Here is a 288,358-nt window from a genome sequence, read left to right as displayed (position 1 = left end):
TCATTACCCCGTATCCCATTTCTTCGAATGCCATCAACCCGAATGTCACTGCCCCTAATGACCCATAGCCCCGAGTGTACAAATACTTCGAATGACATTATTACGTGATAATGGAATTTGGGGTAATGCCATTCGAGTTTCGGGTCGTTCAGGGATATGCAATTGATGGCATTCGGGTAACTGGCATTTGAGGTAATGGCTTGGGTAATGGAGTAGAATCCTAACGATGTATGCCGATGGCAGCCTGGTTAGCAAAAAATGCCACCCAAGGTTGATTCCCGATTCGACATTTCCTCGAAAACCATTTCCTCGAATGACGTTTTCCCGAATGAACTACTTCTTCAATAACTATTTTCCCGAATGTACCATTTTCCCGAAAAAATCGTAAAGTACCCTAAAAAAATGAAAGCTATTCATGATTTTTCTGCCAAAAAGTGTTCAACGTGCCAACTGGTGTAAGTTTAGATGAAAATTTGTTAAAATTGTTATAAAATCTATGAATAATAAGTAATTGGTGTTCAATAAGATGGGGCAGGTGTATAAACTCGAAACAACTTAAAAGTTGTTTTTGTGGTAGACTTACATGAAAAAGAGAGCATATAATAGACAGTTGCAATGGAAGCTGTACGTTTAGAATATACATGTATGGATCATGAACATTTGGCTGACTAGACGTTTGGCCGAATTTCGCCTTCTTAGAAAAATAGGGTATTCTTTTGAGTTAAATTTAATAGTGCCAATAACACAGCGTAACAAATATAACTTTTTTGCGTGTCTCAAGGATCAAATTAGGTGTCTCTTGTAGATTTGGGGTTGCTGTGTCTGATGCTGTTCTCAGAAATGTTCCAGCACGTCACAATTTTTAGCTACAGGTCGCCAAAGTTGTATAAAACACTGTTTTTATTGATGTTTACATGAAATTTAAAGTTAGATTTATCAAACTTTTTCGTGATTTAATCCACCAAGCATGCAAAATTCGATTTGAACTATCATTTCACATATAATTTGGTTGGAATTGCACGATTAAATTTAGACTAAATCGATTTTTCCCACATGCTTGCAGTCTGCATACAAAATACTTCGTTTCTCTTATATGGCTTTTTGAAACCACAAAAAAATATCTTTTGAGCATCGAAAGTAGTATGAACTTTGTTGATAATGATTGTTAAACACATGAAGTTTAAATTCTGTGGCAAATTAAGCGAATAAATTGCCATACAAGCCGGAAATTTGCATGCAAGTTGGCTTAAATAGTTAAATTTTGCATTTTCAACAGTCGATATCTCAAAAATTAGATGTGCTATGAAATTTTTGAAAACGGCAATGGATTCAGCAACCCTTAGTTTAGTAAATAGCGGTATTTTTGTGTTTGATACAAAAACGTGTTCCGCAGTGTAATTATTGGCACTAAGCTTAATATATCAATTAGAATTTTCCCTTCTTTCATAATAGGCTGTTCTTTCAATTTTTTTCGCATTATTTCTCGAAGATACATTATTCGGTTAAACACTTTTTAGCACTTTTCAGCATTTTTTTGCTAGGAAAAGCAGTATTATATAGTGCATATATCAATGAAAAGTTGATTGATTTGCAACGAAATCGCAAAAAAAAACTATTGCCGAGTTCTTAACAAAGTCTTGATAAAAGTGTTCATAGTGACAGCAAGTGCAGTAAAATTGGTCAATGTTTTTTTTCTACTGTAACTTTCTTGATCGTAATGTGATTATCTTTCAATAATTTAGTAATGCAGCCATTCCATGAAAAACCGATCTAGTGGGTCTCCGAATTCCGTGCAAATTTGCTATGTTGTTCCTTATCTGAAATAAGGATACACGTATTTTTGGATTTTTTGATTAGGGTGACCATTTCCAAAATAGGATGACCAGAAAAATCGCGATTTTGCAAAATTTTTATTTTTCAAATATTATAACTTTTGAACCTTTTGACCGATTTTCAATCTTTTTGGACAAAATGAAGGCTAAAGATTTTGACTTTTCGGGAAAAATATAAAATTTCACAAAAATTGTGTTTTTTACATGAAAAAACTCAATAGTTTCCGTTTTTTCGTGTTTTGAAGGCCTCGAGACCAAAGGGGCTATTGCTGCTCTCATTTTTTCTTAAAAGTTCAGAAAATTTTACGTATACTGTCAAATTTTCAGCAATGTATGTTTCTTAGTTTTTGAGATATATTTTTTTGAAAATAAAAAAAACAGTCATTTTTCATCGGCACACACTGTAGATCTCAGCGCATTAGATTTGTAATGTTTAAAAAAAAATCATAACTTTTGAATAGCTCAACCGATTTCCAATCTTTTTTTATGGAATGAAAGCTTAAGGTCTCAACTTTTCAGTAAAAATAGAAAAAAATAGAAAACTTAAAAAAAAAAATTCACATTAAAATATATGAAAATTTTATATTTTTCACGTTTAAACATATTTTTATCAGATTTTTCAATTTTGTCTGAATAGTTGAAATTTTAAGCTTTCATTCCATACAAAAAGATTGGAAATCGGATAAGCTGTTCAAAAGTTATGATTTTTTTTTCTAATGCGCTGAGAACTACAGTGTGTGCCGATGAAAAATGACTGTTTTTTTTTTTTATTTTCAAAAAAATATATCTCAAAAACTAAAAAATATACATCACTGAAAATTTGACAGTATATGTAAAATTTTCTGAATTTCAAGTAAAAATGAGAACAGCGATAGCCCCTTTGGTCCCAAGGCCTTCAAAACACGAAAAAACGGAAACTATTGAGTTTTTTCATGTAAAAAACACAATTTTTGTGAAATTTTATTTTTTTCCTGAAAAGTCAAAATCTTTAGCCTTCATTTCGTCCAAAAAGATTGAAAATCGGTCAAACGGTTCAAAAGTTATAATTTTTTTAAAAATAAAAATTTTGCAAAATCGCGATATTTCTGGTCACCCTATTTCGGAAATGGTCACCCTAACCAAAAAATTCAAAAATACGTGTACAGGTATGTTCCGTTTTTATCACGTTCCGATTTTGTCACGCTCCGATTTTGTCACGTTCCGATTTTGTCAACAAATTATTCCGTTTTTATCAACACAAAAAAATTTATTATTTTAAATTCTCAAAACGTTTCGAATATAAACTATATACTTATTTTGAAGCAATTGAAATGCTTTTTAATAGCCACAGAGTTGAATTTTCGTCATTTTGTTAATATTGAGCATCTACGATACATGGTAGATGTCAAGTCATATACGATTTAATAAGGTTTGACTTCTTCTTATGCAATTATTCAATTTGAGTTTTCAAACGTAGCATGTTCTGTTTAATAAGATTAGCCCATCTTTCAACAATCGAGAGTTGCTCTGGTCACGTCCTAGCAACAACGTACTTAAAAGAGTTGCATAGACCTCTCCTTTTTCTTATATAATATGACTTAAAAGAATTTTCTATATAAATTTGATAGACATATATACTCCCCATATGGTATGAATTTTTGTATGAAAATAAAAAATAATCTGTATGGCACTTAAGATACCTCAAATCCCTCGCCTCCCCCCATTACCGCTTACATGATTAATGGACGATCCCATACATGTTCAGCTCTTTTTGATAAGGGATGCACTTGTGAATGAACTCAATGTTGTGTACAACGGCAAGAGGTATAATCAAGTTTATTTTATTCTTAATAAGACTGTCGACCTTGTCATAGTTTGGACATTAACTTCTATCTCTCAAACTCGATAGCATTGCACAAATTATAGCAAACAGCAATTGATTAGATCCTGTTCTAAGGGGTAGGGGAAGAGGTCCAGCAAAACTAAGCAATTTGTAGAATACTTGTTTATGATTAATTATGATTCGTGGTTTATGGCTAATGAGCCGAGTGGAAGTTTGACAACTACCGAAAAACTAAACATTCAATATGCTTTGCATTTGTCCATTTAATCCAATTGCAAATATATGAAATGTTTAGTTTTTCAGTAGTTGTCAATCTGTAGAAGATTTTGTTGCCAGAACGGGCTGATAGACTTACATGATTATTTCACTCTTGCATTGGTCAAATGTTCTGACGTGTTTGAGTGAAGGAAACGATTTGGAAAATTATCTGTAATAACTGTGTTGGTTTTCCAGTGACAGTTGGTGACAGGTTCCGTTAACTTTTGGGAGCTCGCAATCTAAGCCAGCTGTCTCCTCTCTCTCAGTTATTTAATATTATTTGTACTCAACAAAAAACTACAACTTAAGTTAGTTTATAAGGCTATCTATGAGGACTTTTCTCGATAGGACTGACAGCTGAAAGTGTGGATGTAACCGTAACGGAAGGATAAACAAAACATGCCAGTGTTATCGGAGCTTTACATTTTCCTTTGTGAGCGAACGGTCACTCCAATCACGAAATGTCAAAAGCTCACGGTAAATAAAAAATCAGCTGATTGCAGCTGTCTCATGGATTGCCTTATGGCCAGTCTATTTGTGATCTTACGTACAGTTCTAAACGCAATGATAGCGGAACGGCAACGGAAAGCGGAACCGGTTCACCACCATGAATCACACCATCTCAACTGAGCTGTCAACGAACGAAAGTGAACCAAGTCTGGGTCGACAAGCATGCTACAGTTCATGCTGGCGAACTGGTTCCGCTTTCCGTTACCGTCCCGCTATCATTGCGTTTGGGCCTTAAAGCTAAAAGGCGATGGTGGTGCTGTTCTAGATTGGCGATTAGTACATCCTTGTCGAAGTTGGTAGTAATAACTTTAAAAAAAGATCACCACAATCATTTTAATGTTAAATTTGGCAATTCAAAGCTCAGGAAACCGTACACAGAAAGAAAAATCCATGTAAATTTTAGCGTAAAATAATGCATATAAAAGGGATGCCAGATTTGTCGCAAATTTACATGACACATCGTGTAAAATTACACCAACATCATGTAAATTTATGCCAATTGTCGTGAAATCGGTTAGAGTCCATGCTAGATTACACGATGTCTAGCGGAAACTTACATGATGTTATTGCAATTTTACACGATGTGACGTGTAAATTTACGACATTTCTGGCATTCCCTTCATGTGCATAATTTTACGCTGAAATTTAGATGGATTTTTCTTTCTGTGTAAGTATTATTTCAATTGCAAAACTTTCGCAACATAATTCCACATTTAATCACTATTGAGTGAAGTTGATCACTATTGAGAGATTCTGTTCTATAAATTCAAGTAGGATGCATGTATTATCATCCAAATATTTTTTAAACCTATACTGAATGGATGTGTATTGAATTATACACATTTTGACAAAATCTTATCGTAATAACAGAAACATTTTTCAGAATTGGAGTTCTTGATTCCGGGGTGATGTTGATCAGTTACTGCGATAGGTTTCATAAATTAAAGAGATATGTTATTCACTAAATTTGAGTTCACAAAATCCGAATCAAAACTCGAAAAATCAAAATTTTTTGATAAGTCGGTCAAATTTAGAATTAAATGTTATTAATTGCAGAATACATCACATTAAACGCCTAAAGATATGCAATTTTCTTCGAAATTAGTAACTCGCTCACTAAAAGAACATGATTTTTCTCTGAAAATTGATTTTAATCCTCAATGCTAATTAAAAACTGGGTTCACTGAACATATCTGGAATGTATGAAACAGTTTATTTAAATGGTGTCTTTATGCAGTTCATAAAACATTTCCTAAAAAATCTGTTTTCCATGGTATAATTATCTTGGATGTCAAACCGAATTTAGGAACATCAAGCGCAGCTATAAGTTGTGATATTTGAAATCAGATCATAGCTCTCTTGACAGTTTATGCATGAGGGTACGGGAATGATCAACTTCTCCCCACTGATCAACTACACCCCGAATTACGGTACCTTGGCAAAAAAGCTCTCAGTTGATAGTTGCGGCAGTGTATATAAAAACACTAAGATGAGAAGAAGGCTCTTTCTCAGTTGGGATGTAATGCCATAAAGAAGAATAAAAAGAAGAAGGAGAAGAAGAAGGAGGATGAACAGTAGAAAAAGAAGTTGTTTCTTGATTAATCTTTCTTTAAAAAAAATATTAGCTTGCCTCACTTCTTTGTAGTTATTTTTAGTGTACTTTGTGATGCATAGGACATTTATGTGATTATCGTTTCAATATTCTATATTACTTTTATTGAAATTCTAACTAAGAAAACTAATACTATCAATGATTTATATCAAAATCATATTGATTGATAGGGATCTGCAATCAACTTTCATTACGAGCCTATAATAATAAACAATCTAAATGGTCGTCACAGCTCTTAAACGTCAATACTGTGCATTAATATGATGAAAATGTGTATTATCCTGACAAAACTACAATTTTCATTTCAAATTTGTAAAATATTTTGTCTAAGAAAATTATTCCGTTTTTGTCACGGTTCCGTTTTTGTCAACTGAAAATCGCCGATCGTGTTGATAAAAACGGAACATACCTGTATCCTTATTTCGGATAAGGAACAAAATAGCAAATTTTCACGGAATTCGGAGACCCACTAGATCGGTTTTTTATGGAATGGCTGAATGATAACAAAAGGTAAATGGTAATAAAAATGCATTATTATGAAAGTAGTGTAGTGTAATTTTGAAAAAACACTATTGTAGCTGTGATAGTGTAGTGATATAATGGAAAGCATACATGTATGATGTGTATTAGAAAGTCAGTGAGTGATAATCGGTGATATAAGTGATAATATCAAAATCAAAAGTGTCGACGGCGAAAGTGTGGTAATTATGTGACAGTGACTAATATTTGCTAGTTGGCCGACGGGCCACTCGTTGCACTTGCATTACTTTTGTTCGAGTTTGACGTTTGCTCACTACCGCCACCTAGTTCGCGGTTGGCCAAATGAAGTATTTTTAGCATTGGGCGTAAATGTTTTCACGTGACTATGTTTTAAATTGATTATTGTTCCATCTGCAGGGCTGTTACAACAGGCGCGAATTTCGCGATTCTCGCGGATTTCGCGATTTTCGCGGATTTGTAGCGGATTTGGCCAGCCAAGCGCGAAAATCGCGGGTGAATAAAATTATGTCGCGAAAATCGCGGATTTCCCAAATCATGCAACAAAAATTGCAGTTATATTGATGTGTGCGTTTGAAATGCAAATATCAAATGCGGGAACACCAAATGCGGTAAGATTTTTTAATAGAAATATTAGTAGTAGAACGCTAGTAGCGCTGATGTCACAAAACTGATTTTAATTATTATTACCATTAATTATGGTTTTTCATTGTTTGTTCAATGCCTTGTTGTTGTTTATGTTTTTATAATTGATTTGACACTTTGATACCCGGTACTCAGGCTGTCAATTCGTGGCAAACTAGATGTTGGTAACACGAACAGCAGCGACATTAGCATTCTTAGGTTAATGCTTCTACTGATTTTTTACAAGAAATGCGATGTCAAAGATAGATTTTTCTTGCTAGGGCGGCGGTGATTTATTTAATCGTTGCTAGGTGTCCTTTGATTGTTTTGTGTTACCGCATTTGGAGGACGTTTAGTCTAGATTTGCATCCCAAATGCAAACAGCAATATACATACAGTCGTGATTTCATAATTAGAAAATTTCTATTTAAAACAAAAAAATCATGTCTCTTTTGGAGAGCACTAAAGTTCAGTTAGTATAGTCACTGATATCGAAAATTTTGTTCAGGGAGATATAAAAAACAGTAACATTTTATTTGTAAACCATTCTCATTTTATTTGAAGTCATATTTCTCGAGGGTCGCTAAGCAATCAAGAGATCGTTCTTCCCTAAATTCTTAATGACACTAATCTAATTTTTTTATTTGTGTTTACGGCGATCGGTAAATTTTTGGTTAAATAGGTTAAACTGGAAATAGAAAATTTTCATTTCTTTCTCGTTAAAAATCTTAGAAAATGGCGCTCATTTGGCTTAATTTTTCAAATATCTGAAATCAGAAATGAATGAATATAATATGTCAAGACATTAAACCATGTAGGAATTTGTGCGGATAATATGCGGACACTCTGGCTGAGTTTTGGCGCTGCAGTCATAACTGGTTACCCTATGAAATCTCATCTATAGAAAAGTTTAAAACAATATATAGCTCCGCAGTCAAATTAGGAGTTTTGTCAGTGAAGAGCATTGTAAATCTAAATGATAAAAATTACTTGAAGTTAATAGAAAGCAACACTGGAAATTGTATGTATAATTAATGCAATTGTGAATGTAAATATAACTAAATAAAACCTTTTACAGTTTAAGCTGATCACCATAAAACCGTTTTACGATCTGCTTTGAAAACCAGTACAACGATTGAATCACCACCACAACACACCAGTTAAAAAGTTAGCATCTGTTGAAATCGCCAAATTTATAAATTTGTAACTCTGGAAGAAATTGTTGAACACCTATGAGTGAAGAAAAATGTGAACACACTTAGAAAAAATCATTGAAATTTATGTCATACATGCCCGACATATTGAAGCAAGTAGTAAAATTAGGTAAACTTAAGTCACAAATGACGCAACTTTCCGTCATAATGGACTAAAGATTATTCGAATCACAAAAATGTTTAGTCACGTTGGATGTAATTTTACAAGAAGGACGTATTTTTAATTTCTAATGCCATCAAACTTACGTTACGTACGTAATATTAGCTTCTTCTTAGTGTGCAGTACTATGACAAATTTGGTGATAATAAATTTGAAGATAGTTAGAGTTCTCTTTAAAAATTTCATGCGTTTTGCTCAAAGGAGAACAAAGTTTTAGCATGTTAAAGTTGAATATTCTATATGAAAATCGGCTTTCACTACTGTTATTCTGAACACAACTGTATGTACCAGTGTTGCATTTGAACGCGTTCAGTTTTCGTTCCAGTTCAATTTTTTTTTTTTTGAAAAAGAGATCAAGTAGGCTTGAACATTGATCAGTTCAAAAATTTGAACTCAGAAGAGCTGAAAAGTGAACGCGAAAGGAAAATTGTTTCATGGCGGATTAAAAACAAATTTAAAAGCAGAAAGAGGGACCTTTTAAGGTTCCATACATTGTGCGTATTTTGGACTCAACATAGTTTAAAGAAGTGTTTTTTTTTTGGTTTTGTGCTTCAAAGTGCATTTTAAGGCGAACGGGCATGTACTGCCAATGACTAATTAATATTACTGAAAAAAAATGTATTGCTGTTTGCATTTGAGATGCAAATGTTGAGTAAACGTCCTCCAAATGCGGTAACACAAAGTAATCAAAGGACACTTAGCAACGGTTACATATATCACCGCCGCCCTAGCAAGCAGTGTTACCACATTATTTTCGAATTCCATCTGTGTTTTAGGTTGCAAAAATCTTTTTTATCTTAAATCTACCTCCAAAAATCTTGGTAAAAATCTGTGTTGCGCAAAAATTCGAACTACACTTTTTATATTAAATTTAGGGGAGGGATTATTAGAGTATGTTTAAAACTACAAATTGAACTTTATCACTTCACTTTTGCAAAAAAAATTAAATACTTAAATCACTTGCAAGGCGAGCAAATACCGTGAGGGCCCCTAACTCTGCGCAGCTCCTAACTCTGAGCACTTTTACCAAAATCCACCAAAATCTGGTAAATCATTTAAACTTTTGTTTAAAATTTGTTATCCATATATTGATACAATAGTAATAAAAAAGTACGCGAAGAATTTTCTTGACAAATTTACGTTTATTACTTTAATAAAAAATGAAAAAGCTTTAAAAATATTGAAAAACGTCCAAATTGATTGCCCGGTAGCAAAAATGCTAAGGGAGTTCCTCATCACTTAAGTCATTTGAATCAAGTTAAAAAGAATATATATCAGATTTTTAGTATGTAGGCACTAGTTTATTCATCGAGCAATCATCACTGGTAAAGTGCAACTTATTTTCTCTTCATTTTCTTATTCTTCTTAAGTGCGCATAGTAAGGATCCATTTTTCAACTATGTCCCTTACTATGCGCAGCAGCTATAAAACGTTATTTTCAACATACAATCACCCCCAAGGGGTCGATATTGAAGGGAACCATCGACTTGTCGACACCATCGAGATATGGAATGGAAATGCTTTGGTAAATTGTTTAAGGGGACCATCATAGTAAGGGAAGATTAAAAATGACGTCCAACATATTTTAAGGATTTCTACATTCCGTCCCCTCAATCCCCTGTCACGATTTTAACAGTACCTAATGGATGCATTGTCACATTTTCGTAGACTCCTCCTTCCCTGAACGATGGACGTAATTTTTGAATGCTCCCTAACCATGCAATAGAATAATTTTGATTTTTTGTATAGTTTCATGAGTCAATATCGAGTAATGGAACATCGAGGTTTAATCGTATATGCTATATAGAAACGCCAATAAAGTACTGTTATTGATCTGAAATATGAATCGTTCATTAATAACGTCACGCTTATACAGGGCGGCGATACTTCTCAATTGAGTGATGAACAATACATTAAGAATGGGTATACCCTTTCGCTAAAACTATTCTTCGTATTTAGTAGGAATGTTCGGGTTTCACATATAACAAACCAGAACCAGGTTCTTATTAATTTTCTTCAAAACTGGACCCGAACCGAACCAAAGAAAATTTGGTTTTTATATTTTCTAGTGAAAATACATAAACAGCCAAAGCTAACTTTCCTTTACACGCCAAAGGAGAATGCAAAAAAGACGTAGTTTGTACCCTTTTTGTAAATTGCTTTGGAATTAAGAAAACTAAGTTAATTACATGTTTTGGAAATCATATGATGATTTCGATTATTTTGAGAGTTGCACTTAATGGCAGTAACAGTAACAGTAATTATCATGGATTGAATTAAAGATAAAATTCACTTCACTTAATAAACTTCTATGTTAGAGACATTCCACGCTCCACTGGGGACGTAAAGCCGTATAAAGCAAAAAAAATAAGATTATTTCAGAGTTTGAATGCTAGTAATGCTTTTAGCAAAATACTTCAACTGTTATAAATAATGTATCGAGTGCGCAGAGTTAGGAACCTGAATGCGCAGAATAAGGAGCATTGCAAAAATGAGTGCGCAGAGTTAGGAACACGGACACCCTTGAGAAAAATTAAAACTTTGCAATAAAAATCATTACTTAGTGAAGCTTTTATATTTTTTCCTTATACATGAAATCAATAAGTATTTGCTCCCAAAATTTCAGAGGATTGTGTTTGGTTTTCAATTAATTACAGCTGTTTGAAATTTGAAAAGCCTTAAGTGCGCAGAGTATGAGGCGTTCACGGTACCTTTAAACTCTAATATGTGTTGCTTATCTTGACAGATAGGCCTATTTCGTCTGCGACTTACAGACTTCTTCAGTGTCGAGTGCTCGACTTAATAAGCATGCAGCGTTCGAGCACTCGACACTGAAGAAGTCTGTAAGTCGCAGACGAAATAGGCCTATCTGTCAAGATAAGCAACACATATTAGAGTTTAAAGGTATTTCCTCGCCTTACAAGTGATTTTAGTATTTTATTTATTTTTTTTTTTTTTGCAAAAGTGAAGTGTTAAAGTTCAATTTGTAGTTTTAAAAATTCGAAATTTAACTTTTTATTTCAAAAAAACCTTTACAAACTAATTATGGCTGTTCTTGGCATGTCATCAATTTTTGATTTGAAGTTATCCTACTAAAACTAAGAAGAAAATGCATAATTGTTCCTAAAAATTTAAAATTCTAAAGAATTTAAGAAAAAAATAATCAGAGTAATGGCATTTTTACTCAATATCTTCCACATCCATATCGAATTTTGTTAAGCATAGTTGCAAACTAGGCCTCCTCTCTGCTTGTAGTGACGCTACCATTTATCGAATTGCACGATTTTCCACAAAAAATATATATGGAAATGTTGATGACAAATACATTTCGAGTGATATTGTTGAATACGATTTTTCCGATGTAAAACTCGAATTATTAGATTTTTCTACAACTTGTTTTGCTCAATGGTAGATACTTTAAGATAAGGCAAAAATATTCACTTAAAGTACCATTAAAAACTAGTTTTTGATCATGCACGTTTTCGCATTTTTTTTATAATGAATAGTGAAAATGTCAATGAAACAGATTTTTTTTCGGCGCGGACTAGTGTTTCTAGGCGCAGATCGAATTTCTCCATTCGCGATTTTCGCGGATACGATTTTAAGATTTTTGTAACAGCCCTGCATCTGTAACGTCTGTTTATCTGTGTTAAAACTGTTTCGTTCTTCACTTCAACCACTTTAGTAGCACTTTAGGTCTTATCATAGTGTTATAGTAGATTGAAATACTAGACTGCAAAACTACGGCAAGAGCTGATTGCTGCTAGGGTACACATTGACCATTTCATTGCTTAGGAACGTCTGTGTGACGAACGTAATAGAGGATTACAAAAGCAAATGTTGGGAAGGAGCTAAGGACAGATTAAAATTCCTAGTACTACCCCTATCGCTACTGACCAAAAAAAAAGAACTGCCTACGAGTAGAAGAAGGCGAGATTATTAGACTAGTAATATAAGTAAGAAGAATCAATGTTTCAATGAAGTGATAATTATATTTGAAAACAATCAAATTTTATGTTATCAATTATAGCTACGAAAAAAAACATATCTGCTTATGGTTTAGAATACTCAATATTGAGATATTGATAGAATAATAGTCTCGTAAGTATGTGCTCAACTCTCAGTTACCTTCCAAACAAATTAATCGACTCATTTTTATCCTGAAGTTCTTATCACGATGTCCCTATTTTGTAACGCATTGAAATCCCGAAAACTGTTTTCAACCAGTCAAGCTTTATTTCATAATTCTGTAATTTCCCATCATTTTAAGCAATTAAGTTATGTTTTATTATATTAATTATGTTCCGACAATAGAAATTTGTCGGAACATAATTAATATAATAAAACATAACTTAATTGCTTAAAATGATGGGAAATTACAGAATTATGCAATAATGCTTGACTGGTTGAAAACAGTTTTCAGGATTTCAATGCGTTACAAAATAGGGACATCGTGATAAGAACTTCAGGATAAAAATAAGTCGATTAATTTGTTTGGAAGGTAACTGAGAGTTGAGCACATACTTACGAGACTATTATTCTATCAATATCTCAATATTGGGGCCCAGATAGCCGTAGCGGTAAACGCGCAGCTATTCAGCAAGACCATGCTGAGGGTCGTGGGTTCGAATCCCGCTGGTCGAGGATCTTTTCGTAAAGGAAATTTTCTCGATTCCCAGGGCATAGAGTATCTTCGTACCTGCCACACGATATACACATGCAAAAATGGTCAATCGGCAAAGAAAGCTCTCAGTTAATAACTGTGGAAGTGCTCATAAGAACACTAAGCTGAGAAGCAGGCTCTGTCCCAGTGGGGACGTAACGCCAGAAAGAAGAAGAAGAAGAAGACAATAGAAATGCATCCAGCTTTTTACGCTACACTCTTAAAAATAATGAAAATCACTCCGGACGTAATTCACTTTCTTCTTTCTGGCGTCACGTCCCAACTGGGACAAAGCCTGCTTCTCAGCTTAGTGTTCTTATGAGCACTTCCACAGTTATTAACTGAGAGCTTACTATTGCCAATGACCATTTTTGCATGTGTATATCGTGTGGCAGGTACGAAGATACTCTATGCCCTGGGAATCGAGAAAATTTCCAACCCGAAAAGATCCTCGACCAGCGGGATTCGAACCCACGACCCTCAGCATGGTCATGCTGAATAGCTACGTAATTCACATTATTACTGAATGACACATGATGTAAGTGATGAAATGACGTAAAAATGAATTCTGAAAGATGTATTGAAAGAAAAATGTAATATTACATGATGAAGGACATAAGAACGATGCCGCTATGACTGACATTTCCCGAATCAGACACCATCGTATTTAAACTGTGACACAAATTCACGTCATTTGGCTCGCTTCTTTTATGTGCATCCAAAAGACGTAAAATCGCATGATTTTTTCGGAGTGTGTAGCTATAAAACTGCTGGGGGTGATTCGATTTAGACATTTCTAGCATACCGATTTTATGGTTTAGTCTTAGTAGGCAGTGATTTCATATGGACCAATGCACGTGTTCACTTTCTGACGTTTGAGCGGTGCCGTGTTATTTACGTTACCATGACAACGAGTGAATTTGGCACCGCTCAAACGTCAAATTAGTGAACTCGTGCATTGGTCCATTGTTGATGAACTGTCAATAATTTTCACTGTGTTCATTATCGGCTACCATTTCTTTTTTATGAATTTTGAAATAATAGCTCCCATATAATTATCATTAATATGATTCTGCTAATTTGCTTTCACCATTATAGGGAGAATCACAAAAATTCGTTCGGGAAGAATTGCTACACCGAATCAATGCAAGTTTAAACGAAACTGGCTCGAATATTCTGTGTTTCCGATCAATGCTGGAAAAACTAGGCCGCCCAAAAATTGTATGCCTTATACATTTTCTTCATTCTTCATTTTAGGGGCCCAGATAGCCGTAGCGGTAAACGCGCAGCTATTCAGCAAGACCAAGCTGAGGGTCGTGGGTTCGAATCCCACCGGTCGACTATCTTTTCGGGTTGGAAATTTTCTCGACTTCCCAGGGCATAAAGTACCATCGTACCTGCCACACGATATACACATGCAAAAATGGCCATTGGCATAGTAAGCTCTCAGTTAAAAACTATGGAAGTGCTCATTAGAACACTAAGCTGAGAAGTAGGCTCTGTCTTAGTGGGGACGTAACGCCAGAAAGAAGAAGAAGGTACATTTTCTTCAAGAGAAGAGGTGTTACGAGATGTTCGGCGTTAATAAACATCAAGCATTTTGGTTTACCCATTCCCGTCTGTGGCTTGCCGGATGGAGGGCTTGTTCAAAAATAACGTCCAACATTTGTGGAACGAAAATTTATGTATTGGGGGTAGATTATATATTTTTGTTTGTTCTAATGATACGACCAATTAAGTAAATATTGAAATATCGTCTATCGTTTTTAGGATTTCAAGAATTCCCCAGCATTCCCATCTGTGATACATGTACTGTAATACTGTACTGAAAATGACACATCATGTATGGCAAAATTGTTTCCACATCTATTTCAACTCCACAAAATTGATAGCAATGTAATAATCATAAAATAATATGTTTATAGATACACATTTATGACAATTTTTCTCCCACCGTTATATCTCGGCTGTCATTTTTCGATTCATATCATTCATAAGAGAACCATCCATTTGAAGCAATCAGCGAACTTGCTGAATTCAGTCTGTTATTCGGATAATCAAACAAAATCTAAGAAAAGTCTTTCGGGGAAATAGTACATTCGCGGAAACAGTTCATTAGGGGAAATGGTTTTCGGGGATTTATGATCGCAGAAACTCTGGAGAAGTCGTACGAAGTGCTTATAGAGTCTTTTTGATAGGTTATAGTCTTTCCGTGCATTCCATACGAGTGAATTGGTTCGTACAGAATAACCTATAACAGAAGTTATACCAATTAAAATGTGGACAGGGATAGATTTGATGTACAATTTTTCCCTTACAACGATCTAGCGGGACACCGTGCCAACATTACCATTGCTCTGTACGACGCTCATCAAGTAGGCGGTGGAATTTTGGGATCCACATCGTGGCCTACTGACCCTTTGCTCAGTAAAAATACCATACATTGAGACCACCCGAGCCTCGTGGAGAACAAAATACCCGAGTGTAAAATGTATAATTAAGCCGAAGTTGCAGTCATACGTTTTGTTCAAATGTTGCCAATTTACCTCAGCTCGGCAGTTTGCTGGTGCGGTTTGGAGAGCGTAGGTTACAAATGACGAATTGCGGTGGAGGACGTTTAGGGCGCAAGGGGTTTTGGTTGAGAAAGCCATTGTTGTCTCAGCGGTAGAATGGTGGTTAAATGGGCGGAAAAGCGATTGCTTGCCATGTATCGCGTGTGCCACCACACAGAATAGAAGACAACCTTTACAGTTCGGTGCCGACGCCTGCCCTCAGTTGGTACATATAATTCGACCGCCAATCTCTATCCATGCGATCAAGCGGAAGGTGTCGAAATGGATTTGAAGAAATGATCGCAATAATTGTGGTACATGAGGTAACACAATAGATCTAAACGGAAAATCTGAAGAATGGAAATTTCAACTATACCCCAGTGATCGAGACAAATTAAAAATTAGGGGCTCAGATAGCCATAGCGGTAAACGCGCTGCTATTCAGCAAGACCAAGCCGAGGGTCGTGGGTTCGAATTCCATCGGTCGAGGATCTTTTCGTAAAGGAATTTTCTTGATTTCCCAGGGCATTGAGTATCTTCGTATCTGCCACACGATATACGAATCCAAAAATGGTTGATTGACAAAGGAAGCTCTCAGTTAAGAGATGTGGTTGTGCTCATAAGAACACTGAAGGCTGACTTACGCCGTTTTGTAGTTCCGATAATTAAACACAGTAAAAGAGGCACAATGATATCAATAGTTCCGCTCTTAAATTTGCAAAATATCAAAGAAACAGCCCTTGAACTTAACGTTGTATGTTTCGATGTGATTTAAAAAAAAGGATAAAATAAACATTTTCTCGTTCGACTCAGACTTGAATCTTCGGAGTGCAAGTCTTGTATTCTCCCTCGACACAAACTCGCATCTGTTGAAAGGACTAATAATAATGTCAATAAGTTTCTACAACGACCTGTCAAATATTGTTTCCAAAGAAAAGAAAAGAAATGATGTTTATTGTCTTCAAAGGAATATAACATTAATCTACAGTACACTATAACCTACGAATTCCTCAGCCGCAGTTCAACATGCATTCCCTCGTCCGTCCCGACGTTGTTCATACCTTTGCGCAGCTTAAGCGGAATTCGCGTATTCGTACTCCGGTGAAACGAAAATTTACGTAGCATGTGGTACATGACTGCCTTCAGTTCCATCAGAGCAAACCGTGACCCGATGCAGTTCCTCGGTCCAATACCAAACGGAAGGTACGTTCCCATTTTAATATTACCCTTGTTCTGATCGTTGAACCGTTCCGGGTCAAACCGATCGGGATTGGGATAGTACTGCGGATCGTGATGAAGACCATGAATCGGAAACCATACGCAGGTTCCTTTATCGATGGTGAACCGCAAACCTTGACCATCGTCTAGAGTGTAGTCTCGTACGCAAATCCGGTCGCCAATTGGAGACAGCGGCCACTTCCGCATGGTTTCCGATACGACCATGTCCATGTACTTCATACTCTGGAGCGCGTCGTATGTCAGAAGCTTATCACCCAGCTGTTTGTAGGTCTGCTCAACTTCTTCGTAGAGCTTCTGCTGAATTTCCGGATTCAGGATCAGTTCGTAGATCATAAACATGGAAGTCGTTGATACGGATTCGAATCCTGCGATGAAGAAAATCAGGCACTGCGCGATCATGTCAATTTCCGATATGGCCTTCGTTACCTGTGCTTTTCCAACGTCCGACTCCTGAACGGTGGCGAAGCCTTCCTGTACTTCCTCTCGTTCTTCTTCATACTTTAGCGTCCCCTTTCGAGCTTCTAGCAACAGATCTATCATATCATTTCGAACAATACCCTGACTTTCCCGTGTCCGTATGGTTTCCTTTATCAACTTGGTAAAATACACCGCCTGCTCCCGTGGTATCACGTCCATTCCGGATTTCTTCGCAAGGTTCGGAAACATCCTCATGAACAGCATCTTCGCTATCACCACTGGATTACCCATTTGAAGCATCCTCCTCCCATGATACATAAATTCATGATCGACGTCCTTGAAGCAATCCACATCGATTCCGAAAGCGCACGACGCGATCACATTGATTCCATACCGACTGAGCATATCTTTGATTTCAACCTCCATACGACCCGTGCTGCTCATCAGCGATTCGTAGTGCTTCAGCATCCGCTCGCTACAGTCCACCATCAGAGTAAACATAAGTCGCATCTTTCGTCCAGTGAAGGCTGGACTCAGCGTTGCTCGCATATTACGCCATCGCTGACCGTTCAGAGCAAATATAACTCGCTTGAAAAGGGCGTACGGATGTTCTTCCGATTCGGCAGATTCGCCGAAGAACGGCCGGTGGTCCATGAAGTGGTCGAAGTCCTTGACGGCGATCTGCTTGATCAACTCTGGATCGCGGATCACGAAGAACGGCGTCAACGTGTCGAACATCCCGAGGACTCTGTCAATTGATCAGACGTAATTAATGACGAATAAGATCGAAATACAAGGATACTCACTTGACGCCGGGAAACTTGTTGTAGACATATGAGACGAAATCGGCGAACGTAACCTGCTTCAACAGTAGTGGGCCGGTTGACCCCAACAGTGGCCGAGCTTTTAGTGACGGGATCGGCTTATCGTGAAAGTAGTCGTTGTTCTTCGTTATTAGACGGTACAGATAAACGAACACGGTTATCACCGTGGCTAAAAGTAGCAAATTTACTTCCATCTCGGTTGTCCGGTTGTGAGTGACTAAATTGGATACCGGTTCTGGATGGTCAAATACGCGAGATGATAATGTAGCGGAAATTGGGGCAAGTGTGCCACCCCTGATTTTTGTAAAAACTACAAAGTATATTTTTTATTTGAGCTTAACAATATGTTCCCTTATAGTCCATAATGCAATGGTCAAAATATGACGCAAATTGCTCTATTATTCACGTATTTACATCGACTTTTGTGAAAACCATAAAATTTCAGTGATTTTTTGTAAGATTTCGTTGTTTCTAAATAGCATGGTGAGAGGTAAATTAATAACGAATTTTTCAAACGTACTGTACATTGTGAAGCTATACAAATGTGTAAGTAATTGTGGCATTTGAACGAAAAAAAATATTTAGTTTTACATACAAAATCCATTGTGGTTGAAATCTATACTTTTTGGGGCAAGTGTGTCACCTATTTGGTAAACAAAAATGGTTGGGGTGAAATTCATAAAAATGTAAACATCATCAACATAATCATGATAATGAACCAAAATGAGTCACCAGTAGTGGTTTTTGAAGTGTAGAAAAGAAATATCGAACATTTTTGCTCCCACAATGATTTTTTTCTCGAAATATTCGATAATAACATGGTTTTAGGCGATTTAAGAACTATTTTACTTATTTTCATCAATATTTTACCTTCATTTAGTGCTGATCTAGTGTAATATTATACAGATCCTCCATAATGAAAGAGTAATTCATATATCGCATTGAATGGAGACAAAAAAAACCTATTTAGTTATTCGAATTGACTAGTAGAGAGTTCCACATGTGATGAACCTTGTTATAAAGCATCCCCTCAATATTTTTAAAATTGTCAATTAGGCTCTGCTTTGTTAGCAATATTAACTGGAAATAATGAAAATTTTATTACAAGTAGAATTACATGAATGTTCATTCGATGGCCGTCTTGCCCCATAAGGGTGGCACACTTGCCCCATAGTGATGAAAATCAGGGTATTTTGGATGATATTTGAGGAGCTCCAAAATTAATACTTTTTGAAATTATTTTCTTTTTAAATGGCACAGTGCTTATGAAAAGATGTGAAACAAACATCGTGAGGCTGAATTGGCGGGTTTTTCAAGCTTTAGACAAAGTTAGAGAACAATTTGCTTAAGGTGGCACACTTGCCCCAAATCCCGCTATGTTTGGGGGATAAGGAGGGTGTGTGTGCGCGCAAAGAAGAATGGCCAATTGGATCAAAATTTTTGACACGAGCGTCATGGTCGATGATTGCATGATGGTGAACTATTTTTAACTTTCGGTACAAACCACACCCGTGCTGCGAAGTTTGTTTGCTTTATAAGGAGTAATGTTGGCTTAATAATTTGGCAGCTCGCTACAGCTTTGGACAACACATCTGAAATTGTTTTTATGATTGTTGTACCATCTTGTTGGAGAATTAGTGTATCAAAGATTCCTCTGTTTGGTGCAGTAGTATACTTATTTTTGAGAATTTAATAATTCATTATAGGAACTATATTTTGATGATATCTGTCAAGTTTCTGCGTAAATATTACCAAATGTTATGAAATGTTGTCGGGGAATTTTAGACAATTTATTTCATTTTACAAAATCAAGACTAAGTAAACATTGATACAGTCAACGCACTCTCACCTACTCAATATTTCATATTTTGTTATCGAGTTAGAGAAAATAAATTGGTTTTCATGGCTATCTCGATGGTCTCTTGGATCGCAGTTGCACTGGTTTTGTGTTCTGTAAACGTGGAACGTTTAACTAGGGTTTCAATGCTAGTAATGGACCCCTTAGTAGCTGAAATTCATTCTAGACGCTTTTCCGCAATGATATCTCAGACGCATATACGTTTTGTGGAGTCTAACAACAAATTCAATGTCTTTACTTCATAGTACGTCCATGAAACATACAAAATCATTCGATTTTTCCAGCGAAATATGCATTTGAAAAACTGTTGTCCGAATGCCTATTATGAACCCTCCCGGGGTCCATAATAGGATTGTTTACAAATTTGACGTTGCGTATTATGGACCCTCCATTTGATTCCCATGTAATCCGGCTCGCTGCCGACGAGCCTATTATGGACCCACCTGGAAATGCGTATTATGGACCCTCTTGAGTGGTTTCATTTACAAAACGGTTCAAATATATGTATTTATGCGTCTAAAACCAAATATTTTGCCTGAAACTGCTGACTAACAATGTAATCGAAGTTCTTCCGGTGGATTTTCATAGGAATAAAGTTGCTTTGAGTGTTAATTTTATGTTTTTCTGTAGGGGGTTCATATTACGCAAAGGGTCCATAACCGGCATCGACTCCCTATGAAGGATATCCATCCGTCTTTTTCATTTGCAGTGTGCAAAGTAAAATTCCCAACACGTCACAATTTGTTTTCTGAGTAACAGGTCCATCAACCTTTGGAAAAAAAAAAATTAAAATGGAATAAAGTGTTAAAATTTGATTGGAAGAGACCCTAGTGATGAGTACTTTTACTTTAGTCAATTATTGACATGGGATATTTTTGAAATGAATTACTTTTTATTAACCCTCTAATACCCAACCACATCTTTAGACGGGGTATGGACCTATGCACGAGTTCATAATTTGACGTTTTCGCGGTGCCGTGTTATTTATGTGTCCATAGCAACCAGTGAATTCGGCACCGCTCAAACGTCAAATTAATGAACTCGTGCATTGGTCCATACTTTGGAATTTTGTGTATTTTTTCGCAGCTCGGAAATCAAAATGATTTTAGTTTTGGCTTAAACCTTGTCTCATGACTCGCATATAGGAAAAGTTTTTATGGCTTTTAAAACTTATTTGTATTTTTTTTTAAATTGTTTGAAAAATTGAATTCTTATATAACCTACAAATGCCTGGGTTTCATTTAACGTGTTTTATACAAAATCGTACCTTTTATATTTTTCTACAATAAACCTATCACAGAAGAAGAGCGTGTTGGTATTAAAATCATTTCAATCATTTTAATTACACGAAAAATAAAAAAAGTAAATCCAGAAAAAAAAAATAAAAATTTAATATTTTTAAAAGTATGTACTGTAAAAACTTGAATTTTTATTATTGCCAAAAATCAGTAACTAGAAGAGGCTTTGATAAAAAAAAATGTAAAAATATAGGTATGTTCAAAAACGATATTCAAATCAAAAATAAAAATTTGGGTATCAGAGGGTTAAAGGGATTTTCATCGCTAAGACATGTGATATAACAGGCTCTCGCCGTTCACTCAAGGATGCATATAATAAATTCCGCCAAGATCTGAATCCGTGTAGGCATCCCTAGAACAGTTTTTCTAAGTATACCTCACACAATGAGGCAGATCACTGTTTTTCGACGGCCAAAACCTCTAGTACTCTAGATATGCACCCTAGAGGTTTGGTGTCTTCGACAAAATGTTTTGGAATAACTTGTACTATATTTTGACACATTCAGATTTGATCTAGATAAGTGAAAACTGATCTAGATCAGTTTTGTCTTTTGATAGGAGCGTCGTAGCAAAAAAACTTTCTTCTGCAAAGTTGTTCATTGAGGCATTTTTGACATTTCTTCGGAAGACACTTACACTCTATCACTGACGTGAATTACGATATATGTCAATTTAGTAAAAACAGTCAAAAAATCGATTTAAAAAATATTTTGTCATCAAGTATCAGAAGCTTAACTATAACAAAGTAAATTTACATCATTTACTAGGAGAATTTCCAGATTTAATTATGTTTTTGATAAAAAACAGTCTAAAAATAGTGTTTTACAAAATCCAGGATAACTCATGAAGCGGCAGATGGCGGCAGATAATTTTTTGTATACGACTAATCAAGAACATAAGTTTCATTGTCCCGAAGAAAGAAAAGTGGGGCCACGTGGGGCTTTTTTGTTGTGGTGGTTTGAAAACTTGATGAAAATATTTTAAAAAATACTTATATTTGAGAAACTTTTCATGAATTTATATTTTTCAAATGTATTTCTAAAACATATTGCATGTTGACGAAGTGATTTGAAAAAGTCATCACCAAACTGGTATCGTATAATATGGCTTTTATTAAACACAATACTATTACTCTAATAAAAATCAAAGGATAGATAGATAAGTAGATACACATATGGGGCAAATTATCTTGAATTCCGATTAAAAGTTTATTGGAATACCAGTTTAGAGATGTCTTCTTCAAAACACTTCGTCAACATATTGCATTGTTTCAGAAATACATTTGAAAAATATAAATTCATGAAAAGTTTCACAAATATAAGCATTTTTTTAAATGTTTTCATCAAATTTTCAAACCACAACAACAAAAAAGCCCCACGTGGCCCCACTTTTCTTTCTTCGCGACAATAAAACATATGTTCTTGGCTAGTCGTATACAAAAAATTAGCTGCCGCCTTCTGCCGCTTCATGAGTTATCCTGGATTTTGTAAAACACTATTTTTAGACTGTTTTTACCAAAAATATAATTAAATCTGAATATGTTGCTATTGAATGATGTAAATTTACTTTGTTATAGTTAAGCTTCTAATACTTGATGACAAAAAATGTTTTATTTTTTTTTTTTTATGAAAAAATGGTCAAAATCGATTTTTTGACTGTTTTTACTAAATTGTCATATATCGTAATCCACGTCAGTGATAGAGTGAAAATGTCTTCCAAAGAAATGTCAAAAATGCCTCAATGAACAACTTTGTAGAAGAAAGTGTTTTGCTAGGACGCTTCTATCAAAAGATAAAACCGATCTAGATCAGTTTTCACTTATCTAGATCAAATCTGAATGTGTCAAAATATAGTAGAAGTTATTCCAAAACACTTTGTCGAAGCCACCAAACCTCTAGGGTGCATAACTAGAGTACTAGAGGTTTTGGCCGTCGAAAACAGCGATCTGCCCCAGTGTGCCTCATAGGAATCCGCTAGAAATTTCCCGATTTTATTTGAGAGTTCTCCAGGATTTGTTTTCAGTTTGTCCTGGAGTTATATATTATATCAAATAAAAACTTACTTCAAGATTCTTAAAGAGAAGAAAATTTCTGGTTAAAGTTATAGGAAAAATCACTGATAAAATTCCAGAGAAATGCTTAAAATTTGAGTAATTCTTGCAAGAATCGTTACAGTGTTGCCCAACCGGTGGTCCGTGGACCCCTAGGGGGCCGTGACGAGTTCTCATGGGGTCAGCGAAGCTATAAAGAATAAGGAGCATTATTTTTCTGGATGGATGTGATAAATTTGACGAATCTCTTAACTAGCTTTAGAATTTTGTAGATCTTTGGTTTTTTTGTCATTTTGCTAATAAGAGATTGTAGCCAGCTGTATTTAATGCGCACGTCCTAATTTTATTCAATGTGAGCTTACAATAAAACCGATATCGTTCTTTGAAATATCCATAAGTAATTCCTAGCATATTTGTGTTTTAATCTTTGGCGGATTCCCACCTTCCTGGAGAGATCTTCGAATCATTGCTCGGGACCTTGGCGATCATAGACAGGATTGGAACCAAAATTACATTCCTTCTTGTTTGCACTCCAAACTAGGATTTTTGACTCGTTCGATATACGTCATGTCATAGTATTTTTTAGTAGATTTCTGCGAAGAGGATATGCTTGGTTTATACCAGACAATATATAATATTTTTTGACGAGTTTTTATGGTAAAATCGTTGGATGTGGTTTTTTGTTGGAATGTTCCCAAGTTTTTCGTTCGCACTGCATAATGTTTTGTTGGATTTTTCAAGAACTTCAATGGAAGTTTTTCATCGGACTCTAAGAACTATACTTCCTAAAATCCTGGCTTATTTCTTAATGGGATCCTCCAAGTGATTTCAGCAGAATTCTTGCATGATTTCGCGAGATTTTTTGCTGTACCTGCCTAGTTTTTCTTTCAAATCAACCTGAGATCGTTCGCTGACTTCTATAAGCATTGATTACAAAACATCCATGTTTGGATGTTTTTTGATCGTCAAAGGAGGTCGCAGCTTTAAAAAGGTTGAGAAGCATTTCGTTATAAGATGCTTTTTATGTGATACATGACTAGAAAAACATATAGGAAAAAAATCCTAAACCGATTTCAATTACCTGAAGAATTCAGCAAATTTCCAAGAAGAAGCCTACAAGGTGCTCCCCTGACCGTTATTATCAGAAAAAAAAATCTTCATAAAATCTGTGGTAACCAGTCGTTTTCAATAGCTAAGCTGCATATCTGCGCAAAATTAAAAAAAATCGTAGGTCCCGTTTTTAATTTACGCCCTTTTGATTGTTTGAGTCCACAAATCCAAATCTGACATATTTAAACGGGTTTTCATTGGCCGTGATTATCAAAAGAAATATACCATCAAAATTTGGTTCATAGTTGATTTGTTTTGTTATTTGTACACAGAAAAAAAATCCGTTCTCGTATCCGTGAACAGCAGACGTGAACTCGTCAACAAGCACAAATACACCGTGAACTAGATCATGTTTATGTGAACGTTGGTGGTGGTTCATGGTGTATTTTTGATATTTCACGTTTTCCAAAACTCTTTTTTGAACGTGTAACCTCTGGGCGAAGTTTTGAATGAGAAGATGGACGAAATTCGGAGTTACGCCCTATGCAGCTTCTTCTTCTTGGCATTGACGTCCTCACTGGGGCAGAGCCGGCTTCTCAGCTTAGTGTTCTTATGAGCACTTCCACAGTTATTAACTGAGAGCTTCCATTGCCATAGTTGCCATTTTCCCTTACTAGTTCAAGAGGGGAATCATGAAAAAAATCCTGAAAAAGTGTCCTGAAGGGCTCCCAAAGGTGTAAAAGCTTAAAGGAACCACATAAACTTCCAACTAACTTATCTGCTAAAATTACTGAAACAATTTATGATACAATTCCTTGTATTTTGAAAAATAGTTTTGTCAAGAATTCAAAAATGAATCCCTAGAGGTGTCTTGAGATAATTATTTTGCGTTTGTTTTAGAGATTGTATAGAAATTCTAACATAAAATCAATGGTTATTTTTGGTAAAAAAAATGAGAGGTAGAAAATATCTTGACATATTGCTGAGAACTCGATGGAGTAATTCAAGTTATTCCCAGGAACAATTTCTGGAAGGGTTATTGAAAAAAATTCTTGATGAATCAAATAAAAACAAGTCGATTACTGCTACGTTTCTCAACTAGATTTGTGTTAGTAAATTTCACCAATGACTGGAGTTAATTGTTGATTGTTGCTGGAGAGCACTTTTTTATTAACTAAATAATATTCTCGAGAAAGCCTTTTCCGACGAATGTCACATTTTTCATAATGATTACTTGGACTGGGGAAAATTCAAGTAAATCATTTATTCCATTTTTGATCTCTTCAGGTGACTTATAGTCGCTTGAAAGACCTTTCAAGACGATTTTGAACAAACGTTCAGTTTTGTCGTCATAAGTAAAAACATTGTGCTTCTTCTCTTCAAGATGTTAGGGAAGAAGTTCGCGATCTTCAAGAGTTTCCGGCAAACACGAGATTCTGTTTTCTGCGATTTGGAAGGAAACCTTGATTCCCCTAATGCAGTTCAAGATCTCCTGCCTGAATCCTCCAAATTCTGAACAGCTGATCACGATAGGCGACACTCTTTGTTTCCTCACCTGAAGTGAAGAGCTTGCTTCGATTTGGTGTTCGGAAAATTTGTCCAAATCATCGAACTGATTGTTCATTTCGATGCAATTATTAACATTAATTATTTCACCCTGGTAACGCTGGACCAAATGAAAGGTTTACTTGCAAACTCAAGACAGTTCAATCCTTAGTCTTTCTTTTGTAATGGTAGCTGGCACTTTTAGAGTAGCATCTGTTAGATCAATTCGGTTTGGATAAGATCTTCGATCAGCAAAGTCTTGCTGAATAGTTGTGCTTTTCCGCTATTGATATTTGAGCCACTGTAGTGGAGTAATCGTACATGGTGAAGCTACTGCTGTTTCTTAGGACAACTTAGACGTCTTAAAACATACAGATAATGGAAAATTAATCTTTATTATCATCAAAGGCATGTTACGTAATTTAAAGCATACTGCCGTTTACGGACCTCGGAGCCGCAACTCAACATGCAATCCCTGCTCCGTTCCGAAGTTATTCATACCTTTGCGGAACTTCGGCGGTATTTGTGTATTCGCGGTCCGATGGAACGAAAATCTACGCAGCATGTGGTACATGAGAGCCTTCATTTCCATCAGTGCAAACCGTGACCCGATGCAGTTCCTCGGTCCAATGCCGAACGGAATGTACGTTCCCATCTTGATGTGGCCCTTGTTCTGATCCTTGAACCGCTCAGGGTCAAACCTGTCGGGATTGGGATAGTACTGAGGATCGTGATGAAGACCGTGAATTGGAAACCATACGCAGGTGCCTTTGTCGATGGTGAACCGGAGGCCTTGTCCATCATCCAGAACGTAGTCCTTTACGCACATCCGGTCGCCAACTGGAGTTAGCGGCCACTTCCGCAATGTTTCCGATATGACCATGTCCATGTACTTCATACTCTGAAGCGCGTCGTACGTCAAACGCTTATCACCCAGCTCCTTGTAGGTCTGCTCAACCTCTTCGTAGAGCTTCTGCTGAATATCCGGATTCAGGATCAATTCGTAGATCATGAACATGGTGTTCGCCGAAACGGATTCAAATCCTGCGATGAAGAAGATCAGACACTGCGCGATCATGTCAACTTCCGATATGGCCTTCGTTACCTGTGCTTTTCCAACATCCGACTCTTGAACTGTGGCGAAGCCTTCCTGTTCTTCCTCTCGTTCTTCTTCATACTTTAACTTACCCTTTCGTGCTTCCAACAACAAATCTATCATATCATTCCGAACGATACCCTGACTTTCTCGTGTCCGAATAGTTTCTTTGATCAGCTTACTGAAGTACACCGCCTGCTCTCGAGGTATCACGTCCATTCCCCAGTTATTCGCAAGTTTCGGAAACATCCTCGTGAACAGCATCTTTGCAATCACCAGTGGATTGCCCATTTGAAGCATCCTCGTCCCGTGGTACATGAATTCGTGATCGACGTCCTTGAAGCAATCCACATCGATTCCGAAAGCGCACGACGCGATCACATTGATTCCGTACCGACTCAGCATATCTTTGATTTCCACCTCCATTTGACCTGTGCTGCTCATCAGCGATTCGTAGTGCTTCAGCATCCGCTCGCTACAATCCACCATCAGAGTAAACATAAGTCGCATCTTTCGTCCAGTGAAGGCCGGACTCAGCGTTGCTCGCATATTCCGCCATTGCTGACCGTTCAGTGCGAATATAACTCGCTTGAAAAGGGCGTACGGGTGTTCTTCCGATTCGACGGACTCGCCGAAGAACGGCCGGTGGTCCATGAAGTGGTCAAAGTCCTTAACGGCGATCTGCTTGATCAACTCCGGATCACGGATCACGAAGAACGGCGTCAACGTGTCGAACATTCCGAGGACTCTGTAAATTGATCAGATGTAATTTGGTGAAGTACAACGGTTATCTTCCAAGGATACTCACTTGACGCCGGGAAACTTGTTGTAGACATACGCGACGAAATCGGAGAACGTTACCTGCTTCAACAGCAGAGGGCCGGTTGACCCCAACAGTGGCCGAGCTTTTAGTGACGGGATCGGCTTATCGTGAAAGTAGTCGTTATTTTTCGTTATCAGTCGGTACAGATAAACGAACACGGTTAACACCGTGGCCAAAAGTAGCAAATTTACTTCCATCTCGGTTGTCCGGTTGTGAGTGACTAAATTGGATACCTGTTATGGATGGTCAAATACGCGAGATGCTAATGTATGCTTGGGGGGGTATGTGTGCGCGCAAAGAATAATGGCCAATTGGATCAAAATTTTTGACACGAGTCGATGATTGCACACCCGTTTTTCGAAGTTTGTTTGCTTGACGAGGAGCAGTGTTAACTTAATAATATGCAAATGTAGCTAGCTTTTGGACAATTTATTTGATATTGTTGTTTGAACTGCTTGAATCAGCTTTAAGGCGTTTGGGTTTGGTTCTTGTGCACCAATAACACAGCGTAAAAATGACATTTTTGCGTGTCTCAAGAATCAAATTATGTGTCTCGAGTAGATTTGGGGTTGCTGAATCTGATGCCATTTTCAGAAATGTTCCAGCACGTCACAGTTTTTAGCTACAGGTCGCCAAAGTTGTATAAAACACTGGTTTTATCGATGATTACATAAAATTTAAATAATTTATCAAACTTTGTTGTGATCTTATCCGCCAAACATGCCATTTTGCACTTAAACTTTCATTTCCAACATAATTTGGTTGAAACCGCACGATTAAATTTAGATTAAACCAATATTGTCAACATGCTTGATGTCTCCATACAAAATTCTTCGGTTCTCTTATATGAAAAAAAAAACAAAACATTTAATACATCAAAAAATAACTTTTCCGCGTCGAAAGTATTATAAACTTTGTTGTTAAGTATTGTTATACACATAAAGTTTGAATTCTGTGGCAATTTAAGCAAATGAATTGCCTTACAAGCTGGCAAACTTGCATGCAAGTTGGCTAAAATAGTCATGTTTAGCATTTTCAACAGCCAATATCTCAAAAACTAGACGTGCTATGATATTATTGAAAACGGCAATGGATTCAGCAACCTTGAATTGAGTGAACAGCGGTATTTTGGTGATTGAGACAAAAACGTTTTCCGCAGTGGAATTTATTTAAAAATGCTAAATTATTTTAACGTCAAAACTATCTTCGGGGATTTTAACTAATAATTACTAGAACAAATTTGAATTTATCACTTCATATAAAAAAGCTTTTGTTAAAATTCATTGAAAAGTGTTCTTGTACATTTTAATTTTTTTTTTTCAAACTTGATAACAAAGTTGAAGCAACTTTTTTTATTTCACAAAAACAAAACAATTCACAAAAGCACGAAAATAAATAGTTTTATTTAAAAATTTCTATTCAAACCCATAAGCAAACGTAGAGCTTTGTTCTCTGATTATAATCACTATCCCCAGAGATAAAATTCGGATTATTTTGTTTACCTCTCAAATTCCAGCAGTATTTGTAATAATAAACAGTATCAGAAAAGTTTTGAGTATTGTACTTTTTAATAGCGCCCTAAGCTTATCTCGCGTTCACTAAATAAATTATTATTTGTCAATGAAAAATAATCCAAATGTAGTTCGAAATGGTTTGCGAACAGGCTTTCAGATTTTGATTATTCTGGAGGATTTGTGAAGTGTTGCGACGTGTTTTTGTGCACAAAAAGTAGTAGTTGTTCAACGGGTCGTTATTGTCAGAAAAAAATCTCCATCAAATCTGTGCTCACCAGTCGTTTTCTATGACTAAACTATAGGATGTCCCAGAAAGTATGGGCACGATTTCACCATACTGCCATTTCAAGACCAGTGATGATAAAAAATCTGATTTTAACACATTCGATTACTGTACTTATGTAAAATTTGTATTGTAAATAAAAATCCGATTCCATCCATGGTCGATTTGAGAATGGTCAAAAAACAAATCCTTATACAGCCATTCCATGAAAAACCGATCTAGTGGGTCTCCGAATTCTGTGAAAATTTGATATTTTGTTCCTTATCCGAAATAAGGATACACGTATTTTTGGATTTTTTGATTAGGGTGACCATTTCAGAAATAGAGTGAAAAATCGCGATTTTGCAAAATTTTCATTTTAAAAAAAAAATATAACTTTTGAACCGTTTGACCGATTTTCAATCTTTTTGGACGAAATGAAGGCTAAAGATTTTGACTTTTCAGGAAAAATATAAAATTTCACGAACATTATGTTTTTTACATGAAAAACTCAATGGTTTCCGTTTTTTCGTGTTTTGAAGGCCTCGGGACCAAAAAGGCTATCGCTGTCCTAATTTTTCAAATTTTCAGCGATGTATGTTTTTTAGTTTTTGATATATATTTTTTTGAAAATAAAAAATCAGTCATTTTTTATCGGCACACACTGTAGGTCTCAGCGCATTAGATTTGTAATGTTAAAAAAAATTATAACTTTTGAACAGCTTAACCGATTTCCAATCTTTTTGTATGGAATGAAAGCTTAAAATTTCAAATATTCAGACAAAATTGAAAAATCTGATAAAAATATGTTTAAACGTGAAAAAATATAAAAATTTCTAGTTTTTTTAGAAATTTTCATATATTTTTATGTGAAATTTTTTTTTTTCAAAGTTTTCTATCTTTTTCTATTTTTTCTGAAAAGTTGAGACCTTAAGCTTTCATTCCATAAAAAAGATTGGAAATCGGTTGAGCTGTTCAAAAGTTATAATTTTTTTTAAACATTACAAATCTAATGCGCTGAGATCTACAGTGTGTGCCGATGAAAAATGACTGATTTTTTATTTTCAAAAAAATATATCTCAAAAACTAAAAAACATACATCGCTGAAAATTTCATAGTTTACGTAAAATTTTCTGAACTTTTAAGAAAAAATGAGAGCAGCCCCTTTGGTCCCGAGGCCTTCAAAACACGAAAAAACGGAAACTATTGAGTTTTTTCATGTAAAAAACACATTTTTTGTGAAATTTTATATTTTTCCCGAAATGTCAAAATCTTTAGCCTTCATTTCGTCCAAAAAGATTGAAAATCGGTCAAACGGTTCAAAAGTTATATATTTTTTTAAATAAAAATTTTGCAAAATCGCGATTTTTCTGGTCACCCTATTTCGGAAATGGTCACCCTAATCAAAAAATCCCAAAATATTTGTATCCTTATTTCCGATAAGGAACAAAATTTCACGGAATTCGGAGACCCACTAGATCAATTTTTCATGGAATGGCTGTATATTTACGTAAAAACATGCATAAAGAAAAAATTGAGGTTGCCTATCCAAGAGAATAGAGATTGACCTTTCGTGAATCTGAAATGTTTTGTTTTTATTACTATTTCAAATACCTGAAGAATTATAACTTCGTGATGTTGTCTTATGTGGAGAAAAAAATGCGAGATTTTTCGAATTTCACCATTTTTTCAAGTGTTCTCTGACAAAGCCAAATAAAATTAAAAACAAAAATTTTATGCAAAACATCCTCGATACAATGTACTTGAAGTTACCACGGCAAAATATTTTAGTATAAAATTTTTTTTATTAGTTATTTTTCTACAAAAACAAAATGTAGGGTCTGTGCTGAGCAGATAAGAATTGATTTTCGAAATAACCTATAGAAAAATACAAAAATATAAAAATATTTGATTGTTTGGAAAAGTATTATGATTTTCATGATCAAAAAGTCGTGCCCATACTTTCTGGGACACCCTATACATGTCCGGGCATTTTTTTTTTTTAAATTCGTAGGGTCCATTTAGAAGTTACGCCCTTTTGATTGTATGAGTTCACAAATCCAAAGGAAATCTGAAATGTGCAATGGGTTTTCATTGGCCGAGATTAGCACAACAAATAAACCATTAAAATTTGAATCAAAGTTGGTTGCAACTTCTAAGCGGAGTTTTGAATGAGAACATAAAAAAAATGGAATTTCGTCCCTTTGGAGGTGTAACCATGTTCAAATGGTTTCAATGGAACATTTCACTTACATGTTGCAAAAGTTTTTCACAATTAACTGATTTTTAATAGGCTCAAGTGCTATAAGGCATTACGGAGCCAATTTAATCATGTAACCAATTTAGTTTTTGTTGCGCAATATTCTGGATACTTTCAAAGAATGCTTTCTGGCCTGAGTTTTCGGTTATGGGCAGCAGTGTATGGAATTAAATGAAATCAACGAATTGCAAAATCATGGGAAACTAACTGTAATAATTGTTACAAGAAACCTCTTGTAAAATTGAGCAATCCTCTATGGCATTTCTGAATGAATCTGTGGATGGTATCTTTTAAATACCTACGTCCAACCCTTATATGCTCGAGGACAAATTCTCATTGTCACAAATTGTCAGACAATGTGAGCATCCTCGAAGTAATTCTTTAGAAGTTTCGGGAACATCCATAGAGAATTATCAGAAAATTATTGAAGAGTCTTTGAATGAATCAATGAATTAGTCTAATACTTAGTGTGTTATATACGTGGGAACGTGGGATAATTCTTGGTATAATCTATCAAAGCATTGCTGAATCTCTTGAAGATATTCAGAGCAATTCCTTAGAAATTCCACAGCACACTCTCTATGTACAAGTTCTTGGCTGATTCTGTAGAAATTTCTGGAAATAGTTCTTAGTAGATTCCTGAAAAATGATTTGATCAAATTCCTTCCGATATTTTGTGGCATCATTCATAAAAATATTTAGAACAGATTATGACGACTTTTTGATAGTTTTTTTTTTGAGAATTGTTGAATAATCTCAAATATTTCGCTTTACGGAGTTTCTACTGAATAGAACATTTTCAAAACATCTTCAGTTTATCCTGAAAACTTTTGCGGTTAGTCGGATTATTTCGGTGCTTTTCATTCATGATAGAAATAGATGAGGAAATTAGAATATCCTCACTTATTGAAAAAAAAAAACAGTTCGCTGTATATTTGCAAATTTGTTTAATAAAATTGATTAAAAAGGATATATATATATATTTTTTTTAATATGAAGGATAACGAATGTTGATCCAATGAATGGTCCTAAAGACAGGACTGGGTAGTAGGTTTCTTTACAGAGACTTAGCTTCTATTTAAATGTTAGTTTTTATTTTCAATTGAAGGTCTCTAAAGTATATGTTTTATCCAAAATGTACCTAAAAAAATTGTACAGGCTCCAAAGAAACTTTCAGAGACTATAATGTGTTCAACAAGCTCTTCAAGAATTTCGTCTCAGATTCCCAGAGAAAATGCTCACGAATTATCATAGTGATTTAATTTATAAAACTTTCAGGGTCACCTACAGGAATCTCTCCAGAGTTTTTTCTTTAGATTGTAAGTGTTCGTAGTTCGGTGTAGAGTATTTTTGAGGTTTTGTTTGTAAGTGATTCGTAAATTTGTTAAAATACAGTGCCAGAAAGTGTCCGTATATGTTGTGCAGTTTTCTCCGTCAGTTAGTCCCATATTAGGCCATAGTTGTTGGAGAGCAGTAGGCCATGAAAAAGAACGAAGAAAAAAATTTTCATTACTTGTCAAACCGCGTGTTAGATTAGTGCAATAAAGCAAAAACCTCCAAATTAGAAACCGTTTAAATTGTTATTTCATTCTCCATTGCGGAGATTTCCCGAAGAAAAAGGAAGAAGTGTTCCGTCAGATTGTTTCCGACCATTTGCAGGTGAGCGAAACGTGCCAGCCTCTGTGCAGAAGCAAGAAGAGCTCCCGTGAAGACGTTCCCGTCGCATTTGGTCCTTCTCCGTTTCCTAGGTGAGCCCGTCCCTGTCGGTGAATCCGAGCGAGCGAATCCCCTTACGTTGGGCAGTTCTGGTGAAGCACGCCGTTGACCGGGTCCGTCACCATACCCGGAGGCCCGGGGAATGGACGAGGTCCAGAGTTCGTCATCGCCACCCAACATGATAACAGGAGCAGGAGAGACGCCGACGATCAGTGTAGACACAGCCATGGAGAAGGTCGTGGTGATGGATGGTGGAAGAAGAAGGGCCCCGAAGAAGTTAGAAGAAAATAACAGGTTTGAGTAGAGTAAGAAAGTGGGACAATAGAAGAAGCAATAGTCTGAAAAGTCCGAAATAAATGTAGTTTGTGTCGAAACCTATGTGACCCTGAGGTCATGTTTCAGGGAGTCTCAGGAAGGCTCCCCTCTGAGCTAACCAGCAGTTACAAGATTTCTACACCAATTCTACCAGATTTTCTTCCAGTGATTTTTAAAAGGATGCTTGGAAGAATTTCTCCATAATTTGCTCCATGAAATCCTTGAGAACTCCAAAGTTACTACCTCCAGTAATTTACTCATGTATTACTTTGATTTTTTTCCAAAACTATCCTAGAACTTCCTTCATATATTTTTTTCCTAATCCTTCTATCAAATTCTCCAGTTGTTATTCTGAGAGATTTTCCAAAGATTTCTACAGAAGAGGGTTCCCGAGCAGAAGCGAAGTTCTGACCATCAAATCGAGATATTGATTTGATTGACATAAGAGATAAAAGATCTAAAGATAATATCTAAATTTTATTCCTGGAACTTCTAAGCCATATCAAAATTTGATGTTTGCAGATCAAATTAATAGCTCGCTGATATTGGTTAGATCTTACAAAAGCTAAATATGATATGCTAATGATATTCTAGGAGTAAATTTTAGATATCATTTTCAGATCTTTTATCTCTTATATCTATCAAGTTAATATCACTTTTAGATGTCCATATCAAAATTAGCTATTGCTGAGCTTTTTTCACCTGCTCGGGTTGAGGGTTTTTGTTTCCAAGAAACCCTGCAAGAATTCCTCTATCTGTTTTTCTGGATTCCTTCAAAAATTCATCTACGTTTCTTCCAGAAACCCATAATTCTCTGAGGGGTTCTTTGAACAAATCTATTGTTTTCTTGGAATTTTTCCAGCATTTCATCCAAGTAGTACACCTGCAGTTTTACCAAATATTTCATAAGAAGTTTCTCGAAAAATTCCCTTGCAATCTTCAAAAGTTTATTTAAGTTTCCACACCAGTTCATACCACATCAATTTTACAAATAATTCCCTCGATAATTCCTACATTTTCTAAGAGATTATGTTCAATATTTTTCCTAAAATTTCTTTAGAAAATCCTGTGGAATACTATCCCAAGATTCGACTGATTTTTTTTTCGATCATCTTAGCAAACTATCTAGGAAATCTTTTAAAACTTCTTCATGAGTCCAGGAGCTATTTCAGAGATCCTTGTTCATTAAGGGTGACTTTGATGCTTACCCAAATATTATCAGAGGTTACTCTAGGATTTTCTTTAGAAATACCTCACGGATTCAAACTTACAAAAATTTTCCTTAGTATTCCTATAAGAATTCATGACAAAAAAGACTTACTTACAAGACTTACTTGAGAAAAACTCATAAAATTACTGCAGGAATTTCTGTAGAAATCTTAGGAGCAAGTTTTGCAACAATTGCTAAAGGTATCTCAAGAGAAATCCCTACTTGCAATCTCTTATAAATCCTGAAAGACAACTTTAAAGGTAATGCATAAAAATTTCTGGAGAAGTTTCTGATTGAAGTTTAGATAAGACGTTTTGACTAGGAATCTTGGAGATTGTCCCAGCAAAATTGATGGATGAATCACTTTATAACATTTTGGAGGAGTTGCGACTTTCTTGGAAAATTTTCAAATAATTTTTGGACGTATGATTTCTGAAACCCTTAAACCACAATTGAATTGAATTCTAGAGGTATGCTAAACAAAATTCTTGGATAAATTTACTAGGAAAATTCCTCGGGAAATATTCAGTAACTGAAACTGAAACTAACTGAAAACATTTGAACATTCTAAACGGTATTAGCATGCCTTCTTAATATATTCAAAATTAGTGTTTTTAATGGTTACGCTTCAAAAAGGACGTAACTTAAAACTTCGACGATCTTTACATTCAAAACTCCGCACAGAGGTTCTAAGTTACAAACAAAACCAAATAACCAATTTTTTATGGTATTTTTCTTCTGATAATCACGGCCATTAAAAACCGGTTAAATATTTCAGATTTCCTTTGAACTTATCTACTTAAACAATCAAAAGGGAGTAACTTCAAAAAGGACCCTACAATTTTTTTTCCCGGACATGCAGTTTAGCTATCGAAAACGTCTTGTGAGCACAGATTTTTTCTGATAATAACGATCAGGGGAACATCGTGGAAACTGTCAGTTTGTACAAAGACAAATTTGTATAAAAATCGAGAGAGATTCGCGTTTTGAGCTATACTGACAAAATGTACACAATTCAAGAAAGTATAGCGATGAAATTGTAACTTGATTGTTTATTTACTGCTCTCAAACTTTTCTGCTACCGATAATTTAACTATTCAATAAACTCAAATTTGCAGAAGCCTGATATTTTGTTTATCAAAGTGATGGACGAATCTGAAAACGATACAATACAAGTTAATAGTTGATATTGAAAATGATGTCGGTGACCGGCTCATAACATTATGAGATGTCAGTATCTGGAGTACGTCATAAGAATTTCATTGGTTATTTTCTCATTGTTATTGATTTGCTAGATCGGCCTTTATTTTACTATCCTTTAGTGAGACAACTTCCCTGAATCATCCCTTTTTTCTGGGTAATGGAAAAAAGCATGTACGTTAGGGGTTCAAAATGTTGGTGCCCCAAAAAAAAAACATGCTCAACAGATCGAGGGAAGGAAATAGGAATTCATCCGCTAGGTGGCGCTAGTGACAAATTTTATTCAATCATCTATATCTCAAGATCCTTATCAGAAGGATCATGTCTTCGGCAAAGACGTTCAGCAGATCGAGGGCTGAAGGTGAAAAATCTAATTGAGTGTTTATCCGCTAGGTGACGCTAGGAACAAATATTTTCAATCGTCTATATCTCACGATCCTTATTCGCAATAGAAGTAATAAACTATAGAAGAAGAATGTCGCTGGCGTCGCAGAAGGAACATCTTTTGCTGGCAGAGATAGGCGGGGCTATAAATGTCAACGCGAAAATGTATGCAGTTTGACACTTATGTACCCAACATGTTTCTGAGCGAGAACAAAGGGAACACCAGCGACATTATTCGTCTATGGTTTATAATTTCTATTTTATTCGCTAGAAAGTTTGTGTCTTCCGCAAAGATGTTCAGCAGATCGAGGGCCATCTGGCGATGATAATGAGCCATTTTACGAAGCTGGTCAAATGACAAAAGACCTGGGATTTTTCAATCATCGTCGTCAGTTTTCGCGATGATGATGGTTGATGACTGTGCGCATTTCTAGCGTAGCTTTTCGTACAGGCGAAAACTTAAATGAAGACAAATTATTAAAATATTTCTTATTACAAAAGTGCCTTTTTATGTGCAACATGGGTAACAAAGAGGTAGCTGATACAATAACTATGTGTAATGTTGCAGTAACGACCATTTTTGGATCTTTGTTTTGTCATTTTTTCCATGTCCCCGTTTGATAAGATGAGGCGTTGTTAAAAATCACGCTGGATTTAATCCCAGGTCTCCTGTCAATTGACGCCGTCGCAACGATCAGCTGTTCCGAAACGTCTTGTAAAATGGCTTATTGGAACTCGGATGTTAGTAAAACATGTCTTCAATCATTTGTATGTCAAGATCCTAATCACCAAAAAGGTATGTGTTTTCAACAAATCTGTTCAACAGATCAATGGCAAAATATGCAGTTAGGTGTTTTCTGCTAGGTGGCGTTTGTACTGATATATCTTCTATTGTTTGTATATCAAGATCCTTATCTGCTAGAAGCTTGGTTTCTTCGACAAAACTGTTAAGCAGAGCTATTGAACTATCTGACGATGATAAATCTGATTAATAATTCGGCCGTTCGGTGGCACCAATAATAAATTTTCTTCAATCATTTTTATATCAATATCCTTACCAGTAAGAAGGATGGTGTATTGGGCGAAGATCAAAATCAGGTGAGAAATCTAATTGAGAATTTATCCGCTAGGAACAAGTATTTTTCAATCGTCCATATCTCAAGATCATTATTAGCTAGAAGGTTGGTGTCTTCGACAAATCTGTTCAGCAAATCAATGGCAAAACATCTAGTTGAGATTTTATCCGCTAGGTGGCGCTAGTAGCAATATTTCTCCTATCGTCTGTACATCAAGGTCCTTATCAGCTAGAAACTTGGTGTCTTCGACAAAGCTGTTAAGCAAAGCTATTAAGCTATGGCGATGATAATCGGCGAGTTCGGCGACTGTGGCACTAGTAATGGATTTTCTTTGGATGGAATTCTTCCACAAATTACGTAACGCTCTAGGGGGATGGGGGAGTAGGCTCAAGCGTTACGACTCATACAAAAATTTGAAATTTTTCATTCAAAAAGCGTTACGAAGGGGGAGAAGGGGTCAAAAATTTCCAATTTTTGCGTTACGTAATAAATGTACGCTGCCTAAGCTAGATGGTTCGTGTCTTCGATAATTCAGTATTCAGCAGATCAATGGCTATCTGGCGAAGAAAGATCTTATTTGGAATTGAACCGCTATATGACACTAGCAATAAATTTTCTTCAACATCCATTATCTCAATATTCTGAGAATATCCACGGCTACAAAGAAAAGTCATGCTAAAGGTGTCGGGGTTCGATTTCGGTGCGTCCAGGATATTTTCGTAATATTTTTGACACCAACATCCATCTAGTTATCCTTGCTCTACCGATCTACACACTCTGTATCAAACATGACGTCTGACCAGGGTTACATCGCTCGTCGTATCAGCGAGCTGGAAGCCGCCCTCGAAGATATGGACCTAACCATGCAGGAAGCGGACCAAGCCGTCGAAAGCCTGGAGTCGAAGATCGCTTCCCGGCGCAGCCGAAATCCACTCGAACCAATTCCGTTCGAGCTATTCTCCGAATTCTGCCTGGATTGGATCGAAAAGTGCAAGATGGCCACCGAAACGGTTCGGTTCCAGTTGCGCAAGACGAACGTGGAACTGCAGGTGAAGCGCCAGCTGGTGGACGAGAAGCAGAAACTAGCCGGCAGCGATAGCCTTGCGGTGGACCACGAAAGTCTGACCATCCAGAAGAAGGACAACGAACGGCATCTGGAGAATGTGACCGAAACCAGTTATGAGTTGCGTCTGATGGGAGGCGAGGTCAAGAGGGATACAACGCGGGAGAAGATCAAGCTGGGTGAAACGATGCAACAGTACGGGCAAATCGGAGCGGACTGTGTTAAGTTGGAGCGGAATTTGGGGGAGCTGGAGGAGAAGATCGATCGGACGGAGAAGGAGATCGAGGAGTTGGAGGGGATAAATCAGGCGCTGCGGAAGAAGGCGCAACAGTACAAAGTGCCGAGTGTGCTGGACATTGCGAGGAAGATTGACGAACTGGAACGGATTGAGAAGGAACTGTTGAATGTGGTGAAAGAGAAAGTGGTGAAGTACAGTAGATAGAAGATGTGCTGAGTGGAGCGAATCAGTTATCTTCATGATGTATTATATATCGGAAATAAAATAAATGGAATCGAAGAAAAACTAGATCTTCTTGCGGAAGTTCCTATTAGAGTTTTCTGAAGGATTTTTTTAAAGAATTCTTGCAAAGAAACGTACGATTCGTTTTGACAAACACAGAATCTTTCGGCCTGGGACCTTCCTTAGCCGAGTGGCTACTAAATAAGTCATGATGAAGGTGTCTGGGTTCGATTCCCGGTCGGTCCAGGAGAGTGATTCCAAGCAACAGCACCAAAATTTGGTAAATTTTTTAATTCATTTTTTTCTATTGAGCTGAAACTTTGCACAGTTTTCCAGTTCCATCTAAATCGTCATTTTCCGATATCAAATCTTCAAGTTGAGTCACGACTAACTTTTCAAAAGGGTGTATGTGAAAATGGTTCAAAAATATTCAAAAAGCTGCACAGCAAAAACGGTTCGTTCGATTGTTAGACAACTAAAGAAACAAAGTTAGACAACTAAATAAAGATTCCAAAAAAAATACACACAGTAAAAAAAATTTTTTTTTTGCATTAAAAAACATAATTTTTGACACAAAAACTCAAATATCTCAAAACCCTATCGGAATACCAACGTAATTTTTTGAGTGAAACGGTCCATTATATTAGCTATCTACCAAATTTGGTGATGGTAAACCAATAAACAAAAAAGTTATGACATTTCAAACATGTCACAATTTTCACATTTAGTAGAAAAAAACAAATTTTTTTTCGGTGTAAATTATTACGGGAACCGCAGTTTGTTGCTGATTTTATTGTTAAGGGCCTTGCGTGAATTAAACAAGTCGTTTTCATGTATTCATTAGTATTATGTATATTATATGTATAAATATTATGTATATGTATAAATATTATATGTATATGTATATATGTATAAATTAAAATGAATTAACAGATTACACGAAAATAATTTTTTTTTACCAGGATATTTTTTTTTAGAGTATGATCGATGAGTTTCTAAATGTTATATATAAACTTTAAAAGTTTTGGATTTGGGTATGCGTTATGAGATCATGAAAACATTTTATTAATACTTATTTATTTATTTATTGTTATTCAATTTTTTTACAATATCGAACACTTTTGCATCATTATCAGTACAGTTCGAGTATAGTTTTGCTTTAATTTTATTTTCTGACAATGGAATGAAACAGTGAAATTTTTGGGTTCCTTGGATCGTTTTCGCGTTATTATATTGCTCGCTGAGCTCTGATGCCGTTAATTCGTACTCTTCAGTAGTAGTAAAACAAAATGATAATTTTGTTAAATCTTCTTCATTTCTGCGATTCGCCCAATCAAATAGTTCTTTTGCAGTTTTAATTGGATGCTCACGTTCTTTGGCTAAACTTGCTCTTGTGGCCATGCGCTTTATGGTTCCTCCAATAGCATCACAAGGACCTTTGCCATGTGACGTAGCAAAGAAATGCCATTCTGCATCAATTCCGTACTTTGATTTAAATTGACATAGGCTCGAAAAATTCTTACGGTTTTTGTACTGCGATGCTGCTCCATCAGACATGAAATATATCTTTCTGATTTCTTTATCCTTATCAATGCGTAAAAAGTTAATCATTTTGGCAATGAACAAATTTACAGATACTGAGTCGTGTCTTAAATCTTCGGAAATTACAATAAAACTAAAATGTTCAATTTGCGTACTTCCATTGAAATAAATAACGAATGGATGAATTGTAGCTTGTTGTACGTTCCAGTGATGGGACTGCACTTCATCTTGCAATACAAAGCTATAGTTTTCAGAAAAATCACAAATGACTAAAAATTCACCATCTTGTAATGTATTTTTCGTATTTTTTAAAAAGCGGGATTGCTCTGTTTTAATAAAGTCGTGAGGAATCAAACTTTCTAATTTCAAGCAAAAAAATGACACAAACGAATCTACAGGTTTTACAATAGTTTCTAGGTCACACCTATCCGTGGTCACCCATTGCTCAAATGATAACTGATCAATATAGTTTTCTTCAAACTCAGCGAATAAAGTATTTTCCAATGATGAAGAATCTGGACAATTCGAATAAGATCGTAGATAGCAATTTGATGTTGTATTTTCACACAAAAGACTACCAGTTAACATTTTAATATCCTTTGATAAATTGATTCTTTTCAAACTATGTAAGATTAGGTTAACATTTTCGTGTGTTGGGCACACACAAACATTATGTGTTCCTGAATTGGATAGAAGCTTGCATTGCCTTGGACGAAGGCTTGCAAATGAGGAAAAACCTACCTTAAGGTGATTATCAAATGAAGCCACACCTCAAATTTTCAAGAGCACAAGACTTGAGAACCAAACAGCGCTTCGCGTTGGAAGTTTATCCCGTTGGTTACCACCAGCAAGCAAGCAATTTGAATGACTTTCAACGCGAACTGTTGACAGCTTCTCCAGTCTTGTGCTCTTGAAAATTCAAAGTTTGGCTTCGTTTTATAATCACCTTAATATTTTCGTTAATTTCCTTGAAGCGTGTATACGCTTCTTTCAAAGTAGTCATCATTAATCGTTTTTGGATTGCTTGACGCTTTCCATCTTTTTTTACAGATACATAATCTTTTTGGCCAGGCATAGCTCTACTTACTTCATCGTCTTCAAAATATTGAATTATTTTTTATTTTGTCTCATCTGTTAATGAAGTACTCGACCTAGCATTTTTGGTTGCAAGACAGTTATTTTTGAATTGTTTTGCCTCTTTTGCTGTATTTCTATTGGTTTTGAACTCATCAATGGCGTCTTGAATAGACCACGAGCTTGGCAGCATCGACAAAATCAATAATTTTTCTTTCCTTGTCGTGGCTAGATTCGAGAACCTTTCCTTCATATTCATAATTACCTCATCGTAGTCTGTATTTTCCACATCCTCAGGTCCTAATTTGAAGAGGTTTCTTCGTACAGCTTCGTTGATTTCACGGTATTTTTTCTCGGGATAATTGACGTAACCCATCTTCGTCCATTTAATCGGAGTCACTTTTATTCCAGCTATCCCTTCGTTGAAGCGTTCGATGTTGACCTTCTGGATGCACTCATCTTCTGATTGATTTGTTGAAACAGATGTCGCTGATGGTACCGTGGCAAGACTATCTGCACTTGGCACTTCTGGTAACTCCTCAGTTGTTGTCGGTGCATATAGTAATTCCTCAGTTGTTGTTGTTTTCGAACTTCCTGCAACCTGATCCACCGATGATGTACAGATTGCCCGTTTGTCAACGTTTAAACGGCAGGACGTACAAATGCGTAAATTTGTATTCAATGTAGACATTGGAGCATAACCAGCCGCTTTCAGTTTATCTATGGTGCTTTCGGTGAGATTTCGTAGCTCTTTCGAACACTTTTTTTCTGCAAACGGCCTGCAACAGTTGAGAAAGCGACTACTCATGTTGCTCGTTAGATTTTAATAAACAAAATCACTTTTAAGTTTTTACTGACTAGTTTGGTGTCGTTTGCTTGACTGAAGAAAAATTTTACAATTAAATCTTTTATAACCATAGTGGTAGTATATTTTTAGCTTTTTCGTGAGTATGTTCATGGTATGTACCTATCATGTTTTTGATGTTGTTGAAGTTACTCGCTTTCTCCCAAATATGATTAACAAAGTCTATTCTCTACCAAGGCGGGTCTATACCCAGGTGTAATCAGATTTTAACTTTGTGGAGAAAACCAGCGCCGAGAAAACCGACCTGCTTTACGTATACTAGATCACCTGGGTATAGACCCGCCTTGTTCTCTACGAGGTAAACTTTTTGCAGGTAAACTGTATAGAAAACTTTTTTTGTAGCTTTTGTCTTCAATATTAGATTTCTTATAGGTTTCTTTTATCAAAAGGTTTCAACACTATTGAGAGAATTTTTCTTCAGTTACGTACAATAAAAAATATGACACTATCAAGACTTTAGATCACAACACTGGATCGCGTCTAACTTTCTAATAGATGCTATAATAGTTATGAAAAATTAAATAAAATATCATGAAAACAACTTGTTCACCTCACCCTTAACAAAAAATTCAGCAACAAACTTCGGTCCTTAAAAAAAAAATTAACAACGAAAAAAAAAAAAAATTCACTAAGTGTCAAATTTGTGAAATATTTGAAATGTCATAACTTTTTTGTTTATTGGCTTACCATCACCAAATTTTTATGGTAGATAGCTAATATAATGGACCGTTTTCCCTCAAAAAATTACGTTGGTATTCTGATAGGGTTTTGAGATATTTGAGTTTTTGTGACAAAAATGATGTGTTTTAACTCTACCGTTTGATCTTCGTTTGGAGAAGCCCAGCAAGCGGGTACAGTTTTCGCATAGCAGAAGTGTTTTTTTTTTTGGCTTTCGGTTCGTCGGAATGGAAGTTTTTTTTTTCGATTTTCGGGCAGTGCAGTTTGAGAAGCCCAACAAGTGGATTTGATTTTCGTATCGCTTTATCGGAGGAGTGGAAGTTTGTTTTTTTTCTCGGTTTTTGAACAGTTTCGCATAAATGATACTTTATAGCTAACGGTGAAATAGTTCGACGACATCGTTGCGACGACCAGCTTCAAAATACAACAAGGATAAAAAAAACCGGTGAGATCTTTCCATGATGACTTGTGTTATTTGATTATATTTCCAATGTTATATGCATTTTGGGTTGGGTGGGACCATCAGGGCACCCAATTGAAGCGAGATGGATAGGAAGAGTGAAACTGTCAACTTCCTATCGCTAACATTTCGTGGAAAAAGGGCGGGCTCTACTTCCCATCTATTGGGTCTTTCTGACAAGCAAGGGCTTGATTGTACCAGTGTTGTGAAAAACTCAATTTCTCACAACTCACGCTTGAGATTTTTCATGCGTGAGTTGTAAATCATGCAACTCAGCATTCAAAAAATCATGGATGAGTTAGCTCACCTTTTTAACTCATTGTCTCGTATTTCCACAGTTTACTTACACACGGCAATAATTTCTTGTAATTCTGGTAAAATTATGTTAATCCTTTCTAACGTAAACAACAACATTCGGATTTCACGAGTTTTTGCCGGGTTTTGCGACTGAATCATTTTTTACGGTTTGAGTTGATTGAGTTGATTTTGCATCAAAATCTCAAGCGTGAGATTTGCGAAGCAGATCTCTAATGAGTTTGCTCTCACGGGAGAGCGTATTGATTGAGATTTTGAGTGTGAGTCTATCAACACTGGATTGTACGACTGTTCGTGTGAACTTACTTTTGGAAGGAGATTATTTTTCCTTGCGGGTTTCGCGTAAGTGTCTCTGCTTACGGGTCCGCCATTCGTTTTTGGCCCTTCAGACAGGAGTATGATTGAATACGAATAGTCATACAATCTTGAACAAATTGTTTTGTTAGAATAGGCCATTGCTACCGGTGGATACCTTGCTACAATAGATGGCAGCCTATATCATCATCATCATCATCAAAAATGATGTGTTTTAATGCAAAAAAAAAAATTTTTTACTGTGTGTATTTTTTTTTTTTGAATCTTTATTTAGTTGTCTAATTTTGTTTCTTTAGTTGTCTAACAATCGAACGAACCGTTTTTGCTGTGCAGTTTTTTGAGTATTTTTGAACCATTTTCACATAAACCCTTTTGAAAAGTTAGTCGTGACTCAACTTGAAGATTTGATATCGGAAAATGACGATTTAGATGGAACTGAAAAACTGTGCAAAGTTTCAGATATTTTTGAAATGGTCGATCAGAATCGACTTGCATGCCTCCGTGGAATCCCTCAGGATCATTTCGTAATGGAAATTTCCTTGACTTCCCTGGGCATAGAGTATCATCGTACCTGCCACACGATATACGAATGCAAGAATGGCTACTTTGCAAAGAATACTCTCAGTTAATAGCTGTGTAAGTGCTCATAAGAACACTAAGCTGTGAAGCCGGCTCTGTCTCAGTGGGAACGTTATGCCAAGATGAATATGAAGAAAATGCCCAGATTACGACTGAATTCTGGTTGCCAAAATGCTTCTGAATTCAAAGATGAGAGTATTTCACCACTTTTTATAAATTTCGCTGCCATATACTCAACCCGCATATCTTCCCAAACAAACATCAGCATGTGTCCAAATGCCCATGTACGGCTCGCTTATCATCGCTGATAAACATCATCCATTTATGGAAGATACAGTCATCGCAAAGACGCTCAACGCTCGTGCCAATTAATCAACCTTAAGTGACCGTAGCCGACCGAACTCTATCCAGTTGATAGCGAGATCTCGATCGCGATGGAGGTTAATCTGTTCTATTTCGGAGTCCTAGTGGCCATTCTCGGCACCCTGTACTACTTGTTGACGAAGAAGCATGGCCATTTCCTCGACAAACCGATTCCTTCGATGGCAGCGAAGCCGATCCTGGGAAGCGTCAGTGATCTGATGCTGCAGCGAGTGCCGTTCTCCACGTTCATTCAGACGCTCTACGACAAGTACCGAGGAGTCAAGTGAGTATTGTGCTTGGATACGATTGGAAACAATTCGGCTGATTCTTACTTTGGACATTTCAGAGTTTTCGGATTGTTCGATATGATGACACCTACGTACGTCATTCGCGATCCGGAGTTGATCAAGCAGGTGGCCGTTAAGGACTTTGATCACTTTGCCGATCATGTGCAGGTATTTGGGAACTCGAGCTATGATCATCCGAATCTGCTTACTGGAAAGACGTTGTTTTCGTTGACGGGTTTGCGTTGGAAGACGATGCGAGCAACGCTGAGTCCGGCTTTCACCGGGAGCAAGATGCGATACATGTTTGAACTGATCGTGGAATGTACGGAACGAGCGGTGAGGTATTACGAAAAGAATGCGCTGAAAAGTGGACCAAAGGTGTACGAGATGAAGGATGTGTTCTCGAGGTTTGCGAACGATGTGATCGCTACGTGCGCTTTTGGACTACAGATTGAATCTTCTCGGGATCGCGACAACGAGTTCTTCGTTAACGGAAGCAAGATGCTGGATTTCAGCAGACCGTCGGTTATGCTGCGAATCATGGGGCATCAACTGGTTCCATGGTTGATGGCCTTCTTCGGATGGGACGTGATCGACGAGCAGCAGAATACTTACTTCAAGACGTTGATATTGGACGCGATTAGGGAGCGGGAACACCGAGGGATTGTCAGACCGGACATGATAAATTTGTTGATTCAGGCTAAGAAAGGTACTTTGAAGCATCAGCAAGAGAATGAGCAGGTGCCGGAGGGATTCGCAACAGTCCAAGAATCGGAAGTTGGTACATCATCGGTCACCACGGTGATGACGGACGTGGAAATGGTCGCACAGTGCTTGATCTTCTTCCTAGCAGGGTTCGACACGGTTTCTACATCACTACTGTACGCTTCCTATGAGCTCGCGATCAATCCAGAAGTTCAACAGAAGCTGTACGACGAGATCCAGAATACTCGAACGGCTCTAAACGGTAAACCACTGACGTACGATGCGATGCAGAAGATGAAATACATGGATATGGTGATGTCCGAGGTGCTTCGAATGTGGCCGCCAGCTCCGTCCACTGATCGGCTTTGTACGAAGAATTACGTGATGGACGAAGGAAACGGCGTAAAGTACACGATCGAGAAGGGCACGTCAGTATGGTTCCCGATCCACGCCCTGCACCACGATCCCAACTACTACCCGCAGCCGGAGAAGTTCGATCCGGAGCGATTCAGTGACGAACGGAAGGGTAGCATTAATGCGGGAGCTTATCTACCGTTCGGTATTGGCCCGAGAAACTGCATCGGATCAAGGTTTGCCCTGGCCGAGGTGAAGACCATTCTGTATTATATGTTGGGAAGTTTCTCGTTCGAGCGCTGCAGTAAGACGGAAGTTCCTCCGGTTCTGGCGAAAGGGTTCGACGTCATCCCTGCAAATGGGATGCACATAGAGTTCAAACCTAGACCTAAGAAGTAGTATAGTTTATGAATGACCTTCTCTTTATGTAAGAATTTAAATAAGGTGACATTGTTGATAAGAAATTCTAAAAAAGAAACAAATAAAAATATCACAATATTTCCACGTGGAATATCTAGTTCTATATTCTTGATTTCGTTATGCTTATTTGATAGCTAGAGCATCTGATGTCTCAATTCTCAAATAGTTTGGGAGAACTGTATTTCTGGAAAAGGAACAAGGGAACATTCGAGATTATATTTCTCTTCTCTATTTCTGTTCAGTTAGAAGCTGATATCTTTTATAAAAATGTTCGACAGGACAAGGTCTACCCGATTAAAATCTAATCTATTCAGTATTTTGTTACTAGTCTACGGCAGAACCTTAAGGGGGCAGGAGCCGTCATCAATTTGAGATTTTTCTAAAAAAGTTCTTTCATTTCAAAATCATGAATGTTCACTGTATTCTATTATCCAACCGAAACACAGTGATCACTTTTTGTCAAACAAATTTCAGTTGAACAGAAAAACTGCTGTTGAAGTTTTGATTATGACGATCAGTGGCGCCGGAAGTGGGACAGGTAGGACATGTACTACGTACAAAAAACCTGGGTAGGACGGTCAATGGATTGTCCTACCCACGATTTAACAAAAACGAGATCGACAGCAAGCTTGAAAATTAAATTAAACTATTTATCATCTGTTCGATAAACATATAAACTTTATGAACGTCGTACCTGGGGGCCAGATAGCCGTAGCGGTAAACGCGCAGCTATTCAGCAAGACCAAGCTGAGGGTCGTGGGTTCGAATCCCAACGGTCGAGGATCTTTTCGGGTTGGAAATTTTCTCGACTTCCCAGGGCATAGAGTATCTTCGTACCTGCCACACGATATATACACATGCAAAAATGGTCATTGGCATAGTAAGCTCTCAGTTCATAACTGTGGAAGTGCTCACAAGAACACTAAGCTGAGAAGCAGGCTCTGTCCCAGTGCACAGTGGTCCAGGAATCAGTTTTACGCGGAAAGATGCACTTTGAGCTTTAGAATGAAACATTAGACAAAAACGGTCTTCTACAAAGTTGTTTGTATTAGTTAAGCCCTTTGTTTGGTTTTATTGAAAATTAGGGTGGACCACATTTTCATAGAAATTGTGTAACTAACTTTCCTATTTGTAGAAATTATATTATACATGCTTCAGCAAAGTTGTAGGCCATTCAATTTCAAGTAACTTTGCCAAAAAAAGTTTTTTTGTATCTCTTAAATTGACCGATTTAGAGCTTTTTTCCTACGGTGACATAGGGTGGTCCGAACAAAACTGGTTTTCTGGCTCTAGAGTTTTCAATTCAAATTTCTCATCAAAGTAGTCTATGAAACACTTTTAGAACTTTGAAAAATGCGTAATTTGGTGAGTGAAGAAACTCGCTATCTCCTTCCGTTTAGGAGTTATTGTTGTTTTTCTCTCAAAAACATGCCTACTTTGATTGTGAATATCTCTGATTGGGGCAAACATAAAAAATATCTTTTGACGGCATTCAAAAGACAAAATAAAATTGTATATTATATCAAAAAATTACAGATGTGTTATTTTTGAAACTCTAATAAAATGCCTTGAAAAACAAAGGATTTTAAGCAGAAAAACTTTAATAACTTTTGAACTAAAATAGATATCATCAATATTTTTGCATGAAAATTTGCGTTTTGTTAAGTTCTTAAAGTTGTTCATAGACCGCTTTGACGAGAAATCCGAAATAAGAATGATAGGGTTCTAAAACTATTTTGAAGATTTTCATAGTATGTATTTCTTTATTATTTTGCATTTTGGGCATGAAAATGAAATTTTAGACAAAAATGATCTTCTACAAAATTGTTTATAAAAATATAAGCTTACATACTGTGTCATTTAAAACTAGGGTGGTCCACAATATCACACATATCATATAATCAACTTTTTTGTTTGCAAAAATACTGGTATATGCTCTTAGGCAAAGCGGTAGAACTTGAAATTTTGATCAACTTTGCCAAAAAAAGTTTTTCTGTAGCTCAAAATTTGACCAATCTAGAGCATTTTTTCCTAATCATCGCAGGGTGGTCCAACAAAAATAAGTTTTTCAACTCTAGTTTTTTTAATATTATTTTCTCGTCAAAGTCGTCTATGAACGACTTTTAGAACTTAACAAAACGCAAATTTTCATGCAAAAAGATTGTTGATATCTATTTTAGTTCAAAAGTTATGAAAGTTTTTGTGATAAAAAATATTTGATTTTCAAGACGTTTTATTAGAGATACAAAAATAACACATCTGTAATTTTTTGATATAATATACAATTTTATTTTGTCTTTTAAATGCCGTCAAAAGATATTTTTTATGTTTGCCCTAATCAGAGATATTCACAATCAAAGTAGGCATGTTTTTGAGAGAAAACAACAATAACTCCTAAACGGAAGGAGATAGCGAGTTTCTTCACTCACCAAATTACGCATTTTTCAAAGCTCTAAAAGTGTTTCATAGACTACTTTGATGAGAAATTTGAATTGAAAACTCTAGAGCCAGAAAACCAGTTTTGTTCGGACCACACCGTAGGAAAAAAGCTCTAAATCGGTCAATTTAAGAGATACAAAAAAACTTTTTTTGGCAAAGTTACTTGAAATTGAATGGTCTACAACTTTGCTGAAGCATGTATAATATAATTTCTACAAATAGAAAAGTTAGTTACACAATTTCTATGAAAATGTGGTCCACCCCTGGGAGGGAGAAACCAACACTAAATTTCTGTACGTCATAGTGAGCCGAGATTCCGCTGTCACGAACAGTCACTGTGAGCCCAGATCTCAAACATTGGACTAACATGGAAAAAGCGCGTAACTGATTAAAACACATTTTCGCGTTTCATCAAAAGTGACAAAAATTGAATGAAAATCAATTCATACACAAAATGTAAGTAATGTCACATGAGCACCTTCCAACTGATTGAATATAAAGCATTGAAAAACGCATCGTTTTACTTTTTCCAATGAAAATTATTATTTATTGCATAGAAAACTGTGGCCCTTTTTCCATGTTTGTCAGGAAAGATCGAAAGTACACAACAAAAGAGAACTAGCGGTTTTTCCCAAGCCTGCCTTGATTGTTGTTGGCAAGCTGGAGTTATCTTGCAGTTCAAACAAACGTTGTTCTCTATTTCGTGTGTAGTATCGGTGCCTCCCTCCCAGGTCCACCCTAATTTTCAATAAAACCAAACAAAGGGCTCAACTAATACAAACAACTTTGTAGAAGACCGTTTTTGTCTAATGTTTCATTCTAAAGCTCAAAATGTATCTTTCCGCGTAAAACTGATTCCTGGACCATAGTGCAGTGGGGACGTAACGCAGAAAAGAAGAAGAAGAACGTCGTACCTATTCTTATGGATAATGGAAGACACGATAACGTTTCATTGTTTCTCATTCCTTGTAAAGTGAAGAACGATCTAGAATGTCAATAGTGAAAAGCTTGGAAAAATAACTGAGCGGTTCCACAGAAAATGACGACTTTTTTCCCAAATTTCATTTTTATATTTTTTGATTTGGATGAAATTTTGCACATGTTTTCTTTATGCTCAAAAATGCCTTTTTGCACAATCGGTTCGCCATTTTGACTCTAGCCTTACTTTTGAGAAGGGCCTAAGAGAAAATTCATTAATAATTTTCAAAAAATTATAACTTAGAAACTGTTTGTCCGATCAGTTTGGTGTATTCCGCAAAGTTTTAGGTCATTGTTGGGACTATCTGGAAAAAAAATATACACTGTAAAAAAAAATGTTGTAATTTTTTATATTTCGAAAATAAAGCTTAAAAATCAATTTTCTCAAAAATCGTATTTTTGATTTTTTTTTTTAAATGTTAAAGTAGACAAAAAATGAAGTATTTTGCACAGTGGATCAAGATGGAGAAATCATGGACAAAAAAGTTATGATTTTTAAAATAAAGGTGAATTTTTGAAAATGGTCATAATAAACTTTTTAAATGTTTTTCAACTCGATTTTATGAAAGTACGCATCATCTTTCATCCATCGATTCTAGGTCAAAACATCGAGTTATTGCATGATTTCCTATATTGTTTATATTTTAAATTATTGTACCGGGTACCCCCGTTCGTTTGACCACATATAATCTGAACACTTTTTAATCTGTACCCCGCTAATTTGCACATCGTTCAGATTAAAAATGGTTCAAATGTCATTCAGCTCATGGAACGGAGTGAAGTGAGATGGAACGCTGTGGAACGGAACGCAGAATCAAAACAAAACAGTGAAAGAGGTAAACAGAAACACGTTTCTAGGGTGACTAGATGTTCAAATTAAAAATGAACCCCGAATTGCATGAGGTACCGTTCAGATTAGCGGGGGTGCAACATTATTACATAACAATCATTTAATTGAATCATATAACATAGGTGATATTGGGAGGGTGCATCAGGGCATCATTGAAGTTACAGCTGGACAATGGAGTGGAGTGCCAGCCGGAGTCAAGGGTAGTTAGATGGGTTCTTCTATCCCAACAGTTGTAATAGATTTGACGCGCCCTTCTTATAACAAACCATGCCGTGGATAACTTGACAGGTATTGCAAATTTCATTATACTTTCCGTTTGATCATATTATTGGAAGGAGATTCTTTATGTCCCGCGGGTTTCGCGTAAGTGTCTCTGCTTACGGGTCCGCCACACCCCATTATGGCCCTTCATACAATGGTGTGTTGAATTCAGATTGATAATGAAAATTGACTGCACTGTTAAGAGGAACCGCATGCAGAGCAAGACTCAAGCTAGGATGGTGGCTACTTACCTACATACTTCATAAGCCTAGAAATTTGTTCATTGTCTGAAAGAGCAGATAATTTTTGACTAAAATGTTTGAAAAATATTGATTTGGTAATTTTTCATGGTATGAGGTGAAATAAAAAATGTGCCCTGTAAAATAATTTATTTATTTTTTTAACGAAACACAACTTCAACATCCAACATTGTGATATTTTGATATGTAATTATCAAGAAAATATGGAACAAAATGTTAAAAGTTTAAAAATAACAAAATAACGAATATAAAGCAATCAAAACGTGAAATGCATTTATATCGATTTACAGCTAGTTTGACATGTGAAATGCAACAGTAGATTGTTTTTTTAAGCCGATATGAAAATTTCATTGACACAACTTCCTTAGAAAAAAAGTCTTTCGAAGAAATGGATGGTTTACAAAACAGAAGGAGGACTTTGTTTCCTATTTCATTCAAAAGTTAGAAAAATTGATACCACATGATTTATTTTTTTTTAATTTTAATTTAATTAAAAACATTTTTGAAAATTAAAAAAAAATAATTTGCAGGAAAGAGAATTTGTAGCTATTTGTGATTTTTCAGAAAATTACACTTTTGTACTTCAGGATGAAGTGCGCTGAAATGCGCAGCAAGCAACTATTCATGCATTTGCGATTTATTTAAAAAAAAATGGCATGCTCAATCATTTAAGCTTTGTAGTAATTTCCGAAGATTTGCGGCATGATTCTATATCCGTCAACTTATTTCTCTCAAAAATGATTAATTTTATACGCCAAGAAAAGCATTTAAATTTGAACAAAATTTATTTCATGTCCGATGGAGCTGCATCACAATATAAAAATAGAAAGAACTTTTCTAGTCTTTGCCAATTTAAGAAAAACTATGATATAGATGTTGAATGGCATTTTTCGCAACATCGCATGGCAAAGGGCCCTGCGATGCATTAGGGGGAACAATAAAACGCATGGCTACAAGGGCTAGTCTAGCTAAAGAACGTGAACATCCCATCAAAATGCCAAGGAATTATTTGATTGGACTCAAAAGCGAAAGGAGGAGCAACGAACACAAATTTTCTTTTCTTATGCAACTACAACAGAGTATGAACATATCAAGGAGCAGCTTAATGAACAATATTCGAAAGCAATAACTATTCAGGGAACACAAAAATACCTTTCATTTATTCCAGTTTCCGCAGATAAAATAGAAGTTAGGCAATTTTCAAACTGTAATGATAGTAAATTGTAAACATTATGAAAAAGTAAGAAATTTGTATCAAAATAGGACGCTCCATCATTGTATAAGAACATGAAATAAAATGCTTTCAGAAAAAAATATTCTTTATTTTATCAACTCGAAAAACATCCAAAAACAACCAAAAGTTGTAAATTTTCAATTAGCAAAATTTTCTCATATACCTTTTTTGTTGCAAATTTTGCGTTCTTTCATAAAATCGGGTCGAAAAGCAATCAAAAAGTTTATTTAGACCATATTGAAAAAACAACCTTTTTTAAAAAATCATAACTTCTTTGTCCACGATTTATCCATCTTGACCCACTGTGTGAAAGACTCCATTTTTCGTCTACTTTAAAATATAAAAAAAAAGATTTCTGAGCAAATGGATTTTTAAGCTTTATTTTCGAAATAAAAAAATTAAAACATTTTTTTGTACAGTGTATATTTTTTCCAGATAGTTCCAACAATAACCTAAAACTTTGCGCAAGGCACCAAACCGATCAGACAAATAGTTTCTGAGTTTTAATTTTTTGAAAATTATTAAGGCTTTTTTTCTTAGGCCCTTCTCAAAAGTAACGCTAGGGTAAAAATGACGAACCGATGATGCAAATAGGCATTTTTGGGTATAAAGAAAGCATATGCCAAATTTCAGCCAAATCAAAAAATACAAAAGTAAACCGATATTCGAATTCAAATGGAACCGCTCAACTGTAAGAATTGTAACAAGAAACTTGTTTGATCGTTAGAAAAACTAATGTTGCATTCCTCTTTGACATTTGTGAATGAACCAATGGATAGTTTTTTAAAAATATCAACGACCAACCTTGTATATGTTCTAGGACAAATTTCCGTTAGCATTCCTGATATTAACTCATGAGAAGGTTTTGGAACATCCATAGAGAATTATCAGAAGACTCTTGAATAATCTTTGGAAGAGGTTATGAATTAATCTAAGACTGGTGGTGTTATACAAAACACAGAGCGATTTCTCAACATGCGACCCCTCTTGATATAATCTTTCAAAACATTTCTGAACCTCTTGACGATTTTCAGAATAATTCTTATAAAACACCCAAAGTGTAAAGGAATTTTTGGCTGAATCAGAATTGCCGTAGAAATTTCTGGAAGTAGTTCTTAGCTATTTCTTGAAATATGATTTCATCAAATTCCCACTTATATTTTCTATCTCTAAAAGTAGTGAGCCGGATCCTATTCTTGGCACTTTTGATTCACTTCGGCAGTGGGTTTTTTTAAAAGCTACTGAACTCATATTCGGCCATAATATGCGTCGTATTGAAGTGCTTCTTAATGCAAAGTTTCAGTCAATTTGACCTAGAAAAACCCCCCATGCCAAAGTGAATCATGGAAGTGCCCAAGTAGCTCTGCACCTTATCTACTTTAACCCTTTGGCCGGCGCGGTCATATATGACCGCAGTACAAAAAAGGCTGTAAAAAAAGAACCAATGAACAAATGTATATACTGTCTTGGGCAAAGTTGTCCCAAATATACTCTTTTATCAGAGAAAAATATGAAGTATATGCCTTTATGACCTAATTGACAACCTAGAACATCCTGAACATCCTGAAGTTTGGAAAATTGAACTATAAGTACATACGAAGCGTGAAATGCTGTTTGTGAACATAAATGATGTTCAGGCTAGATAATACAGAATTACTCTTTTAACGAAAACACTATTTCACTTGCTTTGCTATATCCTGGGATGTTCTAGGACGTCCAAACTGTCCTGAAGCACACTCTTTGAAATCTACAACCGTAACAGTAATTGTTTGGGTTAAACACAATAACATTACAAATTCAAATAGAATCTAGCAACATCTGAGAATCTCAAGAGCTATTTCAAAGAACGTTTGGGATATTCCAGCCCCTCCAAATTACCCTGGAGTTCAGAACTTCAGGTCTACACTTGTTCCAGTAGTTATTCTCGCTAAACTGAGTGAAGTTATATAATCTACAATGTTTACTGAACCTTGTCACGGATCAAAAGGCTACTTCAAGAAACGTTTGAGGTATTCCAGGCCCTCCAAATTACCCTGGAAATCTGAATTTCATGTCTACATTTATTCCAGTAGTATTTCTTGCTAAACTGAGTGAAGTTATATAATCTACCATGTTCACTGAACTTTCGCACGTATGAATAGAATGTTTTAAAGAACGTTTGGAGTATTCCGGCCCTCCAAATTACCCTGGAGTTCAGAACTTCAGGGCTACACTTATTCCAGTATTTTTTCTTGCTAAACTGAGTAAAGATATATAACTTACCAAGTTTACTGAACCTTGTCACGGATCAATAGGCTAATTCAAGGAACGTTTGGGGTATTCTTGGGGTATAGCCCTCCAAATTACGCTAGTGTTCGTAACTTCAGGTTTACATTTGTTTCAGTAATTTATCTCACTAAACTGAGTGAAGTTATATAATCTAACATGCTCACTAAACCATCTCATGGATCAATAAGCTCTTTCAAGGAACGTTTGGGATATTCCAGGCCCTCCAAATTACCCTGGAGTTCAGAACTTCAGGTCTGCACTTGTTCAAGTAATTTATCTCGCTAAATCTTGAGTGAAGTTATAAAATCTAACATGTTCACTGAATTTTCTCATGGATCAATTAGCTGGTTCAAGGAACGTTTGGGGTATTCCGTGCCACCCAGATTACTCCGGAGTTCAGAAATTCAGATCTACAATTGTTATAGTAATTTTTCTTACTAAACGATGAAGTTATTTAATGTTCACTGAGCTTTCTCACGAATCAAAAGATATTTCAAGGAACGTTTGGAGTATTCCAGGCCCTCCAAATTACCCTGGAGTTCAGAACTACAGGTCTTCCCTTGTTCCAGTAATTTTTCTTTCTAAACTGAGTGAAGTTATATAATCTACTATGTTGACTGAACCTTCTCATGGATCAATATGCTGTTTCAAGGAACGATTGAGGTATTGCAGATCCTTCAAAATTTCCCCAGGACTTCAGAACTTCAGGTCTACTATTTTTCCAATAATATTTTCTTCTAAACTGAGTGAAGTTATATAATCTACCATGTTTACTGAACCTTCTTACAGACCAATTGGCTATTTCAAGGAACGTTGGTGATATTCCAGGCCCTCCAATTTACCCTGGAGTTCAGAACTTCAGGTCAAGGGTAGACCAGTAACTTTTCTCGCTAAAATGATCAAAGTTTTCCCTTTGGGGCCGGCACGGTCATTTATGACCGCAGTCGGAAAATGGCTGTATAAAAAGAACCAATGAATAAAATTTACTGTCTTCGGAAAAGTCCTTGCAAATATACTTCCCTGTCAGGGAAAAATTTTAGGTGTATGCCTTAATGTCCTACTTGGCAACCTAGAACATCCTGAGCATGCAGAAGTCTGACAAATAGAATAATTAGTATAAAAGTAGCTTAAAATGCCTTTTGTAAATACAATTGATGTTCGTACTTGGTAATACATACCTATTATGTCAAGAAAAACGCTGCTTCACATGCCTTTTCATGCCCTGGGATATTCTACGACGTTCAGACTATCCCGAAGCTCAATTCTCGAAATTTACAGCAGTAGTTGCTTGCGCTAGAAATAATCAGCGATGGCAGATTTCTTTGGAAATCATTCCGTAGACGAAAAGTGATAAGCTGGGGGAGAGATCCCCGGCATTGCAATTCCGTAGATTTCCGTTGGAAAAATCCGTAAATTACTGTAGAATAATGAGAATTTCCGTAGCTTTCTGTAGAAAATATACATTTCCCGTAGAATTATCTTACGGATCCGTAGAAAGTGCTCAATTCCGTAGATCTACGGAAATTTCCGTAGATCTGGCAACGCTGCAAATAATAATATTCTCAACTCAAACGGGATCTATTGACCTCTGAGAATCTCAAAAGCTTTTCCAAACTATCCTGGAGCTCAGAACTTCAAATCTGCCCTTGTGGCAGTGTTTTTTTTTTCGCTAAATAGAGTTCAGTTATATAATCTGCCAGGTTATATAGGGCCCCCATAGCCGAAGCTGTAAAGAAGCGGGTATTCATCATGACCATGCTGAGGGTTCCGGGTTCGATTCCCGGTCGGTCCAGGATCTTTTCGTAATGAAAATATTCTTGACTGCCTTGGGCATAGAGTAAAGGGTGTCCACGATGAAATTGCCACACACAAAATTGATTCGCAAAATTCGAGTTTTCATCCGATTGCCATCAAAACTTCAGGGATTGAGAAATAACTATTAAACTTCATTTTACCATTTTACTCGTATTTTATTTACAGTCCATACGTAAATGCCCCCACCTTGGCCTCAACCCCGGCCATGAGATTCTGCACAACCTGTGAATCAACCGTTTTTTGCATGTAAACCCATACTTTCATGGACAACGAAACATATGTGAAGGCCGACTTCAAACAGATCCCCGGCAACCTGTTTTTCACGGCCAAGGTTAAGTTCAGCGTTCCGGAGCATGTCCGCACTCAGACGAGGCCCAAATTTGCGAAGAAATTCCTGGTTTGGCAAGCATGGATTTTTAGCTGACGTTTGCCTAACACGCACACTACTACACGAATTGCCTGTAAGTTTTGTTCGCATCATTCAGCAACGTGTACACTATCAAAAGTCAAAGCGGTCGAACACTAGCGCCACTGGTGGAACAATCGCGTCGGTCAAATGAAATTCAAATTCATCGTTAAACGCATGTACCATGAGATTCTCAAGAGTGTTACGTCTGTTTGTCTGTGACAGTACAGTAGTGACGCCTCTACACGGATAGTCGTGTTGCACGATTGCAAAAGAGAAGTAGAGCTCGAGATTTGTATGACGATTACCGGATCTTTTCGTAAAGGAAAGAGTCCTGACTTCCTTGGGCACAGAGTATGGGCGCATGCCTGCCACACGATACATCCATGCAAAAAGGTCATTAGCTGAGAAAGATCTCAGGTAATAAATGTGGAAGTGCTAAACTAACACTAAGCTGAGAAGCCAGCTTCCACCCAGTGGGAACGATATGCCAAGAAAAAAGAAGAAGATTCGTCGACAAACACATATATTCAAAACGTGTTTCTACTCGTTTACGCATTTGGACTCTACTGATGTTTTCAATTGAACTTAAACAAACGGTGAAAAGCAGGGGGGTTGAAAATAGTATATTTTTACGTGACATAATTTATGGATGCTTCCCAATAGATGTCGCTAATTATGACTGGAAACTTTGTCGAATACACCATGTTTCGGATGTGCTTCGTTTCGTGGTTATTAATTTATTACCACTAAATCCTGACTCTCATCGCGTTGTAGATCTCATGTACTGAACATCCCGACAAGTTAGATAATCTAGAACATTGGAAATGATCTGATAATATTTGCTGAACACTCAGAAGGTTCAGAATATACGGTAGATTACATGAACAAGGTTGTTATTACAAGCATAGACTTCAAGTTATGAACTCAAGAGCAGTGTGGAAGACCTAGCATCTCCCAAAAAAATATTTGTCATCATTTCTTGTTATGTTTAGCATTTTGAGCACCAAAACTATTGAAAGCCGTTCAAAAAACTGTCTAATAGTTTTTGGAAAAAATCAGGCCCCAAAGGGTTAAGGTGACACGGGAGACCGTTTTATTTTCCCTATCTTTTGTCTCACTCTAACAATTATCATCAAAACTTTGTGAAAGCAAATCTCGAGTTTTAGTGAACCGATGAAGCTGAAAATTTATTGGGTTGTGCACTACATACAGTCAGTGACATAAGTTAGTAACCAAATGCTGTTTTTCCATACAAAATGCCCAAGTTTGGGGTGCTGTATCTTAGCTTCTGGTAGGCCGAATTGGCTGAAATTTGGATGACGAACTACAAATAACTTGAAATTTTGCCTGCAAGTAAATTATTACATTGCAGCCATTTTACATAGAGTTTCAGAGGGTTGTTCAAAGACAAAAGTAAGCAACCGAAGGAATCTGTAATTTGATTCAGAAACGGTAAGTCGTGGAAAATTGATCTGTTCCACAAATTTCAATTTCAGAAGTCACACAAATTTGCAGAACATACCAACTTTCCACGACTTACCGTTTTCGAATTAAATTGAAAAGTCTTTCGATTACTAACTTTTGTCTTTGAACAACCTTCTGAGACTCTTTGTAAAATGACTGTAATGTAATAATTTCCGTACAGGCCAAATTTCAAGTTATTTGTAGTTCGTCATTCAAATTTCTGCCAATTCGGACTACCAGAAGCTGAGATACAGCACCCCAAACTGAGGCATTTTGTATGGAAAAACAGCATTTGGTTACTAACTTATGTCACTGACTGTATATAGAATCACAGTGGTACATTTTCGCATCGATATATGGAGTGGTTTTTAAGATTTGGTTCTTCAAATGGATAGGGTGATTATGATAACGTTCCGTGCGGCCTTAATATCCTAACTGTAAGGTACTCAGTCGCAGCTCTGTAAAGACAGAAAGCTTTCTTAGTTTTGTAGTAACGACTTTGCGTTTGAGACCATTTAACGTTCAACGCTCCGTCATTGTAATCATCGTCATTATCGAAACTTCAAAAGCAGTTTTTCTGTTCAAAACAGAAAATAATTCGATGAAAATGTGTTCACTGTGTTTCAGTTGGAGAATACAATATAGTGAACACATTTTCCTGTGAATTTTCTTGATTTTGAACGAAAAACTGCTTTTGAAAATTCCGATATCAGTGACGGATCCTGCCCCCTTAACATAGTAGCTTTCAATTTTCAGTTTCCGGACCCGTATTAAGAGCCTTCAATGGCACTAACGATTTAGAAAATTCATGTACCCAACATAGGCTACTTGATGAGATTCACGTTTTCGAACTACTGTACTGGGAAAGCCACGTGATTTTCGCGTTATTTAAGCCTACTACTATTACCATTCCCAGCACTGCCCAAGTTTGATAGATCGCATTCTAGATTACCTTATGAGCCATAAAACTTTTGGGCAACTGGAAGGGACATAGAGGGCTTTAATTTGTCTTTGCCGTAGGGTTATATTTTTCTTAGCTTTACTGTGCACAACATATTTGCCAACGTTTGTTTTACCCATGGTTTCGAACGTGGATGACGATGATAGATGATAGTTTAACGTTAGGATTCTGTGCAGCCCGCTGAAGATATCGAGTGCTGCAGAGGAAAATAATCATCATGCATATCGCTATATAAAGATACTATATAAATGTATGCTTATCTTCCAGTTCTAAACCGACAAACAAACTCAGTTTCTCCATTTCCGCCATATATGGATTCCCATTATCATGACACCGTCCACTTCAAGCGGGTTGTGCCGCCCTCTCCACTTCCCTAAACAGGCCCCGTTCACCAATTGTTGCAAATCATTTATCATAATTTTGATTGTCTCTCGTTGCTCTATCAGCGCCGGACCAGTTTCGTTTCGAATTTTGACCAGAATGGAAGTCAATCTTGTGTACCTGGCAGTGGTGCTGGCGGCTATCGCCTATCTGTATCGGTGGATAACGCGCAATAATGACTACTTCCACGACAAACCGATCCCGTCGATGGCCGTTACGGCCGTTTTTGGGCGCTTCGGGATCCCTGGTGCTGCGGAAGGTCAGCTTCCCCGATTTTATCCAAACGATTTATAACAAATTCCCTGGAGTGAAGTAAGTACTTGGTGCTTGTGTGTAGATCTTCGATCAACTCATAACTTGTTATCTACGTGCAGAGTCTTCGGAATGTTCGAAACCATCACGCCGTTCTTCGTGATCCGCGATCCGGAACTGATCAAGCAGATCGCCATCAAGGACTTCGATCACTTTGTGGATCATCGTCCGACGTTCGGGTTGTTCGATGAAGAAAGTGCTGAACATCCGAATGCCCTGTTCAGGAAGACGCTGTTCTCGATGACCGGTCAGCGGTGGAAGGAGATGCGCGCTACGCTGAGTCCGGCCTTCACCGGAAGCAAGATGCGGTTGATGTTCTCGTTGATGGGTGAATGCTTCGATGAAATGATTGATCACTATGTGAAGAAGGCGAAGAGCTCCGGTCGGGTAGAGGTCGAAGTCAAGGACATGATGAGCCGAGTCAGCATCAACGTCATCGCGTCGTGCGCCTTCGGGATCAAGGTGGATTGTTTCAAGGATCAGGATCACGAATTTTTGCGGCACGGTAAGAAAATGATGGACTTTGCACGACCGATTGTGATCGCGAGGATGATGGCCATGCGTGTTTTCCCGAAGTTGTCTTCGAGGTTTGGGATCGATCTGCTTGATCCGGAGCAAGCCCGGTATTTCACTCAAGTGTTTCAGGAGACGATCAAGGCTAGGGAGAGTCATGGAACCGTTCGCAACGATATGATTGATTTGCTGCTACAGGCTCGCAAAGGCACTCTGAAATTCCAGGAAGAGAAAAATGATCAGGAGGGATTCGCCACCGTTCAGGAGTCAGACATGGGGAAGGTTGAAGTGATGAAGCACATCACGGAGTCGGAAATGATCGCGCAGTGTTTGGTGTTCTTCCTCGGTGGGTTTGACACCGTATCAACCTGTGCCATGTTCATGGCGTACGAGCTGGTTCGTAGTCCGGAGGTTCAACAGAAGCTGTACGAAGAAGTGTTGGAGACGAGCAAGGAGCTCGCTGGGAAACCACTGAGCTACGATGCCTTGCAGAAGATGAAGTACATGGATATGGTGGTATCCGAAACTCTGAGAATATGGCCTTTGGCACCGGCTACGGATCGTCTGTGCACTAAAGACTATACGATCGACGACGGTCAGGGTTTGAAATTCACGATCGACAAGGGAACGTGCGTTTGGTTCCCGGCCGCTGGACTACATCACGATCCTCAGTATTTCCCGAATCCGGAGCGTTTCGATCCGGAACGGTTCAACGACGAAAACAAGCGTAACATCAACCTGGGAGCGTATCTTCCGTTCGGTATCGGTCCAAGAAACTGCATAGGTTCGCGGTTTGCGCTGATGGAGGTCAAGGCCGTCATGTATTACACGCTGCTGAAGTTTACGATCGTTCGCAGTGCCAAGACCCAGATTCCGATGCAGCTACGGAAAGGGTTTACCAATCTGGGACCGGAGAAGGGAATGCACGTGGAGTTGAAGCTGAGATGAATAGATGAATAGGGTTTTGTCCAAATTTTATAATATGTATTGAAATAAACGCATTTTAAAGTATTATACGTGTAACAAACCCTTATATGGTATCGAACCTTTCTCAATTTCAATAGCCGACAATTTCTACTGACAAGAGAGAGAGAGAGACAAAGTAGGGCACACACCACGATACTTTTCGCTGTATCAGGAAAATTTCTAGTCTAAAAAGTCTCACAGTACTCAGACATCTTCAGCATGGCTTTATTTTTTCATAGAAGGCGTTACCACAAGGCGAACTCAGACATCCAGAATATACGTTTATCAAAATCATCCTTTGTTTTATGAGATGCTTATATGTGCAAAGAATCACGTATTCTCTTAATAAGTTCGGAAATTTTAATTAGAGGGAACAAGAAGAACAGTTCCACAATCGGTAAAACATCTCTACATGGATTAAGAGCAGATGGAAGTCCAAAAAGCGAATGAATTGTAAAAGAAATCAACAATTCGTAGACACAGACGATCGATAACCGCAAAACCGGTTTCGCATCAGAAAAATATTTATTAGGCACCTTATCTAATCTACTCTCTAAGAAACTTATCTATCGCCGCAGTTCACCGCAGCTTCAGCTCCACGTGCATTCCATTCTCCGGACCCAGATTGGTAAATCCCTTCCGTAGCTGCATCGGTATCTGGGTCTTTGCGCCTCGGACGAACGAAAACTTGAGCAGAATGAAATACATGACGGCCTTGACCTCCATCAGCGCAAACCGCGATCCGATGCAGTTCCTTGGGCCGATACCAAACGGCAGATACGCTCCCAGGTTGATGTTCCGCTTGTTTTCGTCATTGAACCGCTCCGGATCGAACTTCTCCGGATTGGGGAAATACTGTGGATCGTGGTGCAGTCCAGCTGCCGGGAACCAAACGCACGTTCCCTTGTCGATCGTGAATCTCACGCCCTGGCCGTCATCAATGGTGTAGTCTTGGGTGCAGAGACGATCCGTAGCCGGAGCCAAGGGCCACATTCTCAGTGTTTCCGACACTACCATATCCATGTACTTCATCTTCTGAAGTGCATCGTAGCTCAGCGGCTTTCCTTCCAACTCCTTTTCTGTCTGCTTAATCTCTTCGTACAGCTTGTGTTGAACTTCCGGATTGCGGACCAACTCGTAGGCAGTGAACATGGCACAGGTAGACACAGTGTCGAATCCACCAAGGAAGAATATCAAGCACTGTGCGATCATCTCTGCTTCGGTCATACTCTTCGACACGTCTGCTTTGCCTACATCTGACTCCTGTACGGTGGCGAACCCTTCCTGGTCATCCTTCTCTTCCTGATACTTCAGCGTACCCTTGCGAGCCTGCAGCAACAGGTCGATCATATCATGCCGAATGTAACCATGGCTTTCCCGAGCCCTAATAGTCTCTTGGAAAACATGTGTGAAGTAGTTCGCTTGCTCACGATCGAGCAAGTCGATTCCGAACTTCGCAGCGAACTTCGGGAAGACACGCATGGCCAACATCCTCGCAATCACAATCGGCCGGCCGAAGCCCATCATCTTCCTGCCGTGATACAAGAACTCATGTTCCTGCTCTTTGAAGCAGTCCACCTTGATTCCAAAAGCACACGACGCAATCACATTGATACTGATTCGACTCAGCAAATCCTTCATTTCGACTTCCACCCTTCCCGAACCCTTCGCCTTGTCCAGGTAGTGCTTCATCATTTCGTCGCAGCATTCGCTCATCAGCGAGAACATTTGTCGCATCTTACTGCCGGTGAAGGCCGGACTCAGCGTAGCGCGCATCTCCTTCCACCGTTGACCGGTCATCGAGAACAGCGTCTTGCGAAACAGCGCCTTCGGATGCTCCGCCGTTTCATCGTCCAGTCCGAACGTCGGACGGTGGTCCACGAAGTGATCGAAATCCTTGATGCCGATCTGCTTGATCAACTCCGGATCGCGGATCACGAAGAACGGCGTGATCGTGTCAAACATGCCGAAGACTCTGCGTAGATAATGGAACGGTGAGTTAATCGAGAAGACCGTCAAACACAGCGATACTTACTTCACTCCGGGGTATTTGTTGTAAATTGATTGGACAAAGTCGTTGAAGGTGACCTTTCGCAGCAGGAGAGGTCCCGAAGCACCCAGGAACGGCGTAACGGCCATCGACGGGATCGGTTTATCGTGGAAGTAGTCATTGTTGCGCGTTATCCAGCGGTACAGAAAGGCGACGATCGCCACCAGTACTCCCACATGTAGGAGTTCCACTTCCATTCCGATTGAGGTTTGATACGAAACTGGACGGGTGCGGCGATAGCAGCGAGTTTAAATATAATCAGTGATAAATTGATATGGCCCAGTGACTGAATTTGGCATGGGATACGCAGATACGAATACGAGGGGTGGCCAGCGGATGGGAGAGTGATACCTTTATTGAAACTGCTTCCATCATGATGTCTTGATAATGAAAATTCATAGTCATTGCCGAGAAGGAGCGTGAGTTTGTTTGCTTGGAGACTGTGTTGATATGCATATAGGGAGAACACCTTGCGTTATCTGAGTGGGAGAAATTATCTGCGTTCTTCTTCTAGCTGGGAGTGGCATTCTTTGTGGGAATAGATAACATTTATTGTTTGTTGATTTTCGTTAGGTTTTCTACATTTTTGAACAGTTGAATTGAAAGGGGATATGTTTTCTGTGTTTTCGACCGGCTTAGTTACATGTAGTTGTGCCTTGGAATAGGTTCCTTAAAACTCCTCTAACTATTCAAAGATTAATAGGGCGATATTCAAAACTGAAAAGGCAATAGATGGCTCTTTTTCTGTGGTAGTAAAAACGAAACCCTGAAGCAAAGAAAGCACCACGAAGATGAACTAAACACAAAAAGTTATGTATTCACTTTACACTTGATTTCTAATCACTACTTTTTTGATCCAGTTTGTTGTTGAAAGTCATTGGCGTAGCTAGGATTTTTTTCTGGAGGGGGCCTAGGGGGGCCTAGCAAATACTTGTTTTACAGAAGTAATGTCGGTCGCAATAATCACGGTTTTCAAAAATTTATCATCAGAAATTTTATTTTTATCAGATTTGTATTGGTTTAATTTATTTATTATTTTATCTTATTTTGTGGCACATGAGTGATATTTGTGAATTCAATTTTGCTGCGGAAAAGATTCATTCGTTTTGAAATCCAGTCAAAAATCCTTCAAGAATTCTAGAAAAAAAAACTTACACGAAATGTCCTTTGTAATACTTCCACAATTTTTTAGGTATTCAACCATGTGCTTTGAAGAGATTCCTTCGAGAATTCCTGCGGGAATTTGTTCATGAATTATTTTCGTACTCTTCAGTGCTTTCTTCAAGAATGACTTTACCAGTAGTCACTGAGTTTGTCTTGCGATTCCCATGGAAAATCTGTCAAAGACTTTCTAATCCCACTTAAAAATTTCACGAAGAATCTTTTTCATATTGCTTTAAAAATCTAATGAAGAATTCCACCAGCGAATGCTTTAGAAATTATTTTAATCATTTCTCTTGTAAGATCCTCTCGTACTTATGAGATATAAATTGTCAGTTTTAAATATCCTCCAGTTGTTCATTTACAACGTGTTAATGATTTACAGGAATAACTGATTCTCCAAAAAATTGAACACAAAATTCAAGGAAGCTCACCACCTTCAGTTTTTTTTTCAACTATGCTTTTGAAGTTCTTCCTAAAGCTTCTCTACAGGGTTGTTTGAAAAAATCGCAGCACAGATTAATCAGACTTCCTAAAAAAGATGATTCTTTCCGGTATCCTAGGACTCTAAGGATTCCTCGTAATATTCCACAAGAATTTCATTAGCAATTGAAAATAAATCAATTGGGAAAATGTTATTCATAATTTCTCAAAGAAGTTCTCCGCATATCTATGTGCATTTTTTACCGATAATTATTTTTTTAGATTTCTCTGAAATAAAGGAGCAACATCCCGCATTCCTTCAAAACTCTTACGCATTATGTTTTTTTTTTTCAAAAATTGCCTAACTAAGAAATTCTTAAGGTATTCTAACATTCTAATAAAGTTCCTATCAGAACACGTTGGACTGTTTTGTGAAAAACTCTTCCGCAGCTTGAAGTTAAAGATTTCCCGAGTAATTTGTTCAGAAATTTCTTAGAGAATTATTTTCAATAGATTTCATTCTTTAAGCCACACTAACGGTTTTTTTATGAGTTTTTTGAGGAAATTTTCATCAGATCAGATCGGAGAGTTTGGAATTCATTCTTGAACATCTCAAGAAAAAATATTCAGAAGTTTCATCATTTTTTCTTTTAGGTTCTAGAAATTACTCCAATTTTTTTCCTAAAGGTGATCTCAAAATTCTTCCATAATGACATTTAAAAACTTATCCACTCTCCATTTTTTGGTTCAAAAACTACTCCAGGAATAAATCAATATTTTGAGGGATAGTATTAAAAAATCTTCTACAAATCACTCCATATCCAAATTTTAGAGAAACACTTACTAAAAAGGTTTGAAAGAACTTTGTTGGTATTTTTTTTTGAATAATTGCAGCTTATACACCACCCGTCATAAATGCGGACTCACTCAAATAAGTATTGCAACACACAGCTGAATATTGAATCACCCTGAAAAGTTTAGCATCACCTCAAAACAGGTAATTTCACATTGGTATATCTCGAGATCCTTACGACTTACAAAGAAGCGATCTTCAGCAAAGTTATTCAGGGGATCAAGGACATCCGGAAAGCGAACAGTTTAGTTCGCGATTTTGCCGCTATGAGGCGCTAGTGAGCATTTCAAACTAGTTCTAGCTTCTAGCTAGCTTGAGATAGAATGTTCGGGTCTTCGGCAAAGTTGCTCAGGGGTTCAAGGACATCCGGAAAGCGAACAGTTTAGTTCGCGATTTTGCCGCTATGAGGCGCTAGTGAGCATTTCAAACTAGTTCTAGCTTCTAGCTAGCTTGAGATAGAATGTTCGGGTCTTCGGCAAAGTTGCTCAGGGGTTCAAGGACATCCGGAAAGCGAACAGTTTAGTTCGCGATTTTGCCGCTAGGTGGAGCTAGTGAGCAGGCAAAATTGAGCATTTCAAACTAGTTCTAGCTTGTGATCCATAAGAGATATAAAGTTCAGGTCTTCGGCAAAGTTGCTCAGAAAGTCAAGGACATCCGGAAAGCGAACAGTTTAGTTCGCGATTTTGCCGCTATGTGGCGCTAGTGAGCATTTCAAACTAGTCCTAGCTTGTGATCCATAAGAGATAGAATGTTCGGGTCTTCGGCAAAGTTGCTCAGGGGTTCAAGGACACCTGAAAAGCAAACAGTTTAGTTCGCGATTTTGCCGCTAGGTGGCGCAAGTGAGCATGTAAAATTGAGCATTTCAAACTAGGCACTTTCAGACCTGCAGCACTTGAATATAAAGCGAATCAAACCTGAATCACTTGGATATGAAGCGAATCAAACATAAATGACTGGAGATAAATCCTAAATCTCTTGAAAATGAAATCAATCAGACCTGAATCACTTTAATTTAATATGATTCCATCCCTAATCACTTCAACTTCCAAATGTCAAAGGATTTCTGAACAGCATTCTGGAAACTCTATCTTATCAAATTCATAATGTTAAGGTACAGTCATCCCTCCAGAGTAAACTGTTTCCTGGATGCCCTTGACCTTCCGAACAACTTTGCCGAAGTTTCAAACTTCCTATCTCATCTGGCTCGAAAAATAGAATTTGTTTCATATATTTAATTAAATATGCGTACTAGTGCAACCTAGTGGCAAAATTAGGTACCAAAAAAATTGATATTTGGATATCCATTACTTTATTTCTGTTCTTTACTTACCGAAGACTCGAACTTTCTATCTCTTGTGGATCGCAAGCTAGAACTAGATCAAAATGCTCAGTTTTACATGCTCACTAGCGCCACCTAGCGGCAAAATCTCGAACCAAACTGTTTGTCTTCTGAATGTACTTGGCCTTCTTAACAACTTCGCCGAAGTCTCGAACTTTCTATCTCTTATGGATCACAAGCTAGAACTAGTTTAAAATGCTCAATTTTACATGCTCACTAGCGCCACCTAGCGGCAAAATCGCGAACTAAACTGTTCCCTTACCGGATGTCCTTGAACCCCTGAGCAACTTTGCCGAAGACCCGAACTTTCTATCTCTTATGGATCACAAGCTAGAACTAGTTTGAAATGCTCACTAGCGCCACCTAACGGCAAAATCGCGAACTAAACTGATCGCTTTCCGGATGTCCTTGACTTTCTGAGCAACTTTGCCGAAGACCCGAACCTTCTATCTCCTATGGATCACAAGCTAGAACTAGTTCAAAATGCTCAGTTTTACATGCTCACTAGCACCACCTAGCGGCAAAATCGCGAACTAAACTGTTCCCTTTCCGAATGTCCTTGAACCCCTGAGCAACTTTGCCGAAGACCCGAACTTTATATCTCTTATGGATCTAAAGCTAGAACTATTTTGAAATGCTCAATTTTGCCAGCTCACTAGCTTCACCTAGCGGCAAAATCGCGAACTAAACTATTCGCTCTCCGGATGTCCTTGATCCCCTGAACAACTTTGCTGAAGATCGCTTCTATGCAAGTCGTAAGGATCTCGTGATATAGCAATGTGAATTAACCTGTTTTGAGGTGATGCTAAACTTTTCGGGGGTGATTCATTATTCAGCTGAGTGTTGCAATACTTATTTGAGTGAGTCCGTATTTATGACGGGTAGTGTATATAATTCAGAAAAAAATACCAAAATTCCTGTCGTAAAATGCAAGAATTGAACCGTAGAATTTCTGAAACTAGTCAGCAATGTACCTCACAGAAAAGCTTAAGTGGTCCTTGTCGGATTCACTACAAAAATTCTTATTATTTTGAATTCGTCTTTTATAATAAAAAATGATTTGTGTTGAAACGGATGGAATTTTTACTGAAAGTATTTGTAACTAAAATCTTAGATAGGATTGAACTCCGAAGTTTCATGATACGATGGTAAACATATTGATGCAGAAAGTACCCATTTTTCCTACCTTTAGAAATTTTCACAAACTGTTTTGAAGGGCCTATTGTTAATTATTCTGTAGAAGTTTAACGCGAAAATATTGACGGCATTTTTTAAGACCATTACCGAAGATGTGGTAAAATTCGTAATGTAAGATTTTAACGAATTTAAATCTGATAGACTTTCAGAAATCAGCAACCATACGTATGAGAGATCTGTATTTTTTCAAAACTCTCATAATTTACCTTTTTTAGATTCTTTAAAATGTTGCTTTTTGGAGTATGGAAAGATTTTTGTACGAAGTTCCTCAAAGCATCATGCAAAGGAAGGAGAAACAACAAAATGTTAAAGTAGGTAGAACAATAGATGGGCAATGATACAATGGAGGATAATTTATAATCTTTGCTTTAGAGGTAAATTGCTGGATAGTTTAAACCTCTCTGATGAATTTACAAATTAAACATATTTCTCAAGAAGTTATATCAGAATCTTGTTCAGAAATTGTCATCGAAAGCTATTCTTCCTTTACTTCTGGGTTTTCTAGAATTCTACCGGAAAACCTTAACATTAATTGATAGCATCATTTCTAGAGAAGTGTTTTAAGAAAAATCAATACAAATTTCTTTATGAATATCAATAAATCTTTTCTCTCTTCCCAGTTACCCTGCTACATGTTTCTCTACAGATTCCTTAACCGCTAGGCTGATTTCGGAAGCAAAAGTTTTCCTGGGGTTTTTCAAGAAATTTTCTCCGAAGATTTGAAGGCAAAAGACATTTCGAAAACAATTTTCATTCCAATTTTTGAATAATCCGGGACTTGAAGCAAAATTACTATTAGGAAGAAGAATATAAAAGAATTTTTGACGCAATTTGTGATGTATTTTGAAAACAATTTCGTGGAAGAATTTGTAATAAAATTTTTGGGATGACTATTTAAAAAAAAAATCGTAGCAGAATTTCTAGAAGAACTTTCAGCGAAATATCTTAGTTTAAGATTTGACAGAATCTATGATTGTTTGGAGGTATTGTGAGGGAAACTAAACTTTTGAAAGATTAAGTAACATTGTTAAGGCAAATCCAGGAATATATTCTGGAATAAATTTGCTAATAAAAAGTGGGCATAGAAAAAATGGATGTCCACCAGGGAGAATTCGCTTTGAAAGCATGAACAAGTCCCACAATATTATTAGACTAATTTCCAAGAGATTTGCAAAAGGTCTGAAGCCACCCTTTAATATTCCTTGAGGAATTTGATTATACTAAAATTCTATAAAGAACATCGAAGAGTTTTTTTGAAAAATTTGGTACAAATAATAAGATTTCATGAAAAAATATTGTTTGATCAATAAATTTATTGAAGGAAATTGTCGATTTCATTTACATTTTTCCACAATAGATTAAATTTCTGCCATTGATCCAAAGAAAGCTGGGCTATGCCGAATTTCCTTGAAAGTTAAGCCTAATTTATTGATAAAAATGCCCGTTTTTCTTTCTCAATTATTTTTTGCGGAGTTGAAGTCACAGGGTATCCTAAAAAAAACATGAGTAATTAGAATGCAGTAAATATGTTGCTTTAAGCTGAAACAGCATTATTTGCATTATTCAGAAAAAAAAACGAATTTGGGAATCGAATTTCCAGGATATTGATGCTTTTTTATATCACGGTATTTTTTGCAACGGAAATGTCTTAAAATTACGCTTATCGCATAAAACAGGATGCTAGTTCTAACAGCAACCAATTGATCGACAGCCGGGCGGTTAGGCTTTCGATTGTCGCGTGATTCACCGAAGTCAGAACCACGACGCTGATGCTGTGTGTGACAAGCGAGGTTTTCTCACGATAGATACAACAACATAAAATATCGTAACTACTGAAGATATTTTTGATAATAAAAAGAGTCATGTTAAATTTGCTTCGATACATAAAAAATATTCTCAAAGTCTAGAAAGAAGCCAACAGTCTGAGAAGATTCCTTTCAGCAAACTTGTTCAACAGATCAAGGACATTCGGAAAGCAAATTGGTCAGTTCGCATTTTTGCCGCTAGGTGGTGCTAGTGAGCATGTAAAATTGAGCAATTTAAGCCTGATCTATCTTGTGATCCACATGAGATAGAAAGTTCGAGTCTTCGGCAAAGGTGTTCAGAATGTTAAGGACATCCAGAAGACAGATATTTTCATTAAAAATTTTGTCGCGAGGTGGTGCTAGTAAGCATATTAAAATCAGTATCTATCTCATCATCCAAATAAAGTAGAAAGTTCGAGTCTTCGACAAAATTGTTGTCGAAGGGCAAACCATTTGATTCCTAATTTTGCCGATAGGTGGCACTAGTAAGCATATAAAATCAAATGTATGCAACTAATTCTATCTTGAGAACCAGATGAGAGAGAAAGCATGTGAAATTGAGCGTCTTGAGGTTGAATTTAAAGGGATGACTGCGTTATAAAACATGTGGTCCAAGGTAGCCATGAAAACCAACTTTTACTCTCGTTCTCCAACTCGATATCGAGATATGAAACATCCAGTTATGGAGGGTTGACTGTACCTAAATCTAATGATTTTGATAAGACAGAATGTCCTGAATGTCGTTCAGGAAGCTTTTGGCATTTTGAAGTGGAAGTGATTAGGGACAGAATCATAATATATTCAAGTGATTCAGGTCTGATCCATTGTATATTCAAGTGTTTCAGAAGTAGCACTAATTTTGTGTTCTGTGAGTCGAATCCTACCTAACTCGATGGTCCCTTCAATATCAAGTTATGGAGAGTTGACTGCACTATATTTGAGGGGCTCAAGTGCAAAGGAGTGTAAGTGACATTTTGGTCTATTTAGAGTTGAAGAAATTCTTCTGTTTCCTAGCGTGTTCACGATATTTTCAGGTGAATTTTCTGGTCAACAGAATAAATTGCAAAATTATTAGAAGGCTGGCTTATTTTATTTTTACTCTCATACAATTTATTAAATGAAAAATTTCTCAACAAACTTCAAAGTAGATGTTCTTAAAACTATGTTTTTTTTCACTGGCACCACTTTGCTTCTAACCCCCTCATTTTCATGCCAGTCGTTATGACAAGAATAAGATAACCTTTTGTCTTCACAGAGCTGGTAGCGAATGTATGTCTTAGAAATAGGAAATTAGAGACCTGTCGGTTGAAAAATAGACCTAAAAGGAACCTGAAAGAGGCCTAAAAATACCAAACAGGACTCAAGAAAACACGAAACCTAATAGGAGCAAAGAGATAAGAGTTAATTCTTCATAGCATCAGAGCAGACAGTTCAAGATCTAAGACCTTTTTTAAAATACAGTCAACTCTCCCTTACTCAATATACTGTAACACGATTTTTCCCCTAATTCGATGGAATGAGCAGTCCCTTCAATCTAGCATACTTTGATTTCTCTGTAACTCTAACTCGATGCTATTTGTTTTAATTACCTATGCAAGTTTACCTCTCCACCTCGATATTTTCATAAAAAGTATTAAATATCCTCCAAATGTTAATTCTTTTCATTAATTTGAATGTTATGATTATGCTAATAGTAAGAGATGAGATCGCAGTAGGCGACGCGCGCGAACGGCTGTGTTGAAATTTGTTCTTGTCACTTTTTTCAAATTATTAGATACGGCTGGTGCAGTTTTTGGATAAAAAGTGTCTATAACAGAAATAAGTCGGTTTATTCTGCACGCGTTCTGTTGGGCAGTGCTTCGTTAAAGAAGGAGAAGAAGCATCGAAAATATACCTCAGAATTTCCAGAATTTCAGGAGCACGAGTCTGGAGAGAATTCCCTTGATTTGTGCTCTTGAGGGCTTCGTTTCATCTTCACCAAAAAATCGTTTTTGTTTTTGCGTCGTCGCCGAAGTTTTGTTTCGTGTTTTAGTTTACACGCGTTCTAAGTACAATCAAGTTCAGGTTTTTGCGTCGCCGGACTGATATTTTGCTTTTGTGAAATGAACACGCTGATTAAAGAAGCTTGTAGCTGCTCAATCAAGGATGGATAATAAATTTGGCGAGCTCGTTTCATGCTGTCATGCTAAATGTACAATATTATGACACATATTTTTATCGTGAAAACGGTGGGAATGTACTTAAATGAATTGATTTAACAAAATATGAACAGTTCGTCACCGTCAGTGTCGACATAGACTCCTACACACTAAAAAAAATTAGCAGCTGAAGGTTCGGGGAAAAATCACCGATCAATCTGTAAAATCGTTGAACAAAATCATAAAGCAAAATAAGAAAAATGGTTCAACCAGGAATCGAACTCCCGACCTACCGATCAGCAAGCAGGCTTGCTACCACTAAGCCAGCTTTCACTGCTTGTTAATGGTGTAACAAAAAACAAAAGGAAGCTTATGCTTGCCAGAGCAACTGTCTCACATTTTCACAGAAGTTCGGTGAAAATAATGCTTTTAACGAACTGTTCGTTAGTATTTCACAGGGTTACAGTAAAATGGTTTGTTTCGTGATTTTTTTATAGTAAAACTGTAGATTTCGCCGATTTTCTCCGGTAAAATGGCTGATTTCACGGATTTTGTCGGTAAAATAGTAGATTTCACAGGAAAATCTGTATTTTGATTGTTTACAGTTCAAATTCGGTGATTTATTTCACAGGATACTGCGATTTATTTTAAATGTGTACACATTTACACCCCACATCTTTCCTTTTACCTGATTTTTTTCAATGTATAAAAAAACCTGTGAATGGTTCGATGAATAAAGTGTCGACTTACCATATATCCAGATTGTCTTTAAAGTACTGAAGGTTAGGTAATTTTTTGAACTGAGGTTGCATGAATCTAATCACTTACCAAGGTGAATCCTGATCATGCAGCCATGATCATTCCCTACTAACAAACTCCTTCCCATGACAACCATAGAGATGCAGAGGTGATCTCGGTCTCTAGTAACAATGGATACCATACTAACATTTCTTCTCTTCCCCGATGATCGTAAGGACGTAGCCGGCGCCGTTATTGACTTTTTAATGTTTGGAGTTCTCGAAAAAGTACGTTGAAGATGGAAAGCTATTCCCAAGCCACATCTCTTGGTTCGATTATTTTGGTCAGTCACGGAGTAGCAACTACGAATTGTACGGTTATCAATGCTCATGCTTATACTCATGCTTATGCTTTGATTATGCTAATAGTAAAAATATGCAAACTTTTTTCAGATTTTTTCAGAATTTGATTTGTTTGCTAACTGTTTAAAAAGTTTCAAGCAGGTAAATGTGTTCAAATTTTACTATTTTTCGCTTTAAAATACCTATTTTGAATGTATTTTGTGAAAATAAATGAAAGTACAAAAATTGAAAAAATATGTGTTCTGCATCTCGATACCTCCTCAACTCGATGGCCCCTTTAAATATCGAGTTAGGGAGACTGTTCGTATCGCTGTATGTGTTTTTTTAATGATTTTCTCTAGGAATTTATCTGAATTTAGTCAGATGAAATGTTCAGATAAAACTCCGGGAAACTCTAAATGAGTTTGACGAATTTTCCTAGGAAATTTCTCCAAGAACTTTGTTTTGGATGCCTCAAGAATACATGCTGGATTTACTCAAGGAGAACCACAGAAATGGAATTTCTCTAAAGATTGTTTCAGGAATCATCAGAATTCCTTCAAAAATTCTTTGAGATTTTTTTTTTAAAAGACAGTCTTAACTCCTTTAAGATTTCTCCAGTGATGAATCCATCGATTTCCCTGGGACATCCCATAAAGATTCCGCCGGTCAATACATCTTCTAAATTCAATCAATAACTTCTCGAGAAATGCCACCAACATTTCTAGGGATTTCCTATAAAACTGTCTTTAAGAATTTATATACGATTTCAACTAGAGATTTCTCTAAAATACCTTCATCAATTGCTCCAGACATTTCCTCAATGGTTTCTGCAGAAATGACTTCTGTAATATATTGAGATTTTCTCAACTAAGTCTCGAAAGTTTTTTTTTTTTTCTAGGAATGTCTCCAGGGAAATGCCAAGGAGTTTTTCTGAAAAATAAATCCATTGGGCCCTTCTAAAGAAAATCCTGAAGTAATCTCATATAAAACTAGTGGAAGTTATAAAGTCACTCCTAATGAACAATGATCTCAGAATGCTAAGATAATCTAAAAAAATCAATTGAAACTTGGGATAGTATTTCACAGGAGGGGGTTTCTGAAGAAATTTCTCGAAATACATTGGACAAAATCTCTACAGATTTTTTTTTAGTAATCAACGGAGAAGTTTTTGAGAAAGTTATTGTGGTATTAGCCGGTGTGAAACTTAAATGAACTTTTAAATATTGCATGAGATTTTTTTGAGACACCTTATATTATTGTTTTTAATTATGAATCGTGGTTTACGGCTAACCAGCCGAGTGGAAGTTTAACAACTACCAAAAGCTAAACATTACATATAGTTTGCAATTGGATTAAATGGACAAATTGATATGAAATTTTGCGAAAAAGTTACACGTCTTCTCAGTGAAAATCGAACTCACGACTCTCTGATCTCTAGTTAGGGCGTAGGGGTAGCATTTATATATTATTATTATTTTTTTTTTTTGACTGGACAAGAAGTATGTGCATGACTTGCTGGAGGAAATTCCAAAAAAAATATAGTTTTTTTCGTAGAACCTTTTTGGATTTCTGGGAGAAATCGTGGATCAATTCTTGAAGGAATCCACATGAAGATACGAGGTTGCAGGATACGAGGATGCAGGTTTTCTTGAAAAACCCCTCAGCTATTTTTTTCTCAAGAGAAATTCTGTGGTAAACTTAGGAAAATCTCTTACAGTAACAACTGGAGAATTGAGTTGAAGAATTAGTAAAAACATATGTGGTGGAAATTATAGGACAGTTTTGGAAAAGCAAATCAAGGTAAAACTTGAGGAAATTACTAGAGAAAGTAGCTATGGAGTTCTCAAGAATTTCCTGGACCAAATTCTGGATAAATTCTTCTAAGTATCTTTTGAAAAATCTCTGGAAGGATTTCTGGTAGAAAAGGAATAGAAATCTCTAGAAGAATTAAAAATAAAACCACTATGATAATTCCTGAAGCTTTTGCCCGGGGAATCTGAGACGAATTTCTTGGTCCCGTTACAGTCTCTGCAGGTTTTTCTGGAGCCTGTGCAATTTGTTATCAGAACTCAATTTAAAAAAAATTGAAGATCAGTTTGGTAAAAATAAAGACTTAAAAATAGGGACTTTTTAAACCTGCATTAAACTAGGCACCAAGTACCTTAAAAGAAACTAATAGCAAAGGTTTTCACTAAAAGCTGAAGATGCTTGAAAAATGTTTAATTACATAGAAACTTCATCAAATATTTCACTGGATTTTCTTCAACAATCCAGCAAAAAAAAAAACTCACAAAATCGTCATAATCTGCTCTAATTATTTTTATGCATGATGCCACAAATATCAGTAGGAATTTGATCAAATCATTTTTCAGGAACTATTTGTCGAATCGTGGGTAGGACAATTCTTTGGCTGTCCTACCCAGTGTTTTTGTGCGTAGTACATGTCCTACCTGTCCTACCCACTTTTCGCCCCTCTCCCGAGTAGCACATATGTTATAATTCAGGCAGAATAACTCTTATATAACCAGATTTGGTTATATTAGAGTTATTCTGCTTCAATTATAACATGTGTGCTACTAGGGTCAGTATATCAGATGGGATTCATATTTTAGTGGTTCTGGTACGATTTACTTCATGTGCGAGTGATTTAGGGTCTGACTAATTCAAGTCAGAACCTCTTCATATCCAAGTGATTCAAGGTTGATTGACTTTATATTCAAGTGATTCAGGTTCGACTCTCCCCATATTCAAACGAAAAAGTCGTGACTCAGGACTGATTCACTTCATATTCAAAGTGATTTGGGGGTTTGTTCGCTCCATGCCAGAAAGTGATTCAGGTCAGATTCACTTTATTTTCAAGTGATTCAGAATAGGGTAACGACTGTTTATTTCGTTCTTAAACGCTAGCATTTGGCGCCAGAGGCATAAAGTACAGTCAACAACCTTTCGAACATTCAGTTTCTCTCACTGGCCGCCGAGCGGCGACGCTGATGTTTGTATTCCACTCACTGATCGCGCCACGCTGGATTCTCAAATTTTTCAGCGCTCCTACACGAGCGCTTGGAAGAATGGTAGTCGACAACTGTCAAAACGTATGGAAAATAATGAAAAACGTAAATTACTTGCAATAAGGAAACTCAATCAAAAAAGTAGTGATTGGAAATCAAGCGAAATGTGATACATTTTTTTTGTGTTTAGTTCATCTTCCGTGGTGCTTTCTTAACTTCAGGAATTCGTTTTTACTACCACAAAAAAGAGCCATCTATTGCCAGTTCAGTTTTGAATATCGCCCTATTGATTCCTTTCTTGTTCAAGTGATTCAATTCATTCCATATCTGTTTCACTCGTATTTATCTGTTTCAGGTTTGATTCGTTTAATGTTCAAACGATTTCTAGTGATCCATGCATATTCAAGTGATTCGAGACTGATTCGCTTCATATTCAAGTACTGACGGTCTGAATTACTTCATATTCACCTATTTTAAGTACGAATTACTTGATATTCAAGTGGTTCAGGTTTGATTCAACTAGAATTTAGGTCATGTTTTTCTGTTTCACTCACGGTGTGTTTCGTAGAACAAGTTTATTACAAAAAAATAGGTAAGTCTGAAACTTCTCCACAATAAAGTCTAGGTTTCTCGCGTTAATTTGCTGCTAAAACCAAAATAATCGGTCGGGGGGTCCAGAGTAATTTTTTTTTGTTTGATTTCGAGAGACTTGCACATATGTTTGAATTTGCCTATCTATGTGTTTATGTACATTAGTGCGGTTCAAAATTAAAAAATGTTTGAGAATTCAATCTCACATATGTTCCTTACTATCTTTACAATAAAAATAGTGTTCTGTGAAATGCGCAGCTTTCTAGGTGGTGATTTAAGGTGGCCCAAAGACAATGTAGGTTTATATGGAAATTACTATGAAGAAATTTTGAGGTATGTTCCAAACACGCTTGTACTGTAATGTAAGTACAAACTTATTATCCCATTGTTAAAGCTCTTTCTTAAAACCATAATAAAGAAATTTGCTGAAGAGAAAAATTCAATTCGACAGATAGCAGAAGAGGTATTCATGAGTTTGTTTGCTATTATTTAGCTTAACCCCTCTACCGGCAGCTTCATTTTTTCAGCACATAAATATATTTGAATCGCGATAAGTTTTTTGTTTCTCTATATTTTTCCACCACTTTTTCACAACTTCTCAAAAAACTCTTCTACTTTTGGAATCTATGTCGGTATTGACCATTGGTCAACTGGTTTTAAACATATTTCGGTGTTCCTTGGGGGACCGACACTTCCCATATAAAATTTCAATATGATGTTTTAAGAAATTTTCAAGATCTCGTTACGGCTAGAGTGGTACCAAAAATATAAAAGCTCATTGCTCAAAAACAGTTACACCGATTTGTTTAATTTCTTCACAATAGACTTTCATCAAAGTTCAGTTTTGAAAAGCGAATAACCGAATATGAGAAAAAATCTGTAGCCAAAGATAATTTCGAGAATTATGGCTATGCGTCGGTTCCCCAAGGAATTTTGGAATATCTCCGAATATAGATGACCAATGCTCAAAACCGATACAGATTCTGAAAATAAGAGAGTTTTTTGAGAAGTTGTGGAATTTTTTTTCAAAAATATTGAGAAACAAAAAAGTTATCGCGATTTGAATATTTTGAAAATATGAAGCTGCCGGTAGATGGGTTAATATGGGGTTATAGTACTGCAAACAAGTACAAAAATCCCAAACCCATTTTAGCCACATGATGTTAGTTTCTGATCTTTTCATAAGCACTGTGCCATTAAGAAAATAACATAAAAAATATAAGATTTGAAACTTCTCAAATACCATCCAAATTAGCGTATTTTTCAGTACCATGGGGCAAGTATATTACATGCCTTATAACAAGGTTTATCACATGCGAAGCCCTCTTCTAGTTAATTCGAATAACTGAAATTGTGTTGTTTGAAAGGCGGATAAGTCACTTTTGTATCTAGGGGTCATGCACAAATTACGTCACGCTCCAAGGGGGGGGGAGGTGGTTAAGCCATGCGTGACAAGCCTTACAAAATTATCGGAGGACTCGAGAAGCGGACAACCGGTAACTCACTGGTCACTCACTGGTGGCGACTAATCAATAAAATGTTCAACGCAAAAGGTTGTCAGGTTCTCAAGATACAAATCTACAAACAAGCTCTTATAAATTCGAGGTTTGATATCGATGCATCTTCACCTATTAAAAATATTTCCTAATAACTTCTTACATCATTATGACCAATTTAAGTACAATTTTCAAGGTTTTTCGTGGACAATAACTAAAATGACGTTAGAGACAGTTTTGCAATTATGCGTATATCATATGTCATATATGCTTATTACAGCTCTTTTGAGCAAGAACAACTTTACCTTCCAAGCCAAGGTGTTCAAATTGTTTAATCTTGCAGTTTGTCCCGTATCTATGTTCAACGCAATGTGTGTCTGTACAAAAACACATATCCATGAATACTTCACACAAAATAAAAAAAAAATGTTCTGTACCCCCCGACCGATTATTTTGTTTTTGTCGCAAATGAAAGAGCAGAGTCTAATTGTTTTTAGTTCGAAATTTCAGACTTACCTATTTTTTTTGTAATAAAGTTCATCCACAAAGACACCGTGCACTGTGTTTCCCAGTTATTCAGGTATGATTCACTTCATGTTCAAGCAGTTTAGGGCTGATTCACTTCATTTTCATGTATCATTCAAGTATTCAAGTATATGATTGACTCCGTTTTCTAGAGATTCAGAGCTGATTCACTTCATATTTGAGGAGTTCATTACGGAGTCACTTTATCTTTGAGTGATTTAGGTCTGATTCACTTCAAATTTAAGCGTCTCAAGTTTGATTCAATTAATTTTTCAATTATTCGGTCTGATTTACTTCATACATATACAGCCATTCCATGAAAAACCGATCTAATGGGTCTCCGAATTCCGTGCAAATTTGCTATTTTGTTCCTTATCCGAAATAAGGATACACGTATTTTTGGATTTTTTGATTTGGGTGACCATTTCCGAAATAGGGTGACCAGAAAAATCGCGATTTTGCAAAATTTTTATTAAAAAAAAAAATATAACTTTTGAACCGTTTGACCGATTTTTAATCTTTTTGGACGAAATGAAGGCTAAAGATTTTGACTTTTCAGGAAAAATATAAAATTTCACAAAAATTGTGTTTTTTACATGAAAAAACTCAATAGTTTCCGTTTTTCGTGTTTTGAAGGCCTCGGGACCAAAGGGGCTATCGCTGTTTTCATTTTTTCTTGAAAGTTCAGAAAATTTTATGTATACTGTCAAATTTTTAGCGATGTATGTTTTTTAATTTTTGAGATATATTTTTTTGAAAATATAAAATCAGTCATTTTTTATCGGCACACACTGTAGGTCTCAGCGCATAAGATTTGTAATGTTTAAAAAAAAATTATAACTTTTGAACAGCTTAACCGATTTCCAATCTTTTTGTATTGAATGAAAGCTTAAAATTTCAACTATTCAGACAAAATTGAAAAATCTGATAAAAATATGTTTAAATGTGAAAAAATATAAAAATTTCTAGTTTTTTTTTAGAAATTTTCATAAATTTTGATGTAAAAAATTTTTTTTCAGGTTTTCTATTTTTTTCTATTTTTTTCTGAAAAGTTGAGACCTTAAGCTTTAATTCCATAAAAAAAGATTGGAAATCGGTTGAGCTGTTCAAAAGTTATGATTTTTTTTAAACATTACAAATCTAATGCGCTGAGACCTACAGTGTGTGCCGATGAAAAATGACTGATTCTTTATTTAAAAAAAAAATATATCTCAAAAACTAAAAAACATACATTGCTGAAAATTTGACAGTAGACGTAAAATTTTCTGAACTTTTAAGAAAAAATGAGAGCAGCAATAGCTCCTTTGGTCCCGAGGCCTTGAAAACACGAAAAAACGGAAACTATTGAGTTTTTTCATGTAAAAAACACATTTTTTGCGAAATTTTATATTTTTCCCGAAAAGTCAAAATCTTTAACCTTCATTTCGTCCAATAAGATTGAAAATCGGTCAAACGGTTCAAAAGTTATAATTTCTTTTAAAAATAAAAATTTTGCAAAATCGCGATATTTCTGGTCACTCTATTTTGGAAATGGTCACCCTAATCAAAAAATCCAAAAATACGGATATCCTTATTTCGGATAAGGAACAAAATAGCAAATTTGCACGGAATTCGGAGACCCACTAGATCGGTTTTTCATGGAATGGCTGTATATGTATACGGAATTGGGTCCTAAAATTTTTAATAAAATCTTGTTTTTATTTAATAACACGAAAAAGCATGTTACTGTAACTACTTTAGCAATTTTTCCCGCTCAAATAATGGCTATAACATGTTTAAACATTAATTTAAAAATTTTGTCCATAAATGAATCTTGACACTTTTGATCATGTTTGACGTTCGCTTAGTCGACAAAAACACCACAGGGGTTTTAGTTCGACCACTGGGGTTGTTCCTATCTGAAATTTCGTAAGGGACACGGAAAACAAAATACACCCAAAATTTGAGTTTAAGCCAAAGGATGTGACAAAATCTAAAAAAATGTTTTTTGGGCTTAAACCAACGGAAAACATTAGAAAATTGAGTAAACATGTGTTTTTGGCCTAAACTTAAGCGTTTGGTACTAAAATTGGGACAGGGCTTTAGGACCCTATTCAGGACTGATTAATTTAATGTTCATGTGATTCAGGTCTGATTTACCTAATTTTCAAGGAATGAAGTTATGTTCAAATGTCTCAGGTCTGATGCTTTTAAATTTTTAAATGATTAAGGTTGAAATATGTTCATAATCAAGTCTGATTCGCTCCATATTCAAGTGTTTCAGGTCTGTCATATTTTATTTTTAAGTGATTGCAGGCAGATTCACTTCATATACATAAGTGAATCAAGTTTGATTCACTTCATATTCAAATAATTACAGTCTGAATTACTTTATATTCACGTGATCCAAGTCTGAATTACATTATATTCAAGTAATTGAAGTTTCAACTAGGTTGAAACTAAATTTTTCAGTGATTTAGCTCAGGTGATTTCCAATCAGTTTAGTACTGATTAGCTTCATGTTCAAATAATTTAAGACTGATAACTTCATTTTAGAGATTCTGGGTTTGTCTACTCAGATATCAGCAAATCATGTCTGATTCACCTCATAATTAAGTTATTCAAGTCTGACATCATATTCAAAAGTTGCAAGTAAGATTTACTTCATTCCTGATTCGCTTCATTTCCTACTGATTCAGTTCTGATTCACTTCATTTTCTAGGGATTCAGGTATAAATCATTCGATATCCAAGGCTCCATTTTTCTATCTTATTTAGATCAGAATATATGACTCGCCTGGAATCTTTAATTTTGTTCGCTCACTAGCGGCACCTAGCGGATTTGTTTGTTAACTAAAAGATCTGCTTTCTGGATGTCCTTGAGCAACTTTGCCGAAGACTCGATACTGTGATCATGTGGATCACCAGATAGCACATGCTTAAAATGTTGAATCTGACATGCTCACTAGCGTCAGCTAGCGGCAAAATTGCAAACCAAACTGTCTTTCTTCAGAATGTCCTTAACTTTTTGAACAACTTTGCCTAAGACTGGAACTTTCTATTTCGCGTGGATCACAAGATAGAACTTCTTTAAATGTTTATTTTTATATGATCACTAGCGCCACCCAGTGGCCAAATTACGAACTAAACTGTTTGCTTTCCGGATGTCTTTGATCCACTGAATAATTTTGCTGAAGATCACTTCTTGGAAAATTATAAGGAGCTCGGGATATAGCAATGTAAATTTACCTTTTTTAAGTTAAGCTAAACTTTTTGGGGGGTGATGGAACTGGCGTTGTCGAATGATATGCAAGTTCCGTATTGAGTTCAAAGCCGTAGCAAGGGTCGTAATGATAGAGGAAGTGGTAATTTTGTATTCCTTTACAGGTCCACGGTCTTAGCAGGGGTCATGTTAAGGTAAAGAGCCCAGCCTCTTTTATTATGAAATCTACAAAATATGGAACACTATCCCTTTTTGTCCAACGAGTCGTCTAACGACTATCTTGGCCTTTAAACACGTCCGTTTTGATATATCAGACTTTTCGATCCTTCGAACGTTTCGACCTAACCGCTCTTCCGACCTAACGATTTGTTTGGGCCTAATGACCCTTTCGGCTTAACAACCTTCTTGATGTAACGACCCTTTTGGCTTTTAGTCGTCCAAGCTATTCGGCATAGCGTCCCCTTGGTTTTGTTCTTTCCTCAAGATATCCTATCTATAATATTCAGTAATACATGGATGATTTCCCCAGAGATCCATCAGATATCCGCAAAAGATCTAATAAGATAAGACATCCGCCAAAGATACCGTCCTGACTGCACCAAGCATCTAAACAGGAATCCTCCAAAACTCACATCTGAGATCTATCAATAAGGAAGACTTTCAGAGGATACTCAGAACTGTCAGAAGTATTCCCCAAACTCAAAAGTCGGACATGAGGAAGATGGAAGTGACAAAGCACATTACGGAGTGGAAGATGATCGCGAATCCCGGAATCGTAAACGTCCTTTTATTTAGATTATTAACCCTAGTCACGTGTAATGCCATTCAGTTAAAACTTTGACTTCATTTGACTGCATTTTGCACAGTTCATCTCAACTTCAGTTCCATGTGCATTCCATGATCGGGGCCCACGTTGGTAAATCCCTTCCGTAGCTGCACCGGAATCTGGGTCTTGGCACTGCGAGCAATCGTAAACTTCAGCAGAATGTAGTACATGACGGCCTTGACCTCCATCAGCGCAAACCGCGATCCAATACAGTTTCTTGGACCGATACCGAACGGCAAATACGCTCCCAGGTTGATGTTCCGCTTGTTTTCATCGTTGAACCGCTCCGGATCAAACCGCTCTGGATTGGGAAAATATTGTGGATCGTGGTGCAGTCCAGCGGCTGGGAACCAAACGCACGTTCCCTTGTCGATCGTGAATTTCAAACCCTGACCGTCATCGACCGTGTAGTCTTTAGTGCACAGACGATCGGTAGCCGGCGCCAAAGGCCATATTCTCAGACTTTCCGACACTACCATATCCATGTACTTCATCTTCTGCAGTGCGTCGTAGCTCAGCGGCTTTCCCCCCAGTTCCTTGTCCGTTTGCACAATTTCTTCGTACAACTTCTGTTGAACTTCTGGATTGCGAACCAACTCGTACGCAGTAAACATGATACAACTCGAAACAGTGTCGAATCCACCGAGGAAGAATATCAAGCACTGCGCGATCATTTCGGCTTCGGTCATACTCTTCGACATTTCCACTTTGCCCACATCTGACTCCTGAACAGTAGCAAACCCTTCCTGGTCATCCTTTTCCTCCTGATACTTCAGCGTGCCCTTGCGAGCCTGTAGAAGCAGGTCGATCATATCATGCCGAATAATTCCATGGCTTTCACGAGCTCTGATCGTCTCTTGGAAAACTTGTGTGAAGTAATCAGCTTGCTCTCGATCGAGCAAGTCGATCCCGAATTTCGAAGCAAACTTTGGAAAAAGACGCATGATCAACATCCTAGCAATCACCACGGGCCGTCCAAAACCCATCATCTTCTTCCCATGGTACATGAACTCATTTTCCTGCTCTTTGAAACAGTCCACCTTGATCCCGAAGGCACACGACGCAATCACGTTGATACTGATTCGACCGAACAAATCCTTCATTTCGACTTCCACCCTTCCCGTACCCTTCGCCTTGTCCAGGTAGTGCTTCATCATTTCGTCACAGCATTCACCCATCAGCGAGAACATCTGTCGCATCTTGCTTCCAGTGAAGGCCGGACTCAGCGTAGCGCGCATCTCCTTCCATCGCTGACCGGTCATCGAGACCAACGTTTTACGGAACAGCGCCTTCGGATGTTCTACCGTTTCATCGTCCAGTCCGAACGTTGGACGGTGATCAACAAAGTGATCAAAGTCCTTGATAGCAATCTGCTTGATCAGTTCCGGATCGCGGATCACGAAGAACGGCGTGATCGTGTCGAACATGCCGAAGACCCTGCGTAGACGATGGAACGGTGAGTTAATCGAGAAGGTTTGCCGAACACAGCGATACTTACTTCACTCCAGGGTATTTGTTGTATATCGATTGAATGAACTCGATGAAGGTGACCTTTCGCAGCATGAGAGGTCCAGAAGCACCCAGGAATGGCGTAACGGCCATCGATGGGATCGGTTTATCGTGGAAGTAGTCATTGTTGCGCGTTATCCAGCGGTACAGGAAGGCGATGATCGCCACCAGTACTGCCACATGCAGGAGATTCACTTCCATTCCGGTTGAGGTTTGATACGAAACTGGACGGTTATGGTCTTGGGTGCGGTGATAGTAGCAAGTCTAAATTTAATCAGTGGTAAATTGATACGCGCCGCAGTGAAAGAAGGGACTCGAGACAACGACGACGGTACACACGGGTGACCAGCAGACTCCGACTGTTATCTCGCTATGTGTCTATTGAAACTGTCATAGTCGTAATGCATTGAAAATTATAATTTAAGGAACACATTACATTATCTTTTTATCTGAGTGACAAAAATTATCTATGTAAGTTCTTTTTATATCCTGAGAATAGAGTTGTTTGTGCACTAGTTAACAAAATGCATTATTTGTTGCATATGTCTATCAGAAGTAGCTGAAGCGAAAAATCGTGTCAAAATTAAATTGATCAACTTTTATCAATATTTTCAATCTTTTTATTCTGCTTTTTGGCATAACGTCCTCACTGGCACAGAGCCTGCTTGTCAGCTTAGTGTTCTATGACCACTTCCACAAATAATCACTGAGTGGCCATTTTCGCATTCTTATATCGTATAATCCTTTTGACAAATCGTATTTAGAATACTTCAAAGATTCATCTCGAAATTCTGGAAATATTTCCTAAATATCTCAATATCTTGTTTTACTAAACACCCATAACCTTACTAACTCTTAGTAATCATCAAAAGAAATAAAACCAGTTCAGTACTTAATAGCCATTGCTTCAGTTTATTCATTTTCCTTATTTTATTCTTCACGGTTCATATGTAAAAGAATGTAACTTCGCTGTGGATCTTTCACCGTGGGAAAAAAAACTCACAAACTTGACATTGTTTACCAAATCTGACCAACTTGAATATCCGGTAGGCTGCGATAAGTAATCTTCGACTTTTGAAGTCGTTATCGCAGTAGGCGAAATTTTCCATAGCAACCGAATGTTTTCCCGCTGTTATCAATGGATTTCACATGTTTGCAACCCTTCTCCAAAGCGCAGATAAAGTTAAAGCCTCATATTTGTACCACACTCTACCCCTTTGGTCTTGGCTTGAACTCTATATGCATGCCATTTACCGGAATTACATCGAATCCTTTCGGCATCACCGGAGGAACTTCCGTCTTGCTGCATCGCTCGAACGAAAAGCTACCCAACATGTAGTACAGGATGGTTTTCACCTCGGCCAGGGCAAACCTCGATCCGATGCAGTTTCTCGGACCGATACCGAACGGTAGATAAGCTCCCGTATTGATGCTACCCTTCCGTTCGTCACTGAATCGCTCCGGATCGAACTTCTCCGGCTGCGGGTAGTACTTGGGATCATGGTGTAACGCATACGTTGGGAACCATAAGGCCGCTCCCTTCTCGATCGTGTACTTGATTCCGTTTCCTTCGTCCATCACGTAGTTCTTGGTGCAAACGCGATCGGTGGACGCAATTGGCGGCCACTTGCGAAGCACCTCGGATATCACCATGTCCATGTATTTCATCTTCTGCACTGCATCGTACGTCAACGGTTTACCGCCCAGAGCGGTTCGAGTATTCTGGATCTCGTCGTACAGCTTCTCTTGAACTTCTGGATTAACCGCAAGCTCATATGAAGTGTAGAGCAGCGAAGTCGAAACCGTGTCGAACCCTGCTAGAAAGAAGATCAAGCACTGTGCGACCATTTCCACGTCCGTCATCGTCGTAGTGGCCGTTGATTTTCCAACTTCCGATTCTTGGACCGTTGCGAATCCCTCCGGCACCTGCTCATTCTCTTGCTGATGCTTCAAAGTACCTTTCTTAGCCTGGATCAACAGATTTATCATGTCGGGTCGAACGATACCCCGATGTTCCCGCTCCTTGATCGCGTCCATGATCAACGTCTTGAAGTATGTATTTTGCTGTCCGTCGATCACATCCCATCCGAAGAAGGCCATCAACCATGGAATTAACTGATGTCCCATTAGTCTCAAAATAAACGACGGTTTGCCGAAATCCAGCATCTTACTTCCGTTGACGAAGAACTCGTTATCTCTATCCCGAGAAGATTCGACCTGCAGTCCAAACGCGCACGTAGCGATCACATCGTTCGCAAACCTCGAGAAAACATCCTTCATCTCGTATACCTGTGCTCCCTTCTTCTCAGCCTCTTCTTCGTAATACTTCACTGCCCTTTCGATGCACTCCACGATCAGTTCAAACATATACCGCATCTTACTCCCAGTAAAAGCCGGACTCAGCGTTGCTCGCATCGTCTTCCAGCGCGAACCCGTCAGCGAAAACAGCGTCTTTCCAGTCAGCAAATTCGGATGATCGTAGCTCGAGTTTCCAAACACCTGTTCATGATCGACGAAATGATCGAAGTCTTTGACGCCGACCTGCTTGATCAGCTCCGGATCACGGATGACGTACGTCGGCGTCATCAGATCGAACATCCCAAATACCCTGAAATCACCAGTTCGAGAATTAGCTGAACGGTTCCCGTACTCATCCGGATAGAATACTCACTTGACTCCGGAGTACTTGTCGTAAGCTGCCTGCAAGAACGTGTTGAACGGCACTCGCTGCAGCATTAGGTCGCCGATGCTTCCGAGAATCGGTTTCGCTCCCATCGCAGGAATCGGTTTGTCGTGGAAGTAGCCATGCTTTTCCGTCAACAAGTAGTACAGGGCACCGAGAATAGCCACAATGGCTCCGAAGTAGAACAGATTAACCTCCATCGCGAACGAGATTACGGTTCACACTGAATAGAATTTTTCGGCTACGTCCAGGTTAAGGTTGATTATATAGCCTACACAAGCGTTAGGAGTCTTTATCTATCATCGTGACTGTATCTTCTGTATAAGGAAAGTGCTTATCGGCAGCGATGAGCGTGCCGTACATGGGCATTTGGACATGATCTGTAGATTGTTTGAAATATATGCCGGTTAAGTCCTGGATAAGATTAAGGAATTTCATCATTATATGAATTATGTACAACCCTAAGGACCGAAAAGTAATGTTAGTCATACCCTGAAAATATCGCAGTAGAAATAATGCGTGTTCAAACCCTCAGTTAAGTTTCAGAGATCAGTAGAACTCTTGGATTTGGATTGGATTGGATTTGGATTGGATTTGGATTGGATTTGGATTGGATTTGGATTGGATTTGGATTGGATTTGGATTGGATTTGGATTGGATTTGGGTTGGATTTGGATTGGATTTGGATTGGATTTGGATTGGATTTGGATTGGATTTGGATTGGATTTGGATTGGATTTGGATTGGATTTGGATTGGATTTGGATTGGATTTGGATTGGATTTGGATTGGATTTGGATTGGATGATTTGGATTGGATTTGGATTGGATTTGGATTGGATTTGGATTGGATTTGGATTGGATTTGGATTGGATTTGGATTGGATTTGGATTGGATTTGGATTGGATTTGGATTGGATTTGGATTGGATTTGGATTGGATTTGGATTGGATTTGGATTGGATTTGGATTGGATTTGGATTGGATTTGGATTGGATTTGGATTGGATTTGGATTGGATTTGGATTGGATTTGGATTGGATTTGGATTGGATTTGGATTGGATTTGGATTGGATTTGGATTGGATTTGGATTGGATTTGGATTGGATTTGGATTGGATTTGGATTGGATTTGGATTGGATTTGGATTGGATTTGGATTGGATTTGGATTGGATTTGGATTGGATTTGGATTGGATTTGGATTGGATTTGGATTGGATTTGGATTGGATTTGGATTGGATTTGGATTGGATTTGGATTGGATTTGGATTGGATTTGGATTGGATTTGGATTGGATTTGGATTGGATTGGATTGGATTGGATGGATTTGGATTGGATTTGGATTGGATTTGGATTGGATTTGGATTGGATTTGGATTGGATTTGGATTGGATTTGGATTGGATTTGGATTGGATTTGGATTGGATTTGGATTGGATTTGGATTGGATTTGGATTTGGATTGGATTTGGATTGGATTTGGATTGGATTTGGATTGGATTTGGATTGGATTTGGATTGGATTTGGATTGGATTTGGATTGGATTTGGATTGGATTTGGATTGGATTTGGATTGGATTGGATTGGATTTGGATTGGATTTGGATTGGATTTGGATTGGATTTGGATTGGATTTGGATTGGATTTGGATTGGATTTGGATTGGATTTGGATTGGATTTGGATTGGATTTGGATTGGATTTGGATTGGATTTGGATTGGATTTGGATTGGATTTGGATTGGATTTGGATTGGATGGATTGGATTGGATTTGGATTGGATTTGGATTGGATTTGGATTGGATTTGGATTGGATTTGGATTGGATTTGGATTGCGATTTGGATTGGATTTGGATTGGATTTGGATTGGGATTTGGATGATTGGATTTGGGATTTGGAATTGGATTTGGATTGGATGGATTTGGATTGGATTTGGATTGATTTGGATTGGATTTGATTGGATTGGGATTGGATTTGGATTGGATTTGGATTGGATTTGGATTGGATTTGGATTGGATTTGGATTGGATTTGGATTGGATTTGGATTGGATTTGGATTGGATTTGGATTGGATTTGGATTGGATTTGGATTGGATTTGGATTGGATTTGGATTGGATTTGGATTGGATTTGGGATTGGATTGGATTGATTGGATTTGGATTGGATTTTGGATTGGATTTTGGATTGGATTGGATTGGATTGGATTTGGATTGGAATTTGGATTGGATTTGGATTGGATTTGGATTGGATTTGGATTGGATTTGGATTGGATTTGGATTGGATTTGGATTGGATTTGGATTGGATTTGGATTGGATTTGGATTGGATTTGATTGGATTTGGATTGGATTGATTTGGATTGGATTTGGATTGGGATTTGGATTGGATTTGGATTGGATTTGGATTGGATTTGGATTGGATTTGGATTGGATTTGGATTGGATTTGGATTGGATTTGGATTGGATTTGGATTGGATTTGGATTGGATTTGGATTGGATTTGGATTGGATTTGATGATTGGATTGGATTTGGATTGGATTTGGATTGGATTTGGATTGGATTTGGATTGGATTTGGATTGGATTTGGATTGGATTTGGATTGGATTGGATTTTGGATTGGATTTGGATTGGATTTGGAATTGGATTTGGATTGGATTTGGATTGGATTTGGATTGGATTTGGATTGGATTTGGATTGGATTTGGATTGGATTTGGATTGGATTTGGATTGGATTTGGATTGGATTTGGATTGGATTTGGATTGGATTTGGATTGGATTTGGATTGGATTTGGATTTGGATTGGATTTGGATTGGATTTGGATTGGATTTGGATTTGGATTGGATTTGGATTGGATTTGGATTGGATTTGGATTGGATTTGGATTGGATTTGGATTGGATTTGGATTGGATTTGGATTGGATTTGGATTGGATTTGGATTGGATTTGGATTGGATTTGGATTGGATTTGGATTGGATTTGGATTGGATTTGGATTGGATTTGGATTGGATTTGGATTGGATTTGGATTGGATTTGGATTGGATTTGGATTGGATTTGGATTGGATTTGGATTGGATTTGGATTGGATTTGGATTGGATTTGGATTGGATTTGGATTGGATTTGGATTGGATTTGGATTGGATTTGGATTGGATTTGGATTGGATTTGGATTGGATTTGGATTGGATTTGGATTGGATTTGGATTGGATTTGGATTGGATTTGGATTGGATTTGGATTGGATTTGGATTGGATTTGGATTGGATTTGGATTGGATTTGGATTGGATTTGGATGGATTTGGATTGGATTTGGATTGGATTTGGATTGGATTTGGATTGGATTTGGATTGGATTTGGATTGGATTTGGATTGGATTTGGATTTGGATTTGGATTTTTGGATTGGATTTGGATTGGATTTGGATTGGATTTGGATTGGATTTGGATTGGATTTGGATTGGATTTGGATTGGATTTGGATTGGATTTGGATTGGATTTGGATTGGATTTGGATTGGATTTGGATTGGATTTGGATTGGATTTGGATTGGATTTGGATTGGATTTGGATTGGATTTGGATTGGATTTGGATTGGATTTGGATTGGATTTGGATTGGATTTGGATTGGATTTGGATTGGATTTGGATTGGATTTGGATTGGATTTGGATTGGATTTGGGATTGGATTTGGATTGGATTTGGATTGGATTTGGATTGGATTTGGATTGGATTTGGATTGGATTTGGATTGGATTTGGATTGGATTGATTGGATTGGATTTGGATTGGATTGGATTTGGATTGGATTTGGATTGGATTTGGATTGGATTTGGATTGGATTTGGATTGGATTTGGATTGGATTTGGATTGGATTTGGATTGGATTTGGATTGGATTTGGATTGGATTTGGATTGGATTTGGATTGGATTTGGATTGGATTTGGATTGGATTTGGATTGGATTTGGATTGGATTTGGATTGGATTTGGATTGGATTTGGATTGGATTTGGATTGGATTTGGATTTGGATTGGATTTGGATTGGATTTGGATTGGATTTGGATTGGATTTGGATTGGATTTGGATTGGATTTGGATTGGATTTGGATTGGATTTGGATTGGATTTGGATTGGATTTGGATGGATTTGGATTGGATTTGGATTGGATTTGGATTGGATTTGGATTGGATTTGGATTGGATTGGATTTGGATTGGATTGGATTGGATTTGGATTGGATTTGGATTGGATTTGGATTGGATTTGGATTGGATTTGGATTGGATGATTTGGATTGGATTTGGATTGGATTTGGATTGGATTTGGATTGGATTTGGATTGGATTTGGATTGGATTTGGATTGGATTTGGATTGGATTTGGATTGGGATTTGGATTGGATGATTGGATTGGATTTGGATTGGATTTGGATTGGATTTGGATTGGATTTGGATTGGATTTGGATTGGATTTGGATTGGATTTGGATTGGATTTGGATTGGATTTGGATTGGATTTGGATTGGATTTGGATTGGATTTGGATTTGGATTGGATTTGGATTTGGATTGGATTGATTGGATTGGATTTGGATTGGATTTGGATTGGATTTGGATTGGATGTTGGATTGGATTTGGATTGGATTTGGATTGGATTTGGATTGGATTTGGATTGGATTTGGATTGGATTTGGGATTGGATTTGGATTGGATTTGGATTGGATTTGGATTGGATTTGGATTGGATTTGGATTGGATTTGGGATTGGATTTGGATTGGATTTGGATTGGATTTGGATTGGATTTGGATTGGATTTTGGATTGGATTTGGATTGGATTTGGATTGGATTTGGATTGGATTTGGATTGGATTTGGATTGGATTTGGATTGGATTTGGATTGGATTTGGATTGGATTTGGATTGGATTTGGATTGGATTTGGATTGGATTTGGATTGGATTTGGATTGGATTTGGATTGGATTTGGATTGGATTTGGATTGGATTTGGATTGGATTTGGATTGGATTTGGATTGGATTTTGGATTGGATTTGGATTGGATTTGGATTGGATTTGGATTGGATTTGGATTGGATTTGGATTGGATTTGGATTGGGATTTGGATTGGATTTGGATTTGGATTGGATTTGGATTGGATTTGGATTGGATTTGGATTGGATTGGATTTGGATTGGATTTGGATTGGATTTGGATTGGATTTGGATTGGATTTGGATTGGATTTGGATTGGATTTGGATTGGATTTGGATTGGATTTGGATTGGATTTGGATTGGATTTGGATTGGATTTGGATTGGATTTGGATTGGATTTGGATTGGATTTTGGATTTGGATTGGATTTGGATTGGATTTGGATTGGATTTGGATTGGATTTGGATTGGATTTGGATTGGATTTGGATTGGATTTGGATTGGATTTGGATTGGATTTGGATTGGATTTGGATTGGATTTGGATTGGATTTGGATTGGATTTGGATTGGATTTGGATTGGATTTGGATTGGATTTGGATTGGATTTGGATTGGATTTGGATTGGATTTGGATTGGATTTGGATTGGATTTGGATTGGATTTGGATTGGATTGGATTTGGATTGGATTTGGATGGATTTGGATTGGATTTGGATTGGATTTGGATTGGATTTGGATTGGATTTGGATTGGATTTGGATTGGATTTGGATTGGATTTGGATTGGATTTGGATTGGATTTGGATTGGATTTGGATTGGATTTGGATTGGATTTGGATTGGATTTGGATTGGATTTGGATTGGATTTGGATTGGATTTGGATTGGATTTGGATTGGATTTGGATTGGATTTGGATTGGATTTGGATTGGATTTGGATTGGATTTGGATTGGATTTGGATTGGATTTGGATTGGATTTGGATTGGATTTGGATTGGATTTGGATTGGATTTGGATTGGATTTGGATTGGATTTGGATTGGATTTGGATTGGATTTGGATTGGATTTGGATTTGGATTGGATTTGGATTGGATTTGGATTGGATTTGGATTGGATTTGGATTGGATTTGGATTGGATTTGGATTGGATTTGGATTGGATTTGGATTGGATTTGGATTGGATTTGGATTGGATTTGGATTGGATTTGGATTGGATTTGGATTGTTTGGATTGGATTTGGATTGGATTTTGGATTTGATTTGGATTGGGATTTGGATTGGATTTGGATTGGGATTTGGATTGGATTTTGGATTGGATTTGGATTGGATTTGGATTTTGATTTGGTTATTTTGATTTTGGATTTGTTTGGATTTGGATTTGGATTGGATTTGGATTGGGATTATTTGGATTGGATTTGGATTGGATTTGGATTGGATTTGGATTGGATTTGGATTGGATTTGGATTGGATTTGGATTGGATTTTGGATTGGATTTTGGGATTGGATTTTTTTTTTTTTTTTTTGGATTGGATTTGGATTGGATTTTTGGATTTGGTTGGATTTTGGATTTGGTGGATTTGGATTGGATTTGGATTTTTGGATTGGATTTTGGATTGGATTTTTGGATTTTTGGATTTATTGGATTTTTATTTTTGGATTGGATTTGGATTGGATTGGATTTGGAGGATTGGATTTGGATTGGGATTGGATTGGATTGGATTTGGATTGGATTTGGATTGGATTTGGATTGGATTTGGGGATTGGGGATTTGGATTGGGATTGGATTGGATTTGGATTGGATTTTGGATTTGGATTTTTTTGGATTTGGATATTTGGATTGGATTTGGATTGGATTTGGATTGGATTTGGATTGGATTGGATGGATTGGATTGGATGGGGATTGGATTGGATGGATTTGGATTGGATTTGGATTGGATTTGGATTGGATTTGGATTGGATTTGGATTGGATTTGGATTGGATTTGGATTGGATTTGGATTGGATTTGGATTGGATTTGGATTGGATTTGGAGATTTGGATTTGGATTGGATTTTGGATTGGATTTGATTTTTGGATTGGATTTGATTGGATTTGGATTGGATTTGATTGGATTTGGATTGGATTTGGATGGATTTGGATTGGATTTGGATTGGATTTGATTGGATTTGGATTGGATTTTGGATTGGATTTGGATTGGATTTGGATTGGATTTGATTGGATTTGGATTGGATTTGGATTGGATTTGGATTGGATTTGGATTGGATTTGGATTGGATTTGGATTGGATTTGGATGGATTTGGATTGGATTTGGATTGGATTTGGATTGGATTTTTGGATTGGATTGGATTTGGATTGGATTTGGATTGGATTGGATTTGGATTTGGATTGGATTTGGGAATTGGATTTGGATTGGATTTGGATTGGATTGGATTGGATTTGGATTGGATTTGGATTGGATTTGATTGATTTGGATTGGATTTGGATTGGATTTGATTGGATTTGGATTGGATTTGGATTGGATTTGGATTGGATATTATTTTGATTATGGATTGGATTTGGATTTTGGATTGGATTTTGTATTTTTCAGTTTAGGAACGGAACTACATATTTTTTCCTATGATTTTTTTCGTAATCATTTAGAACTAAAAGATTGCTTCTCCAGAAAAACCCCCCTTGGTTGCGCCACTGATCTCAGCGCATTAAATTTTTTATTTAAAAAAAAATCATACCTTTTGAACAGCTTAACCGATTTCAATCTTTTTTTATGGAATGAAAGCTTAAGATTTCAACTTTTCAGAAAAAAATATAAAACCATGAAATTTTTTTTTCTACATTATAAATATAAAAATGTCTAGTTTTTTAGGACATTTTTATATATTTTATGTAATTTTTTTTTCAGACTTTTATATTTTTTCTGAAAAGTTGAAATCTTAAGCTATCATTCCATAAAAAAATGATTGGAAATCGGTTGAGCCGTTTAAAAGTAATGAGTTTTTTTTTAAATAAAATATCTAATGCGCTGAGGCCCACAGTGTGTGCCGATAGAAAATGACCGATTTTTTATTTTCAAAAAAATATGCGTTGCAAGAAAAATTATGATTTCTGGAAAATCCAGGTTCATCTATTGGAAAACTTCCCATCATATTGATTATAGTCACCTGCGACCTCAAATATTGAATTATTTTGGTTTATGTATACTGTCAACAAGCAGTTTTGGCCTGGAGCACCAAGTGCATTATACTGATTTTTTTCTGATAAGATCCGGGTTAGAGAAGAAGAAGAAGGTTAGAGAACGGGTTAGAGTGAATAAGAGGTGAGGGGGGAAGGGACAAAGCAAATTTAGGGAGATCAAGCGATTTATAACTTTCTTGGTCGTTGGATCGCTCATTCACTTAAATGATGTTTCATTTGAACGATTCCGGACCACATCGCCATTGTCAACTGAATAGGATTGTTAACTGATCATCAACTCGGTTAACCCGTTTTAAAAACAGTAACTCATATCTAAGAAAATGATTTAAATTTTCACGCTGCGGCTCAGGAGAAGAAGTTGTTGCATTTGAGCTACCGTCATGCTGCTTACTGTCATTGAATTCATTTTACTTCCTCAAGAGTTGCAGTGCTTGCTGTGATTCATTTGTTCTATGCGGGGATTGCTCGCTGCGCGTTATTTCCGCGAAGCAATTCAAATTTTTGAATTTCCCCGCAATAAATCTCAAAAACATACATCGCTTAAAATTTGACAGTAAACGTGAAATTTTCTGAACTTTCAAGAAAAATTGAGAACAGCAATAGCCCCTTTTGTCTTGAGGCCTTCAAAACACGAAAAAACGGAAATTTTTGATTTTTTTTTTTCAAGTAACAAATTTTCTTTGTGAAATTTAATATTTTCCTTGAAAAGTCAAAATCTTTAGCTTCATTTCGTCCAAGAAAATTGAAAATCGGATTTTCAAATGACATTGGACTACGATTTTAAACATCTTTTTACCGAGACCATTCTTTCATTATTTAAGTTTTAAGCGCACGGTGCTTCGTTTACCGTTATTGTCAACAAAAATAGCCATCAAAACTTTAAACGCCAGATGTTTATTCTTCTTTGTATGACGTCCTCATTGGGACAGAGCCTGCTTTTCAGCTTAGTGTTCTTTATGAGCACTTCCACAGTTATCGATCCAAGTGTGCTATGATATAAACCGGACGCAAACATTTTTTTCTGCCGTCAAAAACTTTTGGATTTTGCTTATTTATATATTTGAACATTGTTTGAATTTAACTAGTTTGTACAAGAAATATATAATGAATATAGCGAGTGATATGACTTGTGTTTCCGGTGTGATTCAGCTGGATTTGGCTGCCGTGGGATCTTGGACGAAACATATGTTCCAGTTCGGAGGGGACAGACATGATTACAATTAATCAACCCGGTGAGTTTGTTCCATTATCGTTAAGCGTAAAATTATAGCACTAGTTTGATTTTCGCGTTCCGGCATGAATGCAGATGTGAAGTAATTTGCAATACTTCGAAACTTCTAGAATCGTTTTTTTTATTTGTTTTTTCTTGTTTTCCGGGCAAGTTTGTTCGATAACGCATTTCAACATGTTAGTTGTCGCGGAACTCGTTGTCGGTTTTCGCAACGTTTTTTTTTTAATTTTTTTTCGGTTTGCGCGTTTAGGTCGGTTATTGTTAGGCAGTTGACAGTGCGTAGTTCTTGCAAGATTATCGTCTGCTCACATATTCAGAACGCGTTTATTTTCATTATTATCCGATAACCCTAGAGGGATCGGTTCTGCTTTATATTTAATATTGAGCAGAAAACTAATTATATTCAAAGCTAAATAGACTTTTATTATCTTTTGATTGCCGGCTATCGAAAGATAAAATTGAAAAACTTAAACAACAAACACCCTGGGTCCATCGCCAGCTGACTGAATACCTCTCCCAGCCTCCTCCTCCGTAGCACTTATGAGGGCGTCGCTGACCTCTCATTAAGTAAGTGCTACAGCAACATTTCCTTTCCCTATCCTAAGTTACGGTAAAGATGGGCGTGGCCAGGAATAGCAATATTCATGCGCTTGGTAATTTTATTCAAGAATGGTTCAAGGTTTCTTCAAAATGTTAGCAATCTGGATGAGATAATCTAACGAAACATTAATGTTGCTAGTATCCAATCTACGGAGTATACCGCATCTACGCTAACGCTAACGCTTATGAGCACTTCCACCAAAGACAGATTAAAGACCACCATGTCCCTTGCAGTTTCCCAAAATTTTATGGCTCATAAAGTAATCTAGAATGCCGTGCAATGTGTACTGCGATCTGTCAAACTTGGGTACCTTTTGCACTACCGAGGGACCAAATGCAGTACTAGAAGTGGTACCAAATCTGAGCCCGAGTGGGACGGACCTGCTTCCACAGTTATCAACTAAGAGCTTTTTTTGCCAAAGTTGCCATTTTCGCATTCGTATATCGTGTGGCAGGTACGATGATACTCTATGCTCAGGGAGGTCAAGGACATTTTCATTACAAAAAGATTCTGGATCGACCGGGAATCGATCCCAGACACCTTCAGCATGGCTTTGCTTTGTAGCCGTGGACTCTAACCACTCGGCTAAGGAAGGCCCCAGATGGTTTATATACTTATTCTACACCTCTGGACAGTTAAAAAAAAATCGTTAGTCGAAATTTTGAGCTACGCTCTTTTAAAGGCGCAACTGGCAAAATCGTAGATTTCAAAAAAATTAACGAAGTATTTCAAAACCGGAAGCTGTTTTGAAATGTTTAAAAAAAATACAAACAATCATGCAATAATATGAAGAATTAAGTCAAATAAGTGTATTTTACAGGCTCAAGCGCTATGATGCATTACGGAGCCGATTTCATGTTTTACTTGTTCTCAAACTCCATTTATCGACATAACTCTTAATAGTCTGGACATTATACAATCTAGTGTTCAAAACATTTTTTTTTTTTTTTTTTAATTTTTTTATTAGTATCATTCCAAACATTACATTCATTTCTTATATCTAGGTGTTCTGTGTTATTTGACAACACTATCATCCTAATTTGGTAAAACAAATTTAAGATTTAATTAACATTTTGTTAACAACATATTACATTTCATTTGCCGTAGCAGTTCAGTTTTTTTACAGGTGAGTTGATTTCACCTGCTTATAAGAGAAAAAAAAAACTTTTTTAATATACTTAACCTAACTTAACCTAAACATATAACGCATTAATCGTGGCAATAGAAGATTGTAACGATTTTTGCCTGAAATTATTAATGATTGTATTTGACATTTGTTCCAATGTTTCAACATTGGATATTCTATGTAACTCATTGGTACTATACCAGGGAGGAAGCCTCAGAATCATTTTCAAAATTTTATTTTGAATGCTCTGCAGAGCTTTCTTCCTGGTATTACAACAGCTAGTCCATATTGGTACAGCATACAACATGGCTGGCCTGAAAATTTGTTTGAATATCAACAGCTTGTTCTTAAGACGAAGTTTTGATTTTCTATTAATAAGGGGATAGAGACATTTTACATATTTATTACATTTGGCTTGAATGCCCTCAATGTGATTTTTGAAAGTTAAATTCTTATCTAGCATGAGCCCTAGATACTTAACTTCATCTGACCAATTTATTGGAACCCCTCTCATCGTGACAACATGTCTACTTGAAGGTTTCAAATAAAGAGCTTTTGGTTTATGTGGGAATATTATTAGTTGAGTTTTGGAAGCATTAGGAGAAATCTTCCATTTTTGCAAGTATGAAGAAAAAATATCCAAACTTTTTTGCAACCGACTACAGATGACACGCAGGCTTCGACCTATGGCGGAGAGGCCTGTGTCATCCGCAAACAAAGATTTTTGACATCCCTGAGGTAGCTCAGGTAAGTCAGATGTGAAAATATTGTATAATATTGGTCCCAAAATGCTGCCTTGAGGAACACCAGCTCTTACAGGAAGTCTTTCAGATCTGGAGTTCTGATAATTAACCTGAAGTGTACGATTTGACAGATAACTTTGAATTATTCTAACAATGTATGTTGGAAAATTAAAGTTTTTTAATTTTACAATCAAACCTTCATGCCAAACACTGTCGAATGCTTTTTCTATGTCTAGAAGAGCAAGACCAGTAGAGTAGCCTTTAGATAAAAAATAACCTTTTCAAAAAGTTTACTGATGGAGGAAAGCAAACTGATTGGACGATAGCTAGAAGCTTCTGCAGGATTTTTGTCTGGTTTTAAAATTGGAACAACCTTAGCATTTTTCCATTTGTCGGGAAAGTATGCTAATTGAAAACATTTGTTAAATATATCAACTAAAAATGATAAGCTACTTTCTGGAAGTTTCTTGATGAGGATGTAGAAAATTCCATCATCGCCAGGAGCTTTCATGTTTTTGAATTTTTTAATAATAGTTCTCACTTCTTCCAAATCAGTCTCCCAGACATTTTCGAAAACGTTCTCTTGATTGAGAATATTTTCGAACTCCTGAGTAACTTCATTTTCAATTGGACTAGTAAGTCCTAAATTAAAATTGTGCGCACTTTCAAACTGCATAGCAAGTTTTTGAGCTTTTTCGCAATTAGTTAGTAATAATTTGTTTTCCTCTTTCAATGCCGGTATTGGCTTCTGAGGTTTTTTCAAGATTTTCGATAATTTCCAAAAGGGCTTAGAGCCAGGGTCCAATTGAGAAATTTTATTTTCAAAATTTTTGTTTCTTAATTGAGCAAAACGTTTCTTGATTTCTTTCTGCAAATCCTGCCATATAATTTTCATAGCAGGATCGCGAGTGCGTTGAAATTGCCTTCTCCTCACGTTTTTAAGACGGATCAAGAGTTTAAGATCATCGTCTATAATCACAGATTCAAATTTTAATTCACATTTTGGAATTGCAATGCTCCGGGCTTCAACAATGGAATTTGTTAATGTTTCAAGAGCATTGTCAATATCAAGTTTAGTTTCTAAAGAAATGTTAACATCAAGATTGGAGTCAACATACGTTTTATATATATTCCAGTCGGCTCGTAAATAATTGAAAGTGGAGCTGATATGATTGAGAATCGCTTCTTGGGATATTTGAAATGTAACAGGGACATGATCAGAATCAAAATCAGCATGAGTAATCAGTTGGCTACAAAGATGACTAGAGTCGGTTAAGACCAAATCAATCGTAGATGGATTTCTAGAAGAGGAAAAACATGTGGGGCTATCAGGGTATTGAATTGAGAAATATCCTGAAGAGCACTCATCAAATAAAATTCTGCCGTTGGAATTACTTTGAGAATTATTCCATGACCGATGTTTGGCATTAAAGTCACCAATGACAAAAAATTTTGACTTATTGCGAGTCAATTTACGCAAGTCAGTTTGGAGCAAATTAACTTGCTGCCCAGAGCATTGAAAAGGCAAATAGGCAGCTATGAAAGTATATTTACCAAACTGTGTTTCAACAGAAACACCTAAAGTTTCAAAAACTTTAGTTTCAAATGATGAAAACAGTTGATGTTTTATACGCCTATGAATGATGATTGCAACTCCCCCACATGCCCCATCAAGTCGATCATTACGATAAACAAAAAAGTTAGGATCTCTTTTGAGTTTAGATCCAGGTTTTAAATACGTTTCGGTAATAACTGCTATATGCACGTTATTAACCGTAAGAAAATTAAACAGCTCGTCCTCTTTACCATTCAGAGAACGAGCATTCCAATTTAAAATATTTAAATTATTATTTGGATCCATTAGAAAAACGTAATCCAATAACAATTTGATTTGTAAATTTTACACCTACTTGGACTGCTTCAGTCATAGTGGTGGCTTTGAACATTTCATCAATCATTAGATTCAATTGTTCAGTTAGAAAATCAAAATCAGAGGCAGACATGTCATGTGATTTCCCATTGGAATTTCCGGTAGACGAAGAAGCGGAGTTACCTGTGGCGGTAGGGTTTTTTTCCATTTGATTTGAAACAAGTAGAATGGGTACTCATGGAACGAACAGGGGAAGAGTTCAAATTACCTGCTACGATATCGGCAAAGGATTTACCGTGGGTAGATACATTCGAAATAGAAAGATTCGAACGGCTACCCGACGGATTAAAATTAGTTTGTGAATGAGCATGATTATGATCTTCCTGATGGGTATGATTCATGATCAAGCGATCGTTAACTGAAAAATGAGCATTGTTCGATACTCTACCAGGCAAATTCCGGAAACGACCGTTATCGTAACGGATATTATCTTTCATCTGCCTGGCACGAGCCTCAATGACCTTTTTGCGTGAAGGACAATTCCAAAAATTGGACTTATGGTTAGCCCCGCAATTACAACATATGAATTTGGTGGTATCTTCCTTCACTGGACAGACGTTTTTGGCGTGAGAAGAACCTCCGCAAATCATGCATTTAGCATCCATGCGACAATTTTTGTACCATGACCCCACTTTTGGCACCGACGGCACTGAGTGGGGTTCTGGTAATTTCCTCCAGGTTTCTGGAAATGTTCCCACGTCACACGGACATCAAACAAAAGTTTTGCTTTTTCTAAAGCTTTAATATTATTTAGTTCTTTTTTGTTAAAGTGAACTAAATAAAATTCTTGAGAAAGCCCTTTCCGAACAATGCCAGATTGGGTTCTCTTTTTCATAATGATTACTTGGACTGGGGAAAATCCAAGTATATCATTTATTCCATTTTTGATCTCTTCAGGTGATTTATAGTCACTTGAGAGACCTTTCAAGACAACTTTAAACAAACGTTCAGTTTTGTCGTCATAAGTAAAAAATTTGTGCTTCTTCTCTTCAAGATGTCTGAGAAGAAGCTCACGATCTTTAAGAGTTTCCGGCAAAACGCGACAGTCTCCTTTCTTTGCGATTTGGAAGGAAACCTTGATTCCCCTAACGGAGTTCAAGATCTCCTGCCTAAATCCCCCAAATTCGGAACAACTGACCACGATAGGCGGCACTCTTTGCTTCCTCACTTGAATTAAAGAGCCTGGGCTAGAGGCTGCTTCGATTTGGTGTTCGGAAAATTTGTCTAGAGCATCGAACTGATTGCTCATTTCGATACAATTATTCATTTCACCCTTGGAAGAAAGTTCGCATTCCGGGGAAGCGTCCTTTCTTCCATTCTTGCCACGTGTAGTGACAGTTAGTGTTCAAAACATAATTTTCATATACACTTAGCGCATGTTGTATTTAAGAGCGTACCGTGTCGATTCCAATTGTCCGGACGGTTCGAATCCCGGACACTGGCCATAACTCACTCTAAAGTTGTTTTTTTTGTGAACTTTTTTGATGAAAAATGTGGAAGACATCTTCATTATGGATCGTGAGTGAAAAAAAAATTGAATCTAGTCCAAAAATACTGTTAAAAAGGCTTTTTGTTTTTCGAAGCATCCGGGAATTCGATTCCACACGGTAGGTTTGTTTCAAATAACTCTTACGGAATTATATGTCACGGATTTTTTGGAATCATGACCCACTTTGCATGATTTATATTTGTTACAGCTAAGTATGATTTTCCACATGCTAAGCTAGCGCTCACATCGCCTATAGGTATGGAAAATGGTAATTAACATTAATTATTTGCAATATAAAGTTTGTACAAAAAACAAGCTTTTAAATATATATCTCCAAATCATTCTTCAGTATATGTGTAAATGAAAACAGAATTTAGTTCAATACCATTTAATAGTAACTGTAACTTGTACCTGTAAGGCCATCTTCAGTGTCGTGTACTACACTCGGCTCAGAAAGTCGAGTATAGCACACAACATTGACGACGACCTTAAAGTTGAAGTCGAAATACGCGTATCTGTCACCTGCAGTCTTTCTAAACGAACACCGAACACGTTGGTTCAGGCGGTTTCGTACTCTCCTTGTACTTTCTTCTCGAGTTCAAACCGAAACGCGTGAACCTGAACCTAAACCCAAACATGTGTAAATTGAACATCGATTCGCACACCGGTTTGAAGCCCGGTTCATTTGCACCATGATTGCAATCGCGGTTCAACTTTTGGTGCTAATCTTCGGTTGCATCCATGCTTATTAATTTGTAATTATCATGTCTTGTTGTACGACATAGTAAAATCCTTGTTTTTTCATGAAGTTACCACTAAATGTTACCTAAAATATTGATCTTAGTTGATCTGCTAAAATAAAACATTTATTCAACCCTCAAGGGTCTTTCCGACCAGTGGATTACAACAAAATTGTAGCACAATTATATCAAGATTTTTCTCAAATAACAAATTTTGTTTCATTGTTGTTAGAAGCACTTTGAGTTGATGGATGAAATTATAACACAATTAAAACCAAACCAGTTATAATAATAAAGGTTGTTTCAAATTGGTTTCAATTTGAAACATAATTATAACACAATTTGTTCTTAAAACTTTGAATGCAATTGTTTATAACAAATTTTGTTATAATTCAGTTATATAACATAACACAAATAGTTATATTTTAGTTTAATTTGATACATGATGAGTTACATTTTTGTTGAAATTATAACATATTTTTTTTATTTAATTTTGTTATAATTATAATTTTTGTTATTTTAACTACTAACCAGCCAAGGTTATAACATATTTTGTTTGAAAAAACGCGCTAACTGAGTAACTGAGTCAAATGCTTTGACAATATGACGGATTCAGCAATTTGACACATCACATTACCTCCCTTATAGATACCTTGGTTTTGATGGCTATTTTCATTTGATAATAACAGTAAATGATGCACCGTGAAGCGGTTTTACTAAAACGGAAGTCGCCATCTTGGATTCTTAAATCGCACCAAATATATCCTTTTGATATCTTCTCGAATCGAATATGAGGTAATATTGCGAAAGTTTTGCGTTAGATCACGAATAGAATAGGGTAAAAGCACCGGTTTTGGTCAGCCTAAGAGAAAACGTCAATAACATTAAATGGAAAGCCGTATTTATACTACAAATATGTCAAATGCAAGCTTTCAATCCATAGTATTTGTGTAAAATATCAAAACTGAGCTAAAACCATGTTTTCGCTTTGAAAATCTCGTTGGTCAATTTAGGCCAACGGAACCAGTTTCGGCCAAAGACTTAACTTCGGTTCCTAAATTGGCCAATCGCAATGATTTCTCATAAGAGTGGCCAAATTAGGAGTGCCCTGGCTAAATTAGGTGTATGGGAGTTAAAATTATAAGGAAAATGAATTGTTTTTCTTATGTTATGAATCAATTTGGACGAGTAAATGAATGTAGCTTTATCATGTGAATGTGATCTACTGAAAACAAAAGGTTTCATGCTGATTGGCTATGTAAAACGATGTATAATCCCCTATGGCTACAACTGGCGTATGGCCAAAACCGGTGCTTCTACCCTAAGAGAAATTTTCACTAACCAGAAGTTGCCATCTTGGATATCGATTCCAGACATATACTCGCCAAGTCCGATCTGATAATAAGGAGTATATCGACGAAATGTAGTCGCAAACATATAATATCTCAAAATAAAAAAAATGTATGATTTGAAATACCTAAAAAAGTATTTAAAAACGATGAAGTGGGGATATTTTTTCGATAAATTGGCAATTTGTATGAAATTGTTCAAATGGGGTGGCTGCATTTTGAATTTTGTGTTACGTTTGCTTCGCCTGCGTTTTTTTCTTTTCAATTCCGCACTATGGGTGGTTTCCATATAGACTGGCGGCTAAAAATAATTTTTGACATCTCATGTCCTATTAATGAGTTTTGTTATACAAATTTGATGTTTTGTTATCAACAAACTAGTTTTCGAGACCAACTTTTGAATAGGACTTACAGTGAAAAAATGAATTTCATAATGATGATGCACATAGGCCACTTATGGGCTTAAAGTGACGAAAATGATTATAAATATTAGACCTTACATAATATTGATGATTTGAATCATTTAGTGGTATTCAATTATCCCCTGAATTAATTTTTAGCTGTTATTGGTGGAAAATTGTTGAAAATATATAAATAAGTCAAAAAGCCCTATATCAAAAAAGTAAAAATATGTGCAGCTAAATTCTTCATGATCTTTTAGTTTACATCTTAAAATTCCCTTGGAAATAAATTTTAGCCTGGAACAACTTGAGACAAAAAAGTATTTGATGTGTATGGTTTCGATAAAAAAAATCGAGGTGTTTTTATCAGTGTGATCCTCACATTTACCTGAATTAAAGTGCCAATTTTTATTCAATTTTATTTTTCTAAGATAGATTTTTAAATAAGCTTTCGAAAAATGTATAAAGATGTATGTAAAGTATGACGATTATGCAGAATATCCCATTCAACGTATACCTTGTGTTTGCACAGAATTCTTCATTTTTTTCTTTAAAACTCCTGCCACACTGTATCAATTAAACTACGAAAGATATTGCTCTAATATTCCTGGAATTTCTTAATATGGAATGATGTACAAGAAGAAGCGAACAGAACAAGTTGATTTTTCAATTATTCCCCACCTGATCGCCCATAATGTTCCGCTGGTGAAAATTTGTTTCGGCGGATGGTGCTACGCCACGTGCAAATGTTCTTTGGAAACATGTTTTTCAAAGTGATAGATGTGTTTTATCGGAGATTATATCTGAAGATTTTTTGTGAAGTTTTGTTTTTTACTTTTAATCGATTTGCTTGCGTTTTGCTCGAGAACCATCAATTGAATTCGTTTTGCGCGATTCGTTTTTTTTTATCTCCCGTGCGGGTTGATTCAAAAATTGAATGTGGTTCATGGATGCTCGGTTCGGGATGGATTAAGAACTTTCTTAAGTAGGTGTTCAATCAACCATCCCTTCCCATTCCCCAACCTTCTCAAGGACGTGACCAGGACAGCTCTCGATTCTCGGAGGATGCGTCAATCTTGTCTAAGAGTTAGAGGTTAGTCCCTAATCTCTGACTTTGGTAACGGACGAAAAGGATCGCAGCAAGCCATGCGCGCGGGCGGCTGCGTTTTGAATTTTCTGTCACACTCTGCTCCGCGTTTTCGAATAGTGAAAAATAGATTCGGCTGATGGTGCAATGCCACCTGAAATTTTTTTTGTGTTCCCGTTGGTCGCGATTCCGCCGATATTGACAGATGCAATGTTATCCGGATTGTAGTGCTTTGTGCAACGCTAAATAGCTGCAATAGAATTGGCTAATTGTGCTGTAATCAAAGTGTATTTTTTGAGGGAAGATTTTGAAGATGGCTTGTGGCGTGCTAGATGTTGACATGATCCCATTGGTGCCACCCGGTAGTTTTTGTTTCGTTTGAGAAAAGTGTGATTCTGACAAATTAAGAAGAAAAATTATATAGTTCCATGCCGTTAAGTTCTATTTGTATACGAAACCATTCAGAGGATGTCGGTTCAAATTCCCTATAGAATCGTTGAAGTTTTTTTTAAGAAAGCGATTTTCTACTCGGCCTTTAGACATATGAATGTATTTGGTGAGTTTGTTCCGATTAAACTACATATATTAATGCAATGTGGGCTTTTTCTGTATCATGGGGACAGGCCAACTTATTTTCTGGTTTCCGTGAGCGAGTAATGGCGCTCAAACCTAAGCTTTTTAGCTAGGGCACTAGGTGGAAATACCCATCCCTGGAAGAAGAACGCGCATGGAGTGACATTAACTTTCTTAGCTGCGTCACTCCCAACGATGATGAAACCATTACATTCACACTTACACCCAATTACAAAAAGTATACTTAACTACACCTACACTAAATTTCAACCCGGTCGCATCACTCGCTTATAGTGAATCCTAGACCATCACCCTTCTCTTCATCCAACTCCTAGACATCTATGAGGGCGTCAGTGAGTCGCTGGCCTCTCTTCAAGTAGGTCATATCATCATTTTCCTTCCCTTCCCTCGTAACGGAGAAGATGAGCATTTCTGACTTTCGATTGGATAGCTATTCCATCCAAAATAGTTCTCCATGAGCAATTGGAATAAGAGTGGTAAAGTAACTAACATGACAGTTTTCAGTATGCAATCTACGAAATACTCCGTTACCACACAACGCAACGCAAATCTCTGACTTTAGTAACGGACGGTAAGGAGGCAACCCTCATACAATGGTCTAAGACTGTACCACCTACGAATTTATGCGAAATGCTTAATGCTTAATGATAATTTATAGGTATTCCACTCAACAGCTCAAAGATTTATTATAATATCTGATCACTTTATCTGTGTATCAATATTTAAGAGCGCAGCTTCAGACCCAATTTTACACAGCAGCACAACAATAATCTATTCTCATTTATTTATCTCTTTCGTTACAGAATTACCCAACAATTTCCTACGAAGCATCACAAACCACTCAGGTAACGTAATCAAAATACCCTTATCACATTTTTATCACATTTCATACCGCATCTCTTGGTCTAAACTCCAGAAACACACCATCTTTGGGTTTGAGTGGAGCAAACCCTTTCACAATTTCTACCGGGACCAGCGTCTTGGCGGTCCTCTCAAAGCTGAACCTTAAAAGCATATGATACACGATCGCTTTGACCTCCATCAGAGCAAAGCGGGAACCGATGCAATTCCTCGGTCCAATTCCAAACGGAAGATACGCACCCATATTAATGCTAGCCTTGTTCTCGTCGCTAAACCTTTCCGGCAGGAACCTCTCGGGATCTGGATAATACTTGGGATCATGATGCATCGCGTGGATCGGGATCCATATGCCACTGCCTCGATCGATGGTGAACTTCAGCCCATTGCCGACGTCCATTTCGTAATCTTGCACACAAAGTCTATCCAGGGCGGCAATGGCTGGCCACTTTCGAAGCACTTCCGAGATCACCATGTCCATGTAGGTCATTTTTTGAAGTGTTTCGTAGTCCAGAGATTTCCCACCCATCGCTTCGTGAATTTTCTTAATTTCTCCGTAGAGCTTATCCTGTATTGCAGGATTCAACGCCAACTCGTACGCTGTGAAAGTCAGACAAGTCGATACCGTATCGAAACCAGCCAAGAAGAACATCAAACACTGTGCGATCATCTCGACTTCGGTCATTGAGTTCATGGATCGCATTTTCGTCATAGCTGATTCCTCAACCGTTGCGAATCCCTTGTTATGCTCGATCTCTTCCTGATGGTGCAGCGTACCCTTCTTGGCCTCCATCAACAGGTGCACCATATCCGGACGCAAGATCCCTTGCACATCTCTTATCTTAACCGTTTCCTTCACCAACGATGAAAAGTACTGATTCTGCTCTTGGTCGTTGATATCCAGCCCGAGCTTACCCATCAAAGTAGGCGCAAATCGATACCCGAGAAGCCTCGCCACAACACTCAGCCTAGTCAGCCGAAGCATTTTACTCCCATGCACGTAGAACTCGTTGTTTCTTTTCCTCAAAGAATCCACCTCGATCCCGAAAGCACAAGTCGCGATCACATCGTTAGCAAACCGCGAGAACACGTCTTTCATTTCGTGCGACGTTCCTTGGGGTTCACTCTGATAGAAACGAACCATACTCTCGCTACAGTCCACCACAAATTTGAACATCTGGCGCATCTTGGACCCAGTGAAGGCCGGACTCAACGTCGATCGCATATTCTTCCACTTTTGGCCGGTCAACGCGAAAAGGGTCTTCTCGAACAGCAGATTCGGATGGTCCGAATTGCTAGCTCCGAAGATAGGTCGGTGATCCATGAAGTGGTCAAAGTCGGCGACGCCAATTCGCTTGATCAGATCCGGATCGCAAATCACGTACATCGGAATGTTGGTGTCGAACAGCCCAAATACTCTGCAATAGTGGATAGGATTCTAGATTGTCGGGCTTGATTAGAATCGGACAAAAATTACCGAGCACCAGCAAACTTTTTGTAGCTGGATTGGATAAACTCCGGAAAGGTGCACTGCTTCAGAAGAAGCGGTCCGGTACTGCCCATAATGGGTCGAACCGCCATCGAAGGAATCGGTTTGTGGTGGAAGTAATCATGGTCACCGGTTAACCAGCGATAAATTATGACCACGATTGCTGCGATCGCCAGCAGCTGCGTCCAATCGAGGTCCATCTCGGGTTGCTGATTTTTTTTATTATCACACTTGTTGACGTGGTAGGAATCTGGTGGCCACTGCGATCGGATTGCATTGGTTTGCGACTTTTTGTATGGCATTTAATTGGATGATACGAGATTTTTTAGCGGTAAATAATTAAAAAGTACGGATCATTTGCTGTGGCTCTCGTGGGGATGACTTTCGAAAACATGAACAATTCTATTCACGTTTATACTGTCATTAGTAGGTCAAGGTATTCACTTGATACTGCTTTGAAAACGAGTCGAACTATTTGTTACGCGTAAGAAAGAACGCTATCAGTGGAAAATTTAGAACGGAAAAGTTACATTCGCGAAACAAATGTGTTTTTTCAATTGTCTCAAATTTCGGTTTCTTCAAGACAAATATCTTCTTTGCATAAACTGATATGCAAGATCTTTTTTTTTATATTTTTATGACAAATTATGAATATCTTACTTAAGTTAAGTATGCTGTTCCGCTCGAGAAAAGTAATAATTTCTGCGGAAGAAATGGTCAAGAAATTTTCTACAGTGAACTCCATTTGAAATGACATTTATTTTCAACTGCGTACTGCGATCAAAGAAAAATGCTTTTCTTGACCATTTCTTGCAAGAAATTTCCCACGCAACGAGATAGGCGATTACTTTTCTGTTGAAGTGCATACTTCGCTTTAGCCTCGTAGTAGCGTCCTTTAAAAATCTTCTTGTAATGAAAATTTCCTTCACAGGTTACATTTATATCTACCACAGAATATACGAATGCAAAAAAATGGGAACTTTGTAAAAGGAAAGCACTCGTGAACAATCACGAATATAAGGCAACGGACAACACGGAACACCCAGTAGCCCAATGGTGAATTTTTCGTTTGATGAAAAGTTTCCACCGATTGTAGCGGGAATCGAACCCACGCTTCGTGGCGCAATACGCCTGAACGACTGATGCCGCTAACCGCACGGCCACGAAGATAGTATACCCAAAGTTTTTAACAGAAGATACTTCTTAGTGTTATCTGGTAAGGATTTGTGACACAAATTAAGCAATGTAACGATATTCAAGGTAAATCTTTATGGGTTTCTTGCAGCAAAATAAGTTCCGGAACCATAATGCACATATTTGGGTTGAAATATTAATTTTTGATTACACTTCAAAATTTGTTTTACTCAAGAATCCTCGAAAAACTCTATTTTTATACCTTTTTTACACCCGATGACATGTATTTTTTTTTCTACATGAGTTTGATTGTAGAAGCACAACAAATTTTTTTGGCAGAAATCGAAATTTTTATTACAATTAAAAGCTATTAATTAACCCTTTGGGGCCGGCGCGGTCATATATGACCGCAGTACAAAAAAGGCTGTAAAAAAGAACCAATGAACAAATGTATATACTGTCTTCGGCAAAGTTGTCCCAAATATACTCTTTTATCAGAGAAAAATATGAAGTATATGCCTTTATGACCTAATTGACAACCTAGAACATCCTGAACATCCTGAAGTTTGGAAAATTGAACTATAAGTACATACGAAGCGTGAAATGCTGTTTGTGAACATAAATGATGTTCAGGCTAGATAATACAGAATTACTCTTTTAACGAAAACACTATTTCACTTGCTTTGTTATATCCTGGGATGTTCTAGGACGTCCAAACTGTCCTGAAGCACACTCTTTGAAATCTACAACCGTAACAGTAATTGTTTGGGTTAAAAACAATAACATTACAAATTCAAATAGAATCTACCAACCTCTGATAATCTCAAGAGCTATTTCAAGGAACGTTTGGGATATTCCAGGCCCTCCAAATTACCCTGGAGATCAGAACTTCAGGTCTACACTTGTTCCAGTAGTTATTCTCGCTAAACTGAGTGAAGTTATATAATCTACAATATTTACTGAACCTTGTCACGGATCAAAAGGCTACTTCAAGAAACGTTTGAGGTATTCCAGGCCCTCCAAATTACCCTGGAAATCTGAATTTCATGTCTACATTTATTCCAGTAGTATTTCTTGCTAAACTGGGTGAAGTTAAGTAATCTACCATGTTCACTGAACTTTCGCACGTATCAATAGGATGTTTTAAAGAACGTTTGGAGTATTCCGGGCCTCCAAATTACCCTGGAGTTCAGAACTTCAGGGCTACACTTATTCCAGAAATTTATCTCGCTAAACTGAGTGAATTTATAAAATCTTTCCTGTTCACTAAACCTTCTCATGCATCAATAGGCTGTTTCAAGGAACGTTTGGGATATTATAGGTGCTCCAAATTACCCTGGAGTTCAGAACTTCAGGTCTACACTTATTCCAGTATTTTTTCTTGCTAAACTGAGTAAAGATATATAACTTACCAAGTTTACTGAACCTTGTCACGGATCAATAGGCTAATTCAAGGAAGGTTTGGGGTATTCTAGGCCCTCCAAATTACCCTAGTGTTCGTAACTTCAGGTTTACATTTGTTTCAGTAGTTTATCTCACTAAACTGAGTGAAGTGAAGTTATATAATCTAACATGCTCACTAAACCATCTCATGGATCAATGAGCTCTTTCAAGGAACGTTTGGGATATTCCAGGCCCTCCTAATTACCCTGGAGTTCCGAACTTCAGGTCTGCACTTGTTCAAGTAATTTATCTCGCTAAACTGAGTGAAGTTATAAAATCTAACATGTTCACTGAATTTTCTCATGTATCAATTAGCTGTTTCAAGGAACGTTTGGGGTATTCCGAGCCACCCAGATTACCCCGGAGTTCAGAAATTCAAATCTACAATTGTTCTAGTAATTTTTCTTACTAAACGATGAAGTTATTTAATGTTCACTGAGCTTTCTCACGAATCAAAAAGATATTTCAAGGAACGTTTGGAGTATTCCAGGCCCTCCAAATTACCCTGGAGTTCAGAACTACAGGTCTTTCCTTGTTGTTTTCTTTCTAAACTTAGTGAAGTTATATAATCTACTATGTTAACTGAACCTTCTCATGGATCAATATGCTGTTTCAAGGAACGATTGAGGTATTGCAGATCCTTCAAAATTTCCCCAGGACTTCAGAACTTCAGGTCTACTATTTTTCCAGTAATATTTCCTTCTAAACTGAGTGAAGTTATATAATCTACCATGTTCACTGAACCTTCTCACAGACCAATTGGCTATTTCAAGGAACGTTGGTGATATTCCAGGCCCTCCAATTTACCCTGAAGTTCAGAACTTCAGGTCTACCCTTGTTCCAGTAACTTTTCTCGCCCAAATGATCAAAGTTTTCCCTTTGGGGCCGGCACGGTCATATATGACCGCAGTCGGAAAATGGCTGTATAAAAAGAACCAATGAATAAAATTTACTGTCTTCGGAAAAGTCCTTGCAAATATACTTCCCTGTCAGGGAAAAATTTTAGGTGTATGCCTTAATGTCCTACTTGGCAACCTAGAACATCCTGAACATGCAGAAGTCTGACAAATAGAATAATTAGTATAAAAGTAGCTTAAAATGCCTTTTGTAAATACAATTGATGTTCGTACTTGGTAATACATACCTATTATGTCAAGAAAAACGCTGCTTCACATGCCTTTTCATGTCCTGGGATATTCTACGACGTGCAGACTATCCCGAAGCTCAATTCTCGAAATTTACAGCAGTAGTTGCTTGCGCTAGAAATAATCAACGATGCCAGATTTCTTTGGAAATCATTCCGTAGACGAAAAGTGATAAGCGGAGGGAGAGATTCCCGGCATTTGGAAAAATCCGTAAATTACCGTAGAATAATGAGAATTTCCGTAGCTTTCTGTAGAAAATATATATTTTCCGTAGAATTATCTTACGGATCAGTAGAAAGTGCTCAATTCCGTAGATCTACGGAAATTTCCGTAGATCTGGCAACGCTGCAAATAATAATATTTTCAACTCAAACGGAATCTATTGACCTCTGAGAATCTCAAAAGCTTTTCCAAACTATCCTGGAGCTCAGAACTTCAAATCTGCCCTTGTGGCAGTGTTTTTTTTTTTTCGCTAAATAGAGTTCAGTTATATAATCTACCAGGTTATATAGGGCCCCCATAGCCGAAGCTGTAAAGACGCGGGTATTCATCATGACCATGCTGAGGGTTTCGGGTTCGCTTCCCGGTCGGTCCAGGATCTTTTCGTAATGAAAATATTCTTGACTGCATTGGGCATAGAGTAAAGGGTGTACACGATGAAATTGCCACACACAAAATTGATTCGCAAAATTCGAGTTTTCATCCGATTGCCATCAAAACTTCAGGGATTGAGAAATAACTATTAAACTTCGTTTTACCATTTTACTCGTATTTTATTAACAGTCCATACGGAAATGCCCGCACCTTGGCCTCAACCCCGGCCATGAGATTCTGCACAACCTGTGAATCAACCGTTTTTTGCATGTAAATCCATACTTTCATGGACAACGAAACATATGTGAAGGCCGACTTCAAACAGATCCCCGGCAACCTGTTTTTCACGGCCAAGGATAAGTTCAGCGTTCCGGAGCATGTCCGCACTCAGAAGAGGTCCAAATTTGCGAAGAAATTCCTGGTTTGGCAAGCCATCTGCACGTGCGGGAAGCGGAGTGCACCTTTCGTGACCTAGGACATGATGAACGGACAAGTGTACATGAAAGAGTGCCTCCAGAAGCGGCTGCTCCCTCTCCTGAAGGCCCACAACGTCCCAACAATCTTCTGGCCGGATTTGGCCTCATGCCACTACTCCAAGGACGTGCTGAAGTGGTATGCGGATAATAAGGTCAATTTCGTGCCGAAAATGTTCAACCCTTCCAACACTCCGGAGCGGAGCTTCAGAAGTACTGGGCGATTATGAAGCAGCACCTTCTTACACACTTAAATTATTTTGCCGACCTCAGCAAACGGATTGCCGAGAATCCAACAGCTGAGATTTCGGTAAAAAAATTGCCGAATCTCGGTAAACTTTTTACCGAAATATCGTTAAAATTTTCCCGAATCTCGGCAAACCAAATTTTTTACCGAGATATCGGCAAACGTTACCGTGATTCGGTAATGGTTTACCGAAATCTCGGTAAAAGTTTTGCCGAGATTCAGCAAATATTTTACCGAGATTCGGCTGTTGGATTCTCGGGAATCCGTTTTACCGAAGTCGATTTCGGAAATTAAGTGTGTAAACGAGCTAAGGTAGTGAAGAGAGTCGAGGAACTGAAGAAAGTATGTGTTCACATGCAAAAAACGGTTGATTCACAGGTTGTGCAGAATCTCATGGCCGGGGTTAAGGCCAAGGTGCGGGATTTCCGTATGGACTGTTAATAAAATACGAGTAAAATGGCAAAATGAAGTTTAATAGTTATTTCTCAATCCCTGAAAATTTGATGGCAATCGGATGAAAACTCGAATTTTGCGAAATCCATGAGACAGCTGTGATCAGCTAAATTTTTATGTTTACCATGAATTTTTGACAATCATCGCTTGGGGAACAAAGGAGATTGGTAAGCACTGATGACGCTTAACGAAATTTCGTTAAGTTTAGTGTTCACTGTGCTTGCACTTTGAGCTGTCAACCCAATCGCGAAGTGTCCTCATGGATAGTCTTATAGTCCACACTGCCATCTGTTGCAAGAACCGCACGAAGCACTGTCTGCCATGATGGATTTTTAGTTGACGTTTGCCTAACACGCACACTACTACACGAATTGCCTGTAAGTTTTGTTCGCATCATTCAGCAACGTGTACACTATCAAAAGTCAAAGCGGTCGAACACTAGCGCCTCTGGTGGAACGATCGCGTCGGTCAAATGAAATTTAAATTCATCGTTGAACGCATGTACCATGAGCTTCTCAAGAGTGTTACGTCTGTTTGTCTGTGACAGTATAGTAGTGACGCCTTTACACGGATAGTCGTGTTGCACGATTGCAAAAAAGAAGTAGAGCTCGAGATTTGTATGACGATTACCGGATCTTTTCGTAAAGGAAAAAGTCTTGACTTCCTTGGGCACAGAGTATGGGCGCATGCCTGCCACACGATATATCCATGCAAAAAGGTCAGCTGAGAAAGATCTCAGGTAATAAATGTGGAAGTGCTAAACTAACACTAAGCTGAGAAGCCAGCTTCCTCCCAGTGGGAACGATATGCCAAGAAAAAAGAAGAAGATTCGTCGACAAACACATATATTCAAAACTTGTTTCTACTCGTTTACGCATTTAGACTCTACTGACGTTTTCACAAATTGTTCTCAAACAAAAGGTGAAAAGCAGGGGGGTTGAAAATAGTATATTTTTACGTGACATAATTTATGGATGCTTCCCAATAGATGTCGCTAATTATGACTGGAAGCTTTGTCGAATACACCATGTTTCGGAAGTGCTTCGTTTCGTGGTTATTAATTTATTACCACTAAATCATGACTCTCATCGCGTTGTAGATCTTATGTACTGAACATCCCGACAAGTTAGATAATCTAGAACATTCGAAATGATCTGATAATATTTGTTGATCACTCAGAAGGTTCAGAATATACGGTAGATTACAGTTCATCACCTTGTATGATGAACAAGGTTGTTATTACAAGCATAGACTTCAAGTTATAAACTCAAGAGCAGTTTGGAAAACCTAGCACCTCCCAAAAAAATATTTGTCATCATTTCTTGTTATGTTTAGCATTTTGAGCACCAAAACTATTGAAAGGCGTTCAAAAAACTGTATAATAGTTCTTGGAAAAAATCAGGCCCCAAAGGGTTAAAGAACTACGAAAAACTTTTTACCGCTGTTGCCTATAAAGCGAATTTTGAAGCAATAACTGATGGATTTCTCGACTGAAACATGACTGCCGAAGTCTGTTGAATATATTTGTACAGAAATATGATTTTTTGATAACATGAAAATGACGGAAATCCCATATTTTTATACTATTTGCCAATAAATCATAATTTAAAGTAATGACATCTTGTTTTGTCGCCATAAATACTATTTTAGAAGTCTGGTAAACATGTTAGACCAAAAAAATACTGGTTTTGAGTGTATTCCATTTTTTTCGGTTCCGGGTCATTTGGCCGAACGCCATTTGGCCGAAAGGGTCATTTGGCCGAATGTCATTTGGCCGAATGCCCTTTGGCCGAAATTGAAAATAATTGATGATAGATAATAGTTAGCATGAATTTTTAATGAATTTCAAAGAACAATTCATTCTTTTTTTTTTTAGAAGGATAAATCAGCTCTTTAGTATAAGTTCAAGAAATAGTCAATGCTGAAAGAAGCACATCATAAATGAAAACAATTATTAACTTCTCTACTAGCGGTAATAGTAGCCAGCAGAGGTTTTCGCATTGCGTTTGTAGTCAGCTTTTGACAGCAACTAAAAGACAGTTTAAGACTTTTTCGTCCTTCTGTAGCATCGGTTCGCTTCAATGCTTCGAATCCTATTAAGCGATTTTATTCATACCCGAGTAACATACATGTGATAATTGTGTATTATCAACTTATATATGACTAGTTTTGGTCATATATCAGTTGATAATACACAATTATAACATGTGTGTTGCTGGGGTAGTTCTAGCAAACACGAGTTTTGGCTTCTTCTTTTCTCGACGGAAAAACAGTGAGCCTATTTGTCGTTCACTGAATCGTACGATTTATTGATATACGAAAGCAACGGTGCAGAGTCAATCTTGGAGGAGAATGAAATCTTTCCTAAGTTAACCCTTGCGCTAAAAATATGATTTAATTAGACCCTTTATGAGCGTATTAGAAGCCATAATTCCAATAAACTATGAAAAATATTCAAATATGAAAGAACAGCCTATGATCAAAAGAAGGAAAAATCTCTTATAAGAACTAAAGCAAGTGTAATGCAAATAATTATTATATCAGTATAGCTACAAAGAACTGCCGATAATTTAAAGAAGGTAAAATTCCCAATAAAAAAATAAGATTTATTATTGCCAACAATTATGGAAACAGTACAAATCGAAAGAATAGCCTATGATTAGAAGAAGAAAAAAATTCTGATGAAAATCAATCAGGAGTTAACCTAGCACACCGTTGGTAATCCGGAAACAAACCAACCCATCAGCTTAGAGTCTTGACACAAGTTCAAAACTTCGTCCTGAATTAACGGATCGTTTTAATTATTCTCTTGGAGCACTAATATAGCGACAAATATGACGTACGGCCACATTATCGAAATCAACAAATGAATCACCTGATTAGTTATTGGGCCACTCTTATGACTCCTACTTATCAGCGTTGAAGCAATTTTTTTCGTGGTTCGGCCAAACGGCATTCGGCCAAATGACCCGTTCGGCCAAATGGCATTCGGCCAAATGGCCGGACACCGTTTTGTCGCCATAAATACTATTTTAGAAGTCTGGTCAACATGTTAGACCAAAAAATACTGTTTTTTTTTTTCAAAAACTACAAAAAGCACCTTTTTGCTATTACGTTGCAAATAAGCCTACTTTATATCAAGGTAATGCACAACATAACGGCCTACTTTTCCTGACAACAAAAACAATGCTGAAAAGTGCTACTTTTCAGCACTCATTTCAGTGCTGAAAAGTAGCACTTTTCAGTTCTGTTTTGATAGTCACCAAATCTGCGTCTCTCCATACTCATCATATACCACTAAACAGCTCGAAGATGTATCGTCTCTTTATACGCCAGTATCTCAAGTTTTTGACCATGGTCATGCATACTACTGCTGCTGCAACCATTGGGCGATTGGTATCCGAGTAAAGGGAGATCGAGAGCCATTCTGATTTATAAGCTGGTCACCCAGTGTTTGTAAAGGTTGATGTAGGGTAAATCCCAAAATATCCGTAACCTAACTTCAAGCTTGTTCACGGTTCGTGCAGGCAATTTGGTACATGAGAAATAACTTTTTAAAGTCGAAATTGTGTGCGGCGTCTAGTCTGGTCCCTCGTTGAAATCCGAAAATAGATTCTCGATTGAAGCGTGAAAATTTGTGACTGTCATAATTAAGATCAGGCTTCTGTGTCACAGCCTACCTGATTGAAAACTACGGAGTCTATGCGTCGCATGGAAGGCCATGTGGATACTCTTGAAATAGGATTGTGCTGTTAAAAATAATTCAATAGAACGGCATTTTTCGTAATAGCATAAAACGTTGTATGCAACTCGATGCAAAACTCGTTTTTTTCAGCACTCGTTGTATTTATCCAACTCGGCAAGCCTCGTTGGATAAATGTACAACTCGTGCTGAAAAAATCATCATTTTGCATCTTGTTGCATAAATAACTATTTTAAACTTTTGGCCTGCAAATAAAAAAAAACGACGAACGATCCGAAAAAAAAGCTGCTTTCCTTTTAGTTCTGGGCGAATAATGAAATTGTACTTGTATTTTTGTCATGGATTGTGTTTTTGTTTGTAAAAAATGGCAAACTAGAATGCGATATACATCATTGGGTCTGTTTTCACTGTTGATGTCATCCTTTTAATTTTTAAATAAAACAAAGACTTGTAATTTTTTTTACATCAAACAGCTAATAAAAGTCCATTGAAAATTTCATAAAATTCACATAAAATTCAATTCTTTCGCAAACATATTTACTAGTTGAGTAGCAAATTATTTTCAATATACTCAAGGTTTTAGCCTGTTCATCTGTAAATCAAAATGCAAAGCAATGAAATGTTTCCTAGCTTTGCATTTTGATTTACAGACTAACAGGCTAAAACCTTGAGTTTATAGTAGCTCTTTAGGTAAAAAAGTGTAAACAAAAAGTTTTATTTCTGCTCTAACGCGTTGCCTAGACTTCAACAATCAATACATTGTCGAAAAAATACATGTAACTGACATGAATTTTGATTTACAGGCAAACAGCTTGAAACAAAAAAGATTTTGAGTAGTTCTAGGTAAAAACAATTTTGAGTGTTTTCTAAAATTTCTATTTCTGCTCGACATATCTTCTAGACTTCTAGAAATAAATTTATGTCGAAAAAAAATTGAATGTCATCGCTTCAAGTTCAGTGCTGGTAAAGATCGCATCACGAAGCAGCTCACGAGTGTATACCAACGCATAACAAACATCACAGACTCGGGAACTGGCTAGGTGTGAGTAAGTCCGCACCCGTCTGCTCGGGAGAACATGTCAAAAAAAGTAGCAACAAGCTCGGGAGCGTTTTCTCGCGAGTAACCGAGCAAGGTGTGATTTATTATGGTTTTGACTGACAAATTAATTGTATAACCATCATATCGACAGTAAATTACTAGTTTGTAGTCAAAAGTCCTAGAAAACCATAAATCTCGGAGGGAAAGCAGCTTTTTCCCCAAAAGCGCAATATGATTCTGAACAGCTCCTAACACGTTCGCGAATCATTTTTAGCTTCAGTTACTCGTGAGCCGGCAGATACGAGTAAACCAGCGCTCTGACGCTCAGGAGCGTTTGGTTTTGTTTTTGTTCCAGTTCAGAAGAAGTGTTCGCCACTTTCCATCACTGTTCAAGTTTGGATTTACTGGAAAATAATTTAAAATAATGAGATTTTCAATTTTCGGCAAAATAAATTTTGAGTGAAATCTGAAATTTCTCTCTCTGCTGAAATATAATCACGGTTTTTGTACAATCAAATTTTTTACTAAGAATCACATGTCATTGCAAATCGATTTATGGGCTTTGTACAACTACATAGTTATACAAAATAAGTTTTTCAATGTTTTGTTTTTGTAAAATACACTTTGAGTGTTTTCATAATTTATCATTTCATCACAAAGATAAAAATTTATATTAAATATTGATTTTAAGGCAAAAAGGTTGAAAATCTAGTGTTTTTCGTAAAATTTAAATAAAAATTTGTGTTATGTGTGATCCAATACAACTATATTTGCTCAAATATGTTCGCTGGACATGCACAAGCAAATTTATACTGAAAAAGCTAGATATCATCGTTATGAACTTTGATTTACATGCAAACAAATTGGAAACCTAAAGTGTCTCGTAGTTTTCTGAGTAAAACAATTCATATTTCTACCTAAAAATGTTCACTGGACTATATCTGTCAAATTGGTGAATTTTGTTTCATAAACATTTTGTTCAATTTTGTTAATAAGCAAACAGATTCAAACAAAGAGTATATATTATTATTTTTAGTGAAATAAATTTTGAGTGTAACTAAAAAACTATTTGTGCTAAAACTATTTCACTGCACTTCTACAATATCCTTCATGTCAAATAAACTATATTTCATCGTTTTAAAATTTCGTTTTATTGTCAAATGTATTTCTAAAATGCTTGGAAGTGTCTATTACTAAATAACTTTAAGTAGACGCATTTATTTCGAGTCAATTAAAATGAACGATGATCTTGAATGATAATCGCTTCAATTGCTGAAAGGATTTTCGAAATCGCTTCGCAAACAACAGAGATATACATTGGCAAAGTTGGACTTCCGAGTTTTTCACAGGGTTGGATGTACAGGTATAAGGTATATTTTATCATTCTGTAGCGCACCCTGGTGAGTGAACTCCGAAATATAATGTCAACTGAGTGGAATTGTGTATGACATGAGAGGGAGAAACCAATACAAAATTTCTCTACGTCACAGTGAGCCGAGATTTTGCTGTCACGAACTGTCACTGTGAGCCCGGATCTTAAACAATGGACAAACATGATATAAGCGCGTAATTAGCCTAAGCATATTTTTGCATTTCATCCAAAGTAGCAAAAATCGAATTAGCATCAAAACATGCACATTTAAAAGTAACGTCACGAGAGCACCGTTAATTCTTATTGAATGTAACGTATTGGAATGAGGCTTTTTTTACTGTTTTCATTAAAACTGAAAATTAAACGCAAAGAAAACTGTGGCCCTTTTTCAATGTTTGTCCAGAAAGATCGAAGGCACACAACAATTGAAAACTAGCGATTTTCACTAAGCCTGCCTTGATTGTCGTTGGCAAACTGGAGTTATATTGCAATTTGGAAAACAATTGTATCCATTTTCGTGTGTAGTATCGGTGCCTCCCTCCCAGTGTATGACCAAGGTCTTCAAACATGATATCATTAAATTTTGTATCGTTTTCAAGTTATTTGCGCAAATCACTGTCCTCAAAATAGAACGCTGGACGTTAACGGGTTAAACAGAGATCTACAAGGATTTCTGTTCCCTAGAGTTTCGGTTTCTCGATGGTGGAGGAATATTTGATTTTGCTACTTTAACTCGAATGCATTGTCTTTAGTGACAGGGTGATGAACTAAAAAGAATGATAAACAATCAAAAGAAGGAAATATTTGGTCATTCTCGGTTGAACACATCTTGCCGAAAATGCTGAGGACGGTAAAATTCGAAAGATGCGCCAATCAAGTAAAGAAGGGTGCATATCAGATCACAAGTTTCTTCACCACCTTAATTATGAGTTCTAAAATATTTTCGGGGAACTGGGCTATTGGTAAAACTGACATTCGGGAAACTGGCGCTCGGGGAAATGACATTCGGGAAACCGACATTCGGTAACACAACCGAACATTTGTACTACAGTTAACTTTCCCTTACTCGATATTCCGTATCTCGATGTCGAGTTAGAGAACCATAGTAAAAGTTGGTTTTCATGGCTAACTCGATGGTCCCTTAGATCGCAGTTGCACTGATTTTGTGTTCTGTAACTCGATACCTCCCTAACTCGATGGTCCCTTCAATATCGAGTAAGGGAGAGATAACTGTATTCCTAGAAAAAAAACACCAGTAAACTATTTTTTTTAATGTATCCCTGAAACAAAATCCAGGCCACTCATGGTTTTACGGAAAACTTTTTTTCAGAATGGCCTTTTTACGCTAGCATGCCATAAATTTTGAGTCACCCCTTTCTGACATTTCTTGCCTACAATCTAATTTTTTATAGTTCGATCGAAGCAAGCTTCGTGCAAGTGAAAAATTTCATTGTTGACGATGTTAACTCAGATTTGTTTCACCTTTGTTTTCAGGATCTTGAAATTTGAAATATGATCTCCTATTTCTGGTTATTTAATAATCTTTTTTCAGGTAAAAGAGGTGCAATGAACAGCATTCAAAAGTGACTACGAGCTGAAGCGACTTTATACTGGAATTAATTCGAATAACGTTTGAAAATGTTATAGCGATTTAGACACTATCGAACAGTATTTTCCAATCCATTCTGATCCTTAAAATTTTTTGTGTCGTAACACCCTTTTTCGCATCATTGTAACTGCATTAAATAGTTTTGTGATGGCTGATAGTGTTAGATTTGACGTAGCGATTCAATTGATAACCTTTAGAAGAAAATGTTTCCACAGAGCTTTTCCTGGGACTGTTTTAAACTGTTGTAATCCTAGACACACCAAGATTGCAACTTCATCTATCTACAGACAAATGATTAACTTGATTTTATTGCAATCTACTATAGCGTTCAACCAGAATTTTCAAATCATTTAAATAATTTAAATAATATGTTAACAATATATTAGTATGAATCTCTAAAAAAGTTTCTGAGATAGCTGAAAAAAAAATCGTGGACAAATCTAGAGAGGAGTTCCAAGTAGAATTCCTGAAAAAGAAACCGAAAAAAATCTATGCCAGGAAGAGTATTTATAGAGAAGTTTCCCAAGAATGATAATTGAAAGTTGTTATTTCAGGGCCATTCCGAAGGGAAGTCCAAACATTTTCGGAACAATTTTTTGAATGAGCTTCCGAACAAATTTTAAATGTAATGACTTAGAAAAATCCTACAGGAATTGCCGAGTATGCTCTGGAGAAATGCATAGTACTTTCTAACATGATTAATGAAAGAATTTCTAGAATGATCTAAAAAATAACATATGCTGTAATATTTAGAGAAATCTCTGCATGAATTCCAGAGGTAAATTTTGTAAGTATTCGTAGAAAATTCCTCGGCGAATGCTTCATAGCGTTTCTTAAAGGATTTTAATCCACATAGTAAACCACCTAAATTACCGGCGCTCCATAAAGAGCCAAACTGTACACGCAGAAGAATTTCTGTATGTTAAGATTACAATCCTGTCAATTACTTTTACTTACGCACAAATAGTTGTTTCGAAATAAAATTAACTTACGCCAACACAAAATTCACGTCAAATCAAATACACACACTTTTTTGATTGAGCTATCCACTTGTACTTATAACAATTATAATTTTGATAATTATCACTATTCGGAAACATTCACCTCCCTAGACTTCAGGTCATGTCACAAATTTACTTACTTCTAACTTGCAAGGAATAGTGTAGGTGCTAAGATGACCACCTCTCACGCAGGAGACCACATATCAAGTTTGTCGACTCGCCCTTTGTTTTCATTTTTGCAATGTTTTTTTAGATCGATAAAGCAGCACCGAATCTTTTCAGATATATTGATAAAGCAGAACAAAATGCTGAGTAAACATTGCAAAATATTGTAAACTCAATAAAATTCACTTTGAGTCAACTAAAATATAGTTAAATTTTGACGTTTGACGTTTGTAAATTCAATCAAAAATATAGTTGTCAACAACTATATGGTATAGTTATGTTTAATAATATACTGTCAATTCAACTATATTTTTAGTTATCTCCAAATTAACCTTAAAATATAGTTAAATTGAACGGAAAAATGATTACGAACACTATATTTTGTTCTCCGTGTAGAGTATTTACAATTTAACTAAATCCATCATCAAAATTGAATTCAACCAAGATTGAAAGGCCCCTAGCCGACCATATTAATAAGTAAAATTTTGTTAAAACCTAACAAAATAAGGAAATTAAACATAAATTTAATGCAAAAAAAATAGTAAACCACGTATGTTATAAGAATTATATATCCTGGCCATATCACATTCGCTCAGAATCATAAAAAAATACCTAATAATGAGTGTATGTTTTCCCACTGTGTATATAATTTCCTGTGATTCAACAAAAAAATCTATACTGACGATAAATTGTATCCAGCTTTTTACGCTTGCAAACTTTGAAATACGATACCATGTAAAATAATCACAGTAGGCATTAGAGATGGGCAAAAAGAATCGGGGCCGTTCAAAAGATCCGGATCACTCAAAAGAACGAGTGATCTGTGGCTCTTTTTTGGCGAGAGTCGGCTCATTTGATCAGCACAGATCAGAGAAAAAGTGACCCGGAACAGAACGAATCGATTATTTTCCCCTATTTTACTTTGTTCGTTTCTCGGCTTCATTATAACGCCTGACACGTGCCTTGCTTTACACGCCACGCCTCACATGCAAGCAAAGTTTTCTGCTGCACTGTCCTTTTTGCGCTCTCTGCATAGACAGACACATTTGCCTCGATCATTAGCACACAGGAAGATGTAAGATAGAGAGAAGAAGTGCCCACTTGAATGCCAAGCACATTTTTTGCTTCTTTCTTTCGGTTCGGGTAGGGGAAATCAGCCGAGTGTATCATGAGTTTCTGGGGAAGAAAGTACGAAGAATGAGAGAGATAAAGCTACGAAAGGAACGACGCATGTCACGCAACAGGGAGTAAACCACTCTCTTTCGGTTCGCTCGGTTCAGTTCGCTCTTCTTTTGCGAGCCGCTGAGCCACTGAACCGTTTCAAAGCTCACTTAAATGAGTGATTCGGATCGGATCCGTTCACTGGTATGATCCGTTTTGCCCATCTATAGTAGGCATATCAAAGTTTGCCAGTTGACAGCTAGATTTTTTTTTTTTTTCAAATACATGGTCGGTGTTCAGACAGACCGGACTAGATGATATTTTGGCCTTGTACTAAAATTGCAAGCACTCCATCAATTATGATCTTTTTGACTCCATTTTGATACAGTTGTCTTATCGAACAGTTCAGTTCCAATATAACAGCATGATGGGCTGTTACGGAAACTATTGTCTGTTTCATTCACAACAAAACGCGCCGCCAACTTTAAAACAGACTAAATATTCGTCGCCAGCGAACCGATCAAAGGAGGTGATTTGCCTTCATGTTGGTAAGACTGATGAAACGTCAAATTCAATCATAGCTGTAGCAGTAGCTGATAAACAGGATCTCGTGATATGGTGCGGAACATGATTGTTACAGAGAGCGATAAGTGAGAAAAACTCTCAATTTTCTCCGAATTATTGCGAGCTGATTGCGATTGAATGTAGGACTCAAGAACCCATCATTCGATCATCAAAAAATAAAATCTTTGAAACGATGACAGATATTTTCTTCTCAAATTCTCTCAAAGCGATAGTGATTTCAAGATATCGATAACATTTATGGACTGAGTAAGATTCTATTATGTTCTTATTTTGGATATAACCTTAAGTACGATATCATTGTGAATGTATTAGAATTTTCAATCGGAATTAATTAGAAAGTTTTTAATACAGTGAAACCTCCATGAATCGATATTGAAGGGACCATCGACTCATGGAACTATCGAGTCATGGAACAGCAATCCCTTGGAAAGCTGCTTATAGGGACCATCATAGTAACAATGAAATATTGGTTTTAGTATGGTTCCATGAGTCGATATCGAGTCATGGAACATCGACTCATGGAGGTATCACTGTACTTGTGCACTTTAAAATCATTCAGAGATATTTTGTGCAACAAAGAACGATTTACTATTTTCCAGCAAAACATTGTTAATAAACTGAAATTTGGCAAAATATTGCTGATCAAAGCAAAGCATATTGATGTGATTACCTATTCGTAAGATGTCGATAGTTTTGAAAGTTACAAATATTCATTGGATTATGATTAAATGGTTAAAATTCTCATGGGAAACAAATGATTTTCGAGGTTATTCCTTAATCATGTTTGGCTTTCAGAAGGTCCTGTTAAAAAATTATTCAATCTGTATTATTTGAGTTTAATATATTCAATATTTTACATACAATTCAATTGAAAAAAATAAACTTGAGCTTGTCAGTAACAATTCACTACTGCCTCAATGTCAACCGTAAATGGACCCCTCCTTCACCGTTCAACCCAGCAAACCCTTTTACAAGCTTCAACGGAACGCTAGTTTTATCATTTCGATCGATACGGAACTGCAGCAGCAACGCGTACATGATTGCTTTGATCTCCATCAAAGCAAACCGCGATCCAATACAGTTCCTCGGTCCAGCGCCGAACGGCATGTACATCGTCATGTCGATGTTGTCCCGATTGCTCTCGCTGAACCGTTCCGGGTCGAACTTATCCGGATTCGGGTAGTACTTGGGATCCCGGTGGATGCCATGAACCGGAATCCAGACACAAGCTCCCCGATCGATGGTAAACTTCAGCCCGGCTCCATCGTCCAGCACGTAGTCTCGATCACACTTGCGATCGAATGCTCCGGCTGGCCACATTCGAAGGGACTCCGACACTACCATGTCCATGTATTGCATCTTCTGAAGCGTATCGTATGTCGGTGGTTTGCCTCCGAGTTGTTTATCCGTTTCAACTATCTCCTCGTACAGCCTCTGTTGAACATCCGGGTTCAAGGCAAGCTCGTAAGCCATGAATACCATTTCGGATGACACGCTGTCAAATCCTGCCAGGAAAAAGACGAAGCACTGTGCTATCATCTCCGACTCTGTGATAGCTTTTGCAATGGACGACCTTCCAACTTCCGATTCCTCCACCGTGGCAAACCCGGTATTGGCTTCGGTGGTTTCATGTTGGCTCTTCAGAGCACCCTTCTTTGCCTGCATCAACAGATGGATCATGTCCGGTCGAACAATTCCACGTGTTTCCCTTGTATGTACGGCGTCCTTAATAATCTTGGAAAAGTACTGTCCAAATTCAGCGTCTATCAAGTCAACTCCCAATTTCGCCATCAATCCTGGAAACAGATTGAATCCGAATATCCGGAACATTATGCTCACTCGGTTGAAGTTCAACATATTCTTTCCCATCACATAGAATTCGTTCTCGCGATTCTTCAGCGATTCGACCTGCAAACCGAACGCACACGTTGCTATGATATCGTTGGCCACCCTCGTAAAGCAATCCTTCATCTCGTAATCCACGTAACCCGCCGCCTGCGATTGCTCCTTCAATATCTCCACCATCCGGGCACTGTATCCTTCGATCAACTCGAACATCGCTCGCATCTTGCTACCGGTGAAGGCCGGGCTGAGAGTCGCTCGCATGTCGCGCCACTTCTGATCGTTCAACGCCAGCAAGCTCTTGGCGAACAGCATCTCGTCGTGATCGTCTATACTTTCTCCGAACGTTGCCCGCCGGTTGACGAAGTAGTCGAAATCCTTCACGGTGACCTTCTTGATCAGCTCCGGATCACGGATGACGAACAGCTTGGTGGTCATGTCGAACAGGCCGAATACTCTGCGAATGAAGGATTGAAGTTGTTGAAATGTAGAACCTTGAAATTGATCATAACGTATTACTTTGCTCCCGGGAACTTATCGTAGGTCATCTTTATGAAATCGTTGAACGAGTACTTCTTCCGGTACAAAGGTCCGGCGCTTCCGAAAGGCGGTCCGGCAGCCATCGATGGGATGGGTTTGTCATGGAAATATTCGTAAAACCGGGTTATTCGGCGGTAAATGACCGCCAATACGGCTACTACGATCAACAGGTACAGAACGTTCACCTCCATGGTTGCTGCGATTCGAAGAAGGACTGATCGGCACAGCTAAAACGTAACCGCGGATAAACAGCGCTTTCGTAATTGATAACAACGAGCAGCGCATTTATTTCGATTAAAATGCTGTCAGGGTAAAGTTAGCTATATTTAGAACAGGGGTTATCGCAGTAGAATGTGGAAGCGAAGACTGGAGCAAAGCGGTATGACTTCATTTCACGAGGCGCACGTGATTCGTGTTGTGACTATAGATATTGACTAGGTAAACGCATTTTCTCTGAGCAAGACTTGTTCAGCATCTCGATCGGACATGCTCAGAGTTTTGAACAGCTACTTCTCTCAACATTCTGAAATTTCGATCATTACGATGACGGATTCTTGAATGTTAAAATATTACGAAATTAATTAAGTAAAAAAACATTCCTAAAGAACATTTTCGCAAATTCTTAAAATATTTTTTTCTGATTCAAATAAAACTTTATGTATTTCGCAACAAATATTTCCACGGATAGGAAATATATATATAAGGAAGCCAATAGGCATTCTTCATTTCATAAATACTTACTGCAATTTCTTAACCAATTTTTCTTTGCATTCCTTAACGATTTTCAATTGCTTCTCGAGATTCCCCAAAGATTCTCTTGGACACATATGAAATGAATTTTCCAGAGATTCCATCAAGAATTTCTTCATGAATCATTTTAGTTTATAGCCCAGGCATTTACTTGAGTGAATTTGTAATTAAATGCTCTGGAAAGTTTTTACTGTGTTTTTTTGTTTTTCAAAAATGTTAACACATGTATTTTAGAGAATTTTACAGGCCAAGTGTTCTTACACCTGAGCGGTTCCACAGAAAATGACGACTTTTTTCCCAAATTTCATTTTTATATTTTTTGATTTGGATGAAATTTTGCACATGCTTTCTTTATGCCCAAAAATGCCTATTTGCATCATCGGCTCGCCATTTTGACTCTAGCCTTACTCTTGAGAAGGGCCTAAGAAAAAAATCCTTAATAATTTTCAAAAAAATATAACTTAGAAACGGTTTGTCCGATCAGTTTGGTGCCTTCCGCAAAGTTTTAGGTTATTGTTGGGACTATCTGGAAAATATATACACTGTAAAAAAAAATTGTAATTTTTATATATCGAAAATAAAGCTTAAAAATCAATTTTCTCAAAAATCGTATTTTTGATTTATTTTATTTTTTATATGTTAAAGTGAACAAAAAATGAAGTCTTTTGCACAGTGGGTCAAGATGGAGAAATCATGGACAAAAAAGTTATGATTTTTAAAAAAAAGGTTGATTTTTCAATATGGTCTAAATAAACTTTTTGAATGCTTTTCGACCCGATTTTATGAAAGTACGCAAAATTTTCAACAAAAAAGGTATATGAGAAAATTTGCTAATTGCTACCGAAACATCTGAAAAGTTTATTATGACCATTTTCAACAAATTCACCTTTTTTTTAAATCATAACTTTTTTGTCTATGATTTCTCCATCTTGACCCACTGTGCAAAATACTTCTTTTTTGTCTACTTCAACATATAAAAAAAAAAAACATAAATACGATTTTTGAGAAAATTGATTTTTAAGCTTTATTTTCGATATATAAAAAATTACAACATTTTTTTAACAGTGTATATTTTTTTCCAGATAGTCCCAACAATAACCTAAAACTTTGTGGAAGGCACCAAACTGATCGGACATACCGTTTCTAAGTTATATTTTTTTGAAAATTATTAAGGATTTTTTTCTTAGGCCCTTCTCAAAAGTAAGGCTAGAGTCAAAATGGCGAGCCGATGATGAGAAAGCATGTGCAAAATTTCATCCAAATCAAAAAATACAAAAGTAAACCGACATTCGAATTCAAATGGAACCGCTCACCTAGATTAGTTCTAGAAAAAATGTCGGCTGATAAATTTAACGAATTAAAGCTATGAAGCAGGATTTTTCTCAGCTCGAACGTAGTTTCCAAACGAAATCGGAGTTGGAGGAGGTAGAACTCTGGAAGAATTCTAGAAAAGACCCATAATGAATTTGTACAGTTCTCGCATAACTTCTGATCTCGCCCTAAAAGCCATTGGTAACCATGTGTGTAGCTCGTTGTTTCTGAGCATTTGAATGGATTTTATTGCAATTTAACAAAGCTATGGGGAAGAAAGGATCATTATCTACCTGCCCGTGATGTTGGTTTGGATACTTATTCCTTCTTTTGCTCAGAAACAACGAGCTACACAGGTGGCTACCAATGGCTTTTAGGGCGTTATCTCAGAGTATGCAAGAGTTTTTTTTTTTTTAATTTTGGTAGAACTCCGGAAACAACACTTGGATGAATAACTCAAATAATTAAAAAAAATCCCTGGTGTGATGCATTGTGAGATTCCTAAAGCATGAGAAATTTCAAGTTATCTGATTTTTTTTTTTCTTAGTTACTGGTAGAATCCAACAGAGAATTAAAAAACGGTTTCCTGAAGGAATACCTGAAATAATCCTAGAGGAATTCTTAACCCTCTAATACCCAAATTTTTATTTTCGATCTAAGTATCATTTTTCGCTATCTAAAATCGATCTGAACACGATTTGGGCAATGATTTAGTTTTATTCGCAAATTTATAAATTTTGATTATTGATTTTTCTAATTTTTATTTTTGACCATCCCTATTCTTTTTCATTTTTTATTGAAGCCACTTCTGGGTACCTATTTTTGACAATAATAAAAATTTGAGTTTTTGCAGTACTTTCGAGAATATGAAATTTCCTATTTTTTCTCTAACTAATGGAAAAATCGATTTGAAATTATTTTATTTTCACCAGACTCTTCTTCTGTGATAGGTTGGTTGTAGAAAAACATAAAATGTACAAGTTTTTGTATCACACGTTAAATTAGACCTAAAAATTTGTAGGTTATAAAACAATACAATTTTTTAAAAATGATGATTTCCGAGCTAAGAAAAAAATCACAAAATTCCAAAGTGTACCCCGTCTAAAGGCGGGGTTGGGTATTAGAGTGTTAAAAAAATGGAAAAATATCGTTTAAAATCTTTGGACTAATTTAAGAAGGAAAGTATTTTTAAAAGAATCCTGCGATAAGTTCCTGGAAATATATATATTACAGCCATTCCATGAAAAACCGATCTAGTGGGTCTCCGAATTCCGTGAAAATTTGCTATTTTGTTCCTTATCTGAAATAAGGATACACGTATTTTTGGATTTTTTGATTAGGGTGACCATTTCCGAAATAGGGTGACCAGAAAAATTGCGATTTTGCAAAATTTTTATTTTTAGACAAATTATAACTTTTGAACCGTTCGACCGATTTTCAATCTTTTTGGACGAAATGAAGGCTAAAGATTTTGACTTTTCAGGAAAAATATAAAATTTCACAAAAAACGTGTTTTTTACATGAAAAAACTCAATAGTTTCCGTTTTTTCGTGTTTTGGAGGCCTCGGGACCAAAGGGGCTATCGCTGTTCTCATTTTTTCTTGAAAGTTAAGAAAATTTTATGTATACTGTCAAATTTTCAGCAATGTATGTTTTTTATTTTTCGAGATATATTTTTTTGAAAATAAAAAATCAGTCATTTTTTATCGGCACCCACTGTAGGTCTCAGCGCATTAGATTTGTAATGTTTAAAAAAAATTATAACTTTTGAACAGCTTAACCGATTTCCAATCTTTTTGTATGGAATGAAAGCTTAAAATTTCAACTATTCAGACAAAATTGAAAAATCTGGTAAAAATATGTTTAAACGTGAAAAAATATAAAAATTTCTAGTTATTTTTTAGATATTTTCATATATTTTAATGTGAAATTTTTTTTTTAAATTTTCCATATTCATACTGCGATAAAATCCTGGAATTCGACTTAAAAAAAATAAATGGCAACTGGAATGAGCCGTAGTGCTTGTGGATAGGTAAAGATTTGCTTGCTAGGGCAAGTGTTCCCTTAGTTCCTATAGTTGCGGTAGTACCGTTTTCACTGATTATATTACATTATCCACAGAACCGACACTGTCAATCGATGTATTGGCTTGTTAATGCACGGAATAGGAACCATAGGAACCTCCACTATTGGTACATCTACCCTAGTTTCATTAGTATCGTGGATTTGAAGCGTTTTTATAGTTTTTCACTAAGAGAATATCATAATTTTCAAGGTTTAGTTAGTGCTAGACTGCATTACATAGATAATAACGTAAAAGAAGATTGAAGTGTCCGGAAATTCGAAGCAAAAGTGTCCGGAATTTGAAGCAAACTAAAATCAGTGTCCGCATTTTGAATCAAGAGATAAGTATAAATTTTACTTATTTTTCTAATTTTTATTTTATAAATTTCTATTTCATGTAAAATATCATCAATTGGAACCGACAAGCTTCAAGACTCATCAAATTATTTTACGTTGATTCATGAGTTTGTAAGGGAAATCTTACTTTCAAGTTACCGTCGTCCTTAGGTGTCCGGATTTCGAGTCAAAATGGTATGAAGGGCTATCTGGCGGTGCTTCGGAATTCTTGAGATACGGGTAATTGAAGAAAATGTGTTACGAGTAAATTAAAGTACAAGCAGTTCAAATTGAATATAAGTAAAACTAAATTTATATTGATTTCGTGGGATCGAACCAGTAAATGTTTCAATACAATTGATTGCGGGCACGAGATTAAATATCTTTTCGTGATAATGAATCTTAGAGCTGATTGAAATGTCTATAAATAAATGAAAATCCAGCGCGCTGTAACGATATAAACGACTTACTTATTATTTTGATTACTTATTATTTGAATTGAGTATTTAGGCTGTTGGAGGAATTTATGCATCAGTAGTAATTTTTTGATCGAATGTCAGTAGTTTTTTTGAAAATGAGAAAGTTACAAATAGGGGTTATTTATTCTGGCAAAGTTTTTCGATTTTGTTGAAACAGGTAAAATTACTGGTAAAATTTATGGCAATATTTTTGCCATTTTTATTTTTGCTGTATACAGCTCGGACTTGATTATCCCAGAGTCATTAATTAATTAATGCATTAATTTTAGATAATTTAGTATAATTATAATGGAGTCTTCGGAAGAAGATGTTCCACATAATATTCCATCGAGATATGGAGAGGGAAATTGTATGCAGAATGAAGGGACTGAAGAAATCATTGACATAGGAGAGCTATCGAGATGTGGAGCGTCGACTATAATATTTAAATTCTTTCATCACAGATTTTATTGTTCTTTAGTGATTCGATTATCGATTCGAGTCCAAACTGCACCATGGAAACTTATAAACTCTTTATATCTGTAAAAATAATTACACCATTTGTTATTGCAAATCTGCTTAAAATTATCAGAATGAATTATTTTAAAGATATGCCGTCTTGTTCAAACCTTTGTAGGGGTATGTGGCGGGGCCATTATCATCATCATCACAATCACCTAGCGAATAAATTCTCAATTAGATTTTTCACCTCCACAAACCATTTTTTCGCTGAATTTAGCAAAATCTCGCTAAAAATTTCAGCAAGGCAAAATTGTACTTCAACCATCTACTCTTAATTAATTGCCTGTATCTCAAGAATTTCGAATCACCACCAGATATCCCTTCATATGCCGAACAGCATTGCGAAGACACCAACCTTCTAGCTGATAAGCATGTTAAGATACAGACAATTGAAGAAAATTTGTTATTAACGCCACCTAGTGGATAATTTCTCATTCAGGCTCTCTACCACCAGGTTGCCTTCAATCTGATGAATAACTTTACCGAAGACACCAACCTTTTGATAAGGCTCTTGAGGTAGAGAAGATTGAAAATTTATTTTTACTAGTGCCACCAAGCGGATGAATTTCCAATCAGACTGTTCACTGCCAGATAGCCCTTGAATAGCTTTGCCGAAGACACCAACCTTCTAGCTGTTAAGGACCTTGAGATACAGGCAATTGAAGAAATATTGTCACTAGCGCCACCTAGCGGGAAAAACCTCAATCAGACTCTTCACCCGCTGATAGTCCTAGAACTACTGAATAGCTTTGCCGAAGACACCAACCTTCTAGCTTTTAAAGATTCTGTGATACAGATAATTGAAAAAAAATTGTCACTAGCACTCCCTAGCGGAACAATTCTCAACCAGACTCTCCATCGCCAGGTAGCCCTCGATCTGCTGAACAGCTTTGCCGAAGACATCAACCTTCTAGCTAATAAGGATCTTAAGATACAGATGATTGAATAATGTTTGCCACTAGTGCCATCTAGCGGATGAATTCTCAATCAGATTTTTCATCGCCAGATAGTCCTTGATCTGCTGAATAACTTTGCCGAAGACACCAACCTTCTAGCTCATTTGGATGTTGTCCACGCTTTTTCCGTTACCAAGAGAAGGGGAGTCAGGGGGGATGTCTCACCCAAGGATTGGAAGACCATCCAACCTCATTTACTTCAAAATTTATTTCAAATTAACTGATCTACTAGTCTCCGAATTGTGGTCATTTAAAAATTCAAGGTTCGTCTCGGGCTTTTAAGGGTTAATTTTTTTCTAGGGACTCTTTTATGGATTCTGTTTTACGTTTTATGGATTCTCCAGATGCTCATCCAATTTTACATCGCTTTGTAATTCTCCCCCCTGCAGGGGTTTTGTCAAAAACTCTCTAAGATCCCTTCAAATGTTTTTCCAGAAATCTTTTAGGGACTTTCACAAAAAAAAAACTCCCGATTTCATTTCCGAGTAGTTTACCCGGCTAACGTTATACTTCCACCCAGTAGGTCGTTCCATTATTCGTAATCTTCTCAAAATCTCTACAATATTATTTCAGGTTTTAATTTTCAAGGAATTTCTCCAAAAGATTATCTAGGAATTCCCTTACTCCAAGAATTTCTCTAAATAATTTTTCCAGAGACTCTTCCGGTGATTCATCTAGTAATATATCCAGAGATGTTTCCTGGTATTTCTCCATAAATTTGGCAATTTGTCCAAGGATTTCCAGGGATTTTCCCTAGAAAAAATACAGAGATTTCCCCGGCAACATCTACAGCGGTTTCCTGAAAATTTTCTGGGCATACTCCAGCGATTTTCTCAAAGTTGACTCCAGAGATGATTCCAAAGATTCCTTCAGCAATTTAACCGGGTAATCCTTTTTAGATTTCTCCAGCAATTTTCTTAAAGAATTTCTCCAGAGATTGCACCAGAAAACTCTTTTTATTATTCCTCCGAAAGTTGTTCTAGGGATTTTGTCAGCAATTCCTCCAGAGATTTTCCCAGGTATGTATTACTCCAGAAACTCCGGCAAGAATTTATCTAGGATTTTTTTTCCAGATATTTAACCAGAGATTCTTCCAGGAATTTTCTCTAGGGATTCCTCCATAAAATCCAACAGGGATTTTTTTTCGTTCAGAGGTTTCTCTACGGCAAAGATTCCTAGACTTGAGTTTCGCGACCACCCAACGCCTCGTCACCTCGCTTTTTGTTGTACACACAAAGCAAAGCGCTGACGGGTCCAAGCTTGGGAAACGATGCTCTAGGGATTGCTCCTGGAATATATCTAAGAATTTCTCCAAAAAAGTCCATTGATGATCCTCTGATTAAATTCGGGTGGAATTCATGGTTGAATCTCTGGAAGAATTTCTAGAGGAATTCTTGAAAAGATTACCGGAGATATTTGCTTGAGGCTCAGAACAATTATCCAGATAAACTTTTAGGGAACGTGGAAAAATCCTTTGAGTAATTCCTGTAGCGATTTTGCTGAAGCTATCTTAAGCTAAGCCTAGTATCCCAGAAAAAAATCCTGGTGAAGTCCCTGCACGGATTCCTGATGGAATCTCTGGAGCAATCCGTGAAAAATCCCTGAATAAATCCTGGAGGAATTTTGAGAGCACTTCCTGGGGAATATCCAGAAAGTATTCTCGAAGGAATTTCTGAAGACATATCTGGAGTAATCCTGTGGAGACATCTCTGCAAGAATCCTTGGGTATATTTTTTTCTGGAGGAGTCTCTAGAAAAATTTCTGGAGGAGTCCCTGAAGAAATCTCATGAGAAATCGCATGAATAATGTCGGAAATAATCTTTGGAGAAATCCCTGGACCAATCCCCGAAAAAGTTCATGGAGGAATTCTTGGAGAATCTTATTAAAAATATTACCGAAGGATTCTATGGAGAAATCACTGTAGAATTTCCCACTGGAAATCTTACACTCGATGATCACTCCGGTGAACAAGACTAGGCTGACATGGACTGATAAGTCTGTGCTACAGCGAGAAAGGAAGAGGGAAGAACTCCGGTGAAATTCCTGGAGAAACTATGGAGGAAATCCGAAGGAATTTCCGGTAGAGCTCCAAAGGAACTGCCGTGGAATTGCTGGATCGAATCCAGAGGAATTACGTGGTGAATTCCGAATGAATTGCTGGAAGAACTTTGAAGCAATTCCCGCTGGAGAAACTCCGGAGGGATCCCAGGAGGAATTCTTAAGGAACTCCGGAGGAATTCTAGAAGAAACTCTTGAGTAATTCGCGGAAGAACTCTGGAAGATTTCTCGGAGAAAATCTAGAGGAATCCCCGGAGTAACTCTAGTTGAATTTCTTTATGGAACTCCGGAGGATTTCCGAGGAATTACTGAAGGAACTCTGAAGAATTCTTGGAGAAACTCCGAATTTTGACGGAAATTCCCAGGATTCCCCGGTGGAACTTCAAAGGAATTTCCGTAGGAAATATGAAGCAATTGCTGGAGGAACTCCGGAAAAAAATCATGAAGAACCCTGTAGAAATTTTTAGAGGACCTCCAAAGGAATTCCTGCTGAAAGAACAGCGGAATATTTTCTAGAGAAACTTCGTAGAAATTCTTGAAAGAATTATGGAGGAAATCCCGGAGAAACTTCTAGAAAATTCATGGAGGATCCAAAGGAATCCTGGAAGAACTCCGAAATAATTCCTGGAGAATCCAAACAGGAATTTCTGGCATAAATTTTAAAATAATTTTTGGACAAATTTCTCGAGAAACTACGAAAGAATTCCTTGAGAAGCTCCGAAAGTATTCATGGAGAAATTCCGAAAGAATTCCTGGAGAAACTTTGCTTCTAACTCTGAAGAAATTCTTGGAGGAATGCACGTAGTAACGAAGTTACTCTAAAGGAATTCCCGGCGGAGCTCTGGAGGATTTCCGGGAGGAAGTCTATAGGAATTTGTGGAGGAATGCTCGAAGCAATTCTAAAAGAATTCCTGGAGGAAGTCTGGAGAAATTCCTGGAGGAACACTTAAATAATTCCTGAAGAAACTCCGGATGAATTGCTGGAGGAACTCCGGATAAATTGCTGGAGGATGTGCTGAGGTATTCATGAGGGAATCCGGAAAAAAATCGTGGAGGAATTTCGGACAAAACTACGGAATAATTCCTATGAAGGAAATCCAAAGGAATTGCCTGTGGAGCTCTGGAGGAACTTCGAAGGAAATGCTAGATAAAATTCAGAAGAATTGCTGAAAGAACTCCGGAAGAATTTCTGGAGCAACTCGGAAGGAATTACCGGTGAAGCTACAAAGGAATTCACGGAGGAACTCTGAAGCAATTCCCAGAGAATCTTAAAATAAAACCCTGGAGCAAAAACGGAACAATTCCAAAAGGAACCCCGAAGGCGTTTCTGGAGAGACTCCGTTTCTGGAGAAGGGTCGGAGTTGTTTCTAGAGGAACTCCGGGGTAATTGCTTGACGAACTCTGGAGAAATTCCTGGAGAAACTAAGGAGGAAATTCTAAGATATGATGGAGCTCCGTAGGAACTGTCCAGAAATTACTGGATGAAATCCAGAGGAATCGCTAGAGGAACACCAAAGGATTTTCTGAATGAATTCTGGAAGAATTTCCGGTGGAAATCCACAGGAAGCTCCGAGGAATTTCTGGATGAAATCGAGAGGAAGCACCTGAGGAAATTCGGAAGAATTTTTGGCAGGACCTAAATAATCCTGGAGGAACTCCGGAAGAATTCCACGAGGAACTTTGGAGTAATTCCTGGAGGGAGTCTAGAGGAATTCCCGGAGAAACTCTTGAGACTTTTCTTGAGGAATTCTCGGAGAGAGTTTTTCGAAGTAGCTTCAGCAGAATTCCTAGTGGAATTATGTAAGGAACTCTTGAGTATTCCTGGAGAAATTCAAAAAAACAGGTGGAACTATGGAGGAAACTCGAAGGAATTCCTAGTGGAGCTCCAAAAGAATTTCCGGAGGAATTCTTAGGAAAAAAAAGTTATTTCTAGAGGAAATTCTTGAAGGAAATCATCTGCCTCGCAGGAAATCCTTGTGATACCCTTGATACAAGTTCTTGGGAGAAATTCCCTTATTAATTCCTAGAGAAAATTCCCGGAGGAGTTTTTGGAGGAAATTCTCAGAGCAATTCCTGGAAGAAATCTTCAGATGAATGTCTGGAGCATATCCCCGGAAGAATTCTAAGTGGGAATCCCAGAGGAATTTCTAGAGAAATTTCCCACAGCAATTTTTAGGGAAAATTCCCGGATGAATTCCTGGAGCAAATCCTCTATGAGAAAATCCCGGATGAGCTTCTGGAGCAATTCCTGGAGGGATTTCCAGAGAAATTTCTGTAAGAATTCCCCGCAGATATATATGGACAAAATCCCCGGAGAAATCCATGGAGAAAATCCCCGGAGAAATCCATGGAGAAAATCCCCGGATTAATTCGTGGAGGAAATTTTCGGAGGAATTCTTGGAGGAAATCTCCGAAGGAATTCCTGGAGGAAATACCCGGATGAATTTCTGAATGAAACTTCCGGAAAATTTTCTGGAGGAATTCCTGGAGGAAATACCCGGCGGAATCACTCATAATTCTGACACACCTACAGTTCGAGTAAATTATGCTTAGTAATCGGAGCAACAGGATCCAGAGTAGGACGAACTCAGGAGTTTGTGCAGGGCAGCCCAAAATGCAAGCATTTTTTTAGAACTCGTAGTAGAACTCGAAGTTCTGAGCAGTTCTTAGCAAGACTTGCTCTAATTAGGCTATGTTAAGGTTCCTATTTTCCACATACGTTTTTTTTATTTTCAGGAAAGTTTGAACACTGAAGATTTAAATGACCTCGTTGTGTCAGTGATTTGACACCGCCGAATCGATATTTGAGTTAGTAAAAGACATCCGAAATAGGATCATGAACACCGTAACAATCTAAATATATTTGCTAAAACTGACAAGCTTCAATCTCATCCCCTGACCTTCAACCGCAGGTGCATTCCCTTCTCTCCGGCCAGCGGTGCGAACCCCTTGTTCAACCGCAGCGGCACCTGCGTTTTCTCGTTCCGTTCGATGCTGAAGTTCAACAGCAGCCCGTAGACGATGGCCTTCATTTCCATCAGTGCAAACCTGGACCCGATACAGTTGCGGGGTCCCGCCCCGAACGGCAAGTACATGGTCATGTTGATGTCGGCTCGGCGCTCCTCACTGAACCGTTCCGGATCGAACCGGTCCGGATTGGGGTAGTACTTGGGATCCCGGTGGATGGCATAGCTCGGAATCATCACGCAGGTTCCGGCTTCGATTGGGAACTTCCACCCGGCGCCGTCGTCTAGCACGTAGTCTCGAACGCACTTCCGATCGGTGGCCGGGCCTGACCACATCCGCAAGGCCTCCGACGTTACCATGTCCATGTACTTCATCTGCTGTAATGTGTCGTAGGTTAGAGGCTTCCCCTTGAGCAGCTTATTCGTTTCCTTGATTTCTTCATACAATTTCTGCTGAATGTCCGGATTTGTGGCTAATTCGTAGCACATGAATGACATTTGGCTAGATATTGCTTCGAACCCTGCAATGAAAAAGATCAAGCACTGCGCGACGAACTCTGAATCCGTCATTGTCTTCCCGATAGCGGTCTTGCCGACTTCTGACTCTTCTACCGTTGCAAAACCTGCGCTTGCTTCTGCCGTTTCCTGGTGATGCTTCAGAACACCCTTCCTGGCCTGCATCAACAGGTGAATCATGTCCGGCCGAACAATGCCATGCTAATCCCGTGCCTTGACAGTGTCCTTGATAATCTCCGTGAAATACCTTGTCTGTTCACCGTCGAACAAATCCACCTGCAGCTTACTCATCAGCTTCGGAAAGACGCTGTACAGCAGCAGTCGAACGAAGAACGACGTTTTACCGAAGTTCATCATCTTCTTTCCCATCGTGTAGAAGTCGTTCTCACGATTCGCCAGCGACTCAACCTCCAATCCATACGCACACGTAGCGATGATGTCAGACGCGATCCTCGAGCAACACTCCTTCATCTCGTAGTCAACGTAACCCACCGGACCGGCTTGGTCCTTCAAAATCCCCACCATACGATCGCTGTAGGTCACAATAAGCTCAAACATGGCTCGCATCTTGCTCCCGGTAAACGCCGGACTTAAGGTCGCTCGCATATCTCGCCACTTCTGTCCCGTCAACAGCAGAAGCGTCTTCGTGATCAGAATGCTGTCCGATTCGGAGGCGCTATCGCCAAACAATGACCGCCGATCGATGAAGAACTCAAAGTCCTTGACCAGCACCTTCTTGATCAACTCCGGGTCCCGCAGCACTACGAACCGGGTAGACATGTCGAACATCCCTAGGGCCCTGGAAGAGATCATAGGAGGTTCAAAGGCATGGAATCGTGAAGGCAGACCAAGAGCTTACTTAGCATCCGGGAAACGATTGTAGATCATCTGGATGAACTCGGGGAAGGTGTACTTCTTCATGAACAGAGGAAACATATTGCCAAACAGCGGAATGGGCGTTAGCGATGGAATAGGTTTGTCGCTGAAGTAACCATAGTGCTTGGAAACTCGTCGGTAGAGAACGATCAGAATTAACAGAACGATCGTTACCAGCAAGTAGTATGAGTTGATATCCATGGTTGCCGTAATTCTTCAAAAATAAAGAATAAAATTAGTGTTAATTGCCAAATTTGGTCGTAGAGGTCACAGTGTCAATGATGAATGCGAAGCAGAATTCAAGTCATGCCATTCAAACGATGATGCGATGCGTTGATAGTCAATCAACTAAATGACCTACGGTTCACGCCTACTCCAATTTGAGTAATTTGATGAGACGCCAGGCGCAGCCTACTATTTATATCTCATCAGCTTCACTTATCTAACATGCTAATCGTAGTATGCTTTAGATAAAATTCTCGCATCAACCACTTCTCTTAACGTTTCGGATGTAACTGAGAGCCCGGTTCTCTGGCGACCCAATGAAACATATCTATCGCTGCTAAAAAAAACACATACACACAACGCAGTTCAGCTGTTTGTCGTGCTTCGGACGCACATAGGTATATGCGGTCAGACAGCAAACCAAGCCAGCAATTACCGGCGTCCGGTTTGTTTTGTTTTGTTTGCTCCCACCATTGAAACGGTGGTCGTCATCGTGATTATCAACATCATCACCATGGTGACGGTGTCGAAGTACTAGTAGTAACGATTACTTGCTTACTTGGATCGCTGGATGATTGAGATGCTATACGTAGGTAATTACCCTTTTCAATCTCGGTTTTTCATGGATTGCTGCGATTAAATTTAACCAATGATGTTCTCTTATTCGACATCCTTATTCTTGTTTGTAAAGATTGAATTAGATTTAGATTTGACTTGGATTAGATTAAGTTTGAATTTGCATTCGGAATAGATTTGAATCAGATTTGAATCAGATTTGAGCCGGATTTGAACTTGGGCTTGGACTTGGACTTGGACTTGGACTTGGACTTGGACTTAAAGACTTGAAGACTTGAAGACTTGTAGACTTGAAGACTTGAAGACTTGAAGACTTGAAGACTTAAAGACTTGAAGACTTAAAGACTTGGACTTGGAATCGGACTTGAAGACTTGAAGACTTGAAGACTTGAAGACTCGAGGACTTGAAGATTTGAAGACTTGAAGACTTGAAGACTTGAAGACTTGATGACTTGAAGACTTGAAGACTTGAAGACTTGAAGACTTGAAGACTTGAAGACTTGAATACTTGAAAACTTGAAGACTTGAAGACTTGAAGACTTGAAGACTTGAAGACTTGATGACTTGAAGACTTGAAGACTTGAAGACTTGAAGATTTGAAGACTTGAAGAATTGAAGACTTGAAGACTTGAAGACTTGAAGACTTGAAGACTTGAAGATTTGATGACTTGGAGACTTGGAGACTTAAAGACTTGGAGACTTGGAGACTTAGAGACTTGGAGATTCGGATACATGCAGACTTGGACTTGAAATCAAACTTTGAATTTTGATAGGAATTGAATTATACTTATATTTAATTTAATAAATCAGTGAACCTTCTTGCAGTACATATAATTTGATTGCTTATAATCACTAGATTCGTCATTGACCTTCATGATCGCTCCCTTGGCTCCAACTCCAACCACACCCCTCCGTCAACTTCCATTCCGATCATCTTGCTTTTCAATTTCAAGGGAACTTTGGACCGCTCACTCCTCACAAGCTTGAAGTGCTTCACCAGATGGTATGCAACCACCTTAACTTCCAGCAGAGCCAATCGCGATCCAATGCAGGCCCTAGGGCCAATCCCAAACGGTAGGTACGTTCCCGTCTTGATCTTGGACCGGTTCTGATCGCTGAAACGCTCCGGATCAAACCTGTAAGGATCCGGGAAATATTCCGGGTCGTGCTGCAGAGCCGTCGTCGGGAACCAAACTATTTGACCCTTCTCGATCGTGACCCTCGTGCCTTGTCCGTCGTCGTAACGATAGTTCTTCGAACAGTAACGATCAGCGAACGGAGCCGGAGGCCACAAACGAAGATTCTCGGACACAACCATGTCCATGTATTTCATTGCCTGCAGCTGATCATAGCCTATGGGTTTGCCAGCGAGCGATCGTTCGACTTCCGCAATTTCCCGGAACAACTTTTCCTGAACCTCTGGGTTGATGAGCAACTCGTAGGCCAAGAATGTCAGATACGTTGATACGGTCTCTGAACCAGCTATGAAGAATAGAAAGCACTGCGCTGCTAGTTCGTTGTCGGACCACACACGATCGCGCGGTTGACCTATGGTAGTAGACTCTTCAACCACTGCGAATCCTGCGTTCGAAGTTTCCTGATCCTCTTTCTGGTTCTTCAAAGCTCCTTGTCTAACTTGCATCAGTATGTTGATCATGTCGTTCCGTACAATCCCATGAGCTTGGCGCTGTTTCATGTTGTCCGTGATCATTCCTCGGAAGTACGCATTCATCTCCGCACTTGAGATGTCCGCTTTCAGTTTGATCATCAGCCTTGGAAACATCCGCATTAGCAACACCTTCGCCACTGTCTTCATGTTCCTGAAGTTCATCAATTCTTTCCCATTGATGAAGAACTCGTTATCCGGTTCACGCAGCGAATCCACCTTGATCCCGAATGCCACCGAAGCAATCACATCGTTGCTGAACCGCGAGAACACGTCCTTCATCTCGTACTCCAGCCGCTTACCGGCGGTGGCCTCCTCTCGAAAGTAGTCCACCATTGACTGGGCGCACTCGGAAACCAGCTCGAACATCAACCTCATCCGACTGCCGGTGAAGGCCGGACTCAGCGTCGCCCGCATGTCCCGCCATTTTTGTCCCCGCAGCAGAAGCAGCGAGTTGCCGAAGAGGCTATCCGTGCCCATGTCCTCGACGTCTCCGCCCGTGTAGATCGGCGTGTGATCACTGAAGTGATCGAAGTCTTTTACAGCCAGTTGTTTGATCGCTTCTGGGTCGCGCACCATCCAGACCGGAGCGGTGAAGTCGAACAACCCCATGATCCTGTGTGGGTAGATGGAGGGAATTATGTGATGACAAAGATCTTTACGATCTACAGCACTTACTTTGCTTCCGGATGGGTATGGTAGAGGTCCTGAATGTGACGGAGCATGTCCTTCTTTTTGAAGATGAGTGGAGCACCATTTCCGAGCAGGAATGATGGCTTCACGTACGGAATTCCACGGGATTCGAAGTATTTGTACTTTTGCTGGACATTGTAGAGGCAGAACAGGACAAGTCCAGCGAAAATGGCCAGAGCGAAGAACATTGTTGCTGGTTCGGTTGATACTAACGGTTTACTGATGCCTATCGGAAGGTTTTATGTCCGTGCTGTCTGCCATTGATAAGAATGCTTATTTTTTGGCTATCACCGGCGTTTTTTAGATGAATGCAGTTAGGGGGGTAGCTGTCCTGGGAGCCGATATCTAAACAAATGCTTCGGGTTCGTGCCAATTCGATGAATCAGAGATAAGAGTGCTTTCAATGTACGAAAGGGCGTTGTGATTCATAAAACTCCGAAATGAAATCTCAATCTATCGCGTTAAGCGTTTCATAGATAACTGAGCAACAGTGCCACCCAGATGAGCTACCAAAAGCGCTCAAATGCCAACGAATACCTGGCCCAAACGCCAAAACTCCCAGCGTAATCGATGAGCGTCAGGAAGTCTACGCATTTTGGGTACCTGCCAAGAGGTTCAGAGAAAAGGCTTGCCTACAAGTTGCATTTAATAGTGTTTAATAACTTTTGAAGTATACATGTTCGAATCTACGAGCACAATTTGTTATCTATTACACAATTACTTATGTAGTACAGACTCAGAAAGGGCATTCCTCATAATCCAACAACTCCATGGAATATAATTCTTTAGATCTACGTTCAAAAATGTTTTTTCAAGGGTGTTAACCACATATAATCGAGATAGAATTGAGCGTTGAGAGGCCCAGATAGCCGTAACGATAAACGCGCAGCTATTCAGCAAGACCAAGCTGAGGTTCGTGGGTTCGAATCCCGCCGGTCAAGGATTTTTTCGTAATTGAAATGTTCTCGACTTTCCAGGGCATAGAGTATCTTCGTATCTGCCACACGATAAACACATGCAGAAATGATCAATTTGCAAAGAAAACTCTCAGTTAATAACTGTGAATGTGCTCATAGAACACTAAGCTGAGAAGCAGGCTTTGAAGAAAAAGAATTGAATATTTTTGAGTCATCCACGAACTTTCTGGAATTTTGTTATTCGAATGTACGAACATAATTTAACATCTATTGATGCTCATAAAGTTTAAATGAAACTGATACCATACAATTTCTTGACCATCCAAAAACTTCCGGAAATATAGACGCTTATTATGCTGGTGTAACATTCAAATGCCCCAAATATCAGAAGGCGAATGCAGGGCAGTAATGATGATGAAGATAACGCTAGTGAACCTTAATCTTTGCGACGCCGCACAACAACTGTTGTGGCAGTCGACAACGGAAACAAAGTGCGACGTTGCGATCACTGCAGAACCGTATCGGGTTCCTCCTGATATAACGGTAATTAGGTAGTAGACAGAGCAGAGACGACGGCAATCCAAGTAATGGGAAGTATTCTAACGCTCATACGAGGGTTTCGTGATCGTTAAAATTAACGGAAGCTTCGTGTGCAGCTGTTACTAACCAGTGCTGGGAATGGTAATAGTAGTAGGCTTGAATTTTCGCGAAAATCACGTGGCTCTCCAGTACAGTAGTTCAAAAACGTGAATCTCATCAAGTTGCCTATGTTGGGTGCACGAATTTTCTAAATCATGAGTGTCATTGAAGGCTCTAAATGCGGAAAATGCAGCGGGAAATAGAACATTTTTCTACAGTAATTCTGGGTTGCCCTTAGCAACGGGTGTTTTGCTATTTTCAAGACTTTTTGCCTACAGCAGCGATGGGCGTGAGTTTCACTGGCTTCGCTGACTGTGATTGGCTTTGCTTGACTACTGTAGAGTGAATTTCATGATTTTTCCCAACCCTGTTACTAACCCCTAATCTTTTCGTCGAAGTACTCCGAGCAGTAAGCGACGCTCCAAACATAGATGCAGGAGAGCTGACAGAAGCGTTAGCGAGAGCATGTGACGCAGCTATGCCGAGAAAATTGGAGCCAAGGAATCAGCGGCGTCCTGCATACTGGTGGAACGACAGACTCAGTACTCTTCACGCAGCCTGCTTAAGAGCCAGAAGTGCTAGATCCGAAGCCAGCATGGGAGAGCGTAAAGTGACCTACCGGCTGGCCAGAGCCGCGTTCAAACAGGAAATAGCGACGAGTAAAACGAACTGCTACAGGGAGTTGTGCCTGGAAGCTGACGCAAATCCCTGGGGCAACGCCTACCGAGTAGTGATGGCGAAGATCAAGGGCCCAGTTACCCAAGTTGAAATGTGCACTGAAAAACTGAAGGCGATAGTGGATGGTCTCTTTCCTACGCATGCTCCAACCGCGTGGCCGCCCACACCGTACGCTGACGTAGATGAAGAAAATGCCGGTGTACAAGTGTCTAACGCCGAGCTGATAACGGTTGCCAAAGGATTGAAGCTGAACAAAGCTCTCGGACCAGATGGTATCCCTGACGTAGCGCTAAGGGCAGCAATCTTGGCGTTCCCAGACATATTCAGGACAGCGTTGCAGTAGTGTCTAGCGGAAGGCTGCTTCCCAGATAGATGGAAGGTGCAGAAGCTGGTGTTGCTGCTAAAACCGGGAAAACCGCCAAGAGATCCTGCTTCATATAGACCAATATGCTTGCTGGATACTCTTGACAAACTTATGGAGAATGCCATCCTCGCCAGGCTGACAATCTACATGGAAGGCAAGAACGGATTGTCGAAAAGGCAGTTCTGATTCCGCGAAAAGACTTCGACGGGCAGTCATCGCGTGCGCGGAGAAAGGCAATCGATACTGCGCAGTGGTAACAATAGACGTCAAGAACGCGTTCAACAGTGCCAGTTGAGAGGCTATCGCCGCAGCCCTACACGGAATGCGGGTTCCCGAATATCTGTGTAAATTTCTGCAAACCAGTACACAAACCAGGGACGGATGTCAATTGAAGTCACGGCGGGAGTTCCACAGGGATCCATACTTAGTCCAACATTGTGGAACATGATGTACGATGGAGTGCTAACCTTATCACTGTCGAATGGGGTTGAGATCATCGGGTTCGCAGATGACGTCGTTCTTGTGATAACTGGCGAGACTGCGGAAGAGGTGGAGATGCTGATGGCGGAATCGCTAGACACCATTGAATCGTGGATGACTGGAGTCAAGCTGCAGTTTACTCGGAGATGGTGCTGGTCAGCAACTGCAAGGCGGTTCAACAGCTCGAGATTTACATCGGAGGACAAGCAATCTCATCGAAGCGCTTTCTAAAGCACCTTGGTCGACGACAGGCTAAACTTCAACAGCCACGTAGACTATGCCTGCGAAAAGGCAGCGAAAGCAGCTACTCTAGCTAGGATCATGCCCAACATTGGGCAGTACGAGGCGTCTTCTGGCGATTGTATCTTCGTCCATACTGACGTACGGAGTTCTGGCTTGGGCTGCAGCGTTGGGTACGTAACCGAGCGTTGGGTTCGTAACCGAGAGAAGCTGACAGGTACGTTCCGCCAATGAAAAACCACCAGTTGGAGCTTTCTCCGTCTCCTATCACTAAACAAGTGACGAAAAAGTGACCGAGCGCCTGACCCTATAGGTGGCTCAAAAGGAGGCGTCGAGCACAGTAGGATCGATGCCAGTAAGATCCTACTTACGGTATACTGGCTGCATGGAGAAGAACAAACCCAAGGATTCAACATGACAACAACACGTAATGAAGCCGGCAATCGTGCTATTCCACTTCCCTAGTAAGAACGGGTGACACCACTCTGAAACAACAGATGGGCTACTGGTACGGTTGCCCCCGTCCCGTTAAAACCCTGGCAGGCCTCCTAGTATGTTCAAAACTCGCCACCTCAGGCGGTGGAAGTAGGCTCAGTTGAAAATTCTTGACTAGTGTCGATTTGGCTCTGAACATAATACCCCATGAAGGACCGTGTCCACCCCTGCATGTCCTCCTTGCTCGCAAAGACAACCATGAGATCACAAAGACGACTACTTACGACGAGCGGAGATAGCAGCTTAGAGGGGGGACCATGAAAGCATGGAATGAGATAATTCAAACAACACCGACGGAGAAGATGCAGCGAATCCGTTCGCAAAGAGTGGTTTGCCAAGCGACAGAGCGAATCGAAAGGATACAATAGCAGCAGCTGAAGCAACAGAAGCGCGAACAAGAGCTGAATGAGCAGCAAAATCGTTCACAGGAGATACGCGATAAGCAGCAACGCACACAAGATCAGAGAGAGAAGTACGGTATTTACCTCCGAAGCAATCGAAGATGGAAGCGGCGAAAACTTTGGTGGATAAGCTCCGCGAATACATCGATAAGATACATACGTACATTAAGGACCTAGTGACAAGAATCCAAGGTACTCTTGGATTAGCCACCAAGGAGTGGAAAAAGGAGGTTCATAGAGCAGAAGCTGCTGAAATCGAATCAGTGGCGGCCAAAAGTGCTCTGGCGGCGACGGTACTGCAGCAAGAAACATCCGGAACATCCAGCGGAAAAGGGAACAAGGAAAAAGGGAAGTCAGTGGGATTTACAACCACACCAGGTTTCACTCCCAAAAGAACTCGATCGTCACCAGGCGACGAAAGATTGGCAGCATCCCATGAACAAAAGCGCGCAAATGTAAGACCGTCGGACGAAGCAACCAGCGGGGAAAATAGTGACATCCCTTGGCGGATGGTACAAAGCAGGAAAGACAGGAGAAAGATGGATAGCACGAGAAAGCAAAAGCCCATTAGGAAGCAAGTAAAAGGTGAAGCGGTCGTTGTAAAAGTAAGCGATGGTACATACGCCAAAGTCTTGCGGGCCATGGGATCAGACCCGCAACTCAAGGAGTTTGGTGTTGACGTGCAAAAAATCAGACGCACCCAAGCAGTGAACATGATCATCGAGTTGAAAAAGGACTCGTTGAACAGAAGCTCAGCATATAAAGAGCTTACGTAGAAAATAACGGGCAAGAAGGAGAAGGTGACAGCCATGATATTTCAATGCAAAGATTTGGACGAAATCACCACCGAAGACGAGATGGGGATCACGGTGAGAGAACAATGTGATCTGGATGGTGTGGACATGACAATACGCTTGAGAAGAGGACCGTGCGGAATGCAGACAGCGTCAATAAAGCTTCCAGTAGACGCAGGCAGCAAAGCGCTGACAACCGGCAAAATCAAGGTCGGATGTTCGGTATGATGTTTGGTTCAGAGCCAGGAGGCGAATGCGAAGGTCTAAAACCGAAATCTAGAGACAAGAATGGAAAGTAGAGCTTCGAACAGCAAATGCCACTTTGAAGCAAGAAATCAAGCTGGGCAAGAAGACTTGCTTCAAGGAGCTGTGCCGTGATGCTGATGTAAACCCATGAGAGACGCCTACATAATTGCGATGGTCAAAATCAAAGGACCAGCAGTACCTGCTGAAACATGCCCAGAGAAGATGAAAATTATCGTCGACGGATTGTTCCCACAACACAATATGGCCTGCGACTCCGTGCGGCCATGCAAACGAGGATATGGTAAACATTACCAATGAATGAAAAATTAAAGCGGAAAAGGCGTCCGGCTCAGATGGTATCCCCAACGTGGCGTTGAGAGCAGCTTTAGAAGCCAACCTAGATATGTTCAGAACAACATTGCAGATCTGCTTAGAAGAAGGGCATTTTCCGTGCCACTGGAAAAGGCAAATACTAGTACTGCTACCTAAACCGGGTAAGCCCTCCGGTGAACCAGGGTCGTTCCGACCGATATGCTTGCTAGATACACTCGGTAAGCTACTGAAGAGGAAAATCCTCATTAGGCTGAGGGCATTTCCAGAAGCGAAAACGGACTGTCGGCGATGCAGTTTGGATTTCGGAGAAGAAAGTCAACGATAGATGCAATCAAAAGGGTTGTAAACACAGCCGACAAAGCAAGGACGATAAAATGACGAGGCAACTGCTTTTGTGAAGTCAATGTGAAGAATGTATTTAACAGCGCAAGCTGGGAAGCCATTGCTGCCGCGCTGAATAAGATGAAGGTTCCTGACTATCTGTGAAGGATTCTTGGAAGTTATTTTGACAATCGAACACTGAGCTACAATACTAGTGGAGTACAGTAGAATATTGTGGTCAATACAGGCGTGCCACAAGACATTTTTGGTCCGACGTTATGGAAAGCAATGTATGACGGAGTGCTACCAAGAGGCGTCGAAATCCTAGGATTTGCAAACGACATTACGCTGGTGGTTGTTGGCGAATCACTGGAAAGAGTGGATATGCTTGCCACAGAGGCAGTGGACATTGTTGAAAACTGGATGCGTGAGAAGAAGTTGACCATAGCTCACCAGAAAACTGAATTGGTGCTCATCAGCAACTGTAAAATGGTTCAGAAGGCTGAAATCACAGTAGGGGAACACATCATAGCCTCAAAACGTGAACTGAAACAACTCGGAGTAATGATCGATGATCGGTTCAACTTTAATAGCCATGTTGATTATGCCTGCGAGAAGGCAGCAAATGTGATTGCGACACTTTCCAGGATCATGCCGAAAGTTTCGGAAATAAGCAGTAGCAAGAGAAGGTTATTGGCTAGCGTGTCCTCATGCATCCTTTGGTACACTGATCCAGTGTGTGTAGCTGCGCGGCAGACAAAGAAAAATGTAGCCTTGAAGAAGAGGCCATGGCAATCCGTCTGAGGAAGTCGTACGACGGAACATTGTCAGCGACGATTCGGCTACCAGTTGACAAGTGTTGACTACAAACCAAGTGCAATCGGGACGAGCTCAACAGCACGTTCCGGCTCATGGCAATGAGAGTAGCAAGCGCGTGCAGAACAATCGTCGGAGGCAGTATGTGTGATTCCGATTTGCATCACCCTGTGAGAAGACATCGAGTGTTATCAGCGGAGAGGCATTAGACAGGTGAGGAAATTGGCGAGGATTGGCTCGCTGGTCAAGTGGCAGCAAGAATGGGATGCCTCTGAGAAAGGTAGGACAGGGAGCATGGTGAAGTGAACTTCTAATCGTTTGACCGACTTCGGAACTCGAATCAGACTGACGAAGATCTACCCTGCGATAGCCGCCGGTAGTCGGGGCACCATCAGTGCGGACGTCTCTCCAATCGGGTGAACGTCGGAATGAGACAGAGAAGCGGAGGAAGATGAAAAGGCAGTCTGCTCAACATGCAAGGGCAAACAACTGGCAGACTGCGCAAAGTGCAAGAGCACAGAGCAAGAAAACGACAAGAGCGTAATAGAAGTTCAGATTCCTTCGGAGTAATGAGCCTGAACAACATCGTGCTGGAAATTTGCCTGCCTCAAACCACGTGGAATGCGATAAGCAGATAGGTAACACAGGATTATGTCAACGCTGTAAAGGAGACGGCGTGAAAACTAGAGGTCGTTATAGGAGTAGGACAATTGCAAGACCGACCTAGGCATTTGCCCGGACAGCATCGATTCTGAAAGTCTTCCATCGCCGGGGAACTCTTCATCGGAGTAGGATAGCTTCACTGCCAGGGACTATTCCAAGTTGTACTTAGCATACCATCGGCTTGAGACGACGGAGCGCAAGTAGACCGTTTTGAAGTAGTTCGGAAGTTAATAAAGATATAGGAGCAGTAGGTAGTGTATTTAGAGGTTAAGCACTTTCGACGTAAGTTCCTCGAAATGTCAATCCACTACAGCCTAGGCTTTCAAAGCATTTTCGTACTCTACTATTAAAAATTAATCTCTCCAGAACTTCAAAGAGGTCTCCATGGAGATTTTCATAGATGTCTCCAAGAAGGTCTCCAAAGAGGTCTCACTGTCTACTCCCGCAGAAGTCTCTAAAAAGATCTCTTTAAATGATCTTAGCAGATGTTTCACGGATTTTTTAATACTGTTTTCTCTAAGCTTCTTGAGCCTCCTCGAACCTTCTCAAAATGACACAGAACTTCCCAAACAATTACAAACCGTTGGAAACTTCAACGGACCTTCATGGCACAATGCAGACTTTCGCGGTTTTTATGAACCATTACGAACTTTTGTGGACCTTTGCAAACCTTCGTTGACCGTCGCAGAATGCCATGACCATTTGCAGACCTTTGCAATGCCATATTGTATTTAAAAAAACCATCAATAGACCACTGATTACGCTTGTAGATATCAATTCCTAAATTCGATGAGGTTTTTGAAGGTTACAGAGCATCCGCACAAAACAATATAAAAATCTATTATTGACTTGCATGGATAGCAAAAAATCTACTTGAACACAACTAACGCTTGTAGATCATAAGACCTATATTCAATGGAGTTCTTGGACCTAGAATATTTGTAGCCCAATAAAATAATCCGTTTCTTGTATGGAGGAAAGATAAAGAAGCATAAAAGCCTACTTATAGCATTCGTATACCTTAAAGTTTCATACGATGAAGTCCTTGGTGATTCTAGAACAACTGTACAGACCAATACAATAATAACTAAAATAAGTTACTTGCATAAATGTTAAGGAATCTGTACCTAAGGCCTAGTGTCCTTGGAGGGCGTATTTCGGAGAGTTCTCAATACTCAAAAAATGACATATTTCATTACTCTTTATTACTATTGAACCCCCTTCCCATCACGCCCGAGGTCTGAACTCCAACCACATGCCACCCTCCACGATCATCGCAATGTAGCTCTTCTCCAGCTTCAACGGAACCCGAGACTTCCCACTCCGCTCCAGCGTAAAGTTCTTCACCAGGTGGTACACGATCGCCTTGACCTCCATCAGCGCAAACCGCGACCCGATACAGTTCCGCGGGCCGACTCCGAACGGTAGATACGCACCCGGATTGATCTTGGGACGGTTCTGTTCGCTGAATCGCTCCGGATCAAAGCGGTTCGGCTCGGGGAAGTACTTGGCATCGTGGTGGAGAGCCGTGATCGGGAACCAAACGATTTGACCCTTTTCAATCGGAATGCGAGTCCCCTGGCCGTCGTCGAAGAGGTAATCTTTGACGCAGTATCGGTCCACGAACGGAGCCGGAGGCCACAGGCGTAACGTTTCCGAGATGATCTGATCCAGATATTGCATCTTCTGGAGAACTTCATAGGACAGCAGTTTGCCGTCCAGAGAGGCCTCGACGGCCATAATCTCTTCAAACAGTTTTTGTTGAACATCAGGATTGGCCAGCAGCTCGTAGCTCACGAAGGTCAAACACGTAGAAACCGTGTCGAAGCCAGCCAGGAAGAACAGGAAACACTGAGCGACGAGTTCGTTCTCGGACCAAACTCGATTATGGAGCGCTTTGCCAACGCTGGACTCCTCAACAGTGGCAAAGCCGGCATCCTTTGTGTCCTGTTCGTCCTTCTGATGCAGCAAAGCACCCTTCTGGACCTGCATCAAAATGTTTATCATGTCGTTTCGAACTATTCCGTTAATCTCCCGTTGCTTCATGTTGTCCATGATCATATCCTTGAAGTACGCGTTCATCTGAGGACTTGTAATATCCACATTGAGCCGATTCATCAAACCCGGTGCCGATCGGAGCATGATCACCTTGATCAAGCTCTTCAAATTCTGGAAGTTCAGCATCGCCTTCCCCTTAACGAAGAAATCATTGTCCTGCTCGCGTAGCGAGTCGACCTTGATACCAAACGCCACCGATCCGATCACGTCCGTGCTGAACCGGGAGAAAACGTTTTTCATTTCGTACTCGGTCGTTCGACCGGATTTGGCCTCCTCGCGGAAGTACTCCGCCGTAGACCGGGCACAATCCAGCACCAACTCGAACATGTGCCGCATCTTGCTTCCAGTGAAGGCCGGACTCAGAGTTGCTCGCATATCGCGCCACTTTTGTCCCCGAAGGGCAAACAGCGAGTTTCCGAACAGGCTGTTCGTTCCCACGTCTTCACAATCGGCCGGCGTGAACAGTGGCGTGTGATCGACGAAGTGATCAAAGTCCTTGACACCGATTTGCTTGATCGCGTCCGGATCGCGGATCATCATGATCGGTTTGACGAAGTCGAATATGCCCATGATTCTGGAAAGGAAGGTCACATGGATATTATCTAATGGGATTGGGAACGTCTATCAACTCTTACTTGGCATTGGGGAATGTCTCGTACGTTCGCTGGATGTTCTGCAGTAGGTCTTCTTTTTTGAGCAACACAGAGGCCCCATTTCCCAGGAGGAGCGTCGGTTTCACGTACGGTATTCCACGTTCGGCGAAGAATTGGTACTTGCGGTTGAGGAGGTGGTATACCAAGAAGATAACGGCAGCGAAGGCTGCCAGCAGGAAAGGGTCCAACATGACGTGTATAACGTTGAGTTATCGGCGTCGAACTAACTGAGGCTCGACGGGATCCGTTTGGTTATGGGCGAAAAAACCGATATCAGTCTTTCAGCTGTGGAAAAGATTAGAAATGAAATTTCGGTTCACAATTGTTTTCAATTGCAGTGTTATCTATGCAAGACTGTGTCTATGTCTTCCAGATTCCGTTTTTTTTTCAGCTAATTTCATGGTTTTATAATAAAATGCGCATCTGAAATGATAAGTGTATCTGGGAAGGTCGCTGGATTGAGACGTTCTTTAGGATGGAAATAAAAGTAGTTAAGGGTACATAATAGGGCGAAGAGCTACGAAAGTTATTTACGACGTCAACGATCGAACCCTGAAACACTGTGCGAATCACTTTGAATCACATGCATTGGGCTGGCTTTGTTACCAGTTTCTTGCTTCCTTCTTATTTTTAAGCAAATAAAATGTATACCTATCATGTCAAAAATATTTATTTATTTTACCAACTAAAACTAAAATTTTCCTATTTCCTTTTTCTTTCAGGTAATATTCTTAGATGGATACTTCTATATTCTACGGTATGTTAACAATCTTAAGTTAGCAAAATTAGATCTACAAACTATATTTTTCGTGGTTTCAATTCCACCCAAGCTCCATTCTCCGTCCGCAAATCAATAGCCTTTTTGGTCAACCTAATCGGCACATCGGTGCGCTCCGTCCTCTCCAGACTAAATTCCCTGAGCAAGTAATATACAGCCACCTTGACCTCCATCAGTGCCAAACGCGATCCAATACAGTTTCTGGGGCCGGCTCCGAACGGAATAAACGTTCCCGGGACAATCTTCGAGCGGTTCTCGTCGCTAAACCGTTCCGGGTCGAATCGATCCGGATCTGGGTAATACTTCGGATCGTTCTGGATGGCCACTATAGGAATGTAGATCGAACGACCTTTCTCAATTGGCACTTTCAATCCGGCGCCGTCGTCTAGCAGGTAGTCTCGCGTCGAATATCGATCCGTGTCTATGGTCGGAGGCCACTTGCGAAGCGTTTCTGACACCACCATATCCAGATACTTCATACTTTGTAGAGCTTCGTAGCTGAGAGGTTTCTCTGAGAGGAGTCGCTCCGTATCCATGACTTCCTCATACAAACGCTTCTGAATGTCAGGATTTAGCGTTAATTCGTACGTCAGGAAGGTCAAACAGGACGATACGGTATCAAGTCCAGCTATGAAGAACACGAAACATTGCGATATCAACTCATTATCCGTCCAAGCCCGCGAATGGGTGGATTTCCCGAAATGGGACTCCTCAACAGATGCAAACCCTGAATCCTTGGATTCCCGATCATCGCCGATATGCTTCAAAGTACCCTTCCGAACCTCCATCAGCATCTGGACCATATCGTTCCGCACAATTCCGTGAACTTCCCGCTGTTTCATATTGTCCTGAATGATGCCCTTGAAGTAGTCAGCCAGGTCGGCGTCCGCAAAGTCCACCTTCAGTTTGCGCATCAACCACGGAACGGTTTGAAACAGCAAAAACTTCAAAATGATCTTCGGCGATTGAAAATCCAGCAACTGCTTGCCCTTGACGTAGAACTCGGTTTCAGGATCGCGCACCGAATCCACCCGGATCCCGAACGCCACAGTTGCGATCACGTCGTTACAAAATCTCGAAAACACATCCTTTAGCTCACACTCCAATCGGCGACCGGCGTTCGCTTCCGAGCGGAAGTGTTCCACCATTGATCGACTACAGTCGGCCACCAGGTCGAACATGTGCCGTATCTTGCTCCCGGTGAAGGCCGGACTCAGCGTCGATCGCATGTCCTTCCACTTTTGGCCCTGGAACGCAACCAGGGAGTTGGCAAATAGGCCTTCTACGGGTTGGTCGGTATCGGCGCGATCGTTAGCTGATGGAAGGGACCGATCCATAAAATGATCAAAGTCTTTGACGGTAATTTGTTTGATCACTTCTGGATCACGGAGCATGAACACCGGTTTGGTCAGCTCGTAGAATCCAACGACTCTGAAAGCGATTCGGGAGATTAGAACTGGGATCTAAAATTACCGAGATCGTGATCGGGTGCAACTCACTTGGACTCGGGAAAAGCGTAGTACAACTCGTTGATGTGCGTTAGTGCATCCTTGGTACGGAAGATGATGTCACCGATGTTTCCAACGAGAAAGGTTGGCTTCAGAGAAGGTATTGGTTTGGCCAGAAAGTAGAGGTACTTTTGGCTAACATAGTGATAGATTAGAATAACTATGCAGCCAACGGCGAATGCCGAGAGGAGATCCACTTCCATCCTGATTCGAGGTTGTTTGATAACTTGTAGCTTGGAATTAACTATAACGGGTCGAAGACAAACAATTGACTTAAATAACGAGCAGCCAATCAATACTCCATGATAAGATAAGAGGTGCAGTCTGCCATAGTGATGAAATTTTCATACCACACTGCGCAAATGATAACCGTCTTAAGAATCTTGAGAGCTTCTGGGTTTGAACTCAATCCAAACGCCCTTCTCCGGGTGCAATCCAAACGAGTCGCGAGCAATGCTTACAGGAATTTGCGTCTTTTCCGTTGCGATCAGCTCAAAGTCTTTCAGCAAGTAGTAAACCATACATTTCACCTCCATCAGAGCCAAACGTGATCCGATGCAGTTCCGAGGGCCGACGCCAAACGGAATGTAAGCACATGTGTTGATCTGGGCTCGATTAGCTTCGTTGAACCGTTCGGGGTCGAAACGATCTGGATCTGGGAAGTACCTTGGATCTCGTTGAATACAGTATGAAGGAATCAGTATAACCTGACCTTTTTCGATGACAAACTGCGTTCCACGTCCATCATCGTAAAGATAGTTCTTGTTACAGTACCGATTGGAGATGACCCCTGGAGGCCACTTCCGTAATGTTTCCGACACGATCATATCCATGTACTGCATCCGTTGTAAAACGTCGTAGCTCAGTGGCTTGCCGTTCAGCGATTTGTCCGTTTCCGTGATTTCTTCGTAGAGACGCTGCTGGATGTCCGGATCAACCGTGAGCTCGTAGGTTAGGAAGGTCATGCAAGTGGAGATCGTGTCCAATCCTGCCAAAAAGAATAGCAAACACTGGGCAACTAGCTCGTTCTCCGTCCAAACTCTCGAGTGCGAAGATTTCCCAACTTGTGACTCTTCCACCGTGGCAAATCCTGCATCTTTGGTATCCTTCTCTTCTTTCTGATGCTGCAACGTGCCCTTCCTAACCTCCATAAGAATCTGAATCATGTCATTCCGGAGAATCTTGTGTGCTTCTCGTTGTTCCATGTTATCCAAGATTATTCGTTTGAAGTAAGCCGCAGACTGGCCGTTCAAAACGTCCACCTTCAACCACCGCATCAGTCGAGGTACAAACGTAATCAAAAGAAACTTTACGAATGTAGCCAAGGACTTCAAGTTCAGCATTTTCTTGCCGTTCGCGTAGAATACATTCTCCGGTTCGCGTAGGGAGTCTACCTTGATCCCGAACGCCAGCGTCGCGATCAGATCGCTTCCGACCTTCGAAAACGTCTCCTTCATCTCGTGTTCCATCGTCCTTCCGGCAGCAGCTTCCGCCTTAAAGTGCTCCACCAGCGACCTTCCGCATTCGGCTACCAGCTCGAACATGTGCCGCATTTTGCTTCCGGTGAAGGCCGGACTCAGCGTCGATCGCATATCTCGCCACTTCTGGCCACGCAACGATAACAGCGTATTTCCGAATAAGGTGTCTGGGTTGTGTTCTTTTTCGGCGTCGGTAGGCATCATCGGAACATGATCCGTGAAGTAGTCAAAGTCTTTGATGCTAACCTTCTTGATCATCTCCGGATCACGCAGCAGATACATTGGCGTCGTGAAGTCGTAGAAGCCTATTACACTGGGAAATACGGTTTAGTTTGATGGTTTGAGGGGTCCGAATGCGTACACTTACGGTGCCTGCGGGAAGACGTCGTAGATTTTCTTGAAATGGGTTGCCACGTCGACCTTGCGGAATATAGTTGGCCCACTGCTGCCCAAAAGGAAGGTCGGTTTGACGCATGGCACCGGTTTTGTTAGAAAATATTGGTATTTCTTCGCAACGTAACGACAGAACAGAAGAACTGCGACCAGGACGGCCGCAGCCATGAACAGGTCCACTTTCAACATTTGACTAGTTCACTCGACTTCCGTACGATAACTGAGAGCTTATAAATAATATCAACGTCTCGAAGGCAAAATATTTATTAACATACGTTATTTAAATAGATTGATAAGGTAAGTGGACTACGTCTACACCAGCGATGATGTTAATTGACCTATCAATTTTTCAATTTAAGCTCGGCCCTAACGCCTTTCTCCGGGTGTAAGGCGAGTGGATCGCGAGCAATACGAACTGGAATTGGCTCTGTAGTCACTGTTTCGAAATCCTTCAAATGCTGGTAAACATACGCTTCACCTCAATCAGAGCCAAACGCGATCCGATACAGTTGCGAGGTCTGAATTCAAATGGTATATAAATGTTCGTACTGATATGCGCCCGGTAAGCTTCGTTGAACCACTCGGGATCGAATTGCTCTGGATTCTCGTAGTACTACGGATCGTGATGGGAACGGTACGTTGATATGAATGCTGTATGTCCTTTCTAGATGATTAATCACGTTCGTTGTTGCAGTACCGATACCTACCTTGATACCTTGATGCCATTGTCGGGCGTATTGTATAGTTCCATCTTCGTCGATCTTGGACGATACATCTCCCACGGTGCTCCATTGACCGTTTTTATTAGGAAAAAAGCTCCATCAAATCTGTGCTTACCAGTCGTTTTCAATAGCAAAGCTGCATGTCTGGGCAAAATTTAAAAAAATCGTGGCGCCCGTTTCGAAGTTACGCCCTTTTTATTTTATAAGTTTACAAATTCAAAGGAAACCTTAGATATTTAAATGGGTTTTCATTGGCCGTGATAATCAAAATAAAAATAAAATTAAAATGTGAATCATAGTTGGTTTATATAGTTATTTGTAACTTCTGGGTGGAATTTTGAATGAGAAGATAAAAAAAATGGAGTTACGCCCTTTCGGAAGTGTAACCACAAAAAAATACTAATTTTAAACAGAATAATCAGGTATTCTAAACCGTTAGGTATTTCAAATGTTTTCAATGACGCATTGTTCTCAAATGGCGCAAAAGTCTTTCACAATCAACTGATTTTTCAAAGGCTCAAGTGCAATAAGGCATTACGGTGCGAGTTCCATCATGTAATCAAAATGTTTGTCCTCGTCAGCTTGGAAAAGTTTGTGTAGCTCTCAAAGTATGATTTTTCATCGTTTGTGAAGGTTAACAGCAGCTGATAAATCTTAACTTCACAGTTTGCGATCGAAGAAAGATAAAAGTTTACATAGAAATGTTCAATTTGCGTAGGGTTCTAACCATATTATGATAGGTAGATCAGCAGGTAACCAGAAGGACCACAGAACAATTAACAATTTTCCGACGCACAATCTATAAACAGCTCTGTTTTTACCATATTTTATATATTTTGTTGAAACTAAACTTTGCATTTCTTTACCCGAATACCATAAACCAAAAGGCCATCACCTCGAGTTTGAGTTCCTAAAAAGGCATTACTGCAAATTCCATTGTCACAAGAAAATGTCATTCAAGGTAATTATATGTTTGGGAGAATAGCCTCCAGCGTAATAGTGCGTACAGGGTGTGTCACTCAGGTTGATTACGGGTAAGGTATAGAATCTTCTGAAGTGAGTTTTTGGTTTTTAAAGAATACATGTAAAATTAAGCCCTGCTAGTATTATGATTTTAAATTCAATGAAATCAAATAATTACGGATATTTCATACTTATCTTAAGCGTATTTCAAGTATTGAGGTTTTCCAAACTCTAAGAATGGGTTAAATGATGTATACAATTCTTTCATCAATGTATATATCCGAAACTCTTACGTATTTGTGTAACCGAAAAGATCGGGAAACCCACAGGTAAAATTGAAGATTTGTGAAAAATCTTAATGTAGTAGTGTATGCTACAAATGATCACGAAGTTATTGACAGTGGTCTACAGTGACATAATTTGGCAAGTGCATTACACAACAACTGAAGTTGTTCTGGGGCAGTACAAAGTTTGCCGAAACAGCCGAGGGGCTGGCTAGTTGGGATATAACTGAGCGGTTCCACAGGAAATGACGACTTTTTTCCCAAATTTCATTTTTATATTTTATTATTTGGATGAAATTTTGCACGTGCTTTCTTTATGCCCAAAAATGCCTTTTTGCATCATCGGATCGCCATTTTGACTCTAGCCTTACTTTTGAGAAGGGCCTAAGAAAAAAATCCTTAATAATTTACAAAAAAATATAACTTAGAAACGGTTTGTCCGATCAGTTTGGTGTCTTCCGCAATGTTTTAGGTTATTGTTGGGACTATCTGGAAAAAAATATACACTGTAAAAAAAATGTTGCAATTTTTTATGTATCGAAAATAAAGCTTAAAAATCAATTTTCCTAAAAATCGTATTTTTAATTTTTTTTTGTTTTTTTATATGTTAAAGTAGACAAAAATGAAGTCTTTTGCACAGTGGGTCAAGATGGAGAAATCCTGGACAAAAAAGTTATGATTTTTTTAAAAAAAGGTTGATTTTTAATATGGTCTAAATAAACTTTTTGAATGCTTTTCGACCCGATTTTATGAAAGTACGCAAAATTTTCAACAAAAAAGGTATATGAGAAAATTTTGCTAATTGCTACCGAAACATTTGAAAAGTTTATTATGACCATTTTCAACAAATTCACCTTTTTTAAAAAAAATAATAACTTTTTTGTCCATGATTTCTCCATCTTGACCCACTGTGCAAAAGACTTCATTTTTTGTCTACTTTAACATATAAAAAAATTAAAAAAATCAAAAATACGATTTTTGAGAAAATTGATTTTTAAGCTTTATTTTTGATATATAAAGAATTACAACATTTTTTTACAGTGTGTATTTTTTTCCAGATAGTCCCAACAATAACCTAAAACATTGCGGAAGACACCAAACTGATCGGACAAACCGTTTCTAAGTTATAATTTTTTGAAAATTGTTAAGGCTTTTTTTCTTAGGCCCTTCTCAAAAGTAACGCTAGGGTAAAAATGGCGAACCGATGATGCAAATAGGCATTTTTGGGTTTAAAGAAAGCATATGCCAAATTTCAGCCAAATCAAAAAATACAAAAGTAAACCGACATTCGAATTCAAATGGAACCGCTCAACTATATTTTATGAATAATGATAATAATAAGAATAATACAAAAATGGCTCTGTAATGCCTGACAATGCTTGAGCCTTTGAAAAAATATTAAATTGTGAAAGATTTTGGTGCCATGTAATTGTTATGTGTCATTGAAAACATTTGACCATGCTCAATGGTATGAGAATGCCTTAATAATCTATTTAATAATAGTATTTTTAATGGTTACTAGTCAAAAAGGGCGTGACTTCCTATTTCGTCTACCTTCTCATTCAAAACTTCGCCCACAGGACACAAATAAATAAACAAATCAACTTCGAACCTAGTTTTGATGGTATATTTCTTCTGATAATCACGGCCAATGAAAACCCGTTCAAAGATCTCAGATTTCCTTTGAATTTGTGGACTTATACAATCAAAAGGGCGTAACTTCAAAACGGGCCCTACGATTATTTTTTTTTTTTTATTTTTCCCAGACATGCAGCTTAGGCTATAGAAAGTGACGTCTGAGCACAGATTTGATGGAGATTTTTTCTGATAATAACGGTCAGGGGAGCACCGTTCAGGGGCGGCGCCAGGTCCTCTTGCACTGCGTACAGCGTATTCGTGGTCTTCCACGAAGTCGCCGAACTCTACCTTGTTTCCTGCTGGACATTATTTTCGCAATTATTTCTCCTGACGTTCTAACTAAATGACCAGCCCACTGAAGTCTGCCGTATTTCACACGCTCTATAAAATTCGGGGGCCTTCCTTAGCCGAGAGTCCGCGGCTACAAAGCAAAGCCATGCTGAAGGTGTCTGGGTTCGATTCCCGGTCGGTCCAGGATCTTTTCGCAATGGAAATTTCCTTGACTTCCCTGGGCATAGAGTATCATCGTACCTGCCACACGATATACGAATGCGAAAATGGCAACTTTGGCAAAGAAAGCTCTCAGTTAATAACTGTGGAAGTGCTCATAAGAACACTAAGCTGAGAAGCCGGATTTGTCCCAGTGGGGACGTTAATGCCAAGAAGAAGAACAATATTCGCATCTTTATACACTTGATACAACTCGAGATTCATGCGTCTGCGTCACACATTGGGCCGTATGAATAAAATGTAGTAAAGTTGAGTTTACTACATTCTAGGTAGTAAACGCTATATGTGGAACACGAGTGGAACATGTTTGTGTCATTTTCCTTTCTACACCTTTCGAACATACTACAAACAACGCATTGCTATGAATAAAGGTAGCATTTACTACAAAGCTACTGGTAGTTAGCTTCAGAGGTTGCTGCACATGCTTTGAAATTGCGAAATTGAATGGAATAATTTACTTTTAAGTAAAAATCATGGGGAAACGATATGAGTTTTGATATTTCGGAAGGTATTTTGAGTTTTGCTTAGGAATTCTGAGGTTACGAAAACATTCGCCCCGCCAATGCTGAGATTCCGCTAAGATTACCGGCAGTAGCAATTTGTAATATCCGTGTGAATTCTGGCATTACGATAATTATGTTATTTTCTAGGAATTTTAGGATGTCGGTAGGAATTCAGATATTTATAATGTAAATCTGAATTTTACGTGTAAATTCTGACATCTCAGATTTCCTTTGGAATTCCGGAATTCCTGTAGGAACTTTGGGATTCCGATAGGGATGTCGGATTTTTTATGGTAATTCTGGAAGTTGAAATACCATTCAAGGAATATTGCGGTAAAAATCCTAGAATTGGGGTGGGAATGGGATTCCGAATATTAATCTCTTGGAATTCTGTGGGTATCTTTGAGATTCCTGCGAATTATTGTGTGAATATTTGTAATTCTGAAAATCAATCTAATTATTGTAAAAACCTTTAAGATTCCGTTGATCTCCAGTTCCGTTGGAATTTCAAAGCAAAGCTTTAATATAAACGTTTTGAATGTCGGTGAATATTTTATAGATTTCAATGGGATTTTTTTGTGAAATCGATAAGAATTTTAATAATTTCAGAGGGAACCCTGGTATTTTAGGGGAGATCCTAACGACTACCAATGGAATCACTACAATTCTCATAAAAATCTCTAAAAAAGTTCTAGAAATTCCAAGGATCAGAAACCCTATCAAAATAACGAGAATATCACAGAAACACTTAGAACTTCCGGAATTCAACATGCTGTTAAGAAACTACACGGGGAGCATCAAAATTCTACCGCAATTTCACCAGAATCTCAGTACTGGTGCTAGAAAATATGTAATTCCTAATTTGATAGCTGTAATCTCAAGATCTCTTCATAGATGTTAAGCTAATATAAAAAAAATCATCAATCACTGGCGTTGTCGAAGACCGAAAACCACCCAGAAAATTCTTTTATGTACCATCATCATGAAATCATAGGGTTCATTCAAATATTACGTAACGCAAAATTTGGCAATTTTAGACCCCCTCCCTCCCCCACGTAACAGCTTTTGTATGGAAAATTTTAAATTTTCGTATGGACCGTAACACTATGTTAGACCCCCTCCCTCCCCCTGTTGCGTTACGTAATATTTGAACGATCCCATAGACATAAAGAGAATACCAGACTAATCGCAAAATTACACTACAAATCTTGTCAAATAACAGCACCTTCATGATTTGTGCAAATTGTCGCGTAATCGATTAGATTCCATGCATTTTCTTCATATGCATGTTTGTATTAATGTTAAGCGTCACTCTGAATATATTGTTCTTTACGTGTAGAATCACTCAGCACTCTGAATAGAAATTTCTTAACGTGCAGCTTCAGTCATTGCTCATGTTCGAAAGTAGTAAGTACTACATGTTCGAAAAGTTTTTTATTCATACCAAAAGTGTAGTAAACTTTGTGGATTTTGTTTTTGAGTAGATGCTACATGTAGTAAAGTTCAAAGTTTTTTATTCATATCACCCATTGTTACATGGGCCTAGTCAGGATTTCCATAAGAGGGGGGTGAGTGGCTTCAAGCACATATTTACGAATTTCATGCAAACCTCTTTACTCTTTTTGCATGAAACGTTAAACTTTGAAGGTCATCCACGTTCTTCTTCTTTCACAATTGGTAAAGTGGAGTTCGAAAAGCATCTTGGTTCAATTTGTTGTCTGAGTAATGGGTCCATTACGGCTTAAAAAATCTGGAATGGATGATGCCTGAAGTTTGCATTTTTTATAGTCGAATGACTCTAAAACATTTTCAAGCGTCTCCCATTTATTCTTCCTAGGAATCAGACAGGAGTTCCTCCCGGAAATGGTCTACGGATTCTTGTAGAGATTTTTCCAAGATTTAGTTTTCATTTTCCCTTAAGGTAATATGTAGTCTTCAAGAAATATTTCCAAAAACTCAAAGTATTTTATAGAATAGATTGCTTAAAAAACATAAGGCAGGAGTTTATAAGTTAGTTCGATACAAAAATTTATTAAGAGATTCCTCCGTAAACTATTCCAATGATTTTTTTCTTAATTTCACCTAAAAATACAAAAAAAAACATTTCTCAAAACATTACTCTTGGTAATTTTGCTTGGGCTCTGCCAAAAAAAAATCCGTTATTTCTATGAAAAAAATCTTTCACCGAGTTCTTTTCTGAGGCATTTCTCTAGAGATTCTTTATGAAATTCTAACTCATACAAATAATTTATCATTTTTTTTCATAGATTTGAGGAAGGATAAGATTTTTTCAGATTGCCAATATTCCTACAAATATTTGTCGTATCAGATGTCTTCACGGATATTTTAAGAAACTTTTCTAAAATAGTGAGAATAAATTCCTCAGGAGCATTTCTTTTAACTTCCCAAGAGATAATAGCAGTAGTTCTAAAAAAATCCTACGAATTCTGCAGAGGAAGTTTTGGTGTTCTAAGAGGCATTCATGGATAAATGATAGTAAACCCTGAAGGAAGCATAAGATAAAGTCCTGAAATATCTCTGATACATCTGTGGACTAATTCCTGTTTGAAGCAATCCTTAGGAAAACCATTAGATTTTTTTAGGGTAATTTTATGTTCATCGTAGAAATACCTATCGAGGTCTGTGTTCAGTATTTTTATAGAGGGCAATGAGCGAACTCTGGCAATGTTTCTTTGCAAAAGAATGTTTTCCCATAGTAAATCCCATATAAATTTTAAACAGCTGGCGCGCAAATATAGTTTCACTGATCGAGCTGAAATTTTGCACAGTTTTTATGTGACCTAAATGCAATCCAAAATGTGAACTGGAGCGAGAGTCTAAATTTTTCATATAACTGTGTCCCAGGCCAATGTGTACTTCGGTTGAAACCTCGGTTCAAACTTTGGTGCAAATAATGGCACACAGCAGACAGACCGAGAACGATTGAAAATCTCGTGGATAAATTTCTACGGTCATATATTGCATATTTTGGTGGAAATCGCAAGAAACTTGAGGCTTGAATAAATGTTTTACTTAGACAGATCAATTGAGATCATTATTTAAGGTAACATTTAGCATATTTAAGGTAACATTTGACTATATCATACAACAAGGCACGATAAGTAGAAATTGATAAACGTGTATTTCAACTGTTTTCTGTCTGTCTGTTTTATGCTATCGTTCTCAACCTCGGATGCAACCTTACACATGTTTGGGTTTAAGTAGGTTCAGGTTCTAGGGTTTTGGCTTGAACACGAGAATAAAGTACAAGGAAAATACGAAACCATCTGAACCAACGTGTTCGATGTTCATTTAAGAAGACTGTTATGTTTTAAATTGTTGAGAAATTCCAAAAAATATTTGATTAATTTCCTACATATAGCAAAATGATTGAAGTCACTTTTTGATATTTCTGGAAGAGTTTTAGTCAGAGTTTTAATCAAATTCCTCAAGGTATACCGAGAGGTAGCTTCAGAGCTTTTGCTACAATTCTTTTAGAAATTAGTCCAAGAATATTGTACAATTTGTTCTTATATTCAACGTGAATTCCTTCTTGAGGACAACTATTCCCTCTATGTCTACTTTCTGTTCACAAAATGATTCTGGAATATGTGATGGAGATGCTTAGGTATTCTCGATCTTTAGTAATAATGGATAACATACTAATATTCCTCCCAAACATGTCCTCTTTTGTATTTGCAAAATGTATGAATGGTTCGTCACCAGAGGTGTCGACATATCTTATGTTCAGTCTTCATTTACCGGCATAGATGAGTTTAAATTGAAGCTACATTAATCACATCACATACCAAGGTGAATTCATATTGTGTAACTTCTCACTCCTTCCCACTAACAAAAACTCCTTCCCGTCATGAAGATGCAGAGGCATACTCGGTCCTAAGTAACAATGAATGTCACACTAACATTCCTTTTCTTCCCCGATGACCGTAAGGACGTGGCCGGTGCCGTTATTGACTTTATAATGTTTGGAATTGTCGAAACTGTACTCTGAAAACGGTACGTTACTCCCAAGCTCCGTCTGTTGGTTCACACTTAAATATTTTTACGGATTCCTGTGAAATTTCAACAGCTGAACGGTTCGGTAAAATAAATTGACGGAGTACGGTAAATTTTCACAGTATTCGGTAAAAAATCACCGGAATCCGTAAAATTCCTACGAAATTACGGTGTTTTATTTCACCGAACTGTTCAGCTGTTGAGATTACGGTGAAATTCACCGTAAGAGCTTAGTGCTCCTAGTGCAATTCTGATTATTCTGGTCAATCGCGGAGTAGAAACTACGATTTGTACGGTCATCAATGCTCATGCTCATTCTGCTTCAAATCCTCGGATTATACAAGAATTATCTATGAAAAGTGTTTTTCAAAATGTCTCTTGCCTTCGAATTTTCAGATGCTTTTTGTTGAAAAATCCCAGCAATACTTTTGCTTTCCAAATTTTGCTAGATTTCAAGGATAATTTCTAAATCAGATTCAAATGGAACTTCTTGGGAAATTTGTTTTTTTTTTTCAATTTGTTAGAGAGGTTTAATGTATTCTGTAATAATAGAGAGAGGATTTTCAATAATCAATTATTATACGTGATTCCGTAGTCTATCTATTGTTTCTTTGATTCCTGTTTCAATATTTCGCTTTTTCTCGCATGACGCTCTCTTGAGAAACTTCGTTTAAGAATCTTTTCATAATCCAAAAAGCAACACTTCGACGAATATAAAGATAAAAGGTAAATTCTAGAATTTAAAAAAAAATGCACAATTGAGTCCATCAAGTCTATCAAGCTAAGGTATATTAGGAATTCCCCAACAGCTTTTCAAAGTAATTCAAATTTCCCTCCAATATTTAAATTCAGTAAAATCCTACATCGCGAGTTTTACCATGAGATATGTTTGGTAATGTTCTTAAAAATACCGGCAATATTTTTGCGTTTACTTTCTACAATTCTACCCTAATAATAAAAAATAGCCCCCCCAAACAAGTTTTTTATTTTGGAATTTCTGGAAGTAAGAAAAAAAGTGGTTTCTACTTCATTTCTTTGACGATTCTATGATTAAACTTCGGAATGCATGCAAAACATTTTCTAAGATATTTGATACACATACCTTCAGTAAAAATTGAAGTAAAAAACGATGGAAAGCTAACAAGATTTTTTGCAGTAAATTCTAAAAGAAACGCTTATTTTTTTCTGTGAGGTATATCGTCCAGAATTTCGTCAAAAATTTTCAGAAATTCTTCTTTTTTTTCCGAGTTATTAAGTTTTTTTTTCTGTATGTGTTACTCTAGAAATCTGATAAAAAATAGATATGGATATGGAGTGATTGGTAAAGTAATTTGTAAAAACATCTCTAAAAGTTATATTGAGATGTTCCTGGAGTAGCTTTTGAACCTGAAATAGAGAGTTGATAGATTTATAGATGTTATTTATGGATGTAATATACGGAATAAATATTCGGAAAAATAACTTAGTAATTTCTGGGACCGTAATGAATACCTGATGGAATTTTTGATTCAAGAATCAATTGTAAAATCCTTTAGTAAATCTGTTGAAAAAAATCTTAGAAAACCCTAGTGCTTTTTAAAGAAAGAAATCTTTGGAAATTGATTGGATTGAGATCTGGTTTTTTTTTTCGGAATAATCCTAGGACGACATCGCAAAGGAAATAACAATATAAATCTCTGAAAAAAATCCCTGAGCGATATATTTTCACGGAAGAGTTGTTAAAAGAACCTTTAAATGTATCCCGCTCGAAACTGTATATACATGTTTTAATTTCTTAATATTGTCAAGTAGGCGGTTTTGAAGAAATTAAAAAACATTTTTTCGAGAGAGTTTTGAAGGAATGCAGGAAGTAACATCAAATTGTTTTTTAGAGAAATCTAAAGCAACACTTAGAGAATTTTCTGCGAAAAAAAAAACAGATGGATCGGAGGGAACTTCACTGAGAAATCTTTCATCCTGTTTAATTGCTTATGAAAATCTTGTAGAATATTGGGAGGAATCCTTAGAGTAATTCATGAAAGAATATTTCAATGTTTATTTTGCAGAAAGTCTTGGATAATTTGCTGCGAATTCACCAAGCAATACTTGAAGCATTTCTGAGAGACTTTCTGGAATATTTGTTGAAGGAATCTAAAGAGAAACTTTAGAAGAGCTTCAAAGGTCACAAGTTGGGAAAGCTGTTGGTGCACTTTTTGTAGAGTTTATGTAAAAAAAACCTAACCTTGAAGATAATTGTGGTGAGTCTCCTAGAATTTCTTAGATGAATCTTAAGTGATTCAAGAAAATCCTAAGCAAATTATTATCGAACAACTGGATGATATTTTAAACTGATTATTGCTATTTATATGGAATAAGTACTTTAAAAACCTACCTGGAGAAATGTTTAGAAGAATCTCTAACGCATTCTCGGTGGAGATTCTTCGATATTTTTTTTGGTAAGCTCTGAAAGCTTAAATAAACTAAATATCACCTAACTACGAAATTTGTGAAAATCATGAATATTGCGACTGACATTACTTCTGTTAAAAAAAAGAAGTTGTTAGGCCCCCCTAGTTCCCCTCCAGAAAAATGCGTCTAGGTATGCATGAAAACTTACGAAGCGTCCGGGAAGAATACGCATATCTTCTTGAAGTGTAAGGTCATATCGGCCTTGCAAAGTGAGGTCGACCAGTTTCTTCCCACGAGGAAGGTCGGTTTAGCACACGATATCGGCTTCGATAAGGAATATTCGTATATGTTTCGCTATGTAGTGATGGAGTAGGAGTACTATAGCAACAACACAACGGTTGCAGCCAGAAACATGTGTACTTGCAGCATTTCTTTAACAACTGAGACTTGTTTGCGAAGGAATAGTATATATTAGACCACGATAAGATAACTGTGAAACCGTGGGGTCAAAATTTAACCTAGATAAGAATGAAAGAATGTGATAAAAATGAAAATCCTAAGCTTATCAAATTCGTTTATACATTTATTATCATTGCTCAACGCTTCCTGGGCTTCAGCTCAAGCCACACACCGTTCTCCGCTTGCAGGACAAAGAAATTCTTGGACATTTTCAACGGGATCTGTGTCTTCTCGGACGACACCAAGCTGAAATCTTTCAGCAAATTGTAGATGATCACTTTCACTTCCATCAGTGCCAACCGGGACCCGATACAGTTTCGTGGACCTACGCCGAACGGCAGATAGGCTCCGGTGTCGATCTTCGAACGGTTCTCCTCGTTGAACCGTTCCGGGTCGAACTTTTCCGGATTCTCGTAATACTTGGGATCGGAGTGGATGGCAATCGTCGGAATCCACATAGTTTGACCCTTCTCCACGAGGAAGCGTGTTCCTTGTCCGTCATCGTACATGTAGTTTTTCACACAGAACCGATCGGAGATTACTGCTGGAGGCCACTTGCGCAGAGCTTCCGAGACGACCATATCCATATATTCCATCTTCTGTAGCACCTCATACGTCAACGGTTTACCGTTCAGTGATTTTTCCGTTTCCAACACTTCGTCGTACAGACGTTGCTGTATGTTTTGGTTCAGCATAAGCTCATAGGTTAGGAAAGTCATGCAGGTTGACACCGTGTCGAATCCTGCCACGAAGAACAAGAAACACTGAGAAATAAGCTCGTTCTCCGTCCACACCCGGTTGATATTCGACTTTCCAACATTCGACTCTTCAACCGTGGCAAACCCAGCGTCCTTCGTCTCCTTTTCGTCTTTCTGATGCCTCAACGAACCCTTTCGAACTTCCATCAGCATCTGGATCATGTCGTTGCGCATTATCCCATGTGCATCTCTCTGTTTCATGTTATCCACGATCATTTGCTTGAAATACTCCGTCAAGGTAGAATCCACGAAATCCAATCCAAGTTTTTGAGACAATTTCGGAAAAGCGCGCAGAAACAGAACTTTCACCAACACCGATAGCGATTGGAAGTTCAACATAGCTTTGCCCTTCAAATAAAACTCATTGTCCCGATCCCGCAACGAATCCACCTTGATACCGAAAGCCACCGTAGCGATCACATCATTCCCGAACCTCGAGAACGTATCCTTCATTTCATACTCCAGAGTCTTTCCCGCTGCGGCTTCTGCCTTGAAAAACTCCGCCATAGACTTCGCACAATCCGCCACCAACTCAAACATATGTCGCATCTTGCTTCCGGTGAAGGCCGGACTCAATGTCGCCCTCATATCCCTCCACTTCTGTCCCCGTAGCGCAAACAACGAGTTTCCGAACAGACTATCTCCTCCGACCTCGTCCTCCGGGTTGCTATTGGTCATCGTCGGCGTGTGATCCATGAAGTAGTCAAAGTCCTTGACTGCGATCTGCTTGATCACCTCCGGATCGCGAAGCATGTAGATCGGCTTCATCAGATCGTAGAACCCGATCATCCTACAGGAAACAACAGGCTTTCAGTCGATTGCTCAACGCAAAATCTACGCACCGTCAAACTCACTTGGATCCCTCGTACGTATTGTACAGCATCTTCAAGTGCGAGCTCACATCCCGCTGGCGGAACATCATCGGACCGGTGTTCCCGAACAACATCGTCGGCTTCAAGGCCGGAATCGGTTTCGTCAGGAAGTACTCGTACTTCTTCGCTGCATAGTGGTACAGCAGTACGACTATGGCGCCGACGGCCAAAGCCACGTACAAATCCACTTCAACCATTTCTTTTATCGTGTCGATCCCGCTCTACGGTTCAAATACGACTGCGGAGAAGACGATTCTTTAGGTTTGTTTTCGGTTTATCTCAAACAGACAGTGACTGCGGTAGGCGTTGATTAGATTGTACACATTGGAGGCGATGACTAATGGTCGAAGCAAACACTCCAAACCAGTTAACAGGCAAACAAAGGAGGCGCTGATAAGTTTTTTACATGCGACTGCTCTGCCGTTTGTAATCGAAAGTTTACAATTCCTAAAAAGCTACTCACTCGGAATTCACTGTCACTTCTATCGCGTTCAGCAATCGACTGACGAAGTCCGTCCGTTAGCCTATTTTTCGAGGATTGCCAAACTCACCCTCCCACTGTAGAACCAGTTTGAACCGCTTCCGTTATCTGACCAAGTATGAAGTACCATTTCCATACATGGATACGCTGTCCAAGATCAAACAGCGATTTTATTTGTTTGTAAACCTATGGCTTCGCGTCCCGTCCCGTCAACCTGTTTCAGGCTTGAAGAGTTGGCTTGATTACCGACGCGCAAACATAAACCTGTTGCGTCATTGATGGTCGGAATATGTCCCTAGTCAAGGTCAGAATCTCTCGGCGGATCCGCTCCGCGGGACGAACGAAGCAGGCTGATTGATGATGATTTGAATGAGTTGTTGCTGGACAAGTGTGCGTGAGAGTAAATTTGGGGTGCGGTATTTGGCTTTGTAAAGTGTAGGATTCATGAAAATAACGTTGATTGGCAGTTGTCGAGCGTTTATTATTTTTATTATTTTGATCATTTCATTCAGTGCCTATAGACGAATTCCATCCAGAATGAGTCGAAAAAAATAAAAATCGATCTCGATAGTCGTCGATTTGGATTCAATTTCACACATGTTTTTGGTATGGTAGAATAAGCGTTTTCCATAGAAAAATTGAGCATTTTGACTCAAGTGTAACTTTTGAAAATGACCTATAAATTTTTGCATGCAACTTATTTGAAAAATTCCCACTCCGAAACTGTTGATTTTAGAGAAAAATGTTCTATGAAAAAGTTGTAGTGAACCGTTTGGACTATAAGACAAAAATATACACTGAAAAAATATTTTATTTTTTCATGAAAAATTAAAAAATAAAACTTAAATTTTAAATTACACAAAAACACCATTTTTAATATTTTTTAAATTTTCACCATAGAATCTTGATAGTAAACAGATGTTTGAGACAAACTTTCATAATGGAGAAATCTTTAATAAAAAAGTTTTTCTAAAAACAACTATTGGACGATTTTAAAAATTTTGATTTTTTTTGTCAAAATAAATACGTTTTGATGATACAGTAAGCATCTTGAAATGATTCTAAGCCATAATGATTATACGAATAATTTCTCTAGAACTAGCCATTTTCGAATTAAATCGATTTTAATGCAAAAAATATTATTTAAATATTAAAATAGGCCATTTTCATTAGTTATTCGTGATTCTCCATCAAGGAATATAAGTAAGTGGAAAGAAATATGGTCTTTACTCTCGAAAACGTATTATTATCAATGGAGAAACACGAATAACTTATGAAAATACTTATTTGTGGGCTTCGTAGCCGTGCGGTTAGCGGCGTCAGTCGTTTAGGCGTATTGTGCTACGGAGTGTGGGTTCGATTCCCGCCCCAGTCGGAGAAAACTTTTCGTCAAACGAAAAATTCTTCATTGGTCCACTGGTCGTTCCGTGTGTCCGTTGTCTAATGTTAGTTATGTTCAGTCTGTGCAGCCTCTGGCTGAAGACGGTGTAAATTGTCTTTTTTTTTTTTTTAAATGGCCTATTCTAATCTTTAAACAATATTTTTTGCATATAATTCGAAGTGACTACTTATAGAGAAATTTTTCATGTAATTATTATGACTTAGAATCATTTCAAGATGCTTACTGTATCATCAGAACGTATTAATTTTAACAAAAAATCCAAATTTTGAAAATCGACCTAAAGTTGTTCTTAGAAAAACTTTTTTATTAAAAATTTCTCCATCATGAAACTTTATGATAAACATCTTTTTACTATCAAGATTCTATGGTGAAAATTTAAAAAATATTAAAAATGGGGTTTTTGTGTAATTTAAAATTTAAGTTTTATTTTTGATTTTTCTATGAAAATTAATAAAATATTTTTTCAGTGTATATTTTTTTCTTATAGTCCAAACGGTTCACTACAACTTCTTCATAGAACATTTTTCTCTAAAATCAACAGTTTCGGAGTTAGAATTTTTCAAATAAGTTGCATGCAAAAAATTATAGGCCATTTTCAAAAGTTACACTTGAGTCAAAATGATCAATTTTTCTATGGAAAATACTTATTCTACCATACCTAAAATATGTGCAAAATTTAATCCAAATCGAAGATGGTCGAGTTCTGTGACTGACCGATTTGACATGGAATCCGTCTATAGGCAGTATACTGTTGACACTGAAACTTTATTTTAGATATTACAGGTATGTTCCGTTTTTATCACGTTTCGATTTTGTCACGTTTAGATTTCGTTAACATATTTTTCTGTTTTTATCAACACACAAAAATTGTTTTTTTTTTTTTAATTTTTAATATGTTCAAATATAAGCTAAATACTTATTTGGAAGCAATTTAAATGCTTTTCAATAGCCTCGGAGTTGAATTTTTGGCATTATGTTAATGTTGAGCACCTACGACAAATGGTAGAGTTGCTCTCGCCACGTCCTAGCAACAATTGGAATTTGTGATTAGTTGAATACGTAGAGTTGCAGAAACTTCTCCTTTTTTTGTTTGAAAATAAAAAATAATTTGTATGGAACGTAAGATACTTCAAACAATGATTACATCTTACATCATTATTTCACTGTTGCATTGATCAAGTGTTCCGACGTGTTTGAGTGAAGGAATCGATTTGGAAAATTCTCTGAAAAACAACTGAAAACTAATCTGTTGTTTTGTACGGGATATTGCATGCCATTTTTCAGCAGCCTACTTGATGGCAAAACGAAGTTTGACGGGACCACTAGTATTTAATATTACTTTTACTAGAAAAAAAAAACTAGAACTTATTGCCAGTCTATTTGTGATCTAAAAGGCTAAAAGCTAAAAGGCAATGGTGGAACTGTTCTACATTGGCGATTAGTGCATCCCTGTTGAAGTTGGTAGAATAAATTTTGGATGAAACATCACCACAATCATTTTACTGATACGATTTTGGCAATTCAGAGCACAGGAAACCGTTAATATTTATTTCAGTTCGCAAAACTTTCGCAACATAACTCCACATTGTCAATCGGCTGTGACCAAAAATGCAAAAAATGTACCTTGGCAAAAAAGCTCTCAGTTGATAACATCGGAAGTGTTTAGCTTAGCTTAGCTTAGTGTTCTTAAGCTGAGAAGAAGGCTCATTCTCAGTTGGGATTTAATGCCATGAAAAAGAAGAAGAATGGAAGGATGAGGATGAACAGTAAAAAAGTGGTTTCTTGTTTAATCTTTCTTGAAAAAAAAAGATCAGCACCATATTTGTAAAAGTAACTGCAAGGAAGTGGGTCACCTTGCAGTTACTTTTACAAATATGATGCATCTTATGATGCAAAGGACATTTATGTGATTATCGATTTAATATTCTAGAATACATTTATTGAAATTCTTATCAAGAAAACTATAACTTTAATGATTTATTACAAAATCATATTGCATGATAGGAGTCTGCAATCATTTTTCATTAAGAACCTATAACAATGAACAATCAAAATACTCCGTGCAGCTCCTAAATATCAATACTGTGCATTTATTTGACGAAAATGTTTATTATCCTGACAAAACTGCAATTTTCTTTTCAAAATTTTAAAATATTTTGTCCAAGAAAATTATTCCGTTTTTGTCACGGTTCCGCTTTTCTCAACTGAAAAATGCCGATCGTGTTAATAAAAACGGAACATACCTGTATTACGTAAATGGAATTTGAACGCATTCCTTGATCATCACATAGATGGCGCTTGTTCATAAAACGATCGAGCATCTTAAAGTTAAACTCTCCCTTGCTCGATATTCGGTATGATACCGACGGTATCTCGAACCTTTGAACTCGATCATTTGTTGGAACTGCCTTGTTTTTTTGTCTGCTGAGAACTAGTCGAAATATTTTTAGCTGCCGATGGAATCAACTGGTCGCTTCGAAAATAGATCACTGAATGATCTACGAATTACACTTCGTTCGGCATCAAGCTCAATCCAGTGATGCCACATGCACAGATTTATCTGTGATAACACAGATTTTTCCCGTTCTTGCCTTCAGATATATGTGATCACAGATCACAGATTTTTGTTTTAGCAAAAAAGATTTTTAAGATTTTAGGATATTTCACGAGTTGAGGGCACAGTTTGATAAAAAGCGGAAATGCCATTGCTCTGTTTAGTTTTTCTCAAAAACTTAAGTTTGTTTTAAACTTTTAGAAACAATTAACACAATTAACAATTAACAATCTTTAACTTACTTTTAGTAGAATTAGTTCATATTAATAATGTTTGACATTCCAAATATAGCTTTAATACGTTTGCAAAGGTTCATTTTGACCTAGAAGTAATTAATTTTGGATATTTGCACAACACATATTTTTATCAAGATTTTTGGAGGTTGACCTAAGATATAAAAGATTTTTTCGGCCGATAACGCAGATAAGATTCGGAAAAAATGTGGCAACACTGGCTCAATCTCGGATATTTCTCTTTCTCTCTCTAGGCCAACTTCTCTCTCTTTGAATGTTGAGATTTCGCTACCCGGAGTTATTTTACAAATCTCGCGCATGGACTAAATTTTCTCTTGCTTAAGGTGTGCCCTTCGCTCTTTTCATATAAGGCTCGTGCTCGCATCGACTTCTCAACCAATCGGGTTTCGTATTATGCCTACTGTCAACGCTAGTCTTGAAAGTTCGGTCATTTTCGGTCCATTTCAGCTTCCGGTATTCTCGCAAGTTAGTCCTTTGATAACACTGTTATTTATAATTAGCCAATATTAGGTAATTTTATATTGTCATATAGGGAGGCCGAGTATTTTTATCAATCATAATAGTCGTTCATACTCCCACAAAGACCTATCCAAAGAGCTTATTTGAATATAGGCTTACAGATCTACATACGAAAGCAGTATATAGGTATGACGTTCTTGAATAAGGTTTATACCCAAGCACGCTCAAAAAAATATGTATTATCACTGTAACCAGTGATTTTAAGGAGATATATGAATTAGGTTCATACTCAGGCACAATAATGTAAACATTACCTATCATTGTTGACTCCAATTGCTGCAGAATTATCCAAATTGAGTATAGGACCAACGAAACAAGTAATATCTTGTAGGAAAATCACGCGGGCTCAAACGATTATGTTCTTACAAATTAGGCTCTGACCACGCTTCCAGATTGAACTTTTTCGAGTTTTTTTCAGTTTTACAAGCATAATAGCAAAACAAGCAAACAGGCCCAATAAAATGTAGCCTTCCCGTATTTTAGTTTAACAGTTTTTTAAAGTTGTCAAGGGTCTCCATTGGAAACAGGTCTTAAGATCTACAACGTGTTACCACTAAGGTACATACAAAAAAATAATACTTCAACAACCATATTTCATCAAGTTTTGATTCAAACTATTGTTTAAACTTGTCCAAAAACTCGTACCAGCGTTACCAGTATTATTTTTATTTGAGTTTATAGATAAGGTTCATACTCAGCCAGACTCAAGCAAACATAATATATGAGTCTTTAGTCCAGTTAGTTTAGTCCTAGGGTTATCTTCTTTAAGTATAAAACTTCGAATCAACGTACGTGAAAAAATCTTCCTTAAAGGTATGTATAGGAATAAGTATTACACTCATGGAGGTTCATACAATTATGCTATACCTTGCATTGGTGTTATACACGTTCTCAGTTTATCATTACATTCCTTTGAGCTAAACTGTTGAAGTCTACAAACGTAACTAGTGATTGCTTGAAGATAAATGTAAGAGGTTTATGCCCAAATTTATGAAGTGTGTTCAATGACTTTTGAATTTAATGTCTTATTTGAAAACAGATCTTTAGATCTTCAACACACACACATACACACACACAAATACAATAAACCAAACATATTTGAGGTATTTGTTCAGGAAACAACAAAGAGGAACGATTTGAAGCAAACGTACAATTAAATTAAATTAAAATTTGATTCATGTTAAAAATTTTCTTGTTTTGATTTGTTTTAAACTTCTTCTGTTAAAAAAAAAACATGCCTATGTGGAAGTATCCATTTTGATAACTTAGTTTGCTGTCTATTTGGTCGTATTAACTGAGAGCAGAAAAATGTTCCCATGAAATCAAGTTGAAAACTATTTTTGCTATCAGTTACAGCAAATTGAAAAATGTTTCTGCTATCATGGAGGGCAAATTGAGATATACATAGGGAAAGTGTACCAGTTATGGCCATAGTGGTTCCCTATTTGAACATATGTGAAGATTTGATAGCTTTCATATTTTAAATCTTTTTGAATGTTTTAACATCAAGATGTATCTTAAATCTAACTACTACAACACAAATATTCAAAATTATTTTTATCTTTATCTTTATCTTTATTAACGAGATTTTTAGCCCTAGGCTAGTTCATCTCGAGACCAACGGCTTTATTTCCCTTCCGAAGGAAGCCGTCACTAAGATTTTTAGTGACTATTTCGGGAATGGGATTCAATTCCCAGGTCCTCGTCGTGAGAGGCGTGTGTTCTAACCACTACACCAGGTTCGTCCCCTATTCAAACTTAGAAGACATTTACGTATGGCGAAATAGGGAACCACCATGTCCATAACTGGTACACCTACCCTATCTTCGATTGATGTTGAAACGAGTCTGCGACAAAATAAAAGCTCGCTTCGTTTTTTATGTTGGACTTTGCTCGGGTATCTATCAAGTACTGATTGTCTAGGGCTAACCAAGAATTCCTTTGAATGCAGGACTTGGGATCAAGTAACGAAACCAGTAAGTAACCTCTGGAAGTGAAATGAACCAGTTTTTCACTCAAGTAATTTCTTGGATATCGAATTTTAGAGAGCTCAACTTTGATAAGTAGTAGTTGAACTCAATACAGTCGTCCCTCCACATATCGATATCGGAGGGACCATCGAGATAGGGAGAGATCGAGACAAAGAACACATTTTTGATGAATACTAGATTGAGAAACACTCCGTTGCCAAGAAAGTAATACACAAACAGATATCATTTCACGCTCCAAATTTGTTTGGAATCCCAAAACTTTAGTCTAGTAACCTTCGATATTTATCATATCGACGTACGGAGAGAAAATTAAGAACAAAAAAAACACATCGAGGTATGGAGATATCGAGATAAGGAGGATATCGAGATTTGGAGAGTGAAAATGTATGCAGACTGATGGGACTAATGAAATCATCGACATAGGGAGAGATATCGAGATGTAGAACATCGAGATGCGGAGAGTCGACTGTAGTATACAAAATTGTATTTTTTTTCTGGTTGAAATACCTAACACAGACTAACTCATTTTCTTTTCAATGGGCTATAGAGAGTTTCAATCAGACTTGTAATATTAGAGGTATGGACATAACTATTTTGTATTTATATATATCCAGCATATATATCCAGCAGGGGGGGAGTATATATTCAGCAGGCTTCGTCCCTTTCTCTAAGGCTAGTCTATATGTTAAATCCCTCTACTTGATGCTGCTAGTTTATCAAAAAATATATTCAAATCGCAATATTTTATTTGTTTTTCTTTACTTCCATTCCTCCATAAATTCTTAAAAAAACTCTTCAACTTTTAGAGTTTGTGTCGATTTTGATCATTGGCCATCTGGATCCGGAGATATTTCGAAATTCCTTGGGGCCGACGCATAGCCATAACCCACGAGATATCCACTACAGAATTTGTCTCATGTTCGGTAAACCGCTTTTCGAAATAATGCGTTGATGTGAGTCTGTTGCAGAGTTGCTTAATACAACAACATATAGTTCCAATCTATCTGCAGCACTGTCAAAAATATCGTACTAATAAATTGCCATTTTAGTTCAAGGCCATAGTCTATCGCCATCAATGCACTGGTGATGGAGTAGACAACATGATGTTAGATTGTTCCGAATTGTATCGCTTAATTGTGACAGCGAGCAACTCTGGTCTGTTGTGAAAAAATATTCAAATCGGTGAAACCGTTTTCAAGAAATGAGCGTTTATGTACCTGGCACCACTCCATAAAAAAAAACTTCAAAAAACATAATTTTGTAATTTTGAGATTTCTTGGAAACAATCGATTTGCATGATTTTTCAGAGAAGCTCCTTATTACCTGACGTTGTATAGCCCACATTTTTTTATTATTATTTGACTAAAACCAAAATGGCGTTAAAGAAATTTTGTATGGGAAATGTCGGTCACCCAAGGAATATTGGAATGAATTTAAAACCAGATGACTGATAGTCAATTTTTTTCAAGAATTTTGAAAAGATGGTGCAAAAATATTGAGTAATAAAAAAGTTATCGTGATTTGAATATTATTTGTAGTAAAAAAATGAAGTTGTGAGTAGAGGTGTTGATGAAAGATTTCCAAAGGCTTTTTTTTTATGAAAATTTGATTCTAAATTTCTGTTTTTCAATTTCTGTATAATGTTTTTTAATATATGGTAGGAAATTCTTTTGCATAGATCGACCATTTCTGTCATCTTTCTAACCCATTACCAAAATTTTCTTAACTATTTTGATTTTGGGTATGACTGATGTCTTCTTCTCGCTTGCATAATGAGCAAACTCAAGTCCAAACCGCTTTGATTTCTAAATTCCTGCTTGTTTGGCAGGTGGAGGAAATTAGAGTTTTCACAATCCTTTCATTTGATTAGGTACACAATTAAAAAATGACCCCCTGTATAAGATTACAAGCAGAATCTAGTTCTAACATATCCACATATACCCACATACTTTTCTAGTATAAATAATAGATCCATGCGACTTAGTATTCAAGTCTAGCACTCGACACTGAAGAAGTCTGTAAGATAAGCAACATATTAGACAATAAATCTTCGAGCTGTTTAGTGGAATACCTATAAGTAGATGAAAACCGAATTTAGTACTATACCATTTAAGTTACGATAGATACGCGTATTTTGACTTCAACTGTAAGGCCGTCTTCAGTGTCGTGTACTAGACTCAACTTCCCGTCTAGTACAGTACAGTTGAGGTCGAAATACGCGTATCTGTCAAAAGATACAAACTCTAGTGGAATTAAATGGTATAGTACTAAATTCGGGTTTTCATCTACTTAACATATTAGAGTTTAAAGGTATTTGCTCGCCTTACTAGTGATTTTTAGTATTTTATTTTTACTTTTGCAAAAGTGAAGTGTTAAAGTTTAATTAGTAATTTTTTTTTCTTGAACTGAAATGTTCAACAAAATAAATTGCTGAAAATCAGTGCGCATCGTACCTTCGTGCTGTGCGTACACGAATTCTCTCTGCTCTTGGAAGTTTTCTTAAAAACTACCTAAAGCAATAAAACAGTACTTTTCAGTGCTACACAAACAGTACTTTTCAGTGCTAAAATTAAAAACGGTACTTTTCAGTGCTACTTAAACAGTACTTTTCAGTACTATTTTTTCTACTATTGATCCCTTTACGATCCTTGTTTGGACCCGTGCCTTCGATTTTTCGTTGGACCCGTTGGCGAAAGCTAGCGGTGGTAATCCTTCTTGGACACCGTCTAGGGAAAAAACCTCTCGAAGGTCACGTCTTTCTCGTTTATTAACTAAACATGGTATCAACAACTAACAAAAGGAAGGGTGAATCTCTGAATTCACTACTTCCTTCCAAAAAAGTGGGTTTTAAAACTGTCACTACACGTGGCAAGAATGGAAGAAAGGACGCTTCCCCGGAATGCGAAGTTTCTTCCAAGGGTGAAATGAATAATTGTATCGAAATGAGCAATCAGTTCGATGCTCTAGACAAATTTTCCGAACACCAAATCGAAGCAGCCTCTAGCCCAGGCTCTTTGATTCAAGTGAGGAAGCAAAGAGTGCCGCCTATCGTGGTCAGTTGTTCCGAATTTGGGGGATTTAGGCAGGAGATCTTGAACTCCATTAGGGGAATCAAGGTTTCCTTCCAAATCGCAAAGAAAGGAGACTGTCGCGTTTTGCCGGAAACTCTTAAAGATCGCGAACTTCTTCTCAGATATCTTGAAGAGAAGAAGCACAAATTTTTTACTTATGACGACAAAACTGAACGTTTGTTCAAAGTCGTCTTGAAAGGTCTCTCAAGTGACTATAAGTCACCTGAAGAGATCAAAAATGGAATAAATGATTTACTTGGATTTTCCCCAGTCCAAGTAATCATTATGAAAAAGAGAACCCAATCTGGCATTGTTCGGAAAGGGCTTTCTCAAGAATATTATTTAGTTCACTTTAACAAAAAAGAACTAAATAATATTAAAGCTTTAGAAAAAGCTAAACTTATGTTCGATGTCCGTGTGACGTGGGAACATTTCCAGAAACCTGGAGGAAATTACCAGAACCCCACCCAGTGCCGTCGGTGCCAAAAGTGGGGTCATGGTACAAAAAATTGTCGCATGGATGCTAAATGCATGATTTGCGGAGGTTCTTCTCACGCTAAGGACGACTGTCCTGTGAAAGAAGATACCAGAAAATTTCAATGCGCCAATTGCAAAGGCCCTCACAAAGCTAACTTTTGGGAATGCATTTCACGCAAAAGAGTCGTTGAGGCTCGTGCCAAGCAGATGAAGGATAATATCCGTTACGATAACGGTCGTTTCCGGAATTTGCCTGTTAGAGTATCGAACAATGCTCATTTTTCAGTTAACGATCGCTTGATTAGGAATCATACCCACCAGGAAGATCATAATCATGCTCATTCACAAACAAATTTTAATCCGTCGGGTAGCCGTTCGAATCTTTCAATTTCGAATGTATCTACCCACAGTAAATCCTTTGCCGATATCGTAGCAGGTAATTTGAACTCTTCCCCTGTTCATTCCATGAGTACCCATTCTACTTGTTTCAAATCAAATGGAAAAAACCCTACCGCCACAGGTAACTCCTACCCCGCTTCTTCGTCTACCGAAAATTCCAATGGGAAATCATCAGATGATATGTCTGCCTCTGATTTTAATTTTCTAACTGAACAATTGAATCTAATGATTGATGCAATGTTCAAAGCCACCACTATGACTGAAGCAGTCCAAGTAGGTGTAAAATTTACAAATAAAATTGTTATTGGATTACGTTTTTCTAATGGATCCAAATAATAATTTAAATATTTTAAATTGGAATGCTCGTTCTCTGAATGGTAAAGAGGACGAGCTGTTTAATTTTCTTACAGCTAATAACGTGCATATAGCAGTTATTACCGAAACTTATTTAAAACCTGGATCCAAATTTAAAAAAGATCCTAACTTTTTTGTTTATCGTAATGATCGACTTGATGGGGCATGTGGGGGAGTTGCAATCATCATTCATAGGCGTATAAAACATCAACTGTTTTCGTCATTTGAAACTAAAGTTTTTGAAACTTTAGGTGTTTCTGTTGAAACACAGTTTGGTAAATATACTTTCATAGCTGCCTATTTGCCTTTTCAATGCTCTGGACAGCAAGTGAATTGGCTTCAAACTGACTTGCGAAAATTAACTCGCAATAAGTCAAAATTTTTTGTCATTGGTGACTTTAATGCCAAACATCGGTCATGGAATAATTCTCAAAGTAATTCCAACGGCAGAATTTTATTTGATGAGTGCTCTTCAGGATATTTCTCAATTCAATACCCTGATAGCCCTACATGTTTTTCCTCTTCTAGAAATCCATCTACGATTGACTTGGTCTTAACCGACTCTAGTCATCTTTGTAGCCAATTAGTTACTCATGCTGATTTTGATTCTGATCATGTCCCTGTTACATTTCAAATATCGCATGAAGCGATTCTCAATCCTATCAGCTCCACTTTCAATTATTTACGAGCCGACTGGAATATATATGAAACGTATGTTGACTCTAATCTTGATGTTAACATTTCTTTAGAAACTAAAATTGATATTGACAATGCTCTTGAAACTTTAACAAATTCCATTGTTGAAGCCAGAAACATTGCAATTCCAAAATGTGAAGTAAAATTTGAATCCGTGATTATAGACGATGATCTTAAACTCTTGATCCGTCTTAAAAACGTGAGGAGAAGGCAATTTCAACGCACTCGTGATCCTGCTATGAAAATTATATGGCAGGATTTGCAGAAAGAAATCAAGAAACGTTTTGCAGATTTAAGAAACAAAAATTTTGAAAATAAAATTTCTCAATTGGACCCCGGCTCTAAGCCCTTTTGGAAATTATCTAAAATCTTGAAAAAACCTCAGAAGCCTATACCGGCATTGAAAGAGGAAAACAAATTATTACTAACTAATTGCGAAAAAGCTCATAAACTTGCTATGCAGTTTGAAAGTGCGCACAATTTTAATTTAGGACTTACTAGTCCAATTGAAAATGAAGTTACTCAGGAGTTCGAAAATATTCTCAATCAAGAGAACGTTTTCGAAAATGCCTGGGAGACTGATTTGGAAGAAGTGAGAACTATTATTAAAAAATTCAAAAATATGAAAGCTCCTGGCGATGATGGAATTTTCTACATCCTCATCAAGAAACTTCCAGAAAGTAGCTTATCATTTTTAGTTGATATATTTAACAAATGTTTTCAATTAGCATATTTTCCTGACAAATGGAAAAATGCTAAGGTTGTTCCAATTTTAAAACCAGACAAAAATCCTGCAGAAGCTTCTAGCTATCGTCCAATCAGTTTGCTTTCCTCCATCAGTAAACTTTTTGAAAAGGTTATTTTGAACAGAATGATGGCCCACATCAACGAGAATTCAATTTTTGCCAATGAACAGTTCGGATTCCGCCATGGACATTCGACCACTCATCAACTTTTACGTGTAACAAATTTGATCCGTTCCAACAAATCTGAAGGCTACTCTACTGGTCTTGCTCTTCTAGACATAGAAAAAGCATTCGACAGTGTTTGGTATGAAGGTTTGATTGTAAAATTGAAGAATTTTAATTTTCCAACATACATTGTTAGAATAATTCAAAGTTATCTGTCAAATCGTACACTTCAGGTTAATTATCAGAACTCCAGATCTGAAAGACTTCCTGTAAGAGCTGGTGTTCCTCAAGGCAGCATTTTGGGACCAATATTATACAATATTTTCACATCTGACTTACCTGAGTTACCTCAGGGATGTCAAAAATCTTTGTTTGCGGATGACACAGGCCTCTCCGCCAAAGGACGAAGCCTGCGTGTCATCTGTAGTCGATTGCAAAAAAGTTTGGATATTTTTTCTTCATACTTGCAAAAATGGAAGATTTCTCCTAATGCTTCCAAAACTCAACTAATAATATTCCCACATAAACCAAAAGCTCTTTATTTGAAACCTTCAAGTAGACATGTTGTCACGATGAGAGGGGTTCCAATAAATTGGTCAGATGAAGTTAAGTATCTAGGACTCATGCTTGATAAGAATTTAACTTTCAAAAATCACATTGAGGGCATTCAAGCCAAATGTAACAAATATGTAAAATGTCTCTATCCCCTTATTAATAGAAAATCAAAACTTTGTCTTAAGAACAAGCTTTTGATATTCAAACAAATTTTCAGGCCAGCCATGTTGTATGCTGTACCAATATGGACTAGCTGTTGTAATACCAGGAAGAAAGCTCTGCAGAGAATTCAAAATAAAATTTTGAAAATGATTCTGAGGCTTCCTCCCTGGTATAGTACCAATGAGTTACATAGGATATCCAATGTTGAAACATTGGAACAAATGTCAAATAAAATAATCAATAATTTCAGGCAAAAATCGTTACAATCTACTATTGCCACGATTAATGCGTTATATGTTTAGGTTAAGTTAGGTTAAGTATATTAAAAACTTTTTTTTCTCTCTTATAAGCAGGTGAAATCAACTCACCTGTAAAAAATCTGAACTGCTACGGCAAATGAAATGTAATATGTTGTTAACAAAATGTTAATTAAATCTTAGATTTGTTTTACCAAATTAGGATGATAGTGTTGTCTGATAACACAGAACACCTAGATATAAGAAATAATGAATGTAATGTTTGGAATGATACTAATAAAGAAATTAAAAAAAAAAAAAAAAAAAAAAAAAATTGCTGAAAATAGGTTATACCTTGAAGAAACAAAAGAAAAATAGGTTGAAGTAGCTTGTACCTTTTAATTCCGCTAATTGCTAGTAGTCGAAATACACGTATCTGTCAAATATAAGCAATTAAGGCGGTATTAAAAGGTACAAGATACTCCAATCTACTTTTTTGTTTCCTTATTGAGATTCTGCCTAGAGGATTCGAAACATTAAAAAGGTGAAACATTACTTAAATTCAAATATTTCAAGCACAACAAAATTTTTGCTAAATGCAACAATGGTGTGTACGTCAATTTATGGAAAACGCTCTTGGAATGACAACTGAACGAATGTTCTCGAAGGAATTCTCAGGGATTCTCAGGGAATTTTTAAAGGATTTTTATCCAGAACATTTGCCTGTAATTCTTGCACCGATACCTCCAAATGTTACTTCAGAAGATTTTTAAGGATTACAGGAAATCTTAGCATAGCATAGACGGACTGTAGATGTCAATGGTTGCTACTCCGTGATTGATCGGAACTGGTAAGAATTACATTTCAATCCAAATAAATAAGGATTTACGTTTACTCTTGAAGTGCAATTTTAGCAGGTCTCGTATAAATAATCAATAACGGTGCCGGCCAAGTCCTTATAGTCAGTTGAGATGGGAAAGGAATGTTAGGGTGTAAGGGTTGCGTCTAAAGACCTAAAGAATACCTCTGCATCTCCTCAATCATCATTGATTTTTAAAAGTATGTGTAATTCTGAACTCCTCAGACATTGTCCCACATATTTTTATTTTAGAATTATTTGCAACACATGAGATTACAAATGCATACCTCAACTAATCTTAAGGCGCAAGAGAAAAGGACACAAAAGCCAAAACTGAAAAAGCAGTTTTCTCTTTTTGAAACAACAATTTGATAAAAATAAAAACACACAGCCTTTTTATTTGTAAAATGAAAGAGCTGTGTGTTTTTATTTTCTTCGATTTATCTATTAAAAAAGAGAAAACTGCTTTTTCAGTTTTTTTTTGGTGCAAAACATTTTTTCTTGGGCCGTAAGATTCAAATTAGTTATTTCACCTCAGATTTGAGATGTCCAACTTTCTTTGATTTTATTTGAGCAGTGTGACCAACTATTCAAGGATTAATTCTATTGTTTCCAGAATAATATTTATAGCCACATTCAAAAATCCTTAAGATTCTTCTTGATTCTTCAGCAGAAATATAAAGCGACACTGATTTTAATGGAAAATTGTCGCCAGTTGTTGAAAAGTAAAGTGAACCACAACCAAAAAATAACGAAAAATATGCTCATTTACAAACAATTAGATCACATCAGGTTCCGATCAGTGCACAGTGGTTCGATCTAGAACAAATGTCGGACAAAACCTCAAACTCTCTTTTAAAAAGCTGAAATCATATATTTGACATATTTTATGCCATATTGAACTATTATGGACTTTTATTTTCGTTTTTTTCTTGTTTTGGACTGAAAATTCGAACATTCAGGTTTGGACAATACATTTCCAACTTTTCCAATCTTCCATACGAAATGGTCAACTTAGGCAGGCTGGTTCACAGTTATTTATTGACGGATTGAAATGAAATTTTCACAGCATGCCAAGCATTACTTGAATTTCAACATATATTTTTGAGTAATTTTTCCATGCGCAACTCGAATAATAAAAACAACTAGACTAAAGCGCAATTTTTGACAAAAAATATTATTTATTCATCCAAAAATATGGAAGCTCTACACAAAAACCATCATAAGCCATATGTTCATCTCGTCTAAATGACCACCATATTTATTAAATGCGCCAATTTTCAAATTTGTAATAAACACTACGATGAACTAGTGATTGGAAAACCACTCAAAAATATATGTTGAAATTCATGTGACGTCTGAAAAAAAAAATGTGAAAATTTCATGCACATTTGTCCATATATATATATATATATATATATATATATATATATATATATATATATATATATATATATATATATATATATATATATATATATATATATATATATATATATATATCTCAGATCTTACCATGCCTTTATGTAAGTATCATCCATTTTATCAGTTTCAGCATGATTGTCATGTCCAGTCAGCTCCAGTCTCTTATCATACTTGTTTTAACAGCTAAAGCAAGTCCACGTAGGAAATGATTTTTCCAATTTGTATCATTTTATCTGGAGGCTGCATGTCGAAGGAAATAGTTTCGTTCAACCATCCTAATAAGCCGAGATATTTTATTTAGTGACAGCTCAAATTGAAATTCAAGGTAGTTCAATATCCTAATAATATCAAATAAAGGTATAGACAATATTTAATTAAGGTATAACATCAAAATATTGCATACATACAGGCCCAGAGAGTCCTAGCAGTAAACGCGCAGCTATTCAGCTAGACAAACCTGAGAATCGTGGGTTCGGATCCCACCAGTCGAGGGTCTTTTGGTAAAGAAAATTTTCTCGACTTGCCAGAGCATAAAGTATCATCGTACCTGCCAGACAATATACACATGCAAAAATGGTCAATCGGCAAAGAAAGTCCTTAGTTAATAACTGCGGAATTGGTCATAAGAACACCTGCCTGCTTAAAAGCAGGCTTTGTCCCAGGTTGGGACGTAACGCCAGAAATAAATAGAAGAAGAAGAAGATTGGAGCGAGTTTTTCGTTTCTTCTCGGAACGGGATGCAATTAATGGCTACTGCGATTGCAATGCACTTACTAGCGTATTACAGGATTAATATTATTTAATTAGAATTGCACTCCGTACACTTCCAAACGCGTTGAAAGTGGTCTATCGCAAGTTTTCGCAAAATAATTTGTACCCTTCTTGAAAGCTCTTGTTTTTAGCTTTCGAATGAACTTATTCTCATCGCGGGCATTCACGGGCTATCAATGTCTTAGAATACTTTTATAAAAAATAATATGTTTTTTGAACAATTTAAACTTTAATTCACTTTGTATGAATATAATGAAAATTTTTATTCAACTCAGGTATGCTATACGTATAAACAAACAACTTCTCTGAAGATACCATTGCGGCTTAAGCTCTCTTTAAATTCATAAATAGCTTGTGAAAAATGGATCGTAAATATTAATTTTCTTGAAAAATCATGTCCACGGTCCACTCAAGGAGCTGTATAAAATTCAAACTCCAATGAATCTGCTTCAAACTTTGAATTTGAACAACAGAAGTGTTGAGGAAGTCGGGAAAAATATTACTGTTCGGATAAAACAACTTGGATTTTTGAGGTTTTGGCCGCCCTCGGACCATTGTGCAGAGGATTACAACACACTTGTAACAGATTTTTTTACTCAATTAGTGCATTTTTTCCAACAAAATATGTTATAATTTTTACTGGTTAGTAGTTAAAATAGCAAAAATCATAACGCAATTTCCTCTACACTGAACAAAACAAAATATATTATAATTTAAACATAAAGGTAACACATTATGTTACAAATCAAACAAAAAACAACTCATGTTTTTATTTGACATAACTGAATTATAATAAAATTTGTTATAAGCAATTCCTTTCATATTGTTTATAACAATTAGTGTTATAATTATGTATTAAATTGAAACAATTTTTAAACAGCCTTTGTTATTATAACTGGTTTTGTTTTAATTGTGTTATCAACTCGAAGTGCTTCTAACAAAAATGAAACGAAAGTTATTATTTGTAACAAAACTTGATATAGTTGTGCTTATATTTTGTCGTAATCCACTGGTCGGGTATCCCCGAATGTTTGAAATGTGTTTCAATTAAAAATATAATTATAACACATTTGGTATAAAAATATGAGAGAAATTGCTTATAACAAACTTCGTTATAATTCAGTTATGTAAAATAACAAAATGAGTTGTTTTTTTGTTTGATTTGAAACACCTTTTTGTTTAAATTTGTTTGTTAATTTTTTTAGTGTAGAGGAAATTGTGTTATATTTTTTGTTATTTTAACTACTAACCAACCAAAATTATAACATATTTTGTTAGAAAAAAAAAACGCGCTTCCTGAGTAACAAAATCTTTTATTGTCAATTCAAGTGACAATTAGAAGTTCAGCAGTCAAAACTTCGGCGAAGTTCGGCGTCGGCATTCTAATTTGGTGCTTCGCCGACGCATAAGGATTGCCTTTGTCGGCGTAGCACTTCGGTAGAATGCCGACGCCGAACTTCGGCGAACTTTCGGTGATATTTCATTTCTCTTATGAACTTCGGTCTAAAGTTAATCTGAATGCACAATACAACTGTGTTGTAATCCACTGATCGGGTAGCTTTGTAGTCGACGGGTTAAAAACCTGTTTAACTTGCAGTCGTTAATTCACGAACGAGAAGTCTGCCAGAATTGCGAAAAGCAAGACAGAGATTGGCAGATAATCACGTCAGAGTAAGACAAAGAATCTGTCTAGAACAAGGCGAGTCCAATTCTCTAAGGTGTTATCATTTGGCGAGAGTGGCTAAGAGTGGATGATGCTGAAACTGAAACTAACTGTGCTGCCATCAGTGTGGATGAAATTGTCAAAATGAAAGAAAGGAGTAGAGCACACAAGGAGCAGGGGCGACCAGATTAGAAAAAATCTTGACAACACTGTTTCTCCAACCAATCAGGAGTCAATCTCTCGACTACCTGTCTCAGATGTTTGTAAACAAAACGGCCAGCCAAAGTTTGTAAACAAAAAGCCTCACCATAATTCCAATATGGACCACTTTAATAATTCACCCAGGATTTCATTAGAAATGCATTGAAGGTGTCTACAGTGTTTCGTCTGGAATCTCGCTTGAAATATGTGAAAGAACTCTTCAGGCACCCCGATAGTGTCTAATTTCGCTTGCATATTGCTAGATTTGTTTGAATTCTGTCATAAGATTATATCGATCTTCTGTACAGAAATCTGCAACCATTCTTGTCCATAATCCACGCGCTTAATCTTGTCAAAGGGTTTGAAGGGATCTCTTGAAAAGAGATTCAAGGTTGAATTTCGCTCATCTTTTAACAAACACATCACATCATCCCGAAGTTTTCATGGCGCCTAACTGCAAAAAAGCCAATTTGCTGCCAAGACGAACCGAACACAGCTATTTTCTAGACTAACTTGAATAACTAACCTTCACTGTTGATGTTATACAATCACATTCATTGACCTTTTCTTACGGGTTAAATGATAATCGCACTTCATCTAACAGCATTCGTACTTCAAAGCATTGTAACTACGGAAGCTTGTATACCTGAACACACTTTTGAATGGAATGAGATTAGATACCTGTAATGCCGTAAACCGCACAGTCTAAGACTAGCCTGGAAACAAACAAAGAGGGATGTGATAAGAGTCATTATTCACCATAGCTTATCGATTCGAGGTAAACATATATTGTCAAAATTGAAAACCGAAATCTGATTAATGCTTCCTGGGTTTCAGCTCAAGCCACACTCCGTTCTCCGCTTGCAAAGCGAAGAAATTCTTGGCTATCTTCAGCGGAATCTGCGTCTTCTCCGAAGCCTCCAAGCTGAACTCCTTCAGCAAATTGTAGATGATCACCTTCACTTCCATCAAGGCCAACCGAGACCCGATACAGTTCCGTGGACCTACGCCGAACGGCAGATAGGCTCCGGTGTCGATCTTCGAACGATTCTCCTCATTGAACCGTTCCGGATCGAACTTTTCCGGATTCTCGTAATACCTGGGATCGGAGTGAATGGCGATCGTCGGAATCCACATAGTTTGACCCTTCTCGATAGGGAATCGTGTTCCCTTTCCATCATCGTACATGTAGTTCTTGACGCAAAACCGATCGGAGACTACAGCTGGAGGCCACTTGCGTAGAGCTTCCGACACGACCATATCCATGTATTCCATCCGCTGTAGCACTTCGTAGGTCAATGGCTTCCCGTTTAATGACTCTTCCGTTTCCATCACTTCATCGAACAAGCGTTGCTGGATATCGGGGTTCAACATGAGTTCGTAGGTCAGGAAAGTCATGCAGGTAGACACTGTATCGAATCCAGCCAAGAAGAACAGGAAACACTGAGCGATCAGTTCGTTCTCCGTCCATACCCGATTGATAGTTGACTTTCCAACGTTTGACTCTTCAACCGTGGCAAACCCAGCGTCCTTCGTCTCTTTTTCGTCTTTCTGATGCTTCAGCGAACCCTTACGGACCTCCATGAGCATCTGGATCATGTCGTTTCGGAATATGTTATGAGCGTCTCTCTGTTTCATGTTATCCACGATCATTCCTTTGAAGTACTCAGTTAAGTTGGAATCCACGAAATCTACTCCGATTTTCTGGGACAATTTCGGAAAAGCACGCAACAGTAAGAACTTGAACAGAACTGACACCGACTGGAAATTCAGCATATTTTTACCTTTCATGTAGAATTCATTGTCCCGATCACGCAACGAATCCACCTTGATCCCGAAGGCCACCGTGGCAATCACGTCGTTTCCGAATCTCGAGAACGTATCCTTCATTTCGTATTCTAGTTTCTTTCCCGCTGCGGCTTCCGATTTGAAAAACTCCGCCATAGACTTTGCGCAATCCGCCACCAACTCGAACATATGTCGCATCTTGCTTCCGGTGAAGGCAGGACTCAACGTCGCCCTCATATCCCTCCACTTCTGTCCACGAAGCGCAAACAGAGAGTTTCCGAACAGACTATCACCACCAACTTCGTCATCCGCCTTACTGTTCGTCATCGTCGGCGTGTGATCCATGAAGTAGTCAAAGTCCTTGACCGCGATTTGCTTGATCACCTCTGGATCGCGAAGCATGTAGATCGGCTTCATCAGATCGTAGAACCCGGCCACTCTGCAGAAATAGAACAATCCAGATTAAGAATGGGTACAAGATCTACACATTATCGAGCTCACTTGTAACCTTCGAACGAATTGTACAGCAACTTCACGTGTGCACTCACATCCCGCCGGCGGAACATCATTGCACCGGTATTACCCAGCAAAAATGTTGGTTTTAAGGCCGGAATCGGTTTCGTTAGGAAGTACTCGTATTTCTTCGAACCGTAGTGATACAGTAGTAAGATTATGGCGCCGATGGCCACAGCCACGTACAAGTCCACCTCTACCATATTTTTTATCGTGTAGATCCGGTGACGGTTCACAGACGACTACGGAGAAGATTTCGCATTCGAGTTGTTTTCAGCTCAGCAAACGGAAACCAATTACGGAGTACGGCGCGCTCTGTCACGTTGATTAGATTGCGCGCCGCGCCGTTGACTGATTAACGATTTACAAGCAAACACCTGAACTTGGAGGAGGGCAAACAAAGGAGGCGTCGATATATCTTCACTGGATGACTGTATCACAACTATATGTTAAATTCCAAACCGGGAAATCTTCAAATTGTGAACAACACAATTTCACTGTAAACTCTTTCGCGTACAGAGACCGACTGACGAAGCTGACCCGCTAATGGTCACTATGAACGTTACTCATTCCAAGCCGGTTTATATCGGTTTGAGAAATTGGGGCTTAATGAGCACACGAAAGAGAATAACGCTTTATTTAGTTTTTTCCTAAGCATTCTGCTAGAAAATCAAACGTTACTTTAGAAGTATTCTACTAGAGAACGTTCGCATCGTCTTATGAACAATTCACAATGTCCGTTGCACCTCATGCTCCGCTATTTCATCTCATGAATGTTGTAGTGCTTCCAGCTTTTGCACTGACGAAGATCAAGCTTGCGCAACAACCGAAGTAGCCCATTCTTTTCGCCCTAGACCACCCGAAGAAAAGTATACGTTGAAATTTAGTTCATTACGAAAATAACAATAAAGTCCTAGGTGGTGCTGTCAAGTCAAAATTTTTATTAAAATGATCCGAGTATGCCTAGGAATGTGTAGCCATTACTTCGTCACGCTAAAAACTGGTATGCATTTTATGTGACAAAAAAACTATCAACTGTTGAAAAAACGTTTACTTGGTTTTATTAATACGCAAGTTTTTCAGAACTTTTGTAAAACATATTTTTAACTAACATACGGTCAGAAACTATCTGATTCAGCTGATTTATTAGACTTATTACCTGCATCAAATTGCAGAAGCTTTGTGTGAAGTACTTTAAGTGTGCATCTTGAAAATGGTTTCCTGCGAGACAACCTAATAAACAACAATTAGCACTGGTAGAAAAATTTGTGTTCAAATTGAATGACCAAAATGTTCGAGACCGCACCCCTCAGATAAAGTCTATGATAGTTGTCATATTATATTAGAGGCAATGATGGATGGATGAAGCAGATTGTTTAATTATTGTGATTTGTAAATCTCGATTTTTTACTTATATGGTATTTCTGTGCAATATTTTTTATAGGGTTCAAATACCGAGAGTGTTTTACGTGACGAACGCAAACCTAAATCAACATCGGGAAATTTGAATTCCGAAATTTACCGAGTCACAGAATCAAAATCTCTGCGTGGATCGTTCAGTGATGGATTTGAATGAGTGATTGTAGACAAACAGAAAGCTTAGTGTAGGTGAGAATTGATTGAAGGTGCAGCTTTTGGCAAATTTGACTGCTTACTTGTTCAATCTAGGGTTACCATCTGTTTCGATAAAGCAAAACGTGCCTTGATTTTGAATATGGTTTGGAGCTTGCTGATTTGTTCTGTATTCTTATTAAAATAACCGGTTTCTTTTTCTTCTTGGTATTACATCCTGAACGGGACAAAGCCTGCTTATCAGCTTAGTGTTCAACGAGCACTTCCACAGTAATTTACTGAGAGATTTCATTGCCAAATATGCCATTTTCGCATTCGTATATCGTGTGGCAGGAACGATGATACTCTATGCCCAAAGAAGTCAAGGAAATTTCCATGACGAAAAGATCCTGGACTGACCGGGAATCAAACCCAAACACTTTCAGCATGGCTTTGCATTGTAGCCGCGGACTCTAAACACTCGGCTAAAGAAGACCCCAAATAACGGTTTTGTTGAATTTAAAACTTATAACGAACTTTTGATTAAATCAATAGATCATTATATTCTATATCATCATTTAAAATTTTATACTTTTTTTTCGATTGAATTCGAAGCATAAACAGATCTTTGCTCAAAGAAAATTCAGATTTCTTTGAAAATTATAACTAATTTTAATATACATTCAATTTATGAAAAAAAAACTCGTTCGCAGAGACAAATAGGTGTAATCAAATTGTGTACTATGTCCCGATTTTCAAACTCAACCGGATGGTCACCCTAGCTGAATCTGCGGTGTGTCGCATCGCAGCAGGCTGGTGGCTGTTGAGTGTGATTATTTTCCGCTCAGCGCCTGCTGTACAGTATGATGGCATTTTCTCTGCTTCTATTCATACATGCTTATATGCATACGACATGCACATTTAAAGACGATTGATATGAAACTATATTTCTTGTCATGAACAATTATCATCATTTTCCCTTCTTAAGAATTAATTGAACGCAAAGTTTGTAGAACATATTTTTTTTTTCGAACACTAAGGTATTTCATAAACTTCTGTCATATGTTCGATTATGGATTTTTTACATTAAAAAAACATGTCTAAAACACTATCTAACAGTTTTGTTGCAACAATTAAGTTAAGACGATTTTTATCCATATTTCTGACTTACACTGTTCGAACACAATTAAATTGTCTTCAATGTAAAAATCTAAATCTTATTGTGTTTGGTTAAAAGTTTTAGGATTTTCTTTTTATATGATTTTAATCAGTAAAACACGCAATCTTTAGGTTTTGAGAACATTTGAAAAATAAACCACACCCTATTGCACAGTAAGCGGAAAAGAAACTCCCTTTAAAAAAATAGATTATTGATTCGTAATTCGTTTATGGTTTTTCGTTACAATGCTTTGGAAAGAAACTTATAAGCCATAGCATTATTTAATAATGAAAATCACACAAACGTATCTACAACAACTAATTAACTGGTACTTTATTCAGTGATTGAATCCAGACGAACTGTATTACAGTCTACTCTCCATGACTCGAAACTAGAGGGACCATCGAGTTAGGGAGGTATCGAGTGATAGAACACATAACTAGTGCAACTGCAATCCAAGGGACCATCGAAGTAGCCATGAAAACAAACTTTTACTATGATTCTCTAACTCGACATCGAGATATGGAATATCATGTAAGGGAGAGTTGACTGTATCAATTATCAAAATATGTCAAACGTATTGATGACAACTAAACAAGTGGTACTTTACCCAGTAGTTCGATCCAGTCAAGTGAACTGTATTTCTTCTAGGTCCAAAATTTTGAATGTTCTGTTTTATCACTTTACACTTCAGAAGTTTATTTCACTTTAAAACTTCTTATTTCAATATTCTGTTACACTAGTTTGTATTTCCCTACTTTCACTTTTCACTTTCACTTTTCGTACTTACTTTCGGATTGAATTGCGCGCGCGACGGTTGAAAACCAACTGATTCTTAGCGTGAAAATCTCGCCTTTTTATAGTCCGGGGAATGCGATGAGCCCCCTTGGACAGGTCATGATCGAAATCAAAGGCACTCATTTTGAACACTTGTTGGAAGAAACTCACGGCACTCACTCTCATGTTCAGCCAAAAAAACACGCAGAAACAAACATCTAAACCAGAAAATTTGTTCATTAGCCTGATTCAAAATTCACGTTCAATATTTAGGAAATTTTTGCAAAAAGATTTTGAGGAAAGCTAATTGATAGGCAACTATACCGACAACGCACAGCAGGCTGCGACAATAAGTCGAGAATACAAATTCCCGCGAAAAAAACACTAACAGCAATCGGTAGAGTTTGCCGATTTGTTACCGTAAAAAGATGTGACTTTGAGCTCACGACTCTCCAACATGTTTTCCGAATATTTCTACACTTTTTAGGTATGGAATGTTAATGATGTCTAATTAATAATATTAATAACAGTAACAGACGCGTTTGAATGAAATTTAGATCTTTCAAAAATTTAAGGCTATCATTTTGTTAAATTGAGAAAGCGTATTTTGCCCTAATATTCAAGGTCAAATCTGACCTCTGTTCTATATGCATCGCGTTGTTGTTGTTGCTGTTGTTGTTACCTCTTCACTTATCTGCTGCTTATGTTACCATATGAAGTAAAACGCGCGTACAGTCCGGTGAACCTCAAACCGGTTCGAACTACCCAAGCCTGTACCGCAAAATGGGCTATCTTTGGTAATATCCCGATCAGAAAGGCATATCAAAAACTTAACAAAATTATAACAAGGTTTGATATTTTTATCAAAGTATGTTATATTTAGATATTTTTTTAAAATGTGATGTGAAAATAGTTTTGAGTCGTATCAAAATTATATCAAAATGAGTTATATTTTTGAAATATATTTGGAATTGCTTTATATTAAAATTTTAACAAGTTTAAATTGCTTTTTATTTGAATTTAATGAGCATGGGGTCGTGCATAAATTATTTTATACTTAAAAGAGAGAAGGGTAGGGGGGTGGTGAGTCATTTATGGATCACCATTTAGCCATGAAATAATTAGAATCGTTAACACCTTTTTCCTGAATGCTCAAATTTTAATCTACTTGCGTTCTAGATTTACAAATTGAAATAAAACTTTTGTTCTCGGAATTTCCGTCATTCGGCTTTACTGTTACGCTTACACATTGTTTCAATGTATTTGTAATTCTAAATAGTACAGAGTCTTCTGAATATTTATAAGTAAACATATTACCGTACAACTTTTTAGTTACTAACTTTTGTCCCAAAATATAAGCCTTATCGTCGTTATCAATTAGAATACGTAAGATATGAAAGAATTTATCGTTAATATTTACGAACGAATCGTCGTACGAAAATTTGGCACATGTAGACTTAGTGCAAATTTTGAACCCATTACAGTACCATCTACCAACATCGTTAAATACTTTTTGGGATACATCTTCATCACATTTCATGTTATCTGGGAGCACAGATTTAATTTTATGATTATATGGAGGGTTTTTCCGAGGTGAAGACCAAATATTTTTAATCCAATTTTTTGTAGCGCTGTTGCTAGCTATTTGTGTATGGTGACATATGCGGTTCAAAATAAACTTTGAGGCAACTTGGATGACTGGATGATTGTTTGACGTATGGAAATTAATGAGCATGCCATTCCCATTTTCGTAAGGAAAAAGAGAGGAGTTCCACAGTGCTCCCAAATTCCTAACTGACTCTACTAAATGAGTTGCCAGATGAATGTTGTAGACTACATTTTCTACACCAAAAGTTTTCTGAAACTCTTTGACAAATTTAACTAGATTTTTTTCACAGTTTAGCAAAGTACTATCAGAAATCTGAGATTGTAGGAGCTCAAAAATACTTGTTGAGAACAACATTATCATATCGAGATATTGTTTTGGCATAAGGTCGTGCATAATTGGATATATACAGTGAAATAATAACGTTTCCCATTCGCTTGCTTTGAATTTTAGGTACTCTTCTACACTTCTTATATTCCGCGGAAAGCTACTCGGAAGTCTGATTGATGAAAGCCTGTCCTCTACCAATGATGTTTGATTTCCTACATAACACGTCCGCTGTTTATTTGATCCATCGCCTACCATAAGCAATTCCCAAAGGATTCTTGTAATGCCAATCAATCCCATGTGCATGTAATCAGGTGGTAAACCAATGATTATATTGAAATCTGGGACTCCAGTCAAAACACATATGCCTTTTATTCCATAAACTGGTTCTTTTGAAGGACACTTTGCCAGTTCAAACATAATTTTTCTCGTTTCGTTGTCTTCTCTTAATTTTGCTTTCTGGTATGGATATCTTATCTGTTTGTTTACTAATTTTCCCGGATGTAAGCAAAAAGTGCAGCCATACCATCCATTGTATTGCTTTGAGCAAAATAATTCGCACCGACCAACAGAATCCGTACAGTTCTGAAGCAGGACAACTTTGTAGACCTCATCTTCTATAAGCATTCCCTTACGTAGTTCTTGCATCTGAAGTACGAAGTTTTTATGAAAAAGGGCCATGTTTGGTTTTCCAGGATTGAACCATAAAGCAGCGAGAAGGAGATTATTTTTGTTGAATCGTAGTTTAGGAGGCAAGTTGTTCAGCGTCAGGAATAATGGATAAATTGGCTTCTTGTTAGAGCATTTCACAGCTGCGGCACTGTCTTCGTTTGCAGAAAGAGTTATGTATTTGAAATTGTCATTCATCCTTATTGACTGTGATAATTTGCCACGGCTTATATCTCGAATATCCTCAGTAATAACTGCTGCTTCGTATTCAGTTATCTCTTTGGAGTATTTGAGAAAGGTTTCTCTGATCTGCTGCTCTATGGGAAAAGTTATGAAGAAGTCTTTTTTAATTGATCCACAATTTTCCACGGGACATGAGGTTTCAGGTTGCGGAGCAGAGTCATACCTAAAAAAGGCAATAACTGATAAGAGTTTTATCATTTTGGGTATTGGCGAAGTCCACAAATTACGTAACGCTCAAAGAAGGAAAGGGATCCTACCAAGCGTTATTTTTTTTTAATTTCTATACAAAAATTGTTACGGAGAAAAAATTGGGGTCTAACATTACGTAATAAATGAACGTCGCAGTAAAATTAATTTGTCTGGTTCAGAAGCTATCTGAACTGAATTAATAAGAGAATGAATACATACCCATATTGACATTTTACGCAGAAAAAAAACTCTTTCAGTTTCGTATGGTGGGGGAAAAGCAGATGTAAACGTGGATAAGCTTTCGGGGAAAGTTTTGCCTACAGTCAAAACATTAAGCATCTTCATAAGGTCCTCCAAACCTTCTTGGGTAAGCTTGTGTTTTATATAATAGTTAAGAGCCATTAACATAACATCCTTTACCCGAATATTGTCGAAAAACTTGGCTGATTCACCATAGCTCCCCGAGTTGTCCTGAAAGTAAAGAATGTTGTCATTTTTATAAACTTGGATGAATGTGTCAATAAATACCGATCCGCAACATGATTCTACACCTGGTCCGCCGAAAGCTTCATCATTTGTTTCGTGAAATCTTCCATCCATTGAATCGTCCGAGTTGGAAAAGTCTCATGACTGTGAAGAATCGGAGTCTCCAACGTAAGGTTCATTAAAGTATTGGAAAGTGCCATCGATCAAAGTTTCCGAGCTTTCTGATTCTTCGCCAGACAAATTTTCCGTCCTTGGCAATCCGGAGAACCTACTCCTTACTGGTTCTGAACTTGTCGATGGCGGAAACTCTATCAAACCAGCTTGTGCGTCAATGTAATCGGGAGCTCTCATATTCGGATCATTACAATTATTTCCTAGGTCGTCATGGAAGTATTGATCGTCATCCGGTACATCATGCTCATTCGTAGCGTTTTGAGGTTGTGGTTCGGGTTGAGGGACAACCGTTGCATTTCTTGGCTATAAATAGTTGAGGCGAATTCACTCCAAGCAATGTTTAATAATCATAAAATAACTTACTTTTTTAACGTATTTGCGTTTAAACCACGGAGTTTTCACATAATAATGTCGCGGTCTACGATTCATTTTTCAACAAATTGTTGGATCAACATATGAAGAGGACCAATTCAAATTTACAAACAATTGTTCTGCACAAAACAAACCAGCTAGCCAAAATAAAAAAATGTGTCAGCGTGGAAATGTTTTGATTTTTATATAAATTTTTAATTGTAGAAATACTTGGTATTTAGATTTACAATTGATTGTTGAAGATAATTCTTGTAACAAATAACGTGAAAGCAATAATTGTCTAATATAAATAGGCCCCCCTCCCGCGATCAGTTGGCAGCATTTTCAGACCTATCCATCAAATCGGATTATCCCTTCATGAAGCTCTTGATGCAAGAACTGTGGCCAGAAGGATTTGTAAACCGCTCGATTACAGGACGATCGTCTCACAATCCTTTTGGTCGTCCACCGAAAACTGGAAAAAAACCACGTTTGGATCTCCCAACTCAGCGGACAATACCACTTGAATCGGATAAAGTGAAGTACTGTGAAGGTAAACTTTATTTATTTATTTATTTTTTATTTTTTTTACTGTTTTGTTTCTTTTCGTAGATCGGTTGATGGAGCATCGGTTGTATCGAGGTGACTGTCCGACAGTCGCTAAGGCCGTGGCATTAGGAGCGAAGAAGCTAATGAGATCAGTGCTTTCGTACTACGGTACAAAACGCACCACGGAGGAAGAAGACCAATGAATTCGGCTGAACTGCTATTCTGCAAATCACAAATGCTCAGGTTGAAATATGAACTACTTTTTTTATTTTAGTGTATTGACACGATATTTTTCGAATTTCTTCGAATTTTCAATATGAAAAAATAAGCGGTGAAATAAAATATTTTAAATATTTTATATCTGTATTAATTGAAAGAATATTGAACCTAGAATTTTATCTCATTTATAACAAAATTAGTTATGAAATGTTTTATCAATCTTTGATATAATGTTGTTATTTTAAAGCAGTTTTTATATCTCATTTGTAACAACAGTTGTTATGACTGCCTTTTTTCTATTTGGCGTATCATATCTCAATATGTTTTAAATTTGATAAAATTATATCAACGCTTGATATAATTTTGTTTCTCGTAGAGGTTTTTTTGTTATAATTTTTGATATTTTATCATCTAACGAGGTATACTTTTTATCAACCTGTGTTATAAAATAATTTTTGATAAAAATATCTCAGGTTGTTATAATTTTGTTATGCCTTTCTGATCGGGTATGGGTTACTTTGAAAATGCGGGACCCACAAAAGAGTTTTAATGTGACACTTCATGTCAGAGCTTTTTTTGTTGGAATCAAGAACGTTCGACGCTGTATATTCTAATGTTATAAATTTATGTGACTAACATTTTAAACACTTGTTTGTATGTTCTACGATCATTTTTTGGTGAAGTTTTAAATAGTTTGTCATTTAACTTAGACTGCCTAAGATCGAAGACAAGTTTTTACAGATAGAGGCCATTTTTTTGTAATCAAAGTCAGTAATTTTCATGTAACGTCAAGACAAAGTAGCCCTTCATTCCTTTTGGCAACCATGATGGTTTTGCAGCTCGCAATTTCGGAGTAATAAAAATCAGAAATCATAGACAATATTAATCCGGAAGAGTATCACTACAATTACAAGCAAGAAGTATGCTGATATTTTTTTCCTAAGTTCTTACTTTGTTCATGTTTGAAATTTAGAAAATTCAGTTGCTGCCGATTCGATTTCTCTGGAAAACAAAAATAACTTTCTCAGAAATTCAACCTAATAAATGTTGTTTTCGCAGTCATTCCATTGTCATTGTTGGAAGGTTTTCTTTTTTCATTCCAGCTGAATATTCGACATGGAAGTATTTGTAAAAAAAATTGGTCAATGTACGATACGTACCAAAAGCAGTAAAAACGATATAGGATTAACCAAATAATCAAGATTCAATTAATTCTCACACTATTCGGAACTAGCATTTTCTGGAGTTTACAGCTGTGGTAAATATTTTTTGTTTCTTCGATACATAAATTCAAAATGGCGGTCATAAAATAATTGAAAAAAATATGATTGTGGATTCTGAAAAACTGCATTGAGGAAACAAAAAATATTATGAATCAAATACAATCCTTTAGAAAAAATATTCTGTTGGCGAAATCACTGGGCTGTTTTCTAACCCGTTGAAGTGAGTTCCTGAGTACGCCACTCGCTTTAATTGTCCGTCATGCGTTGACAGCTTTGGGGAAATGTCACTGGGAAGATATGTTCATGATCGTTCAAAAGCAAACATTCGAACAATAGAAAGTGAAGATAGAAGGTCGATTTATTAAAGCTAAAGTTAATCCTAAAGTAAAATTTATTGAATTCGTATTATAATTGAATTTATTTACAATTTGTGCAAAAGTCAGGTAGATATATATCCTAAATTAGAAATGCATTACTCTAAACCTATAAACTAGTATCACAGATTGAATTTGGTACGGAGAAAACAGTGAGGACAAATATAACCTAAAATTAGTAAAGAACACCAAAAGTAAGTAAAACTTAAACAGCTATAAATTTGTCTAAAACTAACATGCAAAATAAAAATTCTAGCTTGAAGTTGTTTCTAACGGACCCGCTATCAGGATAGTTCATTCCCGTCCGAACTGAAAGTTTTCCCCAACAATTCGATTAGATATTTGTACATTTTATCGTTTTAAAAAACATGGCTGTATAGAATATAACTGATGAATGTATTGATTTGACGCGTGTTGTAATGTTTGATTCTTTTGATCTATAGAGAAAATCTTCTCAAAAGCTTTAGTATTGCACTGTTATAATCAAAAAAAGCGAGAAAGGAGAGAATCTCTCTTTGTTAGATAGGGCCCAGATAGCCGTAGCGGTAAACGCGCAGCTATTCAGCATGACTAAGCTGAGGGTCGTGGGTTCGAATCCCACCGGTCGAGGATCTTTTCGGGTGGAAATTTTCTCGACTTCCCAGGGCATAGAGTATCTTCGTACCTGCCACACGATATACACATGCAAAAATGGTCAATGGCATTGTAAGCTCTCAGTGAATAACTGTGGCAGTGCTCATAAGAACACTAAGCTGAGAAGCAGGCTCTGTTCCAGTGGGGACGTAACGCCAGAAAGAAGAAGAAGTAGATAGGTCATTTTGAAAAGTAACTCGAGATATTTAAAATTACAGATCCATTCAAAATTAACAGTTATGTAATTTTTTAACCTTTTTCGAAATCTAAGATTCCAGTACTTGTTTTGACAATATAAAATATATTCTTTCATACTTCTATTTTGAGTGTACAATATATTATGAAACGTATTTCTATCATGAAAACGGTAGGAATGTCACTTATATGGATTGTTATGTTCACGTTGTCTTTGAAGTACTGGTAGATAATTTTTTGGTAATATTCCTACCCTTCACCGATGACCGTAAGGACGTGGCCGTCGCCGTTATTGACTTTATTAGGAGTTCTCGTGTACATTGAAAATGGAAAGCTACTCATAAGCTACATCTGTTAATTCTTTGTGCAACTTCGATTATTCTGGTCAATCACGGAATATCAACTACGAATTGCACGGTCATGCTTATGATTATGCTGCTAATCGAACAAATATTGTCAAAAAGCGTGCTTCGTGAAACCCAAGCAGGACAGTTCGTTTTTTCGTCATCTGTTTTCTCGCGTCTTTCTGGACAGTGTTTCATGAAGCCCAAGCAAGCTTGCCGTATGCTTCAAGCTTGTTGGTGACGGAATTGAACTGATTCCACCCCTGTCAGCGATGGATCATCAATTGGTGAGCTCGTTTCTTGCTTCTATTTCCAAAGAGTGAAATAAATTTACACATGCGTTTATCTTGAAAACGGTATAAATGTTGCATTTGTGTATTTATTCAAAAAAAAAAAACAAAAACAATGATTGGTTCAAAACTCGGTGTCGGCGTACTATAATTCATAATTTACCTAATACTTATTGAAGGGCACATACCTTTACTTCTGCTTGTAATTACGTAAAAACTTTGAATAGATAGACATAATAAGTGTCGACATATTTTTCATATACTGACAAGATTTTATTAGCGCAACAAACTCTTGAATGGTTCGTCTTTAGAGGTGTCGACATAATTTTGTACAGAATAATCGAATAGAAGAAGACTATGTTAATAGATAAGTTTTTAAATTGAGGTGAAATTGGCCGGCGCCGTTATTGATATTTGGAATTCATGAAATTATACACTGCAGAAGGTAAGCTACTCCCAAGGTCCATCCTTTTGTTCCTTCTGTAATTTCGATTATTCTGGTCAATCACGGAGTAGCAACTACGAATTGTACGGTCATCAATGCTGATGCTCATGCTCATGCTCAATCGAACAAATATTGCCAAAAATGTCGAGGACGGTAAAACTCGAAAGAATCGCCATAGTTCAATAGTTATCAAAAATTGAGGTAATTTTTAGTTCGTCAAAGAAAAAATGAGAAGAATTGGTTGAGGAACGTCGGAGATTTTTTGTATGAAAACCAAAAATAAATTATATAGCGCGTAAGAAATCTCAAACCCCCCTCCCTCCATAACCTCCCAGTCAACAATTTGGTTGGTATATTTTTTGCTATACATCATTATATATGAATCAAATTACTCGTATAGAATGCATGAAAACGCTATATTCACACCAAAGTGGAGGCCATATACGCACTTCCCACGACTTTTTCAGACTTTCCATGGTCAGCAATACGATGCTACAAAATAATAAATAAATATTATAAAAAATAAAAACAAGTTCCCAATGAGGCTCGTACACCGGACCGTTGGATCCCTAACCCGGTATCGTACCACTACACCACTCACCGTTTTATGATTAAGGTGTGATTATTTGCCAACATGAAAGGAAGTTTGCTATACAGCACACACGCTTTGTTGTTCTTTGAAGCCCACCGCCAGAAGATACCAACCTCGGGTGGCAAATTTTGCAAAGTTATTGCGATTTCATTTGATGCTAGTCTGCATTGATATATGATCTGTCAGTTTATACAACTTGATGCGATTCTAGATTATACTATTTACGGCATGGTTTATTATGTTAATTCCGGGCTTCCCAAATTATGGTTTTGCGGCACCCCGCTTGTTGCTGGTTTACTTGTTTATGAAAAAAACATTCAAGTGAGCTTGCGACAAGCAGAGGTGTCTCGAATCCATATTTTAGAGAGCAAGGGTTCTAAATACTACCCAATTTCTTCTTTCAATCTCACAATATTCATGTTCTGTCACGCATGGCTATTTTAAGTCAATTCATTCGTATTCAATAAGTAAAGCAGTCAGTTTTCATTGATTAATATTTAGATATTCATGTTTGGTTCACCTAATGCTGATACACATGTTATTATACCGTGAAGTCAATGACGAAGTCCATATGGCTACCACACTCGAACCATGTGGTTTTTCTTATTGCGCAAATCTGTATGTAAAACACATGACCTTGACGTATATATTTTTCTCAGTGTAGTTTTTTATTGTATTATTTTATACTTAGGGTAAATGATGGCTTCGGCACCCTGAGGGTATTTTCGGCAGCACTCACTTATCGCCCTTGTTAAAATTTATCTACGGAACAAGAGTTACCTTCAATATACTCAATATATTCCTTGAACTATAATCTTCCATGTAAACCTCATCTTTCACAAAAATATTATATAACATGAGTTTTATCATTGAATGAAATAAATGCTTACGAAATTATTGTCATTTGTGAGCTGCCGAATAAAACAACACAAGAACAGCTTATGAAAAACTCACCACTTTGAAATGTCCAATTCTCCGCTCCAATACCAATTTGTCACAAAAGCTACGCACCGATTTCTCATGCACTATTAAACTTTTGATTAGTCTATAAAGCACTCGAAAATACTGAATTTTTATGCTTCAAATCACAAATTAAAATTAATGCACTTTACTTTCCTCGGCAATCACTATTTATTACGGGAATAGGTTGCCAGAAAACCATATTCAATTGCGGTGTGTTTTTTATTCACATTTCAAATTCATTGAAAAAGTCGAACACAACTAATTAATTCATTGGAATTAGGCAACAAAGCATGCATTGGTAATAATTGAGCCTTTCAATACTTTTCTTATCTGAAGATTGTAGCGCATAAACTTCAATATACTGAGAAACATATAAAATATATGTCTTTCAATAGGTTAACTATTTTGGCAACACTCCTGTTGTTCTACAGGCAATCAGCGGATGATGTATTTGTGTCAAATCATAAGTGAATTGATTTGCAAAGGGCCAATTTTGATTTTCGCATACACTCAGAAATAAAAATAGTCACATAATTACTAAAGTTTATGAATTAATGACTATTTTCTATCTGCCTCTTTTTCATCTGCTGTGAATTTTTACTCTAAATGTTATTTCACCTGGGTTGAAGCTTAGCGATAATTGACAAATAGGAATAAAATTCCCTGCAGAATTAAAGAGAGGCAGATAGATTTTATGAATAGATAGAATTTATGACTACTTTCATAAATTACTATAATTTAGTCATTCTGTGACTAGCCGTGTTTCTGAGTGTACACTGAGAATAATATGAACGTGAAAAATGTAAAAAAAAGCCTGTAGAATTTCCAATTTTGCGTTACCTTTAAGAGATTTTTTGCACATAGACACTAGGGTGTGGCTTATTTTTCAAAAGTTCTCAAAACCAAAAATTCGTGTGCTCTTATGAATCCAAATCATATTAGAAGAGAAACCTCAAAGTTTGAGCCAAAAATATTGAGATTTAGGCAAGCGTCTTCTTCTTTCTGGCGTTGCGTCCCCACTGGGTCAGGGCCTGCTTCTCAGCTTAGTGTTCTTATGAGCACTTCCACAGTTATTCACTGAGAGCTTACTATGCCAATGACCATTTTTGCATGTGTATATCGTGTGGCAGGTACGAAGATACTCTATGCCCAGGGAAGTCGAGAAAATTTCCAACCCGAAAAGATCCTCGACCGGTGGGATTCGAACCCACGACCCTCAGCTTGGTCATGCTGAATAGCTGCGCGTTTACCGTTACGGCTATCTGGGCCCCGTCTTGAAGCAAGCGTCTTGAAGGTGAATTTTCAAGTTATAAAAAATGGCCTTCAGTGTAGTCACCAGGGTTGGGAAAAAATCTGAAACTCACTCTACAGTAGTCAAACAAAGCCAATCACAGTCAGCGAAGCCAGTGAAACTCACTCCCATCGCTGCTGTAGGCAAAAAGCCTTGAAAATTGCAAAACACCCGTTGCTAAGGGCAACCCAAAATTACTGTAGAAAAATGTTCTATTTCCCGCTGCATTTCCCGCATTTAGAGCCTTCAATGACACTACTGATTTAGAGAAATTCATGTACCCAATATAGGCTACTTGATGAGATTCACGGTTTTAAACTACTGTAGTGAGAGAGCCACGTGATTTTCGCGAAATTCAAGCCTACTACTATTACCATTCCCAGCACTGGTAGTCACCATAATTTTGGTTATTTCTAACCGATTCTGAAACTGTTAGCATCATTATTTTCAAAATTAAATTTAAAAAAACTTTGTAAAACATAAAATTTGACTTAAATCGAAACAATTTTTGTTAAAAGTAGTTTTCTCAAAATGTTTCTTCATTTTACTGAAAAATTTATATATGTTTGACCATACCTTCATAAAAACTCAACTGATTTCAAATATTTGTATGTACATGTTTTTGAAGCAAAACAAAGTTGTTACTATACTGTTCATACAACACATTTTTCTAAAAAATTGTTTTGGCTTAGTTGGCTAACAAAAACTACCCAAAAACATGATTTTTTTAAAGAAAAAATCGAATCTCTTTGGAATATTTATGTTTTTTTTTGCCAAAAATTACATTTTTCCTATAAAACTTGTGTTTATAAAGCATTTTGTTTTAATAACAAGTTAAATAATGCATATATTTTTTAACATGAGCAAAAATATTATTGTTTCAAAATTATTCAAAAGTCCTTTTCAAAGGTTTAACAAATGAGGAAGACCAGTTTCAGCTTTAAAAATATTGTTTAACTAACAAAAAAACTGGCGTTTTTGGTTAAAAAATCATGTTTTTGTGCATTTTTTGTTGAATAACTTGGTCAAAACATTTTTTTAGTGAAATGTGGCGTATGAAAAGTTTGAAAACAATTAAGTAAGCTACTAAACCATGCAAACAGAATTGGAATCGGTTGAGTATTCATGAGGTTATGGTCAAACAAAGATATGTTTTTAGTAAAATGAGGAAACATTTGGAGTAAACTACTTTTTATTGAAACAATTTTTGATTTTACTCAAATTTGATATTCTACAGTTTCCAAAAAATAAAATTTTTAAGATAATGGTGCTGAAAGTTTCAAAGTTGTTTAGAAATTACCGAAGTTATGGTGACTTCACTGAAGGCCATTTTTTATAACTTGAAAATTTACCTTCAAGACGCTTGCGCTTCCTCTAAATCTTAATATTTTTGGCTCAAACTTTGAGGTTTCTCTTCTAATATGATTTGAATTCATAAGAGTACAAGAATTTTTGGTTTTGAGAGCTTTTGAAAATAAGCTGCACCTTAATAATCAGTAGTGTGAGTAGCGAAAAGGGGCATGCATGTAACCCATTCAAACGCAACTCTGAAATTCAAGTAATCCGATAATCGTGTTCCGTGGATTTTTCTTGCAGAGCACAATATTATGAGTCAATTAACCATGACGTCACGCTGCAACTTCTAGGTTGGATTCGTTGGCGCCTTAGTCTGCATAAAATTAGTGGCGTTGTGTATTCAATTGGACTCTCTGCTATTTTATTTATAACTGCAATTCTGTTCTCAGTGTAGTCTGTATTTTTCTGCATTGGCCCTTTCAACGAGTCGAACATAATGAGTGACGTTTAATTTCAGGATTTGTCAACAAATACGAAATGTTACCAATACAAAAACTAATTTTTGCGCAGTTTTGGTTTGCCGAAGTGAACATTTTTATTGCCGACAATAGTAATTGCATTGCCGATAAAAGAACAAGTGCCTCGTGACTTTGGTGAGGAAAAATAGAAGATTAAGAGAATAAAATAGTGTTTTGTATATACTAATTGATAAATAAAGAGTGCTCAAGTGTAGTTCCGGTGTCTCCTGCTAATTGTTGCGTAAAATTGCCCTCTTAAAAGATCAGCTGCTTAGGCTGCCGACAATACGTAAGTTCCCCTATATCTTTTTTAATTAAAAAAAAATGAATTCGATGAAACTGTGGGGTTGACAGTTCGAATGTAGGAATGACACTGTCAATGTGACACGAATATGGATCCATTTTCGTTCATTTATTGGGTATGAAAACACATGCAATGGTGGGTATGGAAACACATGCAAATCCATGTTGGTTACAATTAAAAAATCTCCGACACGATAAGTCAAACTTGTAATATTTACCTATGCATTCGTGTTTCTTAACTGAACAAAGTGGATTCCATTACGAATCTCATACGATACGCACTATCAATGTTAGACGTATTATCAAAGGTACCCCGTTTAACGGTACATCATGAATATTGTAAAATGCTCCACAAATAAATGAAATAGCTTCATAAGTTTCCTCAGTAAACCTGCCTTACGGAACAAACTTGAGTTAACCGAAATACTTTGCCTCGGATTGATGGTTTCTTTGAATGTTCCTCGGATTTGCCTCCAATGAATGGTTTGTCAGAATGTTCCATTTTCTCAAAAGCTTTTTGAAGTTTTTAAGACGTTTTTTTGCCTTTATTTAAATGTTATAACTGTAGCTGTCCAATAAGAATAGTGTTCAAATATCATAATATAAGCTAGTCGAAAGGGTCGTTTTTCAATACCATTCAATCGGTGTCAACTAAGTCAGGTTTTTCGTTTCCTTGAAGATTAAAATGATTTACAGTGACGTCATGTTTTTTACTGCATGAAAAGTCTAAGGGAACAAAATAATCGACAAATTTTTATGAACTCCTTACTGAATTTCAAATCTTAAAACAAAAAAAAAATTGCACAAAAAATTTACACAAAATAATTTTTGCATTCATTCTCATTCATACCACCAGTATGATCTAGGGTGCACTGCTCTTTCTTTGATTTTGATTGTGGAATCAAATCGATATAAATTGCTCACTGATGATATTGAGAGACTCTGAAAATAAACTATCAGCTGATATGACTGACATTTTGAAACTTATGAAACAAAGTTCAAGTATCCCATCCTAAGATGGCTGTAAGGTAAGGCCAATTCCTAGCAAAAATGAACAGTGTGTTCAATAGGGGAAATGGATATTGTAATCTGTACCGCCCACCATTTTTGAACATCTTCCCCTATATTTGACCGGATATCAATAATATAGATATGGGACTAATCATCGCAACCCACAGATAGCACAGTCCAACTGAACTGGATCGGCAGCCAAATCTTTGTTTTCGGCGCGTGTACACACACGTAGACTTTAAGACGCGCTAGTACAGACGTAGAGACGTAGATCGAAGCGATAAACATTCTCATACCATCCTATAGGGGAACATGGTCCAATACGCACGTATGGGGTCAAAATGGCTCGATTCATTGAATCTTTCCTAAGAAGGTTCAATTTGAAATTACAATTGACTTTCCACATCTCGATATCTAAGGGACCATCGAGATAGGGAGAGATCGAGACATAGAAATTTTTTTAATGAATACTTGATCGAAAATCATTTTGTTGAATTAAAAACATAAAGACGTCATTTGGTCTTCTCAAATTGATTCGAATCCCTAAAATCTAGTCTAGTAATTTTTGACAATAGGCATATCGACATACGGAGAGAAAATCGAGAAAAACATCAATATAGGCCATAGGGAGATATCGAGATAAGAAGGATATCGAGATATGGAGAGTGAAAATGTATACAGAATGAAGGGACCAAAAAATCAATCAATAGGGAGAGATATCAAGAAGTAGAACATCGATATGTAGAGAGTTGACTGTATTCAAGTTTTTGGAGATAAACTCAAAGATTTTCCTTAAATTTCCAACCAGCTTTTGATTTGAAACCCTCAAAATTTGGTAATATTGATAGGTAGCAAATATTGTATAAATACGAAAAAAAAACTTTGAATGGCCTTAAAATGTGGATCCTATTAGGGGAAAGTGAAACAAATCTCTATAGTGGCATTTTGGATCATTTTACCCTACGAATCGAGTCAACAACGTTAGCATGTATAGAGTTCGCATCGCTACGGCGTAAAACATGAAAATGCAAAAGTGAATCATTCAGTTCTATAACGAAAGCTGACCTAACCGGACGGGCGGTGGCAGTTTTCACTTGGCTCTGAGTGGATTGAGCGTTGAAGAGTATTTGCGGTGCTTATAGAAATTGATATTGTCAATAGCATCCGGGTCTGCGTCTGTATCCGGTTCGCTCAGTGCAAACAAATAAACGATTCTACACTTCAAACGCTTTAAATATATGGCCTACTAGGATACTGGGTCATCAGTAGTGTTACTTTTCTCGTTCAACAATCACTTCAGTTTGCTTGGCCTACTGCGTAAGAACATGGTCGAAGTAAACCTATTCTCTGCTTTGGCCGTGGGCGCCGTAATCCTGCTGCTGTATCATTACATAGCGAAAAAGTATCACTATTTCCTTACCAAACCAATACCATGCATCAAACCCACCTTCCTGTTGGGCATCTTCGATATGGTAGTGTTGAAACGGGTTGAACTGGTTTTCGGATCAAAGCTTCTGTACAACTCCTATCCAGATGCGAAGTAAGTATGCTCCACAAATGACTGTAGGGCCTATTATGACGATGAACCATCATTTTCTACCAGAATCATCGGCTACTACGAACTGACGAAGCCAACCTACATGGTGCGTGACCCAGAGATGATCAAGAAGATCGCCATCAAGGACTTCGACAGCTTCACCGATCGAACACCGGTATTTGGCGATGCGGTTCCCGCCGACAGTTTGTTCTTCAATTCGTTGTTCTCGCTCCGTGGGCAGAAGTGGCGCGATATGCGGTCAACTCTGAGCCCTGCTTTCACCGGAAGTCGTATGCGGCACATGGCCGAGCTGGTGGCCAAATGTGCCACCAGTATGACGGACTTTATCCATTCGGAAGCGAAGGCCGGCAGAAGACTGGAATTCAACATGAAAGACACTTTTTCGCGATTTGTCTGTGACGCGATCGCAAGCGTGGCATTTGGAATCGAGGTTGACTCGTTCCGCGATCCGGAAAATGAGTTTTACAAAAAGGGCAATGAGTCACAGAAAATACATACTTTCAAATCGTTGGCGACATTCGTTACTTTACGGTTCGTCCCATTTTTGCAAAAAGTATTCAATTTCGATTTCGTGGACGCGAATGTGGCAGGTTACTTCAAAAAGTTGATTTTGGATAATATGGACCAGCGCAAAAAGCAAGGTATCGTTCGAAACGATTTGGTCAACATGTTGATGGAAACGAAAAAAGGTGCCTTGAAGTACGAAGAGCCGGACATGCAGGTCTCAGAGGGTTACGCAACAGTTGAAGAATCGCACGTAGGCAAATCTACACATTCCAGGATTTGGACGGACAACGAGCTGATATCGCAGTGTTTCTTCTTTTTCTTTGCCGCATTCGATAACGTATCCAGCATCCTGGCTTTCCTGTCTTATGAGCTTACCGTCAATCAGGATATTCAACGACGTCTCTACGAAGAAATCGCAGTAACCGAGTCAACCCTCAACGGTCAACCGATAACCTACGAAGCTCTTCAGAAGATGGCCTACTTGGATATGGTAGTATCGGAGGCTCTTCGTAAATATCCAACAGCGACTCTGACGGACCGTTACGCCAACAAAGACTACGTCTTCGATGACGAAGAAGGACTGCGCTTCGTCATCGAAAAGGGCAAAACCATTTGGATCCCAATGCTAGCCCTTCACCACGACCCGAAGTACTTCCCGGAGCCGGAACGTTTCGATCCGGAGCGCTTCAGCGAAGACAACCGATCGAAAATCGTCCCGGGTACGTATCTTCCGTTCGGGGCAGGACCTCGAAGCTGCATTGGACCGAGGTTGGCACTGTTGGAGGTCAAAATGGCTCTGTACCACCTGGTCAAAGATTTCAACCTGCAAGCGTCGGAGAAAACGCAGATCCCGCTGCGGCTGTCCAAGAGTGCGTTCACCATGCAAGCGGAAAATGGCGTTTGGCTGGAACTGAAGGCTAGACCGAAAGCTTAGACCAAATGATGGAATGGGTTTATCTACTGGCTCTGATGGCTATACCGCAAAGTTATCTTATCAATTCTTCATCCGTGGCAAACAAAGTTATCCGCGAAACGTAAGTCACATTGACTACAATCATGGTATGTTTAATCAACACAAATATTTGGAAGTCATCCAAAACGCAAAGTCGATGTTACCGTACTTTGGAGTGTATCAATGTAATTGAGCATATTAAAAAAAAAACGTTACATATTATATCAAAATTCAAAAAAATGTTGTTTTAGTATTCATATTATACTGCTCTGTGCGTTTGAAATGCAAATATCAAATGCGGGAACACCCAACGCGGTAAATTTTTCAACAAGGAAGGCGAAGTCAAAAATTGATTTTCAATGCTAGGTTGGCGGTGATATGGACTATAATTGCTAAGTATCCTTTGGTTACTTTATGTTACCGCATTTGAAGCCCAGTTAGAATTGATTTGCACTTCAAACGCAAACAGCAATACATTAACCTATCCCAAGCAACATGTAAAATGTTATTATATTCTACATATATTAAATAAAGCAAATATAAAAATCATTCTTTTCGAATTTATCTAATCTCATCATCTGCGGAAGGAATAAAGATCTCCGGAGTTAAAGAAAAAAAAATCCCTTTGAAATCCAGGAAGCGATCCTACTAGTCTATACTACTTTTCCTTATGGAATCCATGAAAATAATCCATCTGAAATCCCTTTGAAACAAGATATCCTTCAAACAAAACAGTTATTTTATTTTAACAGATAATGCAGAATGCGTTCTTAATTGATTTTGAAGCACGATCAAAGCAAGCGAAGAGCTTCTGTATCGGTTCACTATCCAAAATGTTTCGCAAGCTGTAACATCATCAGAGTTCGATAACATACTCTAGAGCAGCGTGCTGCCTTTGCCTCTTTGCGAGGGAGCGAAAAATGCTAAGTAGAGAGGCAACAAAGAATGAGCGAGGAAGATGCAGCACAAAACACAACAGAGTAAAATTCCATCAGAAAAGAATGCTCTCACAACTGCCCGAGGACTGTCTTGTTCGGGCGGAACACTCAATCGCTTGAGGATCTGTGTATAAAATTTCGAGTTCAGTTTTCACTCCTCATAAAAAAAAAAACGGCAAAATCGCCTCATCTTTGCATCGCAAAGAAGTTTCTTTGAAGCCTGGCTGTAACAATCTTGATAAACCGCAACAAAGAAGAAGAGCCCCAAAGAGCGAGGGAGTTTTGTCGCTTATTCACCATTTTACTTTACTAGCATAATAAGCAATCCCTGAACATCCTTAAGAAATAGAGCCCCTCAGATTTGGAGTTTGTTGGTGTATGGGTTTTATCATGCACAGTTATCATCCCGATTTAGCAGTAGACGATAAACAGACTCTCATGGTGTGCAGCGGATCATGATTGTTACAGAGAGCGATTAGTCAGAGATATTCTCAATTATTTTAGATTTCAACCACTGATCTTAATTTAATATTAACCAATAATTACCAATACAGCAACAATACTATGACTTCAGAATTGTTTGTCAGGTACAAATGCAATTTAGTAAATTTTCTCAATGCGCCATTTCTGCGAAGATTAGCATTAGAGAAGATAAAAGCCATCGCAAAGAATTTGTTTTCGCATGTTAATGAAAGCCAACCGCAGTAGGCGTTAATTGACTTGTCCGAAGCAAACAGTCGAAGCCGCGATTCGCACTCTACCGACAAACGCAGCAAGCACTGGTGTGATTAGAATGCATTTACCTATAAGTAGTTCTATTTGCTAGAATCAAGCAGTTTAGCTTTGTGAAAATCGACTTTTTTTATTATTTGAAGCACTGAAAAGTACTACTTTAAGCACAGTTTGCTGCATAAATTTTGTTGCGCTTTACTATTTCTTTGAACAGCAAATAAGCCTTTATGCACTTCATGACGTAATTTTTGGATACATGCAATCATTGGAATTATGTCGAAAATCAGCCATATTGTGATTCAGGCAGATGGTTTCCCGACTAGAGGCTTGTAACAAAAATATAATAAAATTGTATCAGAATATGATATGCATATCATATTATGATATAATTTTGTTAGGCTCCGTTATCCATAGAACATAATAAAACAGAAATATAACATAATGTGTTTTATTTCCCTTTAAGATATTTTTTTGTTCATTTTTAACAACTTTATAACAAAATAAATAGATAGTTATGCATTTCAATAATATACAATATTATCGTATATCGAACAGTATTATAATTTTGATACTTTGTATCAAACATTATAACTTGGTTTGATATGTTTTTGATAGAATTAAAACACATTTTGTTATGTTTATGTTACTACTCATACACTTTTTGTTATAATTTTAGTTATTTTAACAACATCCTGCATCAAGTTTGTAACAACCTATGTTCGAAAAAAACTTATAACATAATAACATATGCTGATATAATTTTGTTATGTACCCTTAGTCGGGTTACTATTTGAGTGCCATATTGAGGGATACCTTCAAGTACATATTACGGAAAATCGATAGTACTAATTGCATCCGGGTTGTGTACGTATCCGTTATCTATGTGCAAATATATTAAATGCGCCACCCAAGGGTGGAGGGCGGCTGTCAACTGGGAGTAAAATTGAAAAGCCGCCAACCTAAGTCCAGAACCAGTTTTAAGGCTTAACGTGGAAAAGTGAAAAATATAATTCGCAAAATTACAGTTAATCAATGTGCTTGAAAGATAATGTTTGCAAGCAGTTATTTGCTACGTGCTACTGCAGTGCGCTGTTAGCAATTTAATCAGCAAATTCGACTTAATTCCCAAAATAGATGTTTTCTGGAAAATTGATTACGCCTTCATCATTGTTTGGTCGGAATTTTGTATGGTTGTTTACTTTTTAGAACCAGCGACACTTTGGGGTAGCAGTAAAGAGCCGCCAGTTCCACCCTTGGCGCCACCATCATAGAGGTCGCTGGGAAAGAAGGCGAGAAATGTCACTGAAAATGTTTGTTTACGTCCAAAATTCAATTTTTCAACCCAAAAATAAGGTCATAATCAATGAATTATTGAACTATTTTCCATTGGCATAATCATTTTAACCTTTATTCTTGCGATACGCGTGATTTCGCAACAAATTAAACCCCAAAAAAATCCGGAAGTTTACAACCTATGTTGCCGAACACAAATTTCGAAATTTTATCCACTAATCGTACATGAGCACTGACCGGATCTGTACATTTTCGAAGGAAAAAAAGTTTATTATGTTTTTCAATGCTCTCTGGTCGTCGGCAGTGTGTCGAGAACGCCCGAGAAGTCGCCAATTTTTTTCCCTCTCGGGTGACGCGTTCTTTGCTGCCGGGCAGTGCATCGAGAAAGCCCGAGAAGTCGTCAGTTTTTTTTCTTCTCGGGTTGCGCTTTCTTTGGAGTGCATGGAGAAAGCCCGAGTAATTTTAGTTGGTTTTTCCTCGGGTCGCGCGCCCTTTTTTTCTGAGTGCTTTTATATGGCCGAGCAAACGAGTGACGCTGAAAGTGGATTGTGGCTGCTCAATCAAGGATGAAGGATCAATTGGTGAGCTCGTTTCATGCTTTTTTTTTCAAATCTGTAAAATGTGTATGACCGCACATTTAATCGTTACATAAATATGATTTTTCAACAAACTATGCATAGTTCGTCACTGTAAGTGTCGGCATAAACTCTTATTCATAACTTTTTTGTTTTACATTTTTTTATATAAAATCCCTTACCTCTATTTCAATAAATAAAAATAAGCTCTGAATGGTTCGGTCTGTTTGTCTGTGCTAGAAGTTCATTTTATTCAAAAGACTTTGAATGGTTCGCCACTGTAAGTGTCGGCATAAGAATATTATGTGATGGTCCAGCCAATCGGTTTTTTTTTTCAATTTGAGTAAAATATCCTAACAGTTCAACAAACTTTGAATGGTTCGTCACTTCAAGTAACGACATTATTTTCTCATATTTGAAATTTTTTCATGTCAATTGAAAATATTATATTCCTAAGTGTGTTTATATCTCACAAATAATCGTTTATCATGGTCTAATTGCTTATCAAAGTAAATCCTGTGACCCAACGATCCTCCCCATTAACAACCATCCCTGCCAGTAACCTTTGTGGAGATGCAGAGGAAAACACGGTCTACAAATAGCAAAGGTTACACACTAACATTCCTCCCCTCAATCCCACCTGACTGCAAGGACGTGGCCGGCGCCGTTATTTATCATGTATAAATAGAGGCACTGAATTATGCACACTGAAGAAGATTATGGCCAATCCCAGCTGAACTTATAGATGATTCTTTGTGCATATTCACTGACTTCGGTCAATCACGGAATAGCAACCATTGATATGTGTAGTCAGTCTAAGCTAAGCTAAGCTAGTTTTTTCAATTCTCTCTGATTGTCTATAAAATAACTATTCCTAAAAAAAGTGTAAATTGTGTGCTCCTTCCTATGCTGCACACGGTGCGTTCTCAACTCAACCTCTTTTTTGACGGTTCTCCTACTAGCAACCAGATGTCGAAGTGATCTCTTAGCTTTGAAAATATTAGCCTATGCCTACTACGATCATGACCAACATGCATGCTTACCGTTTGTTTTACAATCACAAGGCCATTTTTTTGGATTGAGTTAAATTAAGATTATCCCACGTAGTTATAGAAATCAAAATATAACGGATTTTCAGCAAGATGCATGACATGGACTTGAAGAATATGGTTCGATAAGAGTTTTTCAATATGTTGATGGAAACGCCAACAGATGATTTGAGCTCAAAGTGTAGATTGACAAAAACTTCGCAACTGTGCTGTGATAGGGGTACAAGTGAAAAATACATATTTCAAGACGTAATCAGATAATGTGTTGATATCACAAGTTATCTGGACACGGTGTCAAATATTTGGCTGGGATTGATCATCACCCGCATAACTACGAACAATACAATTACTGTTTCCCGTACTGTCTACAACCATTCGCGACAGTTCCTGAATCGTTTCACTTAACATTCTAAGTAACAATAAACCAACCCTACGGTGAACGGTTTTAATTATTTCGGAAATTGTTATTCGGAAATTAACAATGTGGGGAATAGGCGGTTAAGTTATGTAACCATTCGAAATCTTCGATTTTCCAGAACAAAATTTTTCGTTTACAGTTTGCCAAATAGTCGATATATTGTACATTTTTTGTCCAATTTCCTGTAAGACAAACAGTTTGGAATCAGTTCAACAATAAAATTTCAATATTACGAATAATGTATGTTAAATTATTGGTTTACGGTGCTGCATGGTATTTTCACCCTATGCCGTAAGGGTCTTTTGTAGTTATACCATAAGTGTAGAAATCACGAGTTCATCAATAAGAAGAAATAAAACAAGTAATGGGTTTGTTCTAGTTATACTTCAACTGAAATATTAAAGCTTTGTAAACTAAAACAATGTTGTTTGAAAATAAAATGTAACTGTCTCCATTTGAAGTAAAATAAGAAAAAAAACACACTACTTGTTTTATTGTTTCTTGTTCTGAAATAAAGTAACAATACGATCTTATGATTGAATTTGTTTTATTCTTGGTAACATTCGTTTTACTATTTTCACATAAATTTTCATGTTTTACTATACACTGATTTGATGAACGGGGGGCGGCGGAACATTGCTGATAGCTCCCAATTCACCGATCCGTCATACATCCGGCTTTTCGCTGGTGTTACTGCAGCTGCAATTTCAGCACAAAAAGTAACGGAAACACGAAGATTTTGTGCACCGAGTCCCGATCACGAAACTAGCTTACCGATATGTTCGCTTGAAGGGGGTGTCGCGATTCAGCTAGCACTCTCAGCTTATGTTTCTGCTTCCGGATACCTTCCTTCGCTAACTTGAAACCGAGTTCCTTGCAGCAGGCGCACTCCCCCGCATTGATGGAGAGTGCATCAAGGTTTTTTCCTGTCTGATTAAAGGAATAAATTAATCAGATTGCAATCAAACTTCAAATAGATATTACTCACCAATAGTTTTGCAATCTGGTGCTGGATCAGGGCGGACATCTCCATACAAACGATTCTTTCCTACGTTTACACAATAGAAATATTAGTAGTAGAACGCTAATGGCGCTGTTTTCACAAAACTGATATTAATTATTTTTACCTTCAGTTATGGGTTTTCACTGTTTGTTAAATGCCAATGATTTGTTTTGGTTTTCAAAATTGATTTGACACTTTGAGACCCGGTACTCAGGCTGTCAGCGCGTGGCAAACTAGATGTTGGTAACACGAACAGTAGCGACATTAGCATTCTTAGGTTAATGCTTCTACTGTTTACACAAAGGAGCCAAATTTTCTTCTCACAACTCCCGGCGGTTTATTTTTATTTTATTTTTTCAATTTTGACGGCAAATCGAAATCAAACACGCTAAAAAAATACCACGTCAGATGCATACGTTACAAGCAGTGAACAAAACTCGTTCACCTTTTCACATAAGTAAAATTAAAAAAAAAGTTTTTTCCTTCACGCATTTCGATCAAAAGTATCCAACACAATTGATATTGCGTTTTTGTTACATTAAAAGTACACGTGTTTGGTCAAGCTGACTGGAAAATAAAATTATAACTTAGCGAATCTTAAACGACTGATTGGTTTTTTGTAAGAGTGTATAGTATAAGCGTTCAACTGTTTACCGTATTGTAGATAATTGGTAAAATATGGTGAAATACATATGTGTACGTGGTTTGCGCGAATAGAAGCGGAGACCATTCGGCAAAAGGTAGCCTTATTTTTCAACTATTTCTCACGAGTTTTAACCCCATATAATTCAACCATATGCGCACATTACGAAATAGTGTCACTGTTTGATATGGATTACTCAAGCCGTTTTTTATAATCTACATCATTAGAATTATTATTGTTCAACATTAATGTTACTGTTTATGTAACATTAACCTTAACAGTTATAAGAGAAATACTGTGTGGAATGTATTACAAACTGTGTTTTTCTATGCGGGCAGTCCAAACATTTGTTCAAAGAAATGTTTGGACTGCTGTTAGATCCCTGTTAAATATTAACGTGTTCATTTTTCTAATTCAATATAATATTGATAGAAAATAACTCTTGAAGGCATCAGCTAGTATGATCAATTGGTAGTAATTAAAAATTGACCACGGAAACATGCATTTTCCGCTGCTAGGGCACAGATTTCTCTACAAACGTTTTCACAAAAGTTTTTATTGAGGTCATACAGGTTTCCACAGGGTCTCAACGTAGTTCTTCACAGTGGTTCCTATTGTTATTATAATTCTTTGTAGTTATTGTAGTTTGCTTCCTTATTTTTACAGTATCAATAATCTTTTAAAATATCACTAATTACAGACGCTACCTAAAGACCTGGAACGAGCTTGGTGTAGTGGTTAGAATACATACTTCTCATGCAATTTCATGTTTTGAAACCTGGAATTGAATCCCCCGAGATAACCACTTATAATATTGAGATCAGTGCTGGGAATGGTAATAGAAGTAGGCTTGAGTTTTTGCGAAAATCACGTAGCTCTTCTAATACAGTATAGTTTAAAATTGTGAATCTCATCAAGTATGTTGGGTACAGGAATTTTCTAAATCAGTAGTGTCATTGAAGGCTGTAATTGCGGGAAATGCAGCGGAAAGTAGAACATTTTACTACAGTAGTTCTGAGTTGCCCTTAGCAACGGGTGTTTTGCTATTTTCAAGGCATTTTGCCTACAGCAGCGATACGCGTGAATTTCACTGGCTCCGCTGACTGTGATTTGCTACGCTTGCCTACTGTAGTGTGAATTTCAGAACTTTTCCCATTTTTGATTGAGATTATATTGTCAACTTCCTTCGAAAGGAAAGTAAAGTCATTGGTCTCGATATGAACTAGCCTAAGGTTAAAAGTTTCTTAAATAGAGTTAACAAAACCTAAAAACCTTCATTCTAACGATCTCCTAGATTCTTCATTTTATTATATTTTGTTGTTATTGATGTTGTTTTTTTTTCTTGACTCACTATGAGCATGTGCTCACCACAAATATGGGTAATTTTCAAATGTAACTTATTACGCACATAGCTCAAAAAACCAATATTCCAGCAAGTCGTTAGATGATGCAAAATGCCAAGGACTTAAGGTCCATACATCCAGAAGTTCTTGAAAACCTAGAAATTATGTTTAACTCGATCATTCTGGCAGTTATTTTTGTCTACAGCTCGATCTCCTCTAGCTCCCCTCGCAAAACGGGAGGGAGTCAGGTAGTTAGTTTTCATTTCAGAGAGCGATTAATGGCGCTTAAGCCTAGGCTCTAGATTCAGGACAGTTTGAGGCGAGAATTGTCAAAAACCGAGGGGTCCTCAATAACTGTTTTGATTATAACTACCAATGGGGTCCATCAATTTGGCCAACCGAATGCAGTTTCTTTAGTTACTCGACAGGAGCTTTCGAATGAGCACAATTTCAAACATTTTGAAAGACCAAGTGTAAATAGTGGGCCGGTCTCAGCGAGAATTGCTCAATTACTAATATGCACTAGGGCGGTTCAAAATTTAAAAATGTTTCTCCCATATGTTCCTTACATACTTACCATAAAAATAGTGTTCTGCGAAATTTTCAGCTTTCTAGATGGCCCAAAAACAATGTAGGTTTCTACGGAAATTACTATGGAGAAAATTTGAGACATGTCCCAAACACGCTAGTTCTGTAATGTAAGTACAAACTTATTATCCCATAGTAAAAACTCATTCTTCAAACCATATTAAGGAAATTTGCTGAAGAGAGAAATTCAATCCGACAAATAGCAGAAGAAATATGTTTGTTTGTTATCAAGAGTTTGTTTACTATTATTTAGCTTAATATGGGATTATAGCCCTGCAAACATGTTCCTTCAGCAACATCCTTCATTAAGGTTTGAAGAATAAGTTTTCAATATGGGATGAAAAGTTTCTACTTACATTACAGTACTAGCGTGATTGGAAAATTTCTCAAAATTTATCTATAGTAATTTCCATTTAAAACTACATTGTCTGAACACTATTTTTATGGTAGGGATGGTAAGGAGCATATGGGAAATTGGATTTTCAAACATTATTTAAAATTTGAATCGCCCTTATATGCACCCTATTGTAAAGAATATAAAAGATAACACATGTCTCATAATAATGATGTACTGTGCAATTAGCTGAATCTCCTAAACTGTAATTTTGTCCAGTAGTCGTTTGAACTAATATCCCGACTAGAGGCTTGTAACAAAAATATAATAAAATTTAATCAGTATATGATATGCATATCATATTATGATATAATTTTGTTAGGTTCCGTTATCCATAGAACATAATTAAACAGGAATATGACAAAATGTGTTTTATTTCCCTTTCAGATATTTTTTTGTTCATTTTTAACAACTTTATAACAAAATAAATAGATAGTTATGGATTTCAATAATATACAATATTATCGTATATCGAACAGTATTATAATTTTGATACTTTGTATCAAACATTATAACTTGGTTCGATATGTTTTTGATAGAATTAAAACACATTTTGTTATGTTTATGTTACTATTCATACACTTTTTGTTATAATTTTAGTTATTTTAACAACATCCTGCATCAAGTTTGTAACAACCTATGTTCGAAAAAAACTTATAACATAATAACATATGCTGATATAATTTTGTTATGTACCCTTAGTCGGGATGGGATCATTGGTGCTTTTTTGTATCTTATACCAATAAATAAATGCTACAAACATTTAAAGGTGTATTAACTTTGAGCTATACTCGGAGTTTAAAAGCATTTACTTCATTTCACAGTAAACCGGTTTAAAGGGTTACTTGATTTGCAGCATATGTACATCTGCCTGCAGAATCGAAATTAGTAATTTTATGTATGGTTTCGAAAGCAAACACCACGAATAAAGTGATTAATGTAATAAAATCTATATTCATTATGGTTTTTCAACACACAAAGAAAAATCCATGTAAATTTCAGCGTAAAATCGTGCACATAAAAGGAATACCAGATTCAACGCAAATTTACATGACACATCATGTAAAATGACATCAACATCATGTAAATTTATGCTTATTGTCGCGTAATCGGTCGTAATTGTCGCGTAGAGTCCATGCTAGATTACAAGATGTATGGTGCAAACTTACATGATGTTATTGTAATTTTACACGTTGTGACGTGTAAATTTGCGACATTTCTGGCATTCCCTTCATGTGCATGATTTTACGCTGAAATTTACATGGATTTTTCATTCTGTGCAATTTAAGAAAAATCTAATAAAATCGAAAAATTAAAAAAAAACACAGATATTCATTAACACATGTCATTCAACTCCAATGGAAAATGGTACATGCTTCTCAACTCGATATCAAGTGTTGAACTATTGAGAGTTTTACATTAGGGGGGGTTCAAAATATCGTATTCGCTCCACATTCCATTCCGTGTCAAATTCTAAGTTTTTCCGAAATTTGAGCTCGTTTGGATAAAAATTGAGAGTTCTCAGTTCGTATGGAAGTATCTTTGGGAATCCCAAGTGAATGATTCAATCGATTATAGTGTTTGCCCATGTGCCCTAGAGGATTAGTACTATGCTGATAGTGTTAGCTGATAAGTGTCAGCTATAACTTTAACGAATACCGTTATCAAATCGGATATCTCCATAATAAGCTCTAGATTTTCATCTGAATTGAAACATTTTGGCTAAAATAATTGAGCTGCTCTGCTATCAGTGGATGTGTGGATAGTGAAACATAGTATAGTCATGATTTGTGGCTCTGAAATAAAGTTACACAATATCGGACTTTTCTTGACCATTACCTTATGTGTGTTATTTTCACATAACCTAAAAAATTGATTTTGTGTTGATGTCTGCTTATTTTTCTCAAACTTTACGATGCACTGAGATAAAATATTACAAGCCGCATCTTTATGTGCAATATACTCTGTGAAAAAGAAGAAGAAGAATAAGTCATCCCTGGAGTTGGTTTCTCAGTATTTGTTCAAATACACATCTGGTTATGTTGAACCAGAAGAGCTCCATTATGTGCTCAAATTGTGTAACTTCACTTGAGCGAGTTGTCCGTATTAATGAGCACGGCTTAAGGTTTCATGTTCAAATAGAAATAAATAATTAATAACTGCGGCGTCCGTTCCAAAACTGGTCTTCAACAAATTTGAAACAGATGAATGTATTTAACAGTATTAGGATAGTACTCACTTCCAAAAGACTCATAGGCTTTCACCGATGGAACATTTCACTTGCTTTTTTCCATAGTTTTTATCCAAAAAAGCTTAAATTTTGGGAAGACAGTCAAAATTTGATGTGTGAGGGTTGTGGAACGAATATTATGTTTTGAACCACCCTACATATTACAGTCAACTCTCCCTTACTCGATATTCCGTATCTGGATATCGAGTTATAGAACCATAGTAAAAGTTTGCTGTCATGGTTAACTCGATGGTCCCTTGGTCACAGTTGCATCAGTTTTGTATTCTTTTACTCGATACCTCCCTAACTCGATGATCCCTTCATTATAGAGTTGTGGAGCGTTGACTGTACATGAAAAATACATATTTTGTTGGGTGTTCCCAAGACCATTGCAACCTGCAACGGGATATCTTCAGAAAAACCTTTGGCACCTACATAATCTACCGAACAAACTCATTTCACAACACACACGTAATTTTACACAAGCGCTATTTTATCTCAATCTCTTTGCGGTGAATCGCGACCCACTAGTAACATTCGCAAGTCGCTACACAAACACGCCTCTCTTCGTGAGGAAGTATGTGAGAAGGTCAATCACAGCTTGCTTCGATCCACCCGGCCTATATTTTTCGAATCCACCGCAGTGCGCTCAGTAGCAGCGTGGACGCTAAGCTCAATTCAGTTACAGTGTTGATTTACAAACAAACATATCAAAGCCTACTTTGATCGATCGGATGGAAGTTGATTTATTTGCGGCAATAGCCGTAGGAGCGCTCATCCTAGCGGTATATCATCACCTGTTGAAGCGGTACCAGTACTTCCTGACGAAACCGGTGTCATGTGTGAAACCCTCGTTTCCGATGGGCAGCAGCGGTGTAATGCTGACCCGCAAACGAGATATCTTCAGCCACATCCAGATGATGTACAACACCTATCCGGACGCGAAGTTAGTTCTGGACCTACGTGAAAATCGTGAATGGTTTGATTGAATATCGAAATCGTTTCAGGATAATGGGATTCTATGATTTCACGAAGCCGGTTTACATGATTCGTGACCCGGAGGTCATCAAGAGGATAACGGTGAAGGATTTCGACCATTTCATCGATCATACACCCTCGATGACTGGTCAGGGCGAAGAGCCAGGTGAAAACTCCCTGCTTGGAAATACGCTGTTCGCGTTACGTGGACAGAAGTGGAGGGATATGCGCTCGACGATGAGTCCGGCTTTCACTGGCAGTAAGATGCGGCACATGTTCGAACTGGTAGCGGAGAGCGGTCAGTCTACGGCGAAGTTCCTACTTGCGGAAGCTAAGGCCCGGAAAAGGTTGGAGTTTGAGATGAAGGATACCTTCACGCGGTTTGGAAACGATGTGATCGCGACGGTAGCGTTCGGGATCAAGGTGGACTCGATGCGCGACCGTGACAATGAGTTTTACATGAAGGGGAAGCAGTTGCTGAACTTCCAGACGTTCTTGTTGAAGATCAAGTTCATTATGATGCGAGCAATGCCAACTTTGGCGGAGAAATTGGGCGTGGATTTGTTGGATGCAGAAGCGGTGAAATATTTCAAGGGGATGATCTTGGAGAACATGAAGCAGCGTAAGGCGCATGGAATCATTAGGAACGATATGATCCACATGCTGATGGAGGTACGAAAGGGAGCACTGAAGCACGAGAAGGATGAACAGGATACGAAAGATGCAGGTTTTGCTACTGTGGAAGAATCGCAAGTCGGAAAAACGACGCATTCGAGAATTTGGAAGGACAATGAATTGGTAGCGCAGTGTTTCATCTTCTTTGTGGCGGGATTTGACACCGTGTCTACGGGTTTGACCTTCTTGGCATACGAATTGGCCCTTAATCCGGAGATTCAGCAGCGTCTATACGAAGAAATCATAGAAACTGAAACAACGCTCGAAGGAAAGTCTCTGACCTACGAAGTGTTGCAGAAGATGAAATACTTGGACATGGTCGTATCTGAGGGCTTACGGAAGTGGCCAGCGGGCATTCTGGGAGATCGTTACTGTACCAAGGACTATCAGTACAAGGATGCCGCTGGCTCGTTCGTGATCGAAAAGGGAACCTCGCTATGGATTCCCACGATTGCTATACACAACGACCCACAGTACTATCCCAATCCGGAAAAGTTTGATCCGGAGCGATTCAGCGACGAGAACAAATCCAAGATCAACCCGTTCGCCTATATGCCGTTTGGAGTTGGACCGAGGAATTGCATCGGGTCACGACTGGCACTGATGGAAATGAAGCTGATCATGTACTATCTGTTGCGTGAGTTCAGCTTCGAACCGACGGAGAAGACGCAGATTCCTTTGAAGTTGGTCATGAGCGGATTCGCCCTGCAGGGAGAGAAGGACGTTTGGTTGGAGTTCAAACCAAGGGCGTTGTAAGATGGAGTTGAATTCTGTGTAATTCTATGGTACTTAACTATTTTCGTTGCAAACATTTTCGACGGCAATAAATAGCAGATACCTAGCACGAATGTTCAAAATACTTTCTCATTACTCTCATTACTGTTTTGAAGCAAAGAACGGAAGCAATTGTTAGGTATGTCCACTCAAGTCAAAAAAGGATCCAAAGTCTGCAGTATGTTCTTAGCGGATTCTCGATGAATTTCTTTATTAGTACCATTTCGAACATTACATTCATTTCTCATATCTAGGTGTTCTGTGTTATTAAACAACACTATCATTCTAATTTGGTAAAACAAATTTAAGATTTTATTAATATTTTGTTAACAACATATTACATTTCACTAGCAGTTTAGATTTTTTACAGGTGAGTTGATTCCACCTGCTTATAAGAGAAAAAAAACACGTTTTTAATATACTTAACCTAATTTAATCTAAATATATAACGCATTAATCGTGGCAATAGAAGATTGTAACGATTTTTGCCTGAAATTATTAATTATTTTATTTTACATTTGTTCCAATTTTTCATCATTGATATTCTATGTAACTCATTGGTACCAGGGAGGAAGCATCAGAATCATTTTCAAAATTTTATTTTGAATTATCTGCAGAGCTTTCTTCCTGGTATATACACACTTTTTTGTAATCTACTACAAATGACACGCAGGCTTCGTCCTTTGGCGAAGAGGCTAGTGTCATCCACAAACAAAGATTTTTGACATCCCTGAGGTAACTTAGGTTAGTCAGATGTGGAAATATTGTATAATAGTGGCCCCAAAATGCCGCCTTCAGGAACACCAACTCTTACAGGAAGTCTTTCAAATTAACCTGAAGTGTACGAATTGACAGATAACTTTGGATTATTCTAGCAATGTATGTTGGAAAATTTAATTTTTATTTTTATTTTAAGCTTTTATGCCCAACACTGTCGAATACTTTTTCTATATCTAGAATAACAAGACCAGTAGAAAAGCCTGTTCATTGCAGAGGAAAGAATTTTCGTTGATGTGGACTATCATTCTGTTCAAAATGACCTTTGCAAAATGTTTACTGATGAAGGAAAGCAAACTACTTGGACGATAGTGTAGTGTAGGAGATTGAGACCTAATGAAAATTAAAAAAAGGAAGCATAAGTTTTTATATGACATTTTTTTTTTTCTATTCGGAACATAAACCACTGCGACCAATATTTGATCTATTGTAGTATATCCCGTGTCCTTTGTGTAGTGCATGTCGTTTTACTTTGTCACTATCGAGAAGTGATAAAGCATTCGGTTTTATTACAGTTGTAATTCCTAACTTGATCACAGGAAAGGATTCTAACTGAAAGGTTCCTACCCTTCGAAGAGTGTGGAGCATGCACTCTCCACAGGCGCGCCCCTTTATCAGGCAAAATCGGATCCCTCGATAAAGCCAAGAAATTACACCGATATTGTCCATGCATCAGAATCCTAGTCCTTACTTCTTCAAACTAGAGAACGAAATAAATAAAAGATTAGAAAACAAATTGTTGAATTCGACTCATTTTTTTTTCTTGTCTCAAGATCATTCTCGGCAACTGGAAAAACCGAGACTTGTCACTTTCAACAAGGTTTAAAATGTAACAAGGACTGAAAGTGTTCCTTTGATTACTATAACATTCTGTTCTCTTCGTTTGAAGCAGTCAGGACTAGGGTTCACTGGTAGATCTTTACCCCATAACGCACCACGAAAAGGTGATCTAACCGCGTTATGGGTCTTTTATATGACATAGTATTCCACGTCATGCGACTGCTCATTGGTTGATCGACTGAACCAATCAAAAGAAAGTTGTCAAGAATAAATGGAAAAGCAAACGAATAAAAAGGTGACCGCATCAAGCGTCAGTTTATCGACGATAGCGAGGAGCTGCAGCAGCAGCGGAACAATAGTGGAGAAAGCTACACTAACATATCGATCAGAATTGACAAATTCACAATATACTTACTTCTGGGCGAATGTACTGCGCCATTGTCGTGACCAGAGAAGCTTTATTTCTATTAAATCCGCTTGTTGTACCCCCGCTTGCTCATAGTCGGAGCGGACTAGCTTTATCCACTGTGGTTCCGCTACTGCTCTTGCTGCTCCTTTTCGTAAGTGCGCTTCAACTATCGTCGATAAACTGATCTGACCGCATTTTCATTTAATAGCATTTATTTTCATTTTTCTTAACGATCTCTGTTCTTTTTACATTTTAATTGATACGCAAAAGCTTACATCTTTAGTTTTCTTCATTATTGTGTTTGTTTACAGGTATTTTATGGTTTCATTTTACATTTGCTGGTTATTTGTTTAGTCCTTAACCTAATCTAACTACTACTTAATCTATTGTGGAAACAATCCACGGATTAACTCATGATCTGAGTTTTGAAATTTTTCTATGAATTTTTATTTGAAGTTTATCAGTTGTTCTTCAATTGATTTAATCTCGGCTATTTCGTGTATATCTGCTATTTCTGTAAACCTATTTAGGTTGTAGATTAATCTTAGAAATTTGTTTTAAATTACTTGTAATTTCCTTTTGTGTGTTTTTGCACAGTTGTCCCATATTGGCGAGCCATATAATATTACAGGCAAAACTATTTGCTTGTATACAGCAGATTTTTTAATCAATGACAATTTTGAATTTCTGTTTATCAGAGGATAGAGCCTGTTCAAAAGTATTTGACATTTCGTTTTTGTTTTATCGATTTGTGTTCTGAAGATTAATTTTTTATCAAGTGTGAGACCTAAATATACTACTTCATCGGACCAATCAATTGGATTGTCATCTATTTTGATTTTACAATCTTGTGGAGGCTTAAGCCTGTCTGAATTGTTGTATGGAAACATGATACATTGTGTTTTGTTGTTGTTGACTTTGATTTTCCAGATAGACATGTAATTTGTGATAGTGTTTAAGTAGTTTTGTAGTTTTCTGACAGTAAAGCGAGTGTTTCTACCTTTTGCCATGATTGAAGTATCGTCCGCGTAAAGAGACAGATGGCACCCATCAGGTGCTTGCGGGATATCTGACGTGTATATGTTATACAGTACTGGGCCTAACAAACTTCCTTGCGGAACACCTGCCGGAACAGCGAAAGTTTGCGAACTAACACTGTTAACAACTACTTTAAAGCTCCTATCGGTGAGGTAGTTTTGAATGATTTTAATAAGGTATATCGGAAAGTTATACCTATAGAGTTTATAGAGAAGACCTTCGTGCCATACATTATCGAAGGCCTTCTCTATGTCTAGTAATGTCATTACTGCGGATTTTGCTACTGACTTGCTTGATTTTATGAATCCGGCAACTCTCTGGAGCTGATGAGCAGTTGAGTGGTTTCTTTTGAAGCCAAATTGTTCTTCCGGTATTATTCTATTACTAGTGACGTGTTCCATAATACGATTTAGTATTAAGCGTTCAAAGATTTTGCTGAGTGAAGATAGAAGACTAATGGGCCTATAGCTTGATGGTGATGTGGGGTCTTTACCAGGCTTCTGTATCGGGACTACCTTGGCACATTTCCAATTCGAGGGGAAGTATTGAATATCCATACATTTGTTCAAAATATTTGTAAGGTGATTTAGAGCGTGGTTACTCAGGTTTTTCAACAGAATGTTGAAGATGGAGTCAAATCCTGGAGCCTTCATATTTTTACAATTTTTGAGAGCTGAGTTCACTTCGTCAAGGGTTATCTTCTTGTTGTTTGGTACATAGCAAGGGGTATTGTTGAGGGATGCAATGGTTTCCTGAACAGCCGGTTCCATAGGGCTAACTAAAGTACTACCTAGGTTGTGGGAAGCGACAAAGTGTTGTGCAATGGCGTTCGATTTTTCTGCTGGTGCAATAAACAAAGAATCGTTCACCTTCAGTGGAACTTGTTGTGGTTTTGATTTTAAAACTTTTGCTAGTTTCCAGAAGCGACGGGAACGGGAGTCTAATTTGTACAGATCGCTTTGAAACTTTTTGTTCTCTAGAACGTTAATTCTATTGCGGATAACTTCTGCCAGTCGAGCTGCAAGATTTCGATCTCTCAGATTGCCTGATCTTTGGTATATTCTACGCGAAGTGTTTCTCCTGGCGATAAGCATATTGGTAACAGGGTCAATTTGGATGGGGTCCCGACTAGAGGTTTGTAACAAAAATATTATAAAATTTTATCAGAATATGATATGCATATCATATTATGATATAATTTTGTTAGGCTCCGTTATCCACAGAACATATTAAAACAAAAATATAACATAGTATGTTTTATTTCCCTTCAAGATATTTTTTTTGTTCATTTTTGACAACTTTGTAACAAAATTAAATAGATACTTACGCATTTCTATAATATACAATATTATCGTATATCGAACAGTATTATAATTTTGATACTTTGTATCAAACATTATAACTTGGTTTGATATGTTTTGGATATAATTAAAACACATTTTGTTATGTTTATGTTACTATTCATACACTTTTTGTTATAATTTTAGTTATTTTTACAACATCCTGCATCAAGTTTATAACAATCTATGTTCGAAAAAACCTTATAACATAATAACATGTGCTGATATAATTTTGATATGTACCCTTAGTCGGGATTACTTACAGATCTTGTTGCAACTCGACGGACGCATTCATCCTCGGCCACGGCAATGGCTTCTTGAAGCTTCCTCAGCTCTCGATCAATGTCCTCGGCGGATGCCAAGGGAGCGTTCTCGTCGATGCGATGGTCGACCCTGCGCTGGAACTCGATCCAGTTGACGTGATGATAGTCTCTGCGCTGCTGTACTGGACGGCTTGACGGTGTTGATCGGATTTGGAGTTCGACCGGATAGTGGTCGGAGCTCAACTCACCAATCGTCTCCGGAATGTTGATGTACCGGTCGGCATTCGTCAGGAATATGTCCAGGGTTGACGAGACGCCGGCGGGTGACAGGTACGTTGGGTTCAATGGAGCGCTGATGGTATAGTACCCCAGCAGGGAGTCGTCGAACAGAAGCTCGCCGTTGGTTCCGCCAAGCTTCGTGCCGGGCATTCAAATCACAGGCGATGATGAATTTCTTGGTGGTTCTCGTAAGCTTCGCCAGATCGTCCTTGAACTTCTGGCTTAGTCCGTTGCTCTCGAAGCACTGCCTGGGACAATAGGCAGCGATGATCCGTATGCCACCGGAATCGGTAGCAACTTCAACGCCTAGAGCTTCGATGATCGATGTCTTGTAGTGTGGTTGGATGGAGAACTTGATGGGGTTCCTTACCGCAATGACCACTCCGCCCCCGCTCGAGTGCGTGCGATCCAGTCGGGTGATGGTGAAGCCAGGCAACCGGAAGTTCATGCCAGGTTTCAGGTGCGTTTCGGTGGCTACTAAAATATCGATGTTTTGACGCATCAACAAATCTAAAAGCTCGGTGCTTTTCCGCGAGATGGCGCGGGCGTTCCACTGTAGCAGCTTGAGGTTGTTAGTAGCCATAGGTCAGGACCAGATGTCCTATTACCCGGACTTGCTCCAGACGGGTGGTGCACTGTTGGAGCTTGTCGCACATCTCGTTGAGGATGTGCTGGAGGTCAGCTGCCGTGTACAATCGGGGGTGTACGTCAGCTGAGCGGTCCTCATAGGGGGGCATCCCACGAGAATGCGGTGACTGCTGGAATCCAGGGGGGCGTTCAGGCGTGGTCGTCCTAGGCTTGCGGTTTGCAGACGGTGGAAGCCATCGGTTCTGCGGCGCAGCAGCTACTGGGGCGCCACGATCCTCTGGGCAGAGGGTTGGGAAGTCTTCCGGATTAAACAGGGGCTCCCGTTCCCTCCTTCTTCCGGGTTGGTTGGTGGTGGAGGCTTGTTTTCGGATGTGCTTGTACTCGTCGCGTTTGGGGCAAGCTCGATCCGTAGAGCGATGGGGACCACCGCAGTTGGCACACTTGTATGCCACAGCTTCTTCAATGGGACAGGAATCCGTGGAATGTCCCTGCACCCAGAGATTGCACCTTGCCTTGAGTCGACAGTTCCGGGTTCCATGCTCGAAATTCAGGCACCACATGCACTGGGTGACGTCCTTGTTCGCACCACGGTAGCCTTCCCAGGAAACGATGAGCTTCTGGATCTTCCGAACAGCACTGAGTGCACCAAGCGTCACAGATCCTTTCCATCTGTCGGTTGTGGCGAGACATCGGATAGATCGCCAGCGGCTTGAGCTTGTATCGGAGCTGAAGATCCGACTTGATTATCTCGACGTCCATCAGGGGAAGGCCGCGGATTACGGCCTTGAACGGTTTCTCCGACGGCATGTCGAAGGTGAAGAACTCGACCTTGCTGCGGTCAAGAAAATTCACACATCTGTATTCGCATTTTGTGTAAGTGACTGTGTTTACAGTATTTCACTGCTACGCCTACTACTTCATACAGGAGGCTTTAGGATAATCTTATCACTGACAAACTTTCAACATTGAATCCATCAATGATGTTTTGTAGAACAGCGAAAATGGGACAATTATTCTATAAGTAAATGACATGACAATTTTCATTCATGCAGTAGCACGCATGACCTTAACCTTGGACACGCCCAACTCGATGATCTCATCGTTTGCATCTTCATCGCTTTGTGCTCGTATTCGAATTGGACAACTCAAGTGCCAATTGAAGGTACAATTGAATTAGCACGTATAGAATGGTCTTTCTCAATAAAACGATACATATTTGATTTGGTTAACTATCTCAAATATGACATATGTCAATCTTTCTGAGTATCTGGAATGCTTAAACAACTCTTAATGTAATTTTTTTATTGAAGTTTTATTTTTATCATATTAAAATAAGACATGTAAGTTAAAAAAAATACCATATTCATTTTTCTTAAATCGACCTCGGTTTAAACTCCAGCCAAACACCCTTTTCACCCTGCAGGGTGAACCCACTCATGGTCAACTTCAGAGGAATCTGCGTCTTCTCCGTAGGTTCGAAGCTAAACTCACGCAGCAAATAATACACAACGGATTTCATTTCCATCAGCGCCAGCCGCGATCCAATGCAATTTCTCGGTCCAACTCCGAACGGAATATAAGCGGCCGGGTTGATCTTCGATTTGTTCTCGTCGCTGAACCGCTCCGGATCGAATTTGTCCGGATTGGGATAGTATCGGGGATCGTTGTGTATGGCAATCGTGGGGATCCAGAGCGAGGTTCCCTTTTCGATCAGGAATGATCCTGGACCGTCTTTGAACTGATAGTCCTTGGTACAGTAACGGTCCGCTACAATGCCCGGTGGCCATTTGCGCAAACTCTCAGATATGACCATGTCCATGTATTTCATCTGCTGCAACACTTCGTACGTCAGAGGCTTTCCATCAAGGTTCGATTCTGTCTCCATAACTTCTTCGTATAGACGCTGCTGAATCTCCGGATTCAGGGCCAACTCGTATGTCAAGAAGGTCAACCCCGTTGACAAGGTATCGAATCCCGCCAAAAAGAAGATGAAACACTGCGCCACCAGTTCATTGTCCTTCCAAATTCTCGAATGCGTCGTTTTTCCGACTTGCGATTCTTCCACCGTTGCAAATCCCGCGTCCTTCGTTTCTTGTTCACCCTTCTCATGCTTCAATGCTCCCTTACGAACCTCCATCAGCATGTGGATCATATCGTTCCTCACAATTCCATGTGCCTTCCGCTGCTTCATATTTTCCATGATCACTCCCGTGAAGTACTTCCCTGCTTCCGCATCCACAAAATCGGCCCCCAATTTCTCCGCCAAAGCAGGCATTGCTCGCATCAGCAAAAACTTGATCATCAGCGTGAACCTCTGGAAGTTCAGCAACTGCTTCCCCTTCATGTAGAACTCATTTTCGCGATCGCGCATCGAGTCCACCTTGATCCCGAACGCTACCGTCGCGATCACATCGTTTCCGAACCGCGTAAAGGTGTCCTTCATCTCAAACTCCAACCTTTTCCCGGCCTTCGCTTCCGAAATCAAAAATTCCGCCATAGATTGACCGCACTCCACCACCAGCTCGAACATGTGCCGCATCTTGCTGCCGGTAAACGCCGGACTCAACGTCGAGCGCATATCCCTCCACTTCTGTCCCCGTAGCGCGAAGAGCGAGTTGCCGAACAGGGACTTTTCGCTGACCTCTTCACCAGTCCCCGTCATCGTCGGTGTATGATCGGTGAAATGTTCAAAATCCTTCACCGTCATCGTTTTGACGACCTCCGGATCACGGACCAGGTAGACTGGCTTCGTCAAGTCGTAGAAACCTATCATCCTGAAAAGATTTCGACAGTTATCAAATCGAATGACTTTCGTAACCGCTCATGAACTACTCACTTGGCGTCCGGATAGGTGTCGTACATCGTCCGAATATGACTGGCTATGTCCTTTTTTCGGGTCAACATTGGACCACTGTTGCCCACCAGGAATGTCGGCTTCATGCATGGTACCGGTTTCGACAGGAAGTACTGATAGCGCTTCGATATGTGATGGTAAACCGCTAGGATGAGTGCTCCGACGGCGATTGCCGCAAACAAATTCACTTCCAACATTTCCGATTGGTCCAAGTAGACCGATAACTACGTCGCCACAGTATAAATCTCTGTGAACCTCAGTTGCTGCTTCGCTATGGATTGAACTGAACTGAACGATGTCGCTCAGAATACTGCAATGGATTGGAATGATATAGCTTGGGTGGATTGAACCAAGCAAGCCATGGGCCATGGGCGATTCTCTTTCGTTCACGGTGAAATGTTTATGTGTGAGTGCGCGCGCAAGATTAACCTGACGGGGGCGCGTTTTTCCAGCGGGATTGGAGATAAATCAACTCTTGTGTAAATGACGCGTGTCTTGTGAAATGGATTCGGCAGATTAAGTAGGTATGTTAGTGCCAAAGGTTGGCGGTATGTTGATGATATGTACCTCCAACAATTTCGGGAACTCCGTGATTATTTAGCATGCAATTATTCGATAGGATGAACAGGTGTGTTGTACATGTGGGTCGTGCTTCGAACAGTTTACAGTTGAGTAAGGAAGAATATTGGATACTTGTTAATATTAAGACTATGGTAGTTTCAAATTAGTCACATAATTGATTATAACGATGATGATCATATGGATTATAGATAGGATGGTAAAATGAACACCTTAAGGATATTATCTTGTTTCTCATAGAAAAATGGGGAAATTATACAGTTCTATCGCACAACATCAAAACAGGGATGTTATCTATAGCAGCAACACGAATTCAGACTAAAGTAGCTAAATTTACACATATTTTATCACTAGCAAAACACGATGCAAATGTTCATTTTACCTGCACTATGTGGGTAAAATGAACAGCTGTTGGTGATATGATGAATATCATGCGAAAAACGTGAGCAAAACAAAAATTTCGAATATTTTTATCGCATTTCCGAAAAAATATTCATAAAGGATTGTAACCCATTCAAAAAGAAATCTACATGTATTAGATCATAACGATATTCACCTCACTGAAAAATCTCACAACCTCCGAGCGAAACAATAACATTGTCGAGGACATCGCTTTTTAAATTTGTTAGATAACAATAATTAAAAATCATCATCATCATCAATCTAAGTCACCAGACACTCCTGTTATATGTCAGTTTTAGAATGCTCACAAACGCCGCCTGATATCAGAATATCATAATTTTCGATTTTGATCAACTATACAACTTTACTGAAGTCATCATCATCAGAGGGCTGGAATTTTGGAAATCGTTTTTCTCCGTGTACGAAGCATGTCAATTTTTCGATTTTTGAGCACCACTTTCCCCATAGTGCATCTGTCTCATGCATGAGCATTCTGAGATATACTAGATTCGCCTGGTGCTTGAATTTCGTATGCAGCGATTCATCTCTCGGTAGCTCATATTGTTCCGAATAACTTTTTCATAGATCCTAACCTTCCGAACAATCAGGATTTGTCCTTAACCCTTAAAAGCCCGAAACGAACCTCGAATTTTTAAATGGCCTTAATTTGGAGCTACTGGTCTTAATTGATCTCTTAATCAATTAATTTGAAATACTCCATGTAAATGATCTGGAATCGGATGAGTATTCATGAAGTTATGGTCAAACCAAAATGATTTTTTTTTGGTAAATAGAGGAAAAATTTAGAGAATACTACTTTCAACTAAGACTAGTTTTGATTTTAGACAAATTTGGTATTCTATAAACTTTTGATAAACTTAATTTTGAAGAGAATGATGCTAAAAGCTTCAAAGTTTGTTGGAACATAACAAAGATATAAAGACTTCACTGAAGATCATTTTTCATTGCTTGAAAATTTTCCTTCAAGTCACTTGCGTCACCTTTAAATTTTAATATTGTTGGCTCATAATTTGAGGTTTCCCTTTTTATGTGATTTGAATACAGAAGAGCACACGAATAGCGTCATCTATCGGATTATTCCTCAATTTAAGCGTATGCAATAAGGGCGTCAGTCATATGATCGATTTCTCTTCTGCGACTAAAGGTGACAAGATGCAAATTTCTTAGCTTTTTTTCACTTCAGGACGCTAGTCCGTGAAGCAGTTTTGCATTCTGTGGTGGAAAGATGCCAACAAACTATATTATATTATATTATATTCGCCCTAATTGTAGCGCACGCGTGAATTGGGTTCCACCGTTAGACACGAACCTTGAACAAAGGTTGAATTCTCAATCAGACTTTTCATCAGAAATTCCAGGTGAAAATTCCCGGAGAAATACCGAATAAATCTTCTGAAAAAATTTCCGAAGGAATTTTTGGAGATAATCTTTAATGAAGTCCTGGACGAGATCCCCAGAGGAATTGCTATTGGAAACCCCCTGAAGAATTCTTGGAGAAAATCCCCGGAGGAGTTCTTGGTGGAAATCTCTGGAGGAAATTCCAGAGGGACTTTTGAAGACAATCCCCTGAGGAATTCCTGAAGGAAATCGCCTGAGAAATGCCTGGAGGAATTCCAGATGGAAGTCCTTGGAGGAATTTCTGGTGGAAATTCGGTTAGACACATCGGAGTTACTTTGATAGAATGAGCATGAGCATGAGCATAGATGACCGTACAATTTGTAGTTGCTACTCCGTGATTGACCAGAACAATCGAAGTTGCACAGGGAATTTATGAATGGGGCTTGGGATTAGCATACCATTCTTCAATGTGCACAAATCGAGAGCTCAAATTTTAAATGTCAATAACGGCGCCGGCCACGTCCTTACGGTCATCGGGAAAGGGAAAGAATGTTAGTTAGACAACCGTTGTTACTAGAGACCGAGTATACCTCTGCATCTCCACAGTTGTCAATGAAAGGATATTGGGTTAGTGGGATAAGGTAAAGATCTGGGAGTCATCACCCCGAACAAGTGTTCATCACTCGCCCACGCAAGAGCAAGCGACTCGGTCAAACACTACTAACGATCCGCGGCGCTTTTCCATTTCACTACTCGACCGACGCGCGACATGTTTGATCCTGCCCTCGTCACTCACTCCCGCAGGAGCAAGCGTCAAGGTCGATATATCAAACAGAACTCTCGGAGTTACTTTGATAGAATTCCTGGAAAAACTCCTCAGGGTTCCAACGTGTTCGTGCGTAGAAAAAGTTTAAGAAACCCTTTGGAAAATTCGTAAAAACGGGATAAAACTAATGTGTATTTTTGCATAGGAAATTGCATGTATTTTTCAACATTTTTTTTCAATTGATGGCAAGACGCAGTTTGCCGGGACCAAACTAAATAAATGAAATTCCTCTAGATAAGTAGATGAAAAACCGAATTTAGTACTATACCATTTAATTCCACTGTAGTTTGTATCTTTTGACAGATACGCGTACTGCCCATACTCGCAATACAGTCCCATTAGGAAAATTACGATGTCGAGAAAAACGCTTTTAAACATAAAACCCTGCTTTTTCTTTCTTCTGCTGCTGGAAGTAGTAAATGCCGGTGGCATTGCTCAATATACTATCATTGCAATGTGCAAAAACCGTAAATAATTCAAATTTAGTAAAACTGGTTGTTTTATCCTATCCAAATTAGGGTTATTACAGATGGGACTCGTTATCCGAGTATTTATCTTGCTAAACGTTTGAATACCCGCATACCAGTCTCATTACTGGGGATTCGCTTACTTTGTTATCGTGCACCTTGACACATTGTTGTTCGAGTTTACGATCGATTGCAATGTACTTTTTTGCAGCTTTCAGTTATCAACTATCTTTCAATAGTAATAATGCCCCTTGAAGTTCTTAAGCTGTACAGTGGTGATTAATTGAGAAAATGGTGAAGATTTCCTGAATTCAAATTAACCGTTGCGGTCGGCCATATGGAAGGCTTGCTGAAATCACAGCACATGACACGTGAAGGATTTGAAAACTATTAAAGAGAGGTGAATAGAACATGTTTTAGTCAACTTGATGGTTCTCAAGATATAGATAATCCTGATGGGTGTCAGTAGCTTTCCTATTTATCGGCATTTGGTGCTGCAAACACTTAGTTTGACCATGTTAACACTGGCGACGATGCTAACGACGATGTGCGTAATCTTGTGGCGGCCAAACAAGCTTCTCACTTCTCGCTGTTGGACTTTAGCCTGCCGGAGATTCTGATCATGATTGGCCGCAGGAAGAGTGTGAATGGAGCAGTAGAATAGCCTAAGGAAAACTATTTTGATTTATTTTAGTTTACAGGCAGCTAGCCTGATGTGGTGTTAGTATTAATCGAAGAACAGAAGAAGTTGTTATGGTAAAACCTTTTTTCAAAAAAATAAGAGTTTTTCTTAATTATAGTTGAGTTGTATTTGTTCAATTGTTTCTATAAGGAAATAATTTGCAATGCAAGCTTTCAGAAATCATCACAGGAATAGGTTTAGCCGAATTTCTTCATAATAATAAAATGGGACTGTTTTGCGGGTACTTTCAATATGGGACGCACATGGTTTGGTATTTTTTTCACATTTTGTTCATACAAAGATACAATTTGGAGTTTTATTTTAGAAAGTACACTAAAAATTAATACTATTCATGAAGCTAACTCAAAAGTGGCGAAAAATCAAATGGGACTGTTATGCGAGTATGGGCAGCGTATTTCGACCTCAACAGTAAACGCCTAAACGTAATGATAGCGGAACTATATGCTTAGTGTTGGTTTACTTTCGTTCGTTGACAGCTCAGCCGTGATGGTGTGATTCATGGTGGCCGTCTTCAGTGTCGTGTACTACACTCAACTTGAAAAAATCCAAAAATGGAATGGTGGTTGTATGTCACGAAATGGCTAGAGATCGGGACAACCGATTTGCACAATTCTTTCACTTTATTCTTCTTCATTTGTTTCCCTAATAGATGAACAAAAATAAATGTATAACAAATTCGAACAAATGTTTTTGACAAGAAGTTTAAGGCCAAACACAATCTCACTGAGTCTAAAGGAGGATTATTGCAGGCTCTTGAGCATGAATTTTATATACAGTCAACTCTCCCTAACTCAATATTGAAGGGACCATCGAGTTAGGGAGGTATCGAGTTACAGAACACAAAACCATTGCAACTGCGATCCAAGGGAACATCGAGTTAGCCATGAGAACCAACTTTTACTATTGTTATCTAACTCGATATCGAGATACAGAATATCGAGTAAGGGAGAGTTAACTGTAGTTTATACACGTATCATTCACAAATCTAGTGGAAAACATAGGGAAAAGTAGAGCAAAAGTAGAGCAAAATTTTACAGAATCCTTACTACGATTTTACAGTTTTTTTTCTTTAAAATCCTAGAAATCATTCCCTTAGGGCGAATGGCAAAACTTTGAAAGGAATCCTTGACTCGATTCTGACAATAATCTTGAGCAGTATGATCACAATTCTCATTTAATTTCCGGCAAGATCATACCAAAAGCAGAATATCTATTTGCAAATTTTCCAAAAGAATTTTTTATCTCTTTTATTTTATTCAACTAAACAAAATACATGGATTTTTTGCGTTCAAAAAAGATTGGCCTAGCGCATAATATTGTTTCTAGAATTTGGCCCGCGATTCAAGAAGCCCTGCTCTATAAGATACCACTAAATTTTAAGAGAATTATGAAACATCATATCTCGAAGACTTTTTCAAAAGGACGTAGGTCTAAAAATGTACAAAATTTGATTCTGTACTACGTGCAATAGTAAGACATGCAACAATACTACTATTTTAATAAATTTAATCATAATCGAATATTTATACTTTTAAAATAGTTATTTCAAAACGACGAAACATTGCTATTTGTGTTTCGGGAAATTATTATCGATACGTCCTTTGGTAGTAAATTGAAGAATCAATCAAGCTAACTAATAGCATACATACGTTCCTATGAAAACGACGAAACTGACATAGTAAAGGAAAATTTCTCTGATTCGACATTCGTCATTTTGTTTTTTACGCGATATTTATATTTCGTTTTTTTTTTTGAGTTCTAGTAACATAGCTTTCAGATAGAGTGATAACTCAAACGAAAAATATTGAAGCATGACGAACATAAATGAAATTATCCAAACGTATCGCGTCATTATAATTCAGAGGATGTGTGCGGATGCCGAGTGTTAAAATGCACTTGAAATTGCAGCGCCCGTTGTGGCTAGTGCCCTGTAATAATGATTGAGTCGGTTAGGAGAAGCAGTTTGCCTAAGCTACTTCTGCTACCTGCATGACCCCTACTCGAAGAAATACGGTAAGGTGGTACCGGGGAGAAAATGGTCTGATGGCAAAGGTAATGACAGTGAATTCTGAACACCACATACAGTGCATAGGCTGGTTTTAAGGGGTCATTGGTGATGCGGTATTCCCAAACTTCCTTGTTATCTTGTCAGGAATCTAGTTGCAGATTTCCACCTTGTAAAAAAAAGGAATTGTGTGAATATTATATTCAGTATTTGCAGGTAGTGCGCAAGCTGCTACTCTTCTTGTCATTAACCAAAACCTAAAGTGATTTGGCGCTGAGTACTGAAAACAAATTTCTACCTTTTACGATGTGATGATGTCGGCTTACTGGTGTGGCTTTGATTGGATGGAGAATGTTCCTAATGTAAACCGCCACAGTGCGAATGCTCTGGTATTCGATCCCACCGGTTGAATGTTGATGCAGCACTTTTTCTCCGAAAGTTCTTCATTAGAATATGGGCGCAGATTCACGGGAATGGGTTCGACGCTAGTCTGATCTGGAGCAGGGCTGACCTTTGCCAAATATCCAAAAGATGAAGATCTACAGCAGCTGGAATTTTGATGCGGGTTGTGGGGTACACAGCCTGATATTCGGGTCGGTTTCTTTGCCACACCCAAATCAATTCCTTAAAAAGGAGGCGAAGCTTCTATCACATTCTTGTTCGCATACGCGGGACTGATTTTTTACACTGTTGAAATGATAATAAAAATAATATTGAGCACCTGACGTACGATAGAAATTTGAAACTACTCACCTCTCCTCAATGTGAAAACACACATTCAAAACAACTTTGCATCCTTTCACTCTGCGATTTTGTGTATAAACACAGGGACAAACAAAGCTTTTTTGTTTGATGCCAGATTTGTCGTAAGTCACACGGAGAAATATTTTTACCTAATTTTTGAGTTTACTTTACCCAAAATTAAGTATATAGTTTCAACCCAAAATCTCTCGGTTTTCTCTTTCTCCCACACGAATGTTGTCAAAAATAGAGAGAGCTGCATCTACCCAATGGGGGTACTTTGGCCCAATAAGCCAAATTTGGGTAAATGCAACTTTTCTTATGATTGGGTCGAAAGAACTCAATTTTGCGTTAAATCAACCCAAAATTGAGTATACTTTTCTAATGGAATTAAAGCCAAACTACCTAGTGGGGACCTTGGAAATTTAGCCAAAATTGAGTTATTGGGCTCAACTACGGAATTGCGTTGAAACAACCCAAAATTGAGTTGAATTCCGTCTCCGTGCATGTTTATATTTTGCAGAAGACGTAACACTTTGACGAATGTCAAAAACAAAGTGGTAACGTAGCGTAACGCTTTGACGAAAGTCACGCACTGACTCACAGTGTGACTTATGAAAATGACGCATCTCTTTTGTGGTGCCAAATCGTGGTAAAATATATGTTATTAAAAAAATCTAATATACTTTGCAAATATTGGAATATTTTATTTGTGTGATTAAAATTATTCATAAATGACATATTATAAACGTAAAAGCATTAAATCAACTTGTCAACATTTTAAATAGGAATTGAAATGAGATGGAATATATTCAAGCCCAATTATCTGAACAATAGTGAAAATGACATACGTCCTTTTGAAAAAGTATTCGAGATATGAAGTAATACTTTTTTTGTAAACTGTTTAGCTCGTTGGCTCACGAGGGCACCAATTTAAGTTAACCAAAAGTTAACCAGTTTAAGATTACGAAATGATCGTACTACAATGTAGGAACCCGCCTTATTTCATTATGATATATTTCTTTCATAATAATTTGTTTAAAATCAATTTGGTAAAAAAATATATTTATATTATCATATAATACAAATTCAAGAGTCTACAAATAATTGTCGTGGTCTATGACTTAAACCACCGTCACCCTTGGCTTCAATGCAATCCAAATTCCCTTCTCCGACACGAATCGCGAAGGAGACTTTTGCATTTTGAGGGGAATTTGTGTTTTCTCCGTCACGTCGAAGCTGAAATTCAGCAGCAGATAGTACACAACCGCTTTCATCTCCATCAGCGCAAAACGAGATCCTGAAGAAAAATCAATTCAATTTGAATTACATTCTTTTAATAAAATCGAACCTGGTGACATCTTACCAATACAATTCCTCGGACCAATTCCAAACGGCAGATACGTATCCGGATTAATATTCCTTCGGTTCTCAGCGCTGAAACGCTCCGGGTCGAATTTTTCCGGCTGTGGGTAGTACTTCGGATCGTGATGCATCCCGATCACGCTCCCCATCACCGATCGGCCCTTCTCGATCGTGAAGCGACATCCCTGGCCGTCGTCGTAAACGTAGTCCTTAACGCACAAGCGATCGACGATCGTTCCAATCGGCCACAACCGCATCGTCTCGGACACCACCATGTCCATGTAAGGCATTGCTTGGAGAGCTTCGTAGGACAAAATCTTCCCGTCGAGGGAACGATTCGTTTCCAGGATTTCCTCGTACAAACGGGACTGAACGTCGTCGTTCCGTGCAAGTTCGTACGCGACGAACGACAAGGTCGTCGACACCGTTTCGAACCCAGCCGAGAAGAAGATCAACGCCTGAGCGATCAGCTCATCGTCGGTCCAGGTGCGATCATGACTTCGTCGACCTACTTGGGACTCTTCTGCGGCGGAAAAGGCTTCTACTTCCGATTGCTTATCAGCAGAGTGCTTCAGGTTGCCCTTCTTGGCTTGAATAAGCAATTCAATCATATCCGGTCGGAAAATGCTCTTCTCCTGTCGAATACGCATCGTTTCCTGGATCGTCCCTCGGAAGAACTGATCATCCTTCTTGCTGAGGAAATCCACATTCATCTTAACCATCAATTTCGGGAATAATACGTAGCCGATTCCTTTCAGCGTATTCAGCAATCCGCTTGGCTGCATCACTGCTTTGCCCAGCGAGAATATCTCATTTTCCGGCTGTCTGAAGGAGTCCACCTCGATGCCGAAAGCCGTCGTCGCTATGACGTCGTTGGTAAATCGTGAGAACATCTCCTTCGCCTCCACCTCAATGCGAGAACCTTCTTCTGCTCCCTTGTAGAACTCCACCATCCGCTGTCCGCACTCGGCGATCAAAGCAAACATTTGCCGCATTTTGCTCCCGGTAAAGGCCGGGCTGAGCGTCGCTCGCATGTCGCGCCACTTGTTGCCACGCAACGCCACCAGTGTGTTCAGCACCAACATGTGCGGGTTGTCCAGCTCGGTATCGCCGCCCAGTCCGGAGTGGTCCGCAAAGTGGTCGAAATCCTTGACGGCGATTCGTTTGAGCATGGCCGGATCACGAATCATGAACACCGGGTCCGACATGCTGAACATGCCAAATATTCTGAAAGATAGACAGAGAAATGTTACAAAAATTATGAGAAAAATTCAAAGAGGTCGTAGGGGAAAAGCACCAATTTTCGACCCAACACTAATTTTCGACCCATCCATACGATTTTGGCCTACTTTGTTCGAAAATCCGAAAATTGGCACAGAATTCTTATAGGTCGAAAATTAGTGCTTTTCCCCTACTGAAAATTGTTCATACAAATTTATAATCAAACCATAATTTATATTGACGAATCTATATTGCTTATTGATCCATGTTCTACTCGAGCTTCATAATTAAGAATTGATATTAAATGTTATCACTCCCTCTATCTACTTATCAACCTTCCCCGCATCAGTCCCATAATAATCGGTTACTCACTTATCGTTCGGGAAGCGATTGTACAGCCATCGAAAGTGCTCGAAAATGTCGCGTTTCTTCATCAACAGCGGTCCCAGATTGCCGATGGCGAACACCGGCTCCAAAAACGGTATCGGTTTGTCCGCAAAGTAGAAATAGTTCCGGGTCATGTAGCGATAGATTAGACCAATGCCGATGGCCGCGGCGGCCATCACGCCCCAAAAGGTGAAATCCATCTCTTCGCTGTTTGCGCACTCTCGCGGGGTGTTTGCTTTTCTTTGGTGGGTGCGAAATTCTTTTTGGATTAGTTTTGCGCGCTTAAATATCACTGCAGAGCTCGGGACGGCCCTCTTGACTCCACTGAGTCATTATCTGAACTGATGGAAGTCGTTTAATATTCCGCTGGCTATAAAAGCCGGATGGGCACTGGAGGCACGGAGGGAAAACGGGTAATTAATTTCGTTTCATCATCCATTTTTATGATGATCGCGAGAAAAAATAATGTTACAAAAGCCCTGATTGTACCTAAAAAAAGATAAAAATATAAAAGTTTTTTTTTGTGTTCACGTCTGATAACTCCAATCATTTTTTTTTTTTTTTGGGAATATTCTTCCAACATATGTTCAATATACAGATGTACACAGACAACAGCTTGGTGATTCATTTTTGTTGGTACACAAAATCGTCACTCACCAATGAATGTAGGAATATGTAGGCTAGATGTATTGCATCATTTTTTGTACTTAACCGCACGCACACCTGGAATCACGTTATTATCGAAAATAAATGAACCTTACATTTCTCTCACGAGGTCTTCGTTTGTGGTGTAACCTTCCAGAAAATTCTGGTGTAGAATATCGGTGAAAACATAAAAATATAATGATTTAAGTTTTTCTGCTTTTCCGTTGCATACCACCCTACTTTTCATCAACATTATGATTAATATGACGGCCTACTTTTTCTAACAAAAGATACAGTATCGAAAAGAGCTATTTTTCAGCACTGTTAACCCTAGGAACCCCACGATCAAAAATATAAAATATAGATAAAATTTGCAACATATGCATTATCAAATGAAATTTTTAAGAAATATCCACAAGAATGATCATAGTTACCCCGGATTACGGTACTTTAAGATTATCAGTTTCGAATAATCGTGAAAAATAAGAACAACAACACGTGTATTTGGAAACAAATATTTCGAGCATCCCTAACGAAGCAAATTTGGGTGGTAGCTGAATTCGACAACCAAGCCTCTAGTCAAAGATGGTTAGAAGCTAAGATAGTTAGAAGGAAAAAGATATCCGACTCCCGTCTTTTTTAGGCGACATGAAAAGCGCCGCTCTGGTGAGTCAAAAGCAAACTAATACGTAACGTTCTCCTGGGGTCCACCAGATGACTAAGTGTTCGTTTATGACATTCACGTAAAAAAAAGTTACACAGCTAACACGGGGTTGTTCGATATTGTCAATCATCTCTGAATGCCATAAAATGTAAGAAAAAGAAGAAGAAATCAGCACAGGAGCATATTATTTAGCATGTGTAAAAATAACAAAAATTTTGTATTGGTGCATAAGAGCCTGATTTTATGTAACTCATTCGCGATTGTGTGTGACTTTTTTTAAGCGTATTTATTTGATTTCTTCCTCTTACATCATCGTTTTATAATTGCGAAGATTTTAATGAAGCCGAGCTTTTTACTCAACAGATGGCAGTAGTGTTACTGGACTAGCCTGTCGCTGATAAAATGTATGGAAAAACGAAGAATCGTTCATCTTTTCCCTTGTAATCATCTTTGCTCTAGTGCTTCAGATATGTATGCTAGAGGTCTGGTATCTTCGAAAAAGTGTTTTAAAATAAGTTGAACTACATTTTGATCCCTTTGGTTTTGATCTACATTACTTGGAACTGATCTAGATCAATTTTATCTTTTATTGTGAACATCCTAGTTCAAAACTTCCTTCTGCAATGTTGTTCAATGAGACATGTTTGACATTTTTTCGATATCAATTTGCAGGGTGTTCATCCAGAAACCTGAGGACCTGAGTGGTCATTTAATAATTATTGTGTGAGAAAGGTTAGATGCCTGATAAACCAGGGAGATTGAGCAGACGAATGTCTTGTTATGGTACAAAAATAATGTACCCCACGATACGGGTTTCTTCGGTGATCATTCCTGGATTATTTCAGTGACAGCAAAGGACTAGACTGGCCATTAATTCATTGTTGTGTGAGATGGGTCACATACTCAGAAAACCAGGAAAATTGAGCCGTTGCATGTCTAGGTTTGGTAAAAAACCTGAAATTTTCCATAATATAGATTCCAACGGTGGTCATTCTGGTATTTCGGTGGTCACAAAAAGCTAGAGTGGTCATTCACCTATAATTGAACTAGAAGAGTCGCATGCCTAGTTTTGGTACAAAAACTGAAATGTCCCACAATACGGGTTTCTCCGGTGGTCCCGAAGAGCCAAAGTGCTCATTCAGGTATAATTGAACTAGAAGAGTCACAGGTATTCAAAATCATGAAAAATGAGTTGACGCATGCCTAAATATCGCACAATGCGGGTGGCCATTCCTGGGTTATTTCGGTGGTCCAAAAGAGCCAAGGTAGTCATTTATCTAAAATTGAAATAGTAGAGTCACAGGAATTCAAAATCATGAAGATTGAGCATGCCTACTCTTGGTGCTAAAACTTAGTGCTTCCATATTACGGGTTTTCAGATGTCCATTCCGGTGCTCCAAATCGACCAGAATAACCATCCATTCATTTTTTTGGCAAAATAGTCCAAACATAAAATATCGTAAAGAATTCGACACAATTCATTTTGTTTTGGGCATAAATCCGAGTAAGTTCATCGAATTGTCCAGATTGACAACCTTCCGGGACTCCAGGAACCGGTTCCGCTTGGACTGTTGGAGGAAGCACAATTATGTGCAACATCAACGTGTCGGTTCCACTGCTCCTCGCAACATGTCTGTTGACGGCAACAGCCACGAGCCAGAGTCGAGGCGTTGCCATGGGAAACGATCGCAGCAATCCGTTTTTCTTATAATTAAGAATTTGAATAAAATTTCGCTCTCTTGGCGTGTAGCCTTTCAGTAGTATACACGTGTTTCATTTTCGCTCCCGAACCTGGTTCTGACTCTGTTAGTTCTCGAACATGGACCATACTGGACCGATTTTTTCAGGGAATGTGCGCCGGTACCGATGTGAATTACAAGTACAAAACTGCGTTGGAAACTTACTTTTCGGATGTTCCGGGTTTCCGGAACCGGGTATGAATAACTAAATGATTTGAGAATCTCTATTCACAGTCCACGTGAATACCTTAGCCGGGGCCTTCCTTAGCCGAGTGGTTAGAGTCCGCGGCTACAAAGCAAAGTCATGCTGAAGGTGTCTGGGTTCGATTCCCGATCGGTCCAGGACTTTTTCGTAATGGAAATTTCCTTGACTTCCCTGGGCATAAAGTATCATCGTACCGGGAACCGGAGGAACCGAGTCAAAAGCGTTGAGTGTCAAACGAAGAGCAACAGGCATGACCCTACAAGTAGCGGGAGGCTTACCCGCGATCCGCATTTTATAGCCAACAAGCTAGCAGATTACTTCAAATCACTCTCTTCATTGGGTCAATACGACAACAACTTCATTCGGCGCAATCACGTATCCATTAATAGCATTCAAAACATAGCTATTCCGGAAGACACTGCTGTTCCTCTTCCTATTAACTCTCCATTCCGCCTGGAAGAACTGAACTTCGCTCTACGCCGCAGTAAGGGCAAGTCAGCTGGCCCAGATGAACTCGGCTACCCGATGTTTCAAAACCTAACCATCAACTCAAAAGCTACTTTCCTTGAGCTTCTAAACAAAACGTGGGCCGAGAACACTCTTCCCAAGAGTTGGACCCATAGCCTGGTGGTCCCAATCCCCAAGGTAGGAAAAGTTACTAAATCACCAAGTGATTTCCGGCCGATCTCACTCACCTGCTGTGCTAGTAAAATTCTTGAGCGAATGGTAAACCGCCGACTGAGACGATTCTTGGAGGATAACCAGCTTCTTGATCATCGTCAACATGCGTTTCGACCAGGTCACGGAACAGGAACGTACTTCACTGGGCTGGGAGATGTTCTCCAGGATGCCATGAACAAAGAGCTTCATGTCGATATCGCTTCCTTAGATCTGGCAAAAGCGTATAATCGCGCCTGGACTCCAAAAGCCATCAATCAATTGTCCGAATGGGGCTTAAGTGGCCACATTCTCCATTTCCTGAAAAACTTTTTAAGCGGCAGGACATTCCAAGTGATCATTGGAAACCACTCCTCTTCAACTCGGAAGGAAGAAACCGGGGTCCCACAAGGATCCGTAATTGCAGTGACTATCTTTCTAGTTTTGATGAATAGCGTTTTTGTTTCTCTCCCAAAAGAGATATACATATTTGTATATGCGGACGATATTGTCTTGCTCGTTGTGGGTCGTACTCTTAAGTTTATCCGACGGAAACTCCAGGCTGCAGTCACTGCAGTTGCTAGATGGGCTCTCTACTCTGGTTTTAAGCTGTCCGCTGAAAAAAGTGTAATATCCCACGTCTGCCGCTATCGTCATCGAATGCTATCATCGCCTGTGAAGACAAACGGGTCTCCAATCCCAATGAAGAAAACTGTTGTTATACTTGGAATACGATTGGACCGCGAGCTGAGATTTGAGGACCACTTGCGCGATACCAAAAAGAATTGCCAAACCAGACTGAACATTCTCCGCACTCTTTCAAAACCACACCGTAGTAGTAATCGAGGAACCCTCCTTAAAGTATCTAAAGCAATCGTAAATAGTCGACTACTTTACGGTATTGAGCTCAACTTAGCCCTACGTACAACCAAAGCATAAGAATTATTTCTAGTTTGCTCCCATCCACACCAGCAGATGCAGCTTGCATAGAACTAGGTGTGCTTCCTTTTCGGTACCAAATGGTGGAGACTTTGTGCTGCCGAACAATCGGCTACCTCGAAAAAACCACGGGAGACCACGAGGTCTTTCTCCTCAGAGAGGCGAATAGAGCCCTCGCAAATCTGGCCCATTTAGAACTCCCCCCGGTTGAGCAGGTCCACTGGGTTGGAGCCAGAAGGTGGGACGCTGCAAACCTACATGTTGATCTTTCCATCGCGAATCGCTTCCGTGCAGGAGATAACTCCATTGCTATGCGCTCACATGTCACCGAATTGTTAGCTAGAAAATATTATACTCACCTCGCTGCCATAGGACGAACCGGTCGCATGTTTACCAGGTTGACACCAGGTGCAGATCTGAAACACTGGTTAAAGTCTACAATCCGCGTAGCATGGGCTCAAGAATGGGCCAATGTGAGACAACCTTTCATACGCAAAATTAAGGGAGAAATTACACAATGGACCGACACTACCAATCGCCACGATCATCCGATACTTTCTCGCCTACGAGTTGGACATACTCACGCTACACACAATATGGGATCCACGGGGCCTTTTCGCAGAATATGTTCAACATGCAACATAACCATGACGGTGGAACACCTACTAGTCAACTGTCCATTCTACCAGGGAATACGAGATCGCTATGATATATCAAACAACATAAGACACATCCTTGCAAACGACCCAGCCAGAGAAACAGCACTAATTTCATTCATCAAAGATGGCGGGTTACACCGGGCCATTTGAGCCCCAAAACACAGACCCAACATAAAATATCCACACCATTCATCATACGGATCAATTATGCTACGATTTTGTGTTAATGTGTTGTATATAGATTTTATAAGAATATCCTTTGTAATTGTAACTAAACTATGAAACTGTATGATAGGGGGGCCCCTCATTGTGAAGCCCTCTCCCTTTTTCTTCCAGAGACGAACCAGCCACGATCTGAGCTGAAAGTCTCTTTAATAAAGATAATAATAATAATAATTAAGGTGGTCATACGAAATAACCGTCTTTGGAATGCAGCATAAATTGATACAAATTGGAAAAATCATATCCTGGATCATATTCTGGATAAAGCTCTTTGAATTTTTCCTCAAAAGTATCACTTTAGTCTAATTGTTATTACTTTTGAAGTCGTGGTCAGAAAAATTATTTAAAAATATATGTTGAAATTCAAAGGGAAAATTTTATTAAAATTAATCAATAAATAACTGAGATCTAGCCTGCCAAAGTTGATAATTTTGTGCGGAAAATTAAATCAGTTGCATATGTATTGTCCAATACTGTATACCCTAATTATCAGTCCAAAACAAGACTCATCGGTCCATGGACCGATGCATGAGTTCACTAATTTGACGTTTGAGCGGTGCCGAATTCACTTGTTTCCATGGTAACATAAATAGCACGACACCGCTAAAACGTCAAATAGTGAACCCGTGCATTGGTCAATGGACCTATGCACGGGTTCATTATTTAACGTTTTAGCGGTGCCGTGTTATTTATGTGACCATGGAAACCAGTGAATTCGGCACCGCTCAAACGTCAAATTAGTGAACTCGTGCATCGGTCCATTGATGCTCGTTCATTAGTCCCAGCGTCGACGTTTCACCATTAGTTCATGATGACGTCACGCTGCAACTTCCAGCGTGAAGAAAATCTTTTACTGCGGGCCGTGTTTACAAAAAATGAACGATTTCGTTGTGCATTCATCCACTTCGTGTTCATCCGGTGAACATTTGTTGTCCGGATGTCATTTAATGTAAACATTGCCCGCATTTAGTGCAGAAAAGAAAAAGAAAGTCGAGGAAAAAAGAAATATGTCTGGATAACTCTATTGGTGGAGAAGTCTATTGGTTGATTTGATGTTGTTGCTATTTAACTCAAAAAAATGCTTAAACAAACTGCGTGAAAAATAACATCGAAATTCGAATGTTGATACTGTTTTGCTGCATATTGCCCATTGCATGGTGACGTCATCAGAAAATCGTTTCTTTCCCTCCTCCGGAAAATCTGAAAACAACGGTGCCAATTCCTGTCAAAGTTGACAGGTACTGGCACCATTGTTTTCAAGTTTCGTTGAAGAGCGAAAGAGAGAGAATTTCGCCGTGAAATGCCTAATTGCAACTGTTAAGTTTTCATGGTGAGACAGTCTCATACACTCCCGTGCATAAGTTTGGGTTCACCCCCTAAAAAACATGCAAAAGTGTTCAGTCTATATCTCTGTGATTACACGTCCAATTGAAACTCTCTAAGCCGCATTAGAAAGGCAAACAATTATTCTTACTTCGTATGTATTTTTCCAAAAACATTCTTCGAACTTTGTATACTAAATTTTTATTTAAAGTTGTGACATTTTTCAAAAAACACACTGAAAAATCATAGCTAATTTCCTCAGCATTGGATCGACCAAAATTTTAAAACAAGGTGTCATTAGAATCGTAATCTTATATTCTTTGAAGAGCACTCATGGAATTTTTGCGGAAAAATATTAAAATTATCAAAAATCAATGAAACAGTCAGTCAAGTCATCGTGCAAAAGTTTGGGTTCACCCCTCAGTATGGTGTATCGTGCAAAAGTTTGAGTTCACCTGATCTTACTTAAATCTGTGAAATCTCAAACCAATCATTATTTGCGCTCAAAAAACTTTAAACTATTAAAATCGGTTGAAAAATGGCAGAGATATTGACAAAAATGATGTGCGTGCGTGCGGCTCAGCGGAACAAAAACTTTTGCACGGAAGTGTAAATAGCAAAGATATCCAATCATTTTCAATTTTATTTTGAATCAGGTTCGTTGAAAATCGAAGAAAGGTGTATTGCCCGGGAGGAATATTATGGGTGGTGATTATTTTTTCTACATAGCCTTTATACAGTGGCCACACTATTATGGGTCACCTTGTCACGATTATTAGTCACTCTGTTCCACATGCAATGTAAATGCAAATGACCCATATTAGTGGGTGACCCATAATAGTGTGACCACTAGAGTGATGCAAATTTTGAAATTTTTGCTCCCCTATGCTTAAACGAGTTTTAATATGATAAATAGCATCCTCCCAAAGTTTGAAATGATTCGGAATAAATTTGACTGCGCACACGCCATTTGAAGTTTATATGGAGATTACTATGGAAAACGCCAACCTTTTGTTTTCAGCCCTCTATCTCTTCGTCATAATATTTTATGGAAAATTGAACGAACTCTTCTTATGTGAATTTCTTCCAGCTACAACTTTGCCGAAGACCGCATTTTGATTGGACGTCAGGATAAATTGTTATTCATCATCATAAAGTGGGTTTGCATGCAGCATGCTCCACCAGCTGTTCGACAGGCAACAGTGGTGCTCCTGGCGGGAAGAATAGATCAAAGTAATCCAGGCTCCTATGTTCTACAGCAGAAAAGCAGTGTTGCTCTAAAAATAATTGAATGATCATCTCAGCATGATCTACACTTTGGAATCAATAATTGCAAATTATCCTTAAGTCCCATCAAAATATGGTCTTCGGCAAAGTTGTAGCTGGGAAGATTTCACATGAGAAGAGTTTGTTCACTTTTGCATAGATTATTAAGACGAGCAGTTGAAGAACTGAACACAAAAGGTTTGCCTTTCCCATAGTAATTTCCATATAAACTTCAAATGGCATGTGCACACTCAAATTTCTTCCGAATCACTTCAAATTTTGGGAGAATGATTTTCTTCATAATTGACACCGTTTAAGCATAGGGGAGCAAAAACTTCAAAATTTGCATCAGTCTAGTGACCACTGTACAAATAATATACTTAAAACTTATTAAAACCATTGAAGACATAAGAGTGATGAAAATCATGAGGAACGTGTGCTACAATTAACATTACGGGTCTTATTTATATCCTAGTCCTTCCCTACGAAAATCTGCTTCAAAATAGTCCATTTTGAATTCTGGCATAGTTCCATAAGGATGATGTAGTAATATTTTTATGATATATTCTCAGGGAATTTCGACTACACTCAGGAAAATTATTTTGGTGGAATGTTTCCTTTTTGTGTTGTTTTCGGCTGCGCCGCTATCAAAACGCTAATTGAGGTGTTCAGTCCTTTTGTATTTTAATTCAGGAAATATTAAATTAAAAACTATTCAATATGTCCTAAAAAACAAGTTTTTACATCGTTTTTATTAAATTTTGTCAGTTTTTGCTAATTAATCGTTATTATTGTCTTCGACAGAACCTACCTCAACGGCAACACTCGATCGATTACCGCGGCGCAGCATCACGCGGGTTCGCAACTCGATGCGCAAGGCGCGTCCAATAACGCTGCCGGATCACATCGATTCTCACGGACCCTCCCAGGATGCCTCCATTGACGACAGTATTAACGCATCACTCAGCACTGTGTACACTGACCTCGCCAGTCTGCCTCACCCATCGCAACCGGAATCACTTGCCCTCGAAGATCACAACGAACTTAGTTCCATCACAACACTTCCGGCCTCGGAACTGGAGTTGACCACAAATGAATCCTACCAGCAGACTGAACCGCCACCACCTCCTATGCCCAGTGCTCCCATCACAGAGGAGGATCTCATTCCCTATCTAGTATCGGCCTCGCTTTACGAACGGGAACCCCCTCTGGAAACGAACCTCGACAGCCCCACGCAGGTGAACCGACCCCGACAAACCGGGCGCCGATCCGAGGTGCGACCTCGCGTGGTGTCGATCACTGCCGAACGGGACGCGGCCACCAATCATCTGATCATACGAACCAGCACCAGTCCCAGCCAGCGTACCAATAGCATGCCACCACCGGCGACGGCTTCGTCATCGTCTTCTTCGTTCCACCATCATCAGCATCACAGCTCACATCACATTCATCATCACAACCACAACCACAGTCGATACGGCGGGATGGGATCGGAAACGAGCTCGATCGGATCGTCGCGCAATCCCAGCCCCGTGTCGCTACTGTCGACGACCACGTTCAGTTCGATTGCGTCCGGAATGGGCACCGACAGGTATGATGAAATACTGGAATTTTCAGTGGATTATTTTAAAATTATATAGAACGGGCTCACGCTAGCTGACATAATATCAATCACTTCCCATTTCCCTAATTAACCTGCATTTCTAAGATTGTATCTGCCGTAACTATCTCCATCTTTTTTTTTATCAATTTTAATAACTATCTATCGAAACTTGATAATTTCCATACTAAATTCTAGGTTAAACTTAAACTAATCGCAGTAAGTCCAGGAAATGGAAATTTAATTCCCTGATCATACAGAAGCCCTTTGTTTGCCACAGAATTGTTCCTGAATTTAACGTACAAAATGACGTTTCTAAAGAAAGTGCGCGAACAAAAATTGTTGCAACTATGCTAAATAATTCAAAATCATTTTTTTATTTTTTCATTGAGCATCAATAGAGTAGGACGGGCAAGATGAGCACCTTTAGAATAAACCCAGTTTTTCGAATACAGTCAACATATCTGTCCCATATGGAAAAAAGAGAAGTAACAAGAAGAAAAATAACTTCATCGCAGTAAGTTTGGACTTTAGGACATTTGGTGGAATGACGTTTGTTTCGAATGACATATGGTCGAAAGTACATTTGGGTGAAGGGACATTTGGTCGAATAGACGTTTGGTCGAACGACTACAACATTTCGTCGAATGATTATTTAGTAATGGTTCATCGAAAAATCGTTTGGTTCAATAGATATAAAACGAATTAGATTTTTTGCACAATGGATAATCTTAAGTTTGGGGCGTTCTGTAGCCGAATGGTTAGAGCCCGCGGCTACAAAGCAAAGCAATGCTGAAGGTGTCTGGATTCGATTCCCGGTTTCCTTGACTTCCCTGGGCATAGAGTATCATCGTACTTGCCACACGATATACGAATGCGAAAATTGCAACATTGGCAAAGAAAGCTCTCAGTCAATAAATGTGGAAGTGCTCATAAGAACACTAAGCTGAGAAGCAGGCTACGTCCCAGTGAGGACGATATGCCAAGAAGAAGTAGAAGATGATCTCGAGTTTTTTTTTTTTTTTTTGGGCAAACCTAATTTTCATCAGAAGTCAATAACGAATCTATCTACATGATTATTATTATCTTCGCTTCACAACGTGATTAGTATATGTGCCTAGTGTATATATATATGATAAATTTTTCTGGAAAATGTTCTCATTCTTCAGTTATTTTCGGATTGGAAGACGGGATGTTTTATTTTACCCAAATCTGTAGAAAGTTGGGTATTTTTTTCTGTTTGTCTATGTGTTGCTCAACGTTGGATACACAATAAACTGTTGAATTTATTCTACTTCCATCATCATTCTTGCAAAAAAAAATCCTCCCTAATATTCTTGTCGCTTAGTTATAGGAATATTTTATTTTTAATGAAATATTATTCTTTCAAAATGTCATCGTTCTTAATGTGTAATTGCTAATCGTTTTCCAATGCCAACTTCCAGTGTGCGTGCTCGAAACCTTTATTACCTTTCAAGTTATACAGCGTGACCATGCGTAAAAATTTGCAATGCGGTGACCAGACCTGATAGAATTGGCCATAGAACAATTTAATAACCTTGAAGCGTCATTGCATGCACATTTAACGTTGAATGAATGGACCAATTTTGATCGCCATGGCTTTTAGCAAACGTTTCTGGCAAAATGCATCAGAAACTAAATAGCATACGTTTTCCTACTCATGGTGAATTATTGTTGTGATTGTGACTTCCAGCTAAATTACATTCCTTGAATAAACATGTGGCTCTGATAATGGAGTCCATGTCTTGGATTGATCATAAATTGATAATTAATTCAATAAAAAATAATCGAACAGTACCCGAGGAGGAAAGAATAAATCGCAATATTTTATGCATACCATGCATATTCAGTTGCCAATACCGAATTTTGGTATTATAATGGTATTTGAAAAAAATGTTCAAAACAATTCAAAATACTTCATTTTGTGTTCGATAGCTATTGAGGACTGCTGGAGGTATTGAACTACTATTGAAAAATTTCCCTTTTATATAAAAATCCATCATTTACTATTTAGATATTACAACACCTGTTCTAATTATCATCGTGGTATTTGTAGAATATGCAGAAGGTATTATTTGAAGTATTTTACATCTTATGCAGGGCTCATTCATACCTCATTCAGGTTGTAAGTATTGGAAATTATCTGGTATGGAATACCTTCATTGACGGATTTCACGCCAACTCGACAAAGGGATTGGCAGCACCCCTTCAGAATTCAATGAAACTTTCTGGGTGTGAAGACTATGTGAAACTAAGATACTTTACATACTTTGTTTTTTTTTTTCAAAATCGATCTAGACTAACATTTGTAAAGGGTCAAAGTTTTTTTTACTTTTTTTATAAACCCGTTAAAAACGGTAAGACCTACAAAAAAGTGTTGTATGGAGGACTGTCGTGAAATTTCCTGACGTTTTAGAAAAAAATATTAAAAAAATAACAACACATTTTCTACACTGAAAAAAAAAATATTCAAAACTTTAAAGTCGATTTAAAAAAAAACGGCCATTTCAGATTTTGATCGTCCTTAAGCAAAAAGTTTCGTAATTAAATTTACTAAAAGTCGTGCATACATTGCAAATTGGGCATATTTTAGAGAAAAAAGTTTTTCTAACATCGAATTTTTTTAATTCCAAAATGAATTTTTTATTTAATTTTCATTTCGCTTTAAATAGTCTAGTCTGATCATATTTTCAAGTGATAAATGAGTTTTAATCACAAAATAGATTATATTTGTTTTATTGGGAGTAGTTAAAAGAAATAAAACGAAATTATACAGTTTTTTTTTATTAAATTCAATTGATCTCGCACCATACCGCTTATGAGAAAATCAACTCCTTCTAAAAATCCGATGGGTTTTTTATGGTTGGAAAGATATCACAATATTTAATTTCTTATTTGGTCAAAGCCAATCTTAACAGGTGTCTGGAAATATTATGCTTATGAAAAAAGTCGTGGTTTGTTTTTATTTTTATTATTGCTATATATCCTAAAACGTAGTATCTGCACATGAATATTTACATTATTTTTGGGCTTTACTGAATAAATTGAATATTTTTGGTTCATCCTCTGAATTGGTATACCGTTTGGCTGCAATTTGTGTATCACTAATAGGCATAAAACAATAATATTTTTGGGTACCAGGGACAGTTTTAACCTTATCAAACAATTCCACCAATTCCTCTGACATTTTAACATATTGTTCATTAGATTTATAACAGAAATTTAATTTGGTGATACATGTATCAGTTTGTTTCACTGCCCAGTCCAATAGTTCTCGCGGAGTTGCGATCGTGTTTCCATAGTATTTTGCAAGACTTGCTCTTTTTGCCATTCGCTTGAGAGTACCACCAATAGCGTCACAGGGGCCTTTGCCGTGGGATGTGGCAAAAAGTGCCACTCTGCTTCCAATCCATGTATTTTCTTGAAATTACATAATCTGGCATTTTTTTTTTATTTTTATAATGAGCTGCAGCTCCATCTGACTTAAAAATAACTTTTGATTTGTTTAACCCGTAGGCTACGGGGCTGACAACCAAAATTCAAATTGCTCGTATTTGAGCATAACTCCATATTTTTCAGTGAAATTTTGAGGATTGCTTCACTAATAGTTGTAGTTTCATGAGTGAGGGGAAAGTATAGATTCAGAGTATTGTGGACAAAGTTATTCCAGAACTTCTCTGGGTCAGGTAGGGTAAAAATCACATAAACTTCCTTTTAGAACTCATTTATCATTTGGAAACGAAATGTTTTCATACAAAAAGTGAATAGACCCGTTATTTGTAATAAGTTACGATGCAGCAGGATATTAAGAAAAAATAAAATTAACCTAGAACAATACTAAGGCCTCCAAAACATTCTGATGTTTTGACCATAATCTACACAGGTTCATAAATTATTTTAAGCGAGTGATGTCCTCGTTTAGTGGTTTACAGCACTCATTTAGCCTTAACAGACGTGTTCACAAATTTTGACAAGATATTGGATATTGGAAGTCATCCAAATCACCCTGGAGTTCAGGTCCTTTTCTTCTATCAAATCTACTACAGTTTATTTTCACCCAATTCCCGTGAAACTTTCTCGTTCCTATCCATAAAGCTTCATATGACTCGGAAAGTGTACTGCTATGAATATTGATAATCTGAAGGTCTTCAGAACATACTGAAGTTATGGGCATCAATTTCTATACGCAGCTTGACTTATTATTCAAACAAAATATTTTCAATATATCCATACTTGATCGCAAATCTCCGTTAGAGTTAAAAAAAATTGTTTCAGACGTGTTCACAAATTTTGACAAGATATTGGATATTGGAAGTCATCCAAATCAACCTGGAGTTCAAGTCCTTTTGATCTATCAAATCTACTACAATTTATACTTACCCAATTCCCGTGAAACTTTCTCGTTCCTATCCTCAAAGCTTCATATGACTCGGAAAGTGTACTGCTATGAATATTGATAATCTGAAGATCTTCAGAACATACTGAAGTTATGGGCATCAAAATACAAAGTCTTTCTTGAATATACGCTACAACAAATTGACACAGTCGTCTTCCTTCCACCACATAATTTACAGTTAATGATGTATACGAACGAGACATAAAGCGTCTGTATTGCAATAATCGTTCCTGCTTTCGTAAGGCAAAATGTATGATTTTCGATGGTCTACTTCACAGCGTGTAGTTCATCATCATCATCATCATCACCATCATCATCTACATAATTGATTTGATTCCTGTAAACGCATCTTAACATTCGTAAAAACTTCCAGCTAACTACATGCTCAGTGATTTCCAAAAACTCATGCAAATAATTTAATACACTTTGCAAGAGACATTGTTGAAATTAGTGGAGGTGCTCAGTACACTTGAATGTCCATATGTCATTTCAAAAGCTTTGCAGATGTCTCTAGAGCACTGTTTCTCAACCTTGTAAATGGCGAAAAAACGGCTTGCTGTAGGGGTTCGTTTCAGCGTGCTTTTAACTTGGTCGGCGGTCCGCGGACCCCCTGTTGAGAAGTGGAACTGTTTTAATAAATGTTGTTAACAAGTGAAAAACAATACCAGAAACTTTTTTTTAACTTTAACGGAGATTTGTGATCAAATATGGATATATTTTAAACATTTTGTTCGAATAATAAGTTAAGCTGTATATAGAAATCAATGTCCACAACTTCAGTATGTTCTGAAGACCTTAAAATGTTCAATATTCATAGCAGTACACTTTCCGAGTCTTATAAAGCTTCATGGATAGGAACGAGAAGGTTTCACGGGAATTGGGTGAGTATAAACTGTAGTAGATTTGATAGATCAAAAAGACTTGAACTCCAGTTTGATTTGGAGGACTTACAATATCCAATATCTTGTCAAAATTTGTGAACACGTCTGAAACAATTTTTTTTAACTCTAACGGAGATTTGCGATCAAGTATGGATGTATTGAAAACATTTTGTTTGAATAATAAGTCAAGCTGCATATAGAAATTGATGCCCATAACTACAGTATGTTCTGAAGACCTTCAGATTATCAATATTCATAGCAGTACACTTTCCGAGTCATATGAAGCTTTATGGACAGGAACGAGAAAGTTTCACGGGAATTGGGTGAGTATAAACTGTAGTAGATTTGATAGATCAAAAAGACTTGAACTCCAGGTTGATTTGGATGACTTACAATATCCAATATCTTGTCAAAATTTGTGAACACGTCTGAAACAATTTTTTTAACTCTAACGGAGATTTGCGATCAAGTATGGATGTATTGAAAACATTTTGTTTGAATAATAAGTCAAGCTGCATATAGAAATTGATGCTCATAACTACAGTATGTTCTGAAGACCTCCAGATTATTAATATTCATAGCAGTACACTTTCCGAGTCATATGATGCTTTATGGATAGGCACGAGAAAGTTTCACGGGAACTGGCTAAGTATAAACTGTAGTAGATTTGATAGATCATAAAGACTTGAACTCCAGGTTGATTTGGATGACTTCCAATATCCAATATCTTGTCAAAACTTGTGAACACGTCTAAAACAATTTTTTTTTAACTCTAACGGAGATTTGCGATCAAGTATGGGTATATTGAAAACATATTGTTTGAATAATAAGTCAAGCTGCATATAGAAATTGATGCCCATAACTACAGTATGTTCTGAAGGCCTTCAGATTATCAATATTCATAGCGGTACACTTTCCGGGTCATATCATGCTTTATGGATGGGAACGAGAAAGTTTCACAGGAATTGGGTGAGTATAAACTGTAGTAGATTTGATAGATCAAAATGACCTGAACTCCAGGTTGATTTAGATGACTTCCAATATCCAATATCTTGTCAAAATTTGTGAACACGTCTGTTAAGGCTAAATGAGTGCTGTAAACCACTAAACGAGGACATCACTCGCTTAAAATAATTTATGAACCTGTGTAGATTATGGTCAAAACTTCAGAATGTTTTGGAGGCCTTAGCATTGTTCTAGGTTAATTTTATTTTTTCTTAATATCCTGCTGCATCGTAACTTATTACAAATAACGGGTCTATTCACTTTTTGTATGAAAACATTTCGTTTCCAAATGATAAATGAGTTCTAAAAGGAAGTTTATGTGATTTTTACCCTACCTGACCCAGAGATGTTCTGGAATAACTTTGTCCACAATACTCTGAATCTATACTTTCCCCTCACTCATGAAACTACAACTATTAGTGAAGCAATCCTCAAAATTTCACTGAAAAATATGGGATTATGCTCAAATACGAGCAATTTGAATTTTGGTTGTCAGCCCCGTAGCTTACGGGTTAACAAAATTTATCAATTTTGAAATAAATAGCTGAACTGCTACTGTGTCATGGGTCTGATATTATAATAAAACTAACATTTTCCAATTTATTATCTTTTTTATGATAAATTTAGAATTGGGAATTATTCCAGTGATATCCTTGAGCAGCGTTATAATTTTCAGAAAAGTTGCTAATTACCAGTATTTAACCTTCGTCCTTGACGCTTTTTTGTCTTTTTTGTTTCGTAGAAAAGAAGACTGTTATTTGCAAATAAAATCATGAGTTATGAGCTTATCAACTTTTTTTAGGTAGATAACAATACAAACATATTCATTATTTCTTATTCATCTGGCGTTTAAGGCAGGTACGTTTAGTAAGTTTTCTTTCACAACACTTTTTCTAGAAGAGAATTTAATGGGATATGGATAAGGTTGTTACTTTTCAATGTTTGCAATACTGTTGTGATACCTTTCGAACCATAAAATTCCGTCGGATTGTTAGACGGAGTTGATTTCCTCATAGGCAGAGGCGAAGTCCATTGATTGCCTTCATTTATAAAACATAATCACTGTATAAATCCGTTTTTTAACTATTCTCAATAAAAAATACAATTTATTTTCTGATTCAAACTCATTTATCACTTGAAAACACGATCATATTTGACAGTTTAAAACAAAATCTTTGAAAAAAAAAATCAGTTTTGGACTTAAAAAATTCGAAGTTAGAAAAACTATTTTCTCTAAAATATGCCCAGTTTGCAATGTATGGACGACTTTTAGTAAATTTAATTACGAAACTTTTTGCTTAAGGACGATCAAAATCTGAAATGGCCGTTTTTTTTTTAAATCGACTTTGAAGTTTTGAATATTTTTTTTTTTCAGTGTAGAAAATGTGTTTTTATTTTTTTCAATATTTTTTTCTCCAACTTCAGGAAATTTCACGACATTCCCCCATACAACACTTTTTTGTAGGTCTTGCCGTTTTCGAGTTATACGGGTTTATAAAAAAAAAGAAAAAAAAAACTTTGGGACTTAAAAAATTCGATGTTAGAAAAACTTTTTTCTTTAAAATATGCCCAATTTGCAATGTATGGACGACTTTTAGTAAATTTAATTGCGAAACTTTTTGCTTAAGGATGATCAAAATCTGAAGTGGCCGTTTTTTTAAATCGACTTTAAAGTTGTGAATATTTTTTTTTTCAGTGTAGAAAATGTGTTGTTATTTTTTCAATATTTTTCTCTAAAACGTCAGGAAATTTCACGACAGTCCCCCATAAAACACTTTTTTGTAGGTTTTACCGTTTTTGAGTTATACGGGTTTATAAAAAAAAAAGTAAAAAAAAACTTTGACCCTTTCCAAATGTTAGTCTAGATCGATTTTGAAAAAACAAAGTACGCAAAGTATCTTAGTTTCACATACTTTTGACATCCAGAAAGTTTCATTGAATTCTGAAGGGGTGCTGCCAATCGCGTGTCGAGTTGGCGTGAAATCCGTCCATTTGGTATTCAGTAGTTATTTTCTTCTGGATATTAAGGTTTGAGGATTGTTCAAGAAATACCAGTACACCAATGCAGATTTCATACATTCTATTATGTTGTACTAGCATACACTCCCGTGCAAAAGTTTGGGTTCACCCCCTGAAAAACATACAAAAGATATGGACCTCTGTGGTTACACGTCTAATTGAAACTCTCTAAGCCGCATTCGAAAGGCAAAGAGTTATTCTTACTTCGTATGTATTTTTCCAAAAACTTTTTTTGAACTTTGTATACTAAATTTCTACTTAAAGTTGTAATATTTTTCAAAAAACACACTGAAAAATCATATCTAATTTCCTCAGCATTGGGTCGACCAAAATTTTAAATCAAAGTATCATTAGAATCGTAATCTTATATTCTTTGATGAGCACTCACGAAATTTTGGCGGATAAATCTGAAAACTACTCAAAATCATTGAAACAGTCATTCAAGTCATCGTGCAAAAGTTTGGGTTCACTCCTCAATATGATGCCAATCGTGCAAAAGTTTGGGTTCACAATAGCTCAGCCATTTTTCAACCGATTTTAATAATTCATAGCTTTTCCAAACGCAAATAATGGCGCGTACATGATTGATTTGATATTTCACAGATTTTTCGTGTGTTAAGTAAGTTCAGGTGTACCCAAACTTTTGCACGTTACACCATACTGAGGGGTGAACCCAAACTTTTGCACGATGACTTGAATGACTATTTCATTGATTTTGAATAGTTTTCAGATTTTTCCGCAAAAAAATCGTGAGTGCTCTTCAAAGAATATAAAATTACGATTCTAATGACACCTTGTTTTAAAATTTTGGTCGATCCAACGCTGAGGAAATTACAAATGTTTTTTCAGTATGTTTTTTGAAAAATGTCTCAGCTTTAAGTTAAAATTTAGTATATGAAATTCAAAAAATGTTTCTTGTAAAAATACATACGAAGTGAGAATAACTCTTTGCCTTTCGAATGCGGCTTAGAGAGTTTCAATTAGACGCGTAATCACAGAGATATGGACAGAACACTTTTGTATGTTTTTGAGGGGGTGAACCCAAACTTATGCACGGGAGTGTATGTAACGTCCAGTAATAGCACCTACCATACATGCTTCCCCCTTTTCAATGACACACTCACTGTTCATTAACATCAAAATTATACTATGTAAAAAGAATCTTAGAAATCCCTATTCGACTAAATTTTGGAATAAAATTCCTTTCAATCAAATATAATAAGCTTCATAAAGAATTTAATTCTTTCAGGCCAAATGTCCATTCAACCAAATGTACTTTCGACTAAATGTCCTTCGACCAAACGTTTTTCGACTAAAAGTCATTCGACCAAATGTCATAGATTCGAAAATTGATATCTCCACATTTAGACCAATGGTGCACGGCTTTAGGATATTTGGTCGAATGACATTTGGTCAAATGATGTTCAGTTGAATGACATTTGCTCGGATGGCCATTTGGTCGAAAATCTAAAGAGAATTTCGTCGACTGACATTTGGTCAACCAAATGGAAATTTTGTCGAAAAATATCAAATTGTTTATTTAAAGCTCATTTGATAATATCTAGTAGAATTGCACCTTTTGTACTATGGAATGCACAATCTAAATCAGAAATTTCCATACAACGTTAACATATGCAATGCCCTACAAATGTTAAGTAATTCATTCAATTTTGTTCGATTTATACTCCATTATCATAGTATCCCCAAAACAGAAAACCAACCTAAAAATTATATATCGATTCAAAATAAATCTTTTGGCAATCTATCAACTGCAATCGATAACTAGGATGCCAGTACTTGTTTTAAAAATAAAAATTAGGAATCATTGAAACAGCATGCATGAATATTAGTTTTCATCGAAAAAAAAAACTATCAAAGTTACCCCGTTTTACGATACTTAACAAATGCTGAAACTTTGTAGAACATGTTGAAACGCTAAACCGAATGGTTTCAGCACAAACACACATGTCCCATTTTTTTTATTTCGTCCCACTGTGCGGCCCAAAAAATTTGCGCACGTACCTCTAAGGTCCGGATCTACCGGAAGTGAAGTCGGTGCAAGATATAAAGGAAAAATGGACTGCCACGCAAAAAAAAGTTGGTTCAAGTGTTGTACAGGACCTTATGAGAAGTGTGAAGAGAAAACTTCGTGCATTTGGATATGGAATTGGAATTAAATGAAACAAACATGCGAAAATTTTCATAATATGTTTTATTTTACTTTGAATTTTAGTTTGAAGATATGTGTGTGTGTCACAATTTGAATCTGTACACCCTTTAACAGCATGGTTCATTAAATTGCAATACGACACTTCTTGGTTATTGCGTTTAATATGCGACTGCTGCTGTAATTTTTAAAACATAGTAGCCTGGTAGGTTCTTACATCGGCGTAATTTGTTTGAGCAACTGTGTTGCTAGGACAACCAATTGAACACTAGCATTTTAAAGGCAATACGCTTTACACGCTTGATTCGTGCAAGAAGCTGCGGAGTTATCTTACATCAGAGGATGTTATCGACTCACTTTATCATGCATACGATTCCTCATTAGGACTTATTCCAAATAAAGGATATTGTCTTTTTCACAAATTGCACAAGCTTTTTGCTCAAACACATTAAATAATCGAGTATATTGCAACTCAATACGGTTCGATATTAAGGTTTAGTTCACTACAAGCATGAAATACCGCAACATTTGGCAAATTTACCGGTTTCGATCCAACAACAGCGGCAAAACAATCGTCACCTAACTGATTGTTGATTTTGGTAACCAAGGGAGACGGCTACTGCGCTTCTACGTGAATAATGCACCCAAATAAGCCATTTCCTGTGGTTTAACGTGGTTGCATATTCTTGGAATTGATATTTTCGATATTTTATTTCCTTGAAATAATTTTGAATTTATACCTGAAAATATATTGACAATACCCCAGATTCAATCCTTAGCGAAATTCCGTAGAATTCCTGAATTGGAGTAGTTTAAGGAGGAATCCCTATAACAAATGTAAATATAAAACTAAAGCAATCATAAAATACATTGAAATTTTTTGGAAAAAAAACTTCCTAAAGAATGCAAATGATGAACAAACTAAAAACAACCCAACAAACATTTTTACTGAATAAGAGCTGAACAAATCACTATTAAGCTTATTTCAGATAATAAACTGTTATTCAGCTACTTATGCTACTAGGGAAATCGTGTAAAAATTTCTATTCTGGAATTTCCCAAGGCGTTTAAAGGATCCGTCACTCAGTCAACAAACTTCACTAAGAGTTTCGCACAAGCTTTCACATTGAAGAAAGGATATACATGTTTTTCATAGTTTACGTTTTATCACAGATTATTTACAATGTTCATTTTCCGTGAAATTCGTGAATAAACTTTTGTGGTTGCAAGAACTAACCTGATTAAAATCCTATCTACGTCCATGGATTCACCATGGATCAACCATGATTCAATTTATCCAGTTCTACAAAATTATGATGAAAAAAAACGCTACTTCCTCACAATTACAAAACCTTGTAACGGTTTGTAAAGTGTGAGTAGTGTGTGTGGTTGTTTGATTCTGTCGCATACTCCTGTGCCCGAGTGACGGAATCAAGATCAATCGTGTCCGGTTTGCGTTGTGCAAGTGCGAAAGATATTCGTGTTCAGTCGAGTATATATTGTCAATTGGTGAGCTCGTTTCATGCTTGATAACACAATTTTATCGTGGCAACGTTACCATTATGTAATTTTCATACAAACTATGGATGGTTTGTCACCATAAGTGTCGGCATAAACCCTGGTAACCATTGGTGCATGTACATGTCTTCAGTCAGTCTATGCTATGCTACGCTATGCTACAATACCTTGAAACGGTTTTGAAAGTGTGCCATTCACTCCACCGATGATTTGGGTGTATCAGGATGCAGCAAAGCGAAGCGCATGGCAGCACGTGGTAATTTTGTCGATACTCCCACCCGCAGTCTATTATTGTAACCAGCCTACCAAACAGTTGTGGGAAAATCGTTGCATTGAACTTGACTGATGGCCTTTGGCGGCACGCTTACTCCGTCCCAACAATGGCACTGTTCAGCTACAACATGTTTGTGATCTCATCCAAGGACTTTCCTTCCCTGTTCGAGTGAGCCGGTTCCCATCCTCAAGGATAGAAAGAAGAATTCAGGAAAGTAATCGCCTTCCTTTCTGGTCTCTATCTATAATTCGCAGGTCCCGTTCAAGGCCAGACGATGACGATTCGCGACGCACGGGTGACGTAACGAGTTTGGCCGTCGGAACGGAATCGACGGTGACAGCGGCCAACACCAATAATGCGGCCAGTACTCGGAACGGGTCGCCCCAGTCGACGACGATTGCAATCGGGGGTCATCCCGGCGGAGAGGACGATTCCGACTCGTCGGATGACGACGAATCCGTTCCGGAGATGGATCGAAACGGACGACCGAAACCAAAGTGGCCGCACATGATGTCCCGGGCGATGGCGTGCAGTTTCTGCACGCTCGGTCTGTTCAACATGTCTCGGTTCGCCATCTTCAGTATTCACTTTGGCGCGAATTTTATCGTGCAGTTCTTGATCTTTTCGTTCCTGTTCGGCATTCCGATGCTGTGGCTCCAGATGGTGCTGGGGTCGAGGGTGCGCGGAGGACCGGTGACAATGTGGCGCATCAGCCCGATTTGCAAGGGCATTGGGATAGCGCTGATCCTGGCGCAAGGTTTAATCTCACTCTACTCGGCCATCTCGCTCAGCTGGGTCCTAGTCTACTTCCGGGATTCGTTCGTGTCCCGGAGTGAGAAATACCGATGGCAGGAGATTTTTGAAATGTACCGAGGACCAGGGAATCAATCGTTTCGACTTTCGGACACGGTGGCGGATTACTTCAACGGTGTGGTGCTTCAGCGGTATCAGCTGGGTCCGGGTGTACGAGGAATCAACGGAATCGGAGCCGTGCGATTCCAATTGGCATTTAATCTGGCCATTCTGTGGACGTTCGTTTTCGTCGTGCTGTGCAAAGGAATTCGATCGTTTGGAAAGATAGTTATCGGATTGTTCTGCTTTGCCTTCATTGGCCTCATTGCCGTCACGTCTAAGTTCCTGTCGATGGTGAATTACGACAGCATCAAGAACGTTTTCCCCGCTACGGATTGGGCGGACTTTTTCATCAATTCCAAGAGCTGGATGAGTGCAGCGCAGGAAACGTTCCTAACGTGGGGACTGCTGGGCGTTTCGGTGTATTCCATCAGCTGTCGAACCAACCGAAAGGGCGGATCGAGGAGGACCAAGCGAGAACTGCGAAGGGATGCCCTGTTGGTGGCCGCCGTGACACTCGTCGGACTGATGCTGGCAGCCGCTTTCGGAAGTGCTTGCGTGCAGATTTTGAACAGCCGAGGGTACTACTACTTTCCCGGATCGTATGGTAAGTGTTTGTGGATAACTTATTTAGTTTTGTTATAGGGCAAAACAGGGTGGCCCAGAAATGATGGAATTTGAACTAAACGTGGGGGTTATATTTTAATAATCGGAAAGTTTTAAAATATTCCATCGGTGAAATTTTGATTTTTTCCACTTTTTAGCCATTTTTCATACTAAATCCAATGAAAATCACGTTTTCGACGATAGAATATGTTGTGATCAGGCATTGCAGAATTCGCTCTCATTTGAGTATGAAGCACGATCAAAGCAAGCAAAGAAAAACATCTCATCTGTTGCGGTCCACGATCGTCATTGTATCGCAAGGTGTAACAAGTCTGATAAATGGAAGCAGTGAGCGAGTTCCTCAAAGAGAGAGCGATGGTAAAATCCATTTTTCCCGCTAGTTTACCGTTGGGGATAGGTATTTTTCTTCACTGGCACGATAAACAATCCACGAACTTCCAATAGCAATAGTGTCCCCCAGGCTTGGAGCATGTTTAGAGGGGTTTTATCATGCACTACTATCCCCCCAATCTGATCAAAGTTGTAGCAGTATACGATAAACAGTCTCTCATAATGTGCAGCATGTTATGATAGTTACAGAGAGCGATACGTGAGAGATTCTCTCAATTTTCTCAGGATTCAATCCCTGCAAGTTGTGATTAACATCTATTATTGGCAACACTGTAACGATAGAAAGAAATAAACGAAGTAAGACAACGCGTGTCTGGATTGATGTTTCAACATTTGGCGACAAATTTTGGGATTTTTTTGATTAAATTCGAGTTTATTGGTTTAAATTCGGTCGGCTGCATTTGATCAATTTGGCGGCGGCATAACGTGGAGTTGTTCGTTGGAAAGCCGGGAAAAGTCCATATTTTTTTCGGAAAATTGTCGGCTACAAGTTGTTATTGACATCGCTGTGCGAGAGCAGCGTCGCGACGCGTCGGTGAATGAACTACTATCGGATGGGTGACGACCCGAAGAAAAATATCCAGAAAAGTGATTTCGCCTGAGTTGCGTAAAGACAAGTAAGGATGGATTCAAACAGAACGTCCTTGCCGATTTTCGACACGAAAGACACTTCGTCCATTGCCACGAGATGGAGGAAATGGAAACGATCGTTGGAATTGTTCCTGGAGGTAAACTCGGTGGCACTGGCGTCCCGTAAAAAGTCGTATTTACTGCACTATGCTGGACCAGCGGTGCAGGACATCTTCTACGAACTTGCAGGACACGATGCAGCCCTCCGATGGGATCAGATGTTTATCGGGAGGCGGTTCGATTACTGGATGACTATTTTGCGCCAATGGCCAGTGTTCCTTACGACCGATTTGTGTTCCGCAGTATTAGACAAAAGGAGGAGGAGACAGTGGACCAATTCGTCAGTCGTTTGCGAGAACAAGGAAGACTGTGTGATTATGGTGACGCCCTCGACATGCGGATTACCGAACAAATTTTCGACCACTGCCTTTCGGAGGAGCTGCGCGAGGTCATTTTGAAGAAAAAGCTGATGACAGTGATCGAAATCGTCGAGGAGGCGCGAGATTGAAACCGTTAATCGAAATAAGGAGCTGATGGCAAGGGTAAAGGACGAAGGAAAGGAAGCTGCGATGAAAACTGAAGCCGGAGAATCCAGCATCAACCGGATCAAGACAAAGAAGAAGGCGGTTTGCTTCCGATGTGGACTGACTGGGCATTTCGCAAACGACAAGGCTTGCCCTGCGAGGAATCAGATCTGCGACCGTTGCAAGATTGTTGGTCATTTTAAGAAAATGTGCAAGACAAAATCCGACTCATCGAAAGATAAGAAGCGCGGCAAAGTACTGATGGTAGCTGATTCCGGAGCTGACAGCGTAAGCGCCAGTGACACTGACAGCGATGTGTGTCATATTTACGCTACAAATGGCAAACAAGCATACGTTACATGCTACATGGGTGGCGTTAAATTGGACTGGGTGATCGACTCCGGAGCTCATCCCAACTAACATTTAGTGCAAATGTAAACATTCTCTAGGCCCTCTTTATACGGCTTTATGCTGAGTAAAGGCGCTGTACATACGAACGAAAGTTTCTATGCGATCGTTTTACCAACAAATCTGGCGAATCTACTCAGCTACTTTTAAGCTGTGTTGGCAGCTCTTATTCATACCGATCATTGCTCTAACTCGACAGTTATACGACAAGTAGCTGTGTAACATCTTCGGAAGGCGCTTTCTCAACCATTTCACAACTGTTGAATAATTATTATACAGCTTCGCTGTATTATCGATTAAATATTATTTTCTAGCTGTTTCACAGCTTCCGAAATTCATATCATAAGTATCTGAATTTAATGTTCCCAACGTTACCTGCCACCGCTTGGAATCGAACTCACGATCTCTGCATCCACAAGTCTCGACGCTGTCCTTGTTGCCACCACAGTCTATATCGAAAGGCAAAGAAAACACACCGTTTTGTTCTACATCGAAAACGGTTCACACAATATTTTATAATGATCGTAAAAGATGCTATAGCCGCGCTTACACCACTTCATCAGGCTGTAAAAGAGTGCGAAACGTCAAACGCAATGTTTACATCCAACAAGCTGAGTAGATGCGCCACAAGTGTTGTTTTACAGCATACTGCTGTATACTCGCTGTATAACTAACGACAAAGCGCTTCTTAAATATACATTGAGCAGCATAACAAATCATATTGTATAGAAGCAGCCGGATTGATGATGGCGAGTTTTATTCCACATCATTAGGTTGCTATCTTTTACGGTGTTGAGTTACAGCTTAGTGAAAGCAGCAAAAGCGATAACTGACAAAATTTATTCAGCTAAGATTTGTAGCTGCAAAACGTTTGCGTTACAGCTGTATTAACGCTAATCGTTCTATTTTTGACAGCTTTCATTTTTTGCTGCGTTCGCTGCTTTAATTCAACTGTTATACAGCACAAAGCAAATAATCTTGGCTTATAGCGCTAAAATTGTTAGTTGGGATGTGAATGTGATCAGCAGGGCAACATGGAAGGAGCTGAAGGAGAAGGGATGCCATTACACTTCTGCAAAGAAACCTCAGAATGCGCTTCGCGTATACGGTGACGGCAAGCTGAGAATCTACAAAGTTATTCAGACTGACATTGCAACGCAGTCCAAGAAAGTCAACCATCAGATATATGTCGTGGACCAGCAGAAAGGTGTCAACTTGCTCAGTAAGCAAACATCGATCGACTTGGGAGTTTTGGAGATCCGAGGAGAGGTTTTCAACGTTTCGCAGCGTGAAAAGATGATGGTGGGAAAACTGAAAGGGGTGCAGATCGACGTGAAGATCGATAAGACCGTTACACCCGTGCAACAACCGTGCCGGCGATTGCCTATTCCACTGCAAAAACCCGTCGAGGACAAGCTGGAGGAACTGTTGCAGCAGGATATTATCGAACTAGACCCGTTGAGAATCACCTGGGCTTCACCACTGGTTTTGACGCCAAAGAACGGAGGAAAAAGTGTTCGCCTGTGCGTCGATATGCGACAAGCGAATAAAGCCATCATTCCAGATCGACATCCATTACCGACGTTCGAGGAAATCATGCCACATCTAGACGGTTGCAAATTCTTCAGCAAGATAGACTTGGTTCAAGCGTTTCATCAGCTGGAACTATCACCCGCATCCAGAGAAATCACCACCTTCGTTACACCGAATGCCTTCTACCTCTATAAAAGATTGATGTTCTGCATGAACTGTGCTGCCGAAATATTTCAGCGTGAAATAGAGCGAGTTCTACAAGATCCACCTGGAACGAAAGTGTTCATTGACGACGTCCTGTTGTACGCCGCTACGAAGGAAGAACACGATAAGCGAGTGGCAGCAGTTTTGGACCGGCTATCACAGAATGGATTAACAGTAAACGAAGAAAAATGCGAGCTGGGTAAGGCTTCCGTCGACTTCATGGGGCACACGCTGTCACCGGAAGGAATATTGCCAACCAACGACAAAGTAGCGGCAGTTCAGGCTTTTCGACGACCACAAGATGCCAAAGAGATGCGAAGCTTTTTAGGCTTAGTAAATTACCTGGTTAAGTTCGTACCTAATCTATCCAAGATTTCGGCACCGCTTCGTGAAATGAGCCAAAAAGGGTCCAAGTTTCATTGGACCGCGCAGCGCAAGGAAGCATTTCAACATTTGTGTAAATCAATCAATGAGATGGTGCATCTGAATTTAAGAACATTAAGAGTAATACAAGATCTTGTAAAACATAATTTGCAAAGATATAAGTTTTAACTGAAATAAAATCTAGTTTCTATTGAAAATAAAAAAGTTTTTCAAATTGTTTTCAACTATCTCGATAGCATTTTTTGCATATGTTCCAGATTGTCCGAACTAATCAAGGTTACATGGTGCACTTGAAGCCGATACTGGTTTATGTGCGTGAGAACAATCAGTTTATAGAAAAAATGAGTTTGCTAATATAACTTATACGAATAGTCCACTTTTTCGAATGATCTGAATTTTCGATCAACCTCCAAGTGCCAATAGCTAGTCTTGAAGTGTTCGCAATATTGGTTTCGTCCTAGACTAAAGAAAACTAGCAAAATTTAAAAATAAAACGCTTTTAAAGTCTTTCCATGACGATTTTATGATAAAGCCACTTTTAGGAATGTTCCGGATTGTCTCCAGGACTACGTAGTATCTTACTAGGCTACTAGGGTCACACGGTGTGTTCGATACTGATACTGTTTTCAGCGCACAAAAATAGCGAGTCTCCAAAAAAAAAATGCGGTCTTCTGGGATGAGTCACGTGAATTGTCTACTTTTCCGGATGTTCCGCATCTTCCGATGAGCTCTCAAGGACCCATAGCTAGTCATACAATGTTGGCAATATTGGTTACGTCCTAGGATATAGAAAAATAAGTAAAATTTGAAGAAGCGTGACTTTACAGGACGTCTTTTATGTTTACTCCATTTTTACGGATGTTTCGGAACGTCTACTTTTCTACTTTCGAATTGTCTACTTTTCCGGTTGTTCCGGATCTTGCGGTAAACCCCCAAGTGGCCATAGCTGATCATTCTTCTTCTTTCTGGCGTAACGTCCCCACTGGGACAGAGCCTGCTTCTCAGCTTAGTGTTCTTTATGAGCACTTCCACAGTTATTAACTGAGAGCTTACTATGCCAATGACCATTTTTGCAAGCGTATATCGTGTGGCAGGTACGATGATACTTTATGCCCTTGGAAGTCGAGAAAATTTCCAACCCGAAAAGATCCTCGACCGGTGGGATTCGAACCCACGACCCTCAGCTTGGTCTTGCTGAATAGCTGCGCGTTTACCGCTACGGCTATCTGGGCCCCCAATAGCTGATCATAAGGCGTTTGAAATATCAGTTTCGTCCTTGAATGTAGAAAACTAGTGAAATAAAAAAATCACGAGAATTTCCAAGACATCTTCCATGATAAGGCCAGTTTTACGGACGTTTCGGATCATTCAGGGGTCTACTCAGTAGCCAACTAGAGTCACATGGTGGCCTAAATACTGATACTGTTTATGGCACGTGAAAACAGTGAATTTTCAAAAATTGTGGTGCTGTAGGGTAAGTCACGCGAATTGTCCACTTTTTCGAATATTTCGGATCTTCCGATGAGCCCATAATGGCCATATATGGTTTTATGCACTCAAAGCATTGATTATGTCCATGTATGTTGAAAACTAGTGAGAATGAAAACTATTGCGGCTTTCCAAGTCATTTTTAACAATTTGACCACTTTTACGGATGTTCCGGATCTTCCGGTGAGCCCCCTAATGGCCATATAGGGTCTTATGCACTCAAAGCATAGGTTATGACCATGTGTGTTAAAAACTAGTGAGATTGAAAAAAACCGCGGCTTTCCAAGTCATTTTTACCGATTTGACCACTTTTACGGATGTTCCGGATCTTCCGGTGAGCCCCCCAATGGCCATATAGGGTCTTAAGCACTCAAAACATTGGTTATGTCCATGTATGTGGAAAACTAGTAAGAATGAAAAAAATCGCGGCTTTCCAAGACATTTTTTAACAATTTGACCATTTTTACGGATGTTCCGGATCTTCCGGAAGGCATATTTCAGTTTTTCAAGGAAACTTCCATGAAAGTGACTCCTTAAATCACTTGAATATCTTTCATGTTGTAAGATTGATTGTTTCTACAAAACTTGAGTTGTTAAATGACAGTTTAGTATTATAAAACTGTTCGGGAAAGGAAGTTGATCAATTTTTTACCCGACTTGACCCAGGAGGACACCGGAATAACTCCGGCCACAGGCAAAATTTTTGACCAGTTTCTCCAGCATAGGAAAATAGAAGAGTTTGGATTTCATATAGTGAAAGAAGTTTGCAAATCGGATAAAAAATAGCTTCACGAGAATTTTTTGAATTTTTTTTTTTCTTAATTAATGCATTAGGGTAGGTGTACCAGTTATGGCCATAGTGGTTCCCTATTTCGCCATACGTGATATTTTGAATGCCTTCACATTTTGAAAAATCTTTTGTGTTTTAGCAGTAAAATAAAGGATAAATCTTGATGTTAAAACATTCAAAAAGATTAAAAATGTAAAAGTTATCCAAATTTTGCATATGGCCAAATAGGGAACCACTATGGCCATAACTGGTACACTTTCCCTATATGTTTAGGTTAAGTTAGGTTAAGTATATTCAAAGCGTTTTTTTTCTCTTATAAGCAGGTGAAATCAAGTATCAGAAGGCCGGCTCCAGAGGCACGTTCCCCGCCGTTTAGGAGATTTGTGCCATCGCCATATTTGAGCCTATTTCATCATCTACCCGATGGGAGAGGAAAGGGAAGGAAAAGATGGGAGGAAATAGGAGTGGGGTCCCTTGAAGAGGGAAAATCGCATAAGCGAATTAAGAGCATGTAGCTCCATACCACAATGGGTTCGAACAGCGCCCTAAAAAGGGCACTGCAAAACGCATGAGCGTAAAGAGAGCCTATAGCACATTACCACAGCGGGTTAGGAATAACAGAAGGTCCTGAAGATTCAGGTTTCTGAAATCAGTTTCACTTAATAAGTGTTTACCAAGTAATTGGAATCGCAATTACGCGAGAACTTGACAGTTACATATCAGGTGATAAGAAGTTCCATAATCGGAATCACAACTATCACACACAAATGTATCAATACACTGAATATTTGCCATGTGATAGTTGAGTCGGCAGTGACCAGTCAAGGTTGTAACCAAGCGACTGCAATTCTGCTTTGACAGATTTGTTAAATACTTAGCCACCTTTGGGATGGCTCAGTAATGTACAGACGTCCACTCGTCTCGCGAAGGGAGTTGTGAGGAAAATTTCCTATTTGCTTAAAAGCAAAGTGACAAGCAATTTTGAGATCACTCGAAGCAAGGACAATTGTGTCCCAATTCACCGGAAGTGGAAACATCCAAATCACTAGGATTTCCAATGGACGGAGAAAATCCATGGAATTTGGTCACAGCCAGTTCCCAGTTTGTGGAGTATAACAAATGCAAAGTCTGCGAATTTACATTCTTATGTTCATATAGAGATGTAGGCTATTTCCTACAATAAGTAATCGAAGATTTGAACTATTTAAGCATTCCATCAGACTGGAGCTTCTCAAATTGATATCTGAGCTGCTCCAGATGATGTGATGAATATCAGCATCACTGCCCACAATCAACAGAAGGCCTTTTCATGGGCAGTGAACGACAACTCGTTTGAAATCATCCATTGGGGATGGTTCATCATGTGGTAAATACACTACAAAACGAAAGACGTATTTCCTATTGAGGTCACATACAGAAATATCAATTGTGACAACACATACATCTCTGGTTGTTAACTCAGAAATTAATGTAGCGATGTCAGCGCTATTTACGAGCACGCATGCACGAGGCATGGCACGCGAGTATGCCATTTCATGTTTCTGAAAGTATCAAAAACTGGGTCCACTAGGTTACCTAGATAAAAGTTCACAAAAGTAAGGTTTTTGAACTAGCGCCACTTGAGCTGTAGCATTTACATGAGTCTACAAAGATTAATCGTTGCTGACATTTTATGCTGGAGATTGATCTAACTAAGCTATCCTAGCCGTAGCCACTACCCAAACTAGGCAGGATTAAGCTTTTCGCAATCTCAGAACAAAAAAAAATCAGCAGCGAACAAAAACCAGATCGGTATCTCTTAAAAGTCGCCAAAGTCGAAAAGCACAGAATACACTGAGACTGGAGAAGGGCAGCCGATTATCTCGGAGAAACACAAGATCACCTGCACCATTGCTCCGGGTAGCACAGGAAGGGCATAATATTGTAGAGGGCGCCCTGGAACTCCACAGGCTCCGTTTGCGGGTAGGTTTTATTTAGACCCTTCTAACTAGTAATCCTTTACAAGAGAGATTCGCGGAAGCTGACATTTCTGTCAAAGTGTGAGCCAATCGAGCAGCGAGAGCTGTCAAAGTGTGACCCAAACGAACATGCGTTATGTTTGAACTTTATGAACTTTTCTTGAGGAGTAATGCAATCCGCTTGAAATTATTTCGGTAAAAGTCATTTTGCGTGAAGCAAAAAAATGAAATAATTTTTCTTTTTTAAATTTTTGTCTGAGATTTTTAGTTGTTGATTTTTTCGGCTATTTATTAGTTTAGATATAACATCTACAACGAAACAAAATACACTTTTTAGCAATGAGGAAGTCATGTCCGTATTACAATATTATTCTCGACTCCGAGCGAAATCAGCACTGCTGGTCTGTTGCCAAATCATCCTATTTTACTTCCGCTTATCTCTCTATAAAGGATCACTACTTCTAACCATTCATTCTTAGGCACGGTAAGCTTAAAGCCGTATGAATTAGGAGTCACCTGTGAGGTGGACTTTTACCACCGGAACAGGCAGTCCGTAATTTTAATTCTTAGCCAGTTGAAACAACCGCTACCGACACTACGCGGCTATCTAGGCTGAGGAAGTTAACATTGATGATTAACTCCTGACGTGCCCAAACAGCCTCGTTTTTTTCTCTTATAAGCAGGTGAAATCACCTGTAAAAAATCTGAACTGGTACGGCAAATGAAATGTAATATGTTGTTAACAAAATGTTAATAAAATCTTAAAGGAGATTGGGCAAAAATGTATGGAGTTTGGTCCCGGAATGTACACGGATGACACATATATCATTTGAAAGATCTAAATGAGACAAAAAAATGTTGATATGCGGCCAAAAATATTCGTCGTGGGAGAAAAAAGTTATGTGTGCTGGAATGGTGTAAAAGAGGTATGTTTTGAACAGATTTCTATGTATTTAATAATATTTGCTTGCGCTAATGTAATGAATTCGTGCCTATGTATGTACTTAGGAATGTTTTATCTTAATTGTAAATATTTTAAAAATGTTGTGATTTGACACAGATTTCAGAACGTTTTGAGTTGCTGAAATGTGAATACTTAAAACATACGGAGATAAATAATATAAAGTTATAGGTATGAGCGTTTGACAAACACGTCACTTTAGGTAACAGTTGGACACAAATATCAAATCATATTATCCTATTTCAGTGTTCTAGCAATATGTTTGTATAAACTGGTGGTTTACTCAGGAAGGATTTTCAGACTATATCCGTTTTAACATTACAGTGGTTGCCTTGTGGTATTGTGTACTACGCTGAAAGAAATACCTCGCTTATCGTACACAGCTTTAGCGTGCTGGAAATTTGCGCGACAGTTACCACACTAATATCTTTGATATCAATAACATCATACTAGCAAGCTATTGCTTTTTAGAGAAGGAGATCATTTGAACTAGAAGTAACTGTAGTGTTTGACTGTTTGCTGCGAACAAGCTGCCAATAATCCCAGCAGAACCACTTCAGTTTGCTATCAATGTCAGCTCAATTGGCGATGCCTGAGCACATGTGGCTCTAAAAATGCTTCGCTAAGAACGCTAAATACTCATAAGGATGTCAATAATGTGAATGTTTAGAAGTAGTCATACCATCTTCCAGAGCTGCGCGACACACTTGAGCTGGTATCAGCTTTCATCGTGATGAACGACATGCAAAAACAGGAAATCGGATGGGGTTGACCAACAAAATAATATAGAAAGAATAGATCAACGGATGATGACAAAGACGCAGCTGGAACGCAAGTAGGACCACCACCCATGATTCCTCGTCAAGATCATTAAAGGAGATTAAAACGCCAAGATAAGGAATTGAGATGGACAATTGGGAAGATCAGTGCTCTTGGACTGGCAAACATGAATGTCCAATGTTTGATTGTTTTGCTGCCTCTAAGAATACGATCATTATGGTCTAGCACCTACTTCCAAGATAACCTCCCGTACCAATGGTGATCGGCAGTTATTCACAGCAAATGGAATCTCGAATCGATCAAGTATTGCTTGATGATTGCACATCTCCGACATATTCAACGTCAAAATCTATCGTGGTTCTAACCTTTACTCTACCCATTATCTGATAATTGTAAAAATGCGCTTCAAACTTCCTGTCGTTAGCAGTGAACGGTACCGACGCCCGCTTCAGCATGACCTTCAGCGTCTCAGACGGTTGTCGCCACAGTATCGTTCTACATCTCTAGCAAGCGTAACCGGAATAGGTTATGATTGCTGAAACCCTTCTTGGCTGTTGTACTACAGTAAAAGTAGCCATTATCTCACAGGTGGAGTCATTGTGCGTTGAACGTAGTCCATGGTACGATTGGTTTGCTGAAGGGTGTAGAATTATTTTAGAGGAAAAGATTGTGAAGCACCATACACATAAGCGGAAGCAGCAGACTTGAATTGATGACAACAGGACTGGAGGTTCAAGGCAAGGGAGAGCATTTCTACGTTCGAATGTTGGACAAAAGCAGCCAACCAGATTCCATTTGAGTGAATGATAACGTTCAACAGCTCAATAATACCACAGCAATTGCTGTGGATGTTATATGACCGGAAAACTGGAAGACCGAAACCCGGAAAAGTTGATCGTTTGTCTGCATCGGCTGATAGTAAGAACCTGGCAGACATAACATCTGCAAGAGGAAAACGTTTGTGCTTATCTATCTGTGTTTTATTCTATCTGTAATACAAGTATAGAGATTGTCAAGGGCTTGAACACAAGTTACTGGAGGGTAATAGACGAAGAGAGAGATAGGAGATAATAGAAGATATGCACTCATTAGAAAAAATAACGTCATTGGACTCCACGGATTTTGTATACCAACTCGTAAAACGATAATGATTGACATTTTAACTTATGACTGGTTGGATAGTGTAGTAGTACAGGTGATACTAAACATCCTCATATGCAGTATACAGCGCGAGATGGCTTATACTAGCGAGATAGATTGTCATTGATTTATACACATGAAATCCTAAAACTACGCATATGTTACTGCGTAGCATTTAGCAATGAGCATTTCAACTAATATGATTTTTTTTTTTATGCTAATGATGTTGTTCATTGAGGTTGAGCTGATGGTTTTATTAATGTCTTCGCAAAATTCGTTCTGAAGAAATATTAACTTCAGTAAACCCAATTGCAGTCAGTTCTTTCATAAGAGCTGAGCTTAGCATGAGCTTAAATGACCGTACAATTCGTAGTTGCTACTCCATGATTGACCAGAGCAATCGAAGTTGCACAGGGATTTAGTGAATGGGGCTTGGGATCAGCTTACCATTCTTCATTGTGCACAAATCGAGAGCTCAAACTTTATAAGTCAATAACGGCGCCGGCCACGTCCTTACGGTCATCGAGGAAGGGAAGGAATGTTAGTTAGACAACCATTGGTTTTAGAGACCGAAGAATCTTCTGCATCTCCATAGTTGTCATGGAAAGGATATTGGGTTAGTGGGATAAGGTAAGGATGTGGGAGTCATCTTTAGTTGATGATGCGATCCTTGATACATTCACGCCTGACCGGATTCGCGATATTCTCCGATAAATGAATTGTATGCCGAACAAGTGCTCATTGTTCGCCCTCGCAAGAGCAAGCAAGCGACCAAAGGAGCAAGCACTACTAACACTAATCACGTGATCTGCGACTCTTATATACTATCGTGCAACACGATTGATCCTGCCCGCATCACCCGCCCCCGCAGGAAAAAGCAACGCGACCAAAGGATCAAACACTACTAACCTGCAGTCATTTCTTTCATAAGACACCACAAACTTTTCTTTAACCACTGTTTCCCAATTATTTTTCATCGAATGAGGCCGAGTTTTTTACTTGAATACAAGTCGTTATATTACCTTATTACGAACAAAAATATCGTATAAGTCGGTTAAAAAACCGTTGGGAATTTTGATTAGTATAATGTGGGTAGCAGGGTCTGGTAGAAAACTTTACTGAATATACATATGTGCTTTAAAACGATTTTTAATGTTATTACGGTCTAACATCACCTTGTAATGTTTTCATCTTTGAATCAAAGTCCTAATTCATTTCTTTAAAACATAGAGCTTCTAATCATCATATAGGTGCAGAAAAATATATGTTTTCATTTTTAATCGATAAAAAATATGGCAAAAATATAATAAAATACATAGAAAATCCACCTCAAACCATGCGAAATAACTTTTTTCTCCCACGACAGATATTTTTGACCCCATACCAACTTTTTCTTGTCTCATTTAGATCTTTCAAATGACATAGGAGTCATTTGTGTACATTCCGGGCCCAGATTTGCCCAATCTCCTTTGTTTTACTAAATTGGGATGATAGTGTTGTCTAATAACACAGAACACCTAGATATAAGAAATGAATGTAATGTTTGGAATGATACTAATAATAATAATAAAAAAAAGAAAACTTCCGCTGTATGTATGACTGATTCAGGTTCTTTCGACGCGTAGGGGAAGTCTACACAAATTATGTCACGCTAAATTTCAAATTTATCGACCCCCTCCCCCCCATTGTCACACTTTTTGTATGAACACTCCAAAAATTTTGTAAAATAAAAACTTTTCGCAAAGATTTCATCACATTTAGAAGATATCGCAGTTTTACAATATAACGTATCTTCCCATTCTCAGAAAACATCGGCACCGACATCTTCCTGCTTCCGGCCGATCAGCCCCTGCCGCCGCAACACGCCAACATGCCCACCAAGTGGCTCATCCGCTACTCGATGGTCCTGGGCGAAAGTTTCAAACGGCCTTACGCCAATCCCCACCAGGAAAGTGGCTACCAGGTGCTACGCCTGGTGACGGAACTGTTCCCTTCGACGTTGGCCGCCGCCACGCAGGAACACATCGCCCCGATTTGGAGCCTGATCGGATTCCTGACGCTGTTGATGTTCGGACTGGGACAACTGTGCGCCATGTGGAAACCGATTGCCGGAGCGATTGGCGATTCGCCCTCGTCGATTGTGCTCAGCTGCGTGACCGGATTGTTCATGGGCATTCCGTTGGCCACCGAGAGCGGCATCACCATCATCCATTATCTGGATATGGTGCTGGGAGGTGCGTGGTGGTTGCTGCTGCTCTGGATCGGACACATTTTGGCCATATTTCTGGTGCGGGGACGACCCTTGACAAGTAAGTGTTGGAAAAGGGGAAGTGGGAGACATCCCGGGGATCTAATTGCGCAATTTTCTCCATAACAGGTGACTTGCTAGTGAACGATCTCCGGCTTGGGCAAACCCTTTCTGCATTCATTGCCTTCGCGTGGAACTTCTTGCTGCCAATTGGGATGATCTTTCTGTGCATCATGGAGTACAGGGTTTCCAACTCGAACTCGCTGTTCAACTGGAAGCACGGAGGATACTGGCCACTGTGGGCTCGCCAAATCGGAGGATTTATCCAAGTTGCTTTTCTACTGCTGGTGCCCGTGGTTACGGTCGTGCAGATCTATCGTTATCTGAGCAAGGGACCTCCGGATATTCTGGATGTAAGTGATCATACCGAATTTCATGGTAATCTCTCTTTAATGAACATGTGTTTGCGTACTCCATTACAGCGTTTCGATCGTTTGCTGCGTCCTTCGATGGGATCGCAGGATGGATCATCGAACGGCAACAGCAGCAGGCTACAGTATACCCGACGCCCCGCACCGCCCCTTCCGGTGCGAACCATCAATTCCGGATCGACTATGATTTCACTCGAATCGAGGCCACCCCAGGACGATGCACCGCCCAAGTACACGCCACCTCCGTCCTACACTACGGCCACCGGAGCCAGGATCGCCAAAATGCTACGCAACAGTATCCGGCGAAGCGTTCGAAGGTAAGGCACTACACATCCCAGAAAAAAATCAATGTCTGAAAAGTCATAGAATCATATAAAAATATCATTTAATCATTATTTAGTGCGTAACATATCAAAACCCACTACCTCCTCTATTGGAGCTACCTCCACTAAGGGAGCGTTTACCCTATACATATATTCCGTAATATGCCTGATTAATTTCTTCATGCTCTATTCCAAAATTCAGAATCATCGGCGAATCCAGCGGTAACCGGCAGCGGGCTGCCATTCCAGTGCAGAGTTCTGCCAATCCGGCCGGTGACGAGCTTCCTCCACCGGATTACTCAACTATTCTGACGAGCATTGCACTGCAACCGGGCAACACGGTTTCCCTGCCCCCAACGGGTCTTGAGATGGGGCCTCGGGTTCTGTATAATAGCGAAACCCTTAGCGGACGTCGACGTCATCGCTCTTTGACGAACGCCAATGGAACCCTACAACAGCAGCAGCTCCAGCCACAGAATCTAACCGCCAACGACGTCCTACAAATCCTGCGTCCGGCGACCAGTCAAACTAACGGCACCGAAGATCCACCAGCCCTGAATAGGACGCCCTCGTTTGCTGTCGCGGCGGCATCGTCCGCCATCGGCTACGGCAATGTTGACCTGGTGGTGCGGAACTCTCTCAACCGGAGACACTCGGCTGGCGGCTCGGTAGAGAATTTGGTACTCGGGGCAGCCCCCATAGGCGACTCCAGCATTATAACTCTCGCCATGGACGAGGACTACGACCGGCACGACGCGGAACGACACCGGAATGGTAACGATTCTGTGATATAATCTTGTGGAAGAGACCCTCCTCCCCAACAGACAGGGGGGAGGGCGCGTTCGAATTCGTATTGTACTAACTGTTAAGAGACCAGAATACGCTTCAGGTATTATTACACATAGAAGAATTTCATCTACTTTTGCTTTTTGCAGTGGACACGTTGGACACGCGCAATTTCTTCCTACACCCCTTACCACCTAATTTTAATCGTTTGACTCACACTTTAACTTATTCGCAGACACAGCAATAAACGAACTTCGCTTTCACTTCTTGCGAGATGTAGAATAGGATTGTGCAGTCGTGTAACAACTAGTAGGTATATGTAGTGTTAGTTTTCTACGCAGCGGAAACCGCTGTGATGAGATTTATTAACGATGAAATGATTAGAAAGTTAGTTATATGTAAATCAAACTTGACCCCGTCCGGTAGGAAAAGATTTTGTAATATGAGCACACAACAATGGTTAAGAACAGTACACGAGTCGATCGATCGTTACTTCGAAAGAACTTCCCTTCTCTGGTATCACATTTTTTGACGTTGGATTATTTTTTCAATTTTTCATCGTAATTAACTCATTGCGTGTCGCAAAGCTGGACAAATTAAGAGTGAAATTAAGAAAAAAAATCTAAGTGTTCAGGTGGGATTTGAACCCACGACTCTTGTATGACTAAGCTGATCAGCCACTCGATGACTGAATTGCTCAGAAAGTTACAAGTTTCGGATTCAAATTCCAACAGCTAACGCAGATCCTCTTAACCCATGTCCATCCATCTCATGTACCGTAAAGTGCCCTAATTCAGCGCAGTGCCTAATTCCGCGCATTTCATACAAAATTATTTATATATGGAAATACACATTCATATTTCAGCAACTTTTAATGCTATTCGAGGCTACTTTGATTAAGAATAAGTTTGAATCACAAATAAAGCAAATAAGGCATTTTTTCGCGGCATAAAAAAATAATCAGTGAAGACCCGTCGGAGTAGACGTTATTTTTCTAATTTTCTTAGCGTCCGCGCTAAGACTGTAGGACAACAAGAAACGCGATTTCTTTATTAAAAATGTTTTATTTTTTATGCAATATTCCATGGAACTACTTGCTACAGATATGTTTCATGGTGCTTCTATGAAATCTTATCAAATATTAGCATAATTATTGAGTTTTATTCAAAAAAGTTTTGCGCGGAATTAGGCCACGTCTTTTTTCATAATGCCCTAATTCCGCGCACTGTTCTTCGCATAACAACAGACAAGTAAAACATGCTATATCCGTCTTCACATCTGTCTATTTCTCTGAAAAGTAACTTTATGCATACATACGTTTCATGCACAAGCGGAATACGTGAGCGCAGCACCTAGCGAACGGTCGTGTTTTATTTTGCTCCGCGTGCTTTTTTTTTTCGTGCTCCCGTTTTTCGTGATTCCGCCGATATTGGTTAGTGCTACGCCAGCAGAATTTTAGTTTGAGAGTGAATCACCGAAAGCCCCCGTAATTAAACGTTATAATTCGTGTTTTGTTGTAACGGTTCACCGGCAATTGGGTTGTTAAGTGATGAAAATTTCCCAGCTCTTTGTAGCTTGATCGAAAGAGCACATTTTTTTAAGTGTAACACGATTTTATTGCGCTTCGATATCTTAATTTTGCTATAGTAAATGATTAAAAAAGATTTCATTACGTCGACTCAATGACATTTCAATTTACTTAATGACAGCTCGTCCCGAAGTAAAATTTGCCGAGGGGTGATTCAAACGCGATTTCCATACTGTATTCAAACGTGTTTTAAAAATAGTTCCAGGGCACGGAAAATTATGAAACTAATAGGATACCACTAAACAAGCCAATTGCTACTGGCTAGTAGGTTTATCCCTGGAAAAATTTGTCTCCGAAATTTTGATTTGGGTTCTACCGCCACCCAGAATGTTGAAACGTGATAAAAAAAAGTCGCTAATTGATAGCAGAGAGCCTCTTTCTGACAAAAGGAACAAATTAGAAGCAACAAGTATCACGTTCTGTGATTCGATTTGTTGGAAAAAAGTGAAAAAACGTCGTGCAATTAAAGACATTGAAGAAATGGTTTTTGTGTGGTGAAATGACGAACGAATGCGCGGCAAAGGCGAAAGAGGAAGAAAAATATATCCCAACGCTGGTTGAGTCGAAGGTTTCCATGGCGACGGCAATGCCACCTTAGATGGTTTTCGGTGAGATTGTTCTGATTATGATTTTTACTAAAAAAAAACAAATAACGTGCCAGTTTAAAAGAAAACATCTTTTAAACAGGAAGTGTGTTTTCATTACTTTTATCCATTTGATAACGGTAATGCATGCATGCGGGGCTTATTGTTAGTGAAGGTGACTTCTGAATGGACGTGTCTCTCCAGCCATTCTGAAATGGGTCACTGGATCTGCAATAGAGCTATCACCTTCTAACTCCTGGACTAAAGCTTTCTGCAAGAGCATCAAAAAGCATTGCAGAAAGATTTCTTCCATAATATCGCTGCCGGACAGTGGGTGTTAGTTGGATTACACACACACACACACACATACGTTTCATGTACAAGCGGAATATCGGGAAAGCCCACTTAGGCAGCGTCCATAAATGACGTAGCATCTTTTGGCCAATTTTTGACACCCCTTCCCCCTTCGTAGCTTATTTTCCCATACTTAATACATGGTTCGTAGAAAAATCGTAGACTCTCCCCCTCCCCCCTAAAATGCTACGTCATTTATAGACGGTCCCTTACAGGGAAAAATACCACGTGGTTTATGCACAGCCCCAACAAAATAGTCAATACACACTTAGATTTTTTTCACGAGCTCGGCTGTGCGGATCTCGATTGCAATTAGCCGAGATTCGGCATTCTGAATTAAGTGTGTACCGTTTTGACTCATATTCCGAACACTTAAGGCCAGCAGTGACTTCAAATGCATCTGATTGGCATAAATTAGTTGATATTTGTGTAAATATCAATTTCTTCGCAGAGCCTAACTGTTAGCTGGTGGGTGTACCGATAATAATGTTGATTTTATCAGTTTCAGTATTGTTTTTACGTGAAAGTATGGAACAACATTTTGATTCAAATGCCGAACACTGCACATTGGGGAAATCCGAACCCAAAGGTGGAAAACATTGATAACTTTCACAATAGAGAGATAAAAAATAAGTTTTATAGCTTGTTCGAAAGGAAATTTTCTCAGGAATCGATTGGTGATGGTTTCATGAATGAGGGACCGCTCTGGGATAAGCAATGGTGCCCGTTTTACCCTGATTCCTTGAAAATTTTTGATTTTCATGTTGTTTTATTGTGGAGAATATTTCCGATGAATTCCATCATCCCTAATTCATTCAACATTTTTTTATAGATAACCTTATAAAAAATGGAAATTTAGGGGATTATAGGGCCAAATGAACAATGAAATATTTTTTAAAAGGATTTATTGTTTATCATTTTTTCAACGTGTTTTTTTTATTGAAATAAATACGAAAATAGTAAAATAACCATAAATGTAGCTTGCAGAAATAAGTTGTAGTGAAATTTATAAGAAATGTATGATATTTAATTATGCTCTATGCACAATATTGTGAATAATTAACCTTCTTATATAACAAATTCCAAACATTTCCAAACGATATGCAATAGTTTGGGTACACGTTATTGATCTAAATGATCGATTGCCGTTAGCCTCATTGATAGCAGGTAGTGGGA

General features: G+C 38.1%; 20 protein-coding genes, 2 long non-coding RNA genes and 1 pseudogene across 25 annotated transcripts; 5 read left to right on the top strand and 18 right to left on the bottom strand.

Annotated features, from left to right (window-relative positions):
* Window positions 1-16,679: 16,679 nt before the first annotated feature.
* Window positions 16,680-18,459, bottom strand: LOC5564760 (cytochrome P450 9e2). The gene is made up of 2 exons (XM_001649043.2): window positions 18,208-18,459; window positions 16,680-18,149 (listed from the first exon to the last, which is right to left on the bottom strand). Exons 1-2 carry the CDS (start codon window positions 18,417-18,419, stop codon window positions 16,745-16,747), a joined length of 1,617 nt encoding a protein of 538 aa, XP_001649093.1. The 5' UTR covers window positions 18,420-18,459; the 3' UTR covers window positions 16,680-16,744.
* Window positions 18,460-26,396: 7,937 nt separating this feature from the next.
* On the bottom strand, window positions 26,397-28,171 carry LOC5564758 (cytochrome P450 9e2). The gene is made up of 2 exons (XM_001649044.2): window positions 27,931-28,171; window positions 26,397-27,870 (listed from the first exon to the last, which is right to left on the bottom strand). The coding sequence occupies exons 1-2, from the start codon at window positions 28,140-28,142 to the stop codon at window positions 26,466-26,468; spliced, it is 1,617 nt and encodes a 538-aa protein (XP_001649094.1). The 5' UTR covers window positions 28,143-28,171; the 3' UTR covers window positions 26,397-26,465.
* A 17,438-nt stretch (window positions 28,172-45,609) lies between these two features.
* LOC5564751 (cytochrome P450 9e2) lies at window positions 45,610-47,453 on the top strand. The gene is made up of 2 exons (XM_001649045.2): window positions 45,610-45,879; window positions 45,943-47,453. The coding sequence occupies exons 1-2, from the start codon at window positions 45,668-45,670 to the stop codon at window positions 47,339-47,341; spliced, it is 1,611 nt and encodes a 536-aa protein (XP_001649095.1). The 5' UTR covers window positions 45,610-45,667; the 3' UTR covers window positions 47,342-47,453.
* On the bottom strand, window positions 47,342-50,884 carry LOC110677991. The gene is made up of 3 exons (XR_002501368.1): window positions 50,716-50,884; window positions 47,962-48,056; window positions 47,342-47,927 (listed from the first exon to the last, which is right to left on the bottom strand). It is a non-coding gene; the product is annotated as an uncharacterized LOC110677991 (long non-coding RNA).
* A 9,853-nt stretch (window positions 50,885-60,737) lies between these two features.
* Window positions 60,738-62,521, top strand: LOC5564754 (annotated as a pseudogene). The gene is made up of 2 exons (XR_002501367.1): window positions 60,738-60,994; window positions 61,057-62,521. The product of XR_002501367.1 is annotated as a probable cytochrome P450 9f2 (transcript).
* Window positions 62,522-62,943: 422 nt separating this feature from the next.
* LOC5564749 (probable cytochrome P450 9f2) lies at window positions 62,944-64,765 on the bottom strand. The gene is made up of 2 exons (XM_001649047.3): window positions 64,509-64,765; window positions 62,944-64,448 (listed from the first exon to the last, which is right to left on the bottom strand). Exons 1-2 carry the CDS (start codon window positions 64,718-64,720, stop codon window positions 63,053-63,055), a joined length of 1,608 nt encoding a protein of 535 aa, XP_001649097.2. The 5' UTR covers window positions 64,721-64,765; the 3' UTR covers window positions 62,944-63,052.
* A 19,342-nt stretch (window positions 64,766-84,107) lies between these two features.
* Window positions 84,108-86,031, bottom strand: LOC23687786 (probable cytochrome P450 9f2). Its single transcript, XM_021850271.1, has 2 exons — window positions 85,667-86,031; window positions 84,108-85,605 (listed from the first exon to the last, which is right to left on the bottom strand). Exons 1-2 carry the CDS (start codon window positions 85,876-85,878, stop codon window positions 84,210-84,212), a joined length of 1,608 nt encoding a protein of 535 aa, XP_021705963.1. The 5' UTR covers window positions 85,879-86,031; the 3' UTR covers window positions 84,108-84,209.
* Window positions 86,032-86,566: 535 nt separating this feature from the next.
* On the bottom strand, window positions 86,567-88,687 carry LOC5564763 (probable cytochrome P450 9f2). Its single transcript, XM_001649048.2, has 2 exons — window positions 88,349-88,687; window positions 86,567-88,285 (listed from the first exon to the last, which is right to left on the bottom strand). The coding sequence occupies exons 1-2, from the start codon at window positions 88,558-88,560 to the stop codon at window positions 86,887-86,889; spliced, it is 1,611 nt and encodes a 536-aa protein (XP_001649098.2). The 5' UTR covers window positions 88,561-88,687; the 3' UTR covers window positions 86,567-86,886.
* A 19,681-nt stretch (window positions 88,688-108,368) lies between these two features.
* Window positions 108,369-110,332, bottom strand: LOC5564764 (cytochrome P450 9e2). The gene is made up of 2 exons (XM_001649050.3): window positions 110,046-110,332; window positions 108,369-109,986 (listed from the first exon to the last, which is right to left on the bottom strand). The coding sequence occupies exons 1-2, from the start codon at window positions 110,255-110,257 to the stop codon at window positions 108,597-108,599; spliced, it is 1,602 nt and encodes a 533-aa protein (XP_001649100.3). The 5' UTR covers window positions 110,258-110,332; the 3' UTR covers window positions 108,369-108,596.
* Window positions 110,333-127,001: 16,669 nt separating this feature from the next.
* LOC5564748 (probable cytochrome P450 9f2) lies at window positions 127,002-128,798 on the bottom strand. The gene is made up of 2 exons (XM_001649051.2): window positions 128,543-128,798; window positions 127,002-128,480 (listed from the first exon to the last, which is right to left on the bottom strand). Exons 1-2 carry the CDS (start codon window positions 128,752-128,754, stop codon window positions 127,088-127,090), a joined length of 1,605 nt encoding a protein of 534 aa, XP_001649101.2. The 5' UTR covers window positions 128,755-128,798; the 3' UTR covers window positions 127,002-127,087.
* An 11,049-nt stretch (window positions 128,799-139,847) lies between these two features.
* Window positions 139,848-144,870, bottom strand: LOC5564757. Its single transcript, XM_001649053.2, is given in 5 exon segments — window positions 139,848-141,299; window positions 141,360-141,590; window positions 142,038-142,135; window positions 143,052-144,459; window positions 144,522-144,870. Coding segments are annotated over 5 exon segments (3,333 nt in total). The 5' UTR covers window positions 144,725-144,870; the 3' UTR covers window positions 139,848-139,906.
* An 8,236-nt stretch (window positions 144,871-153,106) lies between these two features.
* LOC5564753 (probable cytochrome P450 9f2) lies at window positions 153,107-196,700 on the bottom strand. The gene is made up of 3 exons (XM_021850270.1): window positions 196,508-196,700; window positions 154,617-154,919; window positions 153,107-154,555 (listed from the first exon to the last, which is right to left on the bottom strand). Exons 2-3 carry the CDS (start codon window positions 154,823-154,825, stop codon window positions 153,151-153,153), a joined length of 1,614 nt encoding a protein of 537 aa, XP_021705962.1. The 5' UTR covers window positions 154,826-154,919; window positions 196,508-196,700; the 3' UTR covers window positions 153,107-153,150.
* LOC5579933 (probable cytochrome P450 9f2) lies at window positions 155,287-157,148 on the bottom strand. Its single transcript, XM_001652172.3, has 2 exons — window positions 156,912-157,148; window positions 155,287-156,843 (listed from the first exon to the last, which is right to left on the bottom strand). Exons 1-2 carry the CDS (start codon window positions 157,121-157,123, stop codon window positions 155,433-155,435), a joined length of 1,623 nt encoding a protein of 540 aa, XP_001652222.1. The 5' UTR covers window positions 157,124-157,148; the 3' UTR covers window positions 155,287-155,432.
* LOC5564759 (probable cytochrome P450 9f2) lies at window positions 157,250-159,157 on the bottom strand. Its single transcript, XM_001649056.2, has 2 exons — window positions 158,766-159,157; window positions 157,250-158,711 (listed from the first exon to the last, which is right to left on the bottom strand). The coding sequence occupies exons 1-2, from the start codon at window positions 158,978-158,980 to the stop codon at window positions 157,295-157,297; spliced, it is 1,632 nt and encodes a 543-aa protein (XP_001649106.2). The 5' UTR covers window positions 158,981-159,157; the 3' UTR covers window positions 157,250-157,294.
* Window positions 170,382-172,491, bottom strand: LOC5564750 (probable cytochrome P450 9f2). 2 transcript variants are annotated; one of them, XM_021850269.1, is made up of 3 exons: window positions 172,369-172,491; window positions 171,888-172,143; window positions 170,382-171,823 (listed from the first exon to the last, which is right to left on the bottom strand). In XM_021850269.1, the coding sequence occupies exons 2-3, from the start codon at window positions 172,100-172,102 to the stop codon at window positions 170,413-170,415; spliced, it is 1,626 nt and encodes a 541-aa protein (XP_021705961.1). In that variant the 5' UTR covers window positions 172,103-172,143; window positions 172,369-172,491; the 3' UTR covers window positions 170,382-170,412. The 2 variants fall into 2 exon arrangements, with proteins under 2 accessions (XP_021705961.1, XP_001649107.2); XM_001649057.2 differs by lacking the exon at window positions 172,369-172,491 and having other exon boundaries at window positions 171,888-172,358.
* LOC5564756 (probable cytochrome P450 9f2) lies at window positions 191,652-193,733 on the bottom strand. The gene is made up of 2 exons (XM_001649058.2): window positions 193,176-193,733; window positions 191,652-193,113 (listed from the first exon to the last, which is right to left on the bottom strand). The coding sequence occupies exons 1-2, from the start codon at window positions 193,388-193,390 to the stop codon at window positions 191,703-191,705; spliced, it is 1,626 nt and encodes a 541-aa protein (XP_001649108.2). The 5' UTR covers window positions 193,391-193,733; the 3' UTR covers window positions 191,652-191,702.
* A 1,050-nt stretch (window positions 196,701-197,750) lies between the features above and the next one.
* Window positions 197,751-200,873, bottom strand: LOC110677990. Its single transcript, XM_021850268.1, has 4 exons — window positions 200,732-200,873; window positions 200,237-200,671; window positions 199,928-200,179; window positions 197,751-199,682 (listed from the first exon to the last, which is right to left on the bottom strand). Exon 4 carries the CDS (start codon window positions 199,472-199,474, stop codon window positions 197,834-197,836), a length of 1,641 nt encoding a protein of 546 aa, XP_021705960.1. The 5' UTR covers window positions 199,475-199,682; window positions 199,928-200,179; window positions 200,237-200,671; window positions 200,732-200,873; the 3' UTR covers window positions 197,751-197,833.
* An 11,135-nt stretch (window positions 200,874-212,008) lies between these two features.
* On the top strand, window positions 212,009-214,531 carry LOC5579929 (probable cytochrome P450 9f2). The gene is made up of 2 exons (XM_001652168.3): window positions 212,009-212,505; window positions 212,569-214,531. Exons 1-2 carry the CDS (start codon window positions 212,291-212,293, stop codon window positions 213,962-213,964), a joined length of 1,611 nt encoding a protein of 536 aa, XP_001652218.2. The 5' UTR covers window positions 212,009-212,290; the 3' UTR covers window positions 213,965-214,531.
* A 4,986-nt stretch (window positions 214,532-219,517) lies between these two features.
* Window positions 219,518-220,215, bottom strand: LOC110677989. The gene is made up of 2 exons (XR_002501366.1): window positions 219,976-220,215; window positions 219,518-219,917 (listed from the first exon to the last, which is right to left on the bottom strand). It is a non-coding gene; the product is annotated as an uncharacterized LOC110677989 (long non-coding RNA).
* Window positions 220,216-225,755: 5,540 nt separating this feature from the next.
* Window positions 225,756-227,700, top strand: LOC5579928 (probable cytochrome P450 9f2). The gene is made up of 2 exons (XM_001652167.3): window positions 225,756-226,134; window positions 226,196-227,700. Exons 1-2 carry the CDS (start codon window positions 225,923-225,925, stop codon window positions 227,595-227,597), a joined length of 1,614 nt encoding a protein of 537 aa, XP_001652217.1. The 5' UTR covers window positions 225,756-225,922; the 3' UTR covers window positions 227,598-227,700.
* Window positions 227,701-234,323: 6,623 nt separating this feature from the next.
* LOC5579927 (probable cytochrome P450 9f2) lies at window positions 234,324-236,272 on the bottom strand. The gene is made up of 2 exons (XM_001652166.2): window positions 235,926-236,272; window positions 234,324-235,863 (listed from the first exon to the last, which is right to left on the bottom strand). The coding sequence occupies exons 1-2, from the start codon at window positions 236,138-236,140 to the stop codon at window positions 234,462-234,464; spliced, it is 1,617 nt and encodes a 538-aa protein (XP_001652216.1). The 5' UTR covers window positions 236,141-236,272; the 3' UTR covers window positions 234,324-234,461.
* Window positions 236,273-244,070: 7,798 nt separating this feature from the next.
* On the bottom strand, window positions 244,071-246,353 carry LOC5579926 (cytochrome P450 9e2). Its single transcript, XM_021850266.1, has 3 exons — window positions 245,985-246,353; window positions 244,393-245,618; window positions 244,071-244,326 (listed from the first exon to the last, which is right to left on the bottom strand). Exons 1-3 carry the CDS (start codon window positions 246,197-246,199, stop codon window positions 244,151-244,153), a joined length of 1,617 nt encoding a protein of 538 aa, XP_021705958.1. The 5' UTR covers window positions 246,200-246,353; the 3' UTR covers window positions 244,071-244,150.
* An 8,772-nt stretch (window positions 246,354-255,125) lies between these two features.
* LOC5579925 (sodium- and chloride-dependent transporter XTRP3B) lies at window positions 255,126-285,128 on the top strand. Of its 2 annotated transcripts, none has more exons than XM_021850265.1 (6): window positions 255,126-255,909; window positions 268,454-269,658; window positions 282,674-283,177; window positions 283,246-283,529; window positions 283,599-283,864; window positions 284,073-285,128. In XM_021850265.1, exons 1-6 carry the CDS (start codon window positions 255,188-255,190, stop codon window positions 284,662-284,664), a joined length of 3,573 nt encoding a protein of 1,190 aa, XP_021705957.1. In that variant the 5' UTR covers window positions 255,126-255,187; the 3' UTR covers window positions 284,665-285,128. The 2 variants fall into 2 exon arrangements, with proteins under 2 accessions (XP_021705957.1, XP_001652213.1); XM_001652163.2 differs by lacking the exon at window positions 255,126-255,909 and adding an exon at window positions 268,200-268,367.
* The last annotated feature ends 3,230 nt before the right edge of the window (window positions 285,129-288,358 follow it).

Source organism: Aedes aegypti, chromosome 3, assembly GCF_002204515.2.
Source record: "Aedes aegypti strain LVP_AGWG chromosome 3, AaegL5.0 Primary Assembly, whole genome shotgun sequence".
Lineage (NCBI taxonomy): Eukaryota > Metazoa > Arthropoda > Insecta > Diptera > Culicidae > Aedes > Aedes aegypti.
This window is presented reverse-complemented; position numbering and strand designations above follow the sequence as displayed.

Bases quoted from the DNA above. Each gene is read 5' to 3' on its own strand.
- LOC5579925 (XM_021850265.1), top strand. From the start codon at position 255,188: ATGCGCAAGGCGCGTCCAATAACGCTGCCGGATCACATCGATTCTCAC. The intron at 255,910-268,453 runs GTATGATGAAAT...TATAATTCGCAG, and splicing joins TCCGGAATGGGCACCGACAG to GTCCCGTTCAAGGCCAGACG. The intron at 283,178-283,245 runs GTAAGTGTTGGA...TCTCCATAACAG, and splicing joins GCGGGGACGACCCTTGACAA to GTGACTTGCTAGTGAACGAT.
- LOC5564760 (XM_001649043.2), bottom strand. From the start codon at position 18,419: ATGGAAGTAAATTTGCTACTTTTAGCCACGGTGATAACCGTGTTCGTT. The intron at 18,150-18,207 runs GTGAGTATCCTT...ATCAATTGACAG, and splicing joins AACAAGTTTCCCGGCGTCAA to AGTCCTCGGGATGTTCGACA.
- LOC5564748 (XM_001649051.2), bottom strand. From the start codon at position 128,754: ATGGAGGTGAACGTTCTGTACCTGTTGATCGTAGTAGCCGTATTGGCG. The intron at 128,481-128,542 runs GTAATACGTTAT...CTTCATTCGCAG, and splicing joins GATAAGTTCCCGGGAGCAAA to AGTATTCGGCCTGTTCGACA.
- LOC5579933 (XM_001652172.3), bottom strand. From the start codon at position 157,123: ATGGAAGTGGATCTCCTCTCGGCATTCGCCGTTGGCTGCATAGTTATT. The intron at 156,844-156,911 runs GTGAGTTGCACC...AATCGCTTTCAG, and splicing joins TACGCTTTTCCCGAGTCCAA to AGTCGTTGGATTCTACGAGC.
- LOC5564751 (XM_001649045.2), top strand. From the start codon at position 45,668: ATGGAGGTTAATCTGTTCTATTTCGGAGTCCTAGTGGCCATTCTCGGC. The intron at 45,880-45,942 runs GTGAGTATTGTG...TGGACATTTCAG, and splicing joins GACAAGTACCGAGGAGTCAA to AGTTTTCGGATTGTTCGATA.
- LOC5579928 (XM_001652167.3), top strand. From the start codon at position 225,923: ATGGAAGTTGATTTATTTGCGGCAATAGCCGTAGGAGCGCTCATCCTA. The intron at 226,135-226,195 runs GTTAGTTCTGGA...AAATCGTTTCAG, and splicing joins AACACCTATCCGGACGCGAA to GATAATGGGATTCTATGATT.
- LOC5564756 (XM_001649058.2), bottom strand. From the start codon at position 193,390: ATGGTAGAGGTGGACTTGTACGTGGCTGTGGCCATCGGCGCCATAATC. The intron at 193,114-193,175 runs GTGAGCTCGATA...CTATTTCTGCAG, and splicing joins AATTCGTTCGAAGGTTACAA to AGTGGCCGGGTTCTACGATC.
- LOC110677990 (XM_021850268.1), bottom strand. From the start codon at position 199,474: ATGAATGACAATTTCAAATACATAACTCTTTCTGCAAACGAAGACAGT.
- LOC5579927 (XM_001652166.2), bottom strand. From the start codon at position 236,140: ATGTTGGAAGTGAATTTGTTTGCGGCAATCGCCGTCGGAGCACTCATC. The intron at 235,864-235,925 runs GTGAGTAGTTCA...AAATCTTTTCAG, and splicing joins GACACCTATCCGGACGCCAA to GATGATAGGTTTCTACGACT.
- LOC5564749 (XM_001649047.3), bottom strand. From the start codon at position 64,720: ATGGAAGTGGAACTCCTACATGTGGGAGTACTGGTGGCGATCGTCGCC. The intron at 64,449-64,508 runs GTAAGTATCGCT...TTATCTACGCAG, and splicing joins AACAAATACCCCGGAGTGAA to AGTCTTCGGCATGTTTGACA.
- LOC5564753 (XM_021850270.1), bottom strand. From the start codon at position 154,825: ATGTTGGACCCTTTCCTGCTGGCAGCCTTCGCTGCCGTTATCTTCTTG. The intron at 154,556-154,616 runs GTAAGAGTTGAT...CTTCCTTTCCAG, and splicing joins GAGACATTCCCCAATGCCAA to AATCATGGGCATATTCGACT.
- LOC5579929 (XM_001652168.3), top strand. From the start codon at position 212,291: ATGGTCGAAGTAAACCTATTCTCTGCTTTGGCCGTGGGCGCCGTAATC. The intron at 212,506-212,568 runs GTAAGTATGCTC...ATTTTCTACCAG, and splicing joins AACTCCTATCCAGATGCGAA to AATCATCGGCTACTACGAAC.
- LOC5564759 (XM_001649056.2), bottom strand. From the start codon at position 158,980: ATGTTGAAAGTGGACCTGTTCATGGCTGCGGCCGTCCTGGTCGCAGTT. The intron at 158,712-158,765 runs GTAAGTGTACGC...CGTATTTCCCAG, and splicing joins GACGTCTTCCCGCAGGCACC to TGTAATAGGCTTCTACGACT.
- LOC5564750 (XM_021850269.1), bottom strand. From the start codon at position 172,102: ATGGTTGAAGTGGATTTGTACGTGGCTTTGGCCGTCGGCGCCATAGTC. The intron at 171,824-171,887 runs GTGAGTTTGACG...TGTTTCCTGTAG, and splicing joins AATACGTACGAGGGATCCAA to GATGATCGGGTTCTACGATC.
- LOC5564758 (XM_001649044.2), bottom strand. From the start codon at position 28,142: ATGGAAGTAAATTTGCTACTTTTGGCCACGGTGTTAACCGTGTTCGTT. The intron at 27,871-27,930 runs GTGAGTATCCTT...ATCAATTTACAG, and splicing joins AACAAGTTTCCCGGCGTCAA to AGTCCTCGGAATGTTCGACA.
- LOC5564763 (XM_001649048.2), bottom strand. From the start codon at position 88,560: ATGGAGGTTAATCTGTTCTACTTCGGAGCCATTGTGGCTATTCTCGGT. The intron at 88,286-88,348 runs GTGAGTATTCTA...TGGTGATTTCAG, and splicing joins GACAAGTACTCCGGAGTCAA to GGTATTTGGGATGTTCGATC.
- LOC23687786 (XM_021850271.1), bottom strand. From the start codon at position 85,878: ATGGAAGTGAATCTCCTGCATGTGGCAGTACTGGTGGCGATCATCGCC. The intron at 85,606-85,666 runs GTAAGTATCGCT...TCGTCTACGCAG, and splicing joins AACAAATACCCTGGAGTGAA to GGTCTTCGGCATGTTCGACA.
- LOC5579926 (XM_021850266.1), bottom strand. From the start codon at position 246,199: ATGGATTTCACCTTTTGGGGCGTGATGGCCGCCGCGGCCATCGGCATT. The intron at 245,619-245,984 runs GTGAGTAACCGA...TCTATCTTTCAG, and splicing joins AATCGCTTCCCGAACGATAA to AATATTTGGCATGTTCAGCA. The intron at 244,327-244,392 runs GTAAGATGTCAC...ATTTTTCTTCAG, and splicing joins TGGTCCGAGGAATTGTATTG to GATCTCGTTTTGCGCTGATG.
- LOC5564764 (XM_001649050.3), bottom strand. From the start codon at position 110,257: ATGGACCTCGATTGGACGCAGCTGCTGGCGATCGCAGCAATCGTGGTC. The intron at 109,987-110,045 runs GTAATTTTTGTC...CCACTATTGCAG, and splicing joins AAAAAGTTTGCTGGTGCTCG to AGTATTTGGGCTGTTCGACA.